Source organism: Globicephala melas, chromosome 2, assembly GCF_963455315.2.
Source record: "Globicephala melas chromosome 2, mGloMel1.2, whole genome shotgun sequence".
Classification (NCBI taxonomy): domain Eukaryota; kingdom Metazoa; phylum Chordata; class Mammalia; order Artiodactyla; family Delphinidae; genus Globicephala; species Globicephala melas.
Window position 1 is genome coordinate 89,144,978 of NC_083315.2, and position 266,839 is coordinate 89,411,816.

A 266,839-nucleotide genomic window follows, 5' to 3' on the forward strand; every position below is an offset into this window, starting at 1 on the left:
CCCATGCACCTATGATCAACTAATCTATGACAAAGGAGGCAAGGATATACAATGGAGAAAAGACAGTCTCTTCAATAAGTGGTGCTGGGAAAACTGGACAGCTACATGTAAAAGAATGAAATTAGAACATTCCCTAACACCATACACAAAAGTAAACTCAAAATGGATTAGAGACCTAAATGTAAGACCAGACACTCTAAAACTCTTAGAGGTAAACAGAGGAAGAACATTCTTTGACATAAATCACAGCAACATCTTTTTTGACCCACCTCCTAAAGTAATGGAAATAAAAACAAAAATAAACAAATGGGACCTAATGAAATGAAATGTCTAAGCTTTTGTAAAGAAAAGGAAACCATAAACAAGATGAAAAGACAACACTCAGAATGGGAGAAAATATTTGCAAACGAATCAATGGACAAAAGATTAATCTCCAAAATTTATAAATAGCTCATGCAGCTCAATATTAAAGAAACAAACAACCCAATCCAAAAATGGGCAGAAGACCTAAATAGCCATTTCTCCAAAGAAGATATACAGATGGCCAGGAAGCACATGAAAAGCTGCTCAACATCACTAACTATTAGAGAAATGCAAATCAAAACTACAATGAGGTATCACCTCACACTGGTCAGGATGGCCATCATCAGAAAATCTACAAACAACAAATGCTGGAGAGGGTGTGGAGAAAAGGGAACCCTCTTGCACTGTTGGTGGGAATGTAAAATGATACAGCCACTATGGAGAACAGTATGGAGGTTCCTTAAAAAACTAAAAATAGAATTACCATATGATCCAGCAATCCCACTACTGGGCATATACCCAGAGAAAACCATAATTCAAAAAGACCCATGTGGGCTTCCCTGGTGGTGCAGTGGTTGAGAGTCTGCCTGCCGATGCAGGGGACACAGGTTCGTGCCCTGGTCCGGGAAGATCCCAGATGCCGTGGAGCGGCTGGGCCCGTGAGCCATGGTCGCTGAGCCTGCGCGTCCGGAGCCTGTGCTCTGCAACGGGAGAGGCCACAGCAGTGAGAGGCCCGTGTACCGCAAAAAAAAAAAAAGACCCATGCACCCCAATGTTCATTGCAGCACTACTTACAATTGCCAGGTCATGGAAGCAACCTAAATGCCCACTGACAGACGAATGGATAAAGAAGATATGGTACATATATACAATGGAATATTACTCAGCCATAAAAAGGAACGAAATTGGTTCATTTGTATAGACATGGATGGATCTAGAGACTGTCATATAGAGTGAAGTAAGTCAGAAAGAGAAGAACAAATATCGTATATTAACACATATATTTGGAACCTAGAAAAATGGTACAGATGAACCGGTTTGCAGGGCAGAAATTGAGACACAGATGTAGAGAACAAACGTATGGACACCAAGGGGGGAAAGCGGCGGGGGGTGGGGGTGGAGGTGGCGGTGTGATGAATTGGGTGATTGGGATTGACATGTATACACTGATGTGTGTAAAATTGATGACTAGTAAGTACCTGCTGTATAAAAAAATAAAATTAAATTTAAAAAAATTTACATTCCTCCCCCCAAAAAAACTAGTAAGAATAAAAATAACCCTACTAATATACCAAATCAGTGTATGATTTGTGTGATTCATTTGTATAATAGTTGGTATGACTGTATTATGGCTTGAAAAAGACGATGAAAAGGATCTGAAGGGCAACGTGGCTCTCACGTGAAGATAGACTAAACTGATTGAACTCAGTCTAGAAGAAGGAAAACTGAGGAAGTTACAAAATCAAAATTATTGAAGTTACAAAGTCTTGACTAACTGGTCAACCTCCAATTTATTTAACCATTTTCAAAACACCTCAATAAGAGTACAGTCTTGATTTTAAATAAGATAGTTCAGGAACCTAATAGCAAAGTAATCTGGACTCTGTTGGGTTTTTTTACCAAAAAATATAATGAACATATATGAATATTAATATATGAGTTACTGAGAATCTACCATAAGCTAGGCATCATCCTGAGTACAAAACATGCTTTATCTCATTTGACCTTTCTAAAAAACTTCAAGATAGGTATTATTTTTCTTATTAAAAAAGGAAGAGAAAATACAGGTTAAGTGCTCATGTCCAAATCTCTCCTATTTTAACAACAATTTTCTCTTAAATCACATCATCCCCCAGCTACCTCTCATTTCCTTCCCTCCATGTAGAGGTAAATTTCATGAAAGGATTGCTTGTATTTCCCATAATCATTTTCTTACCATCCTTATGGTAAGAAACTTATACCTGAAGTTTGCCCCACGACATTGTCAGAAACTGCCTCCTCTGAGTTCAACACAGAAGTGAGAGTTCCAGTGCCATTTTCCAGACTTTCTCTTAAAAACCTCTTCCCTTGGCTCGTCCTCTAGAGCAGGATTCAGCAAATGTTTTCAACATCCTTGGAGCTAAAAATGGCTTTTGTATTCTTCAATAGTTGAAAAAAGTCAAAAGAAGAAGAAGATTTCACAACATGTGAAAGATTACATGAAATTCTCATTTCAGTGTCCATAAATAATGCTTATGGGACACAGACACGTGTATTCACTTCTGTATTGTCTATGGTTGCTTTGGTGCTACAATGGCAGAGTTGAGTAAGTTGGGACAGAGGCCTTACTTATGTGGTGCTATCACTGCTTCACGCTGCTGCTCACGGGCTATGAATCACACTGACACACTTAGAACTTGACAGATCCCACTGACACAGTTAGAACTTGACAGTGTTTCAAGAGCCTTATGTATCACTCTATCCGTGACATTTCATTTTTTTCACTGCCAGTGCATACCCATCATGTCAAAACAAGAAAAGTGGACGTCAAATGTCATGCCTCTAAGGCACAGTGGAATGTGGGTTATTTTGATCAAATTAGATGCCAAAGCATTGTGTTTATTATACGATGACATTAAGGCTGTGCTGACATTACCAAACTAAGCCTGATCACAATATTCCCAACTCACAGGAGAGGAACAGTCAGAAAAATTGGAAACTCTTAAATGGAATATCTCATCACAGAAAAATTTCTTCACAAAAGTAAAAAATGAAAATAAGGCTGCAACAAAAGCCAGTTTCCTACTGGCTCATTTGCTAGCCAAGCAAGGAAAGCCATTTACTGCTGGTAAGTTCACTAGATCATGTTGGATTGCAGCAGCTGAAGGAATCTGTCCAGAATAAACAAACTTGCTTAAAACTATTAGCCATTTGGTGTGAAGCGTTGATCCAAGAGTTGAGGACATTGGGAGCAACATCGATAATCAATTAAACAAGAAGGCAAATGATTTCAAGTGGTTTTCCTTGGCTCTTGATGTGTCAGCAGGTATTACTGATACTGTATCTGCTAACACGGAGAGCGATCAACTTGAAGTCTTAACACACATCATGCCCTAGAGCATTTTTCATCTTTCCTTCTCTAGCCAGCTTTCACACATACCACAAAGGTTTCAGATTCGTTCTCTTCTCAAGCAGGGGCATATTTATTCTTGCAAGATTCTAACTGCAGTTCTCAAAGCTCTAGGATAACTATGGTACATTTTCAGAGAGTGTCAGTTTTATTCCAGGATTTGGAGAAAAACTGTTTAAAATGTTTGCCCCTTAAAAGGGTTTTGTGACACATGTACAAGTAAAATTAGCAAAATTCTGCTTTTCCATGTCAGTCAAACTTGTGTTTTTCTTGAATGCATACTGTAGAGTAGAAAATTTTTTATGTGTAGAGAGTGATTGAAAACTCTGGCATTTTTTGGTGTAATCGAGGAACCCATTGATATTAGCTCTGGAGTCTCCTTAAGTGAATGCAAGACGCTACACGAGGCAAGAACAAATTTTGTGGGTATCTGTGGCCCACATTTATACTTTGACCAGAGTAGACAAACTTGAACATGTGACTTCTCAGTGAGTCCAAGAAGGCTGAGATATCTGTTGTACAATAGATATTTATCTACCTTATAAGTTTCTCACCTCGTAAATCACTGTTACTACTTGGATTATACACAAAACCATTGGCTCCTGCAAATCAGCTCCATTTCCTGATATAATTGCCCTCAATCAAATGTTTTGGTATGTTGAAATATTTCTGGATAAAATCATATGATATTTAGGATTTGGTTCAAAATAATATGGGATGGGGGAAGTACACTGGAGTAAGGTTTCAAACTCAAGGTCGACTTGCTTTTCATTAGGCAAGAAAAGAGAGGTGATGACCGAAGACAAAAACCTGGATAATTTGACTAACTTGTTCATCGTGGTGATAAAGAATGTCTCACTCAATTTTCTTATTTAATAGCTTTTGGTGTATTTGTTTGAAGTCTAAATAATTTCAGATAACAACTGCAAAGCAAAACTGTTAATTTTTTTTTGTGAACATCAATAAAATTGTTATAATAAAGATTGAGAGTTAGATGTAAATCATAAGGACTATATCATTGAGATTCTCGGTTCATTTAAGCATAGTGAAAGTTTTGGCTTTAGTGCAACAGAAAACATCATTACTCGTCTTTCTTCAACATAAAAGTGTTTTGACAAGAATCCTGTGGAAATAGTAAAAAAGGCTGACTGGGTCAGAGAGCAGATCACATGACACTGATTACTTGGCCTGTGAGCAGGATGTCGCAACTCTCAGAATTGTTTATCACAGGAACCTGAAAATACTGCACCATCACTCTCTCTCCAGCAGCATCCTACACATATTTTTTCAGCATTTACCCTTTTATAGCCCATAAAGCAGTGAAAAACTGTTTGCCGTTTTTTTGTGGGTTTGGGTTCTGGAGACACTGGGACTCCAAAATAGAGAAGAGAAGTTGTTGAGATGATGAATCTGGTATTGGTGTCAGCTGCCTTCGGTGCAGCCCAGTTTTCTAACATGGACAGACTCCAAGAAAAGCAGCCTCTTCATTGAACCAATGATACAAGCGGAACATTTCTTTTTCCCTGAATGATTATTTAAAACATTTTAATATATTTTAAAATATGGTGTTATTATAGTATAAAATGAAATATTTGTATGGATTTTAATATTTCAAAAAGAGACTTCAAAGAAACTTAATGATTTTATTGGCTACTTTGGCCATACCCCCGTACTCTCCAGAGTATGATTTGTTCTCCTCTGCTAGGAGGGGTAACTGGTGGAAAATACTGAAAAGTCCTGATTGAACTGGTTTTCTTTTTTTAAGGAAAGCTTAGGAAGGTATCAATTATTTAAAACTTCTCTAAACCATACCTGTGGGGAGAAATTCTTCTCAGTTATTTAAAAATCAGGCTAACAAAATATTTTTACATAAACAGTAGTTTTATTATTTTCTAATACTCTAGTATATTCAAAGTAGGCTAAGAAAGCATTGCCTAATAGAGAATCGGTGAAATGGGGGAAAAAAATGAGTTGATTTAAGAAACCATGGGCTTACCACAAATCAATTCCTAAATTGAAATTTATTATTTGCATAGACATTAAAGATAATGCCTGAAACCTTTTAAAAAAACTAAGTAAAATTTCCTGTATAATTCTGTAGACAGCCTAAATTTTCTATGGGAACAATTATCTCTAACGTAAAAGGGGAAAATTTGATTTTGTCCCTTCAAATGATCACAAATGGTCAAATCTGTTTTAGGAAGGTTTTTATTATAACCTACATTGCACAGAAAGGATGCTTGGGTGGTATTTGTGGGAATGCCCAGAAAAAAATGTATCGTCTGGTCAAAGCTGAGACATCGAGGTCAGCATTTTCATCCCATTCTGTCCTTGGGCTCCAGGATGCAGGGATTGTGGCTTCCAAGTGAGCGCCACAAGTCTTTCCACTCTGTCCCTACAGAAACTATTTCCTTAACCAGAACTGCTGGCGCTTATTGTGCACAGAGTGGGAACAAACTCCTGGCACAAGGCTAGAATGTGTTCAGCGTTCTGAGAATTGCTTTAGCAATTCTCCCCTCTATAATGCATCCATGTTTTTTTTCTCTCTACTAGGCATTTCCGCTAGTATACAAATATAGTACTATTTCTTCCACGTAAAAAACAAACAAACAAACAACCACTCCTGACCTCATTCCCCCATCTAGCTTACTGCTCTATTTCTGTTCCTGCCACAGAAAAACTCCTCAAAATCATCTACCCCCCTTGTCTGCAATTCCTCTCCCCTTCTCTTCTGAGCCCACTCACTCAGGCGTCTACCCCGACCTCTTCACATAAGTTGCCCTTGTTAGGGCTATTCATGTCTCCCACGTTGTAAAATCTAAGGCACATCTTCTTTATCCTTACTTGACCCATCAGCAGTGTCCCCGACAATTGATCACTTTATTTTTCTTCCTTGTAACATTTTCTGCCTCTGGTTTTCAGGACATCCCTCTCTCCTGGCTCTCCTCTCTCCTCAATGGCTGCTACTTGGTCTCCCTGGTTCCTCCTGTCTCTCTGACTTGAAACGCAGGACTGCTCCAGGGCTCCGTTTTGGCTCTTTGTCTTAGACTACAATTTCTCCTGGGGAATCTCATTCAGTCTCATCCACGTAGATGACATCCAAATGCACATTTCCAGCCCTGACCTGTCCACACGCATATATTCAGCTGCCTGCTCCACATTTCTACTTGTATGTCTAATAGGCGTCTCAATTTTCGTATGTCCCAAACTGAACTCCTGATCTTTCCCCCCAAACCTGCTTCTCCCTGAGTCTGCCTCTGCTTATTTAGTTAAAGTAATTCCAACCTTCCAGTGGCTCAGGCTATAAACTTTGGACTCATTGTCCTTCACTCCACTCTTTCTCTTGAATAAAATGCTGAAAGAAAACGCTGAAGTCTGCTCAACATAATGCTTAAAGACGAAGGGCTAGAATTCTTACCACTGCCTAAAAGTTGCAAAAGGGCTACTGCCACCTCTTTCTCTCTAGAAATGCCAAGCTTCCAACCATCAGCTATAATCACCCTTTGGAGAGACCAGGAAACTTCTGTTCAGACCTGCAACTTCTACTAACTGGGTAACAATTGTTCAAACTGGTTCCAGGAAGGAAGGAAAAACACAAGGTTGGACATCACGTTCCCTTTATACACACCACTTATATACGCCACATATTTTCACACACATTTCTTTTATTCTCTACTTTCAAGTGGTCAACTTTCCCACCAAGTACCAAAGGGGAGCTCTGTGGCCCTGGAGACACCAACTGCTGGAAAAGTTCTTTGCAGAGCACGTAGGTGCCATAGTTGCTGCTGGGCACTTGTATTGGAGAAACAGAGCTGGCCTCACCTCCTTTGGGGACATATCAATACAGAGAGGATTCCCAAGTAGTGGGGAAAAATGCTCCCATGGGTAGAATGTAGAATTTAAATCCCTCTGGGAGTTTTTAAACAGTAAAGTATGTCTTCTGCTTTTTTGAAAATCAGCCCATCTGTAATTTCTTTGAAGAGATCTGTTTTCTACTTTTTTTTGTACCACTCCCAAGAGCCTGAGTGAGGTGCTTTGCATTTGATGGGTCAAAAATAATGTTGCTGATTGCTCTGAACTTTATCCTCCCCCCTGGGAACTGGGTGGGTTCCTTTATTCTTTAAGGACTAAATCATATTTCTATGTGTTTGTATCTCCAAGACCCAAAGAAGCACCTACTTGCCACACAAGCAGGTAAAGATACACAAGCCCCAGTGAAGAAGGCACTCATGCAGTCTTGGAAAATTGCTCTTCTGGTGGGACATCACTGAGGCTTTAGGCAACAGGGGAGATGAGGAGAAAGGAACTTCAGGTAGCCAAGTGTTCTGTATGCTACCAGTTTATTAGGAGGAATTCTGATAGGATCCTTAGTTTATCACTACTAACAGCTCTGCCTTCTCCTTTGCAAATTGGCATTTGTATTCTGTCATCATTTTTACTATCAACCTTGCAGTCTTTAGTGCCTTAAATTCATTTAAATACATTTCTTCTTCCCTACCCACAATCCAACATACATAAGTGATTCTGATAAAAAAGAAATGGGACATTATCTGATAGATATCCTCAAAGACTTAAAATATTTTTAAGAGCTACATCTGAAAAAGTTGTGACAAAGGAGTATGATGAAATCACTTAGTATTTATGTTTTAACTTTACTTTCTGTTAAATGTAATTTTGAAATGTTCTTTTCTAGAAAAGATACATGAATGATAAGGTTCTTTAAAAAAAAAAGAAGGTGCACAATAGAAACCTGTTAGAGCTATTACTAAGGAAACCCATGAACCCATGAAGAAATGCCCGTAAATAAGTGCAAGTGACTGATGCAGATTAGAAGCTCAATTATGGTTTCAAAGAAAAAAATGCTAAAAGCAAAGACAGAGGAATAACTTTCTTTTTTCCCCAAGTTTTACTGAGGTGTAACTGATGTATAACATGGTATTAATTTAAGGTGTACAACCTAATAACTTGATTTATGTAAACATTGCAAAATGATTACAATAGTCTAGTTAACATCCATCATCTCATATAGTCATATGTTTTTTTCTTGTGATTAGAATTTTAAGATCTACTCTCTTCACAACTTTCAAATATACAATATAGTACTGTTAACTATAGTTATCATGCTGTACATTGCATCCCCAGAACTTTTTTTTTTTTTTTTTTTTGCGGTACGCGGGCCTCTCACTGTTGTGGCCTCTCCCGTTGCGCAGCACAGGCTCCGGACGCGCAGGCTCAGCGGCCATGGCTCACGGGCCCAGCCGCTCCGCGGCATGTGGGATCTTCCCAGACCGGGGCACGAACCCATGTCCCCTGCATCGGCACTGCGCCACCAGGGAAGCCCCAGAACTTATTTCTTATAACTGGAAGTTTGTATCTTTTGACCCCCTTCACCCATCCCCTCCATCCGCCACCTCTGGCAACCACCAATCTGTTCTGTTTCTACGAGTTCATTTTTTTTAGATTCCAAATATGTAATACTATATGGCATTTGTCTTTCTCTGTCTGACTTATTTCACTAGAAATAACTTTCTTATTAGAAAGGTTGTATTAGTCAGGGTTCTCCAGAGATACAAAACCAATAGGATAGAGAGAGAGAGGGACAGAGAGAGAAGAGAGACTAATTTTAAGGATTGGCTCATGGAATTTTAGAGGCTAGAGAGTCTGCAGTCTTTAGGGCAGGCAGGCAGAGTTTCTCTATTGCAGTCTTGAGGAGAATTCCTTCTCCTTTGGGAAACCTCAGTCTTCGATTTTAAGACCTTCAACTGATTAGAAGAGGCTTACTTACATCATGGAAGGTAAACTGCTTTATTCAAAGTCTACTGATTTAATGTTAATCATATCTAAAAATACCTTCACAGCAACATCTAGACCGGTGTTTGACCAAACAGCTGGGCCAGGTTGACACACAGAGTTAACCATCACAGAGGTAGTCAAGAAGGCGTGTTCTCCCTCTAGTTCTCCTTCAGCTGAGGAAGGAAACAGCTCTGAGTACTCAGGGATGCGGTGCACTGGGCAAAGTCACCTAAGTTTGTTCAAGACTAGCAGACACCAGCCTAAAGCTTAAGTTAAAGCCTCAGCGGAAGAAGTAAGAGGTTTTGGTAGTTGACAAAGCTGCTGAAGGTCCCAGAACTGTGACTAGGGCCCTTGGAAGACCAAATTCAAGAAGAGTTCAGGGTGAACTTGAAAATTCTGTTCTTCTCAAGGCTTAGATAAAACGAAGCAAGATAATACTAGAATAAGCAATAATCGATAACATCGAAATTAGTATGGGATAAAATTAATTATACCTAGGTATTTTTTGAAACTGCTTCCAATTGTGTGTAATGCTTTACACTTAAGGAGAATTCTAGGAATTATTTATGTCTAGGTCCTGTATGAGAGTACTATTTCTTTTAAAAAATCAAAAGCACATCAGTCTTTGACCCTCTTAACCACTGTCTGTGAGAATGGGACCTAGTGGTAGCTTAATTAATACCTAAGTAGAAATAAAACAACTTCTGGAACGCTAGCTTTGCAAATCTAAGCCAAAATCTATCATGTGAGAGCAAAAGTCCAAACTGTTGCTTTAAAATATTCCTTCTAAACATCTAACTCTTGACTCTTCCTCCCTTATTCCTCTTCTTTGAATTTCAGCGAAGAACAACACGCATTCTTAAGAAACATGCTTTTATTATGCCTTCCATTACTAATCTTGTGTTCATCTACTTAGCAAGGGCATAGGGGATTGACACCATTTCTACTGTCGTGGTTCCTGGTCATTTTAATAAATCCAGTATTCATGCTTTACATTGTATAGAAACAAATCTTCCACCAGGGCCTTCACTTTGGCCCTAATGAAATATACCCATTTATAAAATTGTCTGTAATATTCCAGAGGTTTAATAGGAGGAAAAGGAAGTGGGGAGTTCCTGTTGTGCTCACTCAAGTTTTCTCACATGATCCCTACCGGGGCCCAGGTTGGCAAATCCACAAAGAACGAGCTCTTTCCTAAGAAAAAGAAAGTAGATGTGAGAAGTTCTGTTTCTCCTGCCAAAACTCTTTCCATCATCCCAATTATATGAAAAAAAAAAAACTGAAGAAAAACGCAGATTAAGGGATGGGAAACTGTCAGAGATTAGAATAGTGGCTCTATCCTTTATTGACAGGCTAGGGAAGCTGGCCTTCTTTACACTATGGATTTGAAAACTATTATATGATATTGTTGGGGCCAGTGATATCGCTACCTCTCTGGGAATGGGGTGGATTAACTAGGAATGTATTATCAATTCTAAAGGGCTGGCTACTAAGTCTGCGACTCTTCCTTTTTTCTTTCTCTTTGCCCTCTAGTTATTTACAGAACTCTTAGTGCTCATTAGCACCTTCAGCCCGGGCTGAAACATGGAAAATAATTATTTTCCAAATGATCATTTCCCATAGATCTGTCTTCATTTCTAGGCACCAACCCTGCATTGGTTTCCATACTACATTAGAGGGGATTATATTGTTCTCTTCCACATTTTATTGTTAACACAAGCTGGTATGGATGTGACTGTACACTTCTGTGGGTAGGCTACGTAGAGCAATGTACCGTTATTCATTTCCTGCCCATTCTTCTATTCCAGAGAGACATTTATTCTTATGCTGGAACAACTACTGACAGGCCACAAACTTATTCAGAGACATTTAATCCACAGTGTCTCAGCGGCTACAGGACAGGGCTGATGCTCCATTGGTAGCAGCTGCCGAGAGGTTCTGTGCCTCCCTGTTGTGTTAGAAATTATTTTTATGGCACATTTTCTGAAAACTGTTAAGATTTTATGGGCCTATGAACAACTCAGCTAGAGAAAACTGCTATACCCTACACAAGGAAATTTGGGGGAAAAGCAGTAGAATTCAGGGCCAAGTGGCTGTCCATAGTGTCTGACAAGAAAGATTATTCTAGAAATGATGAGAGAGAGAGTAAACTCTGCCCAAAGATGAGTATGGTAAAATGTCAGAGAGGCTGTGTTAAGAAAGAGCATTTTTATTATAATGGGATATCAGTGTTCAGTGGAATGCAGAAGCTGCTCATTTTCTTCCTCCCCCATTTGTCTACTTTTTATCCTGGATTTGGACTCTTCCACTGCCAGACAGATCAGCCTCAATGCGGCAAAGCCTCTGGGGGCAGCCATTTCAGAGGCAGCAAGCAAAGATGAAGAGTCGGTGTGCAAGGTCAGTGTGCAAGGTCAGTGTCACAGAGGCTGCTTTCTTATTCTGAAATTCCTGGTTGATGGGAATGCTCTGCCACCCACTACTGGATGGCATCCAGGATGATTTCTGATTCTTCCAAGGAACTCAGTTCAGAGAATGAGTTAACGCCCCGTCTTTCCTTCACTCCCTAGAAGGCTTGCTGTAGACTAATAATTTCCTGTCATAGTTATAGAGCAAAGAAGCTTGGATTTCATTACAATAGGGGCATAAAAATATTAATTTAGAAAAAAAAATGAATTCAGCTACTATGGTTCGATAAAAAGCCAATATGATGAGATTTGTTAAGTTCATAAATTACCTCAGGGCGGTAATCTGCAAATGGGAAACTGAGTCAACTCTGTGTGTGAATAGGAATGAAGCAGTTTCCCCTGTGCTGGTTCAAGTAACCATCCCTACACTGGGGAACCTTAGGAAGAAACTGGGAAGTACTGGGTTGGCCAAAACGTTTGTTTGGGTTTTTCGGTAACCTCTTAATGGAAAAACCCAAAAGAAATTTTTGGCCAACCCAATATACTCCATATAAAGTAAATTCCAGGGGCATTCACTGAAGCCAAAGCAAAACTAGTGTCCAGACCAGAAAACTGACCCATATCATACCAGTATTTAGTTTTGGGGATTAATGGAAGTAGGAAGGAGAATACATTTTTATTGTTTACTTTGCCATCTTGTTTGCAGACTGCCTGGTTAATGTAGGTTACTTTGGGCATAGCAGCTACAGAAACTCTGAGTGCAGAGGGAAACAATTCTTGTGGGTATGGTAAGTAGCATATATCTTTCTCATTAGGTAATCTCAGATATTTTTATAAACACATCTCAGAGTCCCCAGAGCTCTGCTGGGTACAGAAGGTTTTTCAATAACTTTTTTTGTAGGAACTTTCCACAATGATAGAAACTCATCCCTGCCGTTCAGTTAACTTGAGGTTTTCCTAATGGTTTACTACTTAATTCTCCGAATTCAGGTTCCCACAGTAAAATAACTTGCTCCTTCTACTTCTAGGGTTGTTTCGTGAGTATCTGGTGTTCTTTCATCTGTGGCTGCCCACATCCAATTCTGATTATCGTTCTAGTTTGCATACAGCGGCACTTCTAATTTGTCCGTGCACTGAAGGCTAGTGCTCTCTGAAATCCATGCCTTGATGACTGGTGACTTTGCTACCACTGCAAGGAGTGTGATGGATGTCTACATGTCTTCTGTTAAGCTTCTGGCAAAAGCCAGAGCACCAGACACTGAGGAATGTAAGTTTATAATATAGCATATCAGACATGTAATATGGTTATTCAACCGCCCCTTCTAGAGTACTGGATCCTGAACATGTATGCAGGCATTTCCTTACTGGTTTTAATGAGTGCTTTGGTTCTTTTTTTTTTTTTTTTTGCGGTACGCGGGCCTCTCACTGTTGTGGCCTCTCCTGTTGCGGAGCACAGGCTCCGGATGCGCAGGCTCAGGGGCCTTGGCTCACGGGCCCAGCCGCTCCGCGGCATGTGGGACCCTCCCGGACTGGGGCACGAACCCGTGTCCCCTGCATCGGCAGGCGGATTCTCAACCACTGCGCCACCAGGGAAGCCCGTGCTTTGGTTCTTTAGGGAAGACAAAGGTAAAAGAATGAGGACCCCAGGGGAATTTTCCACTCAATTCCTAGAACACAAGTACCCTAAATGCAGTATTCTTTGGTCTAGTCTAATTTATCCCTAGGAACACTGTCTGAATATTAATAACTATCTTCAAGGTAGCCTAACTTTCCAGTAGTGCGTACCAGAAGCCACTATCATAAGGAATCCCTTTGGTGTACTTGTCCTGCATCCAGTCATGAACCTGTGGGGAGATGAGAGATTTCTAGTTTGTCTACAGACTGTAGGGTGGCTAAGGGACCTCTTACCTTCAGGGTAGACCCAGAAGATAAGCCTTTGGGGAAGAGGTTTTGTTTAGTCTTGTGTCAGCTGTTAAGGAGAATTCCAATGGGAGAGGTCTGCTCATCTGAGCATTTCTTTTCCCTTTGAAGAATTCCAGGGCATTCCAGTTTGGCTCAGAATACGTGGCGAATTGAAGTAAAAGCAGACCTTTCTCGGAGTAGCTGTGAGCTACAATAGTTTCACATCATCACCACCCAGGAATGATATGACAGAACTGTGTGGTTGTAGGAAATACTTCAAGAAAATATATTGAGATAATACCTTTTGTTTTTTGTTTTTTTGCGGTATGCGGGCCTCTCACAGCCGTGGCCTCTCCCGCTGCGGAGCAACAGACTCCGCGCAGGCCCAGCGGCCATGGCCCACGGGCGCAGCCGCTCCGCAGCATGTGGGATCCTCCCGGACCGGGGCACGAACCCCCATCCCCTGCATCGGCAGGCGGACTCTCAACCACCGTGCCACCAGGGAAGCCCAAGATAATATCTTTTAAAGTTTATGAATTTCTTTGTCCTCTAGGATTTACTGAGCTCAATCTCAGCTTATACTCAGACATTCTGATTTAATTATCTAGGATGGGGACCAGGGGTCCTGATGATCTGAATATGCAGCCTGCATTGAGAGCCACCAACTACCTAACCCCCTCATTCTACAGATGAGGAAATTGGAGGATTAATTAAAATGGCACCAATACAGCATATTGAAGTAAAAAAATTTTTTCATAAATATGTAGTTAGTAATTTTTAAAACCTGAAACTTCTTGACCAAGGGAGACTTAACTGTCTAGACAACTGTTTACCATTTCCACTTTTTTTGGGGGTGGGGGAGGACTAAAGGTCTCCTTATCTCTGATATTTAACTCCGTGAACATGGATTAACCTCTCTAACCTTACTTTGAAAGAATTACCAGCCAAATATTTATCCACAGGAGCTGACACAAGCAAGTTTAAAAAGAAAAAAGAGGGACTTTCCTGCTGGTTCAGTGGTTAAGACTCTGCGCTCCCAATGCAGGGGGCATGGGTTCAATCCCTGCTCCTCAACTACTCAACTCTGCGTCAGAGCACGAAAGCAGACACAGAAGATACATAAATGAACGGACATGGCTATGTTCCAATAACACTTTCTTTACCTAGTCAGGTGGCAGGATGGATTAGGCATCAGGCCACTGTTTGCTGAGTCGGCAGGCGGACTCTCAACCACTGCGCCACCAGGGAAGCCCCTTATCTTTAACTCTTGAAGAGAATGGAAACAATACCTAAAAAACCTTTATTTGAAATTTCCTTAAAAGAACTTTTTTTTTTTAGATTTAAGTATAGTTGATTTACAATATTATATTAGTTTCAGGTGTACAACATAGTGGTTCAATACTTTTATAGAGTATACTCCATTTAAAGTTCTTACAACATAATGGCTATATTTCCCTGTGCTGTACAGTATGTCCTTGTTTACCATTTATTTTATACATAGTAGTTTGTATTGAAATTTCAATTCTTATGTAAAACAAAACCTACCTCTGGATGGACATGAGGCTGATGAACTCCCATAAATTCTCTTAACTTCTGATAACTCTCAAGCATTGCAGAAGTCCAAGACAGATTCTGGTGAACAGGTCCTGAGAAGGCACTTTGAGACAACACCAGTTAACATACTGTTGGCAAACAGCAGAATCAGCTCCTAGAGATCCGTGAGAGCCTCATTCAGGAAGAAACCCTCAGGAAAGTGAGGGACTCGTGATTATGATGATTTGTGAACAGAGCTGGGGAAGAACACCAGACCGTCCTGATGAGGTTTGCTGAGGAATTTCATACTCAAGAGAAGAATTTGTAGGCTTCCTTCCTCAACAAGTTGATACAGAAATTCTGGTTGTGTAATTTCACACTGGGGTAACTGAGAAGTAGGGACTAAATATGGAGCACTGTCATGGCCAGGCAGACATTGTATCCAGTAGATTTTCTTCAAAAATGAAAGTTGTTGCTTTAAGACTCGTAGGGAAGTATCCCTAAGATGTCTACACACTCTGTTCTTCCTGTGCCTTACATATGTGGTTGGCAAAATCAGTGCCTGTTAGGGGCATACCTGTTGCATTGGGAACAATTGAGGAAGGTTGTTCTTTTATCCATCAATTACCATGACTCTTTTAGAACTTGACAGTGTAATTTCTGTCTCTTCTCAGAATAATGAAAAGGGTAATGACCTGAAGGAAATGTATCATTCTCAGTGGACAGACAAGAATGATGCTTTTGAAATTTAAATAGGTCTCCTGCAAGCACTTACTTTATGTTTAGATGGAATAACCATCTAGCTGGGTGAGCATTTGTCCTCTGCAGTGTATCAACAGATTTTTATTTCATTTTTGTCACTGTTGTCCTTTAAAGTGTCCTATCTTAACCTCTTTAAAAAGTCCTATCTTTTTCAAGAGTCTTTGGAGAAAATCTCCAGGGGCAAATCTTTGATGTTTTCTTTGCAGTCAGTAGAATGACTGCAGCGTTGCATTCACTAACGAGGTGATGGAAAATATTAAAACTTACCATGGATTTCGGTTTGAGGAAGCCATAAGTTTGATAACCAAACCTGATATTCAAATGAAACTCCCTGGGAAATTCCACAGAGTTCAGCAAGGTAACCCGGAATCTCAATTAACCTCTGAGACTTACTCTGAAGAATCCCTAAGTGTTCCAACAGTGGAGTTACTCTGGAACTTAAAGATACAGCTGACCCCTGAACAACACAGGTTTGAACTGCACAGGCCCACTTATACGGGATTTTTGCAACAATAAATACCACAGTACTACGTGATCCACAGTTGGGCAAATCCATGGATAGGAAGGAACTGTGGTTAGGGAGAGCTGATTGTGCAGATCGACTGCAGGCAGTGTTGGTGCCCCTAACCCCCAAGTTGTTCAAGTACCAACTGTATATACTCAGAACAACACCCCAAAGCGTGTAAATGCTTATCTCTGGTACCATCGGTCACAGCTCAAATTCAACACATCAGAGGAATAGCATGCTGACGTGTACACAAGTGACTTAGCGAACCCTGACACACTCTCAGCCCAGCTCCACAATTGGAGAATCAAGCAGAAACACAGAAGGACAGAGGTAGAGCTTCCATCCACCCCTTATGAAGCCCTCCACCTGCCTGGCCTCAAGTGTTTTCCTAATGTTTATGCATTGCTGAAGGGCCTTTGCATTCTTCCTGTGATGGAGGTTGAGAATGAGCCCCAGGAAAATGGAGGAAAGCATCTCAAAGCACACCTGAGGAACACTTTGACAGACCTAAGCTCAAGTAACTTGGTTTTGCTTAAAATGAATTTTTATATAAAACATGACCTGGATTTCATGGTAGACACATATATCAAACTATACAACTATGCTTCCTACAGATAATTCATAAACTATCAAAATACCTAAAAGAATGTTTAAAAATAGGTTTTCTCCTATATTTAATATTTGAAGGAAAAGCTGTAAGGTGCACGTAGGCACCTTAATCTTTGAATATCTTTGCCTACAGGGCTCTGACTGAATACATTAGCCATTGATAATCTATCTACCTGTTTAAACAACCACCGTAAGCAATTATACCCCAATAAAGATGTTAAAAAAAACAAAAAACAAAAAAAAAACAACCACCGTTTTAACACTCACACTTTGAAAACTTATCTGGTCTTCCAGAAGATAGTACTGAAAGCGCCACATTTCATTTCTGCATGATCTCTGGTACCGGCACTCTGGAATTGTTCAAAGTCATTTCAAACATAGCATCTATTATCACTGTGGACCCAACTGTACTGAGTTATCAGTTCTTTGAAGGAATAAATTTTGGGGAGGTGGGGGACGAAGGAATACATTTTATAAAATATTACAACGAATCTCACAACTGGCCTTTGACTAGTTGAAGGTTTAAGTATATTGTTAAACATTTGTAATGTACAGTGAAGGGAATTACCAGAGAGAGAGAGAGAAACTGTGAGCTGGTTAAACCGTGTAGTTTTGTCTTTATCAAGTGAACCTAAAGGAACAAGTTACAATTGAAGTTCAGATGAAGAGCCTACCACTGTTGTTCCACATCTGGTTGCTGCCATCTACGTTACTTTGTGGAGCCTACACCTTCTTTTATCATAACCTTTTTATCAGGTATATGTTAAACACTTCTGCATCACGCTCAAGACAGAATTAGAGGCAATGGGTACAACTGATTTACTGTTTTCTTCTGCTTTTTCTCTGACTACACTTACTTCATCTTGAGCTGGAAAACTTGCAAAAATAAATGTTTTGTGGTTCATTTAGGAATAACTGTATATATGGCTATTGTCTTTAGTGAGGAGAATAAATTTTATTTTAATCTAAATGAATTTTTATTTCATCTTATTTCAACGAAATAAGCTTATTTCAATATAAATAAAATATGGATTTGGCTTTTCAATAAATTTGTTTTAAAATTTCATTTTGAAAACATTGTGCCTAGATGAGTTTGCTGGTGAATTCTTCCAAACTTTGAATATGGAAAAAATTACACCAATTCTCTATAATCTCTTTCAGAAGACAGAAGCAGAGGAAATACTTCCTAACTGATTTTATGAGGCCAGAATTACCATGATATCAAAACTAGACAAAGACATTACAAGAAAAGGAAGAAACAGACTGATCTCTCTCATGAACATAAATGCAAAAATATTTAGCAAAATATTAGCAAACCAAGTCCAATAATGTATAAAAAGTATTATACACCATGACCAAGTGGGATTTATCCCAGGTATGCCAGATTGGTTCAACATTCAAAAATCAACTAATGTAGGGCTTCCCTGGTGGCACAGTGGTTGAGAGTCCGCCTGCTAATGCGGGGGACGTGGGTTCGAGCCCCGGTCCGGGAGGGTCCCACATACCGTGGAGTGGCTGGGCCTGTGGGCTGTGGCCGCTGGGCCTGTACGTCCGGAGCCTGTTCTCCACAGCGGGAGGGGCCACAGCAGTGAGAGGCCCGCGTACCGCAAAAAAAAAAAAAAAAAAAAACCCAAAAATCAACTAATGTAATCCATCACATCAACAGGCTAAAGAAAATCACATGATCATATCAATAAATGCAGGAAAAACATTTGACAAAATCCAACACCCATTCCTAATAAAATCTATCAGAAAACTAGGAAAAGAGGGAAATATCCTCAACTTCATAAAGAACACCTACAGAATACAGCTAAAATACTTAATGGTGAGAAGGTAATTGTCTGTGTAGAAAATGTGAAAGAATCAACCAAAAAAATCCTGGAACTAATAAGCAATTATAGCAAGGTTGCAGGATACAAAGTTAATATACAAAAGCCAATCATTTTCTTATGTACCAGCAATGAAGAAGTGGAATCTAAAATGAAAAACACACTATCATTTACATTAGCACTTAAAAAATCTAATACTGAGGTATAAATCTAACAAAATATATGCAAGGTCTATATGAGGAAAAATACAGAACTCTGATGAACAAAATCAGAGAAGAGCTAAATAAATGGAGAGATATTCCATGTTCACAGACAGGAAGACTCAATATTGTCAAGATATCAGTTCTTTCCAACTTGCTCTATAGATTCAACACAATCACAATAAAAATCCCAGAAAGTTATTTTTGTAGATGTTGACAAACTGATTCTATAGTTTCTATAAAGAGGCCAAAGACCCAGAATAGCCAACACAACATTGAAGGAGAAGAACAAAACTGGAAGACTGATACCACCAGACTTCAGGATTTACTATAAAGCTACAGTAATCAAAACAGAGTGGTATTGGCATAAGAATAAAGAAATAGATCAAGGGAGCAGAGTACAGAGCCCAGAAACTGACCCACATAAATACAGTCAACTGATCTTCAATGAAGGAGCAAAGGTAATATAATAGAGCAAAGATAGTCTTCTCAACAAATGGTACTGGAACAACTGGACATACACATGCAAAAAAAAAAAAAAAAGGAATCTAGACACAGACCTTGTACCTTTCACCAAAACTAAATCAAAATGGATCACAGGCCTAAATGTAAATGCAAAAATATAAAACTCCTAGAAGATAACACAGGCGAAAATCCTAGTTGACCTTAGATATAGGGGTAACTTTTTAGATACACCAAAGGCCTGACCCATGAAAGAGATAATTGATAACCTAGACTTCATTAAGATTAAAAACTTCTGCTCTGTGGAAGACAATGTCAAAAGAATGAGAAGACAAGCCACAGACAGACATATTTGCAAAAGACACATCTGATAAAGGACTATTGTCCAAAATATACAAAGAACCCTTAAAACGCAACAATAAGAAAACAAATAACCCAACTGAAAAATGGGCCAAAGACCTTAACAGACACCTCATCAAAAAAGATGTACAGAAGGAAAATAAGCATATGAAAAGATGCCATCACAATATATGTCTTCAGGGATATGCAAATTAAAACAACAGTGAGATTGCCACAACTACCAGAATGGCCAAAATCCAGAAAACTGACAACACTAAATGCTGACAAATACGTAGAGCAACAGGAACTCTCATACATTGCAAAATGGTACAGCTGCTTTGGAAGACAGTTTGACAGTTACTTACAAAACTTAAAAAAAAATACTTAAAAAAATCAGCTTTATATTGAAGTATAATTGACATATAAAATTGTACCATACTTAAAAAGTATACACTGTGGTGATTTGATTACACGTATACTTTGTGAAAGGATTCCCCATCTAGTTAATTAACACATCCTCTTACCATATAATCCAACAATCACACTCCCTGGTACTTACTCAAAAGAGTTTAAACACTTATATGTACATAAAAACATGCACACAGATGTTTATAGCAGCTATATTCATAGTTGCCAAAAGTTGGAGCAACCACATGTCCTTCAGCAGGCAAATCAATAAACTATGGTACATTTTAGTTATTTATTTTTGGCCACGCCACATGGCATGTGGGATCTTTGTTCCCTGACCAGGGATTAAACCCGCACCCCCTTCATTGGAAGCGTGGAGTCTTAACCACTGGGCCGCCAGGGAAGTCCCAATCTGTGGTACATTCAGACAATGGAATATTATTCAGTGTTAAAAAGAAATGAGCTATGAAAAGCCATGAAAAGACACAGAGGAAACTTAAGTACATGTTACTAAGTAAAAGAAGCCAATCTGTAAAAGCTACATACTCTATGATTCCAACAACATGACATTCTGGAAAAGGCAAAACTATGGAGATAGTAAAAAGATCAGTGATTGCCAGGGGTTAGGGTGGAAGGAGGGACCAAGAGGTGGAGTACAAAAGACTTAGTGCAGTGACAATACTCCGTAATGCTATAATGGTGGATACACGTCATTATACATTTGTCAAACCCATATAACGTACAACACTAAAAGGGAAAGCTAATGCACGCTGTGGACTCTGGGTGATTATTATACGTCAATGACGTTCAATGATTGTAACAAATGTACCACTCTGGTGGGGGGATGTTGATAGTGGAGGAGGCTGTGGGTGGGCAGGAAGGAAGAATATGGTAAATCTTGCCTTTTCTGCTCAATTTTGCTGTGAATCTGAAACTGCTCTAAAAAAATAAAGTCTAGTTTTTAAAAATTTAACTAATTCACAGAGTGATTTTTAAAAAATATTTATTTATTTACTTATTTGGCTCAGCTGGGTCTTAGTTGCCACACAATCTTTGTTGCTGCGTGTGGGGTCTTTTAGTTGTAGCATGTGAACTCTTAAGTTGCAGCACGTGGGATCTAGTTCCCTGACCAGGGATCAAACCCGGGCCCCCTGCATTGGGAGCACAGAGTCTTAGCCACTGGACCACCAGAGAAGTCCCTCATAGAGTGATTTTAACAGAGTTTATGTGATAAAGAGCACCCCAAATATCTAAGCACATTTTTTTTCTCTTTTGTAAAACTCAGTGGCCTCACTGAAGGCAGAGAAACTAGTTATGAGTCTATTAGAAATGATCATACCTGAAAAGCATATTTCTTCAATCAGTAGGTCTCCAAAGACAAATCTAGAACCAACTATGGTACTGTTCAGGAAAATCTGGGTGGGGGGTGGGGGGCGAAGAGCTATATAGTTAATACACAATCTCTCTAACCTCTAGATGAGGGTTCTCAACAGGGGACCATGGACTCCTGTGACATCCATAGATCAAGGCAGTCCTTGAACTCTATGAAACTTTGTAACATTTTCATGTATGTGCATTTTCATGGTTTTTTAAAAATCAGATTCTAAAAGGATTCCATGACACAAAAAAGGTTAAGAACTACTAGCTAAATTATGTTCTTTTTACCCACGTTTAATCTGCTTTTTAAAAAGTAGACCTAAGTAACTCTTTGGAGAATGAAAAAAACTACCACAACAGGAATATTGGGCACCCGAAATTGTGGAAAAACTGCTAGGTACAGCACGTTTCATTGGATGAACCTAAGAATCATGCGGAAAATCAAAATAATCTGGTCCTACTCAACTAGGTGCTGACGATAGGAAAAAAACTCAAAACTTTTCTCTTTTTTCCTCTTTATGCCTTTTGTCATCCTGTAAGGATCATGGGACCTTCCTTAGCAGAGGAATATCTCCTACATCAAATCAGAACTATTGGGACTTCCCTGGTGACACAGTGGTTAGGAATTCGCCTGCCAATGCAGGGGACACAGGTTCAAGCCCTGGCCCGGGCAGATCCCACGTGCCGCGGAGCAACTAAGCCCGTGTGCCACAACTACTGAGCCTGCGCTCTAGAGCCCATGAGCCACAACTACTGAGCCTGCGTGCCACAACTACTGAAGCCCGCGTGCCATAACTACTGAAGCCCACGGGCCTAGAGCCCGTGCTCCACAACAAGAGAAGCCACTGCAATGAGAAGCCTGCACACTGCAACAAAGAGTAGCCCCCGCTCGCTACAACTAGAGAAAGCCCACGCACAGCAATGAAGACCCAACGCAGCCAAATGAATGAATGAATGAATTAATTAATTAAAAAAAAATCAGAACCATTATCTGGTAATGTTGGTATTTGGATTAAATGAATACATTGGCTCAAGGCCTGGAAATATTAGGGATGGATAAGCCAGCAGCTGATGGGTGTGACAATATCATGCCATATTGATATGGCCTACTCATAATTCCATAAATGCCTCACTCTGAACTCTTCAGCATTAGAACGTATAATTCTCCTTTGTGTTGAATGGGAAGACTATGTTTTTACCATGAAGTTCAAGTCATTTTTAGGATATCATCTTCCACACCACAACTCTTGCCTAATATCATTTCCTTTATAGTGTGACTGAAGTGAGGTTTTTTTGTTTTTTTGTTTTTTTTCGGTTCGCGGGCCTCTCACTGTTGTGGCCTCTCCCGTTGTGGAGCACAGGCTCCGGACGCGCAGGCTCAGCGGCCATGGCTCACGGGCCCAGCCGCTCCGTGGCATGTGGGATCTTCCCAGACCAGGGCACGAACCCATGTCCCCTGCATCGGCAGGCGGACACCCAACCACTGCACCACCAGGGAAGCCCGAAGTGAGAATTTTTTTGTACAGAGTTCACTAAAATCCTGATGCAGTTTACCTTTTGTTAATTTATTAGAAGCAAAATCTATAGTAATTTATGCCTTTCTGTTATATAAAACCATATCTACCCCAAACGATTCATTTGTAATTTGACATGAATTATATTACTTTTCACTTTCCAAACATCTTGCTTAGGCCAATATTAAAGTAGCTTAAAGGCCCAAAGCATACAGAAAAATGGGAATATGACCCTGAAGAACTTTAGATACCAAGATGAAACTAAATTAGAATAATGGGCTGTGGGTTATAATACATTATTACATTATAATAATATATTAGTAAATATAGTCATAGTAAGCTTAAGAGAAGGAATTTTATTTATTGATCTTCACAGTCTCTACAGAACTTAGCACAGTGTCTAGAACAAAGTAGATTCCAGTAGAGTCTGATAAATAATCTCTTAAATATTTATTTTCTTTGCTTGCCTGTATTTATGTTAACAGAAAAACTCTGAATTGTTGGGCCCCAAATTCAGTTGAGGTATCGCTAGTTTAGTCCTATATTTTCTATAGCCATCTTTATATTGTGTTGTAGCAAGACCCTTAAGAATTTCACTTCTGTATTTTATCATGGGGACATAATCTGAAAGTCAACAAAACTGTATGCACAATGATATCTGTAAAATCCTTAATTATAAAAGCAAACACTGAAAATAACTTAAGTGTCAACAATGGGAAAATGGCTAACTAGTTACAATGGAATGCTTAAAGTAAGTTTTATTTAATTAAATAAATTACATTAAGAATATAATTAATTTTAACAACATTAAGGTAATGTTTATATGATAATATTAAGTAAAAAAACAGGCTACAAAAATGTATATACATTTTACATATCAACTATGTAAAAAATATACAAAGGAAAAAAGTTGGAAAGAAAACGTAATTCATCAGTTTAAAGATATATTCTCTACCACACACATTTTCTATAATTGGGATTCATTGTATCACCAAGTATATATTAACTGTAGTACCCTTGTTTTTCTAAAAGGTTGTTGGAATATTTGAATTTCCTTTCATGCCTTACTTTTTTAATGTCAATTGGTTATCTGGGTAGTGGGCCATTTTGTGGGTAATGGGTCATTTTGTGCTTTCCTGTATTTAAAAAAAAAACCCTATATTTAAATTTTTTTAGAAAATTAGTGTTATGGGAAATACTAGCCAAAGTCTCTAACACTATGATGTATATATTTTTTTCATTTTTCTTCTGGAAAGAAGATGAAGTTAACAAATTATGATCATGAAGTAATTTTTACCAGGATTTGTGTGACCTTTCTAAGAAAGTAAATACATATATATCAATAAGGAAAAAGTACATGCAGTTTCGCAGAATGTCCATGAGAAGTCATACATCTTTCTTTGTTAATGCTCACTTGCTATTTAATGTTTCTATTAGAAAATTGAGAGAGACTTGCCCCTTAGTACTTTGAATGAGGCTACAAAGTTGTGTGAATGTCCATGTTGAAACTGCCGCAAGTGAGGAATAAGAGTTAAGTATACACTGTCACCAAACGCCCACAGTATTTGCTTGGTGGAGGTATTAAAGGGATCAGACCCATTGCCCTCTTCCTTGAAGCTGTCACTCAATACTGCGCGGGAAGTTGGGCTGTAGGTTGTCCAGCAAGCACTGTCCAGCTCTAGGAGCACGCAAGCCATGTCAGCTTGGGTGGTCCTGGACTACACAAATATTTGAGATAGTCTCATCTTTGTCAGGAGACTAAATGCAATGCAAATAAGACAAAAATTTTGCTTAGAAATGTCTTAGAGAATAAAGGGAAAATTTTTAAAATGTTTGAATGCTTTTTGCTTTTTTAATATCCTAAAATTTCCATTTCATTTCATTTAAAAGCCTTGTCCAGAGACAGGAGATCATCCTGATTTTTGGCAAGGTTCTAAATGGCTAGGCAACTATCCTAACATAATTTATTTACTAATTAATCTTTTCCACATTGATTTGAAATAATGCCTGTATCTTTTACAAAATTCCCATATACACATTCTATTTTTAGACTCCCAATACTATTCCACTGAAGTGTAGATTTCTTGGCATAACATACCAAATTGTTTCAAGCATTATAGCTTCATGATTAAATATCCAATTGGGTCAGTGTATTAGTTATCTATTGTTGCATAACAAGTAACCCCTGAAATTCAGCATCATAAAACAACATTACCTCACACAATTGTAAGGAATCTGGGGGCAGCTTAGATGGGTGGTTCTGCCTCAGAGTCTCACAAGGTGGCTATCCAGGTGTAGGATGGGGCTGAAGTCATCTCAAGACTTGACTGGGCTGAAGGAGCCACTTCTAAGGTCACCCACATTGTTGTTGTGGACAGGGATTGGTTCCTCACTTGATGCTGGCCAGAGGTTTTAGTTCCTTGCCACATAGGTCTTTCCACAGGGCTGCTCACAATATGGCAGCTTGTATCCTCCAGGGTGAGAGACCAGGGGATGGGGGGATGTCCAAGGCAGAAGCCTGTCTTTTATAACCTAATCTTGAAGCTGACATATCCTTACCTCTGTCATATGTTACGGGTCACACAGACCAATTAATCTGTAAATTAATAGTGTTCCAGATTTTAAAAAGTATAGCATTCTCAGTTAAATATAATTTTCAGATAAACATCAAAATTTAGTATATCACAATAAAGTGAGTCACATGAATTTTTCGGTTTCCTAGTGCACGTATAAGTTATGTTTACACTATAATGTAGTCTAGTAAGTGAGCAATAGCATTATGTCTGAAAAAACAATGCACATACCTTAATTTAAAAATACGGTTGGATAGCATTTTACCCATAGAACTTCTTTCAAAATTAGAGTCAATCCTCTTAAACCCTGGCACTGCTTTATCAACTAACTTTATGTAATACAGTAAGTCCCCTACATACGAATGAGTTCTGTTCCGAGAGTGCGTTCGTAAGTCCAATTTGTTCGTTAAGTCCAACAAAGTTAGCCTAGATACCCAACTAACACAATTGGCTACACAGTACTGGACTGTAATAGGTTTATAATACTTTTCACACAAATAATACATTAAAAAAAACACGAAAAATAAAGAAGACATTTTTAATCTTACAGTACAGTACCTTGAAAAGTACAGTAGTATAGTACAACAGCTGGCATACAGGGGCTGGCATGGAGTGAACAGGCGAGAAGAGTTACTGACTGGAGGAGGGAGAGGTGGTGGGATCACCAGCAATAGGAGACGGAGGGCAAGATGCAATTTCACTCACGCCCGACACTGTCAGCACAGGTTCTGGTTGCTCGCTGGATTCAATTCTATCTATCCTCTTGAAAGAATGATCCAGTGATGTCTGAGTAGTAGCTTTTTTTTCTTGTCAGAAATGACACGGTAGCACTGGATTGCATTCTGAACGGCCGCTGCAACCTTCGTGTACCATTCTATGTTCGGGTCCTGTGCCTCAAAAACTAACAGTGCCTCCTCAAATAAAGAAAATCCCCTTGATATTTCCTGCGTCATGAATCTCTTCGGTTCTTCAGTTACTTCTTCTTCCTGTTGTCTCTCTTCGTCCTTTCTCTGGGCCTCCAATTCCATCAGATCTTCACTAGTATGCTCTTCGTGTTGCACAGCCAGGAGTTCAATGAAGTCGTCCTCTTGCAGATCTAGCTCCACCTTCTCTCTGAGGGTCACTAAGTTGCTGAAGAGCTCTTTGGACTCCTCATCCACCTTCTCAAATACACGAAAATCATGAACAAAGGTTCTTCCAAACCCCATTCACGGTGACGGCCATAACCTCACACCAAGCAAAATCAATGGTTTTTATGGCCTTGTAGATGTTATAGTCCTTCCAAAATTGTCACAAGGTTGTTTCTGATTCGTCACTTGCCGTTACCGCCTGACGAAAAGTATTATGTAAATAATATTTCCTGAAAGTCACTGTAACTCCCTGGTCCATAGGTTGGATGAATGACACAGTATTCGATGGCAGATGCACTACTTTGACGTTGGGATGAAAGTCATCCATGAATGGGGGTAGCCCAGAGCACTGTTGAGCAGCAAAAGAATGTTGAATGGGACATCATTCTCCAAGCAATATTCCTCTACCTCTGGGATAAAGTGGTGGAAAAACCAGTGCTGGAAAATGGCCTGTGTAACCCAGGCTTTGGGGTTACTCTTCCACACAACAGGAAGAGAGCCCTTGGCTATGTTTTTAAGGGCTCTTGGGTTCTCTGAATGATAAACTAAGAGAGGTTTCAGCTTCATATCACCAGAAGCATTGCCACCAAACAACAGAGTTAGCCTATGCTTTGCTGCTTTATAGCCTGGCAACCACTTTTCCTCCTTACTGATATAACTTTGGTCTGGCATCCTCTTCCAGTACAATCCTGACTCATCCACAATGAAAACCTGTGCCTTCATCAATAATTTCGCAAAGTGTTTCAGGAAATTCCTGGGCAGCTACCATACCTGCATTCGCTACTTCACCACATACTTTTTTTTTTTTTTTGGAGTAAGATTGCTTTACAATGTTGTGTTAGTTTCTTCTGTATAACGAAGTGAATCAGCTATATGTATACATATATCCCCTCCCTCTTGGACCTCCCTCCAATCCCCACCCCCATCCCACCCAGCTAGTTCATCACAGAGCACCAAACTGAGCTCCCTGTGCTTTATACCAGGTTCCCACTAGCTATCTATTTTACACACAGTAGTGTATTTATGTCAAACCTAATCTCCCAATTCATCTCACCCTCTCCTTCCCGCCCTGTGTCCACACGTCCTTTCTTTACATCTGCATCTCTATTCCTGCCCTGGAAATAGGTTCATCTGTACTATTTTTCTAGATCCCACGTATACGCAGTAACATACGATATTTGTTTTTCTCCTTCTGACTTACTTCACTCTGTATGACAGATTCTAGGTCCATCCACATCTCTACAAATGACCCAATTTCATTCCTTTTTATGGCTGAGTAATATTCCATTGTATATACGTGCCACACCTTCTCTATCCATTCATCTGTCAATGGGCATTTAGGTTGCTTCCATGAGCTGGCTATTGTAAATAGTGCTGCGATGAACACTGGGGTGCATGTGTCTTTTTGAATTATGGTGTTCTCTGGGTATATGCCCAGTAGTGGGATTGCTGGGTCATATGGTAATTCTATTTTTAGTTTTTCAAGGAACCTCCATACTGTTCTCCCTAGGGGCTGTATCAATTTACATTCCCAGAAACAGTGCAAGAGGGCTCCCTTTTCTCCACACCCTCTCCAGCATTTACTGTTGGTAGATTTTTGATGATGGCCATTCTGACCAGTGTGAGGTGATGCCTCATTGTAGTTTTGATTTGCATTTCTCTAATAATTAGTGATGCTGAGCAGTTTTTCATGTGCTTCCTGGCCATCTGTATGTCTTCTTTGGAGAAATGTCTATTTAGTTCTTCTGCCCATTTTTGGATTGGGTTGTTTGTTTTTTTGATATTGAACTGCATGAGCTGATAATATATTTTGGAGATTAATCCTTTGTCCATTGATTTGTTTGCAAATATTTTCTCCCATTCTGAGGGTTGTCTTTTCATCTTGTTTATAGTTTCCTTTGCTGTGCAAAACGTTTTAAGTTTCATTAGGTCCCATTTGTTTAGTTTTGTTTTTATTTCCATTACTCTAGAAGGTGGGTCAAAAAAGATCTTGCTGTGATTTATGTCAAAGAGTGTTCTTCCTATGTTTTCCTCTAAGAGTTTTAGAGTGTCTGGTCTTACATTTACGTCTTTAACGCATTTTGAGTTTATTTTTGTGTATGGTGTTAGGGAGTGTTCTAATTTCGTTCTTTTATATGTAGCTGTCCAGTTTTCCCAGCACCACTTATTGAAGAGACTGTCTTTTCTCCATTGTATATCCTTGCCTCCTTTGTCATAGATTAGGTGACCATAGATGCATGGGTTTATCTCTGGGCTTTCTATCCTGTTCCATTGATCTATATTTCTGTTTTTGTGCCAGTACCATGTTGTCTTGATTACTGTAGCTTTGTAGTATAGTCTGAAGTCCAGGAGCCTGACTCCTCCAGCTCCGTTTTTTTCCCCTCAAGACTGCTTTGGCTCTTCAGGGTCTTTTGTGTCCCCATACAAATTTTCAGATTTTTTGTTCTAGTTCTGTAAAAAACGCCATTGGCAATTTGATAGGGATGGCATTGAATCCGTAGATTGCTTTGGGTAGTATAGTCATTTTCACAATATTGACTCTTCCAATCCGAGAACATGGTATATCTCTCCATCTGTTGGTATCATCTTTAATTTCTTTCATCAATGTCTTATAGTTTTCTGCATACAGGTCTTTTGGCTCCCTAGGTAGGTTTATTCCTAGGTGTTTTATTCTTTTTGTTGCAATGGTAAATGAGAGTGCTTCCTTAATTTCTCTTTCAGATTTTTCATCATTAGTGTATAGGAATGCAAGAGATTTCGGTGCATTAATTTTGTACCCTGCAACTTTACCAAATTCATTGATTAGTGCTAGTAGTTTTCTGGTGGCATCCTTAGGATTCTCTATGTATAGTATCATGTCATCTGCAAACAGTGACACTTTTACTTCTTCTTTTCAGATTTGTATTCCTTTTATTTCTTTTTCTTCTCTGATTGCTGTGGCTAGGACTTCCAAAACTATGTTGAATAATGGTGGTGAGAGTGGACATCCTTGTCTTGTTCCTGATCTTAGAGGAAATGCTTTCAGTTTTTCACCATTGAGAATGATGTTTGCTGTGGGTTTGTCGTATATGGCCTTTATTATGTTGAGGTAGGTTCCCTCTATCCCACTTTCTGGAGAGTTTTATCATAAATGGGTGTTGAATTTTGTCAGAAGCTTTTTCTGCATCTATCAAGATGATCATATGGTTTTTATTCTTCAATTTGTTAATATGGTGTATCACATTGATTGATTTGCATATATTGAAGAATCCTTACATCGCTGGGATAAATCCCACTTGATCATGGTGTATGATCCTTTTAATATGTTGTTGGATTCTGTGTGCTAGTATTTTGTTGAGGATTTTTGCATCTATATTCATCAGTGATATTGGTCTGTAATTCTCTTTTTATGTAGTATCTTTGGTTTTGGTATCAGGGTGATGGTGGCCTCATAGAATAAGTTTGGGAGTGTTCCTTCCTCTGCAATTTTTTTGGAAGAGTTTGAGAAGGATGGGTGTTAGCTCTTCTCTAAATGTTTGATAGAATTTACCTGTGAAGCCATCTGGTCCTGGACTTTTGTTTGTTGGAAGATTTTTAATTATAGTGTCAGTTTCATTACTTGTGATTGGTCTGTTCATATTTTCTATTCCTTCCTGGTTCAGTCTTGGAAGGTTATACCTTTCTAAGAATTTGTCCATTTCTTCCAGGTTGTCCATTTTATTGGCATAGATTTGCTTCTAGTAGTCTCTTAGGATGCCTTGTATTTCTGCAGTGTCTTTGTAACTTCTCCTTTTCCATTTCTAACTTTATTGATTTGAGTCCTCTCCATTTTTTTCTTGATGAGTCTGGCTAATGGTTTATCAATTTTGTTTATCTTCTCAAAGAACCAGCTTTCAGTTTTATTGATCTTTGCTATTGTTTTCTTTGTTTCTATTTCATTTATTTCTGCTCTGATCTTTATGATTTCTTTCCTTCTGCTAAATTTGGGTTTTGTTTGTTCTTCTTTCTCTAGTTCCTTTAGGTGTAAGGTTAGATTGTTTATTTGAGATTTTTCTTGTTTCTTGAGGTGAGATTGAATTGCTATAAACTTCCCTCTTAGAACTGCTTTTACTGCACCCCATAGATTTTGGGTCATCGAGTTTTCATTTTCATGTGTGTTTCTATGCACTTTTCTTTATTTCCTCTTTGATTTCTTCAGTGATCTCTTGGTTATTTAGCAGCGCACTGTTTATACTCCATGTATTTGTGTTTTTTACAGGGTTTTTTTCCCCTGTAATTGATTTCTAATCTCATAGCACTGTGGTCAGAAAAGATGCTTGATACAATTTCAGTTTTCTTAAATTTTCCAAGGCTTGATTTGTGACCCAAGATGTGATCTATCCTGGAGAATGCTCTGTGAGCACTTGAGAAGAAACTGTATTCTGCTGCTTTTGGGTGGAATGTCCTGTAAATATCAGTTAAATCTATCTGGTCTATTGTGTCATTTAAAGTTTGTGTTTCCTTATTTATTTTCTGTCTGGATGATCTGTCCATTGGTGTAAGTGGGGTGTTAAAGTCCCCCACTATTATTGTGTTACTGTCAATTTCCCCTTTTATGGCTGTTAGCATTTGCCTTATGTATTGAAGTGCTCCTATGTTGAGTGCATAAATATTTATAATTGTTATATCTTTTTCTTGGGTTGATCCCTTGATTAACCCAAGATCATTATGTGGTGTCCTTCCTTATCTCTTGTAACAGTCTGTATTTTAAAGTCTATTTTGATATGAGTATTGCTACTCCAGCTTTCTTTTGATTTCCATTTGCATGGAATATCTTTTTCCTTCCCCTCACTTTCAGTCTGTATGTGCCCCTAGGTCTGAAGTGGGTCTCTTGTAGACAGTATATATATGGGTCTTGTTTTTGTATCCATTCAGCCAGTCTGTGTCTTTTGGTGGGAGCATTCAATCCATTTACATTCAAGGTAATTATTGATATGTATGTTTCTATTACCACTTTCTTGTTTTGAGTTTGTTTTTGTGGGTCTTTTTTTAATATTATCTATCTCTATATATATTTATTTATTTATTTTATTTATCTGGCTGCATTGGGTCTTCAGTTGCGGCACGTAGGCTCTTCATTGCAGTGTGCAGGCTTCTCTCTAGTTGTGGTGAGCAGGCTCCAAAGTATGCTGGCTTAGTTGCTCTGCAGCATGTGGGATCTTAGTTCCCCAACCAGGGCCCAAACCTGCACCCCCTGCATTGGAAGGCGGTTTCTTAATAACTGGACCACCAGGGAAGTCCCTGCCTTTTTCTTCTCTTGTGTTTCCTGCTTAGAGAAGTTCCTTTAGCATTTGCTACAAAGCTGGTTTGGTGGTGCTGAATTCTCTTAGCTTTTGCTTGTCTGTAAAGCTTTGATTTCTCCATCGAATCTGAATGAGATCCTTGCTGGGTAGAGTAACCTTGGTTGTAGGTTTTTCCCTTTCATCACTTTAAATATATCCTGCCACTCCCTCCTAGCCTGCAGAGTTTCTGTTGAAAAATCAGCAATAACCTATGGGGATTCCCTTGTATGTTATTTGTTGCTTTTCCCTTGCTGCTTTTAATTTTTTTCTTTGAATTTAATTTTTGTTAGTTTGATTAATATGTGTGTCTTGGTGTGTTTCTCCTAGGGTTTATCCTGTATGGGACTCTCTGTGATTCCTGGACTTGGGTGGCTATTTCCTTTCCCATGTTAGGGAAGTTTTCGACTATAATCTCTTCAAATATTTTTTCAGACCGTTTCTCTTTCTCTTCTTCTTCTGGGACCCCTATAATTCGAGTGTTGGTGCATTTAATGTTGTCCCAGAGGTGTCTGAGACTGTCCTCAATTCTTTCCATTCTTTTTTCTTCATTCTGCTCCTCAGCAGTTATTTCCACCATTCTATCTTCCAGCTCACTTATTCGTTGTTCTGTCTCAGTTATTCTGTTATTGATTCCTTCTAGAGTACTTTTCATTTCCGTTATTGCATTGTTCATCACTATTTGTTCTATAGTTCTTCTAGGTCTTTGTTAAACATTTCTTGTATTTTCTCGATCCATGCCTCCATTCTATTTCTGAGATTTTGGATCACATTTACTATCATTACTCTGAATTCTTTTTCAGGTAGGTTGCCTATTTCCTCTTCATTTATTTGGTCTTCTAGGTTTTTACCTTGCTCCTTCATCTGTAACATACATTTTTGTCACTTCATTTTTTTTTTTTGATGGGTGGGGCTGTGTTCCTGTCTTAGCAACTGTTTGGCCTCAGGTGTCCAGCATTGGGGTTTGCAGGCAGTTGGGTAGAGCCAGGTCTTGGTTCCAAGATAAGGACCTCCAGGAGACCTCACCCTGATTAATATTCCCTGGGGTTTGAAGTTCTCTGTTAGTCCAGTGGTTTGGACTCCCACCACATGAGCTCAGGCCCAACCCCCAGTCTGGGAGCCTGCAAGCTGCTTGGTTTGACCAAAACAAAAGGTGGGGGGGCAGAACAATAACAAAGAATTAAAAATAAAATAAAATAAGAAAAATAAAAAAATTTATTAGAAAAAATAAAAATATAAGTGAAACAACAGCAAGGTAAAACAGAACCACAACAGCAAAAAAAAAAAAAAAAAAAAAGCCAGAAAATGCCTTGGCCATGTGGGGCAGGGCTTTGGCGGAAGCAGGGCTTTGGCATGGGGTGCGGCCAGAGGGGGCTTCAGAGCGCAGATCAGGACCTCAGCAGGCTCCCTGGGGCCCAAATGGGTGGGGGAAATGCTGGCCCATTCCCTCCTATCCCTCAGGGGTCTCTTTCCATTTCCACTGATCTCACTGTGGGTGGGCCCCTCCCGAGCGTGGGAACCCTTCCCCTCCCACAGCCGCCCTTCAGGGGCACAGGTCCTGTCCCACCTCCACTTCTCCTCCCCACTTCTCCCCCCCCACATCCTACCCGGTCGCTCGGGGGTTCCTCCCGTCCCCTTAGGTGTCCAAGGTCCCCCACCAGCACCTGGTAGGTGCCCTAGTTGTGAGGAGATGCAAACTCCACGTCCTCCTACTCCTCCATCTTGACCTCCCCAGTTTCTCGCCATTTACCTTTACATTGTGAAGGCTGGCTCTAGCCTTGAACCAATGAAACCTGCCACGGCTGGCATGAAAAGATGCGCTCTCTGATTATTTGCTGTGCTTCTTCTTCAAGTCTTCATAAAGGCTTTTAGCTTTCTCTTGAATCAGCATTAAGCTGAGCAGGACTCAATGCTGATGCTGATCCTGCATCCACACACTGAGAAGCTTCTCCATCTCCTCCGTCACTTGTCCACACTTCTTCAGTATTATTGTCAACATCATCGGCACAGCAGACTTCACATGTTTCCATGATCTTGTCCTTCTTCTTTAGAACTGTGCCAATGGTGGAACGATTCATGTTATAGTAATGAGTGGCAGCTACCATCTTTTTGCCTCTCTCCACTCTCTCAATTATTTTCAGTTTGTTTACATCGTTATCGCTTGATGTTTCTTAGCAGTACCAGCTACATCACCACTGCTTTTACGCTTGTTTCCGGACATCCTGGGCTTGAAATAAAGATATTGTACTACTGTACTCTATACAGTACTGTAAAGTACACAAAAGCACAACCACTTGTAGAGGATGCATGCACGTGACAATGTACGCCAGACACGTGAACTTACTTACATGATTGGACATGCAAATTCACGTTCGCATCTTTGAAAGTTCACAACTTGAAGGTTCGTACTTAGGGGACTTACTGCATTCTAAATCCTCTGTGGTCATTTCAACAATCTTCACAGCATCTTTACCAGGAGTAGATTTCATCTCAAGAAATCACTTTCTTTGTTCATCCATAAGAAACAACTCTTCATCCTCTCAAGTTTTATCATGAGATGGCAGCAATTCAGTCACATCTTCAGGCTCCACTTCTAATTCTAGTTCTCTTGCTATTTCTTGCTACCACATCTGCTGAAGCCTTAAACTCCTCAAAGTCATCCATGAGGGTTGGAATCAACTTCTTCCAAACTCCTATGGATACTGATATATTGACCTCTTCCCATGAATCATGAAAGTTCTTTTTTTTTTTTTTTCCTTTCGGGAGAAGGAAAGATTGATTTATTACTTGCAGCTAGTAAGGAGAACACCTGGTGATCTTTCCCAAAACAGTGTCTCCACAAATGTTCTTAATGGCATCCAGAATGGTGAATCCTTTCCAGAAAGCTTTCTATTTAGTTTACCCAGATCCATCAGAGGAATCACTATCTATGGCAGCTACAACCTTACAAAATGTGTTTCTTAAATAATAAGATTTGAAACTGTTAATTACTCCTTGATCCACGGGCAGCAGAATGGATGTTATGCTAGCAGGCATGAAAACAACATGAGGGACTTCCCTCGTGGTCCAGTGGTTAAGACTCAGAGCTCCCAATACAGTGGGCACGGGTTTGATCCCTGGTCAGGGAACTAAGATCCCACATGCCACTCAGCGCAGCCAAAACAAAAAACAAAAAAAAACACATGAATCTCATTGTACATCTCCATCAGAGCTCTTGGGTGACTGGGTCCATTGTCAATAAGAGTAATATTTTGAAATGAATCTTTTTTTCTGAGCAGTAGGTCTCAAGAGTGGGCTCAAAATATTCAGTAAACCATGTGGTCAACTGATGTGATGTCATCCAGGCTTTGTTGTTCCATTTACACAGCACAGGCAGAGTAGATTTAGCATAATTCTTAAGGGCCCTGGGATTTTCAGAATGGTAAATGAGTATTGGCTTTAACTTAAAGTCACCAGCTGCATTAGCCCCTAACAAGAGAATCAGCTTGTCCTTTGAATCTTTGAAGCCAGATATTGATTTCTCCTCTCTAGCTATGAAAGTCATAGAGGGCATCTTCTTCCAATATAAAGCTGTTTCATCTACACTGAACTCTGTTGCTTAGTGTAGCCACCTTCATTAATTATCTTAGCTAGGTCTTCTGGATAACTTGCTGCAGCTTCCACATCAGCCCTTGCTGCTTCACCTTGCACTTTTATGTTATGGAGACAGCTTTCCTTAAACCTCATGAACCAACCTTGACTGGCTTCAAACTTTTCTTCTGTAGCTTCCTCTCTTAGCCTTCACAGAATTGAACAGCATTAGGACCTTGCTCTGGATTAGGCTTTGGCTGAAGGGAATGTTGTGGCTGGTTTGATCTTCTATCTGGACCAATAAAACTTTCTCCCTATCATCAGTTAGGCTGTTTTGCTTTCTTATCATTTGTGTATTCACTACAGTAACACTTTTAATTTCCTTCAAGAACTTTTCCTTTGCATTCATAACTTAGCTCACTGTTTGGTGCAAGAGGCCTAGCTTTCAAGTCTATCTGGGCTTTTGACTGCCTTCCTCACTAAGCTCAATCATTTCCAGCCTATGATTTAAAGTGAGAGATGTGCAACTCTTCCTTTCACTTGAACACTCAGAGGCCATTGTAGGGTTATCGATTGGCCTAATTTCAATATTGTTGTGTCTCAGGGAATGGGAGGCCCAAGGAGACAGAGAGAGAGATGGGGTAGAGCAGTCAGAACACACACATTTATCAACTAAGTTTGCCATCTTATATAAGTGCAGCTTGTGGTGCCCCAAAACAATTATAATAGTAACATCAAAGATCACTGATCACAGATCACCATAACAGGTATAATAAAAATGGAAAAGTTTGAAATACTGTGAGAATTACCAAAATGTGACACAGAGACACAATATGAGCAAATGCTCTTGGAAAACTGGCACCAACAGGACTGCTCAACACAGTGTTATCACAAACCTTTAATTTGTAAAAAACACAGTATCTGTGAAGTACAATAAGGCAAAGCACAATAAAATAAGGTATGCCAATGTACGTATGCCCTGTGCAACATTTAAAAATTATGCATTGTTTGTCTGAAGTTCAAATTTAACTGAGAATTCTATATTTTATCTGGCAGCCCTACCCTGGTACAATATAGGAGGGGACTACACAAGGGTGTGAAAGCCAAGAGGCAGACAGTGATCACTGGGGTCTGTCTTATAGGTTGGCTACCAGAGCTAAGTCTTCCCATACAACACTTTTTTTTTTTTTGGCTGATCAATTTCACAGTCACTCTTTCAGTGAAACTGAAAATCAAGTCACAGTCCAAAAAAAGAAATCAGTTATAGTTTTTGTTAAGATTTCATTAAATCTACAGATTAATGCAAGGGAAATGGATATATTTATAGTATGGAGTTTTCTCACCAAGCCTTTTTATATCCTCTATTAAGTTTTATATTTTTCTTCATCTAGGTCATGCATACTTCCTGTTAGGAGTTTGCTGTTATTATAGTTTTGGTTTGTGATTATAATTTTACCTATGATAGTTTTGAGATGGTTTTGGTTGGAATATAAGTTATAATTTTACCTATGATAGTTTTGAGATGGTTTTGGTTGGAATATAAGACTATTATTGATTTTTGTACATTTATTTTGTTATGGCTACCTTATTGAATGTTCCTATTATTTCTAGTAACTTTTAAGTTGATTCCCTTAGGTTTTCCAGGTACGTTATAATGTCATCTGCAACTAATGATAATTTTGCCACCTCCTTTTCAATATTTAAACCTCTCATTTTGTTTTTTTGACTGATTATACTGTCTATGGAGCAGTTATCATTTTTATGAGAAAAACTTGAGCCTTGGAATAGTCTTCTGAATTGAGAGAAAATAATATATAGGAAAACTACTTTACACATTTTATTATTTAGGTTGAGGTGTAACTGTAAGTATGATGTTTCCAGACTACCCTCCCCAAATCTGCTACACAAAAAGCTTCCCAGAATTTCACTTTGTTTAAATATCCCACATCTGCATTGCTTTCAATGAACTTATAACAAAGTCTGCCTTCCAGAAACAGTGGAACTTTTTCCTTACCATTTCAGGCAGACATTCAAGGGGAGTTTTCACAGGACTTTAGACATGTCACTTCCCCCAAAAGTGTATTACATAAAAAGCTTTGGATCAGGAAAACAAGAATCACACATATACAGATAAATAAGGACTCCTGAAAATCCAGAATACAGTCCACAGCACAAAAACAACATAACCTAATGGGAGAGGGAGAAGAAAAGCCCAGAGAGAGAGACAGCTCACAGGGGAATGTTCTGCCAGGCATTGGCTCCCTCTCTTAAACAACAGCTGTTAATAAATCTCTTGAGCAGTGGGAGTGTCAGATTTTTTAGCTGGGAAACAGGGGTAGCTATCTGGCTGGAAGGGAAGACTGGAGGACTTGTATTAACTGAGGGCTGCTTCTGGGTAGTTAGCACACCGTTTTTACTTCGAATGCATATTACACAACAATAAAAATAACGTGTTTTCTAAAGATGCTCTTATTTATAATTTACAAACTTTTTTCTTCTTACATATGAATTCTGATTCTGGAGGGCAGCTATGGGTTTTATGCAAATTGGTGGGGGGAAGCTAAAGCTCTCCTAAGCCACTCCTTCACACCCACAGGTCTACAAAGCACTGTTCTAAATTGTATGAAAGCATAAAGTTTAAAAAGATACGATTCTACCCATATGGGAATAGAATATAGAAAAGAGTGGATAGATGTATAACTGATTCACTTCGCCATACAGCAGAAAATAACACAACATTGTAAATCAACTACACTCCAAAAAAATTAATTAAAAATAAAAATATAAAAATAAAATATACAATTCTTACCCTCAGAAAAGCACAATCCAAAGGTGTAAAGAGAATGCAAGGAGGGAATCAAAGAAGGTGACTGAGGTAACTAACTGTTGACTATGGGCACAGTACAGAACTACTCAACCTCCAGGTCACAAATGATGACACAGATGTTCAGGGCTAAGTTGATTTTAAAATTCTGTCTTAACACTGTGTTGATGATGGCAAAATATTCCCATGGAGGGGGGTTATAGGAACAAGGAAGGAGGTGTGTCTTTTCCTAACACACCGGGTGATGTGGTCCTAAGCCATGATGAGTCTGGAGAGGCACCTCCTCCCATGTAACAGCTTTTTGGGAAACAGGTAATATGAGCTACTTCAAGTTCTATGGAGAGTTTAACTTGGGTCTGGAGGCTTGGAAAAAAATCCAGATGGAGTGGCTTCAATTCAATACATATTTACTGAGTACATTTGTATCAGGTACTACATGGGGGACAAAATAAGGCAAAGGTATCTATCCTCAGAGTCAACGGAAGACGTTTTCATCTCTGACATCTCAGAATCACACTCAGGATCTTACCTGTAAATACTAACGCAAGGATCCACCGACACAACTGGCCTTGCATTTTCTAGAAGTTTCTTGTCTTTGAGATTGTGTGCCATTCCTGAACAGAGTACAAAAAAATAAAATGTGAAAGGTGCTCTGGCATGCCCTTTAACTCTCAAATGCAGACCTCAGGAAAAAAACACTGCAAATTTCAGCTGATTTTGCTCTTGCTCCGTGGGAGGCTGAGTTAAAGCAATTTTTAACTTAATGAACGCTAACTGTGAGCCAATTTAACACAAATATGCCAGACCAAGCCATCCTGTTTGGGCAGTAATCAAAGCAAACCTCATCTTAGCCTGGATCAGTGACATCTACCAGAACCTCATGCCTGGGGAGAAAGACTAACTTAATTAATATTCCTCACTGAATTCTTGATTCTAACCACCATCCCCTCCTCCAAAACCTCTTTCTCTCCATGCTTTCTGCACCTGAGAAAATGGCAACCCACCCACCCAGCCACTTGTTCTACCTGGACACGTTAACGCATCTGCTCTAGACAATGACCGAGTCCAGACAATGACCGAGTCCAGACCATGACCAAGTCCTGTCAACTCTACCCTCCAATACATCTTGAATTTGCTTACTTCTCTCTCCCCTACCAGTATTGTAACCCAAGTCATGCATATCTCCCACCCGGACAACTGCATTAGCTTCCAAGCTGGTGTGCTTGCTTCTACCCTGTCCTCTATCAAATTCCTCAGATACATATGTGATTTAACTTGCATATTGGATATTTCTCCCCTCAGAATGTAAGCTCCGTGAAGACAAAGACTCCTTCTGACTTTTTTTTTACTGGGGTATTCCTGGTGCCTAGCACAGTACCTGGCATACAGTAGGCATCAATAAGACTTGAGAGAATAAATGAATGATAGAAGTCCTCCTGTCCACACAGACAAGTAAGGTTCAGAGTCCATTCTCTTAAGTCTTTTTTCCCTCAGAGCCACATGAGCCATTCCTCAAAGAGAACTGTCTTTTTACTTCCTTCCTTCATTGTACGGTGACCTTTTAGCAGAGTCTTTCAGGAAAAAAATCAGAGTGAGCTCTGAAAGAATCCAGACAGAGCCTGCCTCTTTCTAATGCTTTGGAAAGAGATGACATTTTATGAAGAAAACAAAACAAAACAAAACAATCTTAGACCTTTTGAGGCATTACTGCCATCTGGGGGCAATAATATTAATCTACAGGCAACCAAGAACTTTTCCCTCTGCCCACTAATTGTCTCAATTTTTCTGAAATTTAACAATGAATTTAACCTTGGTATGAGTCTCCTTTTATCCATCATGGCTTCTATTCTGGAAACATATGTCCTTCAGTTCTAGGGCATTTTCTTGAATTATTTCATTGATATTTTTCTCCCCATTTTCTCTTTTGGGAATTCTTATAATTTGGATGTTAGGTCTCCTGAATTGGCTTTTAACTTTCTTATCCTTTTTCTCCCATGTTCCTCCTCTCTTTTTTTGTACTACTTTTTTAGAGGCGATATTTCTGGCTCCACCAAAATATCTCCAACACCACCTTTGGCAAAACAAAGCTGAGGGACTTCCATGGTGGCGCAGTGCTTAAGAATCCACCTGCAAATGCAGGAGACACAGGTTTGAGCCCTGGTCCGGGAAGATCCCACATGTCATGGAGCAACTAAGCCCGTGCGCCACAACTTCTGAGTCCACGTGCCACAACTACTGAAGCCTGTGCGACTAGAGCCCGTGCTCCTCAACGAAAAGCCACCGCAATGAGAAGCCTGCGCACCGCAACGAAGAGTAGGCCCCGCTCGGCGCAACTAGAGAGAGCCTGCGCACAGCAACAAAGACCCAGTGCAGCCAAAAATAAAAAAAAATCAAAAAAAAAATTAAAAAAAAAAAAAGCTGAGTTTATTCTTACTGAAGGAAGAGACAGCACTAACTTGACGGAGTCTTAGCCTCTTGGAGGGGGGAGGGCAAAGCTTAGTTATTTCTGAGGTTTTGCAACCTGGTTTAGGGCAGGTCTTTCAATGCTAGGGCTTATTAGGATTGGACAAGAATAACAGTTTAGTGTTGGTGGTCCCAGCAAGGAAGGATTTTGAGACGCAGATTCAAAGAGCCTAGGGGAGTCAACTGTTCCTTGATGCTATCTATTGGTAAGCTCAGCATTTAAATGGGTTTGGGGGAAGGACAGTCCCAGAATAAACAAAATTATTTACATCTGTCATTGCCTTGTGAAACAGTTCCCTGTAATAATAAAGTTACACTTGAGATGGGTGGAATAGTAAGTCTTGTAAATGCAAACAATAAGCTGTGTGGGTACAGATGGTTTCAGTTCTCAGGGGTCTCCTCACCTGATTTTCCTTCCTTTCTGTTGAATTTTTCACTTCTACTATAGTATCTTCAATTTATGAGTTTTTTTTCTTCTGAAAGCTCCTTTTTAAAGCCTTCTTTCTTTGGGGGGACAAGGATATCAACAAGGACAGAAAATAGAATTTTTTAAAACAAGTTTCCCTGCCAGCTTCATTGCTTCAATGTCCTCTGAGTTCCTTTTGGTGTCTGTCTTTCATGCTGGGCCTTTCTTGGATTGTCTGAGGGTGAGCCTTGGCTGTCCATGAAGAGCAATGAGACCAACAGCAGGGGTGAGGCAGGGTAGGAGGCCGGGCTGGTCAGTGCAGGATGATCATATTAGGACTGCAGGGTTTTGCCCCTCTTGGGGTGGAAAGTTTTCCCACTGAGGAATTATCCAATTGCCTGTGGGGTCAAGGAGGGCATGGAGCAAGCCTGGTTGCCAGCGTTCTCAGAGCTGAGTTACAGAAGGGGGCTGAGATGTCACCATCCAATACTGAGGTTCCCTTAATTCTAATTTTCATTACAGTATCTCTGTCCTCAGCTATGCCTCTTATTTTTTTGTCTCACTCACACTCCCCCTTTCAGAGACACCTAGTACCTCCACCACCTAATCTTTCCTGGGGGTTCTAAAAATTGGCTTGTTATGGCTTCGCCACTAACAGCTTAGTGAACTACTACTCTGCTAAGTCAGTTTCCATTCTTCCAAAATGTGGTTGCTGTCATCTGCTCACCCAGGTTCTTTGTCTTGTGGGTTTATGCATTTTGAACTTACTCCTTTTAGAAGACTTTGGATAGGCAGCAGAGATAAATGAATGTGTTCATTCAACCACATTTAACTAGGAGTCTGCATTACATTCCTAAAGTTCCCTCCAACACTAAATACTGTGATTTTAAGTGCATTTTTGTTAAAGCAAGAGTGAACATAGTTGGGAATGATACTGGAGCAAGTACAGCTTAGGAATCTCATGTCCAAATGCATTAGGAGAAGAGAGGTAATTAGCTTTTTCCCCACCCCCAATAATCAGTCTGGGAAGGCTTTATGGAAAAAGCAAAATTTGAGGAACTATTTATATGATAAGAAATACTCATTTTGACACAGAGTAGATGAAAAAATATTTTAATAACTAAACCTGAGGACTTATTTATACATTTTAAAAAGCAGCAGGAGTGGAATAAAAGAGAAGTTGAGGGAGCCTACAGCAAACTTATTCTTGATCCAGAATGCAACAGGGACCTACCATCAGGCTTTAGGTAGTGAAATGGTATCAGAAAGGCGTGAAAAGAAAGATAACGTAGGAAACTTTGGTATCAATTATAAGGATAAATTGAGGGAGGAAGAGACAATACTAAAAAAAAAAGAAGAAGAAGTTTTTTAAAGAAATGGAAAAGCCAATCTTCTAAAATTCATAGCGAAACGCAAAGGACCTTGATCAGCCAAAACAATACTGAGAAAGAAGCACAAAGTTGGAGGACTCCCTCTCCAATTTCCAGACTTACTATACGGCTACGGTAACCTAGAACAGTGTGTACTGGCATAAGGATAGACATATAGACCAATGGAATATAACTGAGAGTCCAGAAATAAACCCATACATCTATGGCCAACTGATTTTCAACAAGCATGCCAAGACTATTCGACAAGGAAAGAATAGTCTCTTCCATAAATGGTGCTGGGACAACTGGATACCCACACTCCTACTTCACATGATACATCAAAATTAACTCAAAATGTATCAACAGCCTAAATATAAGAGCTAAAACTATAAAACTCTTACAAGGATACATATGGGTAAATCTTCAGGACCTTGGATTCAGAATGGATTCTTAGATATGACACAAAAAGCACAAGCAACAAAAGAAAAATGGATAAATTAGACTTTATCAAGATTGAAAACTTTTGTTCATCAAAGGACATTATCAGGAAAATGAGAAAGACAACCCACAGAATAAAAGAAAATATGTGCAAATCACATGACTAATATAGAGTCTTGGGACTTCCCTGGTGGCACAGTGGTTAAGACTCCACACTCCCAACACAGGGGGCCTGGGTTCGATCCCTGGTCAGGGAACTAGATCCCACATGCATGCCGCAAATAAGAGTTCTCATGCCACAACTAAGAAGCCCACATGCTGCAACTAAGGAGCCCCTGAGCCTCGACTAAGGAGCCCACCTGCTGCAACTAAGACCCGGCACAACCAAATAAATATTTTTAAAAAAAGAGTCTAGTATTCAGAATGTATAAAGAACTCTTACAGCTCAACAACAAAAAGATAAACAACCCGAAGTAAAAATGGGCAAATAACTTGAATAGACATGTCTTCAAACAAATTATACTGGGACTTCCCTGGTGACGCAGTGGTTAAGAATCCGCCTGCTAATGCAGGGGACACAGGTTCGAGCCCTGGTCCGGGAAGCTCCCACATGCTGCGGAGCAACTAAGCCCGTGTGCCACAACTATTGAGCCTGCGCTCTAGAGTCTGCGAGCCACAACTACCGAGTCCGCGTGCCACAGCTACTGAAGTCCACACGCCTAGAGCCCATGCTCCTCAACAAAGACAAGCCACCCCAATGAGAAGCCCACACACCGCAACGAAGAGTAGCCCCTACTGGCCGCAACTAGAGAAAGCCCGCACGCAGCAATGAAGATCCAACACAGTCCAAAATAAATTAATAAATTAATTAAAAAAATTAACCAATGGCCAACAGGCACATGAAAAGGTGCTCAGTATCATTAATCATTAAGGAAATGCAAATCAAAACCACGAGATAACACTTTAAGTCCATTAGGATGACTATTTTTGAAAAGTGGAAAATAAGTGTTGGAAAGGATTGGAGAAATTGGAACCCTTATGCGTTGCTGATGGAAATGTAAAATGGTGCACCTGCCGCAAAAAACAATTTGGTGGTTCCTCAAAAAGTTAAACATAGGATTACCATACGACCCAGCTATTCTACCCCTAAGTATACCGTATACAGAAGAATTGAAAACAGGGACTCAAGCAAGTACACGTACATGAATGTTCACAGCAGTATTATTCACAAAGCTGAACGGTGGAAACAGTCCAAATGTCCGTCAACAGATGAATGGATAAACAAGTTATGGTACACACATATGCACAATGGAATTTTACTCAGCCATAAAGAGAAATGAAGCACTGATACATGATACAACGTGGAGGAACCTCGAAAACACTATGCTTAGTTTAAGCCAGACAAAAAAGATCACATGATTTTACTTCCGTGAAATACCCAGAATAAGTAAATCCATAGAGATAGAAAACAGTCTGGAGCTGTCAGGAACTTGGAGGAAGAAAGAGTGAAGAATGCTTAACGCGTATGGGGTTATCTTTTTGGGGTGGTTAATGAAAATGTTTTGGAACTTGATAGAAGTGGTGACTGAATGATATTGTGAATATTCTAAATGTCACTGATCTGTATACTTTAAACTGGTTAATTTTATTATGTGAATTTCACCTCAATAAAAAAAAGGGGGAGATGCTGAAAGACCCACAAAAAAGGCCTTAGGAGTAAGACAGAAAAAAGCATAGTGACACAAATACAAAGAAAATCAAAATAAGGAATTATAAAACTGAGAATTTCACCCTGGAAACAATGATGGATATGAACATTCTTAGCTCAAAAAAAGGGGAGCAGAGTGTACATAATCACCAAAAAAGCAAATGCAAGGATTTTCTCATCGGGAGAGCTCTGGGAATGCTGGTGGAATAGGTGAGACGAGTGATTATCATAAGACTCAGTAAGATACTGAAGGGCAAGAAACCTAGAGGGAATAGAGAGAGAGAAGAACCCTGCATTTCTGAGAACAAGGGAATTTGACAGAGATACCTCAGAATGGTTTAAAAGTGGATACAGGGAAGACTAGAAAAGAAAAACTATTACCCTGAGGATCCGGACCTACAGTCAGGATATCGTAATAAAAGATAGGAAGACACTGAATACCTAACAGAGACTATTCAAGCTTTAAAACCTACATCTATCTAAGTAATTTGTGAGGAAACCTTGATTATATTACAACTACACATTGTGTATATACTGTACAGTAATATACACATACTACAGTACATGTGCATTGGAGCTCTATGAGTTGAACTACAGTGGACAAACTGGAAAATGTGAGGATTCACAAAGCAGTAATCTAACATTTTAATTCTCAGAAAATAGTGTTGAAAGGCTAACCTAATGAGTGTATAAAGGTATGCATACAAAGGTTTATTGCAGCACTGATTCTTTAGCAAAAGAAAAAAATTGAATCAAAGTGACTATCTACCAGAATGGAAAAGGATAATTTATGGTACCTCCATACAATGAGATATTATGAAGACATTTAAAAGGGTGAGGTAGATTTTTATATACTGGCTTAGAAAGAGGTCCAAAACATAACAAAGTGGGAAAAAAGCATAATGTAGAACAAAATATGCACACGAGTTTCCACTTTTTGTAAAACCAAAGCAAACGAAAAGTCCCAAGGAACAAGTTCTATAAATGCATATGTTTGTGTTAGCCTCGAATAAAGTCTAGAAGACCACACACACAACTGTCAACAGCGGTTACCTCAGGTGGTAATGATTGACAGACTATGCTTAAGTTAATAGGCCCGCAGAATAGTGCCTGACACATAGTTAATGCTCATTACACGTTAACCACTATCATTTTCACTTTATATACTCTGACACTGAATTATTATAAAAGTTACTTCTGTAATTTAAAAAAACAATGCTTGCAGAATGAGAAAAACATATGAAAAGATGCTTAATCTCATTAAGAATCAAGAAAATACAAATTAAAACAACATCATTTCTACCCATTAGATTGGCAAAAAATAAAACATTTATGATATCCATTTTGTTAAAAGTTTGACTGAAGCAGCAATATCATGCACAACTGGTGAAAAATCAATTTGTATTATATTTATAAAGGTTTAAACATGTATATCCTTTGATCTAGCAATTCCACTTCTAGAAATTAATCCTAAAGATATAGTTGCCATATACACAAAGTGATGTGTATAAGAATGCTCACCCAGCAGTGAAAAACTGAAAATAACCCAAATATCTATCAAGGAATGAAATTAAGACACATGGAACATTATGTAATCATTAAAAAGAATAAGATAGAGCTGTATATATCAAATGATAATTCTCTAAGATGTTAAGTGAAAAACAGTAAGTTGTGAATCTGTGCCAGGTAGTTTATTGCTCCTTAGCTCCAAATCTACCTTCTGCCTGTTTTGTGATCCTGGACGTTGTAAGCATTTTTCCTTTGCCCTCTGATATGATTTTAAACTCTACCAGTAGAGGGCGCCGGAGGAACTCTGATGAGGGTAGGCTTCTCCGTGCCTGGTGCTTGCCTACCATCAAGTTTCAACAGCACCCCTGTGGGTGTCTTCCCATTGAGTTCCCTCAGCATCCCTGTGAGCAGCTTCCCAGAATCGTAGTGGTTTCCTGGCGAGTTTCATCAGCCCTCCAACTCGGCATTCCAGCACATCCAGTTTCCTGCGTGCCAGCCCTTCAGTGGGCAGCAACTCAGCAAACTTTGTCATCCAGTGACATAAACCATCACATACTCTCCCATATAGTCCAATTATCAGTCTTGGAGGGAAAGAGGGCCTCTTCCAAATTCTTTCCTTCCTTGAATGCTTTGCCTCAACCCTGGAGGTAGTGGCTGCTCCCTATATCGGCTATTGAATTCTTTTAGAGTTCTCTTCACCCCTTAGTAGTTAATTCCCTATTACTAGTTAATAATTCTCTATGTCAAACTTACTCTATTTGATGTGTGGTTTCTGTCTCCTGACTGAGACCCTAGATGGATACAGTGTCTCATTTATGTTTTTAAAAACCTGTGTGTATGTATGTGTATGCACATACCCACCCCCCTACAGCTATGTAAATGTACAGACGATATGGAATACACCAAATTATTAACAGTGATTATTTCAGGAAAATAAGTGGGATACAAGGATAGGGTAAAAAAAAAGGATTTTCTCATTTACTCTATATATATCTCTCGTTTTAATTTTTTACAATAAACATTAATTCAGGTATTATATAATTGAAACACATCTATAATATTTAAATATATAATATTAATATATTTTAATATATAATATTAATATATTTTAAAATATGGTATATATGGTAATTACGTATAAAATGCCAATTTCTGGGACTTAAATTATATAATTTAAAACAAATATATATTTTTAATATATAGAGAGAAGGTATATATTTTTTATCTATATGGCATATATATGGACATATATATATATATATATCTCATGCTAATTTCTGGGAATTAAAATGGTAGATGGCTGTTTCATGACTGACGTTTGCTCCTGAAAAAATAAGCTATCTAATTATAAATAGAAAAAAGAATAAACTATAAAAAGGCAATGAATAGTATGAAAAGGACAAATTCTAGGTGATGAGGATTTGAGATTATTGCATGATATCAAGAGATGCCAGAAATCATGGCACTGCTCATCATGTCAAGAGTTGCACATGCAGGAAAAATGGTAACAGGAAGATGGACAACTCCAGCTTCATGATATTCAATTTAAATAGAAGTTAGTAGCTACAGTATAAGAGGACACTTATACATTTAAAGCCTGCCTAAGCCACTCCTAAAACCTGGGGGCCTTGAGTAGAAGGGAACCTAATAGATTAAACCCTTAAGTGCCAGCAATTGTCATTCCAATAATTTCCATCTTTATTTCTCAACTTTCACCCTTGCCTAATTGCCTATTTCACAGTAGCCATAGCAAAATCTACTGCTACAGTCAGAACTGTAAAGTCAGCATTCCCTAGCTCCTAATTTAGCAAGGAAGCCTAAGATATAAAATTTTCTTGAAACTAAAGTGTTTTGTGACCAAATGGAGGAACTGAACTTGCGGTAGCGAAGTAGATACATGTGCCATTTATATACAGTATAGATAACTGAACTTGTGATAAGTATAAAGAGCCTTAGACTTAAGACATGGAAACTTTGGTGTGGTTAAAAAAAAAAATCATGGCCCTGCCACTATCTAGTAATTCTTTTTTTTGTACTTAATCAGTTAGGCAGGCAGGTTTCAGAGTCAGATCTCTTGGGATCAAATCCCAGCTATACCACATATTAGAAAGTTAATTGCTCAGCCTGTTTCCTTATTTGTAAAAAGGGAACAATAGTACCTACAGCCCAGGTTTTTGACGAATACATATAAGACATGCACAGCACCTGGTGCTTACTAAGGTCGCAATACATGTCACGTTCACCTTTCCGAGTCTCTGTTATTTTTGTTTTTTTGGGTTTTTGTTTTTGTTTCGTTTGTTTCGTTTTTACCTAAAAAATGAGAGGTCCCCACTAGATTATCTCAAAAGTCCCAAACCTGCCTTACCAGTCTGTAAGTCTACACGATCAGGATGGGTTTCTTAGGCGGTGGCGGGCTGGGAGGATGTAGAGAAAATAGTCTAACATAAAAGTCAACGAAAGAAAAGTTTTCAGAAAGGTGGCAGATAAATCAGTAGAAACTGTCTTAGGGGAGTATACTTTAGAGAATGTGTCGGAGGAGTCACAGTGTCAGGTATCCTGTAAAGGAAAAGGTAAGAAAAGATGCTCCTTTCTCAAAACTAGAGGATGTGAGGGGTAATCCTGCAGTGACTTAGAGGTCGAATCTGTTTATCTGTTAGTCCAATGCTTGGAGTAGAAAGGCCGTCCCAGTTAAAGGAGCCTAGGAAAAGTCCCATTACCAGCCTCGTCTTAAAGGGCCAGGCAGCACTTCTGCACTCACCGGGTAATTTGCATGCCGAGTGAGGCAGAAAGTGTGGCTAGGTTGGTGATCATATGACAGCTGTCTTCCAGGCTTTGCTTTACTGCCTCACTCGGAATGAACTCCTAGGGCATCCTGTAAGGTGGGTTATCCTACTCTTCCCATTCCCCTTTCAACGCCCCGTCTGCACTCTCCCTTCCCCGTCCAGTTGGTCTCACCTCGCCGCCCGGTCCCCATCCCTCCCTCACTCCCTCCCTCTCCCCATTTATCCGGACCCTCGCAAACTCCCACCCTCTCTTTCTTTCCCATCGTTTCCTATTTCCCATTTTCTACGGTTGTAGCCCCCCCTCTTTCCTTTACCATCCCGTACACGCTGCTTTCCCGCGCTCACCTTGCTCCAGGCGACCGCGACTCGCCGACCCACGCAGTAAGGCAGAATTGCGAGCGCCCCAGAGGCCCCGCCCAACGCGCGTGGACGTCCCGATTCTCCCGCCCCCTGAAGGCGCAGCCCGAGAGCGATTGGTCCCCAGGGTGCGCCTCCCAGGACTGGCAGCTCTTTCCACCCAACCGACGTGTCCAGCCTGCCAAGGTCCGGACAAGCCTCGTTCCTCTTCCAACCTTTCAGTCTGTTCTGCGGGCGACGGTTTTAGTACGGTCTTGCTTCCTTGCGAGGAGAGCTGCACCCAGATTTCCTTTACATAGGAGACGAATCAGAATTAGAAAGCCTGCCCTTTCTCTCCAAATTGTCTCCATGTTCATGTGTGTTGGCCCAACTTTTAAAGAAGTCCAACAAACTGATTCATAGCCATGGACTGAGCTCCATGATGATAATAGTAGCTAACACTCCAAACTTACTGTGCCACAGACACTATTATAGACGCTTTATAAGAATTAGCTAATTTCTCTGTAAGGTAGATGCATATTATCTCCATTTTACAAATGAGGAAACTAAGTTACAGGGAGGTTAAGTATCTTGCCCATGATCAGCTTAATAAGTGAACTAAAACTAAAACACAGGTGGTCGGATTTCCGGCTTTATTTCTCAACTTTCACCCTTGCCTATTCCACAGTAGCCACAGCAAAATCTACTGCTACAGTCAGAACTGTAAAGTCAGTATTCCCTAACTCCTAATTTAGGAGGGAAGCCTAAAATATAAAATTTTCTTGAAACTAAAGTGTTTTATGACCAAATGGGGGAACTGAACTTGCGGTAGCGAAGTAGATACATGTGCCATTTATATACAGTATAGATAACTGAACTTGTGATAAGTATAAAGAGCCTTAGACTTAAGACATGGAAACTTTGGTGTGGTTAAAAAAAAAAAATCATGGCCCTGCCACTATCTAGTAATTCTTTTTTTTGTACTTAATCAGTTAGGCAGGCAGGTTTTAGAGTCAGATCTCTTGGGATCAAATCCCAGCTATACCACATATTAGAAAGTTAATCGCTCAGCCTGTTTCCTTATTTGTAAAAAGGGAACAATAGTACCTACAGCCCAGGTTTTTGAAGAATACATGTAAGACATGCACAGCACCTGGTGCTTACTAAGGTCGCAATACATGTCACATTCACCATGATTCCATTACTCATCATAACACATGTATACCACATTACATCATATAATTTATAGACTGACTACCAGGAACAAAAATGTTAAGAATTTATTTGATTGAATGTATTACCATATTATGGTAATATTTATTATTTCAAATCTAAGTTCAGGTAAGGTCCATGGTCAATTTCTAATACTGTTCAGTAAGTTTTCACTTTTAGGATACAGTGAACAGACTAAATTTAAGATTTTCTATTAAAGATCTTGGTAAGTTGATTGTAGAGCAGGAGCTCAACTAACTTTGCCAACAAAAAGGTAATTTGAATAAGGAATAGTAAAGAAATGAACCAGTCTCACAGTGGCCTATTTAAACCCTAAACTCTTTTTCACTTAGGGACTGGAAAGTGATGGTCCCTTCAGGGAAGTGGTGACCTGAAAAGGCAAAGGAATACATAGTGGTTCAGATTAATACAGAGCAACGAGACTGTATCAGTATGTTATGCTAAGTAGCTGGAGGTGAGGACTTCAGCAGTGAATAAAAAATGTATTTTCTCTTTCATACTTCAAATTATACCAGTAAGGAACTCTATAGGATGTGTTAGGAGAACTAGTTCCTTCTTTTCTTCTCCCAGGCTTCATACTTAACTCTGCCCCTGTTGGGAAACTCACTTCCCAAACTTTGCTGCAACTTAGTTCATGCTTTACCAAGTAATTTCTTTGGTGGGCCTCCATCCTAAAAGTTGAGTTAGGTATCCTCAGGGCTCTTTACCTCTGAGGCAGAGAGGATAGAAATTCAGGCTTAATGTCTAGTATAATTGATTGGGTAAAAATTGTCCTTCCTTCAGATTCTGGATGCTAATGGCCTTCGTTATGGAGCTTTAGCAAACAGTCAATTCTGGCTCTGAAAGAAGAGAGTAAGAAACACTCTTGTATTTTTTTCATTTTGGCATAATATGTATGAGTGATGTGACTATGACTCGTGAACAAAAGTTGGTTATTTTTATACTATTCTTTACTACATTTGGCCTTAATGATGACACAGAGCCACAATAGGAACAAAAGAATTAAAAAAAAAAAGACCAGGTCCAGATTGTACAGCTCAGAATTCTCACAATGGACCAAAAGGACTAAATTGGAGAACTAGATTGCCTTCCCTGATGTTAACCTACAGATTCAACAGGAGAACATCTTGTAACTTTCCCTGCATGGAGCCATGATTGAGAACATAATACCTCTATTGTGACTGTCACTTATTTGCTGTTGGTTCCAAATCTATGTCTCCAACTCTGATTTCCTATCCTGAACTTTAAACTCCAGCTGCCTTCTTCATCTCTACCTGGATGCCTGGGGTATCCCACAGCATCTCCAACCCAGAGTGTCCAAAATGGGGGAATTCCCTAGTGGTCCAGTGGTTAGGACTCTGTGCTTCTGGGGGTGCAGGGGGTGCAGATGGAACTAATATCCCACATGCCGTACAGCGCGACCAAAAAAAAAAACCAAACAAACACAAAACGGAATTAGCCTATCTCCTCCCTTACCCCCACCCCAGAACTATTTCAGTAAATGAATAGCAGCCCCCGCTTAGACTCAAGCCAGATTTAGAGACCATTCCAGATCTCTTCGTCTCCTCATCTTCCCTTCTCACTCCTCTAATTAGTAGTAGCCAATCTCTTGTATCCACCCCGTGGGGGCATCGTAACTTCCTGGGCGAGGTGGCCGCAGTCAGTGGTGGGTAATTCTCTGGAGAAAGAGGCAGCTGTGAGCCATCAGCATCCACAGTCACTGCCGGGGCTGGGGGGCTCCAGCCCGGTGCAAGGAGATCTGGGCAGGGCACCCCAGTGTCTACCACACCAGCCCTCATCACCACTTGAACTACTGCAGTAGCCTTCTCGTTAGAAACTCTGCCTCTAGACTCAACCATCTCTTCTTATTCAGGATCCACACGGCAACCGAGAATGATCTTTCCGAAAAGAAACTGATCATGCAACTATTCAAAATTATAGAGAAAAAAGCTAAACTCCTTAACTTTTCACATCAACCCTTCATGATAAGACCTTACGCCACTTTCCTAGCCTTATTTCCAAGAAATCTGTTCACCCACCTACACTTCATGACGATCTCACACACACATACACACGCGCAAGTTTCACACTGACCTCTGCTCTAGCAATATCAAAGGCAAACCCTTCAAACTCTCTCATGTTGCCATGCTTTTACACTGTGGCTCAATCTGCCTACAATGTCTTTCTTACTCCCTGTTCCCACTTATCTACCTGAGAAATTCCTGTTCCTTCAACTGTAAGTGCAGCATCACCTAGAAAGCCTTCCCTGGTTTCTTTAGACCTACTCAACGCTCTCATGGTACCAAATGACAGCACATGGCACGTTGCGTTGTAATTGTGTACTTAAGCACATGTCTCTCCAATTAAACACTAAGCTACTCATTTAATCTCCTGGAACCAGCGTGGAGTTAATGCTCAATAAATGTCAGCTGTTGATCTTCCAGCTCTATCACCTGTGGAATAACAGGTTGCACTAGTTTACCACTCACCGTTTCATGTGATCCTCTCTTACATGCCCCCAAAATGCCTTTTTGAAGCTCCAGGACATATTCCCTTCCTTTAATATTGTAGAACTTGGTAAACAAGTCCATGCTCACTTGTGATTTTACTAACTTCAGCATTATTCCTCCTGAGTCTTCTGCAGTTCTAACTAATATGATAATTTATATCTGAGCTGAGTAAGCTTTAAAAGCTGAGTAAGATTTCTATAAATGAGGAATGAGACAGTGTCCTTCCAGACTTAGGAAATAGCATGGATGCGGGTGGAAGAATGAAAGCACCAGTGAGTCAGAGCACTAACCAGCAGTCTCAGGAGGACAGAGGGATGTGGTAGGAGAAGAGACAGGAGACCCGTGAATGTGGAACCTTGAAGGCCTTGCTGATTGAGATGGAGGGCACACCTGTGGAGTTAGAGTGTATGTAAGTCCTGGCTCTACCACATCCCAGCTGGGTGATCTTAGGTAAGCATCTTAACCTCTCTGAGCATCACTTTCCTCATTTGTAAAATGAGAATGCTATGAAACTTAAATAAATAAAATAAAAAGACCTCTTAAAATGTGCTGACTGGACGCTAGTGGGGAGATGGCTGGCAGAACGGAAAGGGAAGAAAACCATTTCTAAGGAAGGGGGAGGCCTGGATGGGGTCTGGGAGGACTCCCGTCCCAGACCTTGGTGGCCCAGCATATGCAGATGGAAAAAGAAAGATGGAAGTGACTTCCTGGTCAGGCTGAAACATCCCAGAACGACTCAGGAGGCGCAGTAGACAGGCTCAGCTCTTGCCCAAGCCAGTTAACTTCCTGGGAGAGGTTGCCCAAGTGGGCTGAGAAATAGGAAAATAGTAGGTCTTCCTAGGGTGAGCATTGGGTTGGGGGAGACCACCAAGTGGTTCTGACTCCACACATGGCACAGAGTCGCTTGCCTGAGAGTTGACAGCACGTGCAGATAGCAGAGAAGCAGCCCCAGCTGCAAGAGCATTCACACCCGTGCTGAGACCAACACACTTGGTCTCAGTGGGTGGTGGGACTGGAGCAGAGGAATTTCTGGGCAACTGCAAGGTTCATCCCCCCAAGGTAATCGAGGAGCCCATGGGGCAACCCACCGACACCTGAAAAACAGGAGGCTCCTCGAAACAAGGCTGTTGAGGAATAACACTTACGTTCAATCTTTGTGTTTCCAAGTAGAGAGACGTCAGCTAAATGAGGTTCCCTCCCTCACTCCTCCCTGGGTATTTGTGTTTGGGATGTGCTGGGAGGAGACTTGTGTGAGTGGTGAGTTTGGGAGAAGGGACACAGCATATGAGGTTCAGCCTCTCACTTCCTCCTCTTTGGGAAAAGGGCCTAATCTTGGGATGCAGATATTTTAGTCTGTACAGTAAAGAGACTGTTCCTGCAGAGCAAGGCCTGCGGTTGTCCTTGGCTATTTGTCCTGGGTGGAAAAGGGCTGTACATTCTTCAACTTAGCTTTCATCAGTCAAAAAAGGAAAAGAAAAAAAGCTGACACTCTCTTTTAATTAATTGAAAGATTTTTTTTTGAAATTGATAAATTACTAACTTTATTTTATTTATCGAAAATAAATTTATTTTCAAACTTTCAGAAAAATGGCAAGTACAGTACAAAGAATATCCACATCCCCCTCACCCAGGGGGTGTTACATTGGATCACATTTGCTCCTTCTGTATGTGTATTGTATGTATATATATAATTAGTTGTTTTCTGAGCCTTTTGAGAACAAGTTACATCCATGATACCCCACCACCCCTAAATACTTCAGTGTGTATTTCCCCAAATTAAGGGCCCTTTGCTACTCAACTACCATAAAACCCTCCCAGTTAGGAAATCAACATTGATACAACACCATCATTTAGTTCACAGACTCCCACCCCCATCCCATTGTTGGGAACTCTCCCAACAATGCCTCTTCCTCCTTTCTGGCAACTATTCCTCAAAGGAACACACGCTGCCATTGGGGTCACATCTCTTCTGTCTCCTCTGGCCAGAAACTGTTCTCCCTTTTTCCCTGCCTTTCACACCCTCAACGGTTTTACCTCATGTCTGTGACACTTTTAAGGAATACAGACCTTACACTCTGGAGAAATGATCCTTAATCTAAGTTTGGTGTTTCCTCTTGACCACGCTGGAGTTGTGCTTTCTTGTCAGGGATTCCTCAGAAATGATGCTGGACACTTTCAAGGGTAGAGATGGGGCCTGCGTTGTCATTCCATCCCACCACTGGCGATGTTAACCTTAGTCACCCGGTGGTGTTGACGCCTGCGGTTTTCTCTCCTGTAAGGTCCCCATTCACCTTTGTAAATGTTGATTAGTACTTCCTGGAGATGTGCTGCCAAATTATGCCATCAACCTCCAGTTACATACAGCCCTAGCCTTCACTGACAACTTTACCTCAATAAACCACTACTATGAGTGTTGCCAAATGGTGATTTTCTACTTCCAGCATTCCTGCTACGTTTAGTACTTGATATTCTACTGTAAAGAAGATCTTTCCCTCCTCCCTATTTATTTACTCTTTCATTTATTTGTTTATATTAGTATGGACTCATGAATTCCTATTCATTTATTCATTCATTATCGTAAGTTACTATCATTATTCTCATGCTTAAATTGATCCAGGTTTGGCCAACGGGAGTTCCATCAAGGGGCTTCTAAGATCTTTTGACATGTCCCCATCATTCTGTAAATATTTTCTTGCTTTCTGGAACAAGATATTCCAGGATCACCTTGTATGTTCCCTGCCCCAGCCCTGGAATTAGCCATGTTTTCAAGGAGTCCTGGCATTTTAGAGAAGGGTAGTATTTGGAGACCAAGATCTGGCTACTAGATATGCTCACTGCTTCCAGAGTGTCATTGCTTGCAGACTTTTTTCAGTGGGCAGAGCTAGGAGGTCTATGTACATAAGTAGGCATGTATATAGACACATATCTGTGAATTTATACCAGTACTTCTAAAACCACTACAACACCTCTGGGTTCTTTTGAACTTTGCCTCTTTCCATGTTTCCCTTCTCCAATGGTGAGAAACCTGGCTCTCTAATCCCAAATATATTTAATTATTTGCTCAATGAATTTTCTTATTTGCTCAGTGTAAGCAGCCTCCCAGCCCTGCTGTTTGTCTCCTCACCTCGCTCTTGGGCACCAGTGGGCACAACACCAACATGCTCTGCACAGGGCCTTCCTTTCCCCTTCAGTGTGTGTGTCCCGGGGTGCAGGTGGGCAGCTGCCACACCACCTCATGTAGCTCACCCCTGCCCCCAGCTCACTGCCTTCATGCCCAGGAGGAAAGAAAACGAAAGGGAAGACAAGACTGGGGTGGGAGGGGGGGTGGGGGGGAAAGGGAATGGGATTTAAAAAGAATGGCAGATGTTCTCTCATTTAAAAAATATCCAGCTAACCAACTCCTTTGTCTTTCAGTTGATCCTGAACTTGGGCAGATAAGGAAGGTGTTTTTTTGTTTGTTTTTACTGCCAGTTTTCCTTCACTGCATGTAGAACTTCAACAATGGAATTTTATTTCCTGGGAGGCAAAGATTTATTTCTTTTATATTTGGCTATCCCCCCAGAGAGACCTGTTACATTTTCACAAACTGTTTGAAATTCAAACAGTGTAAAATTTCTTTGTTCTGCTGCTGGCTGTAGTTCAGTTCCTCATCTTGGAAAGCACTATCTATCCTTATCAAACTACTAGCCAGATGGTGTCCTAATGACCTGGGAGAGCCCTTGGGGAAATATCTTGAAGTGAGAAAATTGTTGAAATTACTTTGCTGTGGCACCATACTCCACTGAGGGATATTCTTTTGAGCCCAGATTGTATCAAAGAGTTTGGTGTTCTACCTCCTGAGAAGAGTATAAAGGAGGAGGGCATTTAAAAATCAGCCCAGGGGGCTTCGCTGGTGGCACAGTGGTGAGAGTCCGCCTGCCGATGCAGGGGACACGGATTCATGCCCCGGTCTGGGAAGATCCCACATGCCGCGGAGCGGCTGGGCCCGTGAGCCATGGCCGCTGAGCCTGCGCGTCTGGAGCCTGTGCTCCGCAATGGGAGAGGCCACAACAGTGAGAGGCCCACGTACCACAAAAAAAAAAAAATCAGCCCAGGGACTTCCCTGGTGGTGCAGTGGTTAAGAATCTGCCTGCCAACGCAGGGGACACGGGTTTGAGCCCTGGTCCAGGAAGATCCCACATGCTGCAGAGCAACTAAGCCCGTGTGCCACAACTACTGAGCCTGCACTCTAGAGCCCGTGAGCCACAACTACTGAGCCCACGTGCCACAACTACTGAGCCCACATGCCACAACTACTGAGCCCATGTGCTACAGCTACTGAAGCCTGGGCGCCTAGAGCCCGAGCTCCGCAACAAGAGAAGCCACTGCAATGAGAAGCCTGTGTACCACTACAAAGAGTAGCTCCCGCTCGCTGCAACTAGAGAAAGCCTGCACGCAGCAACAAAGACCCAGCACAGCCAAAAATTAATTAATTAATTAATTTAAAAAAAATCAGTCCATAGTGCTGCCTCTTTAGCCATACATTTTTTAAAGTGCTTGAGCTGAAGTGCCACCCCTTACAGAAAGGATTGGGTTGGTCCAAAGGCCAAATGGGAGTTGGGAAACAAGAGAAAGCAGAAGAGAGGCGTAGAGGGTGGGCGTGGGCAAACAGCAGATGGTCTGGGACTGAATCTGGAGGCGAGGCTGGGCGCAACTGGAGGTAATGAGTACTGAGGTCACCAGCCAAGGCTGTGAGTGAGGAGGAAGCCTAAGCCACAGGGCCATGATGCCCTGTAAAAGGACCCCCAGACCTCTACACACACAGCACTCAGTCTCTGTTTACTGCTTGCAAGCCAGTCCTTGCAAGCTAGCAGTGGAGTACAGTGTTAGAGGTCCACAGAGGCCCGAGGTGCTCCTGGTGCTGGGCCTCTCAGCAGCAACCCCCCCGACCCCGACCTGCCTCACATCCTCTCTGCCAGAACAGCGCTGCCCTTGCCTCTCCAAGTCAGGGAGTGATGGTGGAGGCAGCCAGGGAGTCTTAGATGAGTCATCCTCCCTCGTGAACGAGGGTGGCTCTCAGCCCTCACTGGCTCTATTTTTTTTTTTTTTTTAATTTTTGGCTGCGTTGGGTCTTCGTTGCTGCACGCGGGCTTTCTCTAGTTGCGGCGAGCGGGGGCTACTCTTCATTGCAGTGCACGAGCTTCTCACTGCGGTGGCTTCTCTTATTGCGGAGCTCGGGCTCTAGGTGCCCAGGCTTCAGTAGCTGTAGCACATGGGCTCAGCAGTTGTGGCACGAAGGCTCAATAGTTGTGGCTCACGGGCTCTAGAGCACAGGCTCAGTAGTTGTGGCACACGGGCTTAGTTGCTCCACGGCATGTGGGATCTTCCTGGACCAGGGCTCAAACCCATATCCCCTGTATTGGCAGGCGGATTCTTAACCACTGCGCCATGAGGGAAGTTCTCACTGGTTCTTTTTAATCCGAGCTCATCATTATTGCTGGAAGAAATGCCTCCAGATTTTTAGTTTATGGATGATTCCAACCTTAGTTTTCAGTAGTGATAAATTATTTCCTCCCATCTCCCCGCTCTATTGATTATTTCAGTGGACTTGAGGGAGGGAGATGCTAGGCTTCCATACTCTACCACCATCCTGCTCGGAAGAGTCATACAGAAGGAGCAGGCAGAAGAGACTTAGAAGGAGCCACCGGAGAAGTAGGAGGAGAACCAGGAGAGGTCAATACCACAGAGGTCACAGGAAGATGAGTGGTCAGCGGTTCCAAATACAGGAGTAAAGAATAGACCAAATTTGGCAATCAGGAGGTGACTGGAGAGGGTTGAAAGCACTGTTTCAAAGGAGTTACTGGGGTGTCTGAGCTTCATATGTAGAAATGGAAAACAGCAAGTGTGAGAACCTTTAAAAGACGTTCGGCAATAAACAGACAAGGAGAGTGACGGGATACAGGTTGAGAGGGAGTAAGGTGAGGAGAGAAGGTTTTGTGGGGTAGAGGAACCTTGGCGCAGGGGTGGTGAGTGGCTCCCTGTCCCCAGGTCCCCACTGCTGCACAGCTTGCTTCACTCCCACTGCTGGGCTCAGAGTATGACGTGGGAAGGCAAGTGTGCCCGGGAGAGATCACCCTGACATCCACTCCAGCCTCTGTAACTTCCAAATGTGACCTAGACCACACTGCTTCTTACAGATCATGGCCAGCAGTACAACTGAGGACCTGAAGAGCTGACTAAGTTCTGCTCTTACAGAAATCCTAGCAACAACAACAATGAACTAACATGCTGAATACATACAGTAGACCCCACGATTCCAGGTTTTACATAGCTCGTCTGATCCTCACAATCACTCCCTCGTGTGTCAATATTAGGGCTCGTATTTTGTAATGAGAAATCTGAGGTTCGGGAGGTTAAATTAGTTGCCAAAGTCATAGGGTTGGTAAGTAGGAAAGCAGAGGTTCAGAATCAGATCTTTCTGATTCTCCTTGGGCACCTGAGGCCAAAATACAAGCCATCAGCCACATGAGACCTGAGGACAGACCACGAGTAGCCTAGATTCGTGGAGAGTATTGAGTTATAGGACCAAAGAGAGAAAAGTTAGGGCCAAGTGGGTTTGCCTGATAAAATACAGGATGCCCAGTTAAATGTGAATTTCAGATGAACAGCAAAAAATTTACATCCCAAATATTGCATGTGACATACTTTTACCAAACAAAATTGGTTGTTTATCTACAATTCAAAATTAACTGGGCTCCATGTATTTTTATTTGCTAAATCTGGCGACCATATGGCCAGATTATGGAAGGTTTTCATATACGCTAAGGAATTGAGACTTTATTCCATAGCTAGTAAGGATTCATGGAAGATTTTGGCACAAAGGAGTGACATTGGTGAAGTGGTATCTGAGACCAGCCAGAAGACAATGGCAACTGTCCAGGTAGGGAATTCCGAAGTATAAAACAAGGATGTTAGAAGAAGGAAAGAAAAAGGGCAGGATCTTGTGGCTGGTTAAAAATAGGCAGATAAAGAATGAGGAGAAATCCAGTATGACAGGTTTTCAGCCTGGCTGGCTGGAAGAATGACAGAGCTACTAATGAAAAGACAGGTCTGGGGGAGTAATTGCTTTGGAAAGAAAAACAGACTTTGAGATGACACTTGTATTTGTAAGTGAATTTTAAAACAGGAAAAGTAAGTTACCTCTTCTTCAGCACCTCCTCCCAGGCTCTGCACAGATGGGATGTTACTCATCCTCACAGCCACCCTGCCGGTACGTATTATTACCGCAGTTTTCTAATGAGCAAAATCGACGTCACCAGTAGGTGGCAGAGCCAGGTTTTAAAGTCCCAGGCTACCTGACTGAAGTCTGGTCTTATTTCCTCTACTCCACACTGCCTGGGATTAGAGAAATAGAAGCAGAACTTCAGAGTAGTTGTGTCTTGAGTTCTCTTGCTCCATCTACCTTGTTTAGAGGCTTGGCTATCTAATGCCTCTATTGATGCATGAGGCTTACCAAAGTGGTCCTGTAAACTGCCAACTTCTGAATACATTTGGAGGTCAGTTAAGACACCTGTCTACAGAATGATGGAATTAATGAAATGCTACAGGTTTAAACACAATTTAGGTGGGGATTCACTCTTGGGTTACTTTCCTACAACCTTCATTTTCCAACAGAAAATGACATCAGAGATTATCTTGATCTTTTATTCTACCTGGAACTAAAGTCTTTTCAAATTTGGCTCTGCATGACTTTTGTCAAGTTCCTTCCTACATTATTCTGATCCTCACATATTCTCAGGTCCTATAATTCTTTTAGAATGTAGGTGAATTCCTTCTGGAGCAGGACCTGTACTTTCCTGGTTAAGGTGTGCAGAGCTCTGACACTGGTTATCAGACTGGGAGCAAAAAAGGGCAATGGAGGAAAACAAGAGTCATCTTGCAATGAATCTATTAATATTTCATTCATGTACAGTCTCCAGGTAAAGGGAGACTGTTTTCTTCAGTCAAGAGGAAATGGACTGCTTCTTCAGGCCAAGAAGATTTAGGGACAATTGGGAGGTCAAGGTTCTGAGGCTCTCATCCACCCAAATATTTCTTGTCCAGGTCTTAAGGTCTCACATTTTTCTTACCTGGAAAAGTCTTTGACCTGTTGAAGATATGCATTCAATCTCTTTTGCAACTCTGCCACTCTGGATCCTGAACAGAATTTTCTACAGTGCCTCACTTGCTCTGCAAGAGATTGGAGTCTCCTTTATGGGTGCCAGAGAAGTCCTCTGGCTTCCATAGTGTTCCTACATCGGCAATTAGCTGCTTCAAACTATTGTTTTCTTTTTGCAAGGCTTCCAGTGCTGTCAAAAGCAGCCAGTCTCGGGAGTTTGGGGTTGGCAGGTGCAAACTATTACATTTAGAATGGATAAACAACAAGGTCCTACTGTAGAACACAGGGAACTATATCCAATCTCCTGGGATAAACCATAGAGAAGAGTATATATATATATATATATAATGTCTCTATGTGTATAACTGAGTCACTTTGCTGTACAGCAGAGACTGGCACAACGTTGTAAATCAACTATACTTCAAAAAAAAAAGGAGCCAATCTCTTCCCCAACCCTTATCATTACCGTTTCTCCCATACCAGTCAAGTACAGCATCCACTTGGTATCCCAGAGCTTTACTTCCACCTGCACCTCACCCCATTTAACTATAGATGAAAGCTTTAGTAGCTGTGATGCCATGCTACTTCATAGCAGGAATTATTATCCCACTTACTATCAGGAAAACTATTCCTATTGCCTTCAGATAGGTGGGCTATTCAACTCCAAAATCTCATTTTGAGGGTCTGTTCTTAAAGACCACTCCTGGTACCAGTGCTTTTTTTTTTTTTTTTTTTTAACGGTATGTGGGCCTCTCACTGTTGTGACCTCTCCCGTTGCGAAGCACAGGCTCCGGACATGCAGGCTCAGCAGCCATGGCTCACGGGCCCAGCCGCTCCGCGGCATGTGGGATCCTCCCAGACCGGGGCATGAACCCGTGTCCGCTGCATCGGCAGGCGGACTCTCAACCACTGCACCACCAGGGAAGCCTGTACCAGTGCTTTTTAATAGAGAGTCCTAAGAAAACAAAACTTGAAGCAGAAGATAATGTACTAATGCTTTGTTGATGGGTGAAATTCCAGGGAAGAAAGTGTGAGAGAAAAAGGAAGTGAGGTAGGGAAAAAGTGAAAACAAACATAACGGATGTGTTAGCAAGATGGCCATAGCTTCACTGCAAACAAAGCTGGCTGCTTGATCATCCAGGGCATCTCCAGGAAGTACTTATGAAGCTGCTACTTCTCAGAACTGCCCTTCACACAGGAGAAAGAGTGAGCAATGCTGGCTTCTGTCTCCTGTCTCTCATGGGTTAAGTTTTATCTACCCCCAGACATAACTCCCCTACACTTCTGGATTGTTTTACCCAGCCCTACCCCTCCCCACCCAGGTAGCTTCTTGGGAAGCTAAAGCCTCGGCAGTTCATTCTGGCCAATTTTCAGGTGCTTCAGTTCTTCCTCCCAGTCAGTACTACCTGTGGAGGACCCTCAGTTTGTGGGGGCCAGATAGCACCAGGGGCCATAACTTCATGACTACAGGATACCTCATAGTGTTTTTGTGAGGACTCGGTTAAGTAATACCCAGTGCCTGGCATTTAGTATGCACTCAGCAAATGTTAGCTAGTATTATTAATAGTAATTAAGTGAAAATTTTGTGTGTGATTGTTATGTGATATGACTGTTATGAGCATCCTCCTCCCCCCTCCCCCCCCAAGCCTTTGTTAGGCACCACTGGACCCAATCATCACTCTGATACAGAGCCAGACTCATCTGAGTGGTTCAGCAATACCATAGGCAGTGGTCCACAACAGCGGGGGATAGCCAAGCAGCCAAATGGATTTGCAACAAATTCACAAGAGTGGTGCCCACTGGCCAGGCAGCATACAGCTGTGCGATGGAGCTGAGTATCTTCCCTTTATAAAATATGACTAGTGATACTGCCTTTCATTGTTTACCCACCTTAAAAAATTCTTTTAGGGCTTCCCTGGTGCCGCGGTGGTTGGGAGTCCGCCTGCTGATGCAGGGGACGCGGGTTCATGCCCCGGTCCGGGAGGATCCCACAGGCTGCGGAGCGTCTGGGCCCGTGGGCCGTGGCTACTGGGCCTGCGCGTCCGGAGCCTGTGCTCCGCGGCGGGAGGGGCCACAGCAGTGAGAGGCCCGCGTACCGCAAAAAAAAAAAAAAAATCTTTTAAACATTTAACTTGTCTCTGAAATCCACTAAGGAAGTAAATTGGTATTGTTTTTTGTGAAAACAAAAAAAAAAGTGTCTGACATCATACATACCACAAACGGTTTTGTTAGTTTCAATGAACTCATGTAAAAAAAAAGAAATTCATACATAGAAAAATGCCATACAAACTCAACTCATTTCTCATCATTTCAAGTTGCAAAATTTTACAATCCAGCTGGGAGGACATGACATAAACATAACTTACAGAGAATAACCACAGCAGTGTAACTCAAGGTTTAGCTGTCTTGATATCTCAAAAGTCCTCCCGCCTACTGGAGAATTCCCCATCCTTTACAATTTAATGGAAATGGTCTTGAGCCCCCGTCCTATATAAAATGAGAAAAAACAGCATTGTTCCCAATGTTTCTGAGGTTTCTTGGACACCTGACCTCTCTCCTTATAATTTATGGCTCTATTTTACTCCTGTTGACTGGAGTACCTATACCATACTATCTGTACTAGATACCACCTGGATTCTTAAATTCATCAAAATACCACTGGCACCAGATCATATAGAGAGCAGACTTTTACTGAAGATTTGAGGGCAAAGTTGGTGGGTTTAAATATTAAGTATCCCTATTCTTTTTTTTTTTTTTTTTTCTTTCGGTATGCGGGCCTCTCACTGCTGTGGCCTCTCCCGTTGCAGAGCACAGGCTCCGGACGCGCAGGCTCAGCGGCCATGGCTCAAGGGTCCAGCCGCTCCGCGGCATGCGGGATCCTACCGGACCGGGGCACAAACCCATGTCCCCTGCATTGGCAGGCGGACTCGCAACCACTGCGCCACCAGGGAAGCCCTAAGTATCCCTATTCTTAAATGCTCTTTACCCATTTCTGCCTGAAAAGTCCTCACTGGCCATCTATTCACAAACTAGCCCAGCATCATTTTGCTCTATTTTTTCTTTCTTTTGCCTTCCCATTTTCTACCTGCTACCCATACCCTCCCCAAACCTATTATACATATGCAGTAATAATAACTAATACTGATTATAAAAGCTTACTTTGTACTAGGCCGTATGTTCTTTCATATAGCAGACATTTTCTCTCTCTTTGTTTTGCCCCCAGGTGTCTAGGTCAAAACCCTTGGAGTTTCCTCTTTTTTGTTTCTCAACAATATTAAATGCATTTTTTGCTTGCAGGTTTGTTTTGTTTTGCTAGGCACAGTGCTAGCTCCTAGAGCTTTGGTAATAAATAAAACAGACTTGGTTTCTGCCCTCATGGCGCTCCATATTCAAAGACCTGATAAAAGTAACTTGCTAAATAAAGACAATTCTGTCTTTGAGGTACTTGCCAGTTTTTATAACAATCATTTTTCTACTTACTGCAATAGAAGACAACAATAAGACAAACTGCAAAATAAGACAAAAATACAAAAGATGTCACACAGCAGGACATGATTGGCACACAAGTCGTTCAGAAATAATAAATACTTTAGAAGCTGATGAGATCACTTGGGTTAAACTGGTCGGCCTTGAGGCACTGGATTAGAGAAGGAAAGAAGGCAGGGAGGGCTGCGATAGAAGGAGAACAGACATAGTGGTTAAGAGGCTTTTGGAGTTAGACACTCCCTGGGCTCAAATCATGGTTCTGTACTTACTATGTGACTCTAGGGAGCAACTTAATCTCTCTAAGCCTATCTTTCCTCCTTTGGAAAACTGGGATAATAATAGTACCTTTCTTAAAGGATTGTTGTACAGATTAAATTGGGGCAGGGGACACGCACATCTCATTAAGCAACGCAAGGAACTTGGTAAGTGCCAAGCAAATGTTCATGTATAAAGGAACAAATGCTCTCTAGTTAAGATCCTTACACCTTGGGACTTCCCTGGTGGTCCAGTAGTTAAGACTCCATGCTCCTAATGCAGGGGGACTGGGTTGGATCACTAGTCGGGGAACTAAGACCCTGCATGCTGCACAACACAGCCCAAAGGGAAAAAACAAAATCCGCACACTAACTACTTGTGAAAAGAATAGCTTTGGCACACCTTACCATTTACATAATGTACTTTTTTCATATATATTATTAATTCAAATTTTCTAGCAACTTATAAGGTAGATATTATTATCATCACCTTCATTATTATAATTATCAGCAGAAGTAGAAATTGAGCTTTCGAATTATTAAGAACTTTCACGTGGCTTGAAAGGGACTCAGGACAGGACTTTGAATCCAGATCTTCTGGCTCCTAATCTTTTTTTTTTTTTTTTGGTACGCGGGCCTCTCACTGTTGTGGCCTCTCCCGTTGCGGAGCACAGGCTCCGGACGCGCAGACTCAGCGGCCACGGCTCACGGGCCCAGCCGCTCCGCGGCATGTGGGATCCTCCCGGACCGGGGCACGAACCCGCGTCCCCTGCATCGGCAGGCGGACTCTCAACCACTGCGCCACCAGGGAAGCCCTCTTAATCTTTTTCTTCCTATCTTGAAAGTCAATTATTCCCACAGATGGGATAACCTTTTAAATGTCTGACAACCAATAGCTTAGCCAAAGAATTTCACCAAGAGTAGTTCAGGCATCCAAAGAAGAGTCAGAAGTGGGAGTCAAACACAAACTGTTTACATGTACCGGTCTAGAAAGATGTCCACACACATAAGCAAAAATTGCAGGTTGTGGAATAATATACACAAAAGAGGCTTTATGGTGTAATGTTTGCAGGAACAGACTCTACCCATTCCGTGATCCAGTCGGCCACTCCCCTTTCTTCATTTCCACAGTCTCCCTTCCGTTAGGGGAAACACTGACTGAAACTGCCCGCCCTGGCCAGGCAAAGACAGTAACAATTTGCATGAGTTATTTTACGACAGGAGATCCTGGTAAGAACCACGGAACTAACAAGCCACCACCAACCAGAAGAATACGGGAAAGGTCAAAAGGAGAGAGGAGACGCCAGTCCACAGGTCCTTCCAACCTCCCAGAATCCTTGCCAGAATCCATCATGGCTGAGCGGTTGTGCGTTACCAGGAAAGACCCTGAGTCAGAATGACTGGCCAGAGACAACCCGTAAACTAATCCCATCACCATAAAACCCGAGACTGCGAGCCACGTGGCTCGCAGTCCTTCCTGGGTTCCCTTACCCTCCTGCTCTCCACCTGGGTGCCCCTTCCCAATAAAGCCTCTCGCTTTGTCAGCACGTGTGTCTCCTCCGACAATTCATTTCCGAGTGTTAGACAAGAGCCCACTCTCGGGCCCTGGAAGGGGTCCCCCTTCCTGCCAACATTTCCCACTACGGCTCCCATATCCCAACACAGCCCCCTTCCTAGTCCTCCAGTCTTTTCTCTTGGCAGCTCTTCCTCAGGCTCCTCTCTTCCCTCTGCCTAAGACTCCTTTATCAGGGATGGAAACAGGGAGACTTGTTTGTGGAAGTCAAGTGCACGTGCCATGGAGTCTCCAAGAACTGGGAATCTGCATGTTTGCCCCGCCCACAGGACGGAGCCCGAGGGCCAATGGTCCCCGTCTTGCGCCTCCCCTCCGGGTTGACCGGGCACTTCGAACTCAACCAGGGCCCGCCCAGCCCACTTCCACCCTGGTCTCTGCTGTGCTCACCTGCGAGTGCCCTTTGGCCCCAGGAGGTAGCATTGTGTTTGCCCACATCACGTTCAGCTTTTCCTGTTCGTTCCTCCCGCTTGTGAGGCTGTTCTGCTGGTGATGGCGTCGTCACGCTTCCGGCTGTTACAGGGCGGCCCTCTAAGTGTGAGAGTTTAGACCAGATTTGCTTGAAATAGGAGACAGAGTTAGAAAGCCAGCCCATTCCCCTGAAAGGAGATAAGAAGATCCCTCTGCCCCATACCCTTCCTCGTGTGAACTAAATTTCATACATAACTCAATAAATTGATGGTTGTGAACTCAGCTCCTTAAATGGTAATAATAGTAACTAACCCTTACATTGGGCTTACAGTGAGCAGATACTCTTGATCCCTTTACAACCTCACAACTATTAACTATAAGGTAGGTCCCACTAACCCCATTTTACAGACAAGGATGCCAAGGCACAGAGACGTTAAGGAACTTGCCCATGATCCTCTGGGATAAGTGGCAGAGCTCAAAGCAGAACCCAAGTAATCTGGCCTACTGTCCAGTACCACCAACCACTGCATTCAGCTGCCTCTCAGAAAGAAGCTAGGCTAGGGTGAAAATCGGCGTGCAGGACAAGAAGCATGCTTCTTTATTGAGGCTTCGTTTTCTTTTACCTCAGGTTTGGAAAATAAGGGAGAGAAGTTGGGACAGGAGACTGGAAGGAAGACCAAGAGGTTCTTTTTTATATAAAGTTATTTATTTATTTATTTATACAGCAGGTTCTTATTAGTTATCCGTAAGATAACTATATGGATAGTCAATCCCAATCTCCCAATTCATCACACCACCACCCCCTCGCCACTTAAAGTTACATATTTATTTATTTAATAAAGTTTAATAAACTTTATTTAAAGGTATTTATTTATTTATTTATTAAAGTATAAAGATATTTATTTATCTTTGGCTGCGTTGGGTCCTCATTGCTGTGCATGGCTTTCTCTAGTTGTGGCGAGCAGGGGCTACTCTTCTCTGCGGTGCGTGGGCTTCTCATTGCAGTGGCTTCTCTTGTTGCAGAGCACGGGCTCTAGGTGCACAGGCTTCAGTAGTTGTGGCACATGGGCTGCAGTAGTTGTGGCTCGCCGACTCTGGAGCACAGGCTCAGTAGTTGTGGCGCACAGGCTTGGTTGCTCTGCGGCATGTGGGATTTTCCCGGACCAGGGATCAAACCCGTGTCCCCTGCATTGGCAGGCAGATTCTTAACCACTGCACCACCAGGGAAGCCCAGACCAAGAGGTTTTGAGCTCAGGTAATTGTGAAATGGAAGAAGGTAGATTAGCTAAGGGAACATACAAATAGTCTATATATATATATAATTATATATTTATTTATATATATATAAATTTTACATATATATAAAATTTACTGAGGTGAAATTCACATAACATAAAACTAACCATTTGAAAGTGAACAAATCAGTGACATTTAGTACATTCACAATGTTGTGTAACCACCATTTCTATCTAGTTCCAAAACATTTCCATCATCCCACAGTAAAACTGCATACTCATTAAGTAGTAATTCCCTATTTCCCCTCACCCCACCCTTGGCAACCACCAATCTGTATTCTGTCTCTATGGATTTATCTATGCTGAATATTTCATATAAAGGGAATCATACAAAATAGAACATACAATAATAATCTTTTGTGTCTGGCTTTTTGACTTAGCATAATGTTTTCTAGGTTCTTCTGTGTAGGATATATCAGTACTTCATGCTTTTCATGGCTGGATAGAATTCTATTGTATGTACATAACACAGTTTGTTTATCCGTTCAGCCGTTGATGAACATTTGGACTGTTTCCACCTTCTGACTATCGTGAATAGTGCTGCCATGGTCATGCGTGTACATGTACTTGTTGGCGTACCTGTTTTCAGTTCTTTTGGGTATACCAAGGAATAGAACTGTGGGGCCAGGGGGTAATTTTAACTTTTTGAGGAACTCCTACATCCTTTTGAAACTCTTCCTTAAGGCTATAATATTATTAATACTATAAATAATATTAGATATAAGAAATATGCTAAATATTTTCAATCAGAGTATCTCAGCCTTAGCACCGCTGACATTTGCGGCCAGAGAATTCTTTGTTGTGGAGGCTAACTTGTGCACTGTAGAATGTTTAGCAGCAGTTCTGGCCTCTAGTCCGTCAAAGATGTCAGTAGCATTCCCCCAGTTGTGACAACTAATTCTATCTCAAGACATTGCCAAATGTCCTCTGGGAGAAAAAACTGTCCCCCCTCCCTGCCGAAAGTCACTTTTTTAAAACAGTCATTGTAAACTTGAAGCAAATATGGCACTAAAGCAGAATACTAAAATGAAGTAAGGGCCCCTAAGAAACAGATATTCCTTATAAGTTTTCATATAGGAAAAACTGTTTACTGTGTAATGATGTTAAAGAGTTTTCAGGTTTATGAATGTGTGGCAACCAGAAAAATCTTATCATTAAATATTCATGGAAGGGCTTCCCTGGTGGCGCAGTGGTTGAGAGTCCACCTGCCGATGCAGGGGACACGGGTTCGTGCCCCGGTCCGGGAAGATCCCACATGCCGCGGAGCGGCTGGGCCCATGAGCCATGGCCGCTGAGCCTGTGCGTCCGGAGCCTGTGCTCCACAACGGGAGAGGCCACAACAGTGAGAGGCCCGCGTACCGCAAAAAAAAAAATATTCATGGAACTTTCATATGTACCTTTAGTACCATAAACCCAGCTCATCCACAGAACTCCAAGAAATACAGCTTTTCACCTCAGTACACATTACATACCAAATCACATTTATAGCACACCCACATCACATAATTTCTTTTAAATTTTGTCAATTATATATTTTATCCAAGTGTTTAAATTGTCCAAATGCCCGTTGTGATACACTGTTTTGATACAAAAAGAAAAATGAAATGAAACCCAGTAAGCTATAAGTAAAGGGCATTAAACTGCAACTTTCATTCTCAAATGGGTACCTCTAACAGTATCCTTCCCTAAGTATTCAGATAACATCCAAGGTCTACTTCAGGGCAACTTCAGCCAACATAAAGTGAAGGATTTGTCAATTATATGTTAATTATATATTACAATACCTTTTATAGTAATGATTCCACATACAGAGTCATGAAACACTTTTTTTCTTTGTATTTATTTATTTTTAACATCTTTATTGGAGTATAATTGCTTTACAATGATGTGTTAGTTTCTGCTTTATAACAAAGTGAATCAGTTATACATATACATATGTCCCCATATCTCTTCCCTCTTGCAACTCCCTCCCTCCCACCTTCCTATCCCACCCCTCTAGGTGGTCACAAAGCACCGAGCTGATCTTCTTGTGCTATGCGGCTGCTTCCCACTAGCTATTTATTTTACGTTTGGTAGTGTATATATGTCCATGCCACTCTCTCACTTTGTCACAGCTTACCCTTCCCCCTCCCCTATCCTCAAGTCCATTCTCTAGTAGGTCTGCATCTTTATTCCCGTCTTACCCCTAGGTTCTTCATGACCATTTCTTTTTTTTTTTTTTTTAGATTACATATGTATGTGTTAGCATACAGTATTTGTTTTTCTCTTTCTGGCTTACTTCACTCTGTGTGACAGTCTCTAGGTCCATCCACCTCACTACAAATAACTCAGTTTCGTTCCTATTTATGGCTGAGTAATATTCCATTGTATATATGTGCCACATCTTCTTTATCCATTCATCTGTTGATGGACACTTAGGTTGCTTCCATGTCCTGGCTATTGTAAATAGAGCTGCAATGAACATTTTGGTACATGACTCTTTTTGAATTATGGTTTTCTCAGGGTATATGCCCAGTAGTGGGATTGCTGGGTCGTATGGTAGTTCTATTTGTAGTTTTTTAAGGAACCTCCATACTGTTCTCCATAGTGGCTGTATCAATTTACATTCCCACCAACAGTGCAAGAAGGTTCCCTTTTCTCCAGACCCTCTCCAGCATTTATTGTTTGTAGATATTTTGATGATGGCCATTCTGACCGGTGTGCGATGATTATCTCATTGTAGTTTTGATTTGCATTTCTCTAATGATTAATGATGTTGAGCATTCTTTCATGTGTCTGTTGGCAGTCTGTATACCTTCTTTGGAGAAATGTCTATTTAGGTCTTCTGCCCATTTTTGGATTGGGTGGTTTGTTTTTTTCATATTGAGCTGCATGAGCTGCTTGTATATTTTGGAGATTAATCCTTTGTCAGTTGCTTCATTTGCAAATATTTTCTCCCATCCTCAGGGTTGTCTTTTCATCTTGTTTATGGTTTCCTTTGCTGTGCAAAAGCTTTGAAGTTTCATTAGGTCCCATTTGTTTATTTTTGTTTTTATTTCCATTTCTCTAGGAGGTGGGTGAAAAAGCATCTTGCTGTGATTTATGTCATAGAGTGTTCTGCCTATGTTTTCCTCTAGGAGTTTGATAGTTTCTGGCCTTACATTTAGGTCTTTAATCCATTTTGAGCTTATTTTTGTGTATGGTGTTAGGGAGTGTTCTAATTTCATTCTTTTACATGCAGCTGCCCAGTTTTCCCAGCACCACCTATTGAAGAGGCTGTCTTTTCTCCACCGTATATTCTTGCCTCCTTTATCAAAGATAAGGTGACCATATGTGTGTGGGTTTATCTCTGGGCTTTCTATCCTGTCCCATTGACCTATATTTCTGTTTCTGTGCTAGTACCATACTGTTTTGATAACTGTAGCTTTGTAGTATAGTCTGAAGTCAGGGAGCCTGATTCCTCCAGCTCCATTTTTGTTTCTCAAGATTGCTTTGGCTATTCGGGGTCTTTTGTGTTTCCATGCAAATTGTGAAATTTTTTGTTCTAGTTCTGTGAAAAATGCCAGTGGTAGTTTGATAGGTATGGCATTGAATCTGTAGATTGCTTTGGGTAGTAGAGTCGTTTTCACAATGTTGATTCTTCCAATCCAAGAACATGGTATATCTCTCCATCTATTTGTATCATCTTTAATTTCTTTCATCAGTGTCTTATGATTTTCTGCATACAGATCTTTTGTCTCCTTAGGTAGGTTTATTCCTAGATATTTTATTTTTTTTGTTGCAGTGGTAAATGGGAGTGTTTTCTTAATTTCACTTTCAGATTTTTCATCATTAGTGTATAGGTATGCAAGAGATTTCTGTGCATTAATTTTGTATCCTGCTACTTTACCAAATTCATTGATTAGCTCTAGTAGTTTTCTGGTAGCATCTTTAGGACAGAGTCATGAAAAACTTTTTACGTCTTCCAAGAACTTCCACACACTGCTTTGATTATTATAATCTTGAAGTGAACAGGGCAAACATCATTCCTCCCACTTTACGATAAGAAAACTGGTACAAGATTTTGAATAACTTGCCTGCATACGTCTTCTTTCAGTAAGGGGCAGAGAGGAATGACACTCATCAAACTCCAAGGCAGACTGTGCCTGCCTCCCATATTTGTTTTACCAAAACATATATAGAAGAGTTCTGGCACACATCACATAATTTTTAAGATGGCAACTAGAAGCAAGGTTTGAAAGACATTTTTTGACATCGTAACATTTATTATTTCAACTCTAAGCTCAGACAGAGCCCATAAGGAATTTCTTATTTGGTTCAGCCAAATAATGGAAAAACGAGTGCTAATTTTCATTACTGACATACAGTGAACCAAAATGAATATTTTACATTTACTATTAAAGATCAAGGTGAATTAGCTGTAGAATGAGAACTCTGAGTACGAAAATAACTTTGCCATCAAAAAGCCATCCAGATCAGTATTGTTACGGAAATGCACCAGCTTTAGGCACAGACAGCATTGGTGTAGAGGTCACAGCATTTAGCAAGGGCTATGGCACTGAACTCTTTATCTTCCCAGGGACCAGGAAAAGAAGGAGGGTTGGTGCCATTCAGAGAGGTACTGAAATGAAAAGCCAGAGAGATACATAGTGGGTCAGATAAAAACAATGCAACAAGATGTATCAGTAAGTTCTACCAAGCAGGTGAAAACAAAAACAGAAACTTATTAATGAATCCAATCACAATGACCAAATATTTGGCTGGCCGAAATGTTCTTTCGGTTTTTTCCATAAGATGGATCTAGTAGCACTTAGTTGTCTTTAACTTCATTCGAAACAATTGTATTAGATTGTATTGTGACAGCTGTCATATCAGCATGCAATTAAAAAAAAGAACTTATCAAAATTGGTGAATTTTTGTGTAGCCATTTTAATATTGAAGATGGAAGAAAAAAGCAACATTTCAGCATATTATGCTTTATTATTTCAAGAAAGGTAAATGCAACTGAAATGCAAAAAAAAAAACAAAACAAAACGATTTGTGCAGTGTATGGAGAAGGTGCTGTGACTGATCAAACATGTCAAAAGTGGTTTGCAAAGTTCCATGCTGGAGATTTCTCGCTGGACGATGCTCCACGGTTGGGTAGGCCAGTTGAAGTTGATAGTGATGAAATCGAGATGTTGAGAACAATCAACATTATACCACGTAGTAGATAGCTGACATACTCAAAATATCCAGATCAAGCATTGAAAATCATTTGCCCCAGCTTGGTTATGTTAATTGCTTTGATGTTTGGGTTCCACATAAGTTAAGCAAAAAAAACCTTCTTTACCATATTTCTGCATGCGATTCTCTAATTAAACGTAACGAAAACGTTCTGTTTTTAAAACTAATTGTAAGGGGTGATGAAAAGTGGATACTGTACAGTAATGTGGAATGGAAGAGATTGTGGGGCAAGCGAAATGAACCACCACCAACCACATCAAAGGCTGGTCTTCATCCAAAGAAGGTGATGTTGTGTATATGGTGGGATTGGAAGGGAGTCCTCTATTATGAGCTCCTTCCAGAAAACCAAACAATTAATTGCAACAAGTACTGCTCCCAATTAGACCAACTGAAAGCAGCACTCGAAGAAAAGCATCCAGAATTAGTCAGCAGAAAATGCATAATCTTCCATTAGGGTACGGCAAGACCACATGTTTCTTTGATGACCAGGCAAAAACTGTTACAGCTTGGCTGGGAAGTTCTGATTCATCCGCCATATTCACCAGACAATTGCACCTTTGGATTTCCATTCATTTCAGTCTTTACAAAATTCTCTTAATGGAAAAAATTTCAATTCCCTGGAAGACTATAAAAGGCACCTGGGACCGTTCTTTGCTCAAAAAGATAAAAAGTTTTGGGAAGACGGAATTATGAAGCTGCCTGAAAAATGGCAGAAGGCAGTGGAACAAAACAGTGAATACGTTGTTCAAATAAAGTTCTTGGTGAAAATGGAAAATGTGTCTTTTATTTTTACTTCAAAACTGAAGGAACTTTTTGGCCAACCAATAAATAGGACAGAATTAAGCGTATTTTCTCATTCATGCCCAAGATAGTACTAGCAAGAAATCCTATACAATGTGTCTGCTTCTCTGTCCAGTTCATAACCGTAGTCTTTTGGGGAATTTCCTGTCCAAACATCACTGAAGCAACATTTATGCCTTGTAATGATTTAGAACTGAATTTATTCTAAATAGTGAGATGGTACTCCAAAGCCACTTTCCTCTTGAGAAAGGAAAACAGCTCAGGCTTTGTGTGTATGTATATATGTATATGTGTTTCAGTTTTATGGAGGTATAATTGACAAATAAAATTGTAATATATAGAGAGTGTACAACGTGATGATTTGACATATGCATATACTGTGAAAGGATTCCCAACATTGAGTTAACACATCCATCACCTCACATATTTACTTTTTTTTTTTTTTTTTTTTTTGGTGAGAACACTTAAGTTCTATTCTCTTAGCAAATCTCAACTATATAATACAGTATTATCAACTATAGCCACCATGTTATACATTAGGTCCTCAAACCTATTGATCTTATATCTGAAAGTTTGTACTATTATACCAGCTTCTCCCTATTCCCCTATGCCCCAGCCCTAACCACCATTCTATGAGGTTTTTTTTTGTTATTTTTTTTTGGATTCTGCATATAAGTGAGACCATGCAGTATCTGCCTTTGTCTGGCTTATTTCACTTAGTGTAATTGTTCATTCACATTGTTGCAAATAGCAGGATTTCCTTCTTTTGTAAGGATGACTAACATTCTATTGTATACATACACAATATTTTCTTTATCCATTCATCTGCTAGTGGACACACAGGTTGTTTGCATACCATGGCTACTGTTAATAATGCTGCAGTGAACATGGGAGTGCAGGTAGTGACTTTGTTTCCTTTGGACATATACCCAGAAGTAAGATTGCTGGATCATATGGTAGTAGTTCTATGTTTAATTTCTTCAGGAATCTCCATAGTGACTGTACCATTTTCCATTTCCACTAAGAGTGTATAAAGGTTTCCTTTTCTGCACATCGTTGCCAGCATTTGCTATCACTTTTCTTTTTTATGACAGCCATCCTAACCGGTGTAAGGTGATATCTCACTGAGGTTTTTATTTGTATTTCCTTGCTAGTTAGTGATATTGAGCACCTTTTCATGTACCTGTTGGCCATGTGGTTGAGTTCTTTAGAAAAATGTCTATTCAAACCCTCTGCTCATTTTTAAATTGGATTACTTGGATTTTTTGCTATTGAGCTGTATAAGTTCTTTGTGTATTTTGGATATTAATTCCTTACTGGATATATGGTTTGCAAATATTTTCTCCCATTCTGTAGGTTGACTTTTCATTTTGTTGATGGTTTCTTTTGCTGTGCAGAAGCTTTTTAGTTTGATGAAGTCCCAATTGTTTTTTGTTTTTTGCTTTTTAAAATTTTTATTAGTTTTTGGCTGTGTTCGTTCTTTGTTGCTGTGTGCAGGCTTTCTCTAGCTGCAGCAAGCAGGGGCTACTCTTTGTTGTGGCACATGGGCTTCTCACTGCAGTGGCTTCTCCTGCTGTGGAGCATGGGCTCTAGGCGCGCGGGCTTCAGTAGTTGCGATGTGTGGGCTCAGTAGTTGCGGCTCGAGGGCTCTAGAGTGCAGGCTCAGTAGTTGTGGCTCACAGGCTTAGTTGCTCCACAGTATGTGGGATCTTCCTGGACCAGGGATCGAACCCATGTCCCCTGCATTGGCAGGAGGATTCTTAATCACTGTGCCACCAGAGAAGTCCCCCAATTGTTTATTTTTGGTTTTGTTGCCTTTGCTTTTGGTTTCAAGTCCAAAAAATCATTGCCAAGACCAATGTCAAGGAGCTTACTCCCTACATTTTCTTCAAGGATTTTCAAGGTTTCAGGTCTTATGTTAAAGTCTTTAATCCGTTTTGAGTTGATTTTTGTATATGGTGTAAGACAGGAGTCCAGTTTCATTCTCCTACAGGTGGATATACAGTTTTGCTAATGCCATTTATTGAAAAGACTACCCTTTCCCCCATTGTATATTCTTGGCTCCTTTGTTGAAAACATGGGTTTATTTCTGGGCTCTCTATTCTGTCTGATTGATCTGTGTGTTTATTTTATTTTATTTTTTGCGGTATGCAGGCCTCTCACTGTTATGGCCTCTCCCGTTGTGGAGCACAGGCTCCGGACACGCAGGCTCAGTGGCCATGGCTCATGGGCCCAGCTGCTCCACAGCATGTGGGATCTTCCCAGACTGGGGCACGAACCCGTGTCCCCTGCATCGGCAGGCAGACTCTCAACCACTGCGCCACCAGGGAAGCCCTGTGTTCTTATTTTTAAGTCAGTACCATACTGTTTTGATTACTACAGCTTTGTAATATAGTTTAAAATCAAGACGTGTGATGCCTTTAGCTTTGTTCTTCTTTCTCAAGATTGCTTTGGCTATTCAGGGTCTTTTGTGGTTCCGTATGAATTTTAGAATTGTTTTTTCTATTTCTATGAAAAATGCCATTGGAATTTTAATAGGGATTGCATTGAATCTGTAGATCACCTTAGGTAGTATGAACACTTTAATAATATTAATTCTTCTAATCCATAAACATGGAGTATATTTCCATTTATCTAACCCTTCCACTTTTCATCAATTTTTTTTATAGTTTTCAGTGTACAGATCTTTCCTCTCCTTGATTACATTTATTCCTAAGTATTTTATTCTTTTTGATGCTATTGTAAATGGGATTGTTTCATTAATTTCTCTTTCCAGTAGTTCATTATTATTGTATAGAAACACAAATGATTTTTGTATGTTTATTTTGTATCCTGCAACTTACTGAATTTGTTTATCAGTACTAACAGTTTCTTGGTGGAGCCTTTAGGATTTTCTATGTATAAGATCATGTCATCTGCAGACAGAGACAGTTTTACTTCTTTTCTGATTTGGGTGCCTTTTATTTCTTTTCCTTGACTAACTGCTCTGGCTATGATTTCCAATACTATGTTGATTAAAAGTGGTGAGTGTGGTAATTCTTGTCTTATTCCTGATCTTAGAGGAAAAGTGTTCAGCTTTTCACAATTCAGTATGATGTTAGCTGTGGGCTTGTCATATATGGCCTTTATTATGTTGAGATACATTCCTTCTACATCCAATTTGTTGAGAGTTTTATCATGTAAGAATGTTGAATTTTGTCAAATGCTTTTTCTGCATCTATTGAAATGATTATATGGTTTTGATCTTTCATTTTGTTACAGTGGTATATCACATTTATTGATTTGTGTATGTTGAGCCATCCTTGCATCCCAGGAATAAATCTCACTTGATCATGGTGTATGACCTTTTTAATGTACTGTTGAATTTGGTTTGCTAATTTTTTGTTGAGGATTTTTGCATCTATGTTCATCAAGAATACTGGCCTGTAATTTTTTTCTTATAGTGTCCCTGTCTGGCTTTGGCAACAGGTAATTCTGGCCTCATAAAATGAATTTGGAAGTGTTCACTCTTTTTATGTTTTTTTGAAAAGTTTGAGAAGATTGGTATTAATTATTCTTTAACTGTTTGGAAGAATTCACCAGTGAATCTGTCTAGTCCTGGGCTTTTTTTGTTGGGAGGTTTTTGATTACTGATTCAATCTCCTTACTAGTAATCATTCTGTTCAGATTTTCTATTTTTTTATGATTCAGTCTCAGTCAGTTGTATATTTCTAGGAATTTATCCATTTCTTCTATGTTATCTAATTTGTTGGGATATAATTTTCCATAGTAGTTTCTCAAAATCCTTAGTATTTCTGTCTTATTAATTGTAATACCTCCTTTTTCATTTCTGACTTTGAGTCTTCTCTCTCTTTTTCTTAGCTTAGCTAAACATGTGTCTATTTTGTCTGTCTTTTAAGACAAATGGCTCTTAGTTTCCTTGAACTTTTCTGTTGTCTGTTTTTGCCTCTATTTCATTAGTTTCTGCTCTGATCTTTGTTATTTCCCTTCTTCTATAGCTTTGGACTTAGTTTGTTTTTCTTTTTCTTGAGGTGTTAAATTAGGTTGTTTGAGATCTTTCTTTTTTTCTTAACATAGGTGTTTATCAATATAAACTCCCCTCTTTGAACTGCTTTTGCTGCATCTCATAAGTTTTGGTATATTGTGTTTCCATTTTCATTTGTCTCAAGATATTTTTTCAAGTTTTTTCCCCCAGTTTTATTGAGATATTATTGACATATAACATTGTATAAGGTGTGCAATATAATGATTTGGTATAGGTATATATTGTGAGATGATTACCACAATAAGTTTAGTTAACATCCATCAACTCACACAGTTACAGATTTTTCCTTGTGGTGAGTAAAGATATTTTATTTCTCTTTTGATTTCATTTTTGACCCATTGTTCAGGAGCATGTTGTTTAATGTCCACATATATGTGAATTTACCAGGTTTTTTCTTGTTACTCATTTCTAGTTTAATACTATTGTGGTCAGAAAAGACATTTGATATAATTTCAGTCTTCTTAAATATATTAAAACTTGCTTTGTAGCCTAACATAATTTCCATGTGTACTTGAGAAGAATGTGTATTCTGCTGTTGTTGGATGGACTGTTCTGTAAATGTTGTCAGGTCCATCTGGTCTAACATGTAGTTTAAGTCCGATGTTTCCTTGTTGATTTTCTGCCTGGATGATCTATCTGTTGTTGAAAGTGGAATGCTGAAGTCCTCTACTATTATTGTATTGTTGCCTCTTCAGATCTGTTAATATTTGCTTTATATATTTAGGTGCTCCATGTTGGGTGCATAAAAATTTACAGTTGTTACATCCTCTTGATGAATTGACCCCCTTATTACTATATAATGACCTTCTTTGTTTCTCATTACTGTTTTGGCTTAAAGTCTATTTTGTGTGATATAAGTATAGCTACGTCTGCTTGTCTGAAAAACTCTCTCTCCTTCAAGTCTGAAGGACAACTTTGCCAGGTAGAGCATTACCAAGCATTGGTTGGTAGTTTTTTTCTTTTTAGTATATCATCCCACTTTTTTTCTGGACTGTAAGGTTTCTGCAGAAAAATCTGCTGATAGTCTTATGGGAGCTCCCTTGTATATAACAAGTTGCTTTTCTCTTGCTGCCTTTATCTATGCTTTCTTTGTCTTAGTTTTGACAGTTTAATTATAATGTGTCTCAGTGTGGGTCTCTTTAGTGTCCCAAAGAGGAGAATTGCAGCCAGCATCTAGATGCAGGCTGATTAGAAGCTGGACCCTCAGGCACCAGCTGGAAAGTATGCAGTCAAACCCCTTCCAGGGAAAGAGTGGGAGATGGACATTTTTGACTGTTTCCTCTACACTGAGCCTTGTGGGGCAGGCGGGGGGTGGTGGGGAGGTAGGCATAGTACAGTCTTAAAAATTGGAGCACTAGATGTTCAGTCTAAACCCTTCACTGCTTAGGGATAAGCTTAGAGTTGGGAGTTTCCTTCCATTATATGGTGCTGTGCCAGGGGTGGGTTTTATGATGAGACTGTTTCTCAGCCTTTCCTACCCAATTCAATGTGGGTATTTTCTCAGTTGTAGGAGTCATTCAGCTGGTTTCTGGATTTTGCTTAGAGGGAATTACTCCATGTGTAGCTGTACATTTGGTGCATCCATAGGAAGAGGGAAATTTAAGCCTCCTTTGTTGTTATCTTGGTCTGGAGTCACTCCAAATATATTTAGCAGGAATGAACTGGACAAAAACATTATCTCTTTCAGATTTTAGACACTAATGATGCTTAGGATGTGACTTTAGGCAAAAAGTCAGTTTCTGTTTTGAAGGCAGAAATGACCAGGAAAGAGTATTCTACTAATTTTTTAGTGAAGTTCAGTGATGTAAAGACAAGTCATCATTAAACACAAATTAGCAATTTTCACTTCATTCATTTACTTTAGACTATGCTTACAATGACATCCACTGAACTTCCCCAAGAACATAGGAGTCATAACTATGCCAGACCAATGATCTATCCAGTTTATAATTCATCTTTAATAGTACAGCAAAAGGATTATTTTTTTCAGAGGATGTTGGTTGCTTTCTCTGGTGAAAACCTCCAAACACAGGAGGGTAATGTCTGTTAACTTGCCATAGTAAACTGTTAAGGAGCTGGTACCCAAACATCTACCTATATACTGAACAGATCATTTACTTAATGACAACTTCCAAATCTATCTCCAGTTCTTTTTTCTCTCCTGAACTTCAGACCCAAGTTGGTTTGTGAGTTGCTTAACTTGATGGTCCCACAGGTACCTCCAAGTCAACATATCCACCTGAATTAAGCCATAATCTCTCCCCTTTACTCTCATTCCTGGAACTAGTCCTCTTCCTGTCAGTGAATGAATGGCATCCCTCAGACCCACTTGCCCAAGCCGGAAAGGGTACAGTCATCCTTATCCTGCCCTTCACTTCAATAACCAATCCTATTGATTCTCCTTGTTCTAGTGCATCTTCATCCTCACAACTACTTAGTATCAGCTCTCATCATCTCTTACTTGGGAGTATTACAGCAATGTGTTTATTGATCTCCCTGACATCCAAATGGCTACCAGCATGATCTTTTGAAAAAACATACCAGTGTTAAGAATTCTATAAGTCAAAGTCTAAATTCCTTACCATTTCACACAAGGCCTTATAAGATCTTTCAGCCTCATCTCTCAGAACTCTCTTCATTCACCCATATATCACTACTAATATACACATCTTTTGCTTTTGAAGAACCAAACATTCTAGTTCCTCAAATCTTTCATTTTGTGTGTCCTGTAACTAGTTCTTTCAGCTTAATGATATACTCTCTTTTTTTTCAACTGACTTCTTTCAGTGTTTTTTCTTTATCTTTGATTTTCTATAATTTCAAAATATGCTTAAGTATAGTTCTCTTGGCATTTATGCTGCTTGGTGTTTTCTGAGCTTCCTGGAGCTGTGGTTTGGTGTCTGACATTAACTTGGAGAAATTCTCAGTCATAATTGTCTCAAATATTTCTTCTGTTCTTCTCTTGGTATACACATTATGTGTATGTTACACCTTTTGTATTTGTCCCACAATCCTTGGATGCTCCATTCTGGTTTTTTTTTTTTTTTTTCAGTCTTTGTTCTCTTTCCTTTTCAGTTTTGAAGACTTCTATTGATATATCTTCAAGCTAGGAGTTCTTTCCTCAGAGGTGTTTAGTCTACTAGTAAGCCATCAAAGACATTCTTCATTTCTGTTACAGTGTTTTTTGATCTGTAGCATTTCTTTTTGGTTCTTTCTTGGGATTCCTATATCTCTGTACTTACACTGCCCATCTGTTCTTGCTTGCAGTCTACTTTATCCATTAGAGCCCTTAGCACATAAATCATAGTTGTTTGAAATTCCCACTCTGATAAATCAAAATCTCTGCCATGTCTGGTTTTGATGCTTGCTCTATCTCCTCAAATTGTGTTTTTTGCCTTTTAGCAGGCCTTGTACTTTCTTCTTGATAACTGGACATGATGTACCCAAAAAAGGAACTGCTGTAAATAGGCCTTAGTAATGTGGTGGTGAGGTGTGGGGAAGGGGAAGCATTCTGTAGTCCTAGGATTAGGTCTCAGGCTTTTAGCGAGCCTGTGCCTCTGCACTGTGAATTTCACAAGTGTTTCTCAGTTTTTCCTCCCCCTTTAAGTGGGATAGGATGGTTAGAGTGGGCTTTAGTTGGGTATTTCCCTACTTCCAGGTCAGGTAGGCTCTGATAATACCCCAGCTGGTTAGGTTCTGGTTAACTAGTTTCTCCTGAGGGCAGGCCTTGTTTAAAAAAACGGAGTGCTCTGGTGTATTTCAAAATGGCTCCTTTTCCCCTCCTCCTGCCAGAAGAATGAGGGGATTTTGCCTGATATTTACTGTGAGAACTTGGTCTAGCTCCCGGAGGTAAAACTCCCCAAAGTGTAGGGTTGCCCCCTATAACTGGGTCCCCCCAGAGTTTTTAACATCCAGACCTGTCCTCACTGAGGCTCCAGCAATTAGTTTCAGGTTTTCCTGCCCCAGCACAGGATTCTGTGGCAGTTTCCGCTCATGAGTCTGCTCCAGTAAGCCATGTGTTTGCCTGTCTGTCTCTCCAATCTTCAGGTCAGCAGTTTGCCCTGTGTCTCTTACAGATCCAAGAAGAGTTATTGATTTTTCAGACTGTTCAGTTTTTTTCTTATTGTTACGATGGAGTGGTGACTTCTGAGCTCCTTACATGCCGAACCAGAAAACTATTCTAATAATATCCCAGAAATTGGTAAACAAGTTCATTTTTACACTATCCGAATGCATCATGATTTTATCAATTCAAGTTTATCCTCTCTCAGTCTTCATTTCTGTCTGAAGAAGGCTATAAGTTTTTAGCCACTTAGGACCATTGCCAAGTCTTCACCTACACCTTATCTATGTTCCAATCACAATAAATACATCACTTCTGATCAGGGAAACCACCCTCTTTTACTTCCCCTCACCCTCCAATTCTCAGTGCCCCAGCAATACAGGTAAAATCTGTCACTTGTCCATGCTAGAGCTAATAGTGAGTATGCATCTAATAAGAGAAAAGAACGGAGATCTAGACCACCACAAATACCTGTCTCCCTTCTTATACACTCTATTCAGCATCCATGTGATTACCCTCAAGACCTTACTTCTCCCCACTCCCAGAAGACTCCTGAGTGGAGGAAAGCATAGAGGAGGAGGGGGCAGGGATCCCAGTGCTCACTCACCTCCGAAAGAGCTCTCTGCAGCACACATAGGTCTCATAGGTTCGATTGGTGAAACTTGTGTTTAGGAAGGAGACACAGTCAGTTTCAGCTCCCCTGGGGACATAGAGGATTCCTGGGTAAAGGAGACAGAGATGCTAAGGGGAAGCTTTTACACATGTTCCTTAAGGCTCTTAATTCTTTGGGTATAAACTGAGAACACTGTAGATTTGGTGCCTTTTCTATGCATATGTGAGATGGAGAGTTAAAACAATATTCTGAGACTAAGCTGAGACACTTACCTGCCACACAAGCGCTGATAAGGGATACACAGGCCCCTGTGAAGAGGGCACTGACCACAACCTTGGACAAGTCACTCTTCCGGTGGGGCACCATTGATGCTGCGGACAACACAACAAAATAATTCAATCTCTTCCCCACAAGGCAATTAGGCATACCCCATGAAACCCCATTAGAAGATGCTGAGGATCAAAATGCAGCAGATGAATAGCATTCTTACCACCAACCACCAGAGGCTGGACAGTGGTACCCTAAGAAGTGTGTATATTCATTAGTCCTAAGGGGTCACTAACTTAGACATTCCCCAGGTCAAGGATTGTGTGTCTGACCCTAACTATTTAGTGGTTCTGTGAATATTCCCAAGATATATCTGAATTAAGCAAAGCCCTGGGTTGCTCCAGACAGGTGAAAATGCCTTGGGTGTTCACTAGTTGAAATCTGCATTCTTAACCTGGACAGAATTAGACAGACTATTTTGAGCCAGAGAAATAAGGAGGGCAACATTCACCTAAGCCTTAGTCACATGATGCATATCCCACTACTGGAGGACAAGCTCACAATCAGATTGTAATCAGGCATCAGAATTAGAATACAGGGACTTTCCTGGGGGCGCAGTGGTTAAGAATCCGCCTGCCAATGCAGGGGACACAGGTTCGAGCCCTGGTCCGGGAAGATCCCACATGCCGCGGAGCAACTAAGTCTGTGCACTACAACTACTGAACCTGCACTCTAGAGCCCACAAGCCACAACTACTGAAGCCTGCACACCTAGAGCCCATGCTCAGCAACAAAGAGAAGCCACCAAAAAGAGAAGCCCGCGCACCACAACGAAGAGTAGCCCCCGCTCACTGCAACTAGAGAAAGCCCGTGCACGGCAACGAAGACCCAACACAGCCAAAAATAAATAAATAAATATTTTTAAAAAAAGAATTAGAGGGCTTCCCTGGTGGCGCAGTGGTTAAGAATCCGCCTGCCAATGCAGGGGACACGGGTTCAAGCCCTGGTCCGGGGAGATCCTACATGCCGCGGAGCAACTAAGCCCATGTGCCACAACTACTGAACCTGCGCTCTAGAGCCCGTGAGCCACAACTACTGAGCCCACGCGCCACATTTACTGAAGCTTGCGCATTCTAGAGCCCGTGCTCTGCAACAAGAGAAGCTACCACAGTGAGAAGCCCGCTCACCGCAATGAAGAGTAGCCCCTGCTCGCAGCAACTAGAGAAAGCCCGCGCACAGCAACAAAGACCCAACACAGCCAAAACTAATAAATAAATAAACAAAAATAATAAAATAAATAAATAAATACATTTATAAAAAAAGAATTAGAATACAGACAAGTGTTTAACAGAAGGGAAAAAGATAAACTGAAAGGAAATTGTTTTACCTCTAAATTGATCGATCAGCTACCAAGTGAATCAACTTAATGATTCTAGCCCAGAATATGAGTGCCATAAAAAATGGACACACTGAGCTGTATTTTTCTTACACTTTATTTCTCACTTGGATCTTCCAAACTCTTGGAATCCCCTGCCTTCAAGGACAATTCCATTTTCCTCATATTATTTCCTCCAGCCATCACCATTCAGCAAGATTTTCAGCAATCTAATTGTATCTATGTATGCTTCACATACTCACTCCTCCCACACCTGGTGACTTGTAGCTTTTAATGCAACACTTCACACCACTTGCTCTAATTATCTATCTGCCTTACGTGTCTGCTGCTTTTATTTGTCCTTTGATTCCTTGTGCAATGCTTAATTCTGTGAAGTCAACTGGTGCGCAGCATAATTTCAGAAAGTACCTTCACTACTGAATAAAAAACAAAATACCTTTACTATATATGCACTATGTCCATTTAATTCTAATTATCTATCTGCCTTATGTGTCTGCTGCTTTCATTTGTCCTTTGATTCCTTGTGCAATGCTTAATTCTGTGAAGTCAACTGGTGTGCAGCATAATTTCAGAAAGTACCTTCACTACTGAATAAAAAACAAAATACCTTTACTATATATGCACTATGTCCATTTAATGGCAAAATAAAAATAATATCATTATAGTCTTCCTCATAGGGAAAATAAAAATAAAATTGGTCTTTTGGGCCTCCATCTGAAACGGAAAAAAATGGCAGAAGTTGAGATTGCAAACCCAGCCTGGGCTTCATGAATAGTCAGGTAGCATGATTACCTTAACTCCAAATTAACTTTCACCTGAGAGGCCCATTTCACATCAGCTTCTCTATCCGGTCTCAACTCATACTGAAGCACCAGGAGTGCCCACTACAGATGCTGGGAACTGGCTGGCATATTGGGTAGCTGGGAAAATGAATTAACTCACTCAAGCCTCCCAGTGTGACTCCTATGGAACTAAGATTGGCAAATCCACAGAGTGAAAATGTTGTAATGATTTCGGCTCTCACCTAGGGAAAACAAAAATAAATAAGTACACTCAGTCCTATATGTGCAGTCGTATAATCATGATAGACGTTCCAGAGTACTTAGAACCCCCAGTCTTGTGTGTGCTACTCTAAGGGATATGGAAAGGATGCTCAGAAAACAATCGCTTCATGAGTTATTATAGGGATAATGATATGGAACCACCATGGCCTCTTTACCCAGTGCTCTTCTTGTTGAAGCCTATGAATTAGGAGGTCTAGGAATGAGGCTGATTGAGAGAAAAGAGATAGAGGGAGAGAAAAAAGGAGCTCAGTTTATAGCAATTTAAACTTATAAATGAAGAAGGAGACCTTAGACTATCAGAAATAGTATCCTCCTTGGACTGCCCCAACTGTAAAGGCTCAGTAATTACATTCTAGAGAGAAGTTGGGTCAGAGAGTAGGGGACTAGCACACAGACCTCAGGGCAGCTCAGGCACCGAAGCTCAGCATACTGTTACTCTTGCTTTGTGGTCAGGCCTGGGACCCTGGAAAGGGATCTGTGGGTGTTAAACTTTAGCGTAACACTTTTTGTCTGCCTGGACTGTTTATGCTTTTCTAGATTGTCACTTACAGAAATCCACTGTTTCTCGCCTCCAATCCACTCTTCTACTCCAGAGAGACGTTTGTTTTTGTACTGAGACAGTTGCTGATAGGCCACAAACTCATTTGTGAAGAACTTGATCCCCACCATCTCAGCCACCATCGGACAGTCTGCCCACTCGACACCCATCATGAAAACCATGGGCCTTAGGATATAGGAACAGATGACCTGGGTGAGAGAAAGAGACAGGAGACAAAGACTTCTCTGAAGCCTTGACTCAGTCTCCTCCACCCTTCTCCTCTCCACGCTCCCTCAGTGCACTGTGGGTCAGGAAGACATGCACAATTCAAGGACTACTTAAACACACCCTAGAGGAACAGCCCAACAAATGGAATCCTTTACCTGAAAAGTGAGTCCCTGTATGTCTACCAGTTCCCCTAGCCAGGAGAGGGCAGCATTGATGAAGGCCAACACGGCCAAAAAAGCAATCAGGTTGGCTGCTACATTAGCAGCAAGGCCTATGGCATCTGTGGCTCCATTGCTGGCAGCTTCCAGAACATTCTTCTCCTTCCTGTGGTTATTGGGCATAGGGGAAGAATACAGTGTCTAGAGCAATCTCGGCTCCTCACAGAAGAGCTGTCCCAGTGTCCCAGCAGTGCAGGAGTGCAACAGGAGACTGCAAGAACAGCTTGAGAGATGATGGGGGTTCCTGGTGACCCTTTTTGTGGAAATAACACTGAAGCAGTAACAGATTTAATCGCCATGAAATGGTACTGACACAAAGGACAGGGGATAATGGCATGCAGAAGAGAGAGGCAGGTGGGAGGGTTAAACAAAAGAAAAAAATCAACATGATTAGCTAAAGGCAGAGGTAGACAAGAGGAGATATGGAATCATATTATTCCTTCTCCAGGAGACTTGAAGCCTCTACCACCATAGCACCACTCTTGACTCTGCACCTGACCTCATCATCTCCCAAATTATATGCCTCATTGGACTCACCCACGGGGCAATTTTACCCCCTCCTTATTCTTGAACTTGGACTCCTCCACTTCTGGATATACCAGCTTTGACAAAGCAAGAGCAGAAGGGGCAGCCATCACAGAGGCAGAAATCAAGGATGACGTGTCAATCTGTAAGGCCAGACTTAGGAATGAGCATCTACAGAACCCAGACTTGGGCTCACCCAGGAGTGATCAAACAGACTATGCTTACCCCAAAGGATATGAAGGCTCCCAAGACAGTGCCTGAGATGGTGGCAAACCCTCCAGTCATCACTGCATGGACTTCTGAAAGCGTCATGTCTGCAAGGTATGGATGGATGAGCAGAGGTGCCTCTGTCTATAAAAAAGGAGAAGAGAGTCAGATTCAAGAAGGTGCAGCTCCCCATCCCAGAGTGCCTGCCCCAGCTCCGGGCACACATCCCTCCAGTGTGGGTGCTCTTCCAAAACTAAGCTCTGCTTTTAGGCTCTCCCAGTGTCTGGCTCACCCCCTCTGGCACCTAATCATATCCTGGCTAGCACTCTTCTCATGTGTTTTCATATCAGTTTGTCTCATCTACTTAAAATTTAGAATGCTATAGAAGACAAACAGTATATTTCTTTTTTACATTCTCAATGTCTAAAACTATATACTCAGGAATTCCCTGGTGGTCCAGTGGTTGGGACTCCGCACTTTCACTGCCAAGGTCCAGGTTTCGATCCTTGGTGGGGGAACTAGGATCCCACAAGCCACGTGGTGTGGCCCAAACAAACAAACAAACAGAAACTATATACTTAGTGAATGACTTTAGTATAGTGTACTTACTGCGTACATATTAATTGCTTAACAGGTACTCATTAAATGAATTGCAAATAGATTACTGAAGCCCAATGTTGATGAAAGAATCAAAAGAAATAATGTTTGTGAAAATGGTATGAAATTATGAAGACCCAACTATGTAAAATATATCTAGCATTGACCTAAGAAATACTTATTATTTAATGAGTGACAACTATGTGCCTAGTGCTATATGATATGCTAGGGACATTCCTATGAATAAGGCAAAGTTCCTACTCTTAGGACTTTACAGTCTAGCAGAGGAAACTAAGCTGATTATGGAGAATTTCAGCAAAATGCAGCATGCTATGGTAGAAGTGTACAGAAGTTTTCTGAGAACATTTCAAATACCATTAATCAGCCTAGGGCCTTAGGAGAGAAAGACCTCAATACTAATTCCTTGTCAGTTTGACAAGCCATTGTCCCTAACACTGAGTTGATCAGTCAGTAGCATATATTGAACACCTACTCCATACAGACAAATGTATCAAACAAGTATTATGGGGACAAGCTTTGGTGTTAGCCCTGAGCAAGGCAAGCTATTGTCTCCTTAGAGATTCTGGAAAACAAAGGTTACAGGAAGAAACCAGAATATGGAGGAAACATCTTTCATAGCCCCTGAAGGGGGATGACTTGGACCAGGCCATTTCCCTAAATTCCTGTGTAAGAAGTTGGATCTGTGGTTAAGTATGTCCCCATTACATACACCCAAATAAGTATTATTAGGCATGAAAGGTGAAAGCAATGAGCTGAGTTCCAAGTTTTCTTTCATCAGAGTGACTGGCTGCCCATACAGTCTTCATCTATTTGACTTTTCAAAAGGAAAGCATACATGTCTCACACTGTTTTCTGCCATACTCTCTGTTCCCCAGAGAAAAGATCAGAAGGCCTCAGGGTGCTTACCATACCCACAAAGATGTTTCCTGCCACAGCCAGGGTCTCTGGGGCAGTGGTGCCCATGGTGATTTGCAAAACCCAGGCAATCTAAAGGGATGCAAAGTTCCAAACCATTAACATTAGCAGAAATCTTGGGGTGTATCCATCAAAACTCCTCCTCCATTATGTTGGTAAGGAAACTAAGGCCTAGAGAAGAAGAGGCACAAGGCCGAGACCACAAACCAAGTTACAAACAGAGCCTGGACCAGAACTCAGGACTCTTGGCTTCCAGAAAAAGTAGATTAAAACTCAGTATGAAATGGTAGTTCAGCCCATTTTTTCTCCCTGCTCTGCCCCTCAGCCTGCCTAGGGCCTGGTCCTGACCACCTGGTATCAGGCATGCTTGAAAGAGTTTGCTTTTCACATTCGTTCTAATGCTCTAGATCTGACATATGATCATTTTTTCCCCAAAGTAAGTGCCATCTTCATGCCTCTTGATAGATCACAAGACAAAGGCCCACCTCCTGACTGTGCAGGAGAATGACTCACCTTCTGAACTACCCACTGCACAAAGCCCAGGTAGTAAAGAATGGACATCACACATCCAAAGAAAAGGATGATCGGTAAGGCCTATAATGAGAATGATGGGGCAACCAGTGAGATACTACACTGAATGTGCAACTGTGTGCCGTAAGGAGACTGTGTTTCAGGTCTCTAAGTTAAGTTCTTAGCATCCCAAGCACAGCTGATACAGTAATAGATACTCTGGATATTTAAACACAAGCTAGTCTAGGAATAAATTTTAAATGTATTGCAAATCTATTATGCCGTCAATACTAAGCCACAAGGAGATGTTTTCTGAGCCTTCTTCTCCCACCCCTATTTCATTCCAATTTCAGTATGACAACGATCAAAGGGCAAGACATTAATGCTGCTTCCTATACGGATAAGATCAAATCCTCTTCTTAGGGTCAAATTGGTATATAGACTGGCTGATCTGTTGGACACACATCTTCGTCATCTCGCTTTATCCCCCTCACCCTCACTGCCACTGACCCTCATTCTTGCTCATGAAACATATGACCTGAAAAGCGAAGATATCCTTGACCAGCATATCCCCAAAAACAAAACTGGAGCCAGCCACAGTATAGTTGAGAAAAATCTGGAAGAAAAAAAAGAGAGACAGAACTAGAGTGAAGCCAGAAAGGACACAGGGAAGATAAGATCAGCCTCATGTATGATGAGGACCTAGTGCTGCTACTGAGGTTGGCCTCCCTTTGACAGCATGGGAAGCAGCTTAAGTCACTATGAGCTACTCATTGAATGACAGAGGACTCAGCAGTTCCATTCTCTTTATTTGTATGCATAGTTGTACCCCAGTATACTCTCTCCTTTCCCACCAGATCATCCACCACCATCACTAACAAGACACAGCCTGATCTCCTCATGCTTTCCCCCAGTCTCCTTTCTCTAGGGTTCTAAAAGAGCTCTCATATTCAATTTCTCATACCTGAATCTGGTTTCCCAGCCATTGAAATGCATTAAATCCAGGATCAGTTCTGATGACCAAGATCCCAAAGACAAACTGAAGACCTAGGCCCCAAAGCACTGCCCTCCAGGACACCTGGGACCAATAAGAACGTTATTCTAATGTGAGCTCTAAACCCGACTTGTTCATTACCTGGCTGGGGTTTTAAACGTGGGTACGTGTACTCTGGAACCACCTTGGCATGTTAACAGTAAATCTGGGGTAAGATGGAACAGGAGCAGGGGGAAATAGGGCAGTAGTATATAAAGAGCCACATACGTCTATGTGGTTTTCAAAACTATGCCTACAGGTTAGACCTCAGACACACGCACACATACATATAAAAGCATCATAAACCACTACTTTAATATTACTATGTGCAATGCAAGCTCATTCTCTATTGTATTCTATTTTCTTTCTCTCCTTCTTTATTTTTTGTTTTGTTTGTTTTTTCTTTAACACTGGCCTGGATCCACAAAATTGATATCAAGGCTCACTAACGGATCACAACCTACAGTTTGAAAATAAATGGTCTAGGGCCTGTGAGAACTTTAAACTTCACTTAGGGGCAATATTGTCAAAGGGGCCAATTCCAGAGATTGTTAAGAACTTAGTTCTATGCCTTTGTAATCAATACTTGGCTCATGCACTTTGTAATTAGTAACACATGGTCCTTGGCTAGGTATTACTACGCCCACCCTGCAATACCCAAAACTCACTGCACTGTGGTGTTTGGAGCAGGCAAAGAGGATGAGGGTGAACATGCAGATTCCTGCGAAGGAGATCAGCTGCTCTGGCCTTTGGGCTGTGTCTAGAGCCAGCCACAGGATAAGGCCAACCAAGGAGACTCCCGCGAACACACTGGAGAGGGAATTTCAAGACCATGTCATCAAATCAGTGAGTGAATAAGAAATCATTAACTTTACCTCTAAAAAATAGAAATTCACCACAAGGATAAATGAAACAACCCAATAGATCAGACACAGAGACATATCTTTAGAATCATTCATCTGGTGGTTTCCCAGTTAACACCTCTCCCCTCCCCTCAACTCTTTTACTCACAGAATGAAGCTGAAAGAGTCCAATCTGAGGACATAAATCTCATGACCTCCTTTTCTTCAAGTTATCATATCAGTAAGATGTGATATAAAGACTTATTCTTTAAGAATGTTCTAATGCATAACCAAAATATTTAAAAAAGAAGGAGGAAAAGTCCTCCCATGGATCTCCACCCACTTTCCAACCACTCCAAGGGCAAGAGTAAAGGCTAAGCCACAAATCAGCTACTTAATGCCCTGTGGTCCCTTTATGTACCAAACATGCTTGATCAATACATAAACTAGAGGGAGACGCAAGCGGGAAGAGATATGGGAACATATGTGTATATATAACTGATTCATTTTGTTGTGAAGCTGAAACTAACATACCATTGTAAAGCAATTATACTCCAATAAAGATGTTAAAATGAAAAAAAAATACATAAACTAGTCTCCTCATGTCTGAGTGTTGGAGTCATTTCAGTTCAAGGGAAAAGAATTAGAAGGTGAATCACATATGAAAAGAAAAGAAAACAAAAAGAACACATTGTCCGTTGAGATGCCATAGGAACAACGATGACGACGACAGAAGGGATTACAGGTCAGGGTTGAATTTTGGAGCTGTTCTCACTGTGAACTCAAAGTGAATTAAATCTGTCTTCCATGGATAACTAATAAGAACGTGCTGTATAAAAAATTTTTTAATAAAATTAAAAAAATAAAGTAACATAATAAATAAATAAATAAATCTGGCTTCCAGAATCCATCCTGTTAATGAAGAAAGTCCTTTCGCTCTATCGCTCCAGTGTCAAATAAATCAATGATCCAAAATTTAGGCTGTAGTCTGGTGTGTTTCTCCAAACGATCACTGTTGCAAACATCTGAACAGCTATTTTCTGTGCATCCATTGGACAAAAGTCATAAAAGTGGAACATATAGAGAGTCTGAAAGTTATCCTCTCAGCCCAGGCGTGTGATCAAAGGACATATGCATACCACAGTTAGTTAGATGAGGTGCGGCTGCTGTAGCATCCAGCTCAGTATACACTGAACAGTGAGTTTGCTCCTTAAACTCTAGGGAATTATAAGACACCAGTGGGTGCAGGAAGTCTGGAGGACTAGAGGGAAAAAAAGCACAAAAAGTATCCAGGAACTAAGGGAGAAACACATGACCACCAAATCAATTTGATAGTTTAATGCTGCTATAAGCCTCTTTGCCTTGATTTCTTCATTGAAGAGGAGTATGGTTTTTCTCATTTCTGATACCAGCCCTGACAATAAACAGACTGAAACTCTTCTCTGAAATGGAACCCCTCCTGCCCCCTAGCAATATTGAGACATGAGGCTATAAGAAACTGGACTAAGTTCAGGGTTCAGAGGCCCGTTGCTATTTGCTCACTGAGCCTTGGTTTTTTTTTAACATCTTTATTGGAGTATAATTTCTTTACAATGGTGTGTTAGTTTCTGCTTTATAACAAAGTGAATCAGCTATACATATACATATATTCCCATATCTCTTCCTTCTTGCGTCTCCCTCCCTCCCGCCCTCCCTATCCCACCCCTCTAGGTGGTCACAGAGCACCGAGCTGATCTCCCTGTGCTATGCGGCTGCTTCCCACTAGCTATCTATTTTACGTTTGGTAGTGTATATACATCCATGCCATTCTCTCACTTTGTCCCAGCTTACCCTTCCCCCTCCCCATGTCCTCAAGTCCATTCTCTAGTAGGTCTGCATCTTTATTCCCATCTTGCCCCTAGGTTTTTTGTTTGTTTTTGTTTTTTTTAGATTCCGGCTCTATTTACAATAGCCAGGACATGGAAGCAACCTAAGTGTCCATCAACAGATGAATGGATAAAGAAGATGTGGCACATATATACAATGGAATATTACCCAGCCATAAAAAGAAATGAAATTGAGTTATTTGTAGTGAGGTGGATGGACCTAGAGTCTGTCATACAGAGTAAAGTAAGTCAGAAAGAGAAAAACAAATACCGTATGAGCCTTGGTTTTGTAAAGTATAGGGGAGGGTGTGAGAGACAGCCCAGGAACCGTCAAAGGAGGAAAAGGGTAATGGATTGGGGTTTAAGACAAGTTGTGGGATGAGGGATATTGAGATTCTTAACTTACCGTTTCATCCAAAGCTTCAGGCAGGAGTTTTCAAGGGGCTTCAGACATCTCGTTAATTTTTCACCAAAGAACCTTTTCAGAAAGCGGTGAACCAGGACTAAAAGCACCAAACAGGTGAGGACGAACAAGGCCAGTGCCCTATGGAAATTCAAGATGCAAGCTGCCAGGAAGTAGGCAGCATAAGCTAAAAAGAGAAAGTACAGAGTAAGGACCAGCAAGGCAGAGCCCCTTAGGACCAAATGAAGATTTAGTCATGAATGTCTGGGACTTAAGGCAGGTAAAACCCTCCAGTGACCTTACCACCCAGCCCTGTCAGACTGAGATGCAATTCTCAAGGCCAGGATAGATGGCTAACTGTTTTCTTGGGGTATCCCAAGGAGGAACCAACTTAGTTTGAATGTTGCATATTTTCACTTGACCCTGACAAAATCTCATTCCCTTGATATTCTCTTTCAATCCCTGGAAGTGGATTTGATCAGCACCCACCTTTATACTCTTAAAAAGTCATCTTTTCTCAAAACTTTACAATCCCAGTCATTTTAACCTTTCCTCTTCAGCAGAGCCATTCTTCTAGTAAACAAGGCTAGTACTAGGGGGTACAGCCATATGGTTCTCATTCCATGGCCCCTTGACTCACCCCAAAATATAATTTTTGTTCTCACTACCCCAGCTGCCTCTAATATTCACATCAAAGTCCCATACGTCACTGACGGTATATTTTAAATAAAGGTTTGCTATCTATTTTTTTTTTTTTTTTTGGTCATGCCCCGCGGCTTGTAGGATCTTAGTTCCCCAATCAGGGATCGAATCCGGGCCCCAACATTGAAAGCACTGAGTCCTAACCACTGGACTGCCAGGGAATTCCCAAGAGGTTTGCTATCTTTTAAAAATATTTTATATCATTGATCTTACCAGTAAACCAGCAAATAAGTAACATACTACAGGCTTCTTTCACAGACTTCAAGAACCATGCCCCTCATCTAATCAAGATACTAAAAAAGAGACAAGCCCAGATTCTCTGACATATTTAAGTCTATCAAATAGTACATTTTGAAAAATAGCTTATTCTCAGAAGTGCAACTTATTTACTTATTCCTAGAAGTGCAATTCTATAAATTACAGCTCACCTACAAGTAATTACGATCTATACATCATATAGCCCTTTAGATCAACTTGTGAATAAATTTGCTTTCCATCTAGTAATAGTCTTGACACAAGGTCACATTTCTAAAACAACTGTGTCTCTCACTTCCGTGGATCCTCAATACCTTACCCAAACACAACAGGCTCAGCAGGACCTTCTTGAACAAGGCAGCATGTGTCTTACAGAAACTTCTTGCCCTGGTGAAAGGCTGTAGGTTCCTCCTGATGAGAATCCAAAAGTTAAGAACCAAAAATTATTCCATCCCATTTATATCAATTCCCAGAACTTAGATTGCCTGGCCTGAGGAAGAGTTTTCTCTTAATGAAATTCATCCTGGGGAAGTTAGGTAGTGTTGTAGCGATGCCAAAAAGGCCAGTCAACCTTGTCAATGGGCAGCAGGTCAGAACACTCCTACCCGACCTGGACTAGCAATATCCTCAGTAATTTCCTACCATAGAAGGGAACACTGGTCACATCAGGGAGAGACTACTGGGACCTACTCCTTCCTGTTCTCTAGGGACGAGGGATTGCTCAGCTTCCAGATTCAGAAAAGGGCCTATTCTTCTGAGAGAAAATAAAAATCACATAAACCCATAACCCTGAACAGTCAATCAGATATGAATTGACAGACTGGATGGAAAACACTACCACCCTCAAGAATCCCTGGGTGAGAGGGCCTGAAAGTAGGTGCCCAGCAAGTAGAACTTTTCAAGTTTAATTTATCAAACATTTATATAGTGCTTTCTATGTGCTGAACTCTTTCTAAGAAGTTTAAAAGTACTAACTCATTGACTCCTAATAAGAACTCTTGAGGTGGCTACTATTATCATTCCCATTTTACAGATGTGGAAACTGGAAAACAGAGAAGTACCTTTCCCAAGGTCATGGAAGTTGTAAGGAGCATAGATAGAATGTAAACTCAGGCAGTCTGGCTTCAGAATCTGAGCTCTTAACCATCTTCCTTTGCTGCATCTTACCCAGGTCCCAGGCTCGCCTGTCTCTGCCACTTTTAAATGTCCTCAGCACACTGAAGTCGTATGAACAAAAAGCTCTAATTTCCAAACTCTTAGAAGCTCCAAAGAAGGTGAGCCCAGCAAGAAGCCCATCATGCTGAGGTAGGACAGCTTAGCCAGGGCTGAGACCAACCACTAGCTCCAAATGCCCTGGGGACTTAGCTCACAGATTTCCATGGCTCTTTCTCCATTGCTACCTCTCCCATCTAACACACTCCCTCCTCTTCTTTATACAAAGCCTTCCTTTTCACTCCTCTCTCCTTCTCCTTATTTCTTCTTTCTTCAGGGAGTCCAACCCTTTGTGTTAGTTGAGTAGAGTGTGTATTATTAGATATAGGTGATCTGAGAAAGGAGAAAACATTCTTTATCACCACCTGACTTATCAGTTCAAGAGGACGCTTTAGGATCTCAAGAACTCTGCTAACTTTCCATGCTTAATAGAGAAAGTAGTGAGTAAAAACCATTGCTGAGAGGTGTCAGTGTACCTGAAGGATGTCAATATCTTTGGAATATCATTTGCAAAGTATATCAAGGAACTAATGTAATTTCAATCCTAGACTTCCCATGTGTGCCAGATATCTTTGGTTTGCTCCTCCAGATCCACTCTCCATCTTGCTCTGTGCCCTGGGATTCTAACCCATGTGGACTGCATCAGTGGGATTACATAACCCTCTGGATTATCTAGTTGGGTTCTACCAAGAGGATCCAAAAGGAGATCAGAGTGGATGAAAAGACTGAGGTCAGCATAGTGAAGTCTTCTCTATCTGACTCTCCTTCTGGGTTCTCTTATATCTTGTCCCTTGCCTAGCAATAGTAACTGTTCATTGCTTCTAGCCTCAGGTTCTTGCACTATTGTTTCTTGTGATTCCGCTACATCTTGCACACACCCCTGTAATGGTCTCTCTGTAAATAAACCCCCTCTGTAAATAAACCCTTCTCTAATTATCCTAATTTAAGTATTCCGTCTGTTCCTGTTAGGACCCAAACTGATCTATTAGGTGAAGCTGATTTAAAATCATACCTAATCAAATGCCAGTTCAGCAAAGCCATTGCAAAATGAGCGGGGACACTCACTAGTCCAGGACAAATATAAACCACACACCTAGAAAAGATTTCTGCCATTACCTCAGGACCACATTCAACTGTTCCCTGGGAACTAAAGATCAGTGGGTTCTACCAGAAGTCAGTGAAGAGCACTCATTTCTGCAAAACCCATGAACAACCTGATCCTAGCATATCAATTTACAACTGGACCTCTGCTTTAAAAAATGAAAATTAAAAAAAATCATACAGGACATTCCAAGGAAAAGAGAATATATGTTCTCAGACCCTTTTAAACCAACTGAGAAGCAGTGCATAGAGGTATGGGCACGGGTGTTCATGGTCCTGGCATCCTGCTTGGCCTAGGATCTTGCTAATACAACCAAGCTCTTTACATAATGGCTCAGTTTGAGAGTTAGTAACTGTGCTATACTCAGAAGCTTAATTGAGAAAAAAAAAATCTGTCTGGTAGATGGTGACACTTGATATCTTGTCCATAACTTGCTGTGATGTCTGTACCCACTCATAAATTCTCTAGGTATGTATGTGGAAGGCTTTCCAGATATGGACTAATAATAACTCTCTCACTTACATGCTTACTGCCTGCAGCCTCAAGTGACAGCATGGGAAAGAGTAGGGTAAGGATGGTAGGTTGTGCTAGCTGAACACAGCATTAGTGGTCACTATAGGTCAGGCCTAGCAGCACAGGTGTTCATGCATTTTCTCAGTGACCCTTTCCACAAGTTGTGGAAACTCCCCCAACTAAGGGAGACAAAGCTATGGAAATTCCCAGGGTCTGGGGTACTATCTTTTAGCAGTTAGAATGGAAGGCGTAGGTAGCTTTCAAAAAATCCATCTCCTGTGACTGTTGACAGTGGGGCCCTGGGTGAATCCTTGCTCACCCTGGCTTGAAGTCAGAACTAGAAGAAAGAAAATGAGTCAACCCAAATGATGGTCTGAGTAAAGGGCAAGGGCCTCCAGGTAGAAGTGACCAGAATCTTTTCAAGGTGTCCAAAGTTTTCATTTGATGATAGCATAAGAAGAACTGGTCCGTGGGTATTGTACTGGGTACCACTTTGCCAGATTCAAAGGTGTGTATAAAACTGGTTTAAAACTGGATGGGCAAGCGTTGCTGGATAGTGTGGTAGAGGAGCTCAAGAACAGGTACAAAAAGTGTCCAAGGGAGAATGGTGATTGAGAAGCAAAAAGCTTATTAATAAACCAAAGTGGAAAGCCAAAAAGGAGTTGGAAAACCTGGGAAGGCAAGAGAAAAGTCTATCAGATGGAGGCCAGCAAACCTACATTGGAGTCAGAGGCTCTGTGCACCGGGGGATGACCAGTTCTGAGAACCATCAGCCCAGGTAGAGTGAGAAGGGAACCTAAACCAGAACACAGCCGGGTGCTTAACTGCTGAGTTGTGATGGATGTGTTGCCTTGGAAAAGAACCCTCTCTCCACACAGGACCCAAATCTCTGCTTGATGTGCAATAAAAAGTCAGATCTTCTTCACACTAAAAGTAGAGATTCAAAGATCCACAAAAACAAGAGGGACCTAGTTAGTGGGTTTTCCAACCGGCCCTTCTACCCAGCCTCAACTTCTTCCTTCCAGAACTCTTATCCCGGGCTTCCCTGGTGGTGCAGTGGTTGAGAGTCCACCTGCCGATGCAGGGGACACGGGTTCGTGCCCCGGTCCGGGAAGATCCCACATGCCGCGGAACGGCTGGGCCCGTGAGCCATGGCCGCTGAGCCTGCGCGTCCGGAGCCTGTGCTCCACAACGGGAGAGGCCACAACAGTGAGAGGCCCACGTACCGGAAAAAAAAAAAAGGAGAGGGCTTCCCTGGTGGCGCAGTGGTTAAAAATCTGCCTGCCAATAAAGGGGACACTGGTTCGAGTCCTGGTCCAGGAAGATCCCACATGCCGCGGAGCAACTAAGCCGGTGTGCCACAACTACTGAAGCCCGCATGCCTAGATCCCATGCTCCGCAGCAAGAGAAGTCACCACAATGAGAAGCCCGCGCACCGCAACGAAGAGTAGCCCCCGCTCGCCATAACTAGAGAAATCCTGTGTGCAGCAACGAAGACCCAATGCAGCCATAAATAAATAAATTTTAAAAAAATAATATTTTTTTTAAAAAAAGGAGGATAGGTCAACAACATTCAGTGATGTGTAAGATCAGGTAGCATAACAAATGAGAAGATGGCCGTGAACAGGTGACTGGTTCTGTTTGAAAGAGCCATTTACAGGAGAGTGACTGGATGAAAATGGAATTGCAGGGGATTGAGGGAGTGTGAGTATATATGGACTACTTTTTCAAAAAATTGCCTCTAAAGGAAAGAAAAACCAGATACTATTTAGTAAGCACTTTTTACCAGGTACTGCAAGACCTCTTCAATCATCTTCCCCTAAAACCACAAGGTTAATATTATATTCACAGGCAAGGAAAGTGAGCCTGCTGGCAAAGTTAGGATTTAAACCCCAGATCTTTCCATTACTCCATGGGGCTTCTAATTAGACATGAAAGACTGGAATTCCAGAGGGAACATTCCAGAATTCCAAAGTTATAATTACGAAGAGAGCAGAGGAGAAGGAGCAGGTGAATGTCAAAGAAGCTTTCACAAAGAAGAGGACAGATGAACTGATCCTAAAGGTAAAGGGGAAGGCGCTTGTCAGGGGGATGTGTTTCAGGGAGTTAGAAGAGAGCCCTGGGCTACCTCTAGAGGAGGAAAAGCATACTTGAGTGAGCCAAGCATTTTGAAAGAACAGTATGGGGCTTCCCTGGTGGCACAGTGGCTGAGACTCTGCCTGCTAATGCAGGGGACACGGGTTCGAGCCCTGGTCTGGGAGGATCCCACATGCCGCAGAGCAACTGGGCCCGTGAGCCACAACTGCTGAGCCTGCGCGTCTGGAGCCTGTGCTCCGCAACAAGAGAGGCCGCCATAGTGAGAGGCCCGCGTACCGCGATGAAGAGTGGCCCCCACTTGCCACAACTAGAGAAAGCCCTCACACAGAAACGAAGACCCAACACAGCAAAAAAATAAATTAATTAATAAACTCCTACCCCCCAACATCTTCTTTAAAAAAAAAAAGAAAGAAAGGAAGAACAGTATGATTTACTGTCGCTGAGAAGCAGGGAGCATGTGGATGGATGGTGGGAAGAAAGCATGCAAAGAAGACAGAAGCCAGGTCATTTAGACTATATATCATGCTTAGGAATTTCAGTTTTATCTTGTAGAAAGCAGAGACCCATTGAAGAATTTAAGCAAGGTAATAACATAAGTATATATGTATTTTTTAGAAAGATCACTCTGGAGGCGGGTGGTGAGGGATGGGCTAGGGGCCAGTATGGAAGTAACTGAAGGTGCAGGGGAGGACTGATAGGAGGTGAATGCATAGGTGTTTGTTTGTTTGTTTTTTTAATTTTCAATTTAATCACAGTATGACACTAATTCCTTAATATCAGTTATCTAGTCAGAGTTCAGAGTTCCCTGATTTTCTCATAAGTGTCCTTTGTTAGTTTTGTTCTTACAGTTTGGGTTTTGAATCTGGATCTTTTTAAGGTCCATATGTTGCAGTTGGACGAAGCTTCTTTCAAGTGTCTTTCCATCTGAATGTCCTGCCATCTTTTATTTGTTGAGTAAAGTAGGTTGTTTATTCTGTAGGTTTCCCCCAGGCTGCATTTTGATGATTGCATCCCTGCGGTACAATTGAATCTGTTACTCCTTACCCCTGTATTTCCTATAAATTGTAGGTAGAGTTAGAGACCTGATCAGATTCCATTTTTAGCAGGGGAGGCGGGTGTGCAGGACTGTGTCAGAGACGTTGTGTGCTTTTATCAGAAGGCACAGGCTGTCTCTGTTTTTGAGATGTTAGCATTGATGACTGTTGCCAGGATCTCTTTTTTTTTTTTTTTTTTTTTTTTTTGCGGTACACGGGCCTCTCACTGCTGTGGCCTCTCCCGTTGCGGAGCACAGGCTCCGGACATGCAGGCTCAGTGGCCATGGCTCACGGGCCCAGCCGCTCCACAGCATGCGGGATCTTCCCGGACCGGGGCACGAACCCGTGTCCCCTGCATCAGCAGGCGGACTCTCAACCACTGCGCCACCAGGGAAGCCCTGCCAGGATCTCTTAATTCATTAGGAAATTCATGTTTTTATTATAAACATTTTATTCAGAATTATATGAACCTTGCTGGATTTTCCTCAAGAAATTGTTTTCCAGAATGATCTCCATTAGGCCACTTTAATTCATTAATCAGTTTTTCATTAAGGCACTGAATTATTTTAAATTATTTTCCATTTCCACTTTAGAAGATTTAAAAAATCTCTTCTTTTAAAACTTTGTAACAAAGGCATAGGTGTTTGAGAAAGAGGATCCACATCAAGGGGAGGGAAACTGGGATGACAAATGAGGTTCCTTCCGTGAGTGACTCAGTCAGGGTGATAACATAAACCAAAATAGAAAAGACAGGAGGAGGAACAGACCTGAGGAGGAAATGTGAGTTTATTTATCTTTGTGTGCCTAGAGCCCAGGCTGACTAGGGCCTGACTGAGTAGAAAAGTATCAAACCTATGCTGACAGAAATTTGGTTTTAATGTTTAATTTGAAGTGTATATGAAACACCTAGATGAAGGTGTTTGGTAAGTGGTTAGATATATAGGTCAGAAGCTTAGAACAAAGATTCAGGCTTCAGATGTGGCTTTAGGAATCAAGACATTAAGTGTAGGAGTGAGAACAGAAGACAAATGACAGGCTCTGGAGAACAACAGACAAGAAAGAACATCCAGAGAGGTAGAAGAATGAGGAGGGGATAGTGCCCTTAAAATCAATAAGTGAGTTTCCAGAAAGAAAGGGTCAGAAGTCATGCTGCAGATGCCCAGTGAAAGTGTGTGTACATTGGACTTGGTATGTACGTTTTCATTGCTCACTTGAGTAAAAGATTTTCAGCAGAGCAGTGATGGTGAAAACTAGATTGTACTGGGCTGAAAATTGAATGGGGAGGTGAGAAAAATGGAAATAGCAAGGAAATCCCACGTTTCCAAGAAACTTGGCCATGAAGGAAAAGGATATCACAAGTTTGAGATAAGGTTGATTTTTGAGGAAAGAAACTTGAGTATATTTATAGATTGAGGGAAGGAATAATTGAAGAGGTAGGGGAAAGAGGCCCTGTTGAAGGGGATGGAGAAGGGTGGCATTAAGAAGATGGATAAGGAGGTTGGCTTCAAACTCAGGGAGAGTAGGCCTTCTGATAAGGAGGGGAAAAGATAAGGATTCATGCAGGTGCAGGTATATTTAAGTTGGAACATATGGGAAGATAACTTAATGTTTAAACAAAAATAATAATATTGTAGTATGGGGTTTATAGCATATGTGAAAGTAAAATATATAAACATAAACAAGAGTAATATAAAGGCTGGAAGAGGACATACAGAAGTATACTATTATAAGTTTCTTATACTATATGCCAAGGGGTATAATATCACTTGAAGGTAGACTTGATAAGTTGAAAATATACACTACAGGGGACTTGCCTGGTGCTCCAGTGGTTAAGACTCCATGTTTCCACTGCATGGGGCACCAGTTCCATCCCTGGTGAGGGAACTAAGATCCCACATACCACATAGGAAAGAAAGAAAGAAGGAAGGAAGGAAGGAAAGAGAGAGAGAGAGAGAGAAAGAAAGAAAATATATACTAAAAACTCTAAACCAACCACTAATATAGCAAAACAAAGAGTTTACCTAATAAGCCAATAAAGGAGGTAAAATGGAATCATTTAAAAATATTCAGGGAGTTCCCTGGTGGTCCAGTGGTTAGGACTCCATGCTTTTACTGCCAAGAGCCCGGGTTCAGTTCCTTGTTGGGGAACTGAGATCCTGCAAGCTGTGCGGCACAGCCAAAAAAAATTTTTTTTCAATTAATCTGAAAGAAGGCATAAAAAGAGGAAAGGGTATTAAAGAGGAAAGGCATTTTAAAAAAAAGGAAGACACCTGTGTTTATGGATCAGAAAAATTAATATTGTTAAAGTGTCCATACAACCCAAAGCCATCTATAGATTCAATACAATCCCCAGCAAAACTCCAATGGCATTCTTCACAGAAATAGAAAAAACAATCCGAAAATTTGTATGACATCACAAAAGACCTCAAATAGCTGAAGCAATCCTGAAGAAAAAGAACAAATCCAGAGATATCAAATGTCCTGATTTCAAACTATACTACAAAGCTATAGTAATAAAGACAGTATGGTACAGGCATAAAAAGACACATAGACCAATGGAATAGAATAGACAGCCCAGACTTAAAGTCCCACATATACAGTCAGGTAATATTTGACAAGGGAGCCAAGAACACCCAGTGGGGAAAAGATAGTCTCTTTAAACAAATGGTGTTGGGAAAACTGGATAAACACATAAAGAACAATGAAACTGGACCCCTATTTTATACCAATCACAAAAATTAACTCAAAATGAATAAAAAACTTAAACATAAGACCTGATACCATAAAACTCCTAGAATAAAACACAGGGAGGAAGCTCCTTGACATTGGTCTTGGCAATACTCTTATGGCTAGGAAACTGAAAGAAGAAACAACAAAAGCAAAAGTCAACAAGTGAGACTATAACAAACCTAAAAGCGGGACTTCCCTGGTGGCGCAGTGGTTAAGAATCTGCCTGCCAATGCAGGGGACACAGGTTCCAGCCCTGGTCTGGGAAGATCCCACATGCCACAGAGCAACTAAGCCTGTGTGCCACAACTACTGAGCCTGCGCTCTAGAGCCCGTGAGCCACAACTACTGAGCCCACGTGCCACAACTACTGAAGCCTGTGCACCTAGAGCCTGTGCTCCGCAACAAGAGAAGCCACTGCAGTGAGAAGCCCGCGTACCCCAACGAAGAGTAGCTCCCACTCACCACAACTAGAGAAAGCCCGTGTGCAGCAACAGAGACACAATGCAGCCAAAAATAAAATAAATAATTAATTAATTATTAAAAAAACTTAAAAGCTTCTGTACAACAAAAGAAACAATTAATGAAATAAAAGGCAACCTATGTAATGGTAGAAAATTTTTGCAAACCATATACTGGATAAGGGGTTAATATCCAAAATATATAAAGAACTCATACAACTTAATAACAACAATGACAACAAAAGATACAATTTAAAAATGGACAGAGGGGGCTTCCCTGGTGGCACAGTGGTTGAGAGTCCGCCTGCCAATGCAGGGGACACGGGTTTGTGCTCCGGTCCGGGAAGATCCCACATGCTGCGGAGCGGCTGGGCCCGTGAGCCATGGCCGCTGAGCCTGCACGTCTGGAGCCTGTGCTCTGCAATGGGAGAGGCCACAACAGTGAGAGGCCCATGTACCACAAAATAAATAAATAAATAAAATAAAATAAAATAAAATAAAATAAAATAAAAATGGACAGAGGAACTGAAAAGACATTTTTTCCAAAGAAGATATCCAAATGGCTAATGAGTACATGAAAAGATGCTCAACATCACTAATCATTAGGGAAACCAAAACCACAATGAGATATCAACTCACATCTGTTTGAATGGCTATCATCAAGAGACAAGAGATAACAAGTGTAGGCCAGGATGTGGTGAAAAGGAAACACTTATATACTGTTGGTGGGAATATAAATTGGTTCAACCACTATAGAAAACAATATGGTGTTTCCTCAAAAAATTAAAAATAGATCTACCATATGACCCAGCATTTCCACTTCTGGTATATGCCAAAAGGAAAAGAAAACAGGGTATCAAAGAGATATATGCACTCCCATGTTTACTGCAGCATTATTCACAATAGCCAAGATATGGAAACAATCTAAGTGCCCATCAATGGATGAATATGTAAAGAAGTTGTGGTATATATATATATGCAATGGAATATTATTCAGCCATGAGAAAAAAGGACATCCTGCTATTTTTGACAACATGGATGGACCTTGAGAATATCATGCTAAATGAGGTAAGTCAGAGAAAGAAAGACAAGTACTATATGATCTCACTTATATGTGGAATCTATAAAAAAGCCAAACTCGGGAATTCCCTGGTGGTCCAGTGGTTAGGATTCGGCACTTTCACTGCCGGGGCTCTGGTTCAATCCCTGGTTGGGGAACTAAGATCCTGCAAGCCTTGTGGCATGGCCAAAAAAAAAAAAATAATAAAATAAATTAAAAATAAAAAAGCCAAACATTAAAAAACAGAAAGTAAATGGTTGTTACCAAGGAATGGGGTGGTGAGGGGATAGGACAGATGGTGTTAAGGGTACAAACTTTCAACAAGTAGTAAATAAGCCCTAGAGAACTGACACACAGTATAGTGAATATAGATAACAGTATTGTATTATAATCATCAAACTTGCTAAGAGACTAGAACTTGATTCCAACTACTAAAAAGAAATGATCATTATGTAACATGATAAAGGTGCTAGCTATTGCTACAGTGGCAATCATATTACAAATATATCAAATTAACATGTTGTACACCTTATCTTTGCACAATGTTATATGTCAAACATATTTCAATTTTTAAAATTACATTTAGTTGCAATCCAGAGATGAGAGGAAGGATCTGGGTAAACAGCTGAGCTAAATTCTCATTGACTGTGAATTGGGCCTTTACTTTTTATTTTGTCTAGTTTTGTTTTGTGGAGCCAAGAATGACAAATGAAATTATAAATGCTTCCCAAATCCTAAATTTTATCATTAAGAAAACTTTCATAAAATCAGTGGCATGGGGTGACTTTAATTGATGAGAGGAATGTAACATTGGGTAACTAGTGAAAAGACAACCTGTAATATTGGGTAACTAGTGAAAAGACAATCTATTCTTAGTGGATGACTGGGAAAATTAACAGTGGAAGAAATAAATTTGATATGTTGAGAAAAGAAAAGAGCAGTGGAGCCAAATAAAAACAAATAAATAGCTGGGACGTCCCTGGCAGTCCAGTAGTTAAGACTCCATGCTTCCACTGCAGGGGGCATGGGTTCAATCCCTGGTCAGGGAACTAAGATCTACATGCCACACGGTGCAGCAAAACAAAACGAAGCAAACACACACACACACACACACACACACACACACACACACACACATAAATAGCAAGATGGTAGATTTAAATCATTAAATGTAAATGGCCTAAAAATGCCAATTAAAAAGCAGAGACTGGCAGGTTAGCTTTAAAAAGCAAGAGGGAGGGGCTTCCCTGGTGGCACAGTGGTTGAGAGTCCGCCTGCTGATGCAGGGGACGCGGGTTCATACCCCGGTCCGGGAAGATCCCACATGCTGCGGAGCGGCTAGGCTCGTGAGCCATGGCTGCTGAGCCTGCATGTCCGGAGCCTGTGCTCCACAAGGGGAGAGGCCACAACAGCGAAAGGCCCACGTACCACAAAAAAAAAAAAGAGCAAGAGGGAGACTGCTCTTTTTCTGAGAGAATGGAAAAAAAAAGAGGACAAAGACAAAGAAAATTATAAGTAATGAATGGGGGTCTTAGTAACAAAAATACTTAGTCTTCTTAGAAAGGAATGATATTGGATTATACACAGTGGAGATTGTATAGCTATTATATAGCAGTGGAGATGGGGATGGGTAAGAAAAAATGGGTTGAGAATTTGAAAAGAATAGAAGTTTTAAAACAACTACTAAAGGTAAATAAGCAGGTGAGTCCACATGTAACAAAGTGAAGTGCCAAACCACTGAAGATGGCTCAGGCAGTCCAGTTTGGTGCCAAAGTTCCACTTAATTGTTTTAAGTTCTAATGACTTTACTGGGCTCCATGTGAAGACTAGGCCTATCTGAACAGAATTTATAGCTGAAATTCAGTAAGATTTAAAGCAATATTAATTTGGTACATGATCATTATCCTTTTTTTCCTGGTAATTGACTTGAATGAAAAACCATACATGTAAAAGAAAATTTTAATGATCCAACTCTTCATTTCTGGAATCAAGAACCAGAAGAGCTAGTATTTAGAAGACAAGCTAGGAAAAAAGTATATGACTCTTTTCCTCTAGGGCAGAAGAGCCCTTCTCAGGTCTACTGGCCCTTCCATCAGCCAGACCTAAACTTAGGACAGGATGCTTCCCTGCTAAGCCAGCCCCAGGACCCTAGCATCACTGTGGGGGTGGTGGTGGGGGGCATAAGGGCATATGGCTGAGGGTCTGTGGGACTGAGGGGTAGAGGGATGCTCTTATGAAGCCTAGTTTCCTTTGCTTTCAGCAGGTATACCTTCTGTTTTACAGAAAGTCAGCCTCTTTTGACCTAGATCCTTTAGCACATCTCTGACCCAATAGCTTCTGAGCCTCCTTTCTAAAATCTTAGGGAAAACTGGCCTTCCCACTTACCAAAGCAAATCCTCCAACTCTTGATCTCAATTCCACCTCCTCGCAACTCCTAAGGGCTTATCTGACAATTATTTATCTCACTATCTCCATCCTCTTCTATTGTCCATTCCTTTTCTTTCTTTGACCCTTCTGGCTCCTTCTTTCAGCCATCAGATGTGCTCAAGTTCACTAGTTCTTTAAAACAAACACCCCTCACCACCACCAAACATTTTTGAATTCTAACAACAACAGAAAGAACCCTCTTTAAAATGTTTATGTTTTGCTAAATTGCTTTATAGAAATGTCTAAATTCAGAAAGAGTAATGAAAAGAAAGAGAAGTTAAAATAGTTTGCACTGAAGGATCAGATTAAGGATATCCTGAGGAACCAAGAACAGAAGAAAGGATAAAGACAGGGGTCTGAGTATGTGTCCTGAGAATGGCTGGCCTTAATCGTCATCAAATCTTGTCAATTCTACTTCGAACGTGTATCTATTGAACTCTGAATATTTTTGAATTTTTGAGTATATACTATGGGTAAAGCATTGTACCAGGTGCTATAGGAGATAAAAGGATGAAGTAGACATGGATCCTGCCCTCAATGTATTTACAGTCCAGTTTAGGGGATGCAATATACATATAAATCTGTAACACAGTGTCAAAACTTTTAAGTGTTATTAGAGAAGATCAAATAGAAATGTTATGGGAGTTTTGAGGAAGAAGGGGCCTCTTTGGACTGTGGCCAGTGAGGTTGAGGAAGAGGAAGACCATTTGTGATAATATCATGGACATGATTGCTCTTGAGTTGGGCCTTAAAAGATATGTTGTATCTGGGCAGAAAGATGTAAAATGAAAAGACATTTGACACAGAGAGAATGATGGAAAACATGACACAGAGGCAGGAAATGAAAAGTTATATTTAAGGAACAATTGAGGGTTAATTCTAATGCATAGAGTAGCATTAGAAAGGGAATTGTAAGAGTTAATTTTGGAAAGTCAAGTTAGGTACAAATCATGGCTGGAGAGCAGGAGGAGTGGGGAAGACTTGAATGCCAACCAGTGGGGAATGATAGAGGTTTTTGAACAAGGCAGTTCAGAGTCATGCTTTAGGCAGTTCTGGTAGAATCTATATAAGATAGGTGTGTAGCAAGTGGGAAGGACTGGAAACAAGAATCTGTATGGGTGCTATTTGAATAGTTCAGCAGAAATGAAATGAGTTTCAAAATCCAGATTCTACTATAGGTGGTAAAAGAAGGAAAGCAAACCACACACGGAAATACGGAAAGTAAACTAAATGGGGAAAATGTATAGCAGGGCACTTTAAGGTGGATCTATACTCTGTCTTTTCTATGCCCAGCACAGTCACTGGGCTAAATATAAACCAATTATCAAACAATCTTCTAAAGTCTCCACAGAAGTTAGAAGGTTTAAGTTTAATAGAGAAAGACACAGCCCTGTGTTTAAATAGGCTTTAATCTATAGGTAGCTTGACCACTGTCTCAACAACCACTGGGCACACTAGGACACATCACTGGAAGCTGAGCCACAGCATGGCAGGTGCAAAGCAGGAGGCCCTGACGCTACCAGAAGAGGCAGAGGCTGACTAATATGCCATAACTATGACACCAAGCTTCTGGTTTTTAACAAGACAGGTCATAAATCTCAGGACACCTCCTAATCATTTTGCTACATTTTACTGTTACCTAAGCTCTTAAGGTTCTCTCTTCTGTGTGTATGGTGGAAATCTTATGTAATGATATGCCACTGCCCATCTCTTCCCAACTCCTCATTCAATGACATCCCATTGGTAGCTTGAAATAAGCCATGTTGAGAGTATTTATACTACAGGCAAATGCTACAAATCAAAGGTTGATTTATTATTTTGTCTAGATCAAGAAGCGGCAAACTGTGGTCTGTGGGCCAGTCCATCCTTGTTTTTATAAATAAAGTTTTAAGAACACAGCCATGCCCATTTGTTTAGTATCATCTGTGGCTGCTTTCCCACTAAAATGGCACAGTTGAGTAGCTGTGGCAGAGACCCTATGGCCTGAAAAGCCTAAAATATTTACTATCAGGCCCTTTACAGAAAAAGTTTGCCAACCCAGGGTCTTACTCACTAAGGCGAGCAAAAATATGAACCAATATCCATGGCAAAACTACTCTTGGAGGGCTTCCCTGGTGGCGCAGTGGTTGAGAGTCTGCCTGCTGATGCAGGGGACATGGGTTCGTGCCCCGGGCCAGGAAGATCCCACATGCCGCAGAGCGGCTGGGCCCGTGAGCCATGGCCGCTGAGCCTGCGCGTCCGGAGCCTGTGCTCCGCAACGGGAGAGGCCACAACAGTGAGAGGCCTGCGTACCGCAAAAAAAAACTACTCTTGGAGAGCCATTTCTTAAACATATACCAGCACATCACTGGATAGAGTTCATATATAGACCTAAGCAGTCTGATTCTAGAATTCACATTAACCACTATATTGCTAAACAGAGTATGAAATATTATGTAAGCATGAAAATTTATAGAAAGCTTACTGTCAATTCATAGAAATGTGATGTATAAAATAAGTGGAAAAACAAAAATACAAAGTGGTAATGTCCACATTGATATATATCAATTTGTATCTAGATGTGAAATTCTGGAGAAGAAAATAGAATTTAAAAAGTTAAGCTTGGGCTTCCCTGGTGGCGCAGTTGTTGAGAGTCCGCCTGCTGATGTAGGGGACACGGGTTCATGCCCCGGTCCGGGAAGATCCCACATGCCGTGGAGCAGCTAGGCCCGTGAGCCATGGCCGCTGAGCCTGCGCGTCTAGAGCCTGTGCTCCACAACAGGAGAGGCCACAACAGTAAGAGGCCCACGTACCACCCCCCCCCCAAAAAAAGTTAAGCTTGTTTTCTCTATGAAGTCACTTAGTTAATTCCTAAAAATAAAGAGAAGAAAAGACATATCCAGGACTTCCCTGGTGGCACAGTGGTTAAGAATCTGCCTACCCATGCAGGGGACACGGGTTCGAGCCCTGGTCTGGGAACATCCCACATGCCGCGGAGCAACTAAGCCCGTGTGCCACAACTACTGAAGCCCGCGTGCCACAACCACTGAGGCCCATGCACCTAGAGCCCATGCTCCACAACAAGAGAAGCCACCACAATGAGAAGCCTGCGCACCACAATGAAGAGTAGCCCCCACTCGCTGCAACTAGAGAAAGCCCACGTGTAGCAATGAAGACACCACACAGCCAAAAAAGAAAAAGAAAAAACACATATCCATATATTCCCTTTAGAAACTATCCAATATCCTCTTCTAAGCTTCTTAACGTATGACTTCTGCACTTTTTTTTTTTTTTTTTTGCAGTACGCGGGCCCCTCACTGCTGCGGCCTCTCTGTTGCGGAGCACAGGCTCCGGACGCACAAGCTCAGCGGCCATGGCTCACGAGCTCAGCAGCTCCGCGGCATGTGGGATCCTGCCGCATCGGGGCACGAACCCGCATCCCCTGCATCGGCAGGTGGACCCTCAACCACTGCGCCACCAGGAAAACCCTGCACTTGTTTATAAATACCCAGACTCTTTTCCACACCGTGGAACACAGCTTCCATCTGACCTATTTTACCCCAACAACTTCTATAGACATTACTTCTGCGATTATGACCATGACCAAATTCAGAGATTTTTCTCCTTCCTTGTCTCCTGATACACAGAACATTGTGGATTCATTGTACCTTCATTCTTGACACTTTCTTCCCTTTTGACTTTCAAGACTGTACTTTTTACCTTTCTCTATTATCTCTTTTGGTGGGTCCTTCTCCATCTTTTTAAATTTCTGATTTCTCTTTCTCTTCATCCCCAAATCTGAGTATTCCAAAAGAGCTATTTTTAAAAAATTATATGGGTAAGTTAATATCTAAGCCTCAATTTTCTAATTGAAAAAGGGGACTAAAATTAGTACCCACCTGTTGGCATGAAAATTAAATGAATTCGTTTCGTAAAGCATTCTGCACAATAGTAAGTACTCAATAAATGTTAGTTGTTGTTATTCTCATTTCTGTTCTTTTTGTTGCCGGTCCAACCAACACTGATATCGCTGAACTCGTTACTTATGGCACAGGTTTATGTAACAATTAATTACATAAAAATGTATATGTGCACTTGGTAACAGCAGGTGGCTGTGAGTCTTATTTCGACAACATAGATCATAAGCTCCTGAGAACAGGGTAAGTTTGACCTCTTCTGAGTCCACCAACCATACTAGCCAACCCTAGGCCTTAACTGAATCAATGCCAGAACACCTGTACCTCTGTTGAGTTAGGGGTTCCAATCCATCCCCAAGGCTGTGTCCTCGCTCTTCAGTCTTCCTGGTTCCCTCAGGATTTATTCCTTCTTCCTGTAAGCACAGGTAGAGTTGAGGTCAGTCATAAGGCCCTTCCAGGGGTGATAGGGATTGCGAGCAATCAAAGACTGTACATGAGGCCATGCATCAGCCCACAGAGATGTGCAGAAACTAAACTGGTGAGTTACCGTGAGCTCCAGCCCTGGGTTCTCTATGCCAATCTCCACTGTGGACAGAGCAATGCCCTCTCTTCCATTTGTTTTCTCCATCTCCTGCTCTCCTGAAAAACAAATTCAGAGCCAAGGCTGAAAGATTAGTTGTTCTATAATATGGGGCCAGATAGAACTTTTAGGGCCAGTTACCCACAGGAAAACAAAACTAAAAATATTTAGAGATTTAGTTGATTTCTTTAAGAATTGAGAAAATTGGAAACATAATTCTAAAATAATAAACAATGAAATATAGACTTCTACTTCCTATTGTGAATAGCAAAGGAAGGGGAAATAAGATAGGAAAAGAGAAGTGAAGGGCAAGGGAACTGAAATGAATCAGTGGCTCACCCAGGGCTCCAGGACCCGAACTAAAAAGGACTCTCTTCAGTCCCCGTAAGGAAGGGTTAGAGGGCAACTACTCCTGTTAGCCTCCAGGTGGCCCCACTGAGCTGTGCTGAGTAAGAAGAAAACAAGGAGGCAGAGGGCTGGGAAGACCACAGCCCCCAACATATTACTGAGAAACTAAGATTAACAGACTTTCCAGTTCCTGACTATAATGTAGCATGAGAATTGTTTTTGGAGCATCTAAGAGAGTACCTAATGAGATAAATAAAAGAAATCTACATGTAGAATAATCAGTATGAATGTTAATTATCCCCAGTAAAGAAAGTTTTAAAACAAAATGAGAGAATAAAGAAACAAACACTTGAGCCTCACTATAAGCAACCTTAATAGATAAACATTCAAAGTTATAATATAGGTTCATCTGAGATTTTTTTTACTTTGTAGAAATTTTCCTTCAATTTTATGGAATTGTTTTTTGTTTTTTACTGTGATCTCTTCAACCATTTAAATATAATTTTATTCAACATACATAAACAACTTTTGTTTTTTAAATCAGGACTTTCCTGTATAGGCACAGAACTACTTGAATTTGGTCTAAATATGATCAATTAAGAAATCTGGCAAATCAGGTTCCTGCCCTCCTCCAAGACCATTACTTACTCCAGTTTGCAGGATTCCTTCTGGTGCCTCAGTGAAGGACAGAAAGAAAAACTCAGCTCCACAAGACCTTGACTCTGAAGGGATGGGCTGGAGATGAGAGAGAAGGATTTCCTGATTGGCCCATTTTGCCCTGGGCCCTCCTTTGCTGTTCCTGCCCTTCTCTGTAGAGGAGGAGTGCAACTCTCAAGTTAAATATTTATATGTTCTAAAGACTATTTTGCAGGGTCAGGTCTAAGAATTCTGCAGGAATTCCTAACAGGCACATCAGCAGGAGCGCTGCCCAGCACAGAACTAGGCACGGGGTAGTATGGAGAAGAAAAATAAGAGAAGGATCTCTGTACTCAGAAAACTTAGCATCATTTTGTACAGGAAAGACAGTTGCTAGTAAACAACAGAATGAAGGACTGTACATGATTCAATTCTAAATGACTGCTAGGAAGTCTTTTACTAATCCATTTAACAAATATTTGTTAAGTATTCACCATCACCCAGGCACAGTTCTGGGTGCTGAGGACACAAAGATGAATGGGATATTGCCTCTGCCATGAAAGAATTATAAATCAGTGAGGAAAGACATGTGTCAAGAAAGGCTTTACAGAGTTGGTAACATTGGCCCTGAGTCTGGAAAGTTTTGAAAGGTAAGTAGAGAATCACTGATGGAGAAGGGGAAAGATATACCACCAGAGGGAGAAACTGAAACAAAGGCACAGAGGTGAAGACTTCCCTGACACACTAAGGAGGCTGTAAAAAATAGCTGAAGATGCAGACATACTAGAGAATGGACTTGAGGACACGGGGAGGGGGAAGGGTAAGCTGGGACAAAGTGAGAGAGTGGCATGAACATATATACACTACCAAACGTAAAATAAATAGCTAGTGGGAAGCAGCCACATAGCACAGGAAGATCAGTTCGGTGCTTAGTGACCACCTAGAGGGGTGGGAGGGAGGGAGATGCAAAAGGTAGGAGATATGGGGATATATGTATATGTATAACTGATTCACTTTATTATAAGGCAAAAACTAACACACCATTGTAAAGCAATTATACTCCAATAAAGATGTTAAAAAAAATAGCTAAAGAACAGAGGCAAATTTTTGAGAAACTAATGAAGGAGGGACAAAATAAATTAAGAAATTAGTTAAGGAATGGAGGGGGGAAATGTGAATGAGACGGTGGTAGTTTATCAAGAAATAAGTCTGGAGATGCAGTCAAGTGCCAGATGGAGATGGCTCTGTAAGCCAGGCTAAAAGTTTGGGCTTATTTGGAACCAGCTGCGGAGGCAAGAGGAGAATGGATTGGAAGAATGCACACTGGGGACAGGGAGACCAGTCAGGAGACAAAAGCAATAGTCCAGGTCAGACATGGTGAAGCTCTAACCAAAGCAGTAGATGGAGAGAAGGAAACAAATCTACAGGATGTGGTGACTAATTGGGCATAAGGGAGTAAATGAAAGGGGAAGTTAATTCTTCAGAATTGTTCAAAATGATCTATTTTCTTCCTGCTCCTACCTGCCAGTAATACTGAGCTGTATGTTGTTCCCTAAACACTTGATGTTCCCTTGTACCTGTTTGTGGATGCTGTTCCTTCTGCCTCCAACACCCTGTTCCTACTTACTTACCTGGAAAATTCCCACACCACCTTCAAGTCTCTGTTGCAAGGCTACTCTCTTCAATGAAGCTTTCCATGATTCCCTCCAGATGAGACTTAAGACCCCTTTCCCCACACCCCTACTGCGGCATGCTCTTGCAGAAGACAACAGAGCATTTAGTGCTCTAAATGTTTACTTGTCTCCCAGTAGACCATGATCTCATCAAGCACAGGCTCTTTATCTTGTTCACCACTGTATCCCCAGGCTCAAGGCCTGCCACAATATTAGGCAATCAATAAAGATCTGTAAAATAAGTGAAACAAACAAACACAGATTTCTGGCTTAGATTATTGGGTATGTAGATGATGATAACAATCACCAAAATAGGAAAACATATCTCTATTTCCCTAGCTCCATGCACGCGCACACACACACACACACACACGTACACACAAACATAAAAGCCCTACCAGAGTAAATGTGTGTTATATTCTGCAACCTAGAGCAACTCATTTTGCCTCTCTGGGCCCCTTCTGTTATTCCTGCCCCACCTAATTGCCCAATGCCATTTGACAAGATGATTAGGAAAATTAAGTAATTTAATACAGAAAAAGAATTTGAAAAACAGTAGGTAAACTTGCAGTTGTAGTCTACTATTGTACATTCTTATAGAAACTCAGGAAAATTAAAGATATTTTCAAGCTGACATCTGATTACAATCTCAGTATGACTGTGAAGTCTCTCTGACTCATCCTAGCACACACTTTATCTCTGTTTTCATTTTTACCTTAGAAAATTGCCAGTTCTGGGGTCAAGCCCAGGTATAGTTATAGGCACAGAGCCTAGCGTTCAGTCCAGGTGAAATGATGCCAGTGATCACATCTGTCTTCTCTTGCCCTTCCTCTTCCCTCTTTCTTTTTCCTCTAGAAGGCGTGAAAAATCCATGTTCATCTTCTAAATGCAGGCTACAGCACTCATCTCACTTGTCCAGCAGATCCAAGTTCCCTTTAAATGCAGGTACAATTGATAACACCCAACTGCGGAGAGGAAGAGAATTAATCCGGCTGATACCTCCCCTTGAGTAACTGCTGGCTCACAGGCTTGGGCTTCATTGTTTAAATGTTTTCTTTTTCTCTTATCATTTACAGTTTGATAAATTCTCAAAGTACAGATCAGGAAGAATGAAATGATTTACCCAGAGTCAACAGCTAGTTAGTGGCTAAGCCAAACCAATATCCTGGGATCCTCACTCTTGGTTCTGTGCTATTTCTGGGCTGTAGGGTGAAACATAAGAGATGCTCTGTCTCTGCAGACTTTTACAGTTTTTCAAAAGATTTTCCTGTACTTTCACTGCTCATCCTCATAATATTCCTGTAAGCAAGTCAACTACTAATCCTATTTTAGGTACAGAGAAAATTATATTCAAAGAAAACGAGCAATTTGTCTAAAGTCATACAGCTGGTTAGGGCAGAGTCAGGACTGGAGGCTAGCTATGGTCATTTCCATGGAAGCTTGGCCTCAGAGCTCTCCTAAAGTCTACGGGTTGCTCCTGGAAAACCAGGTGGCCTGCCACAAACCCATCTGGGAAATAAGTAGGGTATAAATAATAAATGATTTTATCCTTCCTGCTTTGCCCTCTCCTTGATTACTAGTACAAGCAAGGGGAACTAGAGAGCATATAGAAACTTCCAGTTTTGGTCTTACTGAAGTAACTTACACTTAACTAACTCTCCTGCTGAGAACAACTAAAAAGGCTAGACAAATATATAAATCAACAGGTGAAAGCACTGCAGAGCAATCAATGGAAGCAGGACTTGGAGGTTTTTGATTCTTGAGAGAAGGGAAGCATACCAGTTGAGTTCCACATTCATCCTAGCTCTTTTCCTGAAGGCATTTTATTTTTCAAAATCACAATGCAGAGAAATAATGCTCAAGCAGTCTTTTTGAAGGAAAAAAGAAAAGAATAATGAAGAAAGAGCCTAAAAACCTGCAACCAAATTTCAAAGTCATTGGCCAACTCAAAAATTTTAGATGCTCAAAACAAGACACCAAGAAACTCAGTGAAAAACAGTATTTGGAGTGCATAAAGACCTGAGCAGACGGACTTCCCTGGTGGCACAGTGGTTAAGAATCCGCCTGCCAATGCAGAGGACACGGGTTTGAGCCCTGGTCAGGAAATATCCCATATGCCATGGAGCAACTAAGCCCATGTGCCACCACTACTGAGCCTGTGCTCTAGAGCCCACAAGCCACAGCTACTGAGCCCACGTGCCACAACTACTGAAGCCCATGAGCTTAGAGCCCATGCTCCCCAACAAAGAGAAGCCAGCTCAATGAGAAGCCCGGGCACCGCAACGAAGAGTAGCCCCCGCTCGCTGCAATTAGAGAAAGCCCACGCGCAGCAACGAAGACCAAACACAGCCAAAAATAAATAAATAAAATAAATATACTAACAAAAAAAAGGACCTGAGCAGAGATTTCAGCAACTATGTGGTACTGGAGAGACAAATGTTTGTTTTCGACCTTGGTAAACACATCAGGCTTTCTATTGAGACCCTAAAGGGGCCATAGCCTAGTAATAAGAAACATGCCTTAAGAATAAACACTGTGCCCTAGGGGAAAGACAAAGCCGAAATAACAAACATAAAACAAAGGCTCAACAGAAATAAGTCAGTCTATTTCTACCCTATCTTCCTGACAAAAGAAATGCTAACCTTCTTTAAGCATATATAACATATCATCCAGAGCCTCTACAAAATGTTCAATTACAATGTCCAGCATCTAATTTAAAAGAACAACACATTCTTAAAAAAAAAAACAACACCAGATAATAGAAACAAATCCGTAAACGACTCAGATATTAGAAATATCAAACAGGGGCTTTAACATAACTATGATTAATCTTTTCAAGAAAATAAGGGGAAAGGTGGAGAAATAGATGAAAAGATGGAGATTTAGAAAAGACAATTAAAATTTGTAAAAAATAAATGCACATTCTAGGGATTAAAATTAAGAACTAACTGGGCTTCCCTGGTGGCACAGTGGTTAAGAATCCGCCTGCCAATGCAGGGGACAATGGTTCGAGCCCTGGTTTGGGAAGATCCCACATGCCGCGGAGCAACTAAGCCTGTGCGCCACAACTACTGAGCCTGCATGCCACAACTACTGAAGCCCGCGTGCCTAGAGCCCGTGCTCCACAACAAGAGAAGCCACTGCAATGAGAAGCCCGGGCACCGCAACGAAGAGTAGCCCCCACTCGCTGCAACTAGAGAAAGCCCACACGCAGCAACAAAGACCAAACACAGCCAAAAATAAAAAATAAAATAAAATAAAAAGAACTAACTAAAATGGTTTAACGAACTGGATAAAACAGAAGACAAGGTGAGTGAACTCAAGGAGTGGTCAACAGAAAATATCTGAACAGCACAGAGAGAAAAATTTAGGGGAAAAAAGCAGAATAAAACTTCTATGTTCCATTTAGGATGTAGAAAGCTGGAAAAGTCTTGCTCTCATCTTCATAACAATTTTAAAAATTCAGATAATCTGAAAATTTACAATTTTCTTTAACCCATCAGTGACCTGAGGTTGCAGGGCAACCAATTATCCCCAAATCTAAGGAAAGACAAGTTGACTGAAAAAAAAATACACAACCTAAAAGTTGAAAATTAGTTGAAATTAGTTGAAAATTTGGTGGGCCTACTGAGGACTTAAGTCCAGGATACAGCCTCTCAGATAACTCTGAGGGACTGTTGCAAAGAGGTAAGGGAGGTGCCAGGATATAGAGGAGTTTTTGCAAAAAAACAAACATAAAGAAAGAGGTAATCAGAACATCAAAAGATTACTGCTAATTAAAGAAAACCAGGCACTGCAAGCTAATGAATTTAGCCTTTTTCTGTGAATAGGAAGAGGCAAGAGTCTGGAGTTATTGAAATTATTCCTTTGATATGAACCTTAACAATCTAGGGTCAGCAACCTGTTTTTTTCTACATCCTGAATTCCCTCCAGGTGCGCCATCAGGAGCAGCTGCAGTGGCTGATGGCTTGATGGCCTCAACATCCTTTATTTACTATAATAAAATGGCTGGTGACATTCTTTGTCCACAGCACCCTCTCTTGGACATAAATCTGACCAACATTTGGTAGGCATTTCATGACCAATTTTGCCCCACTACCCTAGGAAGGCTCACTGCTGGATCAGGTGAGGATTCTGTTGATAGGCCACTCAATGTGCTGGGGTATTTTTTGGATTAGGCCCTGTTGATAATCTGAAATTCTCTGGCTCTCTTTTCTTACTAGCCTCTTATAATCCAGGAAGTATTTTCCCTTGTTGCTTCTTCCCATGTCTAGAGTTGCTCTATTATAATTATTCTATGTAGAGATAAATATATGATCAATTGCCTCAACATGTTTAGCCAGTATATTTCAGAAAAAAGTCATAACATTATAAACCATATTTATCAGTTCATTCAGCCCCAGGTAATTAATTCCTATTGATCTGGATGAAGTCATCGTGTTTTTCATTAGAGTTTTGTAATTTCTTACCTAGTTCAGTGGTATTGTAAGCAGATAGGGGAGGGGGTCCCCGGAGAAAGAGAACCAGGTATGGCTTTCCTAACATAAGAGAAGCCATTGTGGGCCTAAGTCAATTTGTGGTCTAAGCCTGGCCACAGTGCTTGCCCTTAAACATGTCTCAGTAATTAATGATCTTAAGGGAAGTGAGAGAATACAGGAACAAAGGAAAAACAGTCAAGAAACGATAGTTCAGGGATAAAATAGATCCTAGTTCCTTCTCAAGGGATGTACATAACAATCTGATACATATCTTTGAGTTCTGCAGGAACTAAGGACCCCACCCAGATAGAGGATGGAATGATGATGTTGACCTTTTCTGATTTCAATCAACTGAAGCTTGGACTCTGTTGAACTTTGCCCCAATTCTATGCTGAATTCTCCTCTGCTCAAGCCCCTTCATGAATACGCATACACCACCCAAGCCCCTTCGTGAATATGCATGTACCCTTAGCTTAAAACTTCCCCAATTTTGCTGTTTGGGGAGACAGTGCTTTGGAAAAGATCCCTGATGTTCTCTCTACTTGCTGCAAGTAATAAATCCTTCCTTCTCCCAGTCTTTGGCTTGGTTGTATCTTTTGGCTCAAGAGGCAAACACAGTTTTTTGAGTAACAGTATTATCTAAAAGTTATCAGGGACTTCCCTGGTGGCGCAGTGGTTAAGAATCCGCCTGCCAATGCAGGGAACACGGATTCGAAGATCTCACATGCCGTGGAGCAACTAAGCTGGTGCGCCACAACTACTGAGCCTGCGTGCCGCAACTACTGAGCCCACGTGCTGCAACAACTGAAGCCCACGCGTCTAGAGCCCCATGCTCCGCAACAAGCACCATGAGAAGCCTGCTCACTGCAGTGAAGAGTAGCCCCCACTCACTGCAACTAGAGAAAGCCCACGTGCAGCAATGAAGACCCAACACAGCCAAAAAAAAAAAAAAAAAAATCTGCAGAAACTATTTTACGTAGACACACCCAAAACATAATTATTCCTAGAGTGTACATTGAAAATTCTTACCTCATTTATCTTTATTTTATAACTTATGAAAATATCATCATACCAAAGTTAATTTTTTTCTTTTTTCTTTTTTTTTTGCTGATAAACTCTGCAATAGAAATAACATGAACTTACTGACCTTCAGTATACCTAGGTACAATAAAAGTAAGACATGTCTATATTGATTAAATCAACAAGCTTAAGCTAGCTTTAATACCAGATATTAATTTAATATTAATATTTCCTAGATTATGTGAACCTGAAAGTCATTCTGGCCTGCTTCCTTTATATTTAGAAACATTTAATTTGTAAGCACTTACTTTTAAGTCAGTTAGATAGAACTCTTTTATAAATTCAGTTTTGATAATATTTTCTGTAGGTAGAGACATCTCATATGTATAATGTACATACAGACATATAAACAGACAAAACTAGAGATCTCATAGCTTCACTTTAACACTTAGTTATGAATCAGGTATTACAATATAAACTTACCAGTTTGTAAATAACAGTTGGAATAAGTTAAATTTATTTACTCAGATGACTAAGGCTTTTACTATTTGTGGAAAAGACTTTTAAGATTTGTATTTGTCCTTGATAAACCATTAAGGAGGCTATGAATCAGATTTGGGCTGAGGGAGCCTTTCCAGTGGTTTGAGTTTAAAAAGGCCTTATTTCCCTTTTTTGTTCTCCCTTGGTTTCAGGTTCTATCTGATTGAGTGAATTAGGCTCAGTCTCAGGTCACTGTGGACTGTATTTACATTTCTGATTTGTAGAGATTTGCAAGACAAAAACAGTTACTTTTCATTCTCCAAAAAACTGGTCTGCCACCTAAATGATATTAAAAGATTGACTTGCCCAGCTATATTTTCTTTAATTTGTATCAGTGAGATGATCTCCAACTAAACTGAAAATTAAGAGTTCTGGGAATTCCCTGTTTAGAATCCCAGTCTATTCAACTGACTGCCAAATGTTTCTGAAGAGTTGTTTTATCAAGCCGGCTTTCTCTAACTTAACTGCAAACACAATAAAGAGCTCCATCTTAGTCATTTTCAGGGTGAGATTTCCTTTAATTCCCAATTAAGTAAGTACTTGTAAGTATAAGTTTTGTACGTACATAAACCTGGTTGGGATGTTAGTTGGAGGCTGACAATCTGTCGCTCCTTTTTCTTTTAGTTTGAAAGCTTTGTTCCCCATTCCAAAGTTGGTCTGTTGAGAAAAAATCACTAGTGAAGATCCTGCGGTGGGCCAACGTACTGTTTGTGACCTTAACTCCTCTAGGTTTCACTCTAGAGTCCTTTCAGCCTGCCATTTCAGTAAACAAAGGATGTTGAGGCCATCAAGACAACAGCCTCTGCAGCCACCCCAGCGGTGCACCCTGAGGGGATTCAGGATGGGAAAGAACAGGATACTGGCTCTAGATAGTTGACGTGCATATCAAAGGAATAATTTCAGTAAGCCCAGACTCTTGCATCTTCCCATACATAGAAAAGCGCTAAATTCAAAGTCTGGCTTTCTTTAATTAGCAGTAATCTTTTGATGTTCTGACTACCTGTTTTTTCTTTTTTTTTCTTTTTCAAAAACTCCTATACATCCTGGCTCTTCCCTTACCTCTTCAGAACAATCCCTCAAAGCTATCTGAGAAGCTGTATTATCCTGGGCTTATATCCTCAGTAAGTCTACCGAATAAAACATAATTTTCAACTTTTGGGTTGTGCTTTTTTTTTTCAGTCAACACATGTCAATAGTTATATAAATAGTTTAAACTCTGCAATAAACCAAAAAATACAGAGATTGTCAGATTGGATTAAAAAAAAAAAAGCAAGACCCAACTATATGCTGTCTATAGGAACCCATTTTAAATATAAAAACACAGAATAAAAGTAAAAAGATGGGAAAAGACATATCATGTTAACACCAAAAAAAAAGGCTGGAGTGTCTATATTAATATTAGAAAGGTAGACTTCAGAACAAAGAATATTGCCAGAGATAAAGAGGAACATTACATTAATGGAAAGGAGTCAGTTCACCAAGACTATATCACAATCCTAAATATGTATGTGAAACCACACAACTCAGATTGGGACTTGAACACACTGTCTTTTAATTGAGGTCACACAACTGGTCTCAGGACTTAACAAAGCTCAGATTCTTTATGTCTCATCACAGAAAGCATTCAGTGAAAGACTAAGTGGTAGGTAAGAAGTGGATTTATTTAGAGAGATACACATTCCATAGACAGAATACAGTCCCTCTAAAAAGGCAAGAATGGCTTTGGGAGAAACACACTCCAAAGACAGAGTGTGGGTCATCTCAGAAGGCAAGAGGCCCCAAAATATGGGGTGGTTAGTTTTTATGGGCTGGGTAATTTCATAGGCTAATGAGTGGGAGGATTATTCCAACTATTTTGGGGAAGGGGCGGATATTTCCAGGAATTGAGCCACCACCCACTTTTCAGCCTTTTATGGTCAGCCTTGGAACTGTCATGGTGCTGGTGGGTGTGTCATTTAGCATGTTAATATATTACAATGAGTGTATAATGAGGCTCAAGGTCCACTGGAAGTTGAATCTTCCACCATCTTGGACCTAGTTGGTTCTAACCAGTTTATGTCACATCTTCAACAGCTATGTCATTCTTTTAAAGGTTGTGCCCTGCCCCCTTCCCTACTGTTTCATATGGACTAAATAATGTAGCTTCAAAGGATACAAGGCAAAAATGGATAAAGCTGAAAGGAGAAATAGACAAGTACAAAACTATGGCTGGAGAGTTTAATACTCTTCTCTAAATAATTGATAGTATAAATAGAAAAAAATATGAGAAAACAGAAGATCTAAACAACATCATCAATTTACTTGACCTGACATATTTAAACATTTCACCTGACAAGTGCAGAATATACATTGACTTTAGGAGTATACAGAATATTCACCAAGGCAGACCATATTCTAGGGGAAAAAAAAAAACTTGGAATATTTAAAATAATTGAAATCATACAAAATATATTCTAAGGCAATTAAGGAGTTAAACTAGGAATGTTTAACAAAAAAATACCTTGAAAGTCCCCAAATATTTGGAAATTAGACAAGATAGTTGTAAATAACCCATGACTCAAAGAAGAACTCACAAGGGAAATTAGAAACATTTTAATTGATCAAAATTTTAAAATATCAAAATCCAGGACTTCCCTGGTGGGGCAGTGATTAAGACTCCATGCTCCTGATGCAGGGGGCCTTGCTTCGATCCCTAGTCAGGGAACGAGATCCCACATGCATGCCACAACTAAGAGTTCACATGACAAAACTAAGTAACCCTCATGCCACAACTAAGGAGCCCACTTGCCGCAACTAAGACCCAGCACAACCAAATAAATTTTAAAATAAATAAAATTAAAATCTATGGGGGGGACTTCCCTGGCAGTCCAGTGATTAAGACTTCGCCTTCCAATGCAGGGGGTACAGGTTTGATCCCTTGTCAGGGAGCTAGGATCCCACATGCCTCACAGCCAAAAAACCAAAACAGAAAACAGAAGCAATATTGTAACAAATTCAATAAACACTTTAAAAATAGTCCACATCAAAAAAAAATCTTAAATCAAAATCTATGGGATGCAACTGAAGCAGTACTTATATTAGAAAACAAACCCACAGCAAGGTCTAAAATCAATTATCTAAAACGTCACCTCAAGAAACTGGAAATAGAAGAGTAAATCAAACCCGACACAGACTGAAGGAAATAATTAAGAGCAGAAAACAAGGAAAGTGAGACCAGGAGAAAAAAAAATATAAAGAAGATCAATGAAATGAAAAGCTTGATTCTTTGAAAAGATCAATTAAATTGATAAGCATCTAGCTAGAATGGTGAAGGAAAAAAAGAGAAGAAACAAGTTACAAATATCAGGAGTAAGAGGGGACACCACTATAGTTCCTACATACATTAAAAAGATAAGGGAATAATAAAAACGAGTCTATGCTCACAAATTCAAAAATTTAAATGAAACAAATTCCATGAGACTCAAAACTGCCAAAGTTCACTTCAGAAGAAATAGATTATTAGCATAGTCTTATATCTATTAAAGAATGTACACTTAAAAACCTTCCAACACAGAAAACTTAGGCCCAGATGTCTTCAAATATTAAAATTCTACCAAATATCTAAGTGAGAAATAAAATATTGCCTGCCATATCTGTAAACAAAGAAATGCACAGTCATCAGCGATTGCAGCCACCTCCAATGATGAGCTGGTAAGCCCTGAGGGAACTCAGGATGAGAACACACAGGATACTGGCCCCAGATAGCTGAGGTGCATATCAAAGGAATGATTTCAGAGAGCCAGGACTCTTGCATATTCCCATAGAAAAGCGCTAAATTCCTTAACTTGAGATATCTGGTTTTCCTTAATTAACAATAATCTATTGACTTCCGACTACCTGCCCTTTGCTGCAAAACTCCTACATATCCTAGCTCCCCCCTCGCCCTCTCGGAGTTTCTCAGGGTTAATTGAGATCCTGCCTCCTGGGCTTGAAGTCCTAAGAATGTCCGCCAAATAAAACATAACTCTCAACTTTTAGGTTGTGCATTTTTTTTCAGAGGACAGAAGGAAGAAATAATACCAGTTTTCATAACTCTTCCAGACTGTAAAAGAGGAGGGAACACTGATGACTCATTTAGGAGGCCAGCAATACCCTGATACAAAAACCAGATGGTAACATAAAAAAAAAAACTACAGATCAACATTCCACATGAACATAACATGAAGAAAATCCTCAACAAAACACTAGTAAATCAAATCTAGCAACGCATAAAAAGAATAATGTATAATAACAAAGTGGAATTTATCCCAGGAATGAAAGGCTATTCAACATTTGAAAATCAATCTAATTTACCACATCAACGGACTAAAGATGAAAAGCCACATTATTACCCCCGTAGATGCAGAAAAAGGATTTAACAAAGTTCTATATTTGTTTATGATAAAAACTTATAGCAAACTAGGAATAGAGGCAACTTTTTCAATCTGACAAAGAAGGTAAACAAAAAACCCTACAACTAGCATCATTTTTGATCATGAAAAACTAAATAAACGTTTTCTCCCTAAGATCAGGAACAAGAATGCTCTCACCACTCCCATTTAACAACATACTGGAGGTCTAGAGAGTACAATAAGACAAGAAAAGACCTAAAAGACATATGGATTGGAAAGAAGAAAGAAAATTATCTCTATTCACAGACAATATGCTTTTCTACATAGAAAATCTCAAAATATCTACAAACAAAACAAAAACAACCAGAACTTATAAGCGAGTTTAATTAGGCTACAGGATACAAGATCAATAAATAAAATCTACTGTATTTCTACATTCCAGCAATGAACAATTGGAAACTGAATTTTAAAAAGAGTACCATTTATAAGAGCACCAAAAAAACATGAAATACTTAGGTTTATTTTATTTTATTTTATTTTTATTTATATTTTTATTGGAGTAAAATTGCTTTACAATGTTGTGTTAGTTTCTGCTGTACAATGAAGTGAATCAGCTATATGTATACCTATATCCCCTCCCTCTTGGACCTCCCTCCCACACCCATCCCCATCCTGTATGCTGAAAACTATAAAACCCTGGTGAACGAAATCAAAGAAAACAAATAATTGGAGACATATTCTATGTTCATGAATTAAAAGACTCAATACTGTTAAAATGTCAATTCTTCTCAAAGATTTTAAATAAAAATTGACAAACTGATTTTAAAAGTTATATGGAGAGTCAAAGGAACTAGCATAGTCAAAACAATTTTGAAAAAGAACAACAAGATGGGAAGATTCATAGTACTTGTTTTCAAGGTTGTTATGGACTGACTGTGTCCCTCCAAAATTCATATGTTGAAACCATAAGCTCCAATATGATGGTATTTGGAAATGGGGCCTTGGTGAAGTAGTTAGGGTTAGATTAGGTCATGAGAGTACTGTCTTCATGATGGGATTAGTGGTCTTATAAAACGAGGAAAAAAGAGAAGTATCTCTTTCTGTGTAAGCACAAAGGCCATGTGAGGATGCAGTAAGAACATGGCTGATTGCACGCCAGGTAGAAAACTATCACCAGAACCTGATCATGCTAGCATCCTGATCTCAAACTTCTAGCCTCCAGAACTATGAGAATATAAATTTCTTGTTTAAGCCACCCAGTCTATGGCATTTTGTTATGGCAGCCTGAGCAGATTAAGGCAAAGGCTTATTATAAATAGACAGTAATTAAGACAGTGTGGTATCAGAGAAAGCACTGACACAGTTCAATGGAATAAAGAGTCCAGAAATAGACCCACAAATATATGGTGAATTGATTTTCCACAATGTTGTAAAGGCAATGCAATGTAAAAAGGATAATGTTTTCAACAAATGGCACCAGGACAATTAGGTATCCATATGCAAAAAAGATAAATTAATGTCAATTCATAACTTGTGCCCTATTTTAAAAGCAACTCAAAATGGATCATAGACCGAAATCCAAAATCAGAAACTATAAAGCTTCTAGGAAAAAAAAAAAATAAGAGCAAACCTTTGTGATCTTGGATTAGGCAAAAAATTTTTACATATAATGTCAAAAGCACAATCCATAAAAGAAAAATTAATAAGGTGGATTTCATCAAAATTAAGACCCTCTGTTCTTCAAAAGACACTATAAAGAGAATGAAAAGATACACCACAAATAGGTAGAAAACATTTGCAAATTACATATCTGATAATGAACTTATATCCAGCATATATTTAAAAGTCTCAAAACTGAATATTAAGAAAAAAACAACCAAACAACTTGATAAATGGGCAAAAGACTTAGATCTTTCACCAAAGAAAATATCAGATGGCAAAAAAGCTTATGGAAAGATGCTACATCATTAGTCATCAGGAAAAGGTAAATTAAAACCACAATGAGATACCAGTATACACCCATTAGAATGGCTAAAACCAAAAAAAAGAGAGAGAGAGAGAGAGAGAGAGGAAAAGGAAAAGAAAGAAAGTAAAGAAAAAAATGGGGCTTCCCTGGTGTCGCAGTGGTTAAGAATCCACCTGCCAATAAAGGGGACACGGGTTCAAGCCCTGGTCCGGGATGATCCCACATGTCGCAGAGCAACTAAGCCCGTGCGCCACAACTACTGAGCCTGCGCTCTAGAACCCACAAGCCACAACTACTGAAGCCTGTGCACCTAGAGCCCGTGCTCTGCAACAAGAGAGGCCACCGCAATGAGAAGCCCACATACCGCAACAAAGAGTAGCCCTGGCTCACCACAACTAGAGAAAGTCCGTGTGCAGCTATGAAGACCCAACGCAGCCAAAATTAAAATAAATTAAAAAAATAAATTTTTTTTAAAAAGAAAAAAATGACAATACCAAGTACTGATGAGTTTGCAGAGCAACTGGAATTCTCATACACTGCTGGTGGGAATGATCTCCACAAGAGTATGCAAAAACAAAATACAAAAATCAACTATATTTCTATGTACCAAAAAAATGAATTTTAATGAAAGATATTTTACCATACAATTTTTAAAACAGTGTATCTTCAAATACTTTTCTGTCTCCACCATCTATTCTCTCTTTCTGGGACTCCAATTAGATATATATCAGGCCCTTGAAGATATTCCACAGATCTCTAATACAGTGTTCTCTCTCTCTCTCTCCTCTATGTTTCATTTCAGATAGTTTCTATTGCTATGTCTTCAAGTTCACTAATCTTTTCATCCTCAGTGTGCAAACTGCTATTAATCCCATCCAGGGTACTTTTCATTTCAGATAGTGTATTTTTTTAATCTCTAGAGGCTTAATTTCAAACATATCTTTTTTATAATTTCTATTTTTTTAATATCTTCTATTTCTCTCCTCATTAAGCTCATTACTTTCTCCACCTTCTTGAACATATTTTAATACATGTGGGATGTATTAAAATACTTGTTTTAATGATTTTGTCCTCTAAATCTATCATGGGTCATTTCTGTGTTTTTTCTATTGATTGATTTTCCCCCTTGTTATGAGCCTTATTTTTATGCTTCATTACATAAAGTAAATTAAATTTTTTTTAAAGTAAGATGGTACTTTAAAGTCAGATGACAGTTAATATGAGTTTTACATAGTTGGGTGCTGTATTTTCTGTATTCCTTTAAATATTTTTGGACTTCATTCTAGGCTGTAGCTAAGTTATTACTTGGAAACAGCTTGAATCTAGCAAGTCTTGTCTTTTTCTGGGTTGTTATATAGGTCCAAAACAGCCTTTAAAGGGACTTCTCTGGCAGTTAAGACTCTACATGTCCACTGCAGGGGGTGTGGGTTCGATCCCTGGTCAGGGAACTAAGAACCCACATGGAACTAAGATCCCACATGCCACGTGGCCAAAACAGCCTTCAAACTAGGACTAATTTGGCTCTACTATGAGGCAGTCCTTTTCTGAGAACTTTACTCAGTGCCCTAAGAATTAGGAGGTCTTTCCACTTGGGTTAATAGTTTCCCAGTTCTACGTGAGCTCTGAGGATTTTTCTGCCTGCTCTTTTCCAGTTCATCTTTCTCAGGCCTCATTGGTTTCCTCACATGCATGTCCTTATCAGCTTTCTATTACTCTCTCCTCCTCAGTACTCTGCCCTGTGAATTCCAGCCACCTTGAACTGAACTCTGAACTCCACGAGATCACTGGGCCCTTTCGCACTTCTCTGAGCTACGGCCTGGAAACTCTCTCCAGGCAGTAAGCTGAGACAATCATAGGGTTCATTTTATCACCCTTCTTTCAAGGATCACCATCCTGTGCTGCCTGCTGTCCAACAGCTGAAAATCATTGTTCCATATATTTGGTCAGGACTTTTTAGTTGTTTAGAATGAGAGAGTAAGTCTGGTCCCTGTTACTCCATCTTGGCCAGAAGTGGAACCCTCTAAGTAATACCGGAGTGCCTACTAATTGTGCTGGATGCAGCCTTAGATGCTGAGCATACAGTAGTGACCCACACAGACAAGGGTCCTGTCCTCTGGGAAGAGGCATTTTAACAAAGGCCTGTGAAGACAAGTATTGGGTTCTAGAGCAGGAATGGATACAATTGAAAGGTCTTCACTTCTACCTTCCAGACTTCCAGATCTAAAGCTGTAGCTGAAAACAATAGCAGATTACACTGGAGGGCTGAGCGGAGGGGTAGAGCTGGAGCAGACATCTATATAAAAAAATGTTGCCTGTCATTTTGTAAATAGAATGGTAGTTGGCCGAAACAAAATAGCATTGGTTTAAGAGCTAACATGGGTAACTATAGTGCCCATTCAATAGAATCCTAAATTGAGTTAATTCATGTGAAGTACTTACTTAGCTCAATGCTCGATGGGGGCTGCTCTTCTACTCACTTCAACTCAATTTGTCAAATAATTATGCACAAAACCACAGCTCAGAGTAGTGTTTGGTGCCTTTTCTCCCACTCCTATGCAACTTCTATTATTATTCCTACAGTCTTCTGTCCCCAGATGCAGAATTCTCTCCAGAAAAATCTACCTTATTCAAGACCAGCTACATAATTTGTGGGGCCCAGTGTGCAATGAAAATGTGGCCCTCCTTGTGCAGAAATATTAAGAATATCCAGATGTTGACAGCAGAGTATTAAACCAAGCACAGGACCCTTCTCAGAGTGGGCCTTATGTGACTGCCTAGGTCACACACCCATGAAACCATTCCTGCTCCTGGCTCACCTGCAGACAAATTCCAGTCTCCTCTGTGACGCCCTCAACCACCTGTTAGACAGACAGAAAGGCTCTCCAGCAGCCCAGTAACACAGTTAGCACAAACAAGCAAACCAATCAACACACTCATCACTCCCAGCTCAAATGCACAGTGCTTCTCCTAGTGTTGTGACACAGCAGTCATTTAATAAACACTGTTGGATAATAAATAATGAAGAAGATGGAAGAAATCATGCCCTAAGGAAAGGAGCTAGAAAAGCTTTGATCACCAGGATTTTTCCGGCACCCATGCAATCTTCCCCACGTGGGTTATCCCTTTTTGAGCTCTAAGGATAGGTCTGCCAGGGTTCATACTGTGCTAATGTCATTTAGCAACCTTTGGAGAAAATGCAGAAAAAAATTTGTTTAAAATGAAGAAATTGGGGCTTCCCTGGTGACGCAGTGGTTGAGAGTCCGCCTGCTGATGCAGGGGACATGGGTTCATGTCCCGGTCTGGGAAGATCCCACATGCCGCGGAGCGGATAGGCCCATGAGCCATGGCCGCTGAGCCTGCGCGTCCGGAGCCTGTACTCCGCAACAGGAGAGGCCACAACGGTGAGAGCCCCGCGTACCGCAAAAAAAAAAAAAAAGAAGAAGAAGAAGAAATTATATTTAGAGGAAAGGCAGAGAACCAACAAACTGAAAATTTCAACTTTCTAATCATTGGCTGAGCTAATGTTAAGAGGATATACTATTACCTTGTTACCACCTAATGAAGAGAACAGATTTGGAAATTATCCTGCTTCCAAGAGGGTGATTGAAGAAATCAAAGTTCCAAGGAGAAGAACTTCTAGGCCCTCCCATTCCTCCCTTGCTCAATTCCATCTGGACTTGGTGCCAGCCAGGGTCATAAAATAGCTGCTGTCTGGAGGGCTGGAGCAGGTTATCTTGTAGAATCTTATAGATTTTTAGAGCAAAATGGACCTTTAAGATCTTCCTATTAACCACAACTGAACTGACTGTGGGTAATGCCAGCCATCAAGCTGCAAGCAGCTGCCTGGTGAGCATGGTGTAAGGACCCTGTGCTCTGCTGGTGGTGTACTCAGGCCCTCAGTGAGCCCGACAGCCTATTACACACCTTCCACTTCATGGAGCTGACATCCAGTCCCTCTCTCTAACGGTGACCTTGAGAAGTCTCCCCTCATTCTCCTGTCTTCCCCAAAACCTTTCCACTTAGATGATCCACTGATGTCTCAGCACTAATTGTTCTAAACACAAAATTACAGTTACAAAATTACAGTTATCTTCTCAGATGCCATCTCCTCCCAAATCCCCTCTGTTACCCACTAGGTAAAGCATTCCTTTTACTTACTTTTCTCCTTCTGTGCCCCCAGTGGTACTTTCCTCACTTGGCCCTGTGTAGAAGTAGTCATGTGTTAGAGCCAGGTATAGAGCTTGAGTTAGAGCTAGGGCCTTTGTTCCCTCTCACCAGAGAGAAGACCTTGTGAAGGAGAAAACAAGACATGGCGTAGGGTGCAAAGGAAAGCATTTAAAGATCCACTTCTTCAATGTCACAATTTTTAAAAGGGTTGACCCTGAACACCAGGCTATATGAATTACTGGGGACAGTTAAAATGGCAGGTTTAGGGACTTCCCTAGCAGTCCAGTGGTTAAGACTCCACGCTTCCAATGCAGGGGGCATGGGGTTTGATCCCTGGTTGGGGAACTAAGATCCCACGTGCCCTGCATTATGGCCAAAAAAAAAGGCAGGTTTAGGGACTTCCCTGGCGGTCCAGTGGTTAAGACCACGCTCCCAGTACAGGAGGTGGGGGTTCAATCCCTGGTTGGGTAACTAATATCCCCCAGGCCGCACAGTATGACCAAAGGGAAAAAAAAAAAAAAAAAAAAAAGATCTTATTGGGACTTCCCTGTTGCCTGTTGGCTAAGTGGTTAAGACTCCGTGCTTCCATTGCAGGGGGTAGGGGTTCAATCCTCGGTCAGGGAACTAAGATCCTGCATGCTGTGTGACATGGCCAAAAAAAAATGTTGCTTTCAACAAGGACCTACTGTATAGCACAGGGAACTCTTCTCAGTGTTACGTGGCAGCCTGGATGGGAGGAGAGGCTGGATGGGACTCCCTGGTTGGGAGTTTGGGGGAGAATGGATATATGTATATGTATGGCTGAGTCGCTTTGCTGTGTACCTGAAACTATCACAACATTGTTAATCGGCTATACACCAATATAAAATTAAAAGTTAAAAAAAAAAGGCAGGTTTAAAGGGGTGGTGATGACTAGTGTTTTCCAAACACCCCCTTATTTTTTAATGTCTTATACATCCACCTATGATTTATTTTTTGAAATGTTTGCCATTTTTCATGGAATTCTGCTGCTTTTTAAAATTTTGCCTATGAAAAATTTAAGGTTTTTTTCTCTCTAGCTTTGTCTCCCACGCGGGTTCCTTTCAGCATAGTGAGACACTGAATGTGTGGAGGCTGTGGAAATAGAGGAGGGAGATGATAAATACCCTTCCGTTCCGCAGCACTAGTCTTGGCCAATTCAATGACCGAGTGCTGGATAACCTGCTTTTTCAGTAAAGAGTTTCTAGAAATACCTAATTGAAAGATCAACCAAATGTTATCTCACCACAGAAAGCAGAGTGAAAATATGGTTAAATCCTAAGGAATTATATAACCTCTCCGCCCTGGTGTTAAGGAATCCTATTCCTAAAGATTCTTTCCCAACATCCTGTTTGTAATTTCTCTATCTCTCTGACTCTACCTCCCTTCCTCTTTCATCTCTCTCTCTCTCAAACCCCTTCCTCTCTGTTTCCCACCTCTCCTACTTATACCTTGCAGTGCTTTGCCTGAGAAAGCTGTGATAGAGAGAACTCAAACAGCCTCAGGAATGCCTGCGGGGGCCTCCTCAGTCCTTGCAGAGTGGAGCTGGTGACTGAGGCAGACAGTGCTAAGGGCATGTTTGTCACGGAGCAGGTGGATGAGCAGTCAAGGCTTTATGACGGGAACGGATGATGCTTGTGGAGAACCCAGTGAGGCCCTGTGAGCACGCTCATGTGTTCTAGAGATTCAGCATTAACAACTACCTCCCACAATTAGTCTTACAGGACTGGGACTGGAATCTTTCTTCTCTATTTGCTGAACTTCTTGGGAGACTTTTAGCTTGGGTTTTGATTAGAAAAGTCTGACCTCTAGTATTCCTTATTGATTTATAGTTGGCTAATTATTTTCCATGGCTAAATTGTGAGGTGGCCAAAGTCTAGGAAAGTTGATGTTGGTTTCTCACTCGTGACCCTCCCCCTAGATGCTCTAACTATATCCCATTGGTAAAAGTCTATCCTTGTTTGGAAAACAAGTAATAAGAAAGTAATCCTTGGCCAAATTATTTGTTATTAACCACTTCAGAGTTTGTCTCTTTGGGTTTTTGTGTGTGTGTTTTGGTTTTTGTGTGTGTGTGGGGTTTGTTTGTTTGTTTTGTTTTGTTTTACTTTTAAGGCAGGATTAGAAAGATTTGGAGTCAGAAGCTCCATGAGCAAAGTGACCTCATGCCTTTGGGGAAAGTATTTAACTTTCTTGAATCTTGATTCTGCAAAATGGAAGTGATGATAAGTACATCTGCCTACAAGATTTGGAACCTGCCTGCTAAATGAACAAAAGTAAAAGGAAAAAAAAAATTTGTATAAATGGTAAGATGATCCCAAAATTTTAATAGCTGACGTATAAAGATCCTAATATAGATCCTTTGCTTGTTTTTTAAAACTATTTTGTTCACTTATCATATTTCAGGCATTACTCCAAGCCTGAAATGCATTTCATGCATTTTCTCATTTAATCGTGACCACACACCTTTGAGGAAAGTACTGTTGCTAGCCCAGTTTTCCAGATGAGGAAACTCAGGCTTAGAGAGATGAAACAATCTGCCAAAGTCCCAGAGTAAGCAAATGACAGACCTGAGTTTGCGCCCAGAGTCCTTGCTCTTAAACATGACTCTCTACTGCTCATCCTGCCCTAGCCTCCCATGCCTTCCTCCTCTCTTCCTATTTTCTTTTTTTTTGGCCTTGCTGCATGGTGTGTGGGATCTTAATTCCCCAACCAGGGATTGAACCCGCGTCCCCTGCATTGGAAGCTCAGAGTCTTAGCCACTGGACCGCCAGGGAAGTCTCTCTCTTCCTATTTTCATGCCACCCATCCTTTAAGATCCAGCATAGATGACTCCCCCTTTTCCTGAAAGCCTTTGGACTCTATTTCAGTCCCCAATGAATTCACTGTCCTCTTTTACTGCCTGAGCTACTCATATGTCAATCACGTGGCATTGTTTATATTTTTCTCTAATATTGCTGTTTGTCATAATGTTGTCTTAAATTGTAGTCCAGAGGGAAAAAAGTTTGTATAAAAGTAGCAGTAGAATTCCTCATTGAGAATTGTGGGGGTTTTTTGGGGTTTTTTAGCAAATTATCTTGACTGGCTCTTTGGCTATGAAACTCCGTTAGAGCAAAGATCCCAGCACCTAGCACGTAAAAGTTGTGTAAAATTTATTTGTTGAAAAAAATAGAAGCTCCTAGGATATGTGCCTGGATTGTCTGGAGCAAAGGAAAGTGAGAAGGTATGTTATTTGAGAAATGTAAAAGCACTTAGCATAGTGCCTGGTACAAAGTAAGCATTCAGTAGGTGGTGTGTCTATTTTGTCCCACTTAATATAGCATGAATTATTGGATCAACCTAGGAGGAGCAAGTAGAAGAGGGCAGGAGAAGAAGGAAATGGAGCAATAGGGTGGTTGCTGGATCTCTATGTAAAAAGTGGGCCAGTGAGGTCTTTTCAGGGGCAGTTAGGGAAAGGGACATTTAACATTTGCTGTACTGAGCTACAACTTCACCTTCCTTCCCTCAAGTCTTCAGTAAAATCTGCTACACATACAGCTCGGTGCCAGTGATGCTTGGAGAATTCAGGAAGCCAGATGGTGTTCAGGGCTGCTGGGGTGGAGATGGGGGCAGGGATATGATATTGGAAAAAAAAAAAAAAAAAAGGCAGCCCACCCAGCAAAGCTAGAAAATTCAGCAGAAGTGTGCAAACAGTGCCAGAGACAACAAGGAGAGAGGCCCCAAGAATTCTCAGAAATATTGGGAATGATGGTGATTATTCTCACTCTACAGGAGATGGGGGTTCAAGACAATTTTATTTAAATATTAAAGGATGGGGGTTCCCAGTAGGCCAGAGGGCTTTGGGGACATCCAAGTGGCTAACACTTCAATCACATGTATACTGTTATCACTTGGTTTAAGTTATATCCCCTTAGCTGTATTGGAACCTCATTGGAACCTCTCTGAGCATAAATCTTGAAGCATTTCAAGGTGACAAGGTGTTGCACTGAATCTGTATGGCTTTTTTTCCTTGCATGGATTACATTCCTGTACATTGACACACTGGATCCTGGCAATAACTCTTTGAAATAGTACGGCAAGTATCAGTGTATATCCCCTATCTTCATAATAGGAGAATGCAGCCTTAGTAGTGACTGCCTGGGAGGTCTTGCTGAAGCTAGGCACCCAGGCACCACAGGCCCAGTCCAGACACTGATGAGGTTTTGTCAAGCTCCACGTCAGAGCACTGAATGAGCTCAGTGGAACTTGACAGAGGCCTTTAGTGAGGAGAGAGAAAAGGCTCATACAAAGCATGTCCTAATGTGATTACCAAAAACTCAGTTATTATTATTAATAAAAATAGTTAACCTTTATGGAGAGCTTACTTGGTTCCAAGCTCTGAGCCAAGGACCTTTCATGCATTATCTCACTGAATCCTCCCAACCCCCTCCAAGATAATTACTGTCTTTTGTTTTTTTTAATAAATTTACTTATTTATTTTTGGCTGTGTTGGGTCTTCATTGCTGTGTGTGGGCTTTCTCCAGTTACCGTGAGCTGGGGGTGCTACTCTTCGTTGCAGTGCATGGGCTTGTCATTGCAGTGGCTTCTCTTGTTGTGGAGCACGGGCTCTAGGCACGCGGGCTTCAGTAGTTGTGGCGCACAGGCTTAGTTGCTCCATGGCATGAGGGATCTTCCCGGACCAGGGCTTGAACCTGTGTCCCCTGCATTGGCAGGCGGATTCTTAACCACTGTGCCACCAGGGAAGTCCGATAGTTACTGCTTTTTAAAACCCCTATTTTATAAAAACCAAGACTTAGAGAGGTTAAGCAACTTGCCCAACTTCTGTTAAGTGGAAATCTTTGTTTTGAATCCAGACAGTTGGGTATTTCTCAAGGAGAATCACAAACTCCCAATCGGTAGGTTCCAAAATTGCTTTGTCTCCCGTAATCAGAGGGTGCTGATAGGGGCATTGTAGCTGGAGCACTGATTCAACCCCTCAGTTCACATCTCCTCAGGAAGCTTCTCTAGTTACTGATAAAGCCTTCCACAAGCAGTGAAGCAATGACGATAAGTATAACGGCATTCTCCTGAAGGGAATTAAGGCAATTCTGACAGTAGGGAAGGGCAGGCGGGCTGAGCTAGCTTTGAAGTCTGCAAACTCTGCCTGTGATTTAGTCTGTACGTCAAGTTCTCAAGAACTTTTCCAGTCCTGTTGACTCCATGGCCTAAAAGAGTAGGACCTGCCTGTGAGAAAGATGGAACAGAGTGGTTGCTACCATCTCCTCGCTTCCCTCCTCTCCTCTCCACCTCCGCAAGCCTTTCCAAGGAAACCATTGTGCATATCACCTGAGAGAAGGAGAGGGAAATGGGGTCCAACCTGGGTCAGACGGGGGCGTAGAGAGGAGGGGCCATTTCTGAGACATGCACTAAGGACAGCACAGATAAACAGGAAGCCAGAAAAGAGAGTCTTTGGAGGTAAAGGCCCCTCTCTCTTTTTCCTTTTCTCCATCCTCTGTCTTCCTCCTCTCCAGCCTGATCAAAATCTGTCCTCAGGAAAAGACCTGAGATTGGCTGCTTCCCTGGGAACCAAAGTCAGGAAGTAATCATATAGTTTCTGTGCTCTGTAAAGGGCTTTGAAGAATGATGAGCAAATGAGGGAGGTAGACTTTGTCTGATTCAGGATTACTTCCTCAGTGCCTAGATCATTGCCTGGCTCTTTAGTTGTTGACTAAATGAATATTGGAGGCCAGGAAGTCCTTCTCAAGACCCTAAAACTGAACACCTATTGGCCCCAGGCTGTGGACCTGTGGGCCACAGTTGTTAGAGCTTCTGAGCAAATGAACTTCTGATGCTGAGAGAGAGGGAGCAGAATGTGTGAAGTGAACACTAAATACTGTATCACTACATGTACCCAGGGTGCCCTTTAGCTCCTAGCAGGGATTTATAAGCCTCACCCCTGCCTCTAATCCCTGCTTCCAAAATAGTAGAATGCTGGCCCTACCATTGGAGGACATGCCCCCAACTTTCTGGGCACAGGGCAAGGGGTCTGGATTAAGCCTTCCCTGCTGCTAATGTGCTGAATTGTGTCCCTCCCCCACACCCCACACCAAATTCATATGTTGAACCCCTAAACCTTAATGTGACTATATTTATAGTAAGGAAGTAATTAAGGTTTAATAAGGTCATAAGGGCAGGGTCCTAATCCAATAGGATTAGCGTTCTTATAAGAAGAGACACCAGAGTGGTCACTCTCTCTCCACCATGTGAGGACAAAGCAAAAAGGTGGCCATCTGCAAGTCAGGCATGGAGTTCTCGCCAGAAAATAAATTGGCCAGCACAAATTAATTTCTGTTGTTTAGCCACCCAGTCTATGGTATTTTGTTATGACAACCTGAGCAGAACAAGACACCTGCTTCCTCTATAATGCTTCAAGATTTATGCTCAGAGAGGTTCCAATGAGCAGACATACCTTCTAGGCCCCCTCTTACCCAAGCCAAATTTCTTCCTGTTATATATCTTTTATTTCACACAAATGGACACAACACTGCTTTTTCTCACACTCCATTTCTCCTTTGCCATGTCTTAAATATTAAGTCACAAATGAGGCAGATTCTGCATGACAAGAATGCTTTGAAGATCCAGGTATACTATGAAGCCCTGGTGGTACAGAGAGTCTTCTCTCTTAGTCTGTCTTTGTCTCAGGGTCTCAGCATCAAGGAGGTGGGCTGGGCTTAAGATGTCTCCACTAACTCTGGAGCTATACTTCCCGGTTTCAAACCCAGGCTCTGCTACTTACTGGCGATGAGGCAAAAGCATGTTTGAAATAAGGATGTTAACAGTATCTATCTGAAAGGGGTTTTGTGAGGATTAAATCTAAAAAAAAAAGATGTCTCCATTAAAATGATCATGTTACTTTGGGGTAGGAGGATAATATTGTTAACACCCTTCAACAACTTAGTAGGTCACCTGGCTCCTTCTGAAGGGAACTGGATAAAGAGATATATTTAATTGGAGGAAAGAAGGTTCAAGAGCCCTGGGAGGGAGAGCTTAGGAACAAGAGCTGGTGTCTACAAGAGTATGAAGCTAAAATCAGCAAACCAGGTTGTTGATTTGATAGTTTTTCCCCTATTTCCCAGAAGATAGAAAACTACAATAAAGTACTTGATGCTGGCAAAGCATAATCCTCAGCAAAGGTTAATAAACTATTATAAAGATAAGATATTTAAGATAAGACCTTAAATGATTAACTGATTATCTTAGAAATTAAAGAACAGGGCCCCAGGGTATGGGACCTGATTAGAAAGTTATACATATATATGTGAGGGGGGGGCCAGGGTAGGAAGATGGTAGCAGGAGGGCACTCTATTAGAATAGGCTGAAGGGGGAGGGGAGGAGTATGTAAGTTGGCCAGAGACAGGAGGTGGGAGAACTCTGTTGACTGACAACTGTACCTGTATCACTGCCATGTCTTGGGGTAGCCATAGTGCTGGACATTAATCACAAAGACTACTGCCCTTTCCACACTGATACACAACCAACTGCTTAGGAGGGGACCTAGAAAGAGACCACTGGAAACATAAGGGTTTTTCTATGAAATTGTTAGGAAGTGTTATCAGACTTATTTTCTGCATATTTTCCAATCCCAACCTTCTGCATCATTAAAATGTTGGGCCTTTGCAACCTTGGAAATGTCTTAGGGTGAGTCACCAGCTGTTCTGTAGAATTTCAAGATACTCTGTTGTCAGGAGGAACCAAGATGGTGGAGCAGAAGGACGTGCTCTCACTCCTTCTGGTGAGAACACCAGAATCACAACTAGCTGCTGGACAATCATCGACAGGAAGACAATGGAACTCACCAAAAAAGATACCCCACATCCAAAGACAAAGGAGAAGCCACAATGAGACAGTAGGAGGGGTGCAATCACAGTAAAATCAAATCCCATAACTGCTGGGTGGGTGACTCACAGACTGGAGAACACTTATACCACAGAAGTCTACCCACTGGAGTGAAGGTTCTGAGCCCCACATCAGGCTTCCCAACCTGGGGGTCCAGCAACTGGAGGAGGAATTCCTAGAGAATCAGACTTCAAAGGTTAGTGGGATTTGATAGCAGGACTTCAACAGGACTGGGGGAAACAGAGACTCCACTCTTGGAGGGCACACACAAAGTAGTGTGCGCATCGGGACCCAGGAGAAAGAGCAGTGACCCCATGGGAGACTGAACCAGACCTACCTGCTAGTATTGGAGGGTCTCCTGCAGAGGCGGGGTATGGCTGTGGCTCACCGTGGGGACAAGGACACTGGCAGCAGAAGTTCTGGGAATTACTCCTTGGCATGAGCCCTCCCAGAGTCTGTCATTAGCCCCACCAAAGAGCCCAGGTAGGCTCCAGTGTTGGGTTGCCTCAGGCCAAAAAACCAACAGGGAAGGAACCCAGCCCCACCCATCCACAGTCAAGTGGATTAAAGTTTTACTGAGCTCTGCCCACCAGAGCAACAGTCAGCTCTACACACCACCAGTCCTTCCCACCAGGAAACTTACACAAGCCTCGTAGATAGCCTCATCCACCAGAGGGTAGACAGCAGAAGCAAGAAGAACTACAGTCCTGCAGCCTGTGGAACAAAAACCACATTCACAGAAAGATACACAAGATGAAAAGGCAGAGGGCTATGTACCAGATGAAGAAACAATATAAAACTCCAGAAAAACAACTAAATGAAGTGGAGATAGGCAACCTTCCAGAAAAAGAATTCAGAATAATGATGGTGAAGATGATCCAGGACCTTGGAAAAAGAATGGGGGCAAAGATCGAGAAGATGCAAGAAATGTTTAACAAAAACTTAGAAGAATTAAAGAACAAACAAACAGAGATGAACAATACAATAACTGAAATGAACACTACACTAGAAGGAATCAATAGCAGAATAACTGAGGCAGAAGAATGGATAAGTGACCTGGAAGACAGAATGGTGGAATTCACTGCTGTGGAACAGAATAAAGAAAAAAGAATGAAAAGAAATGAAGACAGCCTAAGAGACCTCTGGGACAGCATTAAACACAACAACATTCGCATTATAGGGGTCCAAGAGGAGAAGAGAGAGAGAAAGGACCAGAGAAAATATCTGAAGAGATAGATTATAGTCAAAAGCTTCCCTAACATGGGAAAGAAAATAGCCACCCAAGTCCAGGAAGCGCAGAGAGTCCCATACAGGATAAACCCAAGGAGAAACACGCCAAGACACATAGTAATCAAATTGGCAAAAATTAAAGACACAGAAAAACATTGAAAGCAGCAAGGGAAAAACGACCAATACAAGGGAACTCCCAGAAGGTTAACAGCTGATTTCTCAGCAGAAACTCTACAAGCCAGAAAGGAGTGGTATGATATACTTAAAGTGATGAAAGGGAAGAAGCTACAACCAAGATTACTCCACCCAGCAAGGATCTCATTCAGATTCAATGGAGAAATCAAAAGCTTTACAGACAAGCAAAAGCTAAGAGAATTCAGCACCACCAAACCAGCTCTACAACAAATGCTAAAGGAACTTCTCTAAATGGGAAACACAAGAGAAGAAAAGGACCTACAAAAACAAACCCAAAACAATTAAGAAAATAGTCATAAGAACATACATATCAACAATTACCTTAAACGTGAAAGGATTAAATGCTCCATCCAAAAGACACAGGCTTGCTGAATGGATACAAAAACAAGACCCATATATATATTGTCTACAAGAGACCCACTTCAGACCTAGAGACACATACAGACTGAAAGTGAGCAGATGGAAAAAGATATTCCATGCAAATGGAAATCAAAAGAAAGCTGGAATAGCAATACTTATATCAGATAAAATAGACTTTAAAATAAAGAAAGTTACAAGAGACAAAGAAGGACACTGCATAATGATCAAGGGATCAATCCAAGAAGAAGATATAACAATTATAAACATATATGCACCCAACATAGGAGTACCTCAATACATACGGCAACGGCTTAAGAGGAAATCAACAGCAACACAATAATAGTAGGGGACTTTAACACCTCACTTACACCAATGGACAGATCATCCAAAATGAAAATAAATAAGGAAACAGAAGCTTTAAATGACACAATAGACCAGATAGATTTAATTGATATTTATAGGACACTCAATCCAAAAACAGCAGAATACACTTTCTTCTCAAGCGCACATGGAAAATTCTCCAGGATAGATCACATCTTGGGTAACAAATCAAGCCTCAGTAAATTTAAGAAAATTGAAATCATATCAAGTATCTTTTCTGACCACAACGCTATGAGATTAGAAATGAATTACGGGGAAAAAAACGTAAAAAACACAAACACATGGAGGCTAAACAATATGTTATTAAATAACCAAGAGATCAATGAAGAAATCAAACAGGAAATCAAAAAATACCTAGAGACAAATGATAATGAAAACATGACGATCCAAAACCTATGGGATGCAGCAAAAGCAGTTCTAAGAGGGAAGGGTATAGGTATACAAGCCTACCTCAAGAAACAAGAAAAATCTCAAATAAACAATCTAGCCTTACACCTAAAGGAACCAGAGAAAGAAGAACAAAGGAAACCCAAAGTTAGCAGAAGGAAAGAAATCATAAATATCAGAGCAAAAATAAATGAAATAGAAACAAAGAAAACAATAGCAAAGATCAATGAAACTAAAAGCTAGTTCTTTGAGAAGATAAACAAAATTGATAAACCATTAGCCAGACTCAGCAAGAAAAAGAGGGAGAGGACTCAAATCAATAAAATTAGAAAGGAAAAAGGAGAAGTTACAACAGACACCGCAGAAATACAAAGCATCCTAAGAGACTACTACAAGCAACTCTATGCCAACAAAATGGACAACCTGGAAGAAATGGACAAATTCTTAGAAAGGTATAATCTTCTAAGACTGAACCAGAAAGAAATAGAAAATACGAACAGACCAATCACAAGTAATGAAATGGAAACTGTGATTAAAAATCTTCCTACTGGGCACCCCTGGTGGCGCAGTGGTTGAGAGTCCGCCTGCCGATGCAGGGGACACAGGTTCGTGCCCTGGTCCGGGAAGATCCCACATGCCGCGGAGCGGCTGGGCCCGTGAGCCATGGCCGCTGAGCCTGCACGTCCAGAGCCTGTGCTCTGCAACGGGAGAGGCCACAGCAGTGAGAGGCCCGCGAACCACAAAAAAAAAAAAAAAAAAATTCTTCCTACAAACAAAAGTCCAGGACCAGATGGCTTCACAGGTGAATTCTATCAAACATTTAGAGAAGAGCTAACACCCATCCTTCTCAAACTCTTCCAAAAAATTGCAGAGGAAGGAACACTCCCAAATTCATTCTATGAGGCCACCATCACCCTGATACCAAAACCAGACAACGATACTACAAAAAAAGAAAATTACAGACCAATACCACTGATGAATATAGATGCAAAAATCCTCAACAAAATACTAGCAAACAGAATCCAACAACACATTAAAAGGATCATACACCATCAAGTGGGATTTATCCCAGTGATGCAAGGATTCTTCAATATATGCAAATCAATCAATGTAATACACCATATTAACAAATTGAAGAAGAAAAACCATATGATCATCTCAATAGATGCATAAAAAGCCTTTGATGAAATTCAACACCTATTTATGATAAAAACTCTCCAGAAAGTGGGCATAGAGGGAACCTACCTCAACATAATAAAGGCGATATAAGACAAACCCACAGCAAACATCATTCTCAATGGTGAAAAACTGAAAGCATTTCCTCTAAGATCAGGAACAAGACAAGGATGTCCACTCTCACCACTATTATTCAACATAGTTTTGGAAGTCCTAGCCATGGCAATCAGAGAAGAAAAAGATATAAAAGGAATATAAATTGGAAAAGAAGAAGTAAAGCTGTCACTGTTTGCAGATAACATGACACTATACATAGAGAATCCTAAAAATGCCACCAGAAAACTACTAGAGCTAATCAATGAATTTGGTAAAGTTGCAGGATACAAAATTAATGCACAGAAATCTCTTGGATTCCTATACACTAATGATGAAAAATCTGAAAGAGAAATTATGGAAACACTCCCATTTACCATTGCAACAAAAACAATAAAATACCTAGGAATAGGGCTTCCCTGGTGGCGCAGTGGTTGAGAGTCCACCTGCCGATGCAGGGGACAGGGGCTCGTGCCCCGGTCTGGGAAGATCCCACATGCCGCAGAGCAGCTGGGGCCGTGAGCCATGACTGCTGAGCCTGCACGTCCGGAGCCTGTGCTCCACAATGGGAGAGGCCACAACAGTGAGAGGCCCGTGTACCACAAAAAAACAAAAAAAAAACAAACAAAAAACACCTAGGAATAAACCTGCCTAGGGAGACAAAAGACCTGTATGCAGAAAATTATAAGACACTGATGAAAGAAATTAAAGATGATACCAACAAATGGAGAGATATACCATGTTCTTGGATTGGAAGAATCAATATCATGAAAATGACTATACTACCCAAAGCAATCTACAGATTCAATGCAATCCCTATCAAATTACCAATGGCATTTTTTTACAGAACTAGAACAAAAAATCTTAAAATTTGTATGGAGACACAAAGGACCTGGAATAGCCAAAGCAGTCTTGAGGGAACAAAATGGAGCTGGAGGAATCAGACTCCCTGACTTCAGACTATACTACAAAGCTACAGTAATCAAGACAATATGGTACTGGCACAAAAACAGAAACATAGATCAATGTAACAAGATAGAAAGCCTTTGGGCTTCCCTGGTGGCGCAGTGGTTGAGAGTCTGCCTGCCGATGCAGGGGACACGGGTTCGTGCCCTGGTCCGGGAAGATCCCACATTCCGTGGAGCGGCTGGGACCATGAGCCATGGCCGTTGAGCCTGCACGTCTGGAGCCTGTGCTCCACAACGGGAGAGGCCACAACAGTGAGAGGCCCACATACCGCAAAAAAAAAAAAAAAAAAAAAAGATAGAAAGCCCAGAGATAAACCTGGAGCCTGTGCTCCACAACGGGAGAGGCCACAACAGTGAGAGGCCCACATACCGCAAAAAAAAAAAAAAAAAAAAAAGATAGAAAGCCCAGAGATAAACCCACGCACCTATGGTCAACTAATCTATGATAAAGGGGGCAAGAATATACAATAGAGAAAAGACAGTCTCTTCAATAAGTGGTGCTGGGAAAACTGGACAGCTACATGTAAAAGAATGAAATTAGAACACTCCCTAACACCATATACAAAAATAAACTCAAAATGGATTTGAGACCTAAATGTAAGACCAGACACTATAAAACTCTTAGAGGGAAACATAGGAAGAACACTCTTTGACATATATTACAGCAAGATCTTTTTTGATCCACTTCCTAGAGTAATGGAAATAAAAACAAAAATAAACAAATGGGACCTAATGAAACTTCAAAGCTTTTGCACAGCAAAGGAAACCATAAACAAGATGAAAAGACAACCCTCAGAATGGGAGAAAATATTTGCAAACGAATCAACGGACAAAGGATTAATCTCCAAAATATATAAGCAGCTCATGCAGCTCAATATTAAAGAAACAAACAACCCAATCCAAAAACGGGCAGAAGACCTAAATAGGCATTTCTCCAAAGAAGACATACAGATGGCCAAGAAGCACATGAAAAGCTGCTCAACATCACTAATTATTAGAGAAATGCAAATCAAAACTACAATGAGGTATCACCTCACACTGGTCAGGATGGCCATCATCAGAAAATCTACAAACAACAAATGCTGGAGAGGGTGTGGAATAAAAGGAACCCTCTTGCACTGTTGGTGGGAATGTAAATTGATACAGCCTCTAATGAGAACAGTATGGAGGTCGCTTAAAAAACTAAAAACAGAATTACCATATGATCCAGCAATCCCACTACCGGGCATATACCCAGAGAAAACTATAATTCAAAGAGACACATGCACCCCAATGTTCACTGCAGCACTATTTACAATAGCCAGGTCATGGAAGCAACCTAGATGCTCATCGACAGACGAATGGATAAAGAAAATGTGGTACATATATACAATGGAATATTACTCAGCCATAAAAAGGAACGAAATTGGGTCATTTGTTGAGACATGCATGGATCTAGAGACTGTCATACAGAGTGAAGTCAGTCAGAAAGAGAAAAACAAATATCGTATATTAACGCATATATGTAGAACCTAGAAAAATGGTACAGATAAACCGGTTTGCAGGGCAGTAATTGAGACACAGATGTAGAGAACAAATGTACGGACACCAAGCGGGGAAAGCGATGGGGGGGTGGTGGTGGTGGTGTGATGAATTGGGCAATTGGGATTGACATGTATACACTGATGTGTATAAAATTGATGACTAATAAGAACCTGCTGTATAAAAAAATAAAATAAAATTCAAAAATAAAAAAACAACTAATACTAAACTTTCTTTTCATGTTATTTGTATGGAAATATGTTAATATAAATGTTTCAGACATTGCATGAAATTCCTAAAAATCTTATATGTTCTGGTATAATGTTATAAGTCATAATTTTAGTTATTACTTTAAAATGTATATCTCAGAAATAACTAAATTTCCTTGTCAATTGCATTATTATGAACTTTCATCACATCTTTAACCATGGTCATTTTTAAGTCTTTTGTCATTTACAGACAGTTCTGGGTGCACTCTGATGCTTTTGCAAAAATGTTCCTATAAAAGGGTTTCATCTTCAAGGAATTCATGGAAAAGACTCTGACAAGTACAGGTTTCTGGTAACTGACTATACTGCTGAACTGAATAAATAAGCATTTTCAGAACTCTAATGGAAAACTGATGAATTCATAAAAGTGCTAACAGAAGATCAAGATGAAAAATAAATTACATGGGACTGAGTGAACTGATGAGGATGATTATAATTTTTGTGACCTTCTGTTTGAATTAAAAAAAAAATGTGATGTTAACCAAAAAAAAAAAAAGATACTCTGTTGTCTAGTGGCTGAGCCTTCATTGCCTTGCTGGTTTCCAGGAAAGCAGGCCCCTAAATCGCTCAGCACAGACCCAACAATTGTTTCTTTAGGGCCCATTAAAAATTGCTGGGGTTTGCCCTGCCAAAATAGCCATTCATATATATCTGAATAACTTATGAATATGGTTTATATATAAATAAAGCATTCCAACAATTTTCTTTTCAAGAGTCATGAAATCTGTACTAAGGCATTCTGAGACCCAAGATAGTATTGTTATTAATGATTAATGATAGTATTAATGATAGTATTGTTAAGGAAACTGTCCACCCTGGCCAGGCACAACAATAAAAGATTTGCTTAAGTCTCCCACCTCAGGATGCTTGAAAAGAACACACAACCAGTGAAGGGTCCAAAATCAACCCAGGGAAAACCCACGAGGGGCCAAGAAGGGGAGGAGACACGAGTCCATAATATGTCTCGCCAACCTCCCAGAAACCCTCACGATGAAAACCATTGTGACTGAGAGATGCGCGCACCACCAGGAAGGGCCCTGAGCTGGACCAAATGAAGGCACAAGCAAGATGATTGGCCAGAAACGACGTGGAAAGCTAACCCCGCCACCATAAAACCTGAGACTGCAAGTCACAAGGCAGAGCAGTTCTCCTGGGTTCCCTTACCCTGCTGCTCTCCACTTGAGCGCCCCTTTTCAATAAAATCTCTTGCTTTGTCAGTACGTGTGTCTCCTTGGACAATTCATTTCTGAGTGTTGGACAAGAGCCCACTCTTGGGCCCCTGAAGGTGTCCCATCCAGTGACAGGATGACACTAGCAATATATACAAGGACAGAGATTTGTAAAATTCAGTGGTAAGAAGAAGAACAATTTTATTCTGGACCTTTTAGTTAAATCATTGAGGTGAAGAACGAATATAAAGAACCTTCATCTTTAACAAAGGACCAGCCTTTGTTAAAGAATCAGAAACCCCTACTCCTTTTGGGGCATGTGGTTGTGAGCTGTTGAAGCAACCTGTTAAAGGCAGAGCCAGCTTCAGTTTCCTGAGATTAAACCAGGCTGAAACTAGGTTTACAGACAGCACAAAAGTCAGGTGCAGGGCCTCTTGTCTCTGTTGTGGAGCTATGCCTTGGGGAATTATGCCTTGGGTCAGTTATTAGCTGTCTTCTATAACTACTTTGTTTAGGGTAGTATTATTTATAGAACCTTGATTAGATAAAGATTAAGAGAATTATAAAATATTTAGGTATTCATCCAGCCCAACTCCTTCATTTTACAGATGGGGAGACTGAGGAAGCTAGTCTCTTCAAGGCTATTTGGACTTATACTAACACTCTCCTCAAAGTTTTTCCAGCGTCTGCCGAGTTCTAAAGCCACTTTCACGTTCTGGGTTTTTGTTATGGCAGCGCCCCACCTCTGGTAACAAAATCTGTATTAATTACCTATCACAGTGTAACAATTACCCGAAAATTTAGCAGCTTAAAATGACAAACATTGGTTATCTCACAGTTACTTAACTCAGGAATTTGGAAATGACTTAGATGAGTGGTTTTGGTTCAGGGTTTCTCATGAAATTGCAGTCAAGATGTCAGCCAGGGCTGCAGTCATCTGAAGGTCTGGCTGAGGCTGGAGGATCTGCTCTCAAGGTGGCTCACTCACATGGCTATTGGCCAAAAATCTCATTTCTTTGATGACTGTTGTGGCAGAAGGCCTCAGTTCCTCACCTCGTGGGTCTCTCCATGGGATTGCTTGAGTGTCCTCTTGACATGGCGGCTGGCTTCCTTCAGAGCTAGTGATCTGAGAGAGAGCAAAAAGGAAGCGACATGCACTTTATGACCTCATCTAGGAAGTGAAACACCAACACTTCTACTTCATTCTATTTGTTTGAAGGAGTCACTGAGTCCAGCCCTCAGTCCAGGGAGGGAAATAAAGCTCTACCTCTGGAAGAGAGGAGTATCAAAGAATTTGTGAACATATTTTAAAACCACAACAAGTTCTCTCAGAGCATTTGATCTAAAGAGAATTAAGTGGAAAAGGAGTTCTTAGTAGCTTTGATGATATGGTAAGAAAGGAATTCATCTAGACTCAGTCTGAGGCTACTGAACCAAAGAGCAGTCATGACACAGAAGTATTTTGACTCTGAAATTTATGAGGAAGTTGGGAAAAGTAAGGGTCAAGTCAGTTTGTTGCAACTTGTGCATGTGTTTCTCCCTCTTAACTTAAAGTTACATTTGAATTTGCATATCCACATCTCAATCCTAACAATATAGTATATATACATAAGGGTAACATGGATACATCTATTTTCATACTATTTGACTACTGTAATTCTAGAAAATATTCCACCCTTGATATTAGAGCTTTTCTCAAGCTTCACATTCATTCCCTTCATCCAACATGTCCATCCCCTTTACCTCTGAGCTCAAGAGGAAACACCTATGGGTGTGATGTGAGGGAAGAGCCTCTCCCCCTAGATTAGTCCCCAAGCCCCAACATCAACCACCAGACCAGGGGGCTGAGATCCTCTTCTATCTCTCCTTTGAATTAAGACTTTTGTCAATAATTACCCATTTACACCTCACCTTTCTAAAAGGAAGATGCGATTATGTCCCTCTTCTGCTTAGAACTGGAGATTTAAATGGTCCCACAATGCTTATAAGAGAGTCTCTGTGCATAGAACTATATCCAATCTCCTGGGATAAACCATAATGGAAAAGAATATTAAAAAAAAGCATGTCTCTATGTGTGTAACTGAGTCACTCTGCTGGACAGCAGAGACTGCCACAACATTGTAAATCAACTATGCTTCAATTAAAAAAAAAAAGCCTCTATGAATTCCTGACACTCTATCATAGCTGCACTATTTTGGAGAACAAGCATATAACTTTCAAGGGATCCCCAAAGCAATAAGTTACCACAAAATGTCAAGATCCACCAGCCTCCAGGACAAAGGCCTGTCTCAATAGGGGCAAGAGATTCATCAATTTGGCTCCACCCTTGCTCTCTATTAAGAAAAAAAAATGTTGCCTGCCGTTCCAGTTCTACAAGGATCAGGCCATCAGCTACTGCAGTTGCCCACTGCCAGTGTGCCCTTAGGGGAATTCAGGATGAAGAAAAACAGGAAACATTCTATGCTTTGGGTACACTGGCCTTTAGATAGTTAAGATGCATATCTAAGAAAAATTTTCAAATGAATTCAGATGCTTGTATTTTCCCAGACACAGAAAAGCACTAAAATCGCTAACTTGAGATACCTGTTTGTTGTAATTAGCAGTAATCTTTTGATGCTTGACTACGTTTTCCCAGCAAAAAAGTTTATATATATCCTGGCTCCTCCCTTACCTCTTTGGAGCAGTTCCTCAGAGCTATCTGAAAGGCTGTTTCCTGGGCTATAGTCCTCAGTAAGGTCCTCAGATAAAAATTAATTCACAACTTACATTGTGTGTTTTTCTCTCAGTCCACATCTCCATCCACTCTCCCCTCCATATCTTATGTCACAGCTTTATCTTTCCTATGCTGTTTGTTCACACTTCCTGGCCTTTGTTTCTGCCTTTCTCTCTGCCTAGAATACCCTTTCCCCTTCTCTGCCAGGAAAACTACTCTGCATGCCTTGGAACCCAGCTCAAATGTCATATCCTGGAGGAATGAATAATTTAAGTTCCAATATACTTTGTATGTATATAGCTGTAATTACTTCTTCACTCATCTGATTAACCCTGCACTGACATGATCTCTAAGAATGTTTTATTCGAATTTGTATCTCCAAGGCCTAGCACAGATCATACTAGGGACTACTATTTGTTAGGTGGGTGGATAGGGGTTAGCCTGGACCATTGCTTGACAGAACAGGGACCCTTCTCCCTCGGAGCATTTCTCTGCAGAACCACTACAAACTGAGGACCATCTCTTCTCAGTCTGATGTTTTGCTCTCCAGGATCTGTAGTGAGCTTTGTACTTTTAGATTTCACTGACCAGTAAAATTTCAAAAGTAATTTTGGAGACCAAAATAGGATTGCCAGTTTTTAATTTTTTCAAATTTAAAGACTTTAAAAAAATTATCATCTACTTTTTAAAAAGTCACTATAACACCTCAAAAGTAGGAAGACCATAACCTTAGCCTAGAGAATAGTTCTTTGAATTAAACACATTCAGCCTTTTGAAAAGCCTACCACATCAACCTTATTTTTTCTCATTCCATGATGAAAAATTCATCCCTGTTTTATCAGCTGTAGAATAATGTTTGGAAACCACTGATTTTGACCTTTGCTTCTGAGAGGTGGCTCCTGCAATCTTCTTGACTCAAGAATGAGTTTTAGGCCTCATGACAGGAATAGTCCTGTAGGATCTTCCCATGGCTTTTTCTTTTGTGGGTGTAGAGAGAAGTACCTGGGAACAAGAGACCAACTAACGTATATTGAGCACCTCTATGCTAGTCACTTGGCACGTATATGAGGTGCACATCTCAGTTAACAAACTCAAGAATGCAAAAAAAATGCAATTTTACTTCTTTGCTTACCAAATTTATTATCTATCCAAGTATGTTCGACCTAGTGACAGAAATACACCTTAATTCAGGGTCCCCTCCTCCCTTTCTTTCCCTAGGGGTTGCATCTCTGATCCAGGGGACTGATTTAGTGTGTCAACGGGGCTGGATTAAACTTCCCAAGGTCTTAAGCACTGAAAAAATTATGTTGCCTCATATGTAACTGAAAGTTTTTTAAATAATTATTTTATAGTTTATTTTATCCCAACAAGTTCTGGGGTTTTTTTCCTCCTGAAATTGATCACTTCACTGCTTTTTATTCATTCAAAAAATTTACTTACTTCTTGGGTGGATGTTTTGTTTTCCTTGTGCCCTTGGCAAGTTCTTGACCTACCTATGGGGTCATCTGGTCCTGCTCATTGGCCCTCAGCATCCACCTGCTTGTATTGGATTATATTGCAGGTCCACGCAGGTCACCACGGAGTCTTCCTCACGCTGTCCACACAAGACTGCCTCCCATCTGAAGGCTCTTTATGACACATGTGGGCCACTCTGGGTGAGAGTTTATCTTTTTAGTGTAAAACTTCCATCCCTATTAAAAGGTAACACTTATTATTATCAGTCATCTTACTTTGTACAGACAAAGGAGCTGAGGGGGTACATGGGTAGATAATAGGCAGGGAACAGCAGGACACTATATCACGTTATTTTCCATTGGCACACGTTCTTTTGTTTATTTTTTATTTAACATTCTTTTCTGATTCCTGCACTAGACTATAGGTCTATGAGAAAACCCATCTGTCTTATTCATTACTATAACCCCAGAACCTAGAACAGTGCCTAACACATAGTAGGCTGTTAGTAAATACTGTTGATCAAATGAACGAGAATGAATGAGATAAGGACAACACAAAGAGGTAGAAGGGGATCAGAATGAGGGTGCTGGAAGTGCTGAAAATAAACTTCAATTATTTTACAATTCTGGAAGTTTATGTTAGCTCTTCCTTGGAGAGTTTCCTTCCACTGCAGCAAGAGATGTCTCTTCTACAGCATTCCTTGTGTTGTTTTCTGACTGTTGCCTGTGGACTAGCATTTTCTTTCAGCTGGAAAATAAACTATTTTGGGCAAAAAGGATCATATACAGCTTTGTAGCTCCCCATGAGATACAGCACTTTAAGAGCTAAAATATGCTAGTTTACTGAATGAATGAATGACTGGAACTTGAGTCCTAAATATCCAGAGAATCCCTGAGGAATGGGCTCAGTGTTATAGGGGGCTAAATCCAAAGTGGTATCTTCTAGACTAAGTTTTATCCAGCCTCAGCATTCTACAACCACTTCCTGGGGTGCAGTACCTCCTAGTGGAAATCCAGGGCTGCTGCCTCCTTCCTAGATGCTCCCAAACATGGGCCCTCGGTGTCTCCCTCCCAGAATTCCATCTTCTCCTCCTCAAAAACCTCAATGTCACCCTCATCAATGAAGCCCAGTAGACGATGAGGCCCAGCAGACTCAGGCAGGTCCTTCCTAGTAACCCCAAGTACTCACAAGGTAAATAATGAAGGGCTGCATCAGAGCCAGATAGTTCTCTAGAGCAGACCAGCACCTCAAAATTTAAGGTGCAAATGAATAATCTGGAGAGAATCTTGTTAAAATGAAGGTTCTGATGCAGTAGTTCTGGGTTGTGGACCAAGATTCTGAATCTGAACTAGCTTCCGGGTGACACCAAAGGATGCTGGTCCGGTCTATACTGCACCCTTGTGGTGACTGGCAGCTATAGCAGTAGCAGCTCCCAGATGTACCAAGTCTGACCAGCAAGCCATGGGGTTGATCATTTAAGTAAACACTCTGAAGCTTATGAAGTACTTTTCTCCCCTTCAAGGTTTGTCCCTTGAAGGTTTGCCTGCCTCTTTCCTGGTGCTGAAACCCTAGAGAAAAGCTCCGACCTCCAGCTGGAAGGGGTAGGGGAAAGGACACATTCCCTGAATCAGAAACTGCAAAACGTGGTTTAAATCAAGAGGTCAAGGGCAGGGAGCTGACTGACTGCTCAGAGGGTGTCCCAGAGCAGCAGTCTCTCATCCCAGGCCAGAGTCTCTAGCTCTCAGCTATGTCAGCCTGGAAACTCCATTTTGTCAGTACACCCAGAGATAAGCAGACTCAAGGGAAATGAATCATACCAGCCAGACTCTTAAGAGTCTAAACCAAATGCCAACAGTAAGAAGAACAAACGCCAACTAATCAGAAACTTGTTCAGAGCAATACTTTCCCTGCAGGAATGTCTACGTGGGCTGGCAAATCATTACCAAAAGTCTGTTTGGGGTCCTGAAATCAGAGCAAGGGGAATCAAGTGAGCGACCTGAAAAGAGAATATTATGACACTTTGATAGCTGGATGCACCCATCTCCATGGATAATTGCATACCTGCCAAGCAGAAGTTAGGAGAGCACCTTCCCCTTCTGCTACTCTTCCTGCAACTGGGAACTTTCTGTTCAGATTTCTTTAGTGCATTCCTGCCCTCAAATATACTTCAGTTGCCTTGGATGGGTGTGGATGGCTAGAGTGGGTTACCTCCATTGATGTATGTTTGTAGTTTTTATTTTCTTGGTTGACTGTTTTTACTCAAAATACTCTTAGGAAGTGATTGCCCCAGAATTTCTCCCCAGATTCTGAGAGCAGCTCATTGCCCAGCACTGAAGCACCAGCAGGAGAGGAATGGGGGTTGGAGGGAGGGCCATCAGAGAAAAAGCTGGATCCTTTCCTTGCTTCCCACCCTGACATCTTATTCTAGGCTACAGATTTTAAAAAACTTCAGTACAGTTATTTGGTAAGCAGTCAGAGGAACAGAAGTTGTCACATTTCTGTTGGCTGGTTCTTTTTTTGCTGGTGATGTTGATTTTCTATACATATAACACTTAAATCAGTGTCCAAAGTCTGGCAAGTTCTCAGGCTCAGCTTCCTTCATTCTATTCTCTCATGGTCTGAGCTGTCCTGCTGGGTGGCTTTAAAGTCATCAAACTTATGGAAGTGGGAGTGGGGAGACCTGGAAAATTACAGCCCTCCAGTTTCTTGCTTTTACAGGCTGTTCAGTAAGCCTTTGTTGAGAGACTGTCAGTAAACGGAGCACAACCCCACTGCAATGTCCATCTCTCCCAGGAATGCTTCCTGACTTGCTGTGCCACCCCCAGGTTCCCTGGGAGAAGCTGGAGAGGCTCATTGCTCACTGAGTCCTATCTCATTCCCTCCTTGACAGTGATACAGCCGCTGCCAGCCACCTGAGAGCCAAATCCAAAACATATTTCCATTTTTGCCTAATGCCTAAATGACAGACCTAAATTTGTTGAGTCTAGATTTTTAAAGTGCTCATAAAACAAAGTAACAAATAAAATTTGCTTTAAACCTGAGGCAGATTAGGAAAAATCCTCAACGAGAATATCCTTCTCACCCAGGAGGCTGTGGAGATGGAGGCCACAAAGTCCTCTTTCGCACCGTCATAGTGGCTATGGGAACCAGCACCTCCAGAGCAGTCAGAGTTTTCTCTCGTCACACTGTATTGTCTACTCTGCACTCTTCTAACGCTTAATAAATGTTTGCACAGTATTCCTATAATCCCTGCACTCCAAAGTATTGAAGTTTTAGCGAGTGTGAGGGCTTTTTAGAAAACCCAGTAGATGACTTCACCATTGACAGGGGCCAAATGAGGAAAGATAATGAGTACAACACGGAATAACCTCCCCCAAATTAAACAATCATATAGGAAGGAAGATGACGATTGGCTGATTCACTGAAGACCCCGCGTTCACCCTTTGCCGCGTTATAATTTCGGCCCCGACCTAACGTCAAGCAGCAGCTGGGGCCTAATCGCCGAAGAATGTGGCTTCCGGAATCTAAAAAGGCGGCCCTGCCGTGCCATTGTTCCCACAATGCCGTGACTCGGATTCGAACCGAGGTTGCTGCGGCCACAACGCAGAGTACTAACCACTATACGATCACGGCGAGCTACTGGGACGCCACGAGGAGCGCATCATTGAGTGTCGTCCTCGTCTAGGTGGCTGCCGCTCTCGCCTTCCCAAGCCGCTCACTGTCGACCAGGCCCCTCTGGCCCTGGCGCCCAGCCCGAAGTGGAGTAGGGGCGCCGTGGACGCCTGGCCGAAGTCTCTGCTGGTCGTCCGCACGGCCCGTGAAAGAGAGGACATGAAAGTCCTCTGCAAACTAAAGGACTCCTAGGAGGCCAGGCCTACGTCCGGGACTCTCACGCAGCCTGTACGAATGTGAGGCCCGGGGGTCGCCCAAATGGCGGCGCTGGGCCCCTATCACACCCACCGTGCCCTGGCGCTCACGCTATCTGAACGGGCTCTTGCTAGGAATGGGGCCGCCTCTCAAATCCCACAAGAAGGAAAATCAGTTCGGACCCAGCCGCACAACTTCCTTCGAGATGCGGAGTAAGGGGAACTCGCAGAAAACACACGCCTCGGTAATGAAGCAGTGGGATCTGGCGGTCCGGTGAGTGCTTACGGATATCTAGAAAGCAAGCGAGCAGTGCGCCTGCGTCCCTTCAGGGAGAGGCGAGATTAGAGATGGGCGGGAACCAGCAGTGACATGGCAAAGGGGCGGGGCCTTAAACAGAGAAGAGCTTAGGCGAGGAAAAAAACGCACGGGTCCCCAGTAGCGCGCCGTGATCGTATAGTGGTTAGTACTCTGCGTTGTGGCCGCAGCAACCTCGGTTCGAATCCGAGTCACGGCATTGCGAGAGCAGTGGCACGGCAAGGGGTCGGCTTTTTAACGCTCTCCTCCATTTTTATCTTCAGTTTGTAATAACTTCCTTGAAAATGGATCCCAATCCCCTTGTGACAGTTGGAAACAATGTTTACGCCAGGTCTCGCTAAATTGGACTTAGGAAGCATACAGGCTTCCGCTTACCCTGGCCTACGCACGTTATCCTGCCCAGCCCAGACAAAGCACAGAACACTCACAAGGCCAAGAAGTGTTATAATTGACATATGTACCAATGTCCATGGCAACACTAAAAACGGGCTCCCAATGATAGGAAGAGAACGCTTCTTAGAGGAGGTGACCTTTGAAGTAGCTCTTAAAGGCAGAAAGGGAATTTGTCAAACAGCCAGGATTGTCAAGCAACCAGGATTATCTCGTGTGCTAAGGGCTCCAAGAGAAACAATCATAATTCCTCTTTGTAAGTCTTCTCTCTTCCCCACCCCCACTACGCCCACAGGCCCTGGTCTGACAGGTAGCAGGCGCCTCTCAAGGACTTGTTGAGTGAATGAAAGCAAGTAACTAGGGAATGGGAAACGACACTGAGGGAAGGCCACAGGATGAGCTGGAAAAGGTGGACAAATTTTCCGCAGTCTCCGGGGTGGGGATGAGAGGCGGAGGAGTGAGAGGATTCTATTCGTGTTTAGCAAGATCCCTCTGGCGGCTCTGAAGGGGGGCAGTGATTAGAGCAGACAACACTGAAGAAACCGGTGGTCTCTCTGCATTCACTTGTTAGAACCAGGGGTATGTTCTCATTTTAGCAAAAAGCCACTGCCTACTGTGGACTCGGCCTGGTTCTAGGCGCCATGGAGACGAGAGCACTGATGTACAAGAAGAAAAATCAGACCCAGTCCCTGCTGCGCCCAGGGACGCAACAGAGGAGGGCACCGGGTCCGGCGGGAGCCCTGCGGAGGGACGAGTCAGGGCCGTCGTGGGAATAAGAGAAACAAGGAAGCGGGTGCTGGAGGCGGGGAGAATGGCAGGGTGTGTTCACTGAGTCCTTTCTAAGTGGACAGCCCAGTTCTGCGGGCATCTACATTATCCGTAGAGAGAAGCCCTGAGGAGCGCACCCCGGCAGGTTTGGGGTCGCTGGAAGGGTCTCCGGGACAGAGGAGATGGGCGTCCTCCAAGGAATGAGAGTTACACAGCTCGTGAACACTCAGCTCCGGCCAGTCCCGTCTCTGGATGCCCAAGTGGTACCCCCTAAACTCTTACATGGAACCCACCTTTTCCCACTGCATCATCCCCACCTCCCGTGGCTAATGGGCCAAAACAGGAGAGAACCAGACCAACTGACAAGACAGCAATGCGCCTGCGCATTCTCAGACCCGGCCTTAGGCCGGAACCCGCCCCATAGGTGGACCTTTTGGTGACGTGCAGAATGGGAAGGCCTTTAACTGTTGAAGAAGACAATCAGAAAGGGCCGCTGACAGGTCCCCGGTAGCTCGCCGTGATCGTATAGTGGTTAGTACTCTGCGTTGTGGCCGCAGCAACCTCGGTTCGAATCCGAGTCACGGCATTGTGGGAACAATGGCACGGCAAGGGGCTTGTCTTTTCTAATTCCTTTTTTTTCCCCCCAGCCCATAACACTTTGTATAAATCGTGACTCATTTTTTAAAAATGAAACGCTGCATCTCTCTCCTCTGAAAACTGAAACACCTCTATGATCACCACCTTCAGTAATTCTCATTTAATTATCTGAATACAGCTTTAGATCAAACAGTTGTAACCCCTTACCTCCTGAAAATAAATGGAAAATCAGTGTCTAAATCATTCTCCTACACCAACAAAACAGCGCCCCTGTGGCCTTGCGATTTTTTTCCTTTTAATACATTTATTTTAAAAAATGGTGTATTCATTATCAAATAGAGAATACACATGCACGAGCCAGTGAAAAGTGTCTCCCTCTCATTGTTCACCCTACCAATTATTGCCAGTTTCCAATATATTTTTCTGTGGCAGTCTTTGTATAAATAAATATTTATATATGTATATATGTATGCAAATATATTCCCCCCTTGCTTCTTGCATAACACAGGTGACCTCTTCCCTTCCTCCTCCTCACCCTCAGAAGTCAGGCCTGAAGTGTTAGATTTGCATTGGTAGACAATCTCCCTTTACAGGAAAGACTATACATACCCAGGGGAATCTCCACCTGATCCAGTCCTTTTTCTCCCCAGGCACTGGCTCGCAGCTAGGGAGAGTGGGACACTATTTGGGGTGATAAGATAAGGGAAAGGAATTCCTTACTGTGCTTGTAAAAAACTTTTGGGAGCCTGGGCTCTGCTGGGAATCAGCCCTATTTTTATTTCAGGTTGGAAAGTGAGGGAAGCCTCCTGGGTTTGGAGTTGGGAAGAGGGACTAGACTTGATAGTTCATTTGGAGACCCTCCACTTCCATCTCTTATCTTATTGTCAGGATCCAACTTAAATCACAAACCACTAAAGTTAGAAAATTCAAGTTCATTGAAGGCAGAACTGAATCCTACTATACTTGTGTTCCAAGAATACAGCCTCTCCATAAATATTTGAAAAGAGATTGCTTGAGTCCATAAATGAGAGAAGTGGCCCCGTTTTCTTTATGGTTGCATCTTAAGTTGTACTCCTGCAACACGGAACCATGTTTTTTTTGTTTTGTTTTTTTATAAATTTATTTATTTATTTTTGGCTGCGTTGGGTCTTCGTTGCTGCGCGTGGGCTTTCTCTAGTTGCGGCGAGCGGGGGCTACTCTTCGTTGCGGTGCGCAGGCTTTCCATTGCAGTGGCTTCCCTTGTTGCGGAGCACGGGCTCTAGGCGTGAGGGCTTCAGTACTTGTGGCTCACAGGCTTAGTTGCTCCGTGGCATGTGGGATCTTCCCGGACCAGGGCTCGAACCCGTGTTCCCTGCATTGGCAGGCGGATTCTTAACCACTGCGCCACCAGGGAAGTCCCCTATGTTATTTTTAATTTTTTTAAAATATATATTTTTAATTAATTTATTTGGCTGCATCAGGTCTCAGTCGCGGCACGCGGGCTCTAGAGCGCAGGTTCAGTTGCCCCACAGCATGTGGGATCCCAGCTTCCCGACCAGGGCTGGAACCCTCATCCCCTGCACTGGAAGGTGGACTCTCAACCACCGGACCACCGGGGAAGTCCCCCCCCCCCCCCCCGCCCCATGTTATTTTATATCAGACAAATAGAAAACACGGCCCAAATGAAGCTCCATTTACATGCAGAATCTCTAAGAACAGAGTGCATATGTGAGTATACTGGGATATGTTTGTCCTCTCAAGGTTGTGGACAGAGATGGACCCAAGGCAAGGCTGGAGAGCAAAGCCAAGGGCCAGACTTAGAAGACAAAACCAGAAGGAATGGGAGCTCAGGATGGGACTGGGCATTCAAAGTCAAGCAAATAGAAGGGAGGGACACCCCACTTAGTACCCAGTAAGAAAAGTGAGCTCTAAGGTCTAGGTGTTGGAACATGCGAAAATTTAGGAGGTTAAGGGAGGAAGAGAGGATTTGCCTTAAGAGAAAGGAGAACAGTGTCATTTTAAGGAAAGGAAAGTTTGGGAGAAGACAGTTGCAAGCACAGAGGAGGTCAGCAGACTCAGGTGCTGCAAAGGAGAAAGAGGAATGAGACAAAATAGCTGGGCTTAACATTTAGAAGTCGTTGTCGACTTTTAAAACTTTCTATGAGAGCAGATGGATAACGTGTATCAAGAGTAAGAAAAAAATGTACACTCTTTGCCCCAACAACTCCACTTTTGGGAATCTTGTCAAAGGAAATAATCCTAAACTTGGAAAAGTTATCCACATAAAGATGTTTGTTACAGTTATTTAGAAGGGAGGAGAATGGAAATAGCCTAAATGCTCAACAAATAAAGTGATGAGCTAAACTAAGGTATGCTCATTTGATGAGATATTAAATTGCCATTTTTAAAGTACAAAGTCAATTTTAAAGCACTATTTCCAACTAAAAGGAGTAAGACTCCCTTTAAAAAATGACTGGTTACATTTTGCAGCAGGGTAAGTACAAGTTGAGTCTGGAACATCTCGTGTGAGAATGCAAGTAAGTGTTTAAAGATTGGCGAGACCAAGTCAAAAGAATGCAGAAGCCTCTTGAAAGGGCTCCTGCTGGCCCAATTTGGGACAGTTTTGAGCATCAAACAGAATGATGATGGTAATGGATTATATCACATTGAATTTTTTTTTAAAAAAAGAGTTTTTGAGACCATGGGGATGGGGGGAGGGGGAAGGAGGAGGAAGAGGAGAAACTCTTCTTCACAGAAATGAATGCCAGATAACAAATGCAGGGACTTCCCTGGTGATGCAGTGGTTAAGAATCCGCCTGCCAATGTAGGGGACGTGGGTTCGAGCCCTGGTCCGGGAAGATCCCCCATGCCGCGGAGCAACTAAGCCCGTGCACCACAACTACTGAGCCCGTGCTCTAGAGCCCACGAGCCACAACTACTGAGCCGGTGTGCCACAACTACTGAAGGCTGTGCGCCTAGAGCCCATGCTCCACAACAAGAGATGCCACCGCGAAGCCACCACAATGAGAAGCCTGTGCACCACAAGGAAGAGTAGCCCCCGCTCCCCACAACTAGATAAAGCCCGCGCACAGCAACAAAGACCCAACACAGCCAAAAATAAATAAATAAATAAAAAATTTAAAAAACCCACAAATACAGAATGACAGAGTCATCATTTTGTGATTCCCAGTGTAATAACAAATGTAAGCATAGATCACCAATGGAAGCTAAAACCACTGGATAAAACATGTTGGGAGCTAATAGTCTTAGGTTATCGCACCACAACTTACTTTGTGAAATTGTGAAATGGAGAGATCTGATGGACTCCAACTTAACCAAGTGATCAAGCCTAGCATCACCAATGAAGGACAAATGTGCACTACTGGCTGGCCCGCCAGTGTAACACACTAGAAAGTCCACAACATCCCTCATGTAATGGTCTTTTAAAAACTGTCTAACCTGAATCTAATCATGAGGAAACTATGGAAAAATCCAAAATGTGCAACATTCTACATGACAACTGCCCTGGACATTTCAGAATGATCAATGTCATGAAAAACAAACTAGCAAGAAAAAAATGGGGAACAGTTCAAGATTTAAAGAGATTAAAGAAACAAACAAGTGCAACAGGGGAAGGAACCTTGATAAATCCTGAATCAGGACAAAAAATAAACAAACAAACAAAAACCCCAACTATATATATATGACATGTGGGGGGAAATGGAAAAAAATTAATGTAGACTGCATAATAGACAATACTATTATGGTAATGGTCTAATGGCCCCATGCAAGAATTCCTTATTCTTAGGGAATGGCTGCTGAAGTATTTAGAGCTGAAGTATCATGATACCTGAAACTTGCATCAAATGGTTAAGGGGAAAAAAGTGTGGGGGGATAGAACAAATGTGGCAAAATGTTAAAAAGTAGTGAATCTAGGTGAAGGCTATACAGATTTCCACTGTACTTTCTTCGAATTTTTCTGTAGGTTTGAAATATTTTGAAAAAAAATTGGAAGAAAATAAAGCTTACATAATAAAAATGGGGAAAATATGCAATGTTAAGTGGAAAAAATAAGGACATAAAATTGTGTATACCACAATTATAGCTATATAAAAATATGAACAAGAGGAATGATCTTTATTCATGTCAACATTTGTTAAGCTCCTGCCACATGACAGGCTCTGCACTAAGTGATGGGAACACCCCCGGCTCCCTTTCAGAATCCTGAGTCTGTGGTACAATGCTTAACTGCAAGACTTTGGATATGGCAAACTCCACCCAGGTCTTAGAGGAGGCTTGCCGAGAGGGCCTCACCTCTGTATCCTTGGTTCCTAGCAAGCTTCCTGGCCCCATGAGGTGCTCAACAATGCCTGATTCCAGGAGCACACACTCTGGTGGGGGAGGAAAGTGCATTAACAGATAGTTTAAAACAAGAGTAAGTTCATGGTGCACATAAGGTACTAACAGCTTTTTAATTATCATTTAAACTCTACCCTTATGATCTCCTCCCCACTCTTCATGTGACTTTACTTCCTACCCTTCCTCACTATGAACCCACCCCTTCTTTATGGTAGGCTGGTTCCCACCTCAATCCCTTCACTCAACTCATGCTGACCTCCTGGCTTGGAATGATCTTTCACTCCTTTGTTTCATCTGTCCAAATCCTACCCAGCTCAGGTCTACCCCCTCCATGAAGCCTAACTATCTTTTGTGTAGACTTGATTGATTCCATTCCTCTGAGCTGTCAGCAGCTTAACTCCATATTTCTTAAACATATGTGGCTTCATTTGACATCTACCATGGTAAGCACTTTACAGTTTTTAAATCCTGTTCCATCATTTCCATCATTTCATATCTATCATTTCCCCTAATTCTCACACAACAGTCATCATGCCCTTTGCAGATATAAGGCAAGTGAAAATCAGTGGCACTGAGTATCTTGCCACTGATCCTCAGAGATCTGGCTACAGCCCATAATTATTGTTGTCAGACACCTGGTGATTGAGGAGACCCTCCAATATGCATCAACTGGACAATTCTTCTAGAATTATTATCTCTATGTCCAGCTTTGATTTGTTAGTCAATTTTTTAAGCTGCACAGTTTTACGATGTGCACGTTATTTTCTCTATTATACCTCATGAAACCAGACACAATATCAGATATTTCAGTATCTCCTACAGTCCTGCTACTCAAAGTGTGGTGGGAGGGCCAGCTGCATCTGTATCACCTGGGAGCCTATTGGAACTACACCGGGACCCCATCCCAGCTAGACCTACAGAATCAGAAACTTCAATTTAACAAATTCCCCAGGAGATTCGTGTGCATATCGCAGTTTGGAAAGCACTGTCCTGTAACACCAAAGAATATGCACAAAGCAGAAACTCAACAAATATTTTGAGACCTGGGGCCCTGGGAATCCTAGGGTATTCTCAGTTTTGCCATCACATCTTACGCTGCTCCAGCTTTGAGCTCCCTTCCCTGTGGGGCCTCACGTGGCTCTTCGCTCCCCCACAAGACAGATATGAGCCTAAGAGTGAGGGAGACACTGAGGTAGTGCTCAGAGGGATGCTGGTGAGGTGAAGCTGCTACCTTTCCATCAGAGTCAAAAGCAAATGTTGGCGTTGGCCTCAGGGCTACAACATTCCTGGGGAGAAATTGGTTTTATTTCTAAGACAAAAATGCTTGAGCATCCGAGCCTCTGGAGGATAAGGGGTTTATGATAGACAACACTGGAACTGTTTCTAGACTTGATTTATTGACTTGTCTGTTTCTATTCTGTCACTAAGCTGATTGGCAACGCAACCTGGGACTTGAAGGGATTCCTGTGTATATGCTTGCGCTGCCATCAGGGCCGGGTGGGAGGCGTTTGTGCAAGGGCCGTTTGCCTGTGAGGAGGGCGTGTGTGGAAACCACTCGGGAGAAGTGGGTGCCTCTAGGGAGATGATTGTCTGTGATGTGAGATGTCTACCTGGAGTGGGTTCGAGTATGTGCACAGAGAGCAGTTGGATGGGAGGAGGTAGGTGGGGCCCCGAAGGCAGCACGCCGGAGCCGGTAGTTCCAGACACATCTTACAGAACAGCCCCTGTCTCGCCCCCACCCCACCCCAGTTTTTCCTCCCAGGATATTATTTCCCAGTTGGGAGGCCTTGGGGAGGGTAAAGGAGGGGCGGAAGGCGCCGGAGGGCCAGGAACCCCGGAGTCCGAAGACTCCCCTCTTGGCGTCTCGCGCGAGGTGGGAGCTGGGGAGGGGGAACAGACGTGCACAGGTGCGTCCCCAGGGGAGCGCGTGGCGACACATGGAGGATTCATCCTCAGTGCATCCTCAAGAGTCGCATTCCCTGCCCTAGGGTCGCCACTTCACTTCTCCGTCCACACACGCTGGAAGCCCCCGCCCGCTCCTCTCCGCCGGGCGGAGGGAGGTCGCCTCCTTTAGGTAGCGGAACCCCGCCCCTCCCTTGTTACTGACGAGCCCCGCCCCCTCTCGCCGCCCCGCCGAGCCCCGCCCCCTCTCGCCGCCCCGCCGAGCTCCGCCCCCGCCCCGCCCCCTGCCCGGCCACAGAGCTCCCCACGTTCAGTCTGGCTGGCCTCATGTTACTGAGCGGAGCTTCTCCTGCCGGCTCCGGCCCGGGGCCGCGGGCGCAGGGGAGCGCGGGGGGCGGCCCGGCTGGATCGCGCCGGGGCGCCGGAGGTGCGGGAACCGGCCCAGGAGGGGGCGGCAGCGGCGGAGTGGCCAAGTGGCTCCGGGAGCACCTGGGCTTCCGCGGGGGGGGCGGCGGCGGCGGAGGTGGGGGCAAGCCGGCGCCCCCGGAGCCGGACTACCGCCCCCCCGCACCTTCCCCGGCCGCGCCCCCCGCACCTCCCCCGGACATCTTGGCCGCCTACCGACTGCAGAGGGAGCGCGACTTTGAAGACCCTTACTCCGGGGGGCCGTCCGGCTCCGCTGCTCTAGCCACCCCTGCCGTTCCCGGCCCCACGCCGCCCCCGCGCCACGGCTCGCCACCCCACCGCCTTATTCGGGTCGAGACCCCTGGCCCCCCAGCGCCTCCTCCCGAGGAACGGATCTCTGGACCACCCGCCAGCAGCGACAGGGTGAGTGCCACGCCGGTCGGGGGGCTGCAAGGAGGAGAGGTGGTCGGAGGTCTGGGGCTTTCGAGAGGGACAAAGGTGGCCTGACCGGGGCCGGGCCCCTTGGCGTCACGGTTCCTGGCGGACACGATCTTAGTCCCTGACCCCGGGGCTCGGAGCCTTCATCCACCTTTGTTCAGATTCTCGACCTTCTAATTTGGGACGTGCGCCCCAAACTCTGCCTCTTTCCCTTATTATAGCCCCTGAACTAGTGACCCTCCCCCTCCCAATCTCTGCTCTCCTCATCGCAGACCCCAGAGCCTAATCGGGGAGCCTTTTTTCTAACGGGATTTGAGCCCGTTTCTCCCCAGTTTATGGCCTTTCAATCCTCTGGGAGCAGCAGCTCACTGCCCTTTGATCTCTGACCCCTCCCCCTCAGGGCAGAGCCAGCACCAAGCTCCACTCCTTCTCCTGTTAAAAAAGACCAAGCATCCTTGGAGGTGCTGAAGCCCCAGGAAGGAGGTGAAGGCTGGGTTTCTCCCTGTGGACACGGCAAGAGCTGGCCTTTGCCTTACCCAGTGGGACTGGAGCCGGGTGGACTGTTGTTCTCAGGAAGCCAGAACAGGCAGTATGCAGCTCTTCACCAAGGATGCTAACCACTGAGGTCCAGGCAGGCCCACTCCTGCACTCCTTCCCTTATCCCCCCAGGTATGCGGACAGTCAGTGCTCAGAACCTGTTGCCCAGAAGGGGCTAAGCAACTGAACCCACACCTCCTCTCCTCTTGGCCTCCTGCTCCCCGGGTCCACTCTGAGGGTGGCTAGAGCTTTTTGTGGATCTGAAGGCTTGGGGTAGAGAGGCGGGCTGGGCATTCACTGTTTCCAAGAACATCCACTGTGGCTCAAAGGCCCCTGGTAGAGAAGACACCCCCTGCCCAACCTCAGTGCGGCCTTATCCCTCCCTGACAGCTGAAAGTCATCCCCAGGTCCCTGTAGTCCTAAATTCTAGGACGATGACTTGGTGGGCTGCCCTAGCTCTATTGTCCCTCTTCACTTACCCCTGGGAGCTTGCTCTGGGGCTGACTCCCCTCTCCTCAGCAGAGAACACAGTTTTCTTTGATTGGAGAGCAAAGTTGCTGTCTGAATCTGTTGGCTCCAGGGCTGAGGCTTTCAGCTGAGAGTGCGCCACTGTTCTGCCTGATTCTTGGGTAAGAGAGATGTGTCAGGGTCAGAGCAGAAGCCTCAGGAATGTGAATTATTTTTCCCCTAGTTCCTGCCATGGGGCATGGCTACCCATCCTGGGCCAGGACTGTTCGCCTGCAGAAGGAGCCTATGCTTTCTTCACATGTCCTTAGGCTCCTCTTCCTAATTTTCCCCGATGGTGGTGGTGGCAGTGAGGCAGAGGGAGCATTAGGCTTTGTTCTTACTATTGATCAGTTAGTCTCCTCCTCCCTGACCACTGCCTGCTGGCATGTGGGCCTGAACTGTCCCTGGCCCTCCTCCTCTCTGTATTGTCTTGGAATGGCCTAACAGGCTGCCCACCAAGCCGTGGGCTCCTCCAGGACAAGGGCCTTGTCCTCATATTGTGTCTCCCAAGTGCCTGACACACTGTTTGGCATAAAGAGGGGTGGTGCATAAATATCAATAAGTCCTGAGTGGTGACTCTCCATTGCTAGGGTGACCTGAGGGTCAGAGACTCCCCTAACTAAAGTTCCCCTTGTACACTTCCCCACAGAGACCCCAAGGAAGGGGCTGTGCCCACAGAACCATGCAGAAGCCCACAGCCTCTTCTCACCAAGGGCATCCATGCCTCTCCCTGGGTCGTCTCTGTGATCTGTGGGCTACTCAGACCTTGGGGGCTAAGAGGTATCTGACTCCTTTGTCAGCTGCAGGGACAGGAATGAAATCTAGCAGGATTTCCTAGGAGCCACACAATCTGTGGTTTAATGAGTGTGTGAGAAAGACTCAGTATGCCATCTGAGCTGGCCCAAGGGCAGGGATGCTGACCTGGGGGCTCCCACCATTCAGAGAGAGCAGCTCCACCTCTTCAGGAGCGGAGTTTGGATCTTCTCAGGAAGAGCCCAGACTGGGTACCTGAGCCCCTTAGCCTAAACCCAAGGGTCAGCACCTGCCTGCAGAGCTCACACAGGATTGTGCCTGCTGGATGGTGAGCCGGCCTGGCCCCCGAGGCCCTGCTGAGCTGGTGTTCCTGTCCTGTGTGGCTGCTTTCTCCTTAGTCTCAGTTCCCCCTCCGCTTAGCCCTGCAGGTCCTCTTGGCTTGCTGCTTTTGAGTCTCTTCCTGAGGTGAGATGAGGCTGGGGACCAGGTTTTGCCTTGGGCTGGCTCACTTCTCTCCTTCTGCAGTCCAGCAGCTGGTGCTGGGTGGGTCAGAACCCTCTGAGAGGAGCTGGATCATGAGGTTTGATGAAATGGGTGCAAATGCTTCTGTGATGAGCCAGAGAAATTGAAGGGGAATGAGCCCAGTGGATGTAGGGGCTGGAGAGAATAGGCCTCAGACAGGACCCTGAGAGGCCTGGGGGCTCAGGACCATTAGCCTTCTCCCCGTGCAGGGCTCTGGCTGCTGGCCCACCCTGAGACCCACGGCTGCAGTTGGCAGGGGTGCAAGGGTGGCCATCTGGGCAGGCCTGGCAGGGCAGGTGTGGGAGCAGCAGGCAGGCAGAGCCTCGCCATCTGGCTGCAGGAAGACTCCCTCTTGGTACTGGGCCCTGTCTGGCCATCAGGCTATGCTCTGGCAGAGGGGCTAGAGAGCTGTGCCTTCCCTTGCTTTGCTCCCTTTTCTCAGACCTTCAACAGGAAAAACCTGATCTAATTAGGAAAAGGGGATGGGGATGGGAGAGGGGCCCTGGTTGGATGAAGCTTTGAGTTGCCTCTGACCATCTGCACAGTGTGTCCTTTGCCTCCATCATGCCAAGATACGTGTGTGAGAGAAAGAGACAGAGAATGAGAGAGTGAGAGAGCAAAACAGAGAGACAGAGGTGATGTGAACACTAAGACAGTCAGGCACCCTGTATGAATTGAAACTAGGGTTCTTGTTCTTAGCTCACAGAGGGGCTTCTAGGGTTCAAGAACCTCCAGAAATACTGTGCACATATTTGGGGGCATGAGCATTTTTCTGGGAAAAGGCTCACAGCTCTCAGATTCTCACTGGTGTTCACAGGGCCCGAAATATTAAGAACTTTGAAGAATAGATACTGTACCTCATAGATGGTTTTCACATGGACTTGGATCCTCTGGGCCCAAGTTTGGAAACGAGTGAACAGATAGGCGGGAAGAAGAAAGTGAAGGATACATTCCGGATGTCAGAAGATGAACAAGACATGCCTGCCCTGGGATTAGGAGGGCAGTTAGGGGCCCTCCCTGGCCAGTGTTCATTGAGTGTTTTGAGTATCATTAAGTGACACTGGCCTAGGCGCTGAAAGAGACTCACCACCTAGAAGACCGAGTCCTTACCTTTTTTGAGTTTGTTTCCTTCTTTGCTTTAATTTTCTTTCACATGACTTGCGCAGAGTCTAGAGGTCTGGTTCGTTTATCTCACACGTGTCCTTGGGTCCCCTGATGGAGGAAAGGAGGAGGGTTCCGGTCAAGGGATCTGAACTTTGTGGCCTGTGCTGTTGTTGGTGCCACTGCCACTGGTGCTTCGAGGAGGGCTGAGGCCCGCAGGCCTGTCCACCCTATCCACTGCTGCCCCCTCATGCTGCAGCACTCCCTCCCTCTGGAAGACAACTGCAGCTTGTTGGCTTGGGCAGTGACTCAGTGACACCGCAGCCCTGGTGCTCCACCCTTTGGGAGCCAGGAACAGCTGGGACCCTGTGACCCTGGATGGAGCAGCTGGCTGGGGCCCGGGACTTGGAGGGCTACCTGCAGCCTACTGCCGTTGCCCTGGAGAACCAGTGTGATATGATATGAGAGTGGAGGTGGGGCCCAAACCCTGCACACAGTGAGCCTGTAGGGCTTGCAGAGCCTGGGGCTCAGCCGTGTGGCTTCATAGCACCTCAAGGTGCTTCACTCTTTGGGAACTTGTTTTGTGTCTGTCACTGTGAGCTCTTGGAGGATCCAGGAATTTGTCCTTTGTATTTAATAATACAATCGTGGACATTTACTGAGCCTCCACCTTGTATCTAGTACAATTTGAAGCAGCTGATGTGTATTAGACCAGTTGATCCTTACAACAACCCTATGACAAGTCTAGGGTTGTTGTAACAACAACCCTATGACAACCCTATGACAAGTCTATGACAAGTTATTATTCCAGCATTACGAAAAGGGAGACTGAAGCACAGCAATGTTGAGTCACGCTTGCAAGGTTTCACAGCTAGTTAGAGAGCTGAGGTTCCCAGCTGGGCAGCCTGACTCCAGACTGGCTGCCAGCTCATGTATGGGACCTTTGCACAGGACCTTTGCACCTGCTGAGAGGAGGCTTGCAGAGAGAGGAAGTATCCACTGAGCATTTGCTAATGAACCAGGGGAAGGAGGCTCTTAAGGAAGGAATGAGGATTGCATTCTGTGCTGAGTTCACCATTTCCTGAATGCTGAAGGCCAGCACTTGCCACCCAATCCCAAAGTGGCTTCGGACATGCCTTATAAGGGTCTTAAAAGGTTTGGTAGCATCAATTGCATGTCTGTGATGAATGTTTTACAAGCATGGCATTGCTTTGTTATTAGAAAAGGATAATAACAAATTTGTTTCACGTGAAGGAGTTTCCCTGGCAGATAAAATTGGAAAGGGCATTCTAGTAAGTGGGAACAGAAAGTGCAAAAAGTTCAATCCTGAGGAAGGTAAATATCAATAGTACACCATTTCCCAGACTGACAGACTTTCAGTGGAAAAGGGATTTCATGGTTAAATAGTTTGGAGAAATGCTGAATTAAACAAAATTAAGTTAGTCTTTTGGTTGCAGGACTTCTCAGAGCCTTTAACATGCTAAGGTGTATTTTAAATCTACGAATAGAGGAGAGAAGATGCTACATTTCCCAGTTTTTCTAGAAAATCTGTGGCAAGGCAATGAGACTCAAGAGACCTGGGTCAAAAAAAAAAAAAAAAGAGACCTGGGTCTCTGTCTTTCTTGTCTCTGCTACTGCAAGCTGTGCACCCTGGACAAGCACCTGAACTCTGGGGTCTTAATGCCTGAATAAAAGAGATTATCATCACGGCAAACATTTATTGAGCACTGACTCCTCCTTGCCAGCCTCTGGGCCAAGGACTTTTTACATTCATTGTCCTCTACCCAGTCCTATGAGGTAGGTGCTAATACCATCCCCATTCTACAGATTAAAAAACCAGAGGCTTCCAGACATTAAATATAAACTAAAGAAATGGAGAAAAGGGACAGTGGTAGACTTCGGGTACTTTGCAGAGCCCAAATCCCGTGACATGTGTCTCCTTTGCTCCCCTGGCCTCAAAAGCCCCACAGGTGGGGTCAGAAACTCGTAGCAGGGCCCAGCTGCAGAGTGGAGGGTTCAACCAGATGGTGGGCCTGCCAGCTACCTCAGGAGAGGCCTGGGCAGGAAGGAGAGGCAAGGCCTGACAGCTGCTTTGGGAGGAGCACTGCCCCATTGAACAGGTGCAAGACCAGGGTCCTGGAGGCACCCTGCCACCCTCCTGCAGGAGTGGAGGGAGCCATGGGGCCCTCTGGGCAGAGCTACTTACCTACTAGTTTGGAAGTATTTCAGCATTTCAACAGCGTACCAGAGGATGTGCCTAAATATCAGCCCTGGTTTTAGGTGCCTTCCCTGCCAGTTCCTTCCTTCTGCCCTTGAGCCAAAGGCTTTGATCCCTATCAAATGTGGATTCTCCTGACAGGCTGCTCCTACAGCCCCTACTGGTCGGTCAGGTCAGAGTTAGGATGAATGGGGATCTGAGAGTCTGTGTCACTCCAGAAGATGGAGTCTGGGTAGAAGGAGGCCTTTCGAGCATCCAGTAAATGCGCACTGAGCACCTACTGTGTGCCAGGCCCTGTGACGGATGCCGTATACAACAGTGAGCGCGGCAGAGTCAGGTAGAGGGCCCATAAACAAAGTAAATCATGATAGAGCAAAGGTGTCAGAAGCCTACAGGGGCAGCTTCCCCACACGGAGCAGTTTTGCCTCTTCACGTGACCTAGAAGCCACTGGGAAAGCAGGTCTGGTCTCTGACACGTCCTCTATGTCCAGGTCGGGTGCCCGTCCTTCCCAGCAGGTGTCTCTGCTGCTACTCCCGACCCAGCCCCGTGGGTGGCTTCTCTAGGCGCCCCAGCCCAGGGCGGAGGCCAGGGCTTCCTGGAGCAGGGTGTGGAGCCGGGAATGGAACAGAGGAGCCATTGAGCTGCCCACAGAGCTGCCACCTGGGTGCCCATGGGCCCCGAGCTGCCACGACTGGCCCAGGACTCCAGTGGGAAGGGCGCTGCCTGCAGCTCTGACTGGGCTTGCTAAGGGAAGGCAAGGGGGGCTCTGTGGAGTTGGGGAGGGGGGGGCCTGGGGCTTGGGCCAGGTGCTTCTACTTATTGAGCAGCTTCCAGGGATCATACCCCGTGTTTGACTCCCCAGCCAGATTCATGCTTCCTCCTCTCCTGAATGAACAAGGAAAAGTGCTTCCTTTGTCCATTCTTCCTTCCTCTTTTATATGAACTGATTTAACAAATATTTACTGAGCACTTTTAGGTATTGGGAATTTAGCAATGAACGTGGTTCCTGCCCTCAGGAAGTTCACAGTCTGCAGGAAGACAGATAATAAAACAAGTATTTACTACACAGTGTGCTGATAGCCCAGCACAGAGGCCCTAACCAGACCTGGAGGGAGAGTGGAAGGCTTTCTAAAGAAAAATAATCTGATCCAGGTAAAGGGAAAGCCTTTGAGAGAAGAAAGAGATTATAGAGCTTTCAGGTAACAAAGTAACCTAGGGTGGGTAGAGAGAACCCAAAGAGCAAAGTGGAATCTTTAAATCCCTTTAACTTTGGACTTGTTCTTTTGGCACTGGAGAGCCATTGCAAGGTTTAAGGATAGCACATTTGTTGATTCAGTTACTGTTAAGTAGCTGCCACTTATGAGTGTAAGGCTGGGTGCCGACCTGGGTGGGTACCCAATGGGCTGGCTCCAGAGCCCCTTGGTCAGGTGGGTGAGACTGTGGGTGCCCGTTGGCCTGGGGTGAAGCAGCTCGGGGTAGGAGTGGATTCCTTTTCTGCACTTCCTGCAGGAAGGGGGACTCGCAGAGCGGGGGGCGGGGGGCGCTGTAATGGGAAATAGGCAGTGATCTAGCAGTAACATTTTTCTAGTGCCCACTGTGAACCAGGTGCTTACTGGAGCTGGAGGGACAGAAGTGACAAGGAGCCCCAGGCCAGTGGATGCTCTGGTGGAGGTGATGGGATGATCTGAGATGGTGGTCTTCTCAGAAGCAGGCAGAGATTCGAGGGAGGTAAAGGAGCTGGGGGTCTTGACTGGAACAAGGTGAAACGAGTAGGAGCTGAAGAACCGATGCATGAGATGGTAGGAGCTGTTGGGACACTCTTGAGACCCCTAGAGGGGCCAGTGGGGGTTCAAGGAACATGCAGAAGGGGGCTGTGAGGTGGGAAGTTTTCTTTCTCCATTTCCGCCTTGGTAGGGGTCCCAGGTCCTGTAACCCAGGACAGGTCGTCATCCCCACAGCCTCCCTGCCCAACTGTCTCCCAACTGGTCCTGATCTGGACCAGAACCAAAGCCTAGACCGAGAATAGGGGAAAGGCAGGAGTGGCCCCTTCCCTATGCCGCAGGCCCCAGAGCTACCTCTTGTCAACACCTGGCAACCGGGTGTGCAGTGTTCTCCTGCCCCAAGGTGCAGTTAGCGTGCAGCGGGCTGTGCTCTGTCTCTGCCTCAGCAGGTCCCCCCAAGCCTGTGCCCAGCTTGGAGAAAGGCTTTCTTGTCCTCAGCTGTGCCCCACCCCGAGCACCTTAAGCTCCTCTGCAGGGTGTGCGGCTTGCAGCCTGGGATGAGGAGGGCCAAGACCATACCTTTCCTGTCCCTATCCTCCAAGAGCCTGGGGGATTTCAGCAGAGCCCAAACCCTGGCTTTCTCAGGGCTATCCTAAGGTGGTCTCTCTCCCAGGACAGCCAAGATGCCCAGTGGTAGCAGGCTGGCAGCATGATTTTGCACAAAGGGCACAGGTTCCAATCCTGGTTTCTCCACTTATGTGGAATGGACTTGGGCGTGTTGTTCCCTACAACTGAGCCTCCATTTCCTTAAAATGGGGATAATAATTCCCACATGACATTGTGAAGGATGTTGTGAGGATAAACCAGTGAACTGTGGCATAAACTCAGTATCTTCCTTGAAGGTCAGCAAATACTTATTTGTTTAGCATCTGGGAATGCAATGCTAGGCATGGACCAAGCTAATCCCCCAGTTGCCTACTGTTCCCTGCTTATTCTTTGAACTCCAGCACCTTTATAACCAGGTCTCTGAATTAATTCCCTCTGTTAGGCCACCTGGTATAGGCTCTGGTCCTGCCTGGACCCTGAATGAGGCAGGCCTTAAAGCCCAGAGCCTCATCCTGTCCATTTAGCCTAGGGAATGGGCCAGAGGCACAAAATTAACAGAAAAGAAAGATGTACCATTCTGTTGGCAGCCTAGTGGGGACCCCTGCAAAGGAACAGCCAGAGCTTCTCCCCATCCAAGCTCCTGGGCAGCCTGCCCAGGACTCTTGCTCCCATGGACAGAGCATCCTGGGGAGAAGCAGAGCTGTCTCTCAGACGTCTGAAGCTTGCTCCCCTCACTCTCTTCCCAAAGCTAGCAATTCTAGAAGACTATGCGGATCCGTTTGATGTTCAGGAGACTGGTGAAGGCCCAATAGGAGCTTCAGGAGCCCCAGAGAAGGTCCCCGAGAATGACGGTTACATGGAGCCCTATGAGGCCCAAAAGATGATGGCCGGTGAGTGATGGAGTTTGGGGTGGGGGTGGGGGTGGGGGTTGCTCCCTGAGGCTTGAGTATCTGCAGAACAGGCTCTGGGACCCACAAGTCTAAGGACTGATTCCTTGGTCCCTAGAAAATATGGAGAAAGCCTTTGCTGGGTCTTTGGGGAGGGTGGCCATTGTCTTCAAGATAGTCATTTTGGAGAAGAAGCTGGGACTTGTGGTGCCTGAGACGTGAGGTGCTAGAGAAGGCCATACAACCAAAGGGCAGACAACAGAAGCATTTGGGATAGTCATGAATGACAAGCTAGTGGTGTGGGCTGGGGGTCATTGATCCCAAGAAGAGAATCACTAGCTTTAGGGAAGGTGATGGGTCTGAAATGATGGGACCTCGAAGCAAACATCTATGGCAATTGGAAACACATGACTAGAAATGCAGATGCAATGCACATGAGATTGAGCAAGTAGTTCAAGGAGTGAGGGCAGGGAGAAGTGAATGAGACCTGGCCCTGGGGAACAGAGGTCAAGAAGGCATCCAGGGAAAGGGAACAATGTGGGTGATCAGAGAGGAGGACAGGGGTGAATCAGTGTAAGCCAAGGCCCCAGGGAAGGATGAGAGGAAGGTTTGTTCAGGGGCAAATAATCTTAGTGCTGGGCATACAGGAGAGCTAAAATGAGAGAGGCCAAGAGGGGGTAGTGCAGGTCTTGAAGGCTCAAATGAGGCATTTGGACTTGCTCCAAACATGGGAAGGGAGCCATTATGGATTCTTGAGCAAGAAAGGAACAGGATGAATGTGGCATTTTTAGAGGATTACTGAGGCTTTGGTGTACAGAACACACTAGAAGAACTGGGCATCAGAAAGATGAGTTAGGGGGCTTCCCTGGTGGCGCAGTGGTTAAGAATCCGCCTGCCAATTCAGGGGACACAGGTTCGAGCCCTCGTCTGGGAAGATCCACATGCCGCGGAGCAACTAAGCCCGCGCACCACAACTACTGAGCCTGCGCTCTAGAGCCCGTGAGCCACAACTACTGAAGCCCACGCACCTAGAGCCTGTGCTCTGCAACAAGAGAAGCCACTGCAATGAGAAGCCCGCACACTGCAACGAAGAGTAGCCACCACTCGCCGCAACTAGAGAAAGCCTGCGTACATAGACCCAACTCAGCCAATAAATAAATTAATTAATTAAAAAATAAGAAAGATGAGTTAGTAGGCTATCGTGGAAATTGTTGAGGCTTTAAGGGACCAATAATTAACACCCCTTTCTGCCTCTCTGAGCTTGGAAATAACTGAGGAATAGGATTAAGGAAACAGATGGAGATAGCAATGCCAGCTTTATTACTGATAAAGTTGACTGGAGAACATTACTTAGCTATGTCACCAGAACGACATAGCTAAGAATACTTCACCACAGAATTAAACTTGCTTACTCAGGCTTGGGCAACTCAGGACAGCTATAGGCCCCTGCACGGAGGCAGGAGGAGAAAGAACCAGAATGTTCTCTCTCTGCAAGTAGGCAAATCTGGGAAAGAAAGGAAGCTTCCACTGGCCAATCAGATAAGCTGTTCTCCCTCCCTGGGAGAGGTGGGTGAGGGAGCAGAGAGCAGTAGGGAGTGTCATTCCATGGAGCCCCTGAAACATGAGCCTGTAGATTGGAGGTTCACCCTAGCAGTAATCTAGACGTGGAGAGTTGAGGGGGAGAGTCATCAGGTATTGGCACTGAACACATGGGATTCAGAGAATGAAGGAGGGTCAGGACCAAGGAGAGCAGTGTAGTAGACAGAAATGGAGAAAGTGAGAGGGCGGCTAGTGTATTTAGATGAGAAGGGTGTAGACCCCCAGGAGGTCCATGAGTGTCGTGGAATTGTATGTGAAAATTCGCACATTTTTCTGGGGAGTAGCTCCATAGCTTTTATCAGATTTTCACTGGGTCAGTGATCCCCAAAAGAGAATCACAGAACAGACTAGAAGAATTTTGGGGGAAAGCAGTGAGTTTGAAACATCAAAGTGAAACATTTTTATGGCAGTTGGAAACATATAGATGCAAAGGGTGCCATGAGACTGGAGAGTGAGAGCAGGGAGAAATGAATAAGATTTGGCCCTGGCGGACAGAGACCAAGAGAGGATCCAGGGAAAGAGACCAAACGGGGGTGATGGGAGAGGAGGACAGTCCATGAAAATGACTTGTCCAAAGGGGACAGTTTCAAGGAGGGGGTGGTCAGCAGTACCTGAGCAACAAAGAAGGATTTTCTGATTGCAAAATGACATAACTTGGGACACAAGGAAATAAATGGATCTGAGTAGCAAGGAGATGGAGATGGACCCTGCCTCAGTTTCCTAAATGTGTAAGCCTCAGCTCCCCAGCCCTTGTTGGCCATTGCAGGATCTTTTTTCTGTCTTTCACTCTGGTGCTTCTCTGCCCCTGCCTCTGTTGGGTCCCATGCTTTTGGAACCCTAGAGGTGTTCTGAGGGTGAGGGACCCCAGATGTGTGGTCACTGGGCTCCCCCCACAGCCAGCATCTCCTCTGAAGGCTTGTAGCTGGGGAGTGCTACTGGGGGCGCTGAGCCAGGCAGCCAGGACTGCTCACACCTTCCCTCCTGCCTTGCCCTGGCAGAGATCCGGGGCTCCAAGGAAACAGCAGCTCAGCCCTTGCCTCTGTATGACACGCCCTATGAGCCAGAGGAGGAGGAGGGGGCCACCCCGGAAGGTGAGGGGGCCTCCTGGCCCCGGGAGTCCCGCCTGCCAGAGGATGATGAGAGGCCCCCTGAGGAGTATGACCAGCCCTGGGAGTGGAAGAAGGAGCGGATTTCCAAAGCCTTTGCAGGTGAGTCCTGGGTGGAGAGGGCAGGTCTGCTGAGGCCTCTGAGCAGCTTTCCAGGCTCAGGGGGATGGGAGGAGTGGACTTGGGGTGGGGGTGGGGGGCAGGAGCTGGGCTCAAGGGAAGTGCAGTTGAGTTGCACCATGGAGAGTGGTGAGCTGGGCGGTGTGGACACAGAACTGTGTGCAGGGTCGGGGATGACTCCCTGCATCACCACCTCTCAGAGGCCAAGAGGCTTGAGCCACTTCCATCTTTTGGGAGGCGGTGTATACTTAAAAATAAAGAAATTCCAAACAAAATGATAAAACTTGTGGCATATGTTAAATACGTACACATAACAAAGGAAAGCACTGACACTCCAGACAGTGAAAACCCACTGTGTGTATAGCCTAGCCCCAAGGGTATTTCTCAGGAGCAGGAACCAGTGGGGAGAGGGAGAAATCATCAGGTTTCTCCTGTACCAAGCACCCCAGTGTCCATCCCAGGCCCAGAGTCCAACATAGAGAGGGCCTGAGTGGGTGATACAAGAGCCTGGTACAAGAGCCTTGTTCAGTGAGAACATAAAGGACTTCAGTGCCGTTAGACCTCATTCCTACTCCCATGTCTTCCTCAGCCCTCCTTGAGCAAGGAGCTCATCCTGGAGCTGGACCCGGCTCTCCACTCTGTCCTCCCCACCCTGGCAGCCAGACTGGGAAACCACAGGTTCCTAATTTGTTTCCCGTAAAGCGTGCACCATTGAGGATGGGCCGTTTATCTCCCGAAGTCTCCTTGGAGAATCAATACTGTTTGAGTTGCTTAATGGGAAAATCTATGCTCCTCATTAGGAAACCTGTTAGCAGTCCTGCAGCCGCCAGTGGCATGGCTCTCCTAATTGTCAAGGCTCAGGATTGAGGGTGTGGTGGGTAAATTTTAATAAAACATCTGCTCTGGCTTCTGAGTTTTCCTGACAGCCTGAGGCTGGGCTGTCTCGGTCTCGCTGCCCATGAGTTCCCAGGCTGCAGGCGAAAGGGGGAAGGGAGGCAAGGTGGGGCGTGCCAGGATGCTGTGTGGGTGTCCAGGTATGATGCTGGGGAGTACGGGCAGTTCCTGGTCATGCTTTTCCCTCCCTTCCTGGGCCCTTTGGGCCCTGGAGGCTTGTGAGAGGTCAAATAAAGGGGACCTGTGGGGCTGGCAGAGCAAGACCCTGTGTCTGGCTGTTTGCTCCTGGAGCCTCCCACCTGCCATGGTGCGGTCAGTGTGGCTCCGCCCAGTCCTCTGAGAGTCCTGTTCTTCCCTCAGAAGCTGCCCCTGCCTCTGCTCTGACCCTCCTCCTTTCTAGGCTGTCCTGTGTCCTGGCTCTGGGTTATGGTGTCTCAATCTCTGCCTCTCTCTGTCTCTGTCCCTGTCTGTCTCTCTTCTCCCTGCTGCTACTGGCTCCAGTTGACATTAAGGTCATCAAAGACCTACCTTGGCCTCCACCGGTGGGACAGCTGGACAGCAGCCCCTCCCTTCCCGACGGGGACAGGGACATCTCCGGTCCAGCCTCACCCCTCCCTGAGTCCAGCCTGGAGGATGGCAGCGGTGGGTCCTTTGGGGGCTTCTGGCCAGGGTGATGTGTCCTCTCAGCCCTCAGGCCCTGTGGATTGGGTTGGAGAAGCAGAGAGGTGGGGCAGAGTTCAGAGAACCCAGGAGGAATCCCTCTCGCCCTGGAGGAAGATGGAAGGGACAAAGTACACGTTCCTCCCTCCCCTAAAGGGGTGGGGAAGGTATCTCCTGAGGGAGGCCCCTTCCAAATATCTTTCCCCCCCATGCCATAAAAATCCATTATTCTAAATTCAGTCTTTTGGGCAGAGCTCTGCCTGACCAGATCCCTCAGCAGTGCAAATAACGCCTGAGGCAGGGGTGATGCTAGCACAGGAAGTTAAAGGAAAGGTTTGATCTTTGTATCTGGTGACTGGAAAGACAATGAGGGCTTGAAAGTGCTAGGCGGAGAAAAAAGACACTGAACACTTCATCTACTTTCAGTTTTACCCAGAATGGGCAGCCAGGGATGTGCTTGCATCTGTGCATACGCACACCTGCATGAGCACCTGTTTGTACATTTGTGCGTGGGTGTGAGTGGGTATTTTGTAAATACAGGCTGAAGGAGGGTCTCTGTCATCTGTGCATGTGTGCTCGTGCCCATTTGGCTCACTGGCTTCAGCCCTCCCTGGGCAGGCTCAGCGGTCATGCCTGTCCCAGTCTGGGAGGCCAGAGCTGCCTCTGCTGGGCTTCTGTGGGTGGGGGAGGGGAGCCTGTGGGCCGCGACCTTGGGAGCGGGGGAGGGGCGGGCTGGCTGGCGGCTTTGGGCAGGATTAGCCTGTCAGGATGGCACCAAGGGGAGTCAGATAATTGTTCTCAGATCGATAAGTCATTTCTACAGAACGGCTTGGCAGGGTGATTTGGAGAACGGTAATGAACTCTTGAGGAGGAGAAAGAAACAATATTATCAGCACTGAAGCCACCCTGAGGGGGATGGAATAAGGGAAGGCAGTCAGCTCCTCCAGAGGGAGGAGCTTAAGTGGTTTCTCATGTTGCTGTCTTCTTCCCTCTCCTGCCATGGTGTGGGTACTGGGAGGCCCTGTGGCACAGGAGAGCTGAGCCCGCCCCCGCCCCACCCAGGGATGGACCTAGGATACTGTCCCTAGAGCTGGTCAGGCTCATGAGCACGCCCCACCCTTCCAGAGCATTCCTTTGCCCCCTTTTGGCTGGAAATGGGGATGGAGCACTGGCTAGTCTATAGGGCTCTATCTCTAGGGTCCTCAGAGTCTATGACTGGTATGTCCCCCACAGCCCAGTTTGAAGGATCTGAGAAGAGCTGCCTGTCACCTGGCCGGGAGGAGAAGGGGCGGCTCCCTCCCCGACTCTCTACAGGGAACCCCAAGTCAGCCAAGTCCCTAAGCGTGGAGCCCAGCAGCCCCCTGGGGGAGTGGACAGACCCAGCACTGCCTCTGGAAAACCAGGTGTGAGTGTCTGTGTCCAGCTGGGGATTCACCCCTCCCTTCCCCTCCTGGCACCGGCTTGCCTGCAGGGGACACCCAGAATGGGTGGGCCTGGACAGTGAGGGACCCAGCAGAGATGCCCCCCCTTCCTCTCTCTTGTCCTCAGCTGGTACCACGGGGCCATCAGTCGAACAGATGCCGAGAACCTGCTCCGGCTGTGCAAAGAGGCCAGCTACCTGGTGCGCAACAGTGAGACCAGCAAGAACGACTTCTCCCTGTCCCTCAAGTGAGTGGGGCCTGCTGGCTGGTGGCTTCAGGCAGAGTGAGCCTGTCAGGATGACTCCAAGGGGAATCGGTGGGAGGATAACCAGCAGGACAGGAGGAGCCGCCAGTATCTCTCCCATGCCCAGCCAGGCTGGGGAGAACTTCATCCCCTGTGAACATGTGCCGACTCTGTGCCAAGCCCTGGGCATCTGGAGAGGTCTGAGGCTCAGCCCCGGCTCCCAGGGAGCGCAGAGTCCATTGGGGGAAGCAGTCAAGCTATAGAGTGCAGCTTAGAAGGGTTCTGTCACTTTCTAGCTCTGTGGCCTGGGGCCCCCTTAACCTCTCTGGGCCTCAGTTTCCTTATAAAATGGGGGAATAATCATATCTGACTTACAGGGAAGGATTAAATGAAATAAGCACTTAGCATAGTGCCAAGTGCTTAATGAATTATCACTATCATCATTATTAACGGAAGCCCAAGATGTTCTACAAGTACAGGCAAGGAGATAGGAACTTTGCCTGTGGGACTCAACAGGGTGAGATGGAGGCTGGGTGCTGGGAGGAGGATGGAGCAGTGGACACAAAGCTGTTCTTGTTCACTCTGAAGAAGAGGGCAGAAGGTCTGGGTGCTAGCGGCTGACAACTGGGCTTTAAAGGGTCCTGGAAGAGGCAGGGGAGGCAGGGCTCCTCCTCCTCCTCCTTAGCCTTCCACTCTGGGCACAGATACAGAGACCAGCATCAGCCTCCCAGGTTCTACTGGCAGGATGGCTAGTCCTCTCCTCAGTACCTAGGAGCTCTGCCTGGTAGAACCTGCATCCCACATAGCAGCCTGTCAGAGTGCTGTGTCCATTCACATGCCCCATCATTACTGGGGCATCTGTACCACTTCCTGTCACATCTTCTAGGGGGCATTAGAGTACAGGTACACCCCCACTTCAGACATATCCAATATATGGAAATTTGGGAGTATTAGATACACTGGAGGATAATTATTCAACTTCACTGCAAGATAATGGAAAAAATGCTAGACTATAGTCAGATAACCTGAATTTCATTCTTGGTTTTAATAAAACTAGCTGTGTGGGGCTTCCCTGGTGGCACAGTGGTTGAGAGTCCGCCTGCTGATGCAGGGGACACGGGTTCGTGCCCCGCTCCGGGAAGATCCCACATGCCGCGGAGCGGCTAGGCCCGTGAGCCATGGCCACTGAGCCTGCGCGTCCGGAGCCTGTGCTCCGCAACGGGAGAGGCCACAACAGTGAGAGGCCCATGTACTGCAAAAAAAAAAACTAGCTGTGTGACCTTAGCCAAATCACTTAACCTCTCTGGACCTCGGTTTCTACCTTTGCAAAATATGTCAATGGATACCTCTTAGGTTTCTTCCACCTCTTATGCTGGGGGAGTCTGCAAATTATAACATCAAAGGAGCATTTAGGAAAAATTCATTTGTCAAAAATTTGATCTACATAACTTCAGAATGTGTATTGCTTTAAAAATTATAGTTAAGATTCATAGAGCATCTACTATGTGCCAAGCAGCATACATACCATCTCCAAACCAGCTACCGTCCTGCAAGATCAATCTCTTTATAGAAAGAAAATCGATTTAAAGAGGTATGTGACTTGCTCAAGGCCACCAGCTAATAAAGTGCCCAGAGCAGGATCTGAACCCAGCTCAGGCCAACTCCAAGAACCACACTGTTCCATTACACAGCTCCACCCCCCATCAAGTCTGGTATGGTCCAAGGCAAGAAGAGACACGAGCAGAGTAGAACAGAGCAGAGCCTGGGCCCTGCCTTATCCTGAGGAGTGAAAGGGGGAGGCCGGCCTGGACACCGCTCCAGCCCAGGCTGATCAGGCCCTGCCAGCATCTGTCTGCCAGGGCCTCGTTTACATATAAATGGCTTCTCTGAAATACAATTATGGTTTCTCTTCTCTCTGTAATGGAAGGGCTTTCACTGGTAATTAAACAGCTTCCTCCAAAAGCCATGCCAGCCCTAGCCCTGCTGCCCAGCTAGTCCCACCTCAGTTCCCTGAGGGTCAGGCAAGGGCTCTGCTGTGTCTTAATGGACCCTTGGGACTTCGTCCCAGGAGGTCAGTTATCCAGGTGTGGAGGCTGAGCGCTCAGCTGCCAACTCAGTTCTCTGGCCACTTGTTGCCCTTCTTGGCCAGATCTGTCCCTGAAGGAGAAGATACAATGTACAGTTTTCAGGAGAGGGGATTCTGTCAAGTGGACTGTGGGGAGGGGCTGTCCCCAAACTGCGGAAGCACAGGGCCTACCCTGATGCCCATAGCCTTGGGTCTGGATTTTGGCATAGGGCAGACAGGGAAGGGCAACCACTCACTGCCTCCCCTCTCTACTGCCCCAGGGGCTGTATGTGTTCCTCAGGCCCTTTGCTCTTTTCCCCAGGGCCTGCGTGGTCACTGTCAACTTCAGCCGTTATCTCAGCCCTGCAGATGAAGGATGGTCCCACACCCTGACACACATGCCCAGGCTTTAGGGAACTGTACCCTGCGGGCGGGGGAGGGAAGGATGGTGTTAAGGGCCTGTTTTTTTCCTCCCATCCCTTTCCTCTTTAGTCTCCCCACGCTCTGTGCTTTCTCACTTGTGGCCCTAGTGAAATGGGACAAGTCAGAGCCCTCTTTGTATACAGACAGGGGAAGCAAGTGAGGGGGTTTGCCAGCCTCACCTCTCAAGGGTGGCAAACCTCACGAGGAGGCAGCCCCCTCCCCAGTCCTACCTCCCACACCAGCTTCTGAGCCCGGCTCTTGTCCCCAGGTAAGCTCTGACCAGCAGAAACAAGTACTCGGGCTTCAGGGCTCTCCCAAGCATGGTTTCCCCATTGCCTGTTTGGAGTTTCAGACCTGGGGCCTGGCCGATGAGGCCTGTGGTAGTTTGAACAAACGTTCTTGCTGGGAGCTGGCCAGAGCTCTGAGCAGCAGGGTCCTTGTCTTGTGGGCAGAGCTGGGCACTGATGCTGATTTCCTGGATTGTGGTGGGGAGATGGGAGAGGCAGTGGAGCATGTCCTCTCTGAGGGAGGGGATGGAGCTGCAGCCTCACAGATGATGTCATCCCAGGCAGAAGAGCTGGATAGATGAGCTGGGGGATTGGCCCAAGGCCCAGTTAGCAGGAGGGTGAAGGGCTGTCCCCAGGACAAGGCAGCTGAGTATTCCCAGATTTGGGGGTGATGTCCAGCTCCCTCTCTCCCCTAGTCTCTGCAAGAGAGCCCCAACCAAGATTCGCCTGGTTGGTTGTCGCATGTGTCCACCCACTGTCCTGCCAAGGGTGTCTGTGTTCACGAGGCACCAAGAGCTCCCCCCACACAGATGTCCTCCCCCACAGCTCAAGGAGGGGGAGGGTAAACTGGCCCTGGTCACATAGGCTGGGGGAGGTGCATAGGCTGAGGCAGGAGCGACTGGATCCCTGGGTTGGGGGGTGGTGCTGATAGCTTGTTTCCACCTGCATATTCTTGGCACACCCAGTGCCCTCACCACAAAGCCAGTACCTACTGCTGCCTACTTACAAAATCCCCTACATCCCCTCCCTGCTTGCTGGACTGACCTCCACCTTCCCTAGTTGCCTCCACTCTCAGCTGGCTTGGAACAACCATGTTTGCAGCGGGTGGTGGGGTGGTAACGATGACCGGAGAGGGCCCCACTCACCAGGGTCTCCCCTCCTCTTCCCAGGAGCAGTCAGGGCTTCATGCACATGAAGCTGTCCCGGACCAAGGAACACAAGTATGTGCTGGGCCAGAACAGCCCGCCCTTCAGCAGCGTCCCTGAAATCGTGCACCACTACGCCAGCCGCAAGCTGCCCATTAAGGGGGCCGAGCACATGTCCCTGCTCTACCCCGTGGCCATCCGGACTCTGTAGGTGTGAGGCCTGGGCATTGTGACAGATCTGGACCCAGCCCTGTGCTCATCCCCTGGCTGAGGGCTGTGGCCCTTCCTGGGCCACATGATCTCTCAAACCTTTCTTGGCCCTCTCCCTGGAATCGAGTGGCAGCTGGAGATTCCTTAATTTATTCTAAAGGGAAGGACTACTGGAGCCTTGGAATAAGAGGTGGTCTGGAGCTGAGGATAGAGGACTCCCTGGGGAGAAAGGATAGCCCCTGGAGGAAGGGATTTCAGAATCGCTGATCTCCTGAGGAGTTTAAGATAGACAGCTCCAGCCTCTTTCTTCCCCTAGGGCAGAGGTGGCGACCTCCACCCTCTTTACCCAGGGGTGGAGGGGTGGATTGGGAATGGAGCTGGACGCGGACCTTCGGGGTGCTCTAACCACCTCTCCGCCTACACCCCCAAACCACCGGCGGGCTCCGCCGGAGTCTGGTGCGGGGCTTCGGGGAGACGGCATTGGGGGTGGGGAAGGAGGGGAAGGGCTCGGCCGGAGGGAACTTGTACAGGCCCGGGGCCGCCCCGGCTCTGGGCCAGAGGCAATAAATAAACCCAGTCCTGCCAGGCACAGCCGCTTCCGCGCCTCCAGCGCCGCAGCTCCCTCCTGCCCCCTCCTCCATCCCCCCCCGCCCCCCCCACGCCCCGGGCTGACGGGGGAGGGAGTTGAGCGAGCACAGATTCTGTTTATAAATCAGCTCTGGAGCGGACACAGGCGGCTGTGAAAAGCACTTTCGAAGCATCAAGTTCCTTCCTTTGACGAGATGTCAAAACATCCCCCCTCGCCCCCTCCCCGGCTTGGGGCACCAGAGCCGGCCTGCCGCGCGGCGCCCCCTCCCCGCCGCCCCGACGAGCGCGGCTCCCAGAGAGCGCATCTAATTTCCTGCCAACAGCCATTTGTCTGGGAGGAGGGGAGCCACGGAGAGACAAAGAGGCAGCGCGCCAGGCGGGAGGGAGCGGGGCGCCCTTGCCACGCGGAAGCCGCACGCCGGCGGAGGCGGGAAAGCTGGCGGGCCGACTGCGTTTCCTTTCCAGAGGAAGCGGGGGCCTGCCGCGCCTCCCGCGGCCCCGGGCCGATGGGTCCGACCCCGAGACCTGAAGCCGGCCAGCCCGGGCCCGGATCTCCCTCGTGGCTGTGGCGCCTGGCGGGGCCGTCCGCGCGCGCCCCCTGATGGCCGCGCCTCTACCGGAGAGGCCACACCGCCCGCGGCCCTGGCGGCCCCCCAGCCCGCGCCCGCAGCTGGAACCCGCCGAGGCCTGGGGCCCAGTCCCTGGGGAATACCACCGGTCCGCCAGGCGGAGCTGCTTTCAAACCACTCCAGGCCCGCCCTCCCGCTCCCATGAGCAAGCTGAACAGAAGCTCCCAATGACCGATGACCCACTGAACTAACACCCTCGGGACGGCTGCCCAGCCTGAGAGCCTCCTCCAGAACGGATACCTGCAACTCCCAAGCGTGGTGTGAAGCACGGGAATTTGGATTTTCTAATCCAGTGGCTAGTTTCTCGAAATCGAGGATATGTGATCTGACGAATGCAAGAATTCTGTGGGGACAGTGGAAAGGATCACTTGAAATTGAGTCCTGCTTCAAACATTCCATCATAGAGGTTGCCCTATGCTTAAGTAGACTTGGAGGGCATTCAGTTATTTTGCAGATGAGAAAACAGAGGCCCAAAGAGGTTAGGTGATGTGCTCATCAGTCTCCTTGCTGTCATCTCACTACACAGAAGACTCATACAGGCACTCATACAGGTGCTCCACCCTCCCATGGCTCAGAGGACCAGGAGTAACTGAGGTCCTGGGGCAAGCCAGTGAGCTCTGGCTCCCTGTAGACTCCTGCTGTGTCTTGCTACACTGCTCCCTTCTTTGTGCCCAGCCCACCGTCACCAGAAGCCCTCACACCTCCCTCTGCCCCTCCTGACCAGGCCTCAGGAGCCCCACACTAGCCACCCTGAGAGGCCCTCTGTCAGGAAAGGTGCCCCTGAGCAGGGGAAGGGGTCTCTAGCTGGGGCGCTTGGCCTTGGAGGGGTTCCCTTAGTCAGTGGGTACAGGCAAGCTCAAAGAGAACGTGTGGACCAGCCTCGGTGAGCTGGCTGCGTGAGGACCCCACCCTGCAGCAGAATAAAGAAACCCTAAGGCAGGAAAGTGGCTTATTTATAAAAGGCTATTAGAGCAGGAAGAGGAGAGAAGAGCTGAGGAGCACTGAGGCCTGTTGGGGCAGGTTTTGACTACAGTACACGTTTAAAAAGTTGGCAGAAAAGATCAACTGTGCTGTTAGAATGGGGTGCTGAGGGGGTCCTGTAAATTGCTCTCTGTGGGTCTACCCTGTACCCTCTCTAAGGCATTTGCCAGCCCTTTTGACAGTGGGGAGCTCAGAGGAGGGGAGATTTGGGGGAAGGGGTTTTAGGATGCCAGCATCTGTGCTCCCACTTCATCCTTAGGCTCACAGTCCCCTAAACACACACACACACACACACACAAACACCATTTTTCTGCTCCAGTTTTTTGATTTTTTTTCTTATTTTGGAAGAAGAGGTGTCACTTTGCCCCAAAGCAATACTAGCTCCCCAACTTCCCAACCTCTAGTCCCCACACAGTGCCTTGCATTTCTCCAGGCTGAGAGCTTCCGGGCCTGGGAGTCCCTGAACCCGCATGAGGTGACTAACCATGGCCACCTGGACCAAGGTTGGGAGGTGCGAATGGGGAGACGGCTGAGGGAGCCAGAAACAGGAAAGCTAGAGGTGAGGTATGGGGCCAAACCTCTGCTCAGCTGGGCAGTGGGCAGAGGCCCTGGGCAGGAGGCCTAGAAGTTCTCATGATGGTAGGAGAAATGAATCCCGTCCTGCCTGTTGATGAGCTGACAGGCCTTTTCCACATTCTTGGTCATGCCATGGGGGTCACAGCTAAACACCCCGATCTTCTGGACCTGTTGGAGGAAGAAGTGAAGGCTAGCTCAGTGTTCAGAGGGAGGGCTAGCTCCATGTTCATGTTAAAGACCAGCAAGAGTCCTTGGTGAGGACCATTCCGTGTTCCTGATGAAGGTTTGCTTTGTACCATGCGTGGTGAGGGCTGCCTCAATGTTTATAAAACTAACTCAATTTTGGTAGACTTGCTCTCTGTGCGTCCAGCCTTTACCGTTTTCCAACGCATTTGCTAGCTTCAGGTGCAAGATCAGTGTTTCCAATAGGGGCCAGGTTAATCAATGTCCAAGTTGAGGACAGTTTAGTGTCTCATTGAGGGCCAGCCCAGTTTTTATGAGAGTGTGGCTAGCATAGTGTTCGTGGTGAAGGTTAGCTTGGTGTCCAGGGTGAGGGCTGGACAGCATTAGTGGTAAGGATAATTCTGAGTCTGTGGTGAGGACCAGCCCAACCACCAAGCCTTTCCTTCTGGACAAGACATCACGGCTTCAGAGGTGGCAAGTCCCTGCTGCCTGATTCCTCCCTTTGCCCCTCAGGGTGACCCATACCTCTCCCCTTCCATTCCATTACCCCACCAATATCCCTGGGGGTGGATTCTCCTTCCCCTATGGAGCAGGTTTGGGAGCTTTGCTCAGACCCCAAACAAAGGTGAAGAAAACCTGAATATGGGGTGGGACTGACCTTTGGGTGGACCTCCTGCAGAGAGTCGAAGAAGGGTTCGAAGGGGGGTCAAAGTGGGTGATGGAGCGCAAGCCCGTTAACAGACTCCGGTTCAGCACCTTCTGGAAGTGCCGCTCACAGATGTACTGGGGGAGGGAGTAGAGGAGGAAGGTCACAGCCAGGCAGAGCCAGGGTCAGCTCCTAGTCCAAATGGTGGTCCACCCACCTGCCTTGGCCATCCTTACCCTCAACCCACATCACTGAGCTGCTCTGCCTGGCCGGCCCTGATGTACCAGCATGGTGGTCCTGAGGTCAAACTTCTCAGCCAGCTGGGTGGTGTAGATGTGCACGGACACCAGGTCCTGGTGGTCATTCTCCTCCACCCCCCAGATGATGTCAGCCAGCCACTCAAACTGCCGCTGGGTCCGTGTCACCCAGATGAAGTAGATCTGGGGACAGGGCTAGAGCTTGGGACCCAGCTCATCTCAGGCTCCCTACACCCCAGGAATCATCACACCAATAGAAGCCTTCTGGTCTCTAGCAGCTTGTGCCTCTCCCCAGATAGCCTGGGGAGGTGGAAATGTATGGGGCCACAGGGCCATGCTCTGAGGCAGAAGATGGTGTTGCCCCAGGGCACAGAGCAGTGGAAGTGAGCAATAGCCTGGGGCCATGAGAAAGGAGTGTGTCAAGTGAGCTGAAGGTCTGCTGGGGTGGGAAGCAGCTTTCTCTTGCCGAGCCTGACCTTCCACTCCCTCCAGTGGGCCCTTCTCAGGCTGCTAGGCTCCCAACCTACAGGCTGCCCAGAGGCAGAGGGTCCCGCTAAGGGGTATGTCACAGAACAGCCTCTGGAAAGACCCAGCTGGCTGCCTGGAGTGGATGGGCATGGGCTCAAAGAGAGACCAGGGGAATGGAAGCTGCCCCGGGGGGTACCCACCTCCAGCTTCTGATGGGGAGAAACGGGGCTGTGTGAGTTAAGAGGCAGAGACAGAGCTGGTACGGACAGAGGGGCAGGGGAGCTGTCACCCTCTGAGTGCTGACAGCATACAGGCTGGGCCTCTGCCTGCTGCATTCCTGTGGCCCTGACTCACCTGCCAGGCCCAGAGAGACAAGCAGGGGCCTGCCACCAGGGCCAGGGTGAGGCGAAGGGGCCTGGTGTGGAGGGGCCTCAGGGCCTGGGCTGTGCTCCTAGAGCCATCCAGGCCCGCCAGCCCTGCCTTGCTGCCTCCCCTCCTCTTCCTCTTGAGAGCAGAGCCAGTTTCACTTGTGCCCCACCCCAAGTATGCCCTTCCCTCTCCCGACCGGACCGGACAGTGCTTCAAGTGCTGGCTTCCTCTCCAACGCTGCCTGGAGGGACTCTCAGAAGCACATCCTACGTGGGGCACCCCCTAACTGAGGGAAGAGCCTGGAAGGCATCAGCAAAACAACTCTGTCCCTTAGGGTCCAGGAATACCCCAAGTCCCTTGGGGTCAGGCCAACTCAGCCTTTCCCAGACCAGGGAGGCCAAGGACAGAGGCAGGAGACAGGTTCAGATGGACACGGTGATAGGGAGCAGGGGGCCAGGGGCTGGTGGGAGGAGGGGACACTCACCTTCCTACAGAACACTTGGCAGCTGACCGATGACTTGGTCTTTGAGGATGGAGGCAAAGGGGGTGACCCCAATGCCCCCTCCCACCAGCACGGACACCTCAAACTTACGCCACTCCTGGTGGCCCTCTCCAAATGGTCCATCGAGGCACAGCTGCAGGGAGGGGAGTGTGTTTGAGTTAAGTTCGGCTACCACCATAGTTCTGAAGCCAGAAATGGGAGGCAGGGAAATGCAGGTAGGTGTATGGAGTGGGGAGTAGTGGGGGGCTTGTAGCATCATCTGGAAGAATCGGTCTCTGGATAGGGGAAGGGAGGAACGCAGTGGGGAGTCTGGGGCAGCAGGACCGAGGCCTGCTAAGGGACTGTGGGAGCATGTGGTGCATCCGGCCTGGGTCTGGGCACCTTTGGATGTTTGGCACAGCTGTCACCCGTCGGGGGTGAGTAGATCTCCCTGAGGCGGGTGGTCCAGGGCCCTGCTGCCCGGATGTGCAGGCTAAGCGTGTCCTCGTGGGGCGCAGAAGTCAGGGTGAAAGGGTGGCACTCTGTGGTCCCCAGAGCCAGGCAGGCGATCTGCACCCACTGTCCTGACTTGTACTCAAAGCCTTGGGGCCGCTGGAACTCGAGGCGGGTCACTCCTGAGGAGGGAAGGTGGGTGGGAGGTGGCTGTCTTGAACCCAGCAACAATGTGACCCCTAGAGAGTTCCCCAACCTGCAGCCTCAGCTCTGCTTTTGGAATATGACAGAGGAGGCCTCCCGCGATCAGAGATCATTACTCCCCTCAGGCCACGTCTACCCTGAGGGGGTGCTGGGCAGCACTGGGGTTGGTGGTCAGCCTGGCCTGGGCTCCTCCTCTCTCTGTTGTGAGAGAGGCTCAGGTCCCCTGGCAAAGAGCCTCTCTTACCAGCTCCCTCATCCCTACCACCTCAAGGACCCTGCTAACTCCACTGGGCCAGGCCAGGAGATTTCAAGGTCCAGGCTCTGCCCCTGGCCTGTCAGCTTCCTCAGTACCACCAGCCTGCTCCCCTGACAGCCTCTATGTTGGCACCTGAAGGCAGCAGCTCTGCCCTCACCACACTGATCTCCACCTTCTTTCCGGCTCAGGCTCACCAGCTTGTCCCCCATGTAGGTAAGTACTGGGACCAGGTAGAAGATGTGGAAACGGGGCAGCTGGATCAGAGGGAAGCTGCCATGGATGATGAGCTGGATAGAGCAAAGAGTATAGCTGAGATCCAAGCCACACTCACAACAGGGTCTGACCCCTGCATCCCTTCCCAATTGGCCCATCCAATTCTCACCTCACCAGGTGCCATGTTCCTTCCAGGCTCCAAAACTTAACCTCTCCCAACCCATCCTCCAAAGCATTTATGTTAATGAGACTATTTGCATCTTCCTGACACCATCCTAGACCAAGCCACCTGCATTCATGCGGTAGCCTCCTACTTGGTCTTCCACTGGGTTGCCCCACTGTGATCCATTCTCTCCAAGACAGCCAGTGTGACATTTTAAAGTTTGTTTTATCACGTCATTCCCAGCTCAAAAGGCCTTAGATGATTTCCCATTGCACCACAAGGCCTTGCAATGTTCTGGCCTCTACCTGCCAGCATTTCCCCCTCCCTGTTCTTCAAACACGGCAAGTCCTTTCTGCTTCAGGACTTTGCACCTGCTGCTCCCTCTGCTGGGAACGCCTTTCCCCTACTTCTTCCCATCCATCTCACTTTTCAGGTCTCAGCAGAAATGCCACCTCCTCAGGCCTTCACCCAGCCCTCTCTATCCCTTCTCCCTGTTAACTCCCTTCAGAGCATTGTCGTCATCCACGATACTTGTGTTCCTTCATCCATGGACATGTTTACTGTTGTTCTCCCCACTGGACTAGAGGAGTAGGGACTGTGTCCATTTCATTTGCCATGACACTCTCAGCTCCAATCAGTTTCTGCCTGGCACATGGTAGGTGCTCAGTAATTACTGAGTTAATGGAAGGAGTTTCCCCAATTTACCCTGTCCCTTTGGAGACTAAGAACACCTAACCAGTCCTCCTTTTCCATGAAATAACTGACAGGTATTGTCCAGCTCCGGTCCTTTCCCCAACAAGCTGGTCTAATGTGGTCAGACACGACTTGCCCCCTTCTTCCCACTTGCTTGGTCCTGAGTATGGTCAGCCTGGCTCCCGCCTCCACGTCTTCTCAGGACCTGCTCACAGAGGGCTCACAAGTGACCAAACCCCGAGGTCTCCCTTCAGACTGCATTCGCTCCCATGCTTGGCAGCCTGTGGCCCTAGTGACCACCCCCGCCTTGCCACTTCTGCAACAGTGCTCTACTGGTTCTCCCTCTTTCCCTCTCTGGCTGTTTACTTTCTATCTCCTGCACTGGCTCTGCTCCTTCTCCCACCCCCAATCCTGTGTGTTGCCCAAGCCTGATTTCCTCACCCTCTGCTCTTCTCTTTCTATGATCTCCCACCTGGCGCAGCCTCTCAGCTGAGCCGCAGCCCTTCAGCTGCAGCTGCAGCCTGCACAGGTCCACCATGTCCTGCCACCACCTACTGCCCTGTTGGCCACTCATAGCCAGGCCCATCTCCTCTGTGCCCCGAATATTCCACCATCATTCCCACCTCTGCACCACTGTTCGTGCCTTTCTCCTTCTTCTTCTTTTTTTTTTTTTTGGCCCAACCAGGGATTGAACCTCGACCCTCGGCAGTGAAAGCACAGAGTCCTAACCACTGGACCTCCAGGGAAGTCCCTCATGCCCTTCCTTCCACCTGGAATGCTCTTCAGTTTCCACTCTGCCCTGTCAAACCTTAGCTTATCTCTCCTTAAGCTTAGCACAAGTTCCACCTTCTCCCCAAAGTCTTCTCTAACCAGTTTGGCCCAAACGAAACTCCCTTCAATGAGCTCTTCTAACTGACTGACTGGAACACTCAGCTCAGCAATTAATCCTGTATTATCTGTTCATTTTGATCATTTCACATGCATGGCACTTATCTCTGCAGCAAATCCTCAGTTCCTGAGAGTCTCCCCCTCCTCTGCTGGGCCTAGCACAGAGCAAGTATATACTAGACCCTCAACACATAACAGTTAAAGTGAACTCTGGTTCCTCATTCAGCTCTCCATTCCTCCAGCTGAGTGTTACCCTATTCTTGAAACTTTCTCCACAGAGCTAACTCAAACCTCCTTGGGCTCTTCTCTCAATTGGCTCCAGTTTTCCCAAGTTCCTCTTTCATTAAGGAGCCCACGCCCACCCCCAAGGCTTTCTGAGAATCCAACCAGGCTGAGAACAATGTCAAGGTGACTTCATACTCCTTTGTTTATACATCTTGCTTGGTGTTGGCTCTACCTTTAAACCACAAAGCTGCTTCAGGGTCATGGTTGACTGAGGAGCCTGGGGAACAGCCTGCCAGCTCAGTTTCTGCTGTGCTAACTCCACCCTCTACAGCCTGGATCAGGAGCCTGGACACCCTTCCCCAGGGTCTGCTCCACACTGGGGTCGTTTACTTGTAACTTCTCTTTCTGCCAGAGGTCAAGTGGCCATACCTGAGATAAACAGGAAGGCAGCAGGTGCTTTGGCTCTGATCTCCCCCCAGATGAGATGCTCCCAAGCTGCAGGGGCTAGGACTTCCCAGCAGAGTGGCCTGCACCTTTCTGAGCTGCTAACTTCCCTTCTGGATCCCCCAGTGATCCCCACAACCGGGGATAAATCAGAAACCGGTCTTGGTCTCAGGGTACCAGGCTGGCCACTCTTCTGGGTCTCCCATCTAGTTCAAAAAAGCTGCTTTATCACCAGAAACAAGACCATCATTTCCACCCCTAACAGAAACAGTAACCCAGATGCTAGGGCTGTACCCATTATCAGGAACGTTGGGAGGGAGGCATAAATTAGCCACAATTTCCAGAGAAACTAACGTCATCGGTTCTAGGAAACATCCTAAGCCCAGGCTGGATAGTCATCTTCAGAACCATGAAGTGCTGAGCAGGTTGGAAGCAGACCCTCCTACCTACCAGTGAAGACAGACTGCACCCCAGCACCAGCCTGACCCAGGCAATGATGACCTTTCTCCCTTGTCTCAGGACAAAGGAGACCCCTGTGTGCAGTTCTGCCTGGAGCCAGGTGATAGGGCAGCCATCTGGGCTCTGCACTTCTTGAATGCTGGCAGCCAAGCTATCATCAATGGGGACATCAGAGCATTGGGACTTGGTTTAACTCCTCAGCAAGGCCCTCAGGGTGCCCTTCGGGGAAATGCCTGTGTCTGTGAGAAAGGCAGGCCAAGTAGAGCCATGACATAGGGGCACAGATCAGAGTCATCTCTGGAAATAGCCAGCTGAAGCAGCTGAGGACAAAGCCAGGGAAAGGTGAAAAGGGAACAGGAGAGAAGAAGGGAGGGAATGTGAAGGAAGGGAGGCAGGGGCCCAGGTTAAGAAGGAAAGGGGAGAGGTGGAGTCTTAAAAATCCATTTTATCAACAGTCCAATGAAGACATTTTGAGCAAGTTCATTAACTTTACAGGTGGCATTTAGCTAGCTGGATGGATGTAGCTAACACCCCAGAAAACAGGATCAGAACAAAAGTGGCAGAACCTATTTAAGGTAAGTTTCTCTTTAAGAAGGTGACGCTCCCTTGAATGCAGACAGTCCACCCAAGAACCCAAACCACCACCCAAAGGTAGGGAAAGACTGACTGGGCAGAAATGATGTGGGGTGTCTGGAAGGAATGCAGATCAGCCAGGTAAGGCTGCTACTACAAACCCCATGCCAGGGAGTCAGTCTTCCAAGTGCCGCATATTGGGTCAGCCTACCTGAGAGCCCCATACTATATAAGCTCCACCTTTTGAGAGAGATACGGAGAAGTGAAGAGGATACTTGAAATAACTAAGGGGATGGAGAACTGATGTCTCAGGCATCACTGCCTCCCTGGGAACATCTGCCCAGACTCCGCTGGCCTGGTTCACAGCAAAAAGCCCTCACCAGCACGTAGAGCAGGATGTAGAGGTGGTGGGTCAGCCAGAAGCCCCGGAAGCTGCGGCGCTGGAAGTGGTGGGAGGCGAAGACGTACATGACGGCGAGAACCAGGAGCAGCATGACCCCCGTGAGACCTGCAAATGAACATGGGGTGAAGGGCAGAGGCGCAGGGCCTCACAGAGGGGGCTGTTCTGAGGCTGCCAGGGTCCCCTCTCCACTCCACAGCTCCAGGCAGGGGGCGGAAAGCCCAGCATCCTTCCCTCTTCCTCTCTCCGACACCACTGATCACAGGTACCTTTCATCTCAACAGATCCTACTTGTCCTTCGCGGACCTTGTCATGATGGTTATTTTTCAAGCACCTGTGTCATTACTTGTTTTACGTCTGTCACTTTCTTGACTCTCAGGTCCACAGGAACCGGGACCAGGCTAGGCTAGTTCACCACTGCACCTGAGTGCCTAGTGCAGGGCCTGGCACACCATGGGCCTTATGGACATGTGTGCTGAATGAATGAATGTACAGGGCAGCTGCTCTGAGCCCTCTGTGGAACTCTGGACATCGTAGGCCCTGCCATCAGGGAGTCGAGGCTTGGCCAGCATTCCAGCTGCACTGTACCTGGCAGCCACAGCACCAAGCATGAGCACTGGCACTGTTAGTGAGCGAGTGGGACCACACTGTCGCTGCTCATCACCAGAGCCCCCATGGATCTGGCCCAGACCTGGTGGGAGATCCCTCCTCTCAAAGGGGATCCCAGGCTAGGGGTGCACAGGAGGGCAATACTGGAGCCATTCCAGATAACGGCCCCTCAAGTGATCAAGGAGAGAGGCAGAAGTGAAGAAGATTAGAGCCCTGTAGTGTGGAAAAGCAGAGGTTAAGAAGGGATCTAGCCAAAGCCTGTAAAGTCCTGAATGGAGAGAAGGGCATAAACGCGGCCTGATCCAGTAAACCCCAGTGTGCAGGAGTTAGCAAGCATTCCCTGAAGTTCAAAGCCGATCGTTTCAGGATTTAAAGAAAAATGAAAAACAACACGCTGTGTTTCACAGAAAGGAGTGCAGAAAACATCTTACCCCAAGGAGGGAACAGAGTGAAAATATAAATAGCTTCAAGAAGCATTTGAATAGATTCACAGCTAATAGCTCTAAAATGGGTGATTATGGGGAGTTAGGAATATGCCCCTAAACAGCTCTTGTCAAGACAGACTACAGAATGGAGGGGGAGAAGGGGAGGGGGCATCCACCAGGCTCCACAAAGAGCCTGGTCCCTCCCGCATGCAGCTGGGGCATAGCATTCCTCAAAGTCACTGTCATGGTAGGTGTGTGTGTCGGGGCTGGAGGGGTGCACTCCCATTCCTCAGAGGGAGGGACTAGCTCAGAACCAGGGCAGAAGCCCAGCTAAGCTCCTGAGAGAAGGCCTGGAATGCAGAGTCTCCTACTGCCCAGGAGAGCGCTCGGGGCAAGGGCAGAGCCTGGCTCACCGTGAAGGCTGTGAGGGCTGAGTGAGAGCGACTGGGCTGCCCGTGGCAGACAGAACCCAGAGCCTGGAACTCAGAGGCAGGCCCAGAAATTCACAGAGCAGAGAGGGCTCTCACCTGGCATGGTCTGGAAGAACCACCAGTAACACTTCTGGGGGAACTCAGACCTGAGGGTTAGGGAAAGCAAGGACGGATCCTGTGAGGAGATGTCTGGGACCTCCAGAAAGGATCCTCCAGAGGAAGCACCCCACACCAGTCACCAGTCTCCCTTTCTGTGACTTGGGATTGGGGACTCAGGCTGGTCATTGTCCTGTAACTTGGAGGGTGACACACTCCTCTGAACCAAGAGAATTTCTGCAAAGGATTCCACCCCCTTCACCCCCGAGCCAGGCCACACACATGCACACACACACACATATACACACTCACTCACCCGTTGTCATGGAAGAGGCCAGGTAAGAGGCAGGAAAGGATGCTGAGTGGGCTGATGGAGAAGAGGTAGACATTCACCACACGGCCTGCACTGTGTTAAGGCTAAGGAAGACCAGACAGGGTGGGGTTGAGCCTGGGACCAGCCCACTGGGGGGTGCTCAACCCATTCAGCCCAAGCTCTAGGACTCCAGCCAGCCAGAGTTGGGGGACTGAAAAAGGACCCTAGGGATCTGGACTTCTATTCTTTAATAAACCTCCTGTTCCTCCCCTGCCCCATATACACACCATCCATGAAAATAGCCACATGCGTCTGAAATTATACCATTAGAAGTTCATTCCTTTGGTTTCTCTCATAGAATTACGTGTTTTTGTTTGTTTGGCTCACCAAGAGGCTTGTGGGATCTTAGTTCCCCGACTAGGGATAGAACCCGGGGCCCTGGCAGTGAGAGCATCCAGTCCTAACCACTGGACCACCAGGGAAGTCCAAAGTTAAAGATTTGCTACCTTTGGCATAGCTGGTGATTCCTATCTACCTACTGATTTTATAAAAGGTTACAAGTCTCATGTACATATCACTTCTTTATAGCCTTTCAATTTTCTACTTTCCAACAATGTTATAAAATAGTAAGGGCAAACACAATAAAATAGGCACCAACTTGTAGAAACAATGCTGTGCCAAGATGTTAAGGCAGCCAAAACTGGTCTGTTGGCTGGCAGGCAATGCCATTTGTCCAGCGGGTAGCTCAGGGTATGACAGCTGACTCCTCAAAAGCAGCTCGAATACTGGTGCATGAAAGTATAGCTTGTTCCTGAGTCAAGGACCTTCTAAACCCATTTAGGGAGTTGTTGGGAAGAGTAAATGAGATGAACCCTATTAAGTGCCTGGCATGCAACAAATGCTCAATAAACATTCGCTGGATCTGCACAGTCACAGAGTCTAAAGCCTAATCCTGCTGGTCTGGTAACCTCCATCCTGGTGTGTGATACTGGGAAAAGCGACCTGTGTGAGCCCTGCCCCTCTCACCAGGTGCTTGTCTCTGATGCATGTGTTTCGCCGCCCATCTTCCATGTCTCAAGCCAGTGTGCCCTGGACCTCCCACCCTGCCCTCTGGGTCCTGACCCCTCCTCACAGTGCCATCACTCCGGAAGAGTGCAGGGTTGACGTCCTGCCATCTGGTAACTGGAGGCAGGCCCAGTGTTGCCCTGGCCTTTGTGTAAGAGGGCAGGCCCAGATCCCGGCCTGGCTGCAGGCAACTGGCCAGGTGGTCTGTGCGGAAAAACTTCAGTGGCCCAGGCAAGAAATCGGGATGAGATACCAAGTCTGAGGGAGCTCCTCTGGCCCATGCCCCAGGCTCCAATCAGCCCCAGAGGGACCTGAGCCATACAGAGGGAGCCATGGTCAGCAGGTCAGAAGCTCTCTTAGCAGCGAGAGAGTACAGGCTCCCAGCCCTGGGCACCCCTCCCTGCCCAACTCTGGAGCTCCAGCTGAACTTCTTCCCAGGGGCCAGGCATACACAGCCTGCAGGGACAGCCTCAGCCTCACCTCATGCATCCTCAACCACCACATGGTCCTCTCACTCAGCGATCTGGGAGGCCATGCCCAGCAGCGGGTCCACATCTTCAGCTCTTTGTAGGTTTGGGTGCTTTGGGGGTGGGGAGAAGAGAGAGGCATGGCTAATGAGGCCAGCGGTTGGGCAGCCAGGCTCCCTCAACCCCACAGTTCATGTCCTGGGCCCACCCAGTCCTGCTATTTGCTCCCAAACTGCGGGGCCATTGCTTCTCTACAGGTTGATTCCCCACTCAGGGTGCGCAATGTCCCCATCCAAAGCTCATGCTGCTAGGACACAGGTCTCCACAAGCACAAGGAACCGAAAACTTTGCTTCTATTTCAGGAAACTCGACGGTATGGTTGACAAAGGCACTAGATCTAGGTCTTGGTCCTTGCTCGGTTAGTAACCAGCTGTGTGACAGGACCTCTCTGAACTCAGTGTCCTGCCCTTAATAAAAAGGGCCTTAGGGATTAATAAATAAAATAATAAACAGGTATTAGCAGGACACTGAGGTCTCTTTCAGCTCAGCTCCATGACTCTGATTCTATGCTTGCCTCTTCCCTCTTTCCTCCCACCGCCTTCCCCCTTTATGAACACTCTACACAAAGTATCTGATTTTGCTTTAAATTAATGGTCAATGGTCTTTACCCATACTGGCCTGGACAGATGATGCCTGGTAATCTCTCAGAATTCCTTTCTCCACCTTGCCCTCCCCACATGTTCACATTCACACACTGCCCTGGTGTGTCTAACTGGGAAATTTCCTTGGGGGCTGGGATGGCTGGGGTACTCCATTGCCTACAGGGGACCTGGAGTTGTCAAGGGAGAAGGAAAACCTGGAAGGAAGTGATAGATGTAGAGCCACATCTGCACAGGCCCCTGCTGTGCCTCACACAGCCCTGAGGTGGGCATGGAGGACTGACGTTTGACGGTGTATAGCTACCTGGTCATCTCAGACAGTTGGTAGGGGAGATGGCTGGGGTGCCCCAGGCTGCTTCCTCTACCCCAGCCCATCCCAGCTGGCTGCCTCAGTCCTACTGCCCCCCTTCACCACACACCCTCAGACACACACACACACACACCACAACACACACACACCCACATATGTGCCCCCAGCCCTGACCTCTCGGCTCCAGTAGCTATCGCAGACCCGGAGAGCTCTGGAGACACTTGAGTTCCTATTGATGACCCCTGGAAGTGGCAGCTGGCATTTCTGAAATGCAAGGAGATTAGTGGTGACCGAGGCTATGAAGCCCCAATGTCAGGCATCAGCTCTAGTCTCCAAGGCTAGAGCCAAGGGTCCAGGCTATTGCTTCCTTGAGGTGGTGTGTGGTCAGGGTAGGTCCTGAACAACCTGAATTTTTGGAAGCAATAAAAAATAAAAATAAAGAAAACATCAGACCAAACGTCTAAAAGTGTATCCCTTATTTGACCATGTTTCATTCTCTCTCTCTTCTTCTCTCTCTCAATAGAGAAAGAGACAGAGACAGATAAACTGTCAACTGAAAGAAAAAATGCACAACATAGGAGTTGTGAGTTTCAATTTTACTCAGGAAACTTACTGAGGACTATAGGCCAGGAAACAGCCTCTTAGTAGCTCTGAGGGGACTGCTCCAAAGAGGGAGGGGGAGAACCCAGTATATATAGGATTTGGGCTAGGGAATGGGTGCAGTCAAACATACATTTCTAAAAGGTTACTGCTAGTCACAAGGATCAGATACCTCAGTAAATGGTTTTTGTGTTTTTCTGTGTATGGGAAGGTGCAACAATCTGGGTCCATTAAAATTTTTTCCTGAGATACCTCTAACTATCTAAGGGGTTTGTTTTCCCAAAGCACTGAGTGTCTTATCCTGTTTTTTGTCCCGAATTCCTTTTCAGGGTGTACTGTTAGAAGGCGACTGCAGCGGCTAATGACCTGATCCTTGTAGAGCTGGATGGTGGGCAACATTCTTTATATATCTTTTTATATATGTAAATTAAAACATTTAAAAAAGGATTATTAATCGTTCTTTTGAAATTACTTGTCTATGTATAACTCAATTACTATGATTTCTTGGCCATCATAAGCCATATCCAGAAATTGGTCCAGAGTAAAAATAATCTAATCCATGAACTGTTTTAACTTATAACGCAATTGTAAAAAAATAGACTGCATGCTTTATTTTATATACTTTTAATTTAATATGTATATTTTTAAGTTTATTTTTCATTATTTTGGAGTCAATACTTTTCTTCAGCTCTCACACATTTTTATTGTAATTCCCTCCAAAGGCTTATAAGCCCCACTTCCTGTCCTTATAGCTAAAAATATCCCCAGTGTAGTGTCAACACCTGCGGGCTTTGTGACTCACCCTCTGAACCTCAGTTAGCCCGTCTTTAATTGGAGGATTAATATCTAAACCAGCTGCAGAAAAATGGACATTAAGGTGCTCAAAAACCACAATGATGTATCTTTTTAAACAACTGTTGTTCTTCTTTCCCTCCATATTCACTGTTCCCTGGGGAATGGGCACAATTCTGATTGATAAGCCTGTCCTGAGGTCTCCTGAGGCAGATTTTTCTCAATATACACCTCCACCCCTCCAAACACACAAACATCTGAGCCCCTCCCTCACCTCATGTAGACGCCAGGGGGCACCATGGTGGAGAAGAACTGCTCAGAGGCCACCAGGAACTCCGGAGAGATGCTGGGGTCCAGAAAAGGGCGGTACTCTGTCCACAGGGGTAAGAAGAGAAATAGGCTCTTTACCCTCACACACTCGTCACACGAACCCACCTGTCTTCTTTGTCCTATGTATCCTGACCCCCTCCCCCTCCTCAAACCCCGCCTCAGCCCAGGTGTTCCCCAAACTCCCTCACCTGTGTAATTCGGCGGTGCTTGCTGCAGGAAGCTGGGCAGCCACTCATACATCGCGATGTTCTGAGGGTCAAGAGAGGGGGAAATGGGAGGCCAGCGCTGGAGCAGCCAGGCCAGGAAGGATCTGAGCTCAAGGAAGGCTTAGGTGTGAGACGAGGACCAGGCAGGGCAGTCACGGGAGAGACACTCAAACAGGAGAGGGGAGGAGGTTCCCGTTGCCCACGAGGAACGAGGGCAGGGGGGAGGGGCAGCTAAATAACAATCACGAGAAAACCTCTGGTATAACTAGCGCTTTGCCTCCTTATCACTCTCAGGGACTTTCCCTAGACGGTAGCTGTCTGGGGAGGGGTGTTTCTGGGTGGGCTTGTCCAAGGATGGAGGGCTCTGCGGGGCAGCGGAGTCTCCCGGGGACAAGGACGTGGGGGCAGGGCCGCGCGACCGACCTGGTAGGTGGCGATGACCCTCTTGCGCGCGTGCTGGAACAGCTCCTCGTCCCCCCAGAGCCGGTGCTGGCGGGCCAGCCTCTGCGCCCACAGGTTGTGGTAGCGGAACCAGAGCAGGCCCAGCGCCTGCAGGAAGGGCTCGCGGTTCCCTCGCTCCGCCCCGAAGGCTGCCCGCGCGGTGGGGACACAGGGGAGGAGTTGAGCGCGGGTGGGCCCGAGGAGGGCGCACCTCGTCGGCCCCCCGCCCGCGCCCCCGCCGCCTCACCGTACAGCCCCCGGGGCCCGCGCCGTCCCGTGGCACCCCCATTTTGCTGGCCCACCCCCCAGCCCTCTTACCAGAATCAGAACCCTGCCCTGAACCTGTCCTAGGAGCCACAGGGGCAGAGTGAGAACAGAGTCCCCCCAAGAGTACCTACCAGATTATTTCCATGCTCCTCTAACCCCACTCCCATCAACAACTCAAGGTGACGCAGATTTATGCCTCCCCCAAGCAGACGTTCTCCCCCTGCTCCGACCCCTACCCCACCCCATTGCCTCCTCTTCCATCTCTCACCCCCTCTCTCAGACCCTCCATCACTCTCTCCCTTCATTCCCTGACTCCCCGCCTCAGACACAGAGGTGTCCAGCTGACCCCACTGGCTTCCCTTCCCCAGAGGTTGAGGCTCTCGTGGAAGAACACTCCCAGCACTGTGCGGTTTCGCAGGGAGGCCTGCCCTGCGGGGCCCCTCATGGCTGTGTTGCTAAGTGCCCGGGGGTTGGGCAAATGAGGCTCTCGGAAGGGCTGGTACACACCAACTGCATAGCTGGCTGGGATGAGGCGCTGCAGCCGGGAGCCTAGAGTAGGAGGGGTAGGGGCAAGGATGAATCCTCAGGGGGCTCCCTGACCTCTCTGCCAGGCTCCCTTCCACACCACAGATCCTAAAACCTTAGGAATGGGTGAGCCTTTGCTGGTACCTGCCAGCCCTTGCCCCTTAGCGGTGGCTACCTCCCTGACCCTGGGGCTCCATCTCCACTTGGCTCTCACCTACCTTTGCTGCCCCATCTGTGCTCCATGAGGTTGTTGTACCACCCATCAAATCGCTGCACCTCCCATGAAATGGGGTTCTGAGCTCCTGTGTGAGAACAGAGGGAAGGGGCAGCTGAGCGAATCAGTGCATGAGAGGACAGGCCAGCAGCAGAAAGTGGATACCCAGCACAGTGCAGGAGGTAGGGTATGGAGGGAGTTTACCCAGGGTATGTCCAAACTCAAGCCCAGTCTTTAAGCGGCTCACTGGACAACTATGGCAGGGAGCACTAAAGTGGTGTAGCCAGTGTGTGCTGATAAATGGCCTCAGAGAGGAAGAGAAGGGTGAAAGAGAACAGTGGCGGTGGCGCAAGGGATGTAGGAGCCTTCTACTGCCCTCACACCCCAACTCCCTGGGGGACAGGACAGAAACTGTTCCCAGCCCTAAAACATCATACAGTGCAAGAGTCAGCCACTCTTCCACCCAGTGAAGGACATGTCATTCTGTGACTCACCCCTGGGCAGGGGAAATATGGAGAGGGGCTTGGCTCTCTCTCGTTGAGCCGCTCTCAGAGCAAGGGTATGGGCCATGGGGCTGTGGCTTTGGGGCCTATTGTTACCCCTATCTTTTCCCCAGTTTCTTGGGTGAGATCAGGGACTGACTGGTCATGTGGATAACCTTGCTGCCTCCTCTTCTGGGGCATCATGTTCCCCATATGATTCCTCTATTGACCCTATTTTATTCTCCAAAAACTAGGGTCTAGGAGGAAGCACTCAGCTGTTGAGGAAAGAACTCAGGCAGTGGGGGCAGAAGGAAGGGTCTAGAATCAGAAGTGGAGCAAGGATCCTTCTGGTCAGTAGATCAGATGACCAGCCAGAGTCCTTTCCCCAAACTAGGAGGCTACAGGGCTTAGGCTCCCTGTCTGCTCACCTCAGAGAACAGAGAAAAGAAAAGGACTCTCATCAGCCAGAGAGAGACCCATTCCTCCGGTTGTCTCTCCACTCAGACCAAGGACAGGATCTCAGAGCTACTTTCCTGCCCCATGCCCTGGGAGCACGCACGTCAGCACACATCATACGTACACTCGCCAGGGGGTCTGAGAAGGTAGATGACTCAGGCCCTGATGTTTGAGCAAAGAACTCAACTAAGGATCCAGGACATGGGGCAGGAACTAGGGCAGCCACATACATGTGGTCTCTAAAATAAGATGAACCGGTGGCAGAACAAGGAGGCCGCCTCTTGGGTAGGGTATGGGGGAGAATACCTCTGGGAATAAGAGTTAAAAGCCGGGGGAAAAAAGGAAAATCCAAGGCCAAGGCAAGGAGAGGACTGGGAGGAAAGGGAACGTGAGCAGCTTTGGCAAGGGAGAAACTGCACGGGCTGCCTCACCATGCTATCGCCTCCAGCCAAGACCAATCACGCCACAGATTCTCTCTGCTTTCTCCTGGTGCATCCCCCACCCCTGATGATCAGAGACTTGCTCTTTTAACCTAATTTGTGGCACCTTAAGCTCACTTTTCTCCTCAGAGACCCAGACTACAGAGAATGGCCTCAGATTCTAATAAGAGACTGTCCAAAGCTGAAGTAACAAACGCTTATGGATATTTTTTTTTTTCATTTTTATTTTTTTGCCATGCCATCAGGTCCCCGACCAGGGATTGAATTCAGGCCACGGCAGTGAAAGCCCAGAATTCTAACCACTAGGCCACCAGGAAACTCCCGGATCTTATTGATTTTTGTTTTTGTTTTCATCACATTGTGTTAAAACACTGGCGACTTCCCTTTAGCTTTGGGTCCAGTCCGAACCAAGATCCTTTATTGTTTTGTGTGTCTGATCAGTCTTTTCCTCTATGGGGTGTCAGGGGTCCTTACTGCGTAAAGAAAGAAGACAGAAGAGAGAGAAAGGGCCCCCAGTTTGTAAGGAATAAAACAGGAAGTGATGACACAGCAGATGAAGGCTCCCTAATTCTGTGTATTTGGGGAAATTTTTCATTCCATTATCCATTCATCTAGTCAAGAAGCTTGAAATGAGCACTTACCATGTGCAGCGTGCTGGGTTAGCTAGGGACTAGGGATACAGAGGTGAATATGACACAGCTTCTGTCCTTGGAGGACCCCAGAGGATGCTGGGATGCTGTGCTTCTCCTCCAATCTGTACTCACCCATGGGCACCCATGGCCCAACCAGGAGTGTCCATGCCAGAGCCAAGCGGAAGCCCATGATGAAAATGTTAATAGGGCTCAGTTGTTAGAACACCCTAAAATGGAGACCCTAGAAAAAAGACAAAGGACAGAGAGAATGAGCTCCAGCAGTTCAGGAGAGTCAGGGCCTCTTGAGGCCCCTATGAATCAAGGCCTGGGGCTGGGCTAAGACCAGAGTGTGTAGCAAATGGCAGGAGACTGACTCTCTCCCAAGAATCTTTCATTCACTCAACAAACACTTGATAAGCACCCACTACATAGTGGGCACTGACCTAGGCACTGGAGATTAAGTGATAAACAAAGCAGACAGAAATCTCTGCTTTCCTGGACTTTACATTCTCAGATTAATTGGAAACCTTGCTTTGACTCAGCTTCCTACCGTGTGTGTGTGTGTGTGTGTGTGTGTGTGTGTGTGTGTGTGTGTGTTCCGTGGACAGAGTCTTGCTTGGGGGCCAGAACACTGGGTTGAGGCCAGGATACTGTGCGGCTGACAGTCCACTAGTGTGATCTTAGGCAGGTCACTTATCTGCTCTGGACCTTGGTTTCCTCTTCTGGCTATGGGAGTACACATGCCTGAACTGTCTACCTCCTAGCCTGGTTGCCAGAATCAAATGTGAGAATGAGGTTGAATTCCAAGCAAGAAAAGTGACAGATGTTATATAAATGTGATATAGAGAGGGTAGGCTGGAGCTTGGCTTCTCTGGGCAGACTCAGAAAGGATGCAGCCCCCGGTGCTTATGTGTTTGGGGCTGGCTTCCTGCTCTCTCTCCCAGGCCAACAAATCACCTAGGGATGACAGGGAAACAGAGGCAGCAGGGGACTCAGGCTGGGACTCCTGAGTGGCGCAAGGAGTGCCTAAGGCCAGTGAAGACCTCCTAAAGGCAATATGGAGAAGGGGGTGGGGTGGGGCTGGGGAACTGTCTAGCAGAGGAAGGTAGGAGCTCAGTGAAAGCCTCATCCCTAGCCAAACCCTCAGGGCTCCTGGACAGGTTGTCGTCTAGTCACAGAGGAGGGAACCCAGAGGATGATCTCCTCCCCGACTTGACATCTCCCATTAAACAAATGAAAAAAATGTAGGCCCAGCATAATTCAAAAGCTCAGCATTCCACTCACTCCACCCCAGTGAAGGGCTTTGGATGGTTAAAGGCAAAAGGCTGGACATGCTGAAGTGGCCACAGTGGTTCTTCCCTGATCCAGGATGTCTTGCCCCTTCCCCCCACCACTATGTCTTCAGGAGTCTGGGCCCCAGCCAGGTGTACCACTCAACCAGTAAAAGCATGCGGTGAGCTTTCAGGCCAGGCTGTGGGGAGAAACTGAAGGGGAAGGTGGACATGCTTCATAACCACTCCTTTTGGGTGGGTAGCCACAACCATTTACGCAGCATCGCTGGTTCCGTAACTTCCCAACAGCCTTGAAAAGAAAGCACAGCCTCATGACAAGGCAGTGAAGCCCCTGGGGCTGTGATAGAACCAGGAGGGAACACAGGTTGCCTGGTTCTTTCCCCACATGGCTGCTTTCCAGGCCCAAAGCCCTAGTGTGGTGACCCTGGGCTAGGGAAAAGATGAGTCAGCTCCATAGGTAGTCCAACGTGGTCCCAAGGGAGGGCTGAAGGGGAAAGCCTGGACTCTAAATGCCCAAAGTTCCCTTTTTGGCATGATGTGCTGGAACCAGGAGGAGCTCCAGAGAGAGCCCCTAGGCCCAGGCAAACTAGGCCACCCAACATTCCCAGTTCCCAAAGAATCCAGTCTCTCCAAACAGTCGTTGAGGGGGGTGGGGGCGGAGGATAGGACCTCACAGGCTCATTTTAGCCTCAGGTTAAGAACGGAGGCGCAGGGGGGCCAAAGCTAGAATTCCCCTTCCCTCAAAAACGTGGCGGCGCTGGGGCACACGCCACCGCAGTCACCTTCCCCGGAGCGCCCGGGCACGCGGGCGGGGGATGCCCTCCTGGGTCTGACCTGCGGCCGCGGCGTCTCTCGAGCGCGGACGGCGGATTGTCTCCCGCCGGGCTCACAGCTGGGCCCGCGACTTGCGCTCGGGTCCGTCTCCCTCTCCAGCTCTGCGCCGGGGCTGCCGGGGCTGCCGGGGCTGGGAGGTGAAGAAGGTACCACACGTCCCAGTTCTCAGGCGGGGCGAGGCGAGGCGGGGCGGGGCGGGGCTGGGCGAGGCGGGGCGGGGCGGGGTGGAGCGGAAAAAAGCGGGCGCGCCGGGAACCGCCGAGGGGCTCCGAGGGGACCGAGGCGCGCAAGGTGAGACCGCACGGGTTCGCAAGGCTCAGATGGGGTAGATGTCCAGTCCGTGGCGAGGCTCGGCTAATGCGGCCGAGTGAACGGCGAAAAGTGCAAGTCCGCCTCTACCGGTCTGCTGGGGCTGGGGAGAGGGCAGAAGAGGGGGAGAGGGTGCGAGGAGACGGGGGAGGCGTCCCCCAGATCCTCTCCACGCGGGCGGATCTGGGCTCTAAGACCAAGAGGATCGGTCAGCGCCTGCAGACCAGGCCACGCGTTCGAGCAAGGCATCCGTCCTAACACCCTTTAAGAGTCCGTGGTAACACCCACCCCCCGGAGGTCCTCGTGAGATCTCGGGGGTCTCACCGCCCTCGAGCGCCTCCCGCGCCCTGCCGGACCCCGGATTGCATCGCTAGGTTTGTACTAGAACTGCCCTGGGTTGTGGGCAAGGGGCGAGGAGAAGCAGGGGTCCGAGGGATGGCTGCGTAGGACACGGTTCTCGTGCACCCGTCCTTTTTCTATCCCAGGCTGGGTGGGGGCGGGCGCAGCGCCTCAGAGCCTCGGGTGCGGTCTGAGTAGGTTGAGGCTATTTGGAGTGGGGGGCTGGGGGAAGGGCGGGAAAGCATCCCGGACCTGGTTTGTCTGGTCATAGTCTAGTACTTAAGTGAGTTAGAAGAGTGGGGGGTGGAAGAGAGCCCCGCCAGGAGAAAGGGCGTGCGCTTTGGGCGACAGAACGTCCAGACCTAGTTCCTTCTCTATCCCATCCCTGGGGGCGCTGCGTGTGAGGTTCCACCACGAGGAGGAGAGCTGCGCGTGCTGCGAGGCACGCAGTGTTTAGAAGAGGCGAAGGTAGGAAACAGCGGTCCGGGTTTGAGTGGCGGGGATGCGCCTGCTGGGGTCTGTGCGGTCCGGGTGGGTTTTGGAGGGTACCTTGAAGTGTTGTCCCCGCCCCGGCCCCTAGAGGCGCACTTCCTGCATCCGCCCAGACCAAGTTCAGATCTAGTGGGAGTTCAAAAACAAAGTATGGTGAGAAACTAAGAACAGGCAAACAAACAAAACAACAACAACAAACTTAATAAGGTCCCAAGGTTTATCTCTGCTTAACTGGAGTCTAGATAGTTTGACTGGCGTGATTCAGCACCCCAAGGCTCCTCACACACCACAGCCCTTATTAGGGGTTCCTACCCCAACGTGCTTTTCAGATCTTGTTCTCTTTCTCCACTTAACTCCCACTTTGGTGCAAAAGCACACATACACACGCCCACACACCTTCTTGAAGAAAAGAGACTGGGACAGGAGTTCTGGACAGGGTCCTCTTAGCCATCCAGAGCCGTAAACTTTGAATGGGGTCCACCCTAACCAGAGAAATAAACCATCACATTCTAGTAGGTCTGTATCACCAATAAGAGCTCTTGGCAACTCCAGGAATGTCACCCACTCCCCCTTTGTAGAGAATTAGTAGTCTTTATGGGTTCTAGAAGAAGGGGAAGGCAGTCAGGGGAAGACTTCAGGAAGAAATCCCTGTGAAGTTACCAGAGGCCACAGGCATTAAGAAAGTACATAAGAACTTTGAATGCTGAAGTCTGGAGCTTGTACTAGGCTATATTTCCTTAAAAGATTGTAGCCTTATTTCTTGGTCATCCCTGATACACACACAGGAACCCCACTTCTCCTGTGGTAGGTAAGGAATGGGTAACTGTATCTGAAATGCAACTGAGTATGAGAAATGCTTTAGTATTTCAAGGGAGTTCAGTAAGGGAAAAGGTGTCCCTTACCTCTCCAGGCCAGGTGAGAAAGGAGAACCCCCAAAGTGTAGGGATTGGCCCACCCTGTGAGAAAGCACCTCAGTTTTGTCACAGGAGCCTCTGATGCAGCGTTTTTGTGTCTAGAGGTCTGTTACTGGGAACTCCTTCCTTCTTGTGTCTGTATTTCTGTTTATATGAACCTGCAGGTGTATGTCTGACTATATTCTGTGCTTATTTATATTAGTATATATTTATATCAATATAACAATCATGGTAGTCAGCTAGGGGAGAAGTGGTGGAGTGAAGATTGACATGAGATTTCTCTCAGATTAGAAAAATTCTACTGTCAGACCCTCCTTAGCAAGCCAGGGAGGAAGATGTTCCCAAGGGAAACTACAAGCTTTGTAGGAAAAGCAGGATTATTGGGTGTGGGAACTTTTCATTTCAGTCCCACCTCTTCATGCAGGAGGCCTCTTAGCTTAATAATTAAAACCAAATTAGGATCAGGGTCAATAAAAATTAACTTTAAATTGGGCAATGTAGATTAAAGAAGACCTAATTCATTAAACTGAACAAGAAGGAATTAAGGTAAATTTTATTCACCAACTGTCTTTTTGCTTTAGTCAATTTTAATGTTTTGGAGAATTGGAGATAAGTTAACATGTTCTTCTGTGCTTAAGATACAGAAACCCTTTTGTTAGTGTTTCTTTGAATCATCATGTTAATAGAGATGAGCCATTCTTATAAAATATTTTATAACCTCTCTTTGAAATAATGGGACTTTCCTGTCGGTCCAATGGTTAAGACCCCAGGATTCCAATGCAGGGGTGCAAGTTCAATCCCTGGTCTGGGAACCTAGATCCCACACGCCGTGCAGTGTGGCCAAAAAAATTTTTAAATTAAAGAAAAAAAAATCAGTCAGTGAAGAACTGGAACTAGACCCAGAACTGATTCCTGCCCAGGGTTCCCATCAAGAAGGATTGGTGAAAGAGAGAAATGGAGTAATGAAATGTCCCCTCCTTCCCAATCTGGTAGCTTCCATTTATTAATATTATTCTGTTCCAGGTACTATTCTTAACACTTTACAGACACAATCTTGTTTCCTATTCACAATGACCCTATGAAGTAAACATTATCGTCATCATCCCTATTTTTAAAATACACCCAAGTCTCTGTAACTTGAAGAGGCAAAGGCAGAATTCAAACACAGAGCTGCTAAACTTCTAAGCTTATTCTTTCACTGTATCACTTAACAAGACACTACCTGGTCAGACTGTAACTTACAGAGCCTCCTGGGTACCAAGGCCCCAGTACAGATTATACACAGGGAAATGAGCAGAGCTGGGTTCGTTGATTGTAAGATGCATTTTTTTTTTCACATTTTGACATCTCTGAAATTGAGGTGTGTTTTACCAGCGATGGCTGTCATTGTTTAATTGGCAGTGTTTTTTCCTCTTTCTTTCTTTGTGGTACTTAAAATAATGGCATGTCTTGCAATCATTCTGTCTGGATTTAACAAAGCACAGTAAATTTAGGTGCCATTTCCCCAATATCCTGTCTGCAAAGAGACAAACTAGAGCCAAAATAGCTCTGAGATCAAGGGACAGACAGAAAAGAGCTAAGCCAGGGTTTGACCTGAAATGAAGCCTAGGAACTTAAATCAAGGAGGAAGGCTACTGTTGATGATGTGTGGGGTAGAAGGACATCTGGCCCCAGCACTGTGCCCTAGTGGAGGGCAGGCTCCTTCAGTGCCTATTGAGGTGAGCTCAGTTCAGCTCGATTGCTCTCGAGCTGCCAGAACAGGAGCCAGGGTGCCCAAGAAAGCTTGTCAGACCAGCCTGGGCAGTGCCAGGTCTGGGAATCAGCCCTCTGATGATGTAGTTGGATTATATACTTAGCAGAGCTATCTTGCCTTTGTTCTTTGGGGAGTGAGGAGGAAAGCCAACCTTTTTGTATCTGTACCATCTTTCAGCCTTATGCCTTCTCTTGACAGAAAATATAGCTATTTCTATGTTCTGTGATCCGTCTGCTTGTGCTGGAGGCCTGAGGGAGATAAAAGAGAATTACATTTCTTAAGACAGTCCCAGAGGAAGCAGAGAAGCCTGGAGGGTAGTGGTGGCACTGGTTTAGGGGACCTGGGGGTTAGCAAGGGAGCATGGAGTGACAGAGACTGATTGCCAAGGTCCTTATTCTCTCACAGCTAAAAACACGTGGAGATGGATGGCTGAGGGGTAGCGGAAATGGCAGTAACAGTGGCGTCTGGTGAGCACCAGAGAAGAAGGGTGTGGTTTATTCTCTACTGGATCTCTGGCCCCAAGAACAGTGTGTGGCACATAGAGGGCACTCAGTAAACACCTGTTGTTGTAGAGCATCCGCCTCCCCTGAACAACCCCACCAGAATGGCTGCTTTGGGACACACATTCCCCTTCTACGCTGGCCCCACGCCGAACTTCCCAATGGTCACCACCTTGGCCATCATCATCACCATCTTTATGACTTCACTGGTCACCTTCATCATCATCCTGCCAGGCATTCGGGGCAAGATGGTGAGAAACAAAACCAGCCCTGGAGACCCCAGCCCCAGAGAGACCTCGGCCTCGAGGTGAGGGGGCCAGACTTTCTGATTACAATCAGATTCAGGAAAGAGATTCTAGTCCCGAGAAAGCGTCACCCACCCTCCCAGCAGAGAGCTCCCTACTCATTGATTCAACAGATAATTACTGAGTATCTATTATGGGCCGGGCACTTTGATCTCTGGTGACCAAGGGACCTCAGTTCTAGAACACCCTTCCCGAGTCTGGAAAGAGAAAGGGTGGATTTGGAAGGAGGGTGCTCCATCCTAAACCCGCCCACCCTGTGATGCAGAGGCTGTTCCGGATGCTGCGAGTAGTGACCAGCTTATTCATTGGAGCTGTGATCCTGGGTGAGTGTGGAGTGTAGCTGACTTGGGCAGCTGCCTGCATCCCATCTCTTCTATCCTGGCTCCCTCACAGAGGCTCTGCTTCAGGGTGGGCTTCTAGACCTCCCTGCCCGCACGCCTCCCTCACCCTGGCCTTATCCCCTCACATCCACCTTTGCCCTGACAGGTGCAAGCCTCCTGGATGCATCGCTCCAACCTTCCTAACATATTTATTCAGAGGAAAGCAGGTCAAAATGAATGCCTTTGGGGACAGGGTCTGCGGAGGCAGGAGGGAGAGAACGGTGGAGGGCTGCTTGCTTTGCTTTGGGGATTAGGCGATAGGAAACACAGAAAGTCTCTATGTTGAAGCTCTCTGTGTTTGCCCAGCATGGTTTATTATGTGAATGTTTCCTGCCCCAGCTGCTTGAGTAGTTCTCCCTATATGGGGGCAGGAAGGGAGGACAGGGGGAAGAGGATTATGACCAGGGGAGATATTAGATTCTGACCCATTTATTCATTTATTCATCCCATACCTATTGTTGGCAAACTTACCATGAGCCAGGTCCTAGGCGGGTTAATGGATACACAACTATGAGCAAAACTGACATGGTCCCCTTGCAGCTCTCCCTCTGACTAACCCAGCAATGCCCAGACCTCCCTGAGTTCCTGAACATCAAACTCCCCAACCCCAGCCATGAATTTCAGTTCTGAGTGGTCTGTGGGCCAGGTCAGCACCAACACATCATACAAGGACTTCAGTTCGGAATGCATCAGCACCGCTGTTGGGCTGCTGCAGATTGGGCTGGGAGGAGTCAACATCACGCTCACAGGTGAGGGGGGGCTCTTGCCTGGGAGGAAGGGAAAGCCTCTGCTCTGCGGCTTTGGGATCTATGTTGGGTGTGGTCTAAAGAGCTCTAGGATCCGGGCTGGGGGAGGTAGGAAGGGAAGTTCTCAGGCCTCAGAAGCTGCCTTCTCTCACTTGAGACCAGAGCCTGGTCCTCTTCCAGTGTGATAAGCCTCTGCCCAGGTAAATACCCACTCTGGCCCTCGGGTCCCTGCTGGGCACAGCTGCTCCATTCCCCAGGGACCCCAATGCAGCAGCTGAACGGAGACCGGCTATTACAACAAGGAGTCCACCTGGCGCCTGGGGGAGAACTACGCCGAGGAGTATGCCAAGGCACTGGAGAAGGGGCTGCCAGACCCCGTGCTCTACCTGGCCGAGAAGTTCACCCCACACAGCCCGTGTGGCCTGCATGGCCAGTACCGCCTGGCGGGACACTACACCCCGGCCACACTGTGGTGAGGGTGGGACGGAGGCCCTGCTGGCCTAGACCCAGGAGTGGGGTTCCTACCCATCTCTCCCCCACTCATGTGGAGACCCCTAGTGGGACAGTCTGGCACCAGTCACCACGGTGCTTGGTTGGGAAGCCCACAGGCAGGAATCCCTACCTCACCTCTTTGGGTGTCCTCCACCTGGGCCCATCCAGGTAGAAGTTCACCCCAAACAAGGTAGAGGTGCCTGGGCCAGCCTTCCCCTGGCTCTCCAGGGTGGCATTCCTCTGCTGGCTGCTGGCGGATGTGATGCTGTCCATGCCTGTGCTGGTCTACGGTGGCCACGTGCTGCTGGCCATGGGTGTCTTCCAGCTGTTGGGACTGCTCTTCTTCTCCACGGCCATGTCACTCACCCTGCCCTGTCCCCTACGCTTGGGCACTGCCACACTGCACACTCACCGTGGGCCTGCCTACTGGATCACATTGACCACAGGTGAGGCCCAATCCTGAAGGCAGGGATGGGAGGACTCAGGGCTGGGGCCCATCAGGTCCGTGGGGTTGAGCGTCTGCCTCCAGGGACCGAGAGGCACTTCTGGGGACCTTTCCCCTCTTTAGAGCCCCCTCCGTCTTAGATCCCTCATCGCTGGGTTTCCCCTTCTCAGACCCACAGCCCCTCCCTCCTCATATGTCCCTACTCGCCTGTGTCTTATCTCTGTCTCTGTCATGTCCCTCATCCCTTAACTCTCTGTTCACCCAGCTCTTCCCCAGATCTTATGATCTCATGTCCCCCCTTCCCTCAAACACTCTTCTCTGTGTCCCCCATTCCTAGAACACTTCTCTGTGCCTATTTCACATAGCCTTAAATTGCCCTGCAGTTTTATTGTCCTCTCCTGTCCCACTGTGTCCTGCCCTCCCCCCAGGGTTTCTCTGTTTTCAGAGTTCTCTCTCTCTCTCTCTCTCTCTCTCCTGGGATGTAATTGAAGGAGCACTGGGTTTAGAGTCCAAAAACTCAGAGCAACAGAGCCACACCAGCCATATGACCCTATGCCAGTCACTTCTCGGAGCCTAAGTTGCCCTGAAGCAGGGACGATATAGGCTTCCCTTAAGAGGGGTTCTAATGCTCTTAGCAGATGTCCTTGGGAAGGTGTTACTGTCACTAAGGCGGGATACTTGTTGCCTCATCCCCAGGCCTGCTCTGTGTGCTGCTGGGCCTGGCCATGGTGGTGGCCCACAGGCTGCAGGCTTTCTTCAGCCACTGTGGGAGAGGACCCTGTCCTGGAGTGGGATCCTGAGGAATGGGGACTCCTGAGCCCTCGCTACAGGTCCACAGCTGAGAGTCTCGAGCCCCAGGACATTCCTCTGTCAGAGGCTTCCTCTGAGGTGCCCTGTGAGGAGTCTGACTTGCCCTGGAAAGTTCATCTCCCTGGTGGCCACCCGGACTTCCAATCTGGCTCCAGACTTCACTGGAACCCCCCTCCAAAACACCACCAGAACTGCCTGCAGGATGGGTTGTATCAGGTTCCCAGCCCCAATGTGTAGGTGGAGTAGGAAAAGAGGCTCTACCTATTGATGATAAAACATGAAACAAAACAAAAAGCCCTAAGGCAGATGTTGGGGCTGCCATAAACCCTGCTGCCATGTGTGATGAGACCAAGCAGGGGCTGCCCCTCCTTCTGCCCAGCTACCCTGCCCTCCCTTGGGGCTTTGCCTCTTCGAGGTGCCATTTACTGAAACCCAGCTCCACCCACATGATGACAAACGTGTACGGGGGGCTTACAGTGCGATTCTCCCATGTTCCCTCTCATCCCTCTGCATCTCTTGTTTTCCTTTTTCCTGGCTCCCTTTTGTTCTCCCTTCACTTCCCCAGCTTTTGTGATCTCTTGGTGCAATGAACGTACTGCGAGGGAGGAGAGACCAAACTTCTTGTTCTAGATCTAATATTAACCGATTGTGCCCCATTCTCTCTGAGCGTCAGTTCTCAAATCTGCCAAATAAGACTGTAGGACTTGCCAAGGACCTAAAACAAACAAACAAAAAATCCCGGGGTTTACAGCTTTATGCCTTGCTGACATTTACCTCGGCCCTCAGACACCACCCCTTTAATGAATAAAGTGAAGCTAGTGAATAAATTCCAAAATGCCATTTCTTCTTAGCCCCCCTCAGCTGGGCCAGCGGAGGGGGATCCCACAGGGCCAGCGGGGGTGGAGGTGTGGGGGAATGACCTGCCTGGTCACTGCTACCATCCACTTGGGGTAGCTCAGGAAGATGCAGGCTCTGATTGTTCTTCTCTGGGCTCACTAGAGGGCACCCTCTCCCAGACCCTTTCCCGGGTTACTCTGCATTCTTCAGACACAGAGAATCCGGTGTCTGTGGCAAAGCAGAGAAAGAGTGTACTAGGCTGCCTCCAACCCAGGGAAGTCTCCCCAGAGCTCGTATCCCGAAAAGCCTTGAAAAGCCATGGAAAATAACGGGAGAAAGTTTAAAAAAAAAAGAAGAAAGTTTATTTACAGCTCACGCTGGGAGACTCTTTCCCGGGTACAGGCGGCACATCTGAGGCCACTGGCCCTTTCCCCCCGCGCCCCCAGCGCAGTGCCCTCCCGGAGCTCCCCAGGCCCGGTGGGCACTGCTCCCCGGCCTGCGGGGGACCAAGGCAGAGTAGGAGTCCGAGGTTGAGTCCCTTTCACAGGTTAGTACTGATGGTTAAGTCTGAGCCCCAGAACTGCTTATGCAGTGGGTTGTTGAGGGTGAGAGAAGAGCTCCCTTTCGCCTGACTTTCGAGGCCCTTGACGCTTCCATCCAAGAAGGTGCGAAGAGCGCTGGTCCGAGCGTAGTGGAGACTCAGCACCGCAACTCCCAGGAGGAGGCACAGGATGCCTGTGTTAGCGCAGTCGCGGGTAAAGAGGGCGGTCAGGGCTCCAGAACCCGGCCGCCCGACTCCATCTATTGGAGGTATTTGCGTTTCTTCCCCAGACACACGCACCACGGAAAGACCTCTAATATGGCATACATGATACACGGGTTCGCACGCCACTGGGGCAAGATACCGAACCCTTCCGAACTCCCTTCCCCTCCTCTGTAAAATAGGCACAACAGTGCCTGCCTCTACGAACTACTGAGAGGGGCAAATTAGATAATATATGTGAACTCATTATGCAAACCGGAAAGCGCACGCTGGGATAAATCTCGTCTCTGCCCCCAGACACCCGGGGGCCGGTTCCCTCGGTCCTCACCCGTGGCCAGTGTGATCCAAAAGGCGGCACCGTAGTGAGTGGTGAGCTCGGAGGAGCCAAGGCGGAGCTGGCAGAGAGACACGCTGGAGATGGAGGCGAAGGCGAAGACGGAGAAGAGTACGAAGGCGCCGGTGATCAGGAGAGCCAGGCCTCCGTAGTGCGGGGCCGGCATGGAGAGCAGCACGTTGGAGAGGAGCCAGAAGCAGAACGCCACCCTGCGGGGAGGGGACCAGTGGAGCTGTGAGCCGGATTCCCCCAGCCCGCTCGGGTTCCCACGGGCTCGCCTCCCCTACCTCCCGGCCCCAGAACAAAAGCCCGGGGCTGGGATGGCGGAGGCGCAGGGAAACACTGGAGGGGAGTAGCCGGCGCCCAGCCATTGCTGGGTCTCTTCGGATTCCCACGGTCTGTACGGACCTCGTGACCATCTGCTCGCAAGGCGGCAACTCTCACCCCAAGCGCGTCGGTCTGTAACTGTAGCTCACATCCTCCGGCTCACATGCCCCCACCCCGACCCCCGCCACACACACGCACGCGCGCGCGCAAGTACGCAAAGTGTCTTCTTTCCGCGCTCACCACAGCGTGGCCGAGGCGTAGTGTCCCGCCAAGCGGTATTGGCGGTAAACCCCGCAGGGGCTGCTCGGAGTGAACTTCTCCGCCAGATAGAGAACTGGATCCGGCAGCCCCTTCTGCAATGCCTCCGTGTACGCCCCAGCATAGTTTTCGCCGATCCGCCAAATGAACTGCTCGTTGTAGTCGATGGTCTCGTTCAACTGCTGCACTGGGTTCCCTGCGGAGGGCGGCGTCGTCACCCGGCTGCGTACAGCGAGGACCGGGCAACTAAGCGGATTCGGATAGGAGAGTGAGAATCTTGAGAGAAATAGGTTTGGCAGCGGTTGGGGAAAACACAAATCAATGAGAGCCAAAAGCTATTCTATATGAGCTTGTGGGAGCTGTCCTCACAGGTCCTCCAACTGCCCCTGCCTGCCACACACCCCCAACCATGGTGTCTGTCAACCTCAGGAGTTCACTTCGCCGCAGCTCCTCACCTGTGAGTGTAACATTAACGCCCGCCAGGCCCACCTGCAGACCGACGTGGGCTCGGACGCGTGCCGCACTGAAGGCCTTGTAGGATGTATTGGTGCTAACTCTGCCCACTGACCATTCTGTGCTGAAGCGTACCGCTGTGGGGAGAGGCAAACCGTGGGGGAGGGGAAAGGTTAGGGAGAAGATTGGGGAGATGGGATTGGGAGGGTGGTGATGGGAGTTGGGACACTGCACAGAGATGGGGGGGTCTAGGAGTCCAAAGGGATATACACGGTAAGGGTGGAAGAGTGGGCACTAGAAGGAGCCCACTAGAAAGAGAATGGGAAGAGGGAGCGGGAACCCATCCCCAGTTCTCCATTTTCCCAGGTGCCCTCAGGCCACCTCCTTCCTCACCCCAGGTCCTCTCCCCCTCCGCTGCATCACACACTCACCCACAATTTCTGCTCCTATGAACAGGCTGAGGAGAACTCTCACCAACCAGAACCAGCGCTGCAGGAACAGGAACCGGGTCAGGCCTGGGTACTGCCCAACCAGAGTCCCCAAGCTCTCCATTGACCCCATGCCACCCGGGCCTTTAGTGCTTCTGCAACTTCCCTCTCTTGCCCACTTTTCCCAGTTACATTCCTGACCTTTAAAGGCTGAAGGCAAGTCATGCAAGTCCCTCTGAGCCACTGGCATTTTCTAATGTTTTCTGGCTGCATGATTCTGCCTCCCAGCCCCATTTTCCAGTCCACCCTGCAACTGGGCTGTCTCTATCTGCTGCTCTCCCACCACATTCATCCCCTTTCCTCTTCAGCCCTGGTCCCACCTCCTGCTTGGGTCACTGCCATGATGAGGCTCAGTGAGTCCAGAAGTGCTAGGCAGGCAGCGGTCACCTCCCTCAGGAGAGGGAGGCCTCAAGGTCTGGTCACCAAGTAGAGGAGGTGCGAACACAACCTCTCAGATATTACTAGGTGTGCCAGTTTCCCAGAAAACAAACACAAGACTCAGGGAGGCTAGGTCCTCCTAGACTTGAAAAACAGACAACTTAGGCTCTGGGAGAGGAGGGAATCTAAGAAAAAGTGCCCAGTCTGCTACAACTTCGAAGAAATTTCTGTGGAGATATCTCTGTCCCACACACATGACTCAACCCAGTGCACAGGTGAAACACAGCAGTATGAGTTGCTGGTTTCTGTCCTCTTGGCCAGAAGGTCATCACCTGAGGTCAGGATGGGAGTGGGATGGGAGTGGAGGTGCAGCCTGAGGAGAGTCAGGAGACCCCTGCAGCATGTGAAGACTAGAATTGGCCCCAGGATTACTGGACTGGGCACCCACTCTCTGCAGCAGCCTCCTGAATGTTCCAGCTGGGGTCAGCCTCCGGATGTCTTGTATGGGACCTCTCCCTAACCTTGGGAAGGGGTGCTTGCTGGGCCAGACTTCTGCCTATGCTCCACCTGTCTGGTTCAGTGCTTCAGTGCATGGAAGATCTTGCCGCCGTCTTAACTGTCCTATCCTCCAGAGACATGCTATCCTTGACGCCCTCCACCCCCAGACCTAAACTTCTAGTACCCCCTTACCGAGTGGCCACGAATCCCGGGTAAGATGAGTAGGAAGCTGGCAGCCAAGGCCAAGAACACCAGAATGACAATGAGTAGCGGGACGCTGATGCCGGCGGCATGCCGGGGCTGAGGGTAGAAGGGCAGCACACCGTTCCACAGAGTCATGCTGCAACCCGGCCGAGCTGGGTCTGTTCCAACGGGGAGAGCGGTCACTGGCGTCCGAGCCCGGATCCCACTTCCCTTTACCCCGTTCCCTGCGTGCGAGGACTGGACTCAATAGACAAGTCAAGTCTGAGCGCCTCGGCTTGCCCCTAAGGAAGCGCAGAAGCTAGCTGCCCTCAGACGCTCTGGGTTGGCCGGGACGGAGTTAGGTAGGTGGGAAGGCCAGCTCTGCGTGTTCACTCTGCGTTTGGAAGTCGCACAAGACCTGAAATCCTTTTTATAGCAGCCTGGGCAGCGTGCCGAGCCATGTCGGGGCTTTGCAGCCAGGTCCCAGAGGGATAAGGTCATGCAAATGAGAGGCGGAGGTTGCTATGCAAATGAGAGGAGCCCCACCTGCATAGCAAGAGGGTGAATTCCAGTCCAGATGCTCACATCTGGTGCTGGTCTGGCCTGAGTGGACACCTGCACAGCTGGCCTCAGAGGACCCAGAGAGGAGGGTGAGAATGAAGCCGGGGAGGCTGAGGATCTGCGGAGCTGGGGAGGAGTGGTGGGGGAGAGGCAGAGAGCAGAGCAGAGAAGCAAAGATTCCAAGAAAAAGAAGACTTCTGACCCCGATGGGGGCCCTAAGCCAGAGGTCTGAGTGGGACTTGGGACCTGATCTTCCCATCCCTCATGTCCATGCACAGGCATTCACTGAGGGGTACGAGGGACTGCAGGTTCCAGATTCCCAGCTCACTAGCCACGTTCCTTTCCCTGCCTCCTCTAGGAGAAGCAGTTCTTGAGGGGTAGGACTCGAGGCTTTGTTCGGGACCTGGGAGGCTGGAGGTAAAGTCCTGCCAGGGACTGACAAGCCCCAAAGGATTTGTGCCTCCCGGGTTCCTGTGTGTGATCGGGGTTAGTTCTTCCACGGGGTGGAGGGTGGGGACCAGTGTCACTGCCTTGAGGGCTGCTTATGCGTTTAAAAAAGTGCCCCGCAGGTGCGGGTACTTGGTGACGTTTCTAAAAGCTTCGATCCAGAAGTGGACACGGCTGGTGCCTCCTCCTCCTGTGCCAACTGTCGGTGTGGGGGACGCCTGCTCCGTGTCTCTATGTACCACCTCCCACCCTTTTGGCCACAGGGTCAGCATGGTCCGTGCAAGGCCAGAGGCCCTGGTGCTCCTGGGAGCTCTGCTGACTGCACTCCTGGACCCAGCGGGTAAGTACCAGGCGCCCCTAGTTCGGGATGTCTCCCAGTTTCCCTTGGGAGTTGGGGAAGGGAGACGTGCAGGCAAGCGGCTTCTTGAGGCTGGAAGATCGGGTGAGATGGCTGAGCGGCTCAGCCAGATGGGAAACTTCCTGGCGCAGCCTAGACGCCGGGCGAGTATCCCCACTTGGGTCGGGTTGGGGGCGCTCGGCGGTCTGGAGAAGCACGGGCCGAGGCCGTCGGGTCCCAGAGGGGTCGCAGGGAGGCTAGCACTGAGTGGACCACCCTCTGACCCACAGGAGGCCAGGACTCAGTCTCGCTGACCTGGGAAGTGCAGCGCTATGACGGCTGGTTCAACAACCTGAGGCACCACGAGCGTGGCGCTGCCGGTGCGTCCCGTGGTCTGGGGTGGAGAACGGCTAGTGAAGGGCAGGGTCGCGGGAGACCCGGCGCGGAGAAGCCGAGAGAGCGAGCCGCCAGCCGCCCGGCTGCCTGCGCCGCGAATTCCTGTACACCCCTGGGGACAGAAGAAGGGGTCTCGTCAGTGGGAGTGGGGAGTTGGAGGGAGGAGTAGAGCGAGTTTCGTGGGCTTGTTGGAGACGGAGTGCTCAGACAGAGCCCGGCTCCCTGCTTCCCACAGGCTCCCGACTGCGGCGCCTTGTACCTGCTAATTACGCGGACGGCGTGTATCAGGCTCTGGGGGAGCCGCTGCTGCCCAACCCGCGCCGACTCAGCAACGCCGCCATGCGGGGCAAAGCTGGGCTGTCATCCAGCCGCAATCGCACAGTGCTGGGGGTCTTCTTCGGTGAGAGCAAAGTGGGAGAACGCGTCTTCGGTGAGGGTTGACCTGGCGCTCAGCTCAGAGCCTGGGGAGAGGGGCCCTGAGGCCTCTCTGCAAGTCCACAGGAGACCGATACAAGACCCCGAACCACTTCCTCTCCCCACCAAGCCTCACTTCAAGCCTTTCTTCCTCTTGGAGGGATTTGGGGGTGTTGATTCGGGGGTATTTGCTCTCCTAATCTTTCTCTTATCACTGACTACAAACCCAGTAGTGCCACTAACCCTCATTATAGCTCTTAGAAGCTGATTCCACTACCGCCCCTCTCCTGTTGTGATTATATCTTCTTTCCCCCGAAGAGGGAGGGAGAGGCAGGATCTGTTAGGAGAGGGGGACTGGCTTGGGGGAGCCCTTACATTAATTCTATTATTTTGATTCTCCCAACAACATTATGGGGTGGGCGAGGAGGGTACTATAACCCCACTTTGCAAATTAGAAAAATGTTTTAGAGCTGGTGGCGCGGAATTTGCCTTGGAACATCTGCCTTTAGGCTCTTCAGAAATTGGCGTCAGCCTTGGCGGTGGGGAGTAGCAATTCTCACCAGTTTGCCCCCCGACGCCCGCAGGCTACCACGTGCTCTCGGACCTGGTGAGCGTGGAAAAGCCTGGCTGCCCAGCCGAGTTCCTCAACATCCACATCCCGCCCGGAGACCCCGTGTTCGATCGCGACCAGAGCGGGGACGTGGTGCTGCCCTTCCAGAGGAGTCGCTGGGACCCCGAGACCGGACAGAGCCCCAGCAACCCCCGGGACCTGGTGGGCAGGGCAGGCGGCTGGGGGGGGTGGGGTGGGGCGGGACCTGAGGCAGCTGTGGAGAGGCGCCCACCACCCGCAACGGCCGCCCGGCCCTCGCCCGCCCTGAGCCGCCTCGGCCACCCGACCCCCGGCTCAGCCTCCCGCTGTCCCCGCAGACCAACGAGGCGACGGGCTGGCTGGACGGCAGCGCCATCTATGGCTCCTCGCACTCCTGGAGCGACGAGCTGCGCAGCTTCTCCGGTGGGCAGCTGGCGTCGGGGCCCGACCCCGCCTTTCCCCGGAACGCGCAGGACCCGCTGCGCATGTGGACTGCGCCCGACCCCGCCACGGGACGGCGCGGGCCCCGGGGGCTGTACGGTGAGGCGGCGGGGGCGCGGGCGGGGGGCCGACGAGGTGCGCCCTCCTCGGGCCCACCCGCGCTCAACTCCTCCCCTGTGTCCCCACCGCGCGGGCAGCCTTCGGGGCGGAGCGAGGGAACCGCGAGCCCTTCCTGCAGGCGCTGGGCCTGCTCTGGTTCCGCTACCACAACCTGTGGGCGCAGAGGCTGGCCCGCCAGCACCGGCTCTGGGGGGACGAGGAGCTGTTCCAGCACGCGCGCAAGAGGGTCATCGCCACCTACCAGGTCGGTCGCGCGGCCCTGCCCCCACGTCCTTGTCCCCGGGAGACTCCGCTGCCCCGCAGAGCCCTCCATCCTTGGACAAGCCCACCCAGAAACACCCCTCCCCAGACAGCTACCGTCTAGGGAAAGTCCCTGAGAGTGATAAGGAGGCAAAGCGCTAGTTATACCAGAGGTTTTCTCGTGATTGTTATTTAGCTGCCCCTCCCCCCTGCCCTCGTTCCTCGTGGGCAACGGGAACCTCCTCCCCTCTCCTGTTTGAGTGTCTCTCCCGTGACTGCCCTGCCTGGTCCTCGTCTCACACCTAAGCCTTCCTTGAGCTCAGATCCTTCCTGGCCTGGCTGCTCCAGCGCTGGCCTCCCATTTCCCCCTCTCTTGACCCTCAGAACATCGCGATGTATGAGTGGCTGCCCAGCTTCCTGCAGCAAGCACCGCCGAATTACACAGGTGAGGGAGTTTGGGGAACACCTGGGCTGAGGCGGGGTTTGAGGAGGGGGAGGGGGTCAGGATACATAGGACAAAGAAGACAGGTGGGTTCGTGTGACGAGTGTGTGAGGGTAAAGAGCCTATTTCTCTTCTTACCCCTGTGGACAGAGTACCGCCCTTTCCTGGACCCCAGCATCTCTCCGGAGTTCCTGGTGGCCTCTGAGCAGTTCTTCTCCACCATGGTGCCCCCTGGCGTCTACATGAGGTGAGGGAGGGTCTGGCTGAGCATCACACTGGCAGAGGTGAAGAATTAGTGGTCTTGTGGGCCTGGGGCCTTTTTTACACCCCTACAGTTTCATGGGGGAAAAGAAGCAGAATTTGGTGCCCTGAAACAGCACCCTGGGGTAGGAAGTTCAGTCTTAACAGGAAAATCTCCCCATTTCCTCCTAATGGCTGAACTTCAGTTGTTGAGAGCAGGATTTGTCCAGCAGCTGGGTCACTCTCTTCCCTCCTTCCCTTCCTACCCTGTGTGGACAAAGAGCAACCTCTACCTTCAATCCGCACTCGTTGCCAAACCCCTGCCATGTTCAAGGAAGTTCCGAGGACACCTCTTAGTACTGGCCAGGCCCCCTCTGAATCCCTCGCCCCACTCAACCCCACCTCAACTTCTCTGAATTCTCTTACTGCATCCTTGATTCCCCATTTCAGAAACACCAGCTGTCATTTCCAGATGGTCCTGAATGAGGGTTTTGGCAGCTCCCCAGCTCTCAGAGTCTGCAACAGCTACTGGATTCGGGAGGTCAGCCTGGGGTCAGGGGCAAGGGGAGGTGGGTCAAGGTCAGTCTTATCACACAGGCTGGGAAAAGCAACAATTCCAGTTCTTAGGTGTTGCAGCTCCAGGGTGGTGGGAGTTGAAGGGTAGAGTGATCAGAAAATTATCTGGGGACAACAGCTCAAGAGAGTCTAGGACTGGCCAAGGGCCCTTTATCCTGAGGTGCTGCAGTGGTCCTGAGAAGGACCTGGCTTTAGGGAGGGGCCTGAGAACCTACCTTGAGTGTGTTGTTTTATTCCAGAACCCCAATCTGAACAGTGCCGAGGCAGTGAATCATCTGCTGCTGGGAATGGCCTCCCAGATTTCGGAGCGGGAGGACAACATAGTGGTTGAAGATCTGAGGGGTAAGCACTGGAGGCAGAGGGGATGAGGGCCCAGAGGTCCGGGAGCCTGGGGACCCTTCTGGGTTAAGCATCAGGCAGACCTAGGGTACCTATAAAGCAGGAACATAGATAAACACACAGCAAACAGCCATTAGAAGAAAACAAGCTTTATTCTAAATTACTAACATCTGAGGGTGTGGGGGAAGGGTGGCACCACAATCTCTGGTGCTTAGGTCGCTAAAGGTTTTTGTCCAGCCCTATGCTGAGGTTAAGTAGGTGGGACGGGGAATTTACTGCTTGGTGACTAGAACAGTCCTGAGTCTTAGGGGAAGAGTTTTGCCAGAAAAATTGCCCCTGGTCACACATGATGACAGTGACCCTGCACCAAGGCAGGGCACATGTCGAGGAGTGCTGAGTGTGGGTAATGCCAACAGCCCAATTCAAGGCTGCTGGGCGAAGAAGGGTTAGAGGGACTGAGCCTAGAGCCTGGTCCTCTCTCCTCCTCAGATTACTGGCCTGGCCCTGGCAAGTTCTCCCGCACTGACTATGTGGCCAGCAGCATCCAACGTGGCCGAGATATGGGGCTGCCCAGCTATAGCCAAGCCCGACAGGCCTTGGGGCTGGAGACCCCAGGGAACTGGAGTGACCTCAACACCACCGTGGACCGTCAGGTCAGGAATAGTGATGATGATAATGGCAGCTAAAGCTTTCTTGTGGTGATACTGTTCTAAGTCCTTTACACATGTAACACATTTAATCTATGTCAAGAACGTTACAGAGTAGAGACCATAATTATCGCCATTTTACTGATGACATAATTGGTAAGTCAGTCTTGGAAGCAGGATTTAAATTCAGCCATCTGATTCCAGAGTATCCTCACCACTGCATTGTACCATTACTGCAGAGTCGCCCCTGGGTTGGGTGCCATTGTCCTATTCCTGCAGGATCTCGCCCCATGAGTTGGGTGACCCTGAAGCTGCTGATCACTGGGGATAGGCGGTCTGGGTAGTGACGCACTGGTCCTCCCACCAGACTTGTCACCACCTGAGGAGTGCTGCCTAGATAGAGGACACTTCCTCAGGCCTGAGCAGCAAGCCAGGCAGCTGATGGGGTCCTGTGTTTGAGGGATGGGGCAATAGTGGCTGCCCTCCCAACACAAAACCGTATCCACGCTCACACGCTCCTCACTTCCTGTGTGGCCCCAGATGCTGGAGGCCATAGCTGCCCTGTACAACCAGGACGTGTCCCGGCTGGAGCTACTCCCCGGGGGGCTCCTGGAGAGCCATGGGGGCCCTGGACCCCTCTTCAGCACCATCATCCTCGATCAGTTTGTGCGACTGCGAGATGGCGACCGCTACTGGTTTGAGAACAGCAGGAATGGGTGAGGCCTGCTGGGTTCCCACCTCAGACTCTACCTCGGCCTGGGCCCCAGACCCTCTGCCTGTAAACAGCACCCGGATGTCCCAGCACCCCTCCCCAACCCCTCTCGATCTCTTTTCTCATCTGGGTCCCTGGGCCTGAGTTTGCTGGAGACCTGTGTCCCCTTCCCATCCCAACAATTCCTGGCTTTCTCTAACTTAGGCTATTCTCCACGGAGGAAATTGCAGAAATCAGAAACACCACTCTTCGGGACGTGCTGGTGGCTGTCACCAGCGTGAACCATAGTGCCCTGCAGCCCAATGTCTTTATTTGGCAACAAGGTGGGTGGCCTGGGAGAACACAAGCAATGGTGGCAGAGAAGAGACAGAGGTTGTGTGGGGATCACTTGGTGCTGTCCAGGGAGCTGGGCACCGGCAGCTCCTTCTGTGTTGGTCTGGGAGGCCTGCATTAGGCCACCTCCCCCAGTAGAGACTAGACTGGTTTGCAGGCTGAACCTTGTGGTCAAGTTGGGATAGATGCTGAGAGATGGGATGTGGAAGAGGAATTTTTGACGGGAACAAGTTCCAGGGAGGAGGGTTTGGGAGGGAGTGGGTACCTGGTCCTTTATAGGACAGAAGGGAAGGCTGCCTGGCCAAGGAGTGGGATCTTCAGGCCCTGAGATCTTCTGTGTCTTTCCCTCAGGTGCACCCTGCCCTCAGCCCCGGCAGCTCACAAGTGAAGGCTTGCCCCCCTGTGTGCCCCTGACTGTGACTCATTTCTTCGAGGGCAGTGGTCCTGGTTTTGGCATCACCATCGTGGCTCTGTGCTGTCTCCCCCTAGGTGAGCCCTTTACCCCTTCGCCCATTTCTCTTCTGGCTCCCCTCCTCCTCACAGACTGTCCCTGCCCCTCATTATCTGCTGGCCTGTAAGGCTAGCTCCTAGGTACATTTGAAGCCAGGCTCAAGGGGCCTTGGGAAGGGAGGGGCGGCAGCCAAAGCCTCAGTGAAGCTGTAGGCGAGGCCGCGCCCCCCCCACCCAGTGTCTCCTTCTGACCCCCTTCAGTGAGCCTGCTTATCTCTGGGGTGGTGGCCTATTTCCGGGGCCAAGAGCTCAAGAAGCTACAAAAGAAAGGCAGAGAGAGTGTGAAGAAAGAAGCAGCCAAAGATGGAATGTCAGGTGAGATGGGGCCAAGGGACGGGAAGAAGGAAGGGGACAGATGGGGGGGCGGTGCTGGGAGAAAGAACCAGGTTACAGATGTGGGGAGAGAGCCAGGCTTTGGGGGTGCCTGCTCAGACTGGCAGAGTGGAGCTAGCCTGAGGGCAGGGGCCTGGGGAACTCTGCTGAACCACTCTGCCCCATTGTCCCTTCCCTAGCGATGGAGTGGCCGGGACCCAGGGAGAGGAGCTATCCCATCACCATCCAGCTGCTCCCAGACAGGCGTCTGCAGGTCCTAGACAGGCGTCTCTCTGTGCTCCGCACCATCCAGCTGAGGCCCCCGCAGCAGGTCCACCTCATCCTGTCCAGCAACAGCGGACGCCGCACCCTGCTGCTCAAGATCCCCAAGGAGTATGACCTGGTATGGCCCATCCTGCCTCCCCAGCTTGGGCTGCCCTCGCACATCTCCCCTCTCACGGCGAGTCCTCTCCGGCCACCCCGTCCTCAGCTACAGAGCTCAGTTGTGAAGGCTGATGCTGGGAGGATCCACTCCTTTCAGAGGTCCCCAGCCCCACCACACTCTCCCTCTGATCCCCTTTGAGCCTCTCACCTGGCCCCAGCCGGGATGGAATGGGGGACAGCTTTTTTCTCCATCCCCCAACCCAAGACCCTCTGAGGGGAGGCTGAACCAGAAGCTCGAGCCTTCCTCCCACCAGGTGATGCTGTTTAACTCCGAGGAAGAGCGAGGCACCTTCGTGCAGCAGCTGCAGGGCTTCTGTGAGAGCTGGACTCTGGGCCTTGATGTGGCTGAGATGAGTGAGAACGAGCTGTTCAGGAAGGCTGTGACCAAGCAGCAGCGGGGCCGCATCCTGGAGGTCTTCTTCAGACACCTCTTTGCCCAGGTGCCTGACTCTGCCTTTTGGAGGCAGGACCGGGCCCAGGGGTTGAAGGGACCCTGGGCTGGACAGGACCCTATGTGGGGTGATCTAAGCTTCTGCTCTGCGGGCTGGAGATTTCAGTTTCCTCATCTATGAAACAGTGATTAAAATAGGATCCATCCCTCTAGGTTGCTGTGAGGATTCAGGGAGATGGTCTACATCAGTGGTTCTCAAAGTGTGGCCCCTGGACCAGCAGCAGCAGGCTCATCTGGGAATTTGTTAGAAATTCAAGTCCTCAGGCCCTTCCCCAAGACCTAGGAAATCAGGAACTCTGGGGTTGGGGCCCACAAGCCCACCAGAGGCTTCTGATTCACTCTAAAGTTTGATAAACACTGTTCTATGTGTGCTTGCTTCGTTATAGGCATTTAACAAATGGTAGTTACATGTATATGACTTTTAAAATCAGGCACATGACAGCCCTGTCTGAATTGACAAGAGAATGTATCTTTAGCCCCTTCCTCCCTGTCCACTTAATGTCTGCTGCAGCTTCTGTCCCCAGTGTAGGCTCTCTCACTTTGCATTCCCAAACCGTGCCCCTCCCCATTCCCACCCCATCCCCTGCTACAGTCACCCCCTCTGCAGGAAAGCAGAAGCCCAAGTCAGAAGTTTATCTAATGACCGTGAGCAGCCACCAGGACTCACCCTTTCTGAGCTGGACTTTGGGGAGATGTGAGAGGTCACTGAACTGCTTCCAGCCTCACCTCCTTCTCTCCTTCCCTCTGCTGCTGCCCGAGTGCAGGTGCTGGACATCGACCAGGCAGACGCCGGGACCCTGCCCCTGGATTCGTCACAGAAGGTGCGGGAGGCCCTGACGTGTGAGCTGAGCCGGGCCGAGTTTGCCGAGTCCCTGGGCCTCAAGCCCCAGGACATGTTTGTGGAGTCCATGTTTTCTCTGGCCGACAAGGACGGCAATGGCTACCTGTCCTTCCGGGAGTTCCTGGACGTCCTGGTGGTCTTCATGAAAGGTAGGGGGATGGTGGACCATCCCAGGAGTCAGGTGTCTTTCAGCAGAGAGTTGACGGGCATCCCCCTATGTCTTGCCAGGCTCCCCAGAGGACAAGTCCCGCTTGATGTTCACCATGTATGACCTTGATGGGAATGGCTTCCTCTCCAAGGACGAGTTCTTTACCATGATGCGGTATGGGGTGGGCCCCTCCAGTCCTGAGACTTCCTGATATTTTAAACAGGAAAACAGGTCAGGTCAGAGGAGGGTAGGCGAGGAGGTTATGAGTCCATCTACATTGAGAGGTGGCCTAGGTACTATATCCTAGACGCTCAGAGCATCCAGCTTCAGAAGTTTATCTGGCCAGGCCCCTGCCTCCAGGAGAGTCTGTATTTGCAGTGCCAACACCACCAGAAAATTCTCCCTAGTTACAAAAGACAACCAACATCAAGATGACCAGTAACAAAGCCCACTAACCCCTTCTGGATGCCTTTGGGTCTTTGCTAACTCTTCAAATGCTGTGCTTTACACAGTGAGATAATGAATCATGGAGGACGGATGCCCTGGGTTACTGCCAATATTAATCACCATGACAGGCAGGAGGAGAAACATGGAAAGTTCTTCTATATTCCAACCCTTCTCTCCTCCTGCTTCTTAAGCCATTTCTGGTTGTGGTGTGCCGATAAAGACCAGTTTTGAGCTCACAGGCTTATTCCTGAAGACCGTGCTCCACAGCTGCCTACAGCTCTATAAGGACTGGGTTCATATCTCTCTTTGTTCCCTGCTGAATCCCCTCCTCCGCACTGTGATTGGCACATAGCAGGCATTCAATACATAGTTAACTGAATCAGATGAAACAAATAAGTAAATGAATAAACAGAATGCGTAGAACAGCCCAGACCCTTTTAACTCTTCTACCCCTGTAAGCCTCCTCATTGCTTTCAGCTTTCACCTTAACTGCCACATTCTTTACAGTCCAGATACCACAACTGGACATGGGCTTCTGAAAGGGCTAGGGCGAGGCGCATTGCAGTTGTCCCTCGCTGGGCGTGCTGCTGCAGGACCCTCTAGGAGACGGTCTCTGCCCCCAGGGGCTGAGGTCCACCTCCTTGGCCTGTACTCAGTGTGGCTTTTGCTCAGTCTCACCCTGAGCCAGTGGGATGATGTGTTTTTTAATGTGATGGCAGTGCTTGCTGTGCCATGCACACAAAGGTCTTTTTCTGCTGGACTCACACAAACTTTCATGTTTGTTTGCTTTTGTCCCAAAAGCACAGTCTAAGAAAAGAGTTATGGCCACTGTAGCTGCCACTGTGGGTGATGTCACATTGGGTGCGGAGATACTCCTGCCTATGCCCCAGGCTGTTGGCACAAGGAAGCAGCAGCCAGTGCAGCTACATCTCCTCTCCCAACCCCCCGCTGGACCACGAACGGGGTGCCCAGCGGTGGTGTGGGAGGTATCAACATAAGAGCCTGCCACGTGAGAGAGCCATGGCACACCTGGACAAGTCCCTACACTAAGTGGACATTCATCCCAGCTGTAGGTGCCCCCCTGTTTGGGGACTGCTTTCTTTAACTGGTCAAGGTCACTTTGAATTTTGTTCTGCCTTTTGAGCCCTTGGCCACCCCACCCAGCTTAGCGTCAGCAGCAGGCTGGATGAACACCTTCTCAGTGCCATTTCCTGGGTCACTGGTAACCACATTAGATAGGCCGGGACCCACCCCACCCAGCACCTGCCTGAACCTGACCTTGCCAGGTGACAGGCTGCGTTCGTCTCTCCTCCCTCCCCCTGCCCAGGTCCTTCATCGAGATCTCCAACAACTGCCTGTCCAAGGCCCAGCTGGCTGAGGTGGTGGAGTCCATGTTCCGGGAGTCGGGCTTCCAGGACAAGCAGGAGCTGACGTGGGAGGACTTCCACTTCATGCTGCGGGACCATGACAACGAGCTCCGCGGCACCCAGCTCTGTGTCAAGGGTGGAGGTGGAGGTGTGTGAGTTTGGAAGGCGTCAGGAATGGACGTGTCTTCAAAATGAGAGTTCCTGGTGCATAGCACTCAGGTCTTATTTCTCTTTTAGTCCTTGGTGCCTGGTAGAGAGCCAGGCACGTGTAATCAAGGGCATCACATACACCTGCGCAATTTATGCACAAAGATACCCACTGAGGGGTCAGGGCAGGCTGAAGTCCAGCCTACATTCTACACACCAACCATGTGCATTGGTCTGGGGTGTGTCTGGCCAGAGGAAGAGGCCCTATTTTCTCTACACAAAGGACCTGCAGGGTTGCATCCGCCTGGAGGGGGGCCCCTTTTCTAATTGCACTCAGTTGCCACATTGTCTAGCAGTGGCCGCCGCCCTGTGTACAGTGGGTGCTCGGTGTGGGCAGTGAGGGGAGCAAGGCTGGGGAAAGAGATGGGGACACGACCAAGTCACTGGCAAGTGCCACGGCAGCCTTCCTTGGACAGTCTCCTCCCTCGTGGGGAAGCCCGTCCAGCTTCTTGTTCTCCCCAGGTACTGGAGACATTCTTAAACCAAACGTCAGCTGTCGAGTGTCATTCATCACTCGGACTTCTGGGGAACGGTGAGTGGGAATGGGGCACTGGGAGGTGCCCCGGCTGGGTCCCCTGCAGAGAAATGAAGGAGTAGGGCTGGTGGAATCAGCCCCTGGGCCAAACATTTGCTCTGAAAGTAGCTTTCAGCGCACGGTTGTTCTAGCCCAAGTTCCAGCTGCCTCACACACATAACCCCTTACTGCTCAGGAGTCTGGCTCTCTCCCTGCCCCTCCAGGACAGAATCATTCTACAGAACATGTGATCAGATCATGTTCATTCCTTCTGTCTTGCCTTCTGCCTGGCTTCTTTCTGACCGGTTTTATGGGCAGGTTCTGTGGACAGAAATGAGTCCCAGGATCTATCCCCTCCCACACCAGCCCCAACTCTGACTTGGCAGTTCTTCTCCTGGCTGCAAAGACAAGGGGAGAATGAAACCCATTTTTCTCTTCTCAGTTCTTACCCTCAGGGAGTGGGGCTCCCTGTCTCAGAAGCCCCAGAGTTGGGAGGCCCTGGGTTGAAGAAGAGGTTTGGCAAAAAGTAAGTGTTTCCCAGACCCTTGACCCGAGGAGACATGGAGAGAAGTCTCAGGGTCTCTGGTCTGCGCACAGCCCCACACACAAGGAACCATCCTGAGACTCATTCCAGGTGTCCCTGACCGGATTGGCAGGCTATTGAGTTAAAGACTCTTCAACCGCTTCCAACCTCTGCACCCTAATCTTCAGGCAGGGGGCCTGGCACTCGGATGCAACACCAGGCAGTGAGGGGTCTCCTGGCTCCTGCCTGCTTTGGGCACAGCAGTGAGGCCTGTGCAGGGAGCAGGAAGAAGGAAGCACAGAACAGAGAGGAGGAGGTGGAGATGGAGTCGTGGGGAGACAGAGGAGTGGGTGGAGAGGGCAAATAAAGCTGAGAGGTAAAGGCTTGGCAGAGTGGATTCTACCCCCCAAAAGCTTTTTCTTTCATCTGTTGTGGCCCATCCTGACCGCTACCAGATCACCAGGTCTCCTTCATAGGGTGGCATTTAGGGGAGGACAGGGTGCCCTGATCTCGGGCCACCTGCCTCCCATTGCTGCAGGGCAGTGGTGCCCCCTCCCCGGCTATACACAGAGGCGCTGCAGGAGAAGATGCAGCGGGGCTTCCTGGCCCAGAAGCTGCAGCAGTACAAGCGCTTTGTGGAGAACTACCGGCGGCACATCGTGGTCGTGGCAATCTTCTCAGCCATCTGTGCCGGACTGTTTGTGGAGCGTGCTTACTGTAAGGAGAGTTCCAGGTTGTGGGCAGTGGGAGGGGAGACGTGAGAGCCTTCTGGTTGTTATTCTTGATCCTCAGGCATCTGGATAGGGGAGCCCAGCTGTTCTGACTGGGGTCCAGGCTTCTGTGCTGTGCTGATCCACCCCCACTGTGCCCCCAGACTATGCCTTTGTCTCGCCACCCTCGGGCATTGCAGAGACCACCCTCGTGGGCATCATCCTGTCGCGGGGCACGGCGGCCAGCGTCTCCTTCATGTTCTCCTACATCCTGCTCACCATGTGCCGCAACCTCATCACCTTCCTGAGAGAGACCTTCCTCAACCGCTACGTGCCCTTCGATGCCGCCGTGGACTTCCATCGCTGGATCGCCATGGCTGCTGTCGTCCTGGCCAGTATGTGGCTCCTGGGCACGCTCGCCACTGCTGCAGTCCCCTGGGTCGAGCTGTGGGGGAGGCAGTGGGGAGACTGGAGCTACTTATACTTCCTGTTCTCCTCGGGGCTGGAGGTAGAGTTGGCCCTGGAGGCGTCTCTAACAGGATGTGTCTCTTTCAGTTTTGCACAGTGCTGGCCACGTGGTGAATGTCTACATCTTCTCAGTCAGCCCCCTCAGCCTGCTGGCCTGCATCTTCCCCAGCGTCTTTGTGAATGATGGGTCAGTTTTGGGGAGGGTCCCCCTTGGGAATCCTGGGGCAGGCCTCAGGGTACAAGAGAAAAGAGGTAGATGGCCCTAGACCCTCCACTCTCTCACTAAGTGAGGGCGAGAAGCTAGCATCCTTGGGGAAGCTGAGAGATGACTTCCTTGCCCTCAGGAAGGAAGCAGGCCGTAATTGGCCAGGAAAGGAGTTTGGGAGATGAAGTCGGAGCCTCTTTCTCACGTGTACCTGACACATAGCTTGCTATCTCAGCCTACTGTCCATTCACTGGGCAAATATTTGTGGAATACGTCCTGTGTGTCCATCCAGGAGCCAAAGAGTAGGGATGCCAAGATACATGCAGTCGTTCAACAAATATTTATTGAGCATTTACTCTGTGCTGGGCATTGTTTGAGCATAGGGATAGAGCATGGAGGTAAGCTCCCTGCCCTCATGGAGCTTACAGAATATGAACCAAGCACTTCAAGGAAGCAAAGGTCAGCTGCAGTAGGAGAATTCAAGATAACACAGGAGGAAGAATTGCTTTGAGATCAGAGGGTGGAACTGCAGGAGGCTGGGTGCCATGTTCTTTGGAAGGACCCTTGGCCATCTGGGTTGAGGCCCAGTAACCTCCGCGTTCAAGGCCGTCAGGAAGAGAGTCACATTGCAACAGTGGTGGAGCCCCTCCTGCCCCAGCCTGAGGCTCTGGGTGTCTTTGTCCTACAGGTCCAAGCTTCCCCAGAAGTTCTACTGGTGGTTCTTCCAGACAGTCCCAGGTAAAGAGTAGACTGTATGTGGAGTCTGGGGTTTCTGTCTGAGGACTTTTGCTTTTGTCCTCCCTCATCTTCCCATGAATACACACTTGTCTATAGTGGTCATAGGATCCCTTTGCAGCCTCCAGCACAAGCCTCAGCTCCAGCTTCTTTGGGCAAGCTGTTCTGGGAGCCAGGGAGGGATGAGAGAGGTCAGGGAAGAAGAGCGGAATGGGGAAATGCCCTCTGGCATTCTCAGCCCAGGCTGAGGTCCCGAGGCCAGGGGCTCTCAGACCCTGTCCCTGCTGCCCCCAGGTATGACAGGGGTGCTCCTGCTCCTGGTTCTCGCCATCATGTACGTCTTCGCCTCCCACCACTTCCGGCGCCGCAGCTTCCGGGGCTTCTGGCTGACCCACCACCTCTACATTCTGCTCTACGTGCTGGTGAGGGACTTCTCTGGGCAGGGCCAGGCCACAAGGCAGAGATGAGCACTCATAATGTGGGGAGGGAGCAGGGTGAATTGGACGCAAGATCTCAGACCGAGACCCCAGACCCGAGATCACAGCCTATGGAGCCTATGCCAGCCCCACCTACCCTGCCCAGGCCCAGGGCCCAGGCAGGAAGTATCTGGGTAGGGTGGGTGCAGGAAGGGGGCCAGCTGGGCCTGAGCTATACTAACTGGCCATGTCTCCAGCTCATCATTCACGGCAGCTTCGCTCTGATCCAACTGCCCCGTTTCCACATCTACTTCCTGGTGCCAGCACTTATCTATGTGGGGGACAAGCTGGTGAGCCTGAGCCGGAAGAAGGTGGAGATAGGCGTGGTGAAAGCAGAACTGCTGCCTTCAGGTACCAGGCCTGGCCTGACCCTCGGTGGGCAGCATTGGAGGTCAACTCATGGGACGTGGGAAGACAGCTCCCCAGGCCTCCTCATCCCATTGCTGCCTCCGTTAGCCTCTCAGGGACCCCTGCAGCTTTCCTGATGGAACTACAGCCCCCAAAAGAGCTGTGTTTAGTTCCCAGGAGGACTTACAGACAGTGAGAAGTGACTATGAGAAGAGGAGGCTGAAAGTGCATTCAGAGGTGTTTAAGGACAAGAAAGACCCACGCTTGTGTGGCCTGGGTGCAGGGTGGGGAACCATACACCCCTCTCCCATTCCGTCCCTCAGAATAACCTCTCTTCAGAGACAGATAAATGGCCCAGACTGCAAGAGTCTGTTGTTGATAGTCAATGTTGGCCAGCGTGGGGATTCACATCAATGTAAAGGGTGGTAGAAGATAACTTAAGTGACAAGGGGCCAGCTAACCTTCAGGACTCACATAGTAAGAAAATTAAACCTCACTTCAACTGTATTTCAATCAAGATTATTTAAGAACAAAGTCTCAGCATGGTATTAGCATGCCTTCTGCATCCTCCAGTACTTGCGAATCTCCTTTTTCCACAAAGAGAGAACAAGCCTGAGGCTCAGCTATGGTCAGGCAACAAACAGTATCCAGCTAAAATTTGATAAAACATGGTACCTTCTGTTTAGACCACATGATACTTAGGCAAGACAATGTAGGGTATTGGTTAAGAGCTTGGACTCTGGAGCTAGATAGAGCACGGCCTCTGGAGCTAGATAGAGCACATGATGCTGGTTTTCTACTCACCTTAGGGACCTAAATGTTCTTCTCAAGGTAAATTGAATTGAAAAAGTAAGTCAATTTAAAGAAAAATGTTAGATAAATGATAGTGCAGCAGGTGTGCTGATATGGCCCACCATAAGGTAACCCTCATATGGTGGAGGTTTGGCAAACACTGAGATGGTACCTGGGGAGCCTGAGGTCCCCTGACCTAGTAGGCTGGTATCCAGGACAGTGGTATCAGGCCTGGGCCCTTAGTGGGAAGAAGCAGCAAAGAGGAGGGGAGGGGCTGGAACAGGAGAGCAGAGAAGCCCAGCTCTTGAGTTACCCAGGAAACAGAGAAGGGCGCCCTCCAACTCCCAGCCCCAGAAGCCATACTCGCTCAGATCATGTTACTACTCCCTGTGCCTCAGGTGTGTGGAGAGGACAGGGTACCTGCCAGTCCTCAGGTACCAGGAGCAAGCCCTCTGATCCCTGCCCCTCCCTGCCCATGACCCCCAGGAGTGACCCACCTTGAGTTCCAGCGGCCCCAAGACTTTGAGTACAAGTCAGGACAGTGGGTGCGGATCGCCTGCCTGGCTCTGGGGACCAACGAGTACCACCCCTTCACCCTGACTTCTGCACCCCACGAGGACACGCTTAGCCTGCACATCCGGGCAGCAGGGCCCTGGACCACCCGCCTCAGGGAGATCTACTCACCCGTGACGGGTGACAGCTGTGCCAAACATCCAAAGGTGCCCATCACTGGGAACCACTTTTGGGGTTCTGGCATTGATAGAAGGTCCCCACCCTCCCCGACCTTGGGATAAGATGCTCCAGCCACCCCAAAGCCAGACTGGGAGAGGGCTGGGGTGCCTCAAAGAAACTAGTTCTCCCTGTCCTCCCTGCCCCCCCCCCATTTCTAACCTCAGAGCTGGGGAAGGGCCAGGCTCATCTCATCTTCCTCTTCTGTTGGCAGCTGTACCTCGATGGACCATTTGGAGAGGGCCACCAGGAGTGGCATAAGTTTGAGGTGTCCGTGCTGGTGGGAGGGGGCATTGGGGTCACCCCCTTTGCCTCCATCCTCAAAGACCTGGTCTTCAAATCATCCTTAGGCAGCCAAATGCTCTGTAAAAAGGTGAGTGTCCCTCTCCCATTCTTCAAAGAAATGGGGACAGACAGCCTGATTGTGTCCCCACATCCCAGCAGAGTAGCATGATAAAAAGTCCCTGGCTCCTAGGCAACTGGTTCTGCTGGGACCATTCATACCCAGTTGCCCAGATGGCAAACATTTGAGGGAGGGTAGGAGGTGTAGCCAGAAGAGCCTCTGCTGGGATCTGTGGCTAAGAAGCCTTGGATCAGGCCTGTGGGGGTCCAGGGCTTCCCACCATCTCAGTATAAGCATCTGGGTAGAGGAATCTTGAGCTGAGCTGAGTCAGAGCTTTAGTTGTGTGTCCCCAGATCTACTTCATCTGGGTGACACGGACCCAGCGGCAGTTTGAGTGGCTGGCTGACATCATCCGGGAGGTGGAGGAGAATGACCACCAGGACCTGGTGTCCGTGCACATCTACATCACCCAGCTGGCTGAGAAGTTTGACCTCAGGACCACCATGCTGGTACGTCAGGGCCGGCCAGGCAGGGCAGCTCAGTGGGTATGTGGGTTGAGGGTAAGGATGGCCAAGGCAGGTGGGTGGACCGCCATCTGGACTAGGAGCTGACCCTGGCTCTGCCTGGCTGTGACCTTCCTCCTCTACTCCCTCCCCCAGTACATCTGTGAGCGGCACTTCCAGAAGGTGCTGAACCGGAGTCTGTTCACGGGCTTGCGCTCCATCACCCACTTTGGCCGACCCCCCTTCGAACCCTTCTTCGACTCTCTGCAGGAGGTCCACCCAAAGGTCAGTCCCACCCCGACCCATCCTTCCCCTGCCAGGACTTCCTGGCCCTCAAGCAGCCTGCAGCTGGGTACTGAGCAGAGGACCTCAGGATGGGGTCAAGCATTGGAGAAGGGCTTCAAACCCCACCCCCTGCCTCCCCAACTCAAGCTGCCTTCTCAGGGCCTGGGGTCAATGGCCTGGTCATTCCAGCCAGGCTTGAGAAGCAGCTCCCTCCTGGGGAGGAAGCCCACAGGCCTCTGCTTCTCTGCAACCACTGCCCCCCCCACACACTTGACAGGTGAGGAAGATTGGGGTGTTTAGCTGCGGCCCTCCAGGAATGACCAAGAATGTAGAGAAGGCCTGTCAGCTCATCAACAGGAAGGACCAGGCCCACTTTGTGCACCACTATGAGAACTTCTGAGCCCTCCCTCCCTGGTTCCTGATCCCTCCGTGGACCAGCCCTGCCAGCAGTTTCTGTCAGAATTCACCTCAGGCCTCAGCTGGAGAGCTGGAAGAGCCTCTCCCTCATTGCCCCATCTGTCCCAGGCTCTGAGAAGATAGAGGAGACCCTTCTAGCTTAAGCCACAGCAGGCTGTGGCAGACAAAGTGGGGAGGGGACAGTCCCTGCCTTGTGACAACTATGGAGGTGAAGAGATACAACCGCATTTTCCTCTGATAGGTCCCCATGTCTGTTTTCCTCCCAGAAAATCAATGTATTGCTTTGGTATTTTCTTGGCCTAGGCATTTGAGGGAGGACAGGGTGGGGATATCTGGTGTGAAGAGAGGGTTCAGAGTGAGAATCTCCTCAGAGCCCAGCTCAGAAGTTGCGATGCTAAACCTGGATGGCCTGCCTGCCTCAATTCAGTCTCCGAGGCCTTTTCCCTCCAGCTCTACCCCCCAACCCATTCCTGCTCTGAGAGGATCAGGAACCCTGAGGAGCAACCAGCAACACCCGCTGCCCTCACCTCTTGGCTGGCCCTTCTCTTAGCCTGCTGGAGCAGCCCCTCAGCTCTGGTACCAAGGGAGTCCAGCCTCTCTGCCAATCATCCAGAGTTCCCACTCAGCTCCCCTCCTCCACAGGACTTGGATGACCAACTGTCCCAGTTTGCCCAGGACTCTCCCAGTCTTGGCACTGAAAGTCTCTTGTCCTAGGAAACCCCTCAGTCCCAGGCAAATCAGGGCAGTTGGTCACCTTCCACAGGAGCCAATCTGGGACATCACCTCCATACTCTTTAAGACCCTTCCTTTTCCTTCTTCAACTGGCTCTTTCCTCAAAAGCTAAGCTGTAATTTAAAAAAACAAAAGGTATAATTTGCATAAAGTGTACAAATCTTAAAGTTACCATGTACTACATATGTTACTACTACCCAAATCAAGATATAGAACATTTCCATCACCCCAGAAACTTCCCTTGTACCCCTTCCAGTCAGTCTCCCCAAGCCTTAGAAGCAACCACAGATGTGATTTTTTGTTATTACTCCAGATTCATTTGGTCATACTGAATGTACTCTTTTGAAACTGGCTTGTCTTACTTAGCACAATGTCTCTGTGATTCATCCATGTTGTATATATCAGTAGTTTGTTCCTTTTTATTGATGTGTCGTATTCCATTGTAGAGATTACCACAGTTTATCCAATCTTCTGTTAATAGACATTTAGATTGTTTCTGGTTTTTGATAATTATGAATAAAGCTGCTATGAACTTTCTTAGGACTTATCTTTTGGTGAACATAATGCACTCATTCCTCTTGGGTATGTATCTAGGAGTAAAATTGCTGGGTAATAGCGTCCTCCAGCCAATAGGATCTGTGGCAGGGAGAGTTTCAGGCCATCTCCACATTCCTGCCCCAGGCTTCTGTCCTCATTGGTCATACTCTGCCTCTTCTGACAGGTCAGATGCCTTTAGCTCCCTACCCTCTGTACTGAAGGAATCTCTCTGACAGAACTGGAAGAGCACCAGATCAGGAGCTAAGAGACCTGGATACGAGTGCCAACTTTGCCTATATGTAGCTACCGAGGAAAATCCCTCAACTTCTCTGAGCCTGTTTTCTCATGTATTAAAATGTCTGTGTGGGTATTAGGAAGACAGTGATACTGGCCCAGAAAATTATACAGATGAGAAAATTTATGAGAATATATTATACAATTGCAATGTATTTTGATTATTAATCTACCTATTTCCTAACAGCATCAGACCTCCAGGCCTCCAGCCCTCCTGCCCCTCACTGGGTCTACAACCAGTCACTAATCCCAAACTCCAGCCCCTTAAGTCTCAGCCTTAGCTGTATTCCCAAATCTGGCCCATCAATTCCTTCCTTGTTCCTTTCTAAAGACCACTCAAAATATTTATCTGTCTCATCCTAATTCATCTACCCTTGCTAGATCAGATGATATTGTTAACATGGCTGTCATGATTGTCCATAATATTCTCTACTCAGCCCTATCCTCCCTACCATTCCTGAGCCTGAGTGAGGGTCTCCTGAAGACTCCATGATCACTTTTTCCCAAAGCCCAGACAATGTCAATTGCCTGTCCAGCTGGACAGAAGGATGTGCCATCATGATCCTGAGTAGCCTCGGGTGGCTCTTAGGCTGCCTGGCGTTGACTCCAAACCCCAGCCAAGTTCTAGATATCAGCTATAAGCATGCATTCATATGATCTGACTGCTATCCAATCTTGCTCAATTTCCAGAATCCCACTTGTTGCTGTGATAAAAGTCAAGGACTTGCAGAGAGGATAGAAGTGTTTTCAGCCTGGTCATTCACCAAAACCTCAGTGGGCCCCACCCTTCCTGGAACTTTGTAGCCAAGTTTTCTTGGGAAGTGGATCGAAAGGGAAGATCAGGCAGCCAGCAGGTGATATGCCTTTGGACTGAGAAAATGAAGTCACTGCACAAATGGGTACAGGGGAGAGGTTAGACTCTGGAAAATATGTAAACGTGGGAGGCCACAAAATGTCTCATAAAAAGAGGACTAGGGAAAGGTGACTCAGAAAAACTTCACGGAAACTGTTATGTTGACAGTGAGAAAGAAAGCAAACCTTTTCTGCTCCAGGTCACAGATATAGGTCTCAGGCCCTAGGACAGAGCCCAACCCAAGCCCTGCCTCATAGACATAGGAACGCGGATGAGAATGGAACAGGGATGGAAAAGGAATCCGGTGGGATTAGATGGAGATAGGATTGGAGATGGAGAAGATGAGGATGAGACTGGAAGGAAGGGCTTCAGGGTCTGGTGGGAAGGGAGTGCACAAGGATGGGGAGGTGCTGAGACCAAGCTGTAGAAGAAAGAAGTGAAGGCTAGCTCTTTGTCTTTTTTTGCAAACTTTCCAGATCCAGCACCATTTGAGAGGGGAGAAAGTTGATAAGATGTGGCAACCTTCCCACCCACTTGCTAAGAATTTTTGAGTAAGAGGAGCCAATCTAGCATAATCATTAATAGTGAGGGCTCTTGACAACACAGCCAGAAATAATAAATAAATATATATATATAAAAAGAGTGAGGGCTCTTGAGTCAAACTGGGTTTGACCTGAGTCAAACTGGGCCACCAGCTGGGTGACCCTGAGCAAACAAAGGAGCTCTCAGTGCCTCATGTTGCTTCTTCATAAAGGGGGGAATAACAGGAGTATCTGCTTCCAGGAGTTTGGAAAGACCCCAATGGTATAATTCAATTCAATTCAACAAATGTGTGCTGAGCGTCTATTCGATCCCAGGTGAGGTCCTGCTCCCATGAAACTTAGCTGTTAGTGGGAGCAAACAGACAAGAAACAAGTAAAAGAAAAAAAGGAAGATAATTCCAGATCATGATAAAGAACTTGGAAAATAATAAAACAATAATCTGATAGTGAGTCACTAAAGGGGACCCTTTAGATAAGATGATTAAGGGAAGGCCCCTGAAGTGACTCTAAGATATTAACAACTAATGCACACAGAGCTTGCTGTGTGCCCAGTGCTATTGTGAATGCTTCATATGTATTAACTCACTTAATCTTTAGAACAACCTATGCAGTAGATATTACCATTCTTCCCATTTTATAGATAAGGAAGCTGAAGCACAAAGAAGGCTTAAATAACTTGCCCAATATTGCCCAGAATGTAAGTTGAGAGGTCTAGATTTGAGCCCAGAAAGTTTTAATCAGAGACCAAGCCCTTAACTACTGCTTTATCTTGCCTCTCAAAAACAGGCTGCAAGTGTGCAGGCAAAGATAATGTATGATAGCCATTAACTGTGCCTGACACTTCATAATATTATTGTTGTTGTCATCGTTATTATTGTTATTAAGAGAAATTGAGGTTCCAGGAGGCAGAGCTCCATATTCTGAGGAGTTTGGAGTGTTTGGGGCTTGAGTGATGCTAAGTGGCGTGTTCTGACTGTCCTGTGCTGACTGCTCCCTTCCCTTCCCATCTCCCCAGGAAGGGGGAGGAGGAGGAGGAGGCCTGCCTTATCCTCTAGGGACATCAGGCCCCCAGATCATCTGGAAGTCACTCTATCCTGGCCTTTCCTGGAATGCAACAAGGAGAGCTGACCACCTTCCCACCCAGTCTCCAGGAAGTTGTAAAGGCTCTGGGAACTTCTCCAGCTGACTTCTCAGGAATTATCTTCCTCCCTGGAAGGAGACTTCAGATGAACTGTAACATGAAGGCATTCCCTTTTCTGAGATTGAGAGACTGGCAATAAAATTCTAGGAGAAACTGCCCAAAATGCACTGGATGCTGGGTCGGGACCTGGGTTCTGTTTCCAGCCCTACTACTAAAATCATTGTGCGACCCTAGGGAAATCACCTGAGTTCTATGGGCCTCAATTTCCTCACCAAGAAAATAAAGGGATTAGGCTAAGACCCCATCCAGACCTAAAATTTTACTGTTCCCCTCTGCACTCATTATCCTAAATGAATGGAAGTCCTATATTAGGAAAACAGCTTCTTTGGCCTCCCATCCAAGGTTCAATTGGCTAGGGGAAGGAAACCAACATTTAAAAATTTGTATGTGTTTTAGATCCTATACCACATTTACATAAATTGCCTCATTTAATCTTCACAATAACTCTTTGGAGAAGGTATTGTTGCTTTCATTTTACAGAGAAGGCACCTGAGGCTCAGAGAGCAAATTGCCCATAAACATCCAAGAAGTAACAAGTAAAACCAGGATTTGAAGCCAGGTCCCATGAAATCTCAGAATCTCTGCTCTTTCCATCCTGGTGCCTCTAATGGTATAGAAAGAGAAGACAATCAAGAAGCAAACTATAGCGTGGTGACTCTAGTTAATAATACTGTATTGCATATTTGAAAGTTGCTAAGAGAGTAGATTTTTAAAGTTCTCATTACAAGAAAAAAATTTTGTAACTATATAAGGTGACAGATATTAGTTAGACTTACTGTGGTGATCTCACGATACTGGATCATTACATTGCACAACTGAAACTAATATAAATGTTATATGTCAATTATACCTAAATTAAGAAAAGAAACAAACATTTTCATAATCTGTTTCTCATTGTTAATTATTCAAATAGTATTTATTGAGCAACTGCTGTGACAGATCACGTTAGAGCCCACAGGACCCAAAAGGAATGCAAGATGTTGGGTTGGCCAAAAGGCTCATTCTGTTTTTTCCATAAGATGGCTCTAGTAGCACTTAGTTGTCTTTAACTTCATTTGAAACAATTTTGTTAGATTGTATGTGACAGCTGTCATGTCAGCGTGCATTTAAAAAAAAGACATCAAAATTGGAGAATTTTTGTGTAGCCATTTTAATATTGAAGATGGAAGGAAAAAAAGCAACATTTTTCAGCATATTATGCTTTATTATTTCAAGAAAGGTAAAAACGCAAAAAAAGATTTGTGTAGTGTATGGAGAAGGTGCTGTGATGGATTGAACGTGTCAAAAGTGGTTTGTGAAGTTCCATGCTGGAGATTTCTCGCTGGACAATGCTCCATGGTCAGGTAGACCAGCTGAAGTTGATAGCGACAAAATGGAGACATTAATTAAGAACAATCAACGTTATACCACACCGGAGATAACCAACATACTCAAAATATCCAAAGCAAGCACTGAAAATCATTTGCACCAGCCTGGTTATGTTAATGATGTTTGGGTTCCACATAAGTTAAGCGAAAAAAACCTTGACTATTTCCACATGTAATTCTCTACTGAAATGTAATGAAAATGTTCTGTTTTTAAAACAAATTGTGACAGGTGATGAAAAGTGGATACTGTACAATAATGTGGAATAGAAGAGATCGTGGGGCAAGCAAAATGAACCACCACCAACCACACCAAAGGCCAGTCTTTATCCAAAGACGGTGACATTGTATACATGGTGGGACTGGAAGGGAATCCTCTATTATGAGCTCCTTCCAGAAAACCAAACAATTAATTGTAACTATCAATTAATTAATTAATTGCAATTATCCAATTCCATTAGGATAATGGCAAGATCACATGTTTCTTTGATCACCAGGCAAAAATTGTTACAGCTTGGCTGGGAAGTTCTGATTCATCCTCCACATTCACCAGACATTGCACCTCTGGATTTCCATTTGTTTCAGTCTTTATAAAATTCTCTTAATGGAAAAAATTTCAATTCCCTGGAAGACTATAAAAGGCACCTGGAACAGTTCTTTGCTCAAAGAGATAAAAAATCTTGGGAAGACAGAATTATGAAGTTGCCTGAAAAATGGCAGAAGGTAGTGGAACAAAAGGGTGAATACGTTGTTCAATAAAGTTCTTAGTGAAAATGGAAAATGTGTCTTTTATGTTTACTTAAAAACCGGAGGCACTTTTTGGCCAACCCAATATATCCCAGCCCTCTGGGAGTGGAAAATTAGCCCAGCTCTGGGGAAAAAGTGCAGTAATTCATCACACTTGCAAGCACAGTGCTTGTTCAAGGTCCGTCTTTCCTGTTATGCTGTAAGCTTCTAGAGGGTAGGGCCTGGGCCCTTGCTGTTTCACTGTTGTTTCTCCACTGCCTAGCAGAGTGCCGGGCACAGAGCAGATTCTCGCGGGCTTTTTGGTGCATAAGTTACATTACACAATAAGTAATTGATTAAATGCCAAGATGAGTGGGTGAGCCGTGAGGGAGTTCAGGAAACGTCTCTGGAGGAAGGAGCTAAACCTTGAAGGATAAAGGTCAATTGTACAAACTCATCTCTGGGCTGGAGTCCACATTCTACTGGTCCGGACTTGAGCTATATTCCCCTTTCACAATCAGACCTTCCTAAAGATGGCATCTTCATAAGGAAAGAACATCTCTGAATTCCTATTACCTTCGGATCTGCTGACATCCAGTGTGATACGGCTACGTCATCAGTGTCAGTGACCCCAATGAAGGATTGTCACCTTATGACATCACTTTATAAGAAACAAGAGTCTTACCTGGTCTGGGTTTAGGAGAGGCTGACACTCTTGGAAGGCACAGACTTTTGAGGATGTGATGCAATGGCCCCCAGATGAGGAGGGGAGGCAGTTACAGCTGTTTTCTGGGGGACAGGAATGCCATTACCTGGAATGGCTGAAGGAGGGGGTCAGCAAACAAAGAAATGGAGTTCCCCTCTGAGTCAGGCCCAGGACTAGTTCCCTAATATGCTTTCTCACTTAATTCTCTCAGCAACCCTATGAGGAAGCCATAATCTGGATGTCCAATGGGAAGGGAGTAGTTCAGTAAACTATATAACCAAATGGAATATGATCTGAAAGACTTAACTGAGGTCCTGTTTAACAGCATGAGGTCTCATTAAATGGTGTATCAGATACGATATCGTGACAACCACTAGGAGAGTAAATAGGGAGGTTTGACAGGGTTTTTTCGACAGCTATATAATACCAAGGGCTGAGTAAGACTGGGGAGGAAACACTTAAATCCACAATTCTCTAAAGCAAGATTAAAATATAACTTAATTGTTCATAGAAATTAATAGCAGGAATGATAAAAAGCATTCTGTTAAAGGTTTTTAAGGTAAAAACCAGTTTTAAAAGCTAGAAAGATGAGGTAATGTTCTCCTCTGACCTAACTTAAAAGGATCCAGAAAACACAAAGTCCTCTACAGAAATCAAATATGGGAGAACGGAAGCAAAAGAATTATGTAACCACGGCAGGTCCAAGGGATAACGAAAGACAGACACCATAATCAGAGGCATAAATGAGTACTAGCTGAATTCTTCTGAAAATGGAAAGGGCCTTGACTCGATTCAAAAATAGAACTCAGTGTCATGGAGTCCACAAAACACGGCTAAGACCAAAAGATGCAGGCATGCAGAACTAAAGGGAGGACTGCCAATGACTGCCCAGCTGTGAGAGGTTACTCCCCTAGTCATCAGATAAAGCACATGATTTACTTAAGAAGACCAAGAGATAGCTCAAGTATGCAAACAGCTCACTTCTCAGAGCCAGTGGTTCCACCCCATAGTCCTGAGACTTCACAAGTGACCCTTGGGCCCATGATGTAACAGATCACCCTGCCCAGTCTGCCGGGGGTCTTCTAGGGGTGAGGGTTGAGGTTGTAATTGAGCTTGGGTGGCTCCTTTCCTCTCCCTGCTCCTGGGAACTGGCTGCAGCCAAAGGATTTCTGGGAATGGAGAGTGTCCTCTGTCTTGGGAGCCTGTGCCACTGCTTATGCACTTCTGCATTTGAGTCTGAAAGCTACAGTGAGTTTTGACATCCTTATTCATTTTCTTAAATTTCTTAAATGATAATGGCAAAAACTTTTTTCAATCAATAGAGGAATTTATACAGTAAAAAAATGCAAGTCCTCGGGTTCCCCTACTCTCAAACACCACAAAACCCCCAAATCCTCTCCTCCAGAGTTAACTACTATTAACAGTTTGGTGTCTATCCTACTAGACAATTTTCCCACACATACTCAAACATATGTATGTATGGGGGGGGGCATCTGGAGCAATTATTTAATCTCTGTACCTCAGTTTTCTCAGCTTTAAAATGGGGGAAATACTAATCCCATGGGGTTGTTGTGAGGGTGAAATGAGTTAAGATATCTAGCATTCTCAGAAAAGGGCCTGGTCCGTAGTTAGCACTCAGAGGTTAGCTGTTATGATTATTCCCTCATTCTTTTTCACAGCAGCTTAGTATCCTACTGTACAGATGACGTTACTGAGAGAGGTTTTACTGTCCCCATCACAGATGCCCAAGAACATACACAAATTAAATGGCTCTACTAAAATTAGTGGGGGGCTGGGCCCAGAACCTAGGATTCTGCCTGTGGCCCAGAGTTGTTCTTATCATACCACAGGGTCCCCCACAAGCCCCCTTAAAGCCAAAGAGGTCTGAAGGGGGCAGCTGGTCTCACTCCTTGTCCCCCAGTGAGATCCAGCTTGGTTGCCCCATCTTATTTGGACCCCAGGCTGTCTCTGATGGGTTTCCACAGTGAATCATGCTGAGCACTCCCAGCTGCTCTGGGGTTAGCTCAGGCTGATTGGCAAGAAGGCAATGGCTCAGAGCTGAGAGTAAGATCAGGCTGCTTATCAGGCTGCAGACATTTCCAGAGCTCCCTCTGTGTATGCCAGGCACTGCACCAGCCACTGAGGGATACCTCCATAATGTAGGTGTGAGGCACAGCCATGGCCTCAGGGAGGCCCTGTCCAGCAGGGTCCAATCACTTACTTAGGGCTCCTGGGTGCAGGGGCTCCTCTGGGTGGTCACAGGGGCAGAGCAGTGCAGGCAGATAACAGGGAGCTCCTGAGAGCAATTACCTGGTCCCCACTTCTCCTACCTGCCTGGCCTCCACGTCTACCTCTGGTGCTATCTCCCTTGCCCTGACAGGTTTATGGAAAAGCAGAGGCTACTGAGTCATGGACAGGCTGAGCCTTTCCTGTCACCCTGAGAACTTCTTTGAAGCACCTTTGCAGACTCGAGGCTCAGAGCTAGAAAAGTCTTGGGGATCATCCACTCTGCTCACTTACCAGCTGAAGAGAGGTTTGGTGAGGAAGGGGCAGGGGTACAAGCACTTACTGAGCATAATCACGGTGCTATTCACCATGCTAAGGACTTAAAAATCTCTTTATTCTGCCCCTGTGACAACACTGAGGTAGGTATTATCTTTCCCACTTAAAGAATGAGGAAGCTGACGCTTGAAGAATTTGAGTTGCTCAAAGTCATAAGAAAATGGAGTAGCCTAATGTGTACCTACCTCTTTCTTACTATAGGGAGCCCAAGATGTCCAAACACCCCACTGGCCTCTTCCTTTATTGCCTCTTCCAAATGCAGGAGAGCTTTTCCTCTAGTCAGGACAATGACAAGATGCATGTTGGATGGACAGAATACTCTTCCTCAGCCAACCACCTCAGCAATGTCTGTCTTACCCCTGGAAGATTCACTCCCTTTTGAACCCTATTCTGGGAAAGGCAGTATGGGTTTAGGGACCAGTAAACAGAGCAATGGTGTTCCTCAGGTTCTAGTTTTTTTGGGTGTACAGCAAGATGTGGGAATTTTGTATGTGGTAGCAGGGGAAGCCAAGTCCAGGGTGCTCAGGAGAGCTCTGACTAGAGCCTGTCTGTCCCTGTGCTGTACTGAAAGCTCAGCTCTTTTTCCCCAGAACAAGCAGCCCCAGTCTACAAAGGTCACAGCTGAGTCACTTTCTTCACCCTGCCCTAGATTACTAGTTCCTTCTTCTCTGAGCTTTTTCCTCATTCACTCCCTCTAAGGTCATATGTTGTGCTTCATTCTGCTTACTGATAACAGTTTATCCAGAAGTCCCTTAGAATCATCAGTCCTTGCGACTATCAATGTTGGTAGTCCTATCTCATCCCATATAATGGGTAACAAGGGAGATGATTAACTTTCGTGTTCCTGAAAGCACATGGCACAAATATGCAAGCACAAGAGACCTTCAAGATGGTGGAGGAGTAAGACGTGGAGATCACCTTCCTCCCCACAAATAGATCAGAAATACATCTACATGTGGAACAACTCCTACAGAACACTTACTGAATGCTGGCAGAAGATCTCAGACTTCCCAAAAGGCAAGAAACTCTCCACGTACCTAGCCGTGTAGCTGACAGGGTCTTGGTGCTCTGACCAGGTGTCAGGCCTGTGCCTCTGAGGTGGGAGAGCTGAGTTCAGGACACTTGTACACCAGAGACCTCCCAGCTCCACGTAATATCAAACGGTAAAAGCTCTCCCAGAGATCTCCATCTCAACACTAAGACCCAGCTCTACTCAACGACCAGCAAGCTACAGCGCTAGACACCCTATGCCAAACAACTAGCAAGACAGGAACACAACCCCACCCATTAGCAGAAAGGCTGCCTAAAATCATAAGGTCACAGACACCCCAAAACACACCACAAGACACTGTCCTGCCCACGAGGAAGACAAGATCCAGCCTCATCCAACAGAACACAGAAACCAGTTCCCTCCACCAGGAAGCCTACACAACCCACTGAACCAACCTTAGCCACTGGGGGCAGGCACCAAAAACAACCCGAACTACGAACCTGCAGCCTGCGAAAAGGAGACCCCAAACACAGTAAGTTAAGCAAAATGAGAAGACAGAGAAACACACAGCAGATGAAGGAGCAAGGGTAAAAACCCACCAGGCCAAACAAATGAAGAGGAACTAGGCCGTCTACCTGAAAAAGAATTCAGAGTAATGATAGTATAGATGGTCCAAAATCTTGGAAATAGAATGGAGAAGTACAAGAAACATTTAATAAGTACCTAGAAGAAATAAAGAGCAAACAAACAATGATGAAAAACACAATAAATGAAATTAAAAATTCTCTAGAAGGACTCAATAGAGAATAACTGAGGCAGAAGAATGGATAAGTGACCTGGAAGATAAAATAGTGCCAATAACTACCACAGAGCAGAATAAAGAAAAAAGAATGAAAAGAACTGAGGACAGTCTCAGAGACCTCTGGGACAACATTAAACAGACCAATATTTGAATTATAGGGGTCCCAGAAGAAGAAGAGAAAAAGAAAGGGACTGAGAAAATATTTGAAGAGATTATAGTTGAAAACTTCCCTAATATGGGAAAGGAAATAGTCAGTCAAGTCCAGGAAGCGCAGAGAGTCCCATACAGGATAAATCCAAGGAGAAACATGCCAAGACACATATTAATCAAACTGTCAAAAATTAGATACAAAGAAAACATATTAAAAGCAGCAAGGGAAAAACAACAAATAACATACAAGGGAATCCCCATAAGGTTAACAGCTGATCTTTCAGCAGAAACTCTGCAAGCCAGAAGGGAGTGGCAGGACATATTTAAGGTGATGAAAGGGAAAAACCTACAACCAAGATTACTCTACCCAGCAAGGATCTCATTCAGAATCAACAGAGAAATTAAAACCTTTACAGACAAGCAAAAGCTAAGAGAATTCAGCACCACCAAACCAGCTTTACAACAAATGCCAAAGGAACTTCTCTAGGCAAGAGAAGGAAAAGACCTACAATAACAAACCCAAAACAATTAAGAAAATGGGAATAGGAACATACATATCAATAACTACCTTAAATGTAAATGGATTAAATGCTCTAACAAAAAGAAATAGACTGGCTGAATGGATACAAAAACAAGACCCGTATATATGCTGTCTACAAGAGACCCATTCAGACCTAGGGACACATACACACTGAAAGTGAGGGGATGGGAAAAGATATTGCATGCAAATGGAAATGAAAAGAAAGCTGGACTAGCAATTGTCATACCAGACACAATAGACTTTAAATAAAGACTATTACAAGAGACAAAGAAGGACAGTACCTAATGATCAAGGGATCAGTCCAAGAAGAAGATATAACAATTGTAAATATTTATGCATCCAACATAGGAGCACCTCAATATATAAGGCAAATAAATGCTAACAGTCATAAAAGGGGAAATCAACAGCAGCACAATAATAGTATGGGACTTTAACACCCCACTTTCACCAATGGACAGATCATCCAAAATGAAAATAAATAAGGAAACACAAGCTTTAAATGATGCATGAAACAAGATGGACTTAATTAATATTTCTAGGACATTCCATCCAAAAATAACAGAATACATTTTCTTCTCAAGTGCTCATGGAACATTGCCCAGAATAGGTCATATCTTGGGTCACAAATCAAGCCTTGGTAAATTTAAGGAAACTGAAATTATATCAAGTAACTTTTCTGACCACAACGCTATGAGACTAGATATCAATTACAGGAAAAAAATCTGTAAAAAATACAAACACATGGAGGCTAAACAATACACTACTAAATAACCAAGAGATCACTGAAGAAATCAAAGAGGAAATCAAAAAATACCTAGAAACAGATGACAATGAAAACACGACAACCCAAAGCCTATGGGATGCAGCAAAATCAGTTCTAAGAGGGAAGTTTATAGCAATACAATCTTACCTCAAGAAACAAGAAACATCTCAAATAAACAACCTAACCTTATGCCTAAAGCAATTAGAGAAAGAAGAACAAACAAACAAACAAAACCCAGAGTTAGCAGAAGGAAAGAAATCATAAAGATCAGATTAGAAATAATGAAAATGAAATGAAGGAAACAATACCAAAGATCAATAAGACTAAAACCTGGTTCTTTGAGAAGATAAACAAAATTGATAAACCATTATCCAGACTCATCAAGAAAAAAAGAGAGAAGACTCAAATCAATAGAATTAGAAATGAAAACGGAGAAGTAACAACTGACACTGTAGAAATACGAAGGATCATGAGAGATTACTACAAGCAACTCTATGCCAATAAAATGGACAACCTGGAAGAAATGGACAGATTCTTAGAAAAGCACAACCTTCCGAGACTAAACCAGGAAGAAATAGAAAATATAAACAGACCAATCACAAGCACTGAAATTGAGACTGTGATTAAAAATCTTCCAACAAACAAAAGCCCAGGACCAGATGGCTTCACAGGCTAATTCTATCAAACATTTAGAGAAGAGCTAACACCTATCCTTTTCAAACTCTTCCAAAATATAGCAGAGGGAGAAACACTCCCAAACTCATTCTATGAGGCCACCATCACCCTGATACCAAAACCAGACAAAGATGTCACAAAGAAAGAAAACTACAGGACAATATCACCGATGAACACAGATGCAAACATCCTCAACAAAATAGTAGCAAACGCTATCAAACTACCACTGGCATTTTTCACAGAACTAGAACAAAAAATTTCACAATTTGCATGGAAACACAAAAGACCCCAAATAGCCAAAGCAATCTTGAGAAAGAAAAATGGAGCTGGAGGAATCAGGCTCCCTGACTTCAGACTATACTACAAAGCTACAGTAATCAAGACAGTATGGTACTGGCACAAAAACAGAAATATAGATCAATGGAACAGGATAGAAAGCCCAGAGATACACCCACACACATATGGTCACCTTATCTTTGATAAAGGGGGCAAGAATATACAGTGGAGAAAAGACAGCCTCTTCAATAAGTGGTGCTGGGAAAACTGGGCAGCTACATGTAAAAGAATGAAATTAGAACACTCCCTAACACCATACACAAAAATAAACTCAAAATGGATTAAAGACCTAAATGTAAGGCCAGACACTATAAAACTGTTAGAGGAAAACATGGGCAGAACACTCTATGACATAAATCACAGCAAGATCCTTTTTGACCCACTTCCTAGAGAAATGGAAATAAAAACAAAAATAAACAAATGGGACCTAATGAAACTTAAAAGCTTTTGCACAGCAAAGGAAACCATAAACAAGGTGAAAAGACAACCCTCAGAATGGGAGAAAATATTTCCAAATGAAGCAACTGACAAAGGATTAATCTCCAAAATTTACAAGCACCTCATGTAGCTCAATATCAAAAAAACAAACAACCCAATCTAAAAATGGTCAGAAGACCTAAATAGACATTTCTCCAGAGAAGATATACAGATTGCCAACAAACACATGAAAGGATGCTCAACATCACGAATCATTAGAGAAATGCAAATCAAAACTACAATGAGGTATCACCTCACAGCGGTCAGATGGCCATCATCAAAAAATCTAGAAACAATAAATGCTGGAGAGGGTGTGGAGAAAAGGGAACCCTCTTGCACTGTTGGTGGGAATGTAAATTGATATAGCCACTATGGAGAACAGTATGGAGGTTCCTTAAAAAAACTAAAAATGAAACTACCGTATGACCCAGCAATCCCACTACTGGCCATATACCCTGAGAAAACCATAATTCAAAAAGATACATGTACCACAATGTTCATTGCAGCACTATTTACAATAGCCAGGACATGGAAGCAACCTAAGTGTCCATTGACAGATGAATGGATAAAGAAGATGTGGTACATATATACAATGGAATATTACTCAGCCATAAAAAGAAGCAGAGCTGAGTTATTTGTAGTGAGGTTAATGGACCTAGAGTCTGTCATACAGAGTGAAGTAAGTCAGAGAGAGAAAAATAAATACCGTATGCTGACACATATATATGGAATCTAAAAGAAAAAAAGGTTCTGAAGAACCTAGGGACAGGACAGGAATAAAGACGCAGATGTAGAGAATGGACTTGAGGACATGGGGAGTGGGATGGGTAAGCTGGGACGAAGTGAGAGAGTGGCATGGACATATATACACAACCAAATGTGAAATACATAATGAGTGGGAAGCAGCCGCATAGCACAGGGAGATCACCTAGAGGGGTGGGATAGGGAGGGTGGGAGGGAGACGCAAGAGGGAGGAGATATGGGGATATATGTATATGTATAGCTGATTCACTTTGTTATAAAGGAGAAACTAACACACCATTGTAAAGCAATTATTCTTCAATAAAAATGTTAAAAAAATATGCAAGCACACTTGAAAATCTACATTGTTAAGCTATATAAGCAGAGCATTAAATATATATGTGACAAGAGATTAAAATAGCAATATGACGATTGTATTTTAATCATTCGCTCAGAAATTCCTTAAGAGTATTACAAACTGTCCATCTCTAGGGTCTGAGAATCCAAGATTCGCATCTTATTAACTATTCCAATAAGATTTGCATCTTATTAACTATTCCAATTCTATACCACATTGATTTGAATATATAAGAGAAGCCAGAGGCAAAAAGGAACATTCTATATACACCACCCTCACTTCCTCCTAATGACTTCCAGTATAAGTTTTTTTATGGGGTCCACTGCTCCACAGTAATCCAGCCACAGTTCCCCATGAATCCTATGCCAGCCCTTTACAGGGGCTGTTTGTTCTCATGTCCTCCTAGAAGCAACCACTGAGTTTACTAATAAGAACACTAATGCCTGAAGAAATGGTGACCTGTCCAAGTTATAGATGGTGAGGCCGAAGCCTCCAGCTTTCCCAGGGTTGGCCTGAAGCCAGAGAGCCAGTGGCTTCATGGCCCCATCTCTGAAAGCTCTCCCACTCCCCAGCGTCCTCCCACATTGAACATGGACCGGGGCACACCCAATCTCAGATTTTCGTAGATAGTCTCAATATTTTGTTTTCTTGTCTAACCAAGTCACCTTTAAAATGTGTATACTCTTCAATCCAGCTATTGTCATTATAAAACACAACTTCATGAAAGAATAAGTCAGAAGTACAAAAATGCATGTACAAGGATAGTCATTGCAACTTTATCTTAAGCCCCAAACCCTGTAGACTACCCAAATATCCAAACTACTGTGATTTGCTTTATAAATAATGGTATATCCATACAGTGGGATATGGTGATATAAAATGATGATGTGTGACATAGTTATGGGAGTGGCCAAGACGGTGGAGTAGGAAGACCTTGAGCTTACCTTCTCCCACAGGCACACCAAAATTACAAGTATTTACAGAGCAACTATTAATGAGAAAGACCTGAAGACTAGCAGAAAAGATCTACAACTAAAGATATAAAGAAGGAATCACAGCAAGATGGGTAGGAGGAGCAGAGATGCAGTATAGTCAAGTCTCATACCTCCCAATGGATGACCCACAAATGGGAGGATAATTACAATTGCAGAGGCTCTCCCCAAGAAGCAGGGGGAACCCCACATCAGGCTCCCCATCCTGGGGGTTCTGCATGGAAAAGACAAGTCCCTAGAACATTTGGCTTTGAAGGCCAGCAGGGCTTACTTTCAGGAAAGCTGGAGGAAATAGAGACTCCACTCTGAAAGGGCACACAAAAATCTCACATGCTCCAAGACCCAGGGCAAAAGCAGTAATTTGAAAGAAGCCTGGGTCAGACCCAACTGCTGATTTTGGAAAGAGCCTCCTAGAAAGGCAGGAGGCAACTGGGAACATATTGGCGGCAGCAATTTTGGGGAGCTCATTCTACCATGAGGACACTGGTGCTGGCAAGCGCCATTTTTGAATCCTCCCTCTAGCTTATTAGTGCCAGCCCCACACACCAGAGGGACTAGAACCTGGACCCACCCTCCAGTGCACTAGCACTAGACCTGGGACCACTGGGACCCTGCAGGAAGCCATTGGGATCAGGCTCCACCCACCAGTGAGCCAACACCAACTCTGGGACCTGCAGGGCCATGCAGTCAGTGACTGTGGGACCCAACTTTGCCCACCAGTGGACCCACACTAGCCCCAGGATAAACCTCACCCACCAGCAGGCTGACACCAGCTCTGAGACACCTTGGGCTACTCAGCCAGCCATTCCAGTATCCAGTCCCACTCACCAGTGGGCCAATAACAGCACTGGGACATCCCAGACCCTGCAGCTAGCCATGTCAGGAATTGGCCCTGCCCACCAGCAGGTTGACACTAGATCTGGAATACCTGGCCCTGCAACCAGCCACCACCTCAGGACCCGGCTCCTCCAATCAGTGGGCCAGCACTAGCCCTGGGACTCCCTGGGGCTCCACAGCCAGTTGATTCATGACCCGGATCCATTCACTAACAGTTGGCAGCCTCCGCACAAGGCAGGGCACAGTAGCCAACTGGACTAAAGGCCAGCAACACCTATCAGACCACCCATATTAGTTAGCCTAAGGACCCACAGAGTACAGCTAGAGAGTACAGCTCTGGTGACCAGAGGGGAGTGCACTGCTGGGACACCAAGGATGTCTCCTACAAAAGGCCACTTCTCCAAGATTGGGACACACAACCAACCTACCAAATACATAGAAATAAAAACAGTGAATTAGCCAAAATGAGGCAACAGAGGAATGTGTTCCAAATGAAGGAACAAGATAAAACCCCAGGATAAGAACTAAGTGAAGTGGAGATAAGCAACCTACCTGATAAAGAGTTCAAGGTCATAATTAAAAGATACTCAAAGAAGTGAGGAGAAGAATGGATAAACACACTGAAAAGTTTAACAAAGAGTTAGAAAATATAAAGAAGAACCAGAGCTGAAGAATACAATAACTGAAATTTTAAAAATACAGTAGAAGAAATCAACAGTAGATTAGATGATATAGAGGGACAGATCAGCAAACTGGAAGACAAAGTAGTGGAAATCACTCAACCTGAACAGAAAAAGGAATCTTAAAAAGTAAGGACAGTTTTAAGAGACCTCTGGGACAACATAAAGCATACTAACATTTGCATTATAAGGGTCCAAGAAAGAGAAGAGTGAGAGAGGCAGAGAACATATTTGAAGATGTAATAGCTAAAAATTCCCCTAAACTAAAAAAGAAAACAGACAGCCAGGTCCAGGAATCACAGAGAGTCCCAAGTAGGATCAATGCAAAGAGGCCCAAGCCAAGACACATTATAACTAAAATGGCAACAATTAAATATAAAGAGAGAATCATAAAAGCAGCAAGGGAAAAACAATTAGTGACATACAAGGGAACTCTCATAGGATATCAGCTGACTTTTCAGCAGAAACTCTGTAGGCCAGAAGGGAGTGGCACCATATATTGAAAGTAATGAAAGGGAAAAACCTATAAGCAAGAATACTCTACACAGCAAAGCTATCATTCAGATTTGAAGGAGAGACCAAAAGTAAAGTTAAAAGAGTTCAGCACCATGGAACAAACTTTACAAGAAAAGTTAAAGGGACTTACCTAAGTGAAAAAGAAAAGGCCACAACTAGAAATATGAAAATTACAAAAGGAAAAAGCTCATTAGTAAAGGCAAATTTACAGTAAAGGTATTAGATCAATCACTTATAAAGTTAGTAGGATGGTTAAAAGACAAAAGTAGTAAAATTGTCTATATCCACAGAAGCAGTTAAGGGATACACAAAACAAAAAGATGTAAAATATGATGTCAAAAACAGTAAACATGAGGGGTGGAGAGTAATAATGCAGGATTGTTAAAAATGTGTGTGAACTTCAACTTAACAGATCAGTAACTTAAAAAAAATAATCAGGGCTTCCCTGGTGGCGCAGTGGTTGAGAGCCCACCTGCCGATGCAGGGCACATGGGTTCGTGCCCCAGTCCGGGAAGATCCCACATGCCGTGGAGCAGCTGGGCTGCTGAGCTTGGCCGCTGAGCTTGCACGTCCGGAGTCTGTGCTCCACAATGGGAGAGGCCACGACAGTTAGAGGCCCGCGTACCGCAAAAAAAAAAAAAAAAAAAAAAAAAAAAAAAAAAAAATCAGATAGACTGATAGATAGATGATAGATAGATAGATAGATAGAGATATATAGACTGTTAAATATAAATCCCTTGGTAACCATAAACCAAAAATCTACAATACATACACATACAAAAAAGACAAAGGAATCCAAACATAATACTAAAGATAGTCATCAAATCAAAAGGGAAGAGAGCAAAAGAAGAAGAAAGGAACAAAAATGAATTACAAAAACAACCAGGAAACAATTAACAAAAGTGGCAACAAGTACATACCTATCAGTAATTACTTTAAATGTAAATGGACTAAACGATCCAATCAAAAGGCACAGAGTGGATGAATGGCTACAAAAGCATGACACATATATATATGCTTCATACAAAAGACTTAGTTCAGATCTAAAGACACACAGACTGAAAGTGAGGGGAAGGAAAAAGGTATTCCATGCAAATGGAAATGAAAAGAGCCAGGGTAGCAATACTTATATCAGAAAAAATAGACTTTAAAACAAAGACTGTACCAAACACAAAGAAGGATATTACATAATGATAAAGGATCAATCCATCAAGAAGATATAACAATTGTAAATACATATGCAACCAACATAGGAGTACCTAAATGCATAAAAGCAAATATTAAAAGATATAAAGGGAGAATTTGATAGTAACACCATCATAGGAGGGGACATTAACACCCCACTTACATAAATGGACAGATCATCCAGACAGAAAATCAACAAGGAAACCTTAAACAACACATTAGGCCAGATGAATGTAATAGATATACATAGAACATTCTATCCAAAAGCAGCACAACACACATCCTTTTCAAGTGCACATGGAACATTCTCCAGGAGGGATCACATGCTAGGTCACAAAACAAGTCTCAGTAAATTTTAGACTGAAATCTTATCAATCATCTTTTCTAACCAAAATGCTAAGAGACTACAACACAAAACAAATGAACAAACAAAAAACAACAACAAAAAACCCCACAAAACCTCTGGGGAAGGGTGGGAGGAGGGATAAACTAGGAGTTTGGGATTAACATATACACACTACTATATATAAAATAGATAACCAACAAGGACCTACTGTATAGCACAGGGAACTAACTATACTCAGTATTTTATAATACCCTATAAGGGAAAAGAATTTGAAATATATATATATATATAATTGAATCACTTTGCTGTACACATGAAACAAACACATTTTAAATCAACTATACTTCAATTAAAAAAACAACTGCAGAAATATAGACACATAGAGGCTAAACAAAACAACCAATGAGAAAAAAACAACCAACTGAAAAAATCAAAGAGGAAATAAAAAAACTACCTGTAGACAAATGAAAATGAAAAAACAGTAATCCAAAATCTATGGGATTCAGCAAAAATAGTTTTAAGAGGGAAGAAGACAAGAAAAATTTCAAATAAACAACCAAACATTACACCAAAAGGAAGTAGAAAAAGCAGAACAAATAAAACCCATAGTCAGTAGAAGGAAGGAAATCATAAAGCTCAGAGCAGAAATAAATGAAATAGAGAATTTTAAAAATACAAAAGACCAATAAAACTAAGAGCTGATTCTTTGAAAAGATAACCCAAATTGATAAACTTTTGGCCAGACTCATCAAGAAAAAAAGAGGGCTCAAATAAATCAGAAATGAAAGAGAAGTTACAGCTGACACCACGGATATACAAAGGATCACGAGAGACTACTTCAAACAATTATATGCCAATATAATTGAACTCCCTAGAAGAAATGGATACATTCCTAGAAATGTACAATTTTCCAAGGCTGAATCAGGAAGAAATAGAAAACATGAGCAGACCAATTACCAGTAATGATATTGAATCAGTAATTTAAAAAAAAAAGAAAAGAAAACTCCCAACAAACAAAAGTCCAGGACCAGATGGCTTCATGGGTGAATTCTCCCAACATTTAGAAAATAGTTAACACCTATCCTCAAACTATTCCAAAAAATTGCAGAGGAAGGAATGGTTCTGAACTCAGGCCAGTATCACCTTGATACCAAAACCAGACAAAGATATCACAAAAAAGAAGATTATAGGCCAGTATCACTGATGAACATAGATGCAAAAGTCCTCAACAAAATATTAGAAAACAAATTCAACAATACATTAAAAGGATCATACATCATGCCCAAGTGAGATTTATTCCAGGGATGCAAGGAGGATTCAACATCCACAAATCAATCAATGTGATACACCACATTAACATACTGAAGAATAAACATCATATAATCATCTCAACAGAGCAGAAAAAGCATTTGAAAAAAATTCAACATCATTTAATAAAACTCTCAAAAAAGTAGGTATAGAGGGAACATAACTCAACATAATAAAGGCCATATATGAGAAGCCCGCAGCTAATATCATACTCAACTGTGAAAAGTTGAAAAGTTTTCCTATAAATTAGGAAAAGATAAGGATGCCCATTTTTGCCACTTTTATTCAACATAGTATTGGAAGTCCTAGCCACAGCAATCAGACAAGAAAAAAATAAAAGGAATCCAAGTTGGAAAGGAAGAATTAAAACTGTCACTGTTTGCAGATGACATGATACTATACATAGAAAATCCTAAAGACACCACCAAAAAACTACTAGAACTCATCAATAAATTCGATAAAGTTGCAGGATACAAAATTAATATAAAGAAATCTGTTGTGTTTCTATATGCTAACAATGAACTATCATATACCCTGAGAAAACCAAAATTCAAAAAGAGTCATGTACCAAAATGTTCATTGCAGCTCTATTTACAATAGCCCAGAGATGGAAACAACCTAAATGCCCATCATTGGATGAATGGATAAAGAAGATGTGGCACATATATACAATGGAATATTACTCAGCCATAAAAAGAAACGAAATTGAGCTATTTGTAATGAGGTGGATAGACCTAGAGTCTGTCATACAGAGTGAAGTAAGTCAGAAAGAAAAAGACAAATACCGTATGCTAACACATATATATTGAATTTAAGAAAAAAAATGTCATGAAGAACCTAGGGGTAAGACAGGAATAAAGACACAGACCTACTGGAGAACGGACTTGAGGATATGGGGAGGGGGAAGGGTGAGCTGTGACAGGGCGAGAGAGAGGCATGGACATATATACACTAACAAACGTAAGGTAGATAGCTAGTGGGAAGCAGCCGCATGGCACAGGGATATCGGCTCGGTGCTTTGTGACCGCCTGGAGGGGTGGGATAGGGAGGGTGGGAGGGAGGGAGACGCAAGAGGGAAGAGATATGGGAACATTTGTATATGTATAACTGATTCACTTTGTTATAAAGCAGAAACTAACACACCATTGTAAAACAATTATACCCCAATAAAGATGTAAAAAAAAAACCACAGAAAAAAACAAAGAACTATCAGAAAGAGAAATTACGAAGACAGGGACTTCCCCGGTGGCGCAGTGGTTAAGAATCTGCCTGCCAATGCAGGGGACATGGGTTCGATCCCTGGTCCGTGAGGATCCAACATGCCACAGAGCAGCTAAGCCCATGCACCACAACTACTGAGCCTGCGCTCTAGAGCCCACGAGTCACAACTGCTGAGCCCATGCGCCACAACTACTGAAGCCTGCATGCCTAAAGCCTGTGTTCCGCAACAAGAGAAGCCACTGCAATGATAAACCTGTTCACTGCATCGAAGAGTAGCCCCTGCTTGCCGCAACTAGAGAAAGCCCTCATGCAGCAATGAAGACCCAACGTAGCCAAAAATTAAATAAATAAATACATTTATTTAAAAAAAGAATACAATCCCATTTATCATTGCATCAAAAATAATAAAATAACTAGGAATAAATCTAACCAAGGAAATAAAAGACCTGTACTCAGAAAACTGTAAGACAATGATGAAAGAAATTGAAGACAACACAGATGGAAAGATATACCATGCTCATGGATTGGAAGAAGTAATATTGTGAAAATGACCATACTACCCAAGGCAATCTACAGATTCAATGCAATCCCTATCAAAATACCAATGGCATTTTTCACAGAACTAGAACAAATTTAAAGTTTGTATGGAAACATGAGAGACCCTGAATAGCCAAAAGAATCTTGAGAAAGAAGAACAAATCTGGAGGTATTACACTCCCTGATTTCAAATTATACTGGAAAGCTATAGTCATCAAAACAGTATGGTGTCTTATGAAATATTTTCTCTTAATTTCTTTACTTGAGTCCTTATGCCTCAGTTTTTGTTGAATAATAAATTATCTGTCATTGTAAACAATTAAAAAATAAATAAAAAGTGATTTACTTCCTAGTGATAAAAAAAAGTTATATTGAAAACAAAATGTAAAAAAGTTCAACACTACTAACATTTAAAGAAACAGAAATTAAGTATTGGTCTGTTTAATTAGTGATATTTTTAAAGAATTATAATGCCTTATGCTAAAAAAGAATAATGTTGTGAGTCTGATATACATTCTTACCTTGACACCAGTACTAACTGACAAAATGAATTTATCACAAGATTCCAAAAGCCATAAAAGTATTTATATCCTTGATTAAATAATATAATTTCTATATATGTCAATTATATCTCAATTAAAAAAAATAATAAAAAAAATCTAAACAGTATGGTGGCACAAAAAAGGACACATAGATCAATGGAACAGTATAAAGAGCCCAGAAATGAACTTACTCTTATATGGGCAACTAATCTATGACAAAGGAGACAAGCATATAAAGTGGGGAAAAGGAAGCCTCTTCAATAAATGGTACTGGCAAAACTGGACAGCTGCATGCAAAATAATCATACTGGACTACTTTCTCACACTGTTCACAAAAATAAATTCAAAATGGATTAAAGACTTAAATGTAAAAATGAAACCATAAAACTTATAGAAGAAAATATAGGCAGTATGCTCTTTGACATCAATCTTAGTAATATTCTTTTTATGGATACAGCTCATCAGGCAAGGGAAGCAAAAGCAAAAATAAACAAATGGGGCTGCATCAAACTAAAAAGCTTTTGGACAGCAAAGGAAACCACCAACAAAATGAAAAAGCCACCTACTGAATGGGAGAAGATATTTGCAAACAATATATCTGATAAGGATCTAATATTCAAAATATATAAAGAACACATACAATTCATCATCAAAAAAAGAAACAACCTGATTTAAAATGGGCAGAGGATCTGAATAGACATTTTTCCCAAAGAAGACATATAGATGGTTAATAGACATATGAAAAAATACTCAACATCACTAATCATCAGAGAAATGCAAATGAAATCCACCATGAGATATTACCTCATATTTGTCAGAATGGGTATTAACAAAAAGGCAACAAATAACAAGTGCTGGGGAGGATGTGGAGAAAGGGGAACCTCTGTGAACTGTTGGTGGGAATGTAAATTGATACAGCAACTATGCAAAACGGTATGAAGATTCTCCCCAAAATTAAAAATAGAACTACCATGCAATGCAACAATTCCACTCCTGGGTACTTATTCCAAGAAAACAAACAAACAAAAACTAATTCGAAAAGATATATGCACCCTTATGTTCAATGCAGCATTGTTTTCAATATCCAAGATATGGAAGCAACCTAAGTGCCTATCCATAGTTAAATGGATAAAGAAGTTGTGGAATGTACATACAATGGAATATTACTTGGCCATAAAAAAGAATGAAATCTTGCCATTTGCAACAAAATGGATGGAACTAGAGGGTATTATGCTAAGTGAAATAAGTCAGACAGAGAAAGACAAATACTGTATGATTTCACTTATCTGTGGAATCTAAAAAAACAAAACAAATGAACAAACATAACAAAAGAGAAACAGAGTCACAGATACAGAGAACGAACAGGTGGCTGCCAGAATGGAGGGTGGTGGGGGATGAAGAGAAACAGTTGAGGGAGATTAAGAGGTATACACTTTCAGTTGAAAAAATAAATGTGTCACGGTACGAAATGTACAGCAACTATCAATATAGTCAATAATTACTTAATATCTTTGTATGGTGATAGATCATACCTAGAAATCATGGTGATTATTTTGAAATGTATAGAAATATCGAAACACTATGCTGTGTAACGGGAACTAAAATAGTGTTGTAGATCAATTATACTTCAAAAACAAACTCATAGAAAAAGAGATGAGATTTGTGGTTACCAGAGGCAGGTGTTTGGGGGAGAGGGAGTTGGATAAGATAAAGGCAGTCAAAAGGTACAAACTTCCAGTTATCAGATAAATAAGTACCTTGGGATGTAAGGTACAACATGATAAATATAATTAACACTGCTGTATATTATATATGAAAGTTGTTAAGAAAGTAAATTTTGAGTTCTCATCACAAGGACAAAATAATTTCTCTACTCCAATAAAGATGTTAAAAAAAAAGTAAAAAGGAATAGAAAAAATTTTTTTCCATTCCTTTTTTATCTATATGCGATGATGGATGTTCACTAAACTTATTCTGGTAACCATTTTATGAGGTATGTAAGTCAAATCATTATGCTGTACACCTTAAACTTATACGGTGCTGTATGTCAATTATATCTCAATAAAACTGGAAGAAAAAAAGAAAAAAGAAAAAAAAGAAAATTATGATGTGTACAATTACTGACATAGAAGGAATTTAATAATTTATTAAGTGAAAAAAATTGATTAAATGAAAACAAATGCAAAACAGTATGGAGGACAAATGACCCACTTTTGTCAACATAATAATGGATGGTATTTAGGGAATTCCCTGGTGGTCCAGTGGTTAGGACTCGGTCCTCTCATTGCTTGGGCCCCAGGTTTGATCCCTGGTAGGGGAAATTAGGTCCTGCAAGCCACATGGTGTGGCCAAAAAAAGAAAAAACAATGGCATTTAAACAAAAATGGAGGGGGAACTATAAGAGATTAAGAGAGACTTACAAGACATATCTACAAAACAGAAATAGACTCAAAGACATGGAAAGCAAACTTATGGTTACCAGTGGGGATGGCAGGGTGTGGGGAGGTGAGATGAATTGCAAGCTTGAGACTGACATAAACACACCACTGTATATGGAGTAGATGGACAGCAGGGACGTACTGTATGGCACAGGGAACTATATTCAATATCTCTTTTTTTTTTAGTAGTTTTTTTGGGACTTCCCTGGTGTCACAGTGGTTAAGAATCTGCCTGCCAATGCAGGGGATACGGGTTCGAGCCCTGGTCCGGGAAGACCCAACAAGCCACGGAGTAGCTAAGCCTGTGCGCCACAACTACTGAACCTGTGCTCTAGAGCCTGTAAGCCACAACTACTGAGCCCTTGTGCCACAACTACTGAAGCCCATGCGCCTAGACCCCGTGCTCTGCAACAAGAGAAGCCACTGCAATGAGAAGCCCACGCACCCAACGAAGAGTAGCCCCCGTTTGCTGCAACTAGAGAAAGCCCGCACGCAGCAACGAAGACCCAAAGCAGCCCAAAATAAATTAAAATAAATAAAAAATTTTAAACCTTTAAAAATAATTTTTAAAATATTTATTTAGTTTATTTATTTGGTTTTGCTGGGTCTTTGTTACGGCAGGCAGGCTCCTTAGTTGTGGTTCATGGGCTCCTTAGTGTGGAATGCTAACTCTTAGTTGCGGCATGCATGTGGGATCTAGTTCCCTGACCAGGGATCAAACCCGGGCCCCCTGCATTGGAAGCACAGAGTCTTAACCACTGCACCTCCAGGGAAGTCCCTCAATATCTTGTAATAACCTATAATGGAAAACAATCTGAAAAAGAATTTATATAAAACTGAATCACTTTGCTGTACACCTGGAACTAACACAACAATTGCAAATTAACTATACCTCAGTAAAAATAATGGTTGGACTTCCCTGGTGGTGCAGTGGTTAAGAATCCACCTGCCAATGCAGGGGACACGGGTTCAATCCCCCGTCCAGGAAGATCCCACGTGCCGCTGAGCGACTAAGCCCGTGCACCACAACTACTGAGCCTGCTCTCTAGATCCCACAAGCCACAACTACTGAGCCTGCGTGCCACAACTACTGAAGCCCACGTGCCTAGAGCCTGTGCTCCACAACAAGAGAAGCCACCACAATGAGAAGCCCGCACACCGCAACGAAGAGTAGCCCCCACTCGCCGCAACTAGAGAAAGCCCGCACACAGCAACGAAGACCCAGTGCAGCCAAAAAATAAAAATAAATAAAAAAAAAAGAGAGACCAACTCACTAAAAAAAAACCAAAAGTTAAAAAAAAAGACATATCAACCATGTGCAATGTGTCTGGATCCTGACTCAGGCAAACCAAGTGGAAAAGGCCTTTTTTTTTTTTTTTTAATAACTAGGGAAAGTTGCACTTCGATTTATTGGGTGTTAGATGATTTGAAGAAATTGTTAATTTCATTAATGAGAATTGTGATGGTTAAAAAAGTCCTTGTCTGTTATGGGTGAAAATGGGAAAAAAAAGTAAGTAAAATATATTGCCATTTCTGATTATAAATACACGTACATGTTTTATATGTATAGAAATGCAGGGGGTGGGGAGTTGGAAGGAAGTACTCCAACTTATTAGCATCCTTGGAGAACACATATGGCTGGTTTTCTTTTTTTTTTACTTATCTGACTTTATTTTCTTATCAATGTACAACCTTGTGTGATAAGGGAAAGTTCAGTCACCGTCATCTCCTAGTGACTAGGGCACTGCAAACAGCTGACCCAAGGAGCCTCTTGGGATTCCTGCCAGGGAGGAGGAGCTGAGACAGGGCTGTGTGAGAGGTGCCCTGGACTGGAGAACCCAAGGGTGCCTGTAGCTGGCAGTCCAGTGCATACAGAGCTGTGAGGTCAGGGCAGGACCCATGGGACTTCAGCATCACCCACCTGAAGCCTGGAGCTGGCCCCAAGGGAGCTACTCCACCACTGTGCCTCAGTGGTGCTAGACCCAGAATAGGCCCACCTTTGGCCCAGGCCCACCTTCTTCCCACAGCTCCCTCCTCACTATGGATGAACTGCTGGGCTCCCCCACCCGCAGCCAGGCTGTGCCTCTGCCTGCAGTCCTACATGTACCACAGAAAGGCCAACTGGTGATCACACACAGGCAAGTCACTGATGGGGCCAGACCTCCCCAGGCCCAGCTCTGGGTGTGCAAACCCCCTGATGATCATACCTAAGAGCCCAGAGGACAGAGGCTTCTCTCCAACCCGTCACCTCCAAGAAGCTCCCACGGATGGTGAGATCCACTAAGAAACCTCTTGGCAGGAACACCTTGCATACATCCTGTACCACTTTCAGGTGCCCAAGGAAGGAACTCAGTATCTGACTCAGCCAAGGCTTTAAGAGAGGAAAGCCAGGAGTGAGAAGTGGAGGCCGTTGGAGTATTGATATGCTGCTTCACTACAGCAGTGGCTGCACCAGAGTACCTCTGGTGTCTTCGAGGCACTTCCCTTGGGTGATGAGCTCCTGGCCAAACCACTTCACTGCTGCCCTCCCTGAGCCCTCAAGGACCTCAGTGTGTGGAGGCAGACAGCGAAGTTGGAGACCTGCCTACTACCCAGGGATGTGGGTCCTATATTTTGGCTTCTGTACTCCAAACTCAGACTTAGATCATGTGCAGAGGACAGTTCTGGGAAAAGGCAAATATCCAATAAATCCTATCTGTCTCCCCCACTCCTAACCTCTGGCCCAACCAAGTTCCCATGGGCCTCCTTTGCTCTCCCAATGGGAGCAAAATAGGAACCAGGAAGGAAGAGGTAGGACTGTGCTACACAGAAATGAGACTGGGATGGCCTGAGGACCAGGGACTGGGGATCCAGAAGTGACTTCATATCAACATCCACTGTAGCCAAATGTGAATGGCAAGAGGAAGTGGCTGGAGCTGTGTCCCCTCTCTCCTTTGACATCTGTGGGGCAGCCTCCCCTCTGCCTGCAGGATTCTTCTTCCCAGCTCTCCACCCAAGCTGGGAGTGCTGGCTGGGTGGGGTCCTCAGTACTGACTGCTGCCACACGTGAGTGACAGAGCACACAAAGACCGGCAAAGACACCCAAGCTTGTAGAGCTCGTGGGGAATTCATATTCTTGTTTCCGGAACTGATTCACTGAATCAACACTTACTGAACACTCAGTGGAGGTAGCGAGAGAACTGAATTACTGGGCTTCCTGCAGCCCCTTCCAAACAGTGGAGGGAACATTTCAACAAGGATGCAGAGGTGGGGGAGCCACAGGGCCGGCTCAGTGCCACAGACTTGGGCCCTCTCGCCACCTGGAGGACTTGCTGGCAGCTCACCCACACCACTCCCTCTTCCACCAACCATGCTCTCTGCCCGTGCTTGGGAAGCTGTGAAACATCACAGTAGGTTGAGAGCGTGGAGGGATTTGGAAATGGAGTGTTCCCTGAACTGCTGTTTTCAATCAGCCCATTCACTCTTTGTAATTGCCCTCATGGAGGTATCATGAAGCCCATTTAACAGGCCAGGGAGTGGAAGCTCCAAGACACTGACTTAGAAGATCCAATCACCATTGTGAAATGTGTCACATGTTTTTTGTCCTTGATAGCCCTACCTTTCCAGGAGTCCCCACTGCAACTCCTCTTTTTCAGGCTCAGTGGCTTCCTCGCTCCACCAAATCACAATCAGAGGGAGAGTGGCTACTTGTGAATTTAACATAGTGAGTCCACCTCCTTCAGGGGCATTTCTATTGGAAGACTTCCAATCTAGAAAGGGAAGAGTCTTTCTCATTCCACATTCAAGGAACTTTGGGCATCACTGAGCTGGAAAGAGTTTCAAGAAAAGGGAGCTGGCAAGTTTGGCCCTACCTAAACAGGACTCAGAGAAGGAAGCAGTGTGGCTCCTGAGTGTGTATTTGTGTTGTCTGTGGACTCAAGATCCCACCCTCCTCCAAAGATAACATGAGAAAAGAAAAGCAGTGTGTGACCTTGAGCAAGTTACTTGATTTCTCTATTTCCTTAGTGGTAAAATAATTATATTTGGCTTGCTGTGAGGATTAGAGATCATTAAAGTAAAATTTCAACAGTCAGTGAAAATTGTACTTGATGCAGAAAATGCATCACTCTCAAAAATCCCAGATGCTTCCTTTTGTGAAATGGGTAACCTAAGTGATTCCTCCCTAAACAGGGCCACAAATGGTGGCAGCAGTCGAGTACTACAAGCAGAATTTGTTACCCAAACCAATTTGAGGAATCCCAGGCACTGGTTACAGCCTTCCCTGGTCACAAGAAAACCAGAACCTCTTCAAACTCACCCTCCACCCCCGGCAGAAATGAGGGATTAGACTGTAGCCCAAGTCATGTCACAGCTACTATATCCTCATTCTTGACTAGTAATCTCAAAGTCACAAATGGCATGATGTGATTTGGATCCAAATCTTACCCAGGAAAACCCCATGATTAAAAGAGACAAGGTTGGAACTATCATTCAAACGACAGAAAGGTAGGTACAAAGACCCTTAACTGGCTCTGAGAAGGGAAAAGGTTTTTCGCTCATAATGACCAGAACTAAACAGATTGTCTAATAATCATCAGTGAGCTTTGAGCCTAGGAGGGCATGCTAACCCTGTGGGGTGGGTAAGACAGATATACTGACCAAAACCTCCTGGGCTAGTCAGAAGCGTGATTTAAGGTCTCCCATGGGGATTCCCCGTGGCTGTCCTTACGTAGGCGCCTCCTGGTTGCCTAGTGACAAAGGAGCCTGCAGTGGCTGCCTCTGAATGTGCAGAAGAGTGGGGGTGTGGCGCGTTAGGAAGGCAATTCTTCACCTTGCAAAATAAGTCACATAGAATTCTCAAGAGTTGAAGAGGCAATTCTTCAAGCAGCACTGAAAAGTTCCTTGTCTACTTCTACATTTGAGGGATGCAAGCTAGCTGTATCTCACATGGGATTTCAGTTTTATTTGCTTGGTTTTTAAATTATCCTAGAGTCCCTTATTCTTTTATCATCATACCAAATAGCACTTATGTCTAGAAGCACTGTATCCTAAAGTAAAACTGTTCACAACCTTTCATCCCCAACCCTGAGCTGCAGGTTTTTGTGAAAATCAGGTTCTGGGCCAGTTAAGTCTTGATAAAGTTGCAAATGGTCTCTTCATAACTGAGCCCTCATCCCCCATCTGGCCACAGTCATAGTAGAACCAGGAACCCAATGGGCAGATTTCTCTCCTTACACAACTTCCAGGCACTCCAGGAAGAAGGGGAGTCCTGGCACCTACCTGCCAAGCTCTGCTCTACTTGCCGAACTTTGATCAGCACGAACAGGTCATTTTGGCTACAAGTTCTCCCAAATTCTCCCTACCTGTGTGTTTCTTTTTTAAAGTAATAATTTATTTATTTATTTATTTTGGCTGCACTGGGTCTCTGTTGCTGCACACGGGCTTTTCTCTAGTTGCGGTGAGTGGGGGCTACTCTTTGTTGCAGTGCATGGGCTTCTCATTGCAGTGGCTTCTCTTGTTGTGGAGCACGGGCTCTAGGCACGTGGGCTTCAGTAGTTGCAGCACATGGGCTCAGTAGTTGTAGTTTGTGGGCTCTAGAGCACAGGCTCAGTAGTTGCGGTGCACGGGCTTAGTTGCTCTGCAGCATGTGGGATCTTCCCAGACCAGGGATTGAACCCATGTCCCCTACACTGGCAGGCGGATTCTTAA

General features: G+C 45.0%; 5 protein-coding genes, 1 long non-coding RNA gene, 3 other non-coding genes and 2 pseudogenes across 11 annotated transcripts; 6 read left to right on the top strand and 5 right to left on the bottom strand.

Annotated features, from left to right (window-relative positions):
- The first annotated feature begins 15,050 nt into the window (after positions 1–15,050).
- LOC115845092 (52 kDa repressor of the inhibitor of the protein kinase-like) lies at positions 15,051–17,000 on the top strand (annotated as a pseudogene).
- Positions 17,001–23,498: 6,498 nt separating this feature from the next.
- LOC132596852 (uncharacterized) lies at positions 23,499–49,539 on the bottom strand. The gene is made up of 3 exons (XR_009563005.1): positions 49,470–49,539; positions 38,977–39,061; positions 23,499–27,105 (listed from the first exon to the last, which is right to left on the bottom strand). It is a non-coding gene; the product is annotated as an uncharacterized lncRNA (long non-coding RNA).
- A 22,594-nt stretch (positions 49,540–72,133) lies between these two features.
- Positions 72,134–165,130, bottom strand: SLC28A2 (solute carrier family 28 member 2). Its single transcript, XM_060294329.1, has 24 exons — positions 164,819–165,130; positions 150,821–151,018; positions 147,668–147,740; positions 115,150–115,399; positions 114,393–114,665; positions 112,774–112,860; positions 112,117–112,222; positions 111,745–111,836; positions 111,522–111,610; positions 94,988–95,079; positions 93,715–93,898; positions 91,270–91,411; positions 90,533–90,646; positions 90,107–90,184; positions 89,572–89,652; positions 89,050–89,130; positions 87,544–87,669; positions 87,331–87,461; positions 86,731–86,899; positions 86,359–86,556; positions 85,688–85,769; positions 83,356–83,454; positions 83,078–83,189; positions 72,134–72,956 (listed from the first exon to the last, which is right to left on the bottom strand). Exons 8-24 carry the CDS (start codon positions 111,823–111,825, stop codon positions 72,839–72,841), a joined length of 1,977 nt encoding a protein of 658 aa, XP_060150312.1. The 5' UTR covers positions 111,826–111,836; positions 112,117–112,222; positions 112,774–112,860; positions 114,393–114,665; positions 115,150–115,399; positions 147,668–147,740; positions 150,821–151,018; positions 164,819–165,130; the 3' UTR covers positions 72,134–72,838.
- TRNAH-GUG (transfer RNA histidin (anticodon GUG)) lies at positions 154,344–154,415 on the bottom strand. The gene has a single exon. It is a non-coding gene; the product is annotated as a tRNA-His (tRNA).
- TRNAH-GUG (transfer RNA histidin (anticodon GUG)) lies at positions 155,092–155,163 on the top strand. The gene has a single exon. It is a non-coding gene; the product is annotated as a tRNA-His (tRNA).
- Positions 156,637–156,708, top strand: TRNAH-GUG (transfer RNA histidin (anticodon GUG)). Its single transcript has one exon. It is a non-coding gene; the product is annotated as a tRNA-His (tRNA).
- Positions 163,271–198,082, top strand: SHF (Src homology 2 domain containing F). 3 transcript variants are annotated; one of them, XM_030842705.2, is made up of 7 exons: positions 163,271–163,787; positions 172,517–172,658; positions 175,253–175,462; positions 176,876–177,016; positions 178,268–178,439; positions 178,583–178,702; positions 182,365–198,082. In XM_030842705.2, the coding sequence occupies exons 1-7, from the start codon at positions 163,287–163,289 to the stop codon at positions 182,549–182,551; spliced, it is 1,473 nt and encodes a 490-aa protein (XP_030698565.1). In that variant the 5' UTR covers positions 163,271–163,286; the 3' UTR covers positions 182,552–198,082. The 3 variants fall into 3 exon arrangements, with proteins under 3 accessions (XP_030698565.1, XP_060150311.1, XP_060150310.1); XM_060294328.1 differs by lacking the exon at positions 182,365–198,082 and adding an exon at positions 180,270–182,356; XM_060294327.1 differs by lacking the exon at positions 178,268–178,439 and having other exon boundaries at positions 182,365–182,532.
- On the bottom strand, positions 185,081–204,704 carry LOC115845121 (dual oxidase 1-like; annotated as a pseudogene).
- A 142-nt stretch (positions 204,705–204,846) lies between these two features.
- LOC115845080 (dual oxidase maturation factor 1) lies at positions 204,847–212,860 on the top strand. Its single transcript, XM_070044923.1, is given in 10 exon segments — positions 204,847–205,268; positions 208,798–208,859; positions 208,965–209,143; positions 209,463–209,520; positions 210,189–210,326; positions 210,581–210,603; positions 210,605–210,795; positions 211,044–211,261; positions 211,957–212,020; positions 212,022–212,860. Coding segments are annotated over 9 exon segments (1,179 nt in total). The 5' UTR covers positions 204,847–205,268; positions 208,798–208,837; the 3' UTR covers positions 212,308–212,860.
- Positions 212,861–213,363: 503 nt separating this feature from the next.
- DUOXA2 (dual oxidase maturation factor 2) lies at positions 213,364–216,745 on the bottom strand. Its single transcript, XM_030842691.3, has 6 exons — positions 216,599–216,745; positions 215,474–215,531; positions 215,045–215,179; positions 214,572–214,785; positions 213,999–214,213; positions 213,364–213,642 (listed from the first exon to the last, which is right to left on the bottom strand). Exons 1-6 carry the CDS (start codon positions 216,743–216,745, stop codon positions 213,449–213,451), a joined length of 963 nt encoding a protein of 320 aa, XP_030698551.1. The 3' UTR covers positions 213,364–213,448.
- Positions 216,746–217,803: 1,058 nt separating this feature from the next.
- On the top strand, positions 217,804–236,375 carry DUOX2 (dual oxidase 2). The gene is made up of 33 exons (XM_030842689.2): positions 217,804–217,937; positions 218,225–218,314; positions 218,566–218,730; positions 219,329–219,516; positions 219,672–219,873; positions 219,972–220,138; positions 220,519–220,579; positions 220,727–220,823; positions 221,267–221,357; positions 221,632–221,734; positions 222,221–222,384; positions 222,919–223,094; positions 223,295–223,413; positions 223,775–223,912; positions 224,135–224,248; positions 224,446–224,648; positions 224,944–225,129; positions 225,905–226,130; positions 226,210–226,303; positions 227,904–228,091; positions 228,613–228,682; positions 229,107–229,190; positions 229,726–229,904; positions 230,062–230,292; positions 230,453–230,552; positions 231,259–231,308; positions 231,600–231,727; positions 231,979–232,132; positions 233,408–233,640; positions 233,865–234,023; positions 234,347–234,502; positions 234,653–234,781; positions 235,059–236,375. The coding sequence occupies exons 1-33, from the start codon at positions 217,868–217,870 to the stop codon at positions 235,179–235,181; spliced, it is 4,638 nt and encodes a 1,545-aa protein (XP_030698549.1). The 5' UTR covers positions 217,804–217,867; the 3' UTR covers positions 235,182–236,375.
- Positions 236,376–266,839: the final 30,464 nt, after the last annotated feature.

Excerpts from the sequence above, each read along its gene's own strand:
- DUOX2 (XM_030842689.2), top strand. The coding sequence starts at position 217,868 with ATGGTCCGTGCAAGGCCAGAGGCCCTGGTGCTCCTGGGAGCTCTGCTG. Across the intron at positions 229,191-229,725 it reads AAGAAGAGGTTTGGCAAAAA|GGCAGTGGTGCCCCCTCCCC; the intron begins GTAAGTGTTTCC and ends CCATTGCTGCAG. Across the intron at positions 234,782-235,058 it reads TGCAGGAGGTCCACCCAAAG|GTGAGGAAGATTGGGGTGTT; the intron begins GTCAGTCCCACC and ends CACACTTGACAG.
- SHF (XM_060294328.1), top strand. The coding sequence starts at position 163,287 with ATGTTACTGAGCGGAGCTTCTCCTGCCGGCTCCGGCCCGGGGCCGCGG. Across the intron at positions 172,659-175,252 it reads GGCCCAAAAGATGATGGCCG|AGATCCGGGGCTCCAAGGAA; the intron begins GTGAGTGATGGA and ends TTGCCCTGGCAG. Across the intron at positions 178,703-180,269 it reads GACTTCTCCCTGTCCCTCAA|AAAGAAAATCGATTTAAAGA; the intron begins GTGAGTGGGGCC and ends ATCTCTTTATAG.
- DUOXA2 (XM_030842691.3), bottom strand. The coding sequence starts at position 216,745 with ATGACTCTGTGGAACGGTGTGCTGCCCTTCTACCCTCAGCCCCGGCAT. Across the intron at positions 214,214-214,571 it reads TACGCCTCGGCCACGCTGTG|GGTGGCGTTCTGCTTCTGGC; the intron begins GTGAGCGCGGAA and ends CCCTCCCCGCAG. Across the intron at positions 213,643-213,998 it reads TTGGATCACACTGGCCACGG|GCATCCTGTGCCTCCTCCTG; the intron begins GTGAGGACCGAG and ends GCGCTAACACAG.
- SLC28A2 (XM_060294329.1), bottom strand. The coding sequence starts at position 111,825 with ATGGAGAAAACAAATGGAAGAGAGGGCATTGCTCTGTCCACAGTGGAG. Across the intron at positions 93,899-94,987 it reads GCTGAGCCTGTTGTGTTTGG|CTTATGCTGCCTACTTCCTG; the intron begins GTAAGGTATTGA and ends TTCTCTTTTTAG. Across the intron at positions 89,653-90,106 it reads AGGATATCTTCGCTTTTCAG|GCCTTACCGATCATCCTTTT; the intron begins GTCATATGTTTC and ends TTCTCATTATAG.